At 41.9% G+C, this 238,417-nt stretch overlaps 7 protein-coding genes across 16 annotated transcripts; 5 read left to right on the forward strand and 2 right to left on the reverse strand.

Moving 5' to 3' along the window:
* Positions 1–394: 394 nt before the first annotated feature.
* NAT10 (N-acetyltransferase 10) lies at positions 395–27,503 on the reverse strand. The gene is made up of 28 exons (XM_061462047.1): positions 27,272–27,503; positions 25,159–25,250; positions 24,355–24,526; positions 23,925–24,047; positions 22,733–22,794; positions 21,784–21,898; positions 20,496–20,603; positions 19,501–19,634; positions 19,017–19,110; positions 18,548–18,646; positions 17,857–17,993; positions 16,634–16,758; positions 16,185–16,335; positions 15,615–15,711; positions 14,746–14,862; positions 13,584–13,685; positions 13,402–13,476; positions 12,856–12,972; positions 12,554–12,687; positions 10,195–10,243; positions 9,177–9,270; positions 8,974–9,084; positions 6,647–6,819; positions 6,123–6,242; positions 5,278–5,376; positions 4,801–4,874; positions 2,225–2,308; positions 395–1,150 (listed from the first exon to the last, which is right to left on the reverse strand). Exons 1-28 carry the CDS (start codon positions 27,377–27,379, stop codon positions 1,057–1,059), a joined length of 3,060 nt encoding a protein of 1,019 aa, XP_061318031.1. The 5' UTR covers positions 27,380–27,503; the 3' UTR covers positions 395–1,056.
* An 8,271-nt stretch (positions 27,504–35,774) lies between these two features.
* On the reverse strand, positions 35,775–68,797 carry CAPRIN1 (cell cycle associated protein 1). 2 transcript variants are annotated; one of them, XM_061462056.1, is made up of 18 exons: positions 68,427–68,796; positions 59,776–59,838; positions 58,036–58,122; positions 55,576–55,814; positions 55,378–55,460; positions 53,700–53,837; positions 52,279–52,331; positions 52,106–52,192; positions 47,184–47,339; positions 46,256–46,364; positions 45,726–45,787; positions 43,416–43,526; positions 42,715–42,864; positions 42,392–42,542; positions 40,341–40,535; positions 39,044–39,144; positions 38,173–38,236; positions 35,775–37,058 (listed from the first exon to the last, which is right to left on the reverse strand). In XM_061462056.1, exons 1-18 carry the CDS (start codon positions 68,616–68,618, stop codon positions 36,994–36,996), a joined length of 2,106 nt encoding a protein of 701 aa, XP_061318040.1. In that variant the 5' UTR covers positions 68,619–68,796; the 3' UTR covers positions 35,775–36,993. The 2 variants fall into 2 exon arrangements, with proteins under 2 accessions (XP_061318040.1, XP_061318041.1); XM_061462057.1 differs by lacking the exon at positions 52,106–52,192 and having other exon boundaries at positions 68,427–68,797.
* Positions 68,798–112,443: 43,646 nt separating this feature from the next.
* LMO2 (LIM domain only 2) lies at positions 112,444–119,616 on the forward strand. The gene is made up of 4 exons (XM_061462048.1): positions 112,444–112,710; positions 112,802–112,979; positions 116,424–116,639; positions 118,616–119,616. The coding sequence occupies exons 1-4, from the start codon at positions 112,704–112,706 to the stop codon at positions 118,833–118,835; spliced, it is 621 nt and encodes a 206-aa protein (XP_061318032.1). The 5' UTR covers positions 112,444–112,703; the 3' UTR covers positions 118,836–119,616.
* A 12,227-nt stretch (positions 119,617–131,843) lies between these two features.
* Positions 131,844–148,364, forward strand: FBXO3 (F-box protein 3). Its single transcript, XM_061462067.1, has 11 exons — positions 131,844–132,009; positions 135,245–135,334; positions 136,603–136,766; positions 137,753–137,867; positions 140,658–140,862; positions 141,921–141,966; positions 144,097–144,181; positions 144,619–144,741; positions 145,160–145,275; positions 145,672–145,862; positions 147,268–148,364. Exons 1-11 carry the CDS (start codon positions 131,903–131,905, stop codon positions 147,391–147,393), a joined length of 1,368 nt encoding a protein of 455 aa, XP_061318051.1. The 5' UTR covers positions 131,844–131,902; the 3' UTR covers positions 147,394–148,364.
* Positions 148,365–149,366: 1,002 nt separating this feature from the next.
* CD59 (CD59 molecule (CD59 blood group)) lies at positions 149,367–157,095 on the forward strand. Of its 3 annotated transcripts, none has more exons than XM_061462089.1 (4): positions 149,367–149,441; positions 153,612–153,684; positions 154,322–154,423; positions 155,565–157,095. In XM_061462089.1, the coding sequence occupies exons 1-4, from the start codon at positions 149,382–149,384 to the stop codon at positions 155,756–155,758; spliced, it is 429 nt and encodes a 142-aa protein (XP_061318073.1). In that variant the 5' UTR covers positions 149,367–149,381; the 3' UTR covers positions 155,759–157,095. The 3 variants fall into 3 exon arrangements, with proteins under 3 accessions (XP_061318073.1, XP_061318075.1, XP_061318074.1); XM_061462091.1 differs by lacking the exon at positions 149,367–149,441 and adding an exon at positions 151,158–151,267; XM_061462090.1 differs by lacking the exon at positions 149,367–149,441 and adding an exon at positions 151,776–151,913.
* Positions 157,096–163,612: 6,517 nt separating this feature from the next.
* LOC133273691 (golgin subfamily B member 1-like) lies at positions 163,613–208,616 on the forward strand. 6 transcript variants are annotated; one of them, XM_061462076.1, is made up of 29 exons: positions 163,614–163,737; positions 167,556–167,613; positions 168,180–168,323; positions 169,378–169,524; positions 170,572–170,694; positions 171,291–171,458; positions 171,809–171,994; positions 173,452–173,574; positions 173,755–173,868; positions 175,695–176,016; positions 176,373–176,482; positions 176,831–176,948; positions 177,697–177,788; positions 178,709–178,859; positions 182,627–182,736; positions 183,621–183,744; positions 185,231–185,364; positions 186,893–187,002; positions 187,274–187,442; positions 187,790–187,894; positions 188,164–198,966; positions 199,236–199,387; positions 200,868–201,027; positions 202,522–202,674; positions 204,178–204,345; positions 205,565–205,662; positions 206,010–206,144; positions 206,982–207,096; positions 207,909–208,616. In XM_061462076.1, the coding sequence occupies exons 2-29, from the start codon at positions 167,569–167,571 to the stop codon at positions 208,065–208,067; spliced, it is 14,538 nt and encodes a 4,845-aa protein (XP_061318060.1). In that variant the 5' UTR covers positions 163,614–163,737; positions 167,556–167,568; the 3' UTR covers positions 208,068–208,616. The 6 variants fall into 6 exon arrangements, 5 of the variants coding, with proteins under 5 accessions (XP_061318060.1, XP_061318064.1, XP_061318061.1 ...); XM_061462080.1 differs by having other exon boundaries at positions 188,164–198,849; XM_061462077.1 differs by having other exon boundaries at positions 185,234–185,364.
* A 1,601-nt stretch (positions 208,617–210,217) lies between these two features.
* LOC133273676 (actin, alpha skeletal muscle B-like) lies at positions 210,218–226,200 on the forward strand. Of its 2 annotated transcripts, XM_061462050.1 has the most exons (9): positions 210,218–210,251; positions 212,233–212,394; positions 213,888–214,016; positions 217,229–217,339; positions 220,162–220,246; positions 221,533–221,694; positions 222,183–222,374; positions 223,710–223,891; positions 225,258–226,200. In XM_061462050.1, the coding sequence occupies exons 2-9, from the start codon at positions 212,266–212,268 to the stop codon at positions 225,399–225,401; spliced, it is 1,134 nt and encodes a 377-aa protein (XP_061318034.1). In that variant the 5' UTR covers positions 210,218–210,251; positions 212,233–212,265; the 3' UTR covers positions 225,402–226,200. The 2 variants fall into 2 exon arrangements, with proteins under 2 accessions (XP_061318034.1, XP_061318035.1); XM_061462051.1 differs by lacking the exon at positions 222,183–222,374.
* The last annotated feature ends 12,217 nt before the right edge of the window (positions 226,201–238,417 follow it).

Genomic DNA, 238,417 nt, shown 5'->3' on the forward strand with positions numbered 1-238,417 from the left:
CAGGGACATTCTATGTCAAAGGTTTGCCCTGGTTTTGAAGCCTGACAGCCAGCAGACCTAGACCTACAGTTCTGCAGCCACAGAAAAGCCCCAGCTCCAGACTGGTTCTCAGTTATTGCCAAGCAGGAGCCACTGAGTGGCAGAGCTGGAGAGTTCAGTGGCTTCTCTGCTCAGCAGGTCCCTGAACTCAAAGAGAAGATCACCAAGACCAGATGTCAGTATAACAGTGCTGATTTCCTGGCAACCTTAACAAAAATACTCCACCAAAGCCAAGCAGCAGCTCTAGAGGAGCAGGCAGCAGGGAGACAGAAAGGCCAAAGCAGCTTCCCCTGCTTGAGAATGAGGAAATGTAAATTACTGAGCTATGGGAATGCTGAGGCCTTGTGAGCAAGTGTGAATGCAAACGAACCGCCTTTATTACAGCTGCTTGAGGAGCACAGTGAGCAGGAACTATAGACAACCTCCCAAACTAGAGCGTTCATTGTATACCCTGAGCTCCTGTGAGGACGGCTCAGATCATGAGTCTGACAACACAGTCAGTGTGCACTGAATAGCCAGCCCCAAATAAAAAGTCAGTTGTAGTTCACAGCAAATCTCCCTCCTGTTACAAAGGAGCAGCAGCACTACTGAACCAGCAGCTGCAGGTATCAAGATGTGCTGCAATGCTAAAAGTGGAGTCACACACCGAAGCCTAACACATTTCCATCCTTTGTTATCCAAACTCTTTTTTAATGAAGACACCAAGCAGTAAGATGTGGGGAAGTTTATAGGTGGATCTGCCCTCTTGGAATGGAATCTCTGTAGCTGCTAAAGCACCCTCGTAACATCCCAGTGTGTCACACACTCAGCTCTGCAGTCACACTCTCTTCATAGACTGTGCCCTGGCAGTGTCACTGTGCTTCCCATATACACACACTTTAAAAATGCCTCTAAGGCTTTTCCTTCCCTTCAGCTTTCACCCCCAAAAGGAAAGTCTTTAGATTGAAAGGAGAACAGTACTTCTTAAGTACAGACCCATCACTTGTTAATTCACAAGTTCATTGATTGGCTCTAAAGTCATTTCTTCCACTTCTGCTTCAGATCTTTAGTCTTTTTCAATTTCTTCCGTTGCTTGGGTCCTCTTGCTGTTTCTAATTTTCTCTTCTTCTCACTGGGAAACAGGAACAAAATATCTGTTAAAACTACACCAGATTCCCATCCAGCTGGGAAATTCTGGTTGCAAAAGGGGGGTAATGGTCTACATAGAAATGTGGTTGGGAGAAAATACTTCCAATTTCTTGGGTCATTTAAGCTGGTGCTAGAGAAAGCACAAACAAGAGTGTGACCTAGATTTTTTAGTGCCTTCAGATGCTGTAATACAATTTGAATCCCAGAAGGTCTTGACTTTTAGCTCTTGTCATTGCTTTTTAAGACTTTAAGTTATATGACCTAAAGGCAATTCATATAAAGCATGTGGAATTTAGAGTACCTAGAAAAAAGCATTACCACTGACAAGTTTAAGTACACAGCTCTGTTCCTGCACTAGCAAACATGACAGAGCTCCAATCTTTGTAAGCACTGACAAAGGTCTCTCATTCCTGTAAGGCTTCTGGAAACTCGCAGCTTCCAGCATTCATGAAAACAACTATGCATATACAACGGGTGGAAGAGAGATCACATAATTACTTCAGCTGTCAGGCACCCCAGGAAGGGGAAATAAGCAAACAGGCAAGTCTCAACTCTTAAGTCCCCAAGGAAAAGATGTGGAAAGGCTCCAAGCTGGGCAAGGCAGAAGAAAGATTAATGAAAAGGAAGGAATTGCAGAGCCACAGACTCCATATTTTGCAGGTTAAGCTCACATTTGACAGAATTATTCTTCCCCAAATTCCCATTTTCTCTCATGGGACAACCATAGGCTCCCACCCATTAGCTACCACAGCAAATGGGACAGGTACATGGTAGGAGTTTGTTCTTTAAATGGGACTCTAGGGAGAGATGGTACCAACTTCTGTGCATGATCAGGATCAAGACTTAACCATATCAACAGAAGAAAGTTAAATAAGCAACTAGGTTACATTACAACAGGACTACAGAGCAACAGAGAATCTACACCCTCATTTTTCCAGGAAAACTGGGAATCTATCAAGGACACTAAGTTCACTTTATCTGCATTTAATTGTTTAGCTTCACTCTTAGGATAAATGTTATAATAAAGACAGCAGTGGAGTATTTCAGCTTTCTTCACCTTTTCAAACTGACGACAGCAGCGTTCTGTCCTGCTTTGCTCAGCACCTCATTCCATTCTTCATCGTCACCCCGGATAATGTATCTAAGTGAAAAAGGTAAAGGAAAATCCAAGTAAAATTGCTAGCCAAAAAGAAAAAAATAAGGGGATTATATTGTCAGGCACACAATACTCTACAAACAAAGCCTCAGCAGCCAACCAAACCAGTATTTGGCAATACAGACAAAACTAGACTGGCAAAGGGATACACAATAGCTTGTCATGACTCTCAGCAGACTCAGTCCAAAGTAGATCAACAGCAACCAAAAACTGTCCCCCTGCAAAGCTGGTCAGGGTCAAATGGAGCCCTCTCAGGAACATGCCCTATTGTAAATATCACAAAACCGGTTTATGAAGCCTCTCCTCAGAAAAGCAGAGGGCTGAGTAGAGAACATCTGTTATGAAAGCAAAAAATGAGGCCACAGAGGTTATACTTCCCATAGCAGTGGAGTACGCTTTCCTTTGCCCACTCAATTTCTTAACCTTCCATCACTACAGCTTTAAGCCTGACAACCACAATCAGATCTATATTCACTATAGATTTCTTTATAAAAGCTTGTAGGTTTTTTCTTCTTTCCCCCCTCCAAAAAAAAGAGGAGAAGGATGGTTGTGGTGGTGAAGGAAGAGGATGCAAAAAGCAGTGGTTTATAATGGAAAGTTAACTGAATTAGCAGCTTCTTTTAGACCAGCAGTAAGCTTGAATTGTGCAGTTCTTCTGCGTCAACCTGGGAAAAGCTGAAGACCTGCAGCTCTCTTTTGAAAGGAGAAATTAAGGCAACAATTGCTATTCAAATAAGCTCATGTTCTGGTGTTCAAGTACCTTGGAAATCACATACAAATTTAACTAGGCAAAGCAGTCATGTAACAAAATGGAGTGGTTGCTCTCCATCTCAAGTTCTTAGAGGTTTAGAATAGACTGGCCTTTGTTCACATGAGGCTGAACAATACTGGACAAAGCCTTTTCAAACCAAACCGAACAGCTCTGTCTCTTCTATTAGTTTTCTATAACCTGTATTGAAAAGTGTTCAAAATGGATTTTTGTCTGCCTCTTCTCATGGAAAACAGGAATCTACTTTTGGGTGGAAAAAGGGAACATGGTCCAAAATGACAAACAGATATGTAATGCCACCAACACTAAAAAAATGGAATTAAAACTTAAAAAATGATGGTTATATTGTTTTCCTAATGTGAATTACTTGCAAGTCACTTCAAATCACATCCATTTTCATCCTCTCTTCAAACAGGCAACCAAAGATTGAAAGAAGTTTTTATTCCTTTTCTCAGATTTAGCAGATTCTAGAGCCAAACCAGACAACTTTCCTAGGATGTCAATATAGTAAATAGGATTTGTAAGACAAAAAGTGGGAGAAGAGAAAGAAGGGAGAGAACCAGTGGCATGTATAACTCCTGATGGTCCAGAAAGAGAGACATCTGCTGACACTTCAAGTAAACTGCTGGTTCAGCAGCTCAGTAGCCTACAAATTGCCCAGCTCTACAGCAGTTAAAAGGCATCTTGTAGTAATGTAATGTACTAAAACATTAATGCACACTGTAGTTAGTAAAAGAAGCTCTGGCTGGTTGTTCTTTTTCTGTTGGTTTGAGGTTTTGATGTTTTGGGGTTTTTTGGTTAAAGAATATTAAAATTAGCCAGGTACTGTTTTCACTTGAGTTGCACACACAGTTAAGCTGGATAGCAGACAACAGGACCTGGGCATCCTGGTTTGAGGAATGACTATTTCTAAAAGCACAGGAGACTGTAAAATGACAAACAGCCCGCAGCCAGGCAGCTTGCTTTACTACTCCATATTACAGAACTATATAACTAATATATGTATAATATATATACTCTACACAGCCAAGATCAAGAATGACACATAGATACATAGAGCTACTGCTGTGACAAAGGAGAGTAAGACTAATGTGCTCAAGCTCATGCCAGTGATACTGAGAGAGAGCTGAAGACTGATCCAGCATTCCTGTTTGCAGCACATCTTCTATTTGCAGGACTGCAACAAGAGCCCCAGCTCTTAACAGCAAGTCAGTTCTACAGCTCCACAGACAGCTCCACTCTGATCAGCTGTGATTTGCCAACTTACAACCTTTGCTTTCCATTCAAACTGCCAGCAGAAAAAGGGAAGTTGGTAAGTTCACTCTTGGGAGTATGACACACTTCTCAGGCAATGAATTTCATGCACTGAGGTGAAGAGGCGAATGGCCTTGAACTGAAGTTATTACTGAATTTAATTCATACTGCAGAGAGTGGTTTGAGTGTGAAACAAAGCAGCTGCTAACAGAGCTGATTCATGAAGACTAAGTCATTGGCTGTCAGGCACACAATACCCAAGGTCTTCATTAGTGTAGCAGCATCTCCTTATCTTACCTGGCCACCACAGAGAATACCCACAGCTATTTCTCGTTTTCTGATGGGCTGAGATACTGCAGCTACAGCCTTGTGCACCACACTGTGCTCGTGACCCAGCATTCAAACAGGTATCAGGCAAAAACTGGATTTGAGACTAAAATGGATGAATTCTTACTGTGTAAGGTCCATTTCCCTCAGCTTCCCCACTTCTTGCTTGTGTTTTTCTTGGAATTCCTTCGCAGCTTCTTCCTACAACAGCACAGTACAATGGATGCATTAAGTTCTAAGCACAACAGTGTAATGGAAGGAAAATGCCTTTCCCATTGAAAGAGAAGTACATGCCCTAAAGCAAATACCAGATGATCCTAAAAAGCTTCACACTTTTATATAACCTCATTTCTATGTTGTTTGTATACATACATGTGTAATATATAAAAACATCTTGGTAGATTCTGCAGAAAATCCATGTTGCAAATTAACAAAGCATGACTCGAAGCACGTAACACAAAGCTGTCAGGTTTCAACTGCCATAATGTGACAGACGTGATGTGGAATTCTTTCCATCCAAGAAAATCTAGATGACAAGGCTTCTACACTCAAGGGAATTCCATGAAGTGTTCACATATGTATCAAGAAGAAAGTTCATAATTACCAAGTCATCATTTAAAGATTTCAGTGTTGGCTCCATTACAATATCTTTTGTTGCTGCCATCTGCTCCTCCACAGCTTTTTCCTGCACTGTGTTGAACAACTGAAAATGAAATAAACCAACACATGTAAGACTTGCTGTTTCTTCTAGGTTATTGCTCTAACATAAATAGGAAATGCTGTCTGTCCCCATGAAACTCTTCTAACCTTGCAAATGCTATCAGGCTGTTTATTTCTGAAGCATACGTTCCATCATACTGAAATAAAAAGCTCAAGGCTGTTTCCTGAAGGCAGAATGATACAGAGCTTTTATAAAGAGTATAAAAATAAATCAGTCAGTACTCAATGTCATTTACATAAATGTAGAGTACTCGTAGTTTACAACATACTTCATTAACACAGCATCACTTGAGTAATATTTGCAGCCAAAAGCTGCATATGTATTTTTGTATGTTATTTTCTTCAAGGGTTTTATGCTGAGGAAGTCACCTCTCCAGTGAGCCACTACGACAGACTGCACCAGCTATACTACTGTATCCTGAACCTTGAGAACTAGAAGCCCTAAGCTCAGTAAGCAATTGCAAGCAGTTTGCAAGTATTTTGTCCGTCTCATTATTTGATAACTCACCACATTACTCAATAAATTATCATACACATCATAAGCACTATTATTTGGGAAAACACTACATAAATGCCATAAATTTTTCCACTGGATTTTCCCATCTTATAGAGGAATTTGAAGTCAATTGTTGGGGGCATGTTAAAGATACAAGTTTTGATTGAGCTCAGTATTGGAATTAGATACTGGTACAATACAACTAAGTCAAAGCCCGTTCATGATGCCATTACCTGCACTACTTTGCGGATGATCCTGTTGAAGAGGCCCATCAGCTGACTGCTGGGCAGTTCTAACTCCTTTTCCAGTTGGTCTAGAGATTTATGCTGTAGGCCAATCCCTAGAAAAAGGGCCTGAAGAAACAACATATATTTCAGTTATAGAGGATTTTAGAGCATATACAAATATATATTACTCTCTACACTCCCTACATTTAACCAAGTCCTTGCTCTGCTCAAGTAATACAAGGCTTCTCTGGTATGAGCTAAAGCTTTGCTCAGATGCAGTGGAACACCCCTGAATTACTCTGCAGATGGCATTCGCCACTCCACACTTAGTATAGACAAATGCCTTTCTCCTGAAGTACAGATAAAAGTGGAATAAAACTATAAGCAGGAGAAATCATGAAGAGGACTACAAAAGAAGCAATTAACTGAAACTAAGTCTTTTATTAAAGACGACATGAAACAGGAAACTATTCCAAAAGTATATATACAAAGAGAGGTGAAGCATGGCTTGTTCTCACAGTGATACGTACCGACTGTGCAGCAGAGAGAGAGATATCACCCATCTGGTTGAGAAAGAACATCCTGGCAATGGTAGGTACCATATCCATGATGAGATGATAGTCCACCATGTTGCGAGAGTACATCTCTAACCTCTTCAGGTCATATGGGATGAAAACTGACTCTAATTCAGCACGGCTGATGGCTGATGGGTACAAGAAAAAGACAGCAATGTCAAGACTGCTCTTTGAATACTGAGATCCTGGATAGCTACAAGATGATTCTTTGTATCCCTGTAGCAGCAACCAAAACTCTTTCTGCAAGACAAATACTAAAACCCCACAAGAGAGATTACCAAATTCTCTCAAGAGGACTCCCCTCTGCAGGGCATATTGAGAAAGAATAATTTGCTTTCAAGCCAGAAGTGACTGTTAGAACTCTCTTGTCCGGCCCCTTTTTTTATACTGCCTGTTTCCCTCAGCAAGTGCTGGACTGACCCCAATAGCATGCAGTTGAAGTGAAGCCTCGCTCTTTAGAAAGACATCACATTCCAACTTCCAAATTTCTAATGACAATGTTCTTCCTAAGACCCTGAGCAAGCTGCTCTGCCTACTGACCCTTGCTATTCAAGGCTTCCCTTTTAATTCCATACTGGATCTGACAGGTGTCAGTATCCATCCATGTTTTGTCATGCATTTAGCTATTACAGTCAGGAGCCCTCTAATTTTAGAATTATAGAATAGTTGGGGTTGGAAAGGACCTTAAGATCATCCAGTTCCAACCCCCCTGCCTTGGGCAGGGACAACTCACACTAAACCATGTCACCCAAGCCCTCATAAACCTGGTCTTGAGCATTCACAACTTCCCTGGACAACCCATTCCAGTGCCTCACCACCCTCACAGGAAAGAATTTCCTCCTTATATCCAGTCTAAACTTCCCCTGTTTAAGTTTGAACTCATTACCCCTTGTCCTATCACTACAGTCTCTAATGAGGAGTCCCTCTCCAGCATCCCTATAGGCCCCCTTCAGATACTGAAAGGCTGCTATGAGGTCTCCACGCAGCCTTCTCTTCTCCAGGCTCAACAGCCCCAACTTCCTCAGCCTGTCTTCATACAGGAGGTGCTCCAGTCCCCTGATCATCCTCGTGGCCTCCTCTGGACTTGTTCCAACAGTTCCATGTCCTTTTTATGTTGAGGACACCAGAACTGCACACAATGCTCCAAGTGGGATCTCACAAGAGCAGAGTAGAGGGGCAGGATCACCTCCTTCGACCTGCTGGTCACGCTCCTTTTGATGCAGCCCAGGACACGGTTGGTTTCTGGGCTGCAAGCACACACTGAAGCCAGCTCATGTTCATTTTCTCATCAACCAACACCCCCAAGTCCTTCTCCGCAGGGCTGCTCTGAATCTCTTCTCTGCCCAACCTGTAGCTGTGCCTGGGATTGCTCCCATCCAGGTGTAGGACCTTGCACTTGGCATGGTTAAACTCCATGAGGTTGGCATCAGCCCACCTCACAAGCGTGTCGAGGTCCCTCTGGATGGCAATCCTTCCCTCCAGCAAATCAACCGAACCACACAGCTTGGTGTCATCGGCAAACTTGCTGAGGGCGCACTCAATCCCACTGTCCATGGCAGCGACGAAGATGTTGAACAAGACCGGTCCCAACACCGATCCCTGAGGGACACCACTCGTTACTGGTCTCCAGCCGGACATTGAGCCATCGACCACAACTCTTTGTGTGCAGCCATCCAGCCAGTTCTTTATCCAGTGAGTGGTCCATCCATCAAATTGAGGTCTCTCCAATTCAGAGACAAGGATGTCGTGTGGGACAGCGTCGAATACTTTACCCAAGTCCAGGTAGATGACATCAACTGCTCTACCCCTGTCCATCAGTTCTGCAGCCCCATCATAGAAGGCCACCAAATTGGTCAGGCAGGATTTCCCCTTAGAGAAGCCATGCTGGCTGTCACCAAGCACCTTGTTGATTTTCATGTGCCTTAGCATGGCATCCAGGAGAATCTGCTCCAAGATTTTGCCAGGCAAAATCTTGAGTTACTTAAATCTTTGCTCAAGAGTTACTTAAATCTTCGCTCAAGAAAGCAAAGAAGTAAAAACACCCACAAAACACCAAAACCTCACCACTCCTCGTTTCCATTGGTAGGAAATGTCCTCTTAGCTTTTAGTTAGAAATAAAAGCATTATTCTGGATAATAGGAACAAACACAATGACTGACCAAGAGCAATTCATGGCACTTCACGGGAGACATCACACAATGCCTGTAGTTGAGAACTCTCACAAACATATACATGGATTTTAAACTGCAATCTAACTGAACGTCATGTGCCAGGGTACTCACGTGGCTGGGGCTGCTGTTTGATGTTTTTGTTCTGCAGTATATTCAGAGCCAACGAAGGAGAGAATGTGCTGAACTGGTAGGAAAGCAGAGAAAGGAACCGCCTCCTAAAATCTGTAGGACAAAATGATAAAATAAACAGCTTCTGTGGATCTCTAGAATAAATAGTCCTAAAGATTCTCTAGTGTTAGCAAAGTCAAAATTACCTTTCCAGAAGGCAGTAAGCCAAGGCTCCTGTTCAGTGTCCTCTTCGTTCAGTGTCTTCAGCATGATGCACGAATGCTCACCAGTCAGGTCATTCTAATAAATAATATATAGAATCATAGAATAGTTAGGGTTGGAAAGGACCTTAAGATCATCAAGTTCCAACCCTCTGCTATGGGCAGGGACAGCTCACACTAAACCATGTCACCCAAGACTCCATCCAGCCTGGACTTGAACACTGCCAGGGATGGAGCATTTACCACTTCTCTAGGCAACCTATTCCAGTGCCTCGCCACAGTAAAGAACTAAAGAACTTCTTCCTTATATCTAACTTGAACTTCCCGTGTTTCAGTTTAAACCCTTCACCCCTTGTCCTATCACTGCAGTCCCTGATGAAGAGTCCCTCTCCAGCATCCTTGATATCACTCATCCTGCTCATGAACCTTTTGCACTCTGTGCCCAACTGATGCAGACAAAGGTCTTCTAAATCAACCAGAATGCATGTATCCACTGCTACTGATCACCACTCCTTCATGGAACACCTATGAACTCCTAGAATCTGGGAAATCCCAATGCTGAGGGATTTTAGCTTCCTGAGGTAACCAGGAGTCACCAGTTTCGGGAATTCCAGACACATCTCAAGAGCCAGAAAAACAAAAGAAAAATGCAATTACATGAGACAAATTCTCCCCAAAAGTCCTATAACTGCTAGTGCTATCTTTTGTAAACACCTACAAACACAAGAGCAGTCTGCTCAAGGTTACTTGTGTATTTTACCAATAACCACATTATTAACCCTCAAAAGCTGTATTTTTTAAGTGGAAACTACACGTTTACAACCCTAAAACTTTACTCCTTTAGTTATCTATAAGCCCGGAGAATAAAAAGGATCACAAACCAACCACCAGATGTAGCCTCAGGAAACTTTCCTGACCGACTCACTTCTCACAGAAGCTAATGGAAAGCTGCCCAGTGATTTCAATAGGGCTGGATTTCATTCAGAAACAATATGCTACTTACTGGTGTCTGCCTCAGATAAACTGGCACAAATCCAGCACGTTTCCAAAACCTGGGAAAATGGAAAAGAGAAAACACACTGAGAACGACAGAGCTGTTGAACCTACAGTAATACTTGTGGTTAAATGCAATTTATCTACCATGCAAGAACAACTGTTGAAAAGTAAGTGGAAGTCTGTAAGACAGCCTGCCACTAATGAACACAGACAGAAAGTAGTGGCAGCAATCAAACTGGCTGAGGTTCTAACTTAGAGGAGTGAAGAATGATGACCAATAATGAACAAACTTTCAAAGACTGACAGACATGACACAAGAGTTATTGCATTTGACACGATTCCAAGGCCTCCCTTAGAAACAGGAAGACAGATTTTGACCAATAATACCACAGACTCCTAAGGGACGCCCTGGGGAGAGGATGAGGATTTACAGTTACTTCAAAGACTGATGATTTTCCCTGGCAACTTCCAGGTTGCAAATAGTCACTTGTGGACCAGGGAGAACCCCAGACTGATCAGCAAAATCCTGCTGGCTTCCCTTTCCATCCTCCTGCATCTCAGTTGTGAACTGCTCCTCCAATTCGTTTTGCTCAGGACTAGTATAAGAAGACCTGCTGAGACCAAACATATGGCATCCCAGACAAAAGAAAGAAGCCAGGCTCCAGAACAACTGTCACTGGCAGCCTACCTCCACAGGCCATGGGATGACTACTCACTCATCAGCTGTGCAGCATGCTGCAGATTTCAGCAGGAAGCCCTAGAGTGTACCCTATCCCACTCTTCACCCTTTTTTATCTATCCCACAAAGCTAACAGTCAAATAACTGAAAGAAAGAAGTAGCAAAACCCTTTATTCTCCCTCTCTGCCCTGAGAGGGATCATTCAAATAAAGACATCTGAGCCATTTCCTTTATAATTTGCAAAGATTGAGACTATTTCAAAAGAACCATTCATTTCTGATGCTCTCCTCCATAGCTGAATAAGTCACCATCACATTTTGGCATGAACTTTGCAGCCATATTCACTATCACATTTTGGCATGACAATTTACCACGACATTTTGGCATGAACTTTGCAGCATACTCACCATGGAACAAAGCAGGCTACAGCCCCTGTATCTGAAACACCAGAGCTGTAACATATAGTAACTGACTGGGTCAGTCACAAACTGGCCTCCACTGCTCTTACCACTTCTGAACTCAATCTCATCTCTAGTACAGCACCCTAGGTCCTCTGCACGTGGGGGTATGCCAGCAAGGAGCCAAGGTTTTAGGTGATAAATGACTGCTTTGTTTTTAAGCTAGCAACAGGAAGAATTTTGCATTACTTTGAAACTGTCTCCCAAACTATGTGTGGATTCATAACTTCCCAGTCTATGGCTGAGAAAGTCTCAGGAACCAAGATAGTTTTATAGAATATGATAATATTAAAAAAGTTTGCATCTATTACAAAATTCTATGTTTTTATACAAAATGATGTTGGAAGGTGGAGCTAAAACTGAAGAAAAATTAGTAAGTCATTTACTGCTGTAGTAACTCAGATCCTCCATGGTAAGAAAAGCAAGAAGTAGCCACAGCTGCTTGTGCAAGTCATTTACGTTAGTTGGGAAACTAATAACTAACTTTGCAGTCAGCAGCAGCTCAAGCTTCTACAGGTCACAGGAAGTAGTACTTAACTTTGCTCTGCTTCTTACAGGCTGCTCTTACTTCTCAGCAAAACTCAGCAATTAAAGCTAGTTACTGTTAAGAAGGGTCACAGAGACAACCAAGAAGTGAATGGGTTTACCCTCAGGAGACCAAGGAAAAGCTACCCTGAAGAATGCACTTAGGATCAACCCTACTGTACATCAAGTTTTATAGGAGAAATGGTTTTAGAAACCAAGTGAAATACGCAGAGATAAAAAGAATATCCAAGGTGTAAAATATTCATTCATAATATAGATATTCGTATACTCTGTTCTTGTGAGACACCACTTGGTGCACTGTGGGCAGTTCTGGTGTCCTCAACATAAGAAGGACATGGAGCTGCTGGAGGAAGTCCAGAGGAGGCCACAAGGATGATCTGAGGCTGGAGCACCTCCTGTACAGTGGGGCTGCTCAGCCTGGAGAAGAGAAGCTGCGTGGAGACCTCAGAGCAGCTTCCAGTGTCTGAAGCCTACAAGGATGCTGGAGAGGGACTCTTCATCAGGGATGAGAGTGATAGGACAAAGGGTGATGGGTTTAAACTGCAACAGGGGAAGTGCAGGTTAGATATAGGGAAGAAGTTCTTAGTGTGAAGGTGGTGAGGATAATAATAGTAATAATATATATTGTTATAATTTATAGTCATTTTTGCACTATATAACTAGCAAATAGAATAATGTCTTACTTGAGTAATTTTGGTGTTAGGCCATAAGACACTCCTAGATAGTCCAGGCTTTCAGCTTGTCTCTCGCTCAGTTTGAGAAGTAGAGGAGGCAAGTCTTTCCGAGGTGTCATAACCTCTTCTAATAAACTAACAGTCTGAAAAAGGAAGCGGAAATGGGTTAGTAGCAATCCTCACAGAATCTGAAAATGACATCTCTTCTCCTGCATAAAAAATCAGTATTTCCTCTTTACAGGGAGAAATTATTATCAAGACAGTGACAAACAGCACAACAGAAAATACAGGAAATGTACTGAGCTCCATACCTCACTGCTTACAGTTGCAATTTCTTTTGGCTTTTGAACTGGTTTTTCTTCCAAACACGGGAATTTGCCTTCATAGTACATCTGCAGTAAAGTCAGAGCTCTGCTGCCATAACCCATCTGTCAGGTAGGAACAATACATTGTAAGCAAACAAAATCAGTGCAGAGATCACTCAGTCACTGCAAAAACACATTTTCTTTGCTACACAGCAACTCCATGAAGGACATTACAGAACCTGGATGTCTGAAATCACATTGAGAGCCCAGTTTAGGCCTGTGTAATAATTCTCGGTGGTTAACTCTGGCACTCAGAAAATGCCAAACACCAGTGTGAACATTTGTCAATCTCACAATAAATACCACTGGATCTGGACTGTACACTGCTGCTCAGGATGCTGGCACTGGTTTGCTGCTTCCCAGGGGAAAGCAATGCCCCAGCCTGCTGGGCATCTGATCACTTCTGTGTGCCTGACCTCATTCTGTTACTGCTGCTGACTCAGTCCCAAGTTTAAAATGCTAAAAACAACTGGGTTCCAAAAAATACTTTACCCCCTGGTAATCCGGATGAACTGCAATACGAACAACACGGCCACCAGAGAGGCCCCCGAAGTCTGGATCTTGGAACTGCGGAAGAGACAAAAGTCAATTTAAGGAACACACACGGGTACTCTGGAAATAATAAACAGCACTGAAATCTAACTTGTGTGTGAGCACATAGCCAAATTGTTCACCTGCTCTGAAATGGTCCAGGGAATAAGATCACCAGAAGCTTTCTTTCCCCTAGAAAGGCTGTTCATGATAGATTGGCGAGAGATCTCTCCCTCCATGCACACCTGCCAGAAAAGGTAAAAGACCATTACTAAATGTTTTCTCCTACAGTTCCCCCACTACAGCAGAATCAAAACTTATACTCAGGTGTTGAGCCCACTGTGCAGTATTGACATTTCATGTAATCCCCTGCTCTGCAACATGATGAGCAAACATATATGCACCAACAGGCTCTGCCCCTAAAAGCTGTCTCAAAAAGTCCATGAACAGCAAACATAAAAGCTCATCCCACCAATATTTCTCTGTAAATGTCATGTATTTTTCATATAAATGGGGCTTTTTCTTTTAATAAACAGTAGCTCTAACTAGCTGCCTCACACAGATGTTCAGCCTGGAGCAGAGAAGGCTGCGTGGAGACCTCATAGCAGCCTTCCAGTATCTCAAGGGGGCCTATAGGGATGCTGGGGAGGGACTCTTCATTAGGGACTGCAGTGATAGGACAAGGGGTAACGGGTTCAAACTTAAACAGGGGAAGTTTAGATTGGATATAAGGAAGAAGTTCTTTACTGTGAGGGTGGTGAGGCACTGGAATGGGTTTCCCACGAAAGCTGTGAATACTCCATCCCTGGCGGTTCAACGCCAGGCTGGACAGAGCCTTGGGTGACATGGTTTAGTGCGAGGTGTCCCTGCCCATGGTAGGGGGGTTGGAACTAGGTGATCTTAAGGTCCTTTCCAACCCTAACTATTCTGTGATTCTCTGATTTTAAGAATCTGTGTTTTTAAGGAAGAAAGGATACAGTCAGATACCAAACAGACAAGGAGTGAAATATTCCTATATCTCTAAGCATGTGCACCTAGGAGTTTGCATTTTTGCAGTCCTACTGCAAATAACAGGAGTGCTAGAAATAAGGGATTAGCAGAGTGAACCAGTGAACCAACTTTCCTTGCAGGAAGCTGAAATCGGAGGACAAAGTCATCTCTTGAAGCAGTTCAGCTCCTCAGAAGACTTCTCAGCCTAAGGTAGCAATTACTCCCAGCTAGTACACTCCTGTCATACTCCACTGAGTATAGTGTCTCACGACTGTACTGTACAGTTCACTTCACAGATACACTCTGCTCTCCTACCTGAACAACAGCAAGAACTTCTGGTAACGAATTCTGGGTAGGTGGAACAGGTGGCAAAAGGCAAAAAAGATGATGGGCAGGAGCATCAGACAGCATCTGGAGGTCATTGGGTGAGTTCTGGAGAGTAAAGACATACCAGAAATAAAGAATTATTCCATAAGAAGAGCTTCAAAGTCCAATGTAACATCAGTAGCTGGCTTCTCTAGTTTCTGAATTTAGAGCTGTTAAGAAACTTGGAACTAGTACAGTACTGATGGGTAAGAAGCTCACAGGCCACTTCATGGCTGTTAAAATCCCAGGCAGCACCTGTTTTTCTCAAGTGAAACCTCCTGTTTTGATATGTATACAACTGAACTTTCTATTTTTATATAGCAACTTATCTCTTGAACTACCAAACCTTAAAGAATTTTAAGTGTCATATGTTTAGTACTCAGTATTTATGGACTTCACCACTCACTAGTGACTTACTAGTCACCCATGGTCCTGAAACCTTGAGATGAACTATTACTCTTTTCAGTAGAACAGTAGTACTCTTCTTTTGGTTAACCTGAGGCTACTAGAACTGCAAAAGAGGTTCATCATTGATAGTGTTCTGACAAGTTTGTAGGCTCACCTAGAACTTAGTCAACAATTTCTCAAAACAAAAATATTCCAGATATCTGTAAACCCAGTATATTCAGCCAAGACCAAGGGAAAGATCTCTCCTTTTTTCTTTATCAGAGAAAGAAGAATACAGATCTGTATATAAGAAGCAACTGAAGCTGTTCAGAAACCTCAATTAGGCCAATTCAATTAGACTGTCATAACAAACACTGCTCCCTCCATAACATTCCTAGCTGAAATTTTGACAGAAGTAGCACGAGCTTTACCTTGTAGTGTGAAGCCACATAGAGGGCCATCAATCTCTGTAGAAAAACTTCTGATGCTCTGTGGTAACAAAACAGTGTGTCTCTATTTACATAATATCTAACCAGAAGGGTTAAGGAAACAACCCCTTTGAAACAAGGCAAAAGCTCCTTGTTGGCTTAGAAGTATTTTCAGTACAGCCTTGGGCTCTATGCTGGCTTGTGCTCTTAGACTCTACAGTTCTATTCACAAGAATGAGTGACTTTGGACAGTATTCATAGCCTTCACATCCTCCCACTGTAAAGCTAATCCTTTTATAACTCTAGCAAGGATTTCCCTTCATTTAACCCTTCTTTTGGATCATCTCTGCAGTAAAACTGGAGTTTGGTAATGTCCTAGTAAGACACACCACCAGTCTTAAAGGGCAGTAGTAAGAGCTTAACTCCATAATTGTGGTCTTAATAGATTTCTGCCAAAAGATCACGTGCTGAGGTTATCACATTAGCTGGAGAATCCACTATTAATCAGCTTGCAAAAGCTGCCTTCACCTGCAAGCATATTGTGATGAGAGCACAACACCTGAGTAAGGATACAGGTCACAAGCCTCAGGCAGTGGGCAGCCAGAGATGATTCTGGTGATGTTGAGACAGTCCAAGCACAGCAGATCATTCAGCCACTTTTCAACTGGGTCTCCAGGGGCATATCTGATTGACTCATGGAGAGAGATTTCATGCAACATACGAGCTGCAAAGAGATTTCAGAGAAGAGCATCTAGTGTTGGAAGTTACAGCTAGCAAAGAATCCAGTAAGATTAGTGTCCTTTGAAGGTCTCCCAGATTAGAACATCATTACTCACACAGCTTTCATCCCTTAAAAGCCTTTACAGCTGAAAATCATGAGGAAAAAACAGAGAATTCCTTCATTTTCCCATACCATTACCCTCCAGCTGCAAAGTACATGGACACATGGGATACCCACAGGGCTTGCCAGCAGCAGCACTGAAGATTACAATCATGCACCAGTGCAGACCACAATGGAATACCTGAGGCAAGTTTAGCTGTAGCTGTAGATTTGTTCTCTGCTGTCATGGTGATTTGGGTCTGTGCACTCTGCTGACGGAGCTGCTGAATGAGCTTTAGAGACAGTGATCGACCAGTACCCTCATACCTGAAAAGCAGAAGACAAAAGTGTGGAGCTAATAACCAAACAGGAACCTTGAGCATGGGGAAGCTCCAGGACAGAACTAGGCTGCCATCCAGAGCCCTGTGAGAGCCTCAACCATCACTGAGAATCCTTTTGATGCTTGCAGCCCAGAAAGCCAACCATATCCTGGGCTGCATCAAAAGGAGCGTGACCAGCAGGTCGAAGGAGGTGATCCTGCCCCTCTGCTCTGCTCTCGTGAGACCTCACTTGGAGTATTGTGTGCAGTTCTGGTGTCCTCAACATAAAAAGGACATGGAACTGTTGGAACAAGTCCAGAGGAGGCCACAAGGATGATCAGGGGCTGGAGCACCTCCTGTATGAAGACAGGCTGAGAAAGTTGGGGCTGTTCAGCCTGGAGAAGAGAAGGCTGCGTGGAAACCTCAGAGCAGCTTCCAGTGTCTGAAGGGGGCTTATAAGGATGCTGGGGAATGACACTTCATTAGGGACTGTAGTGACAGGACAAGGGGTGATGGGTTTAAACTTAACAGGGAAGTTCAGGTTAGATATAAGGAAGAAGTTCTTTACTGTGAGGGTGGTGAGGCACTGGAATGGGTTGCCCAGGGAAGTTGTGAATGCTCCATCCCTGGCGGTATTCAAGGCCAGGCTGAACAGAGCCTTGGGTGACACGGTTTAGTGTGAGGCGTCCCTGCCCATGGCAGGGGGGGTGGAACTGGGTGATCTTAAGGTCCTTTCCAACCCTAACTATTCTATGATTCTATATTCTTTTGCATGTAGGACAGGGCAGCCTAGCCTGTCACTTTCTCAGTCTCACCATACAGTAAGGAAGATGTGATTCTTCCCTCTTTCCTAGCAGACTACAGAATTCTGTTTATGTATTTACTCCTTGCAGAAGAACAGAGAAGGTGCAAGTCCATAAGAAAAGGAAAGCAGCAAGTTCAAGAACTGACTCTTGATTATTTTAAGGAGCAGTTCCACAACAGATCAAGAATTAGCATGACCTGATGTAATAGTGTAATAAAAAAATGGACTGTAGATAAGAAATGGTCCACTGACACTTGCACGACTGCTTTCTCAGGTAGAAAATTGCTGCTCAAACCTTACCCATTGATTGTAGAAGCCATGAAAACAAGATAAGGGCCCAGCAGGTTCTTCACCAAGGGCAGAGGAATGGCAGCAGCTTCATCAATCACAACAAGTTCAGCTTGACCCAGTTTCACAGAATCAGCAGGGTGTATGTACTGCAGGGAATGAGATTACACCATCACTGTCAACAACAGCTCATCTGGGAATTAGGGAGACGTCAGAGTTGGCAGAATTGATGCCCTGAAAAGCTGTTTTAGGTCCCTGTTCTCCAGGACCACCAAGCCAGAGATGGAGACATGAAAACAAATAGTCGGGAGAGGGTTCATGTTACCCTAACAAGGGTCACACATCTTGTTTTGTGTATTCCCACACAAACTTATCTGCAGAGATCATAAAAATGAAGGAAATCTCATCACTAGAAACACATGCTCTTCCTTCACTGTCTCTTTCACCTTCCCTTGCTTTTGTTTTAAGAAGAAACCCACAAGCCATTAAGGAAGCTTTGTAACCCACAAGTTATTCATGAAAAGAAGCAAGATATTTTGTGAAAGTCTCTCACCAGAAAAAAAAGTCTGGCTTTAAAACAAAATCAATCAGAACAGTTACACATCACATAAAATGCACACGCTTACAGTCAAAACAAGCATGGGTACAGCCAACAGTTAGGAACAAAAAGTAGACAAGAAAGAGTGCAAAAGAAGCCAGTTACCTGAATGGTCTGTCTGTGCTCCTTGAACACATTCACCCTGACAACAGCCTTGTTAAACTCTGGATTTAAAGACTGAACAATCTCATAGTCCAGATGTTCCTGAAAGAAAACATTGTTAAACGGTAGGAACAAGCCAAGATCTAAATATTGTTTATTATTATCATCAAAATAAGATCACTAAGACAACACAGTTATTTCAGATTCCAGTTAGAAACTCATATAACAAAAGCTTCAGAGGTGTGAGAACTGAGAAATAATTTACTTATGTTAAAAACTATTTTACAAAGAAACTGATTTACCCAGCTTAAAAACAGAGAAGGAAACGTAACTGTACTATGATTCATTTTTGCAGAACACTACCAAAAGGCTGGCAGCTGATATATGTAAGCAAAAAAAACAGATGAGATGCAAAACCCCTCCTAAAACACGACTGCTGTGAAAGTACTGTAAAACAGTCCGATCTCCTTACCTGATACTGCAGCGCATCAAAGCCTTTAAAGATGAACTCAAAGAGAGTGTGAAGGTTATCGGGGCTTGGAGATGTGACAAAGATATTGGAGTAACTGCACAGAAAAATAAAGCAGGAGTTTAACTCTTTTTCTAACAAATTTTACATATACATATTAAGTATGGACACTAAGTATGTATATATACTAAATAGAATGTTTTCTCTCTATGAGGGGTTGATTTTACCTATTAACCAAACCACAGCAGATTCCTTTAGCCACTTATTTATTATGTGATTATTTTGCTTTTTAAAGATTGAGGGGTTTTTATTACTGTAAGATAGAAAAACTTGAATATCAGTGTATGCAGCAATCAAAAGATAGAAGAAGAATAAAAAGGAGGGATGCAGTCCTTGAAGAAATTACAAGTATATTAAGATCCTGTCATCTTTTCTTTTAAACTCATGGCTGCACATCAAGCCTGGGAGATTGGGGGGAATCACTCACCCAAAAGCTACTGCTCCAGCAATAGCCAGTCCCAAAGCAGCAGATTTACCCCGTCCCCTGGCTGCTGTTAATGCCACAGTGCTCTGTAGAGTCTTCTCAGAAATGGCTTCAATGAATTTCAGAACTGCTTTTGCCTGATGAAAAAAAAATGGAAACCAAACATCAGCTGTGTTTAAACTGCATTACTTACACTTACCACTACTACACATGCTCTTTCCTAGAACAGGAGAAAGGAAGAAAAAGACAAGATAGGAGAGCAGAACATTAAAACCCAGATGAATAACATGCAAGAAGTGGTAATCTCTACCCACAGAGTCCTTGAAATTACTCAGGTCAAAACACAGATCAACAACCAGTACAGCAACTCTCAATTACTACCCCAATCCCATTGACCACAGAGCATATTCATCAAGATGGGAAGAGGCACACTGCTCTCATAGGAGGCAGATGAACATATCCAGGCAGTGAGAAGACCTACTACAAAAGGGCTTAAGCACTGCACAGCTCTGGGAGCCACCAGGCTGAACTGCAGCTTCTCAGTGGATACTTCCAAAACAGGAAAGATAACTGCAAGAGAGCCTTCATTTGCACTACTCAGTGATTTTCAAACTGGAGTAAAAAATATGTAAGGGATGCGGAAATAGGGGCATATTAAAAGACAATACGTGTTTTCAATTCCTATTTGAAACTGAAATGAACAGAAACTTCAGGTTAAGTTTCCTGCTTATTTCAATCCCTGAGAGCTCATCACCTTTTTAAATGTGGACTTCTCCAGATGAGCTTCCTGTCTCCATTCTTTTCCTTCCACTTATTCTCAATTTCAAGAAAAAAATCACTGACACTGCTATTGAGCTGCTATCTCCAATTGTTTTTTCAAGGAAATTCTAAGCCCAGATCCATCACTGTTCACACTCAGATTTGATCACATGCACGATGAGACACGCTAAGGCGACCTGTCAAGCACAGAGTATCTCAGATGTAAACACCACACCAACCTGATCCAGGGTTTTACAGCCATCTACCAAAACTCCTACAGGCTGTGTATCCTGCAAGCTCTCCTTCAGCTCTTTCAGCTCCACGTCCTGTGGCCGGAGGCTATCTTCCTGTAAGACACGAACAGTAAACTTGGGCACAATTACACATTAAATATTTCAGTTTTAAGGCATCTTCAGGAGAATGGTTACACAAGATGTGGATAACCTGCCTTCCTCAAGCTTGGAAGAAACCAAAGAAAGGATATTTCAGTACGTGGTGACTGGAGAACAGCACTGCTAGGAAGAAGGGACCACTTCTGAAGAATTTAATTCATTTTTCAGTTCTCAGGGTATGATGTGTTGTACTTGTCACAGAAGGTGTACATATTGCCACGCAGGGGGGAAAACTACCGCAGCAGCAATACATCAATTTTCAAAGCAATGTAAGAGTTTCAAAGCCACACAATAAACTTGGATGCAAAAGCAATTCATTTTAAATGGGAATTATTTCTGATTTTCCTTATTGACACTTAAAAATCCAAAGGCATCAGTCTATCTGTCTAACATATAAGCCTTTGTGCTCCTGTCAGTATTATTCTAATGCTAAGGGGGAATTGTTTTTTAAAATCAGTGCTCTGTTAGTGTTTTTACCATCTCTGACAGAATCTAAGTTGGTGTTTCTTAAGCCACACAAAACAGTTCAAAAGCTTAAAGATTTCTGTCTAAAACTGGTTCAATTTTACCTTTGTCTACAGCTGAAAGTGAGAAAAGGATGTATTTCTAACAGTGCAAACTATGTCTGGTTTATATTCAGTGAATACTTCCTGAGATGTGGCATGTGTAGATCAGAAACAGCCACCACAGCTTTTAGGTGTCGGGGGTCTCCTGAGCTTGTAATATGCTTATTTCTGAAGTGTTTCCCCACCCTCCAACCATCAAAAGGTCTTTTTATTTGCCTCATTCCAACTGCCCATCAGCCTGAAATTTCTCTATGCCCTTCTGAAACAGCAACCACAGATTTTAAGTTTCACTTCATTTGGCTAAACAGCAACAGAGCAAAATCAACAAATACAGGCAAGAACACACACAAAACTCTATGACAGAGAAAAAATCAAGGAGGAAAGGAAAAGGAAAGGAAAAAGACAACTTCCCATGCTTCACCCATACCAATTGTAACTTCTGCAGCATATTCTAATTCCTCTCTGCAAGACCATGATTTCATAGAAAGGAGGGTAAAAAGAAAGCTTCCTTAACACACCATGGTTAAACCAATTTCTCCCAAGGAAAACTGCTGACACTGGTTACTGACCTGAGACTGTGGTGGAACTGGTGTGATATTCGCAACGTGACTGGAGATGGGCAAGATATTGAGCTGATCATCAATCACAATGCAGTTCTTGCATGAGGCCAGAGACAGAATGAACCTGAGCAGTGAAGCAAAGGCGACTCAGTAAAAACACCAGTAACACAACTGAATTTTGGTAGTTAATTTAAGCTCTTTGCTAAACCCAGACCTAGTATTTACAGCTACAGCTACTGACAGCTGAGCTACAGCTGCTAATATGCCTCTTACCATAAAATCAGGATCACTCACACAAAACAGGTATCCTCTTACCAGGATGTCTCCAATGAAGACTAACTGAAGATCATACACCCAGAGATCATTTAAACAGGAGGCAGCTGCATGAAAGTGTATGACTTGAATCCACAGTAGCTGCGGCCCCCAAAGACTGCACTCAGTGCTGGTTATTCATCCTAATTTCTGACATCCCATAACCACCTGCATACTAAAGACTGATTTCTGCAATTTTCCTGTGGCTGGAGGTAGGGCTCACTCAGTAGAAGCTGCTGCTTTTATACAACAAAAGCAGGGAGAACACCTTGACAAGACATTTCTACAACTATACAGAATACTCCACACTCATCAGTTTTATGTTTTACAGTAGTGCAGTGTCTGAACTTTGGTGCATCTGAAGCATGTTTCCACAGAGCATTTCAAGAAAGGAACTCAGAACAGTTTGCAAATTTGGGCCTATTTTCATATATCCCTTGTAACACATGCCAAAACTCTGGATAGAATCCCTCCAACAACAAACTCTTCATTTCCAGAACAGTACATGAGAACTTCACTGAAGCAGCCAAGAAGCCCTATTCCCAGGCATACCTACAGGATGCTTCCCTAATATGAATACAAGATGTTGTTCCAGCTGTTTTCCTTGGATGTACAGCTCTGACCCTTTACACTCCTAATAACTTACCTCTCATTGAACCGTCCTATCACATCCTGGTGTGCCTCTGTTCTGTACCGAGAGTGTACATCCTGAAACAGAAAGAGAGTCAGTCTGAAGAAGGAACAGCAGTAACAGTGGTTATGTCCAAGATCATTACTCATGGTACCTTGACATGGATTTGATGGATGGACCACCTGGAGGATAAGGAATTGGCTGGATGATCACACTCAAAGGGGGCCTACAAGAAATCTGGAGAGGGACTTTTGACAAGGACGTGTAAAGACAAGGAGGAATGGTTTTAAACGGAGAGAGGGGAGATTTAGATGAGATATTAGAAAGCAGCTCTTCCCTGTGAGGGTGCTGAGGCACTGGCACAGGGTACCCAGAGAAGCTGCGGCTGCCCCATCCCTGGCAGTGTTCAAGGCCAGGTTAGACACAGGTGCTTGGAGCAACCTGCTCTAGTGGAAGGGGTCCCTGCCCATGGCGGGGGTTTGGAACTGGATGAGCTGTCAGGCCCCTTCCAAGTCAAACCAGTCTGGGATGCTCTTCCATGCCTGTGGACTACTCTCCCTTTCCACTAACACTGCATCCCAGGCAGGATTCTGGTTTTCTGTTTGTTGTGAAACATCCACATTTTCCAAATACTTTTAAAAAATATACTTTACCCACCAATTCCTTCACAATGGTCTTACTTATTGTTGCCCAACTTAAAGGTCAACTCTGCCAGGTACAGAACATTTCAAACACTTCAGAGATGCTAAGAAAAAATAGCCTATCGTTTTAATTCACTTACTGGCATTATTATTAAAGGAAATGGTTCCTTCTCTAGGTGTAAGTATACTTAGTGTGAATCATTTGTTTCTAAAAATATCCAGTAATTGTGAAGCTCATTTTACCTAGCAACAGGTCACAGAACCATCAAAGGGCCTATTTCTTACTTGACTTGCTGTTACATGCGCAGACAGAATACATAATTTCCAAAACCATTGTGAAACAAAATATCCCAATTGGATTTCTAAATGACAGCCTTTTCTTCTTTGTAACTGTAATTTCAAGACACAGAAATGTCTAAGCATAAGATATTTAATCACAGATGAATGAAGGAGCATGGAAGATGATGGAAGGAAAATCACAGCCCATAACAAAAGCAGAATAAACCCGCTTAGCATCACCACGATGTACCTGCTCAAACAAAAGAGACACATAACGCTGAACATACCATGGTCATTGTATAGAGCTGCTTCAGTGAGTTCATAGTCCTCAGGAGAATCACCACAATTCCACCACCTTCTACTGTTTCAATAGTTCTAGCGAGCAGGTTTGGAGTCAAGGCTTCAAAATCCTAGGAAATAAATACAACTCTGAAGTTGCCAAGAGTTTATCAGTGCAACCAGCACCTACTAAAAGGAACAGAAAGACTAAAAACATTATTCCTCAAAGTTTAACTCACGCTTAACGTCCGCATTAACCACTGTCTCATTAAAATTCAACCAACACGGCTATGCCATTCTCACAAAACTTGTAAAAGATACACGAGACCATCATAATTTAAGTAACAGAAGCAACAAATACCGCTCCGGCAGCATTTACACTGAAAGCCACTGATACTTGTTCAATGTCCCTTTTAAGTCAAAAGGTTGACTCCTTACCTGAAGTACACACATGCCAAAAGTGTTGCCAAGAATCTTGTGAGTCTCACTGTAATAGCAGTAGCGAATGTTTGTGGCTGCTATGAACAACTCAAAAGGATCATCTTCCTTTATGTTTAAAGTTCCGCTTTTAATCTTCTTCTGCAGTTGTCTCATCCTCTTCTTCCGGTGGCTGGAGAACAGAATTATACACAAGTGTCTTGGAAAAGGGTTTGAGAACAGCGCCTTCAGGCCTAGGTTCATGTCTATCTTATATCACAATCGCTGCTTTCATGGTGTGTTCCCACGTGCCATCAGCCCAGCGTGGTGAATATCACCCAGAATCAGCTGGGTTTGCAAGAAACCAAAGTGCTTCGTCAGAATCAAGTAGCGCCAGGTAACTGCCTTTGTGTGCAGACTGAAAGAATGACACAAATCTAAGAACTAAAATTTAAGCATTTTTTCAAAATGTAGGTATTCCAATGCTTACTCTGCACTCAGTCCTAAATGTGGCTGAGGCTGAGAAGCTCGGGAATTAAAGTTTGGGCCTTCTGAGGTTCAAAAGGTGAGGGAGAGATTGACGCAGGACAACTGAATTAGTGTTAGAGCTCCAAAAGGAAACCAGAGGTACCTAGTGCTGGTGTCAGCTTTATTACAGTAACCAAGTTTTAGTTCTGGAAGACCAAACTTCCTGTAGCTCCTCCAAGAGCTAATCCTGGTTCTCATTACAACCAAATCACACAACCTACACTCAGCAGACCAGACACAGAGCTTTTGCTTCACACAGAGCAGTGACCACAGCACAAGTCACAGGAGGTATCTTACCTGCTAAAGCCCAGCTCCTTTTTGTAACACCATAGGACAGAGGGTCTGGCCTTTACCGTTGCTTTGGACAACATGTGATGGAGTATAACCACCTGCCAAAACACAGGAACAGTCATCAACAACTGGGCTCATCAGATAACATTGAAGAGCAAAATTCTTTTCTATACTTGATTTTACAGATACGTGTTTACCAAGCAGCCCTTTGCAAAACAGAAGGATCCCTCGACATGTTGTGAGGGTTATGTTCCTTTTTACACAGACCTGTGCAACGGAACCTTCTCCAGAGCTGTATGACACTGAAGACACCAAAGTACACCTACTATTTCCTTAGCGCTCTGGCAGAACTCTAACAACGGCACAAATAGATTATTCCAGGCTAAATACAGTTCCTGCTATTTGTCACTTCAATAGAGATTTTGCACAATGTATTTCAGACTTCTACAGTTTAACAAGATTTCCTTCTGAATCTTTATCTGCTAGCAGATATGGCATCCCACCTCACTGCTTCATATCCTGCACATTCCTGCTGCTTTGGAATTCAACTCATCAATGAAAATCCTGAACACAACCAGACTCAAGAGATATCCCACCAGAACTCACCCATCCACTTGAGCAGTAAACGAATGACAACTCTCTACAAGTGCCTGACAGGAGGATGGAGCCAGGAGGGGCTGGGCTCTACTCCCAAGGAACAAGTGACAGGACAAGAGGAAACAGCCTCAAGCTGCATCAGGGGAGGTTTAGATGGAGCTGAGGAACAGTTCCTTACCCAAAGGGTGCTCAGGCATTGGAACAGGCTGCCCAGGGCAGGGCTGGAGCCACCATCCCTGGAAGTGTTCATGCACCATGTAGACAAGGCCTCAGTGCCACGGGTTAGTGGCAGTTGCAGTGCTGGGGAATGGCTGGACTTGATGATCGGAAAGGTCTTTTCCAACCTGGTTGATTCTATGACAACTTTCTTGTAAAGCCACCTAATTTCTATTTCTTAAGTTTTTTTCTGACTAGTTTATCCTTCCCCCATTAACTGGAGCTACCTGAACCAACTTATCCTAAAATATCATGGTTTTGCTAGGCTGTTCTTCCCCTTTCCACTTACAAAACACAAGTCTAGAGTCTAAAGAGAAATCTAGTGGTTCATGTCTTCCATACAACGCTACTGAGCAGGTCCAGCCCAGGTCCTGGTGTGATGACATCTGCAAAATGACTTTGTACATAAAACACCACCTGAGGGCAAACCCATAACATCTGATGACAGAACTGAGATAGGAAAAAACCTCCAGTTAGCCAGAAAATGAAATGTACTTTGCCCAGTTTAAAAAAAATCCCCAAACAATTCCAATTTGCCTGTAGCTGTTTTTAATGTAATATTCGTGTGTTTCTCAAACAGATGTTGAAGGGCAAAGTCCCCTAAACCATTTCTAAGGCCCCTTTGCCTTAGAATTCACTTAGAAGTCATCCTCCCTCTCTACTCAACCCTGGTGAGGCCACATTTGGAGCACTGTGCCCAGTCTGCGATCTTCAGTACAAGACAGACAACGAGCTACTGGAGAGGGTCCAGCGGAGGCCACAGGGATGCTCAGGGGTCTGGAGCACCCCTCTTATGAGGGCAGATTGCGGGAGCTGGGTCTGTTCAGTGTACAGAAGAGCAGACTGAGGAGATCTCATCAATGCAGATCAATAGCTCAAAGGCAGGTGCCAGGAGGATGATACCAGACTCTTCCCAGTGGTGCCCAGTGACAGGATGAGGAGCAATGGCCATAAACTGAACCACAACTTTCACCTCAACATGAGTCAGAACTTCTTTACACTGCGGGTGCCAGAGCACCGGAACAGGCTGCTCCATTGAGGTGGAGTCTCCCTCTCTGTAGACACTCAAATCCCACCGTGGGCACGCTCCTGCTCTGGGTGGCCCTACCTTGGACTAGATGGTGTCCAGAGGCCCCTTCCAACCCTGATGATTCTGCGCCTTGAGACGAGTTCCCCCCGCCAGGCTGAGGCACGACACGCTCTCCGCGTGGATTTACTGAGGTAAATCCCAGTTCCGGGCGGCCACAGACCCCCCGTTCACCCGAGGCCCGGTTCAGTACCGCACCATCGCCCAGCACAGCCTCACCTGGTCCTTCCCGCGGTCGCCGACCACCACGAAGAGGGCCCGCTGCCGCTCCGCCACCCCGTTCTCGATCAGCACCCGAATGCGGTTGTCAACCTTCCGCCGGTGCATGGCTGCAGGGCGCGAAGGGCTCCCTCACGAAGGGGCCGCCGAGCCGAGCGGATCCGAGCCGAGCCGAGTGGAGCCGAGCCGAGTGGATCCGAGCCGAGCCGAGAGGACCCGAGCGCTGCCCCGTCCCCCCTCCGCCTCAGACAGCAACCGGACGGAGCCAGCAGCTCGCGCCAAACCACGTGGGACCGGCGCGGACCGGGGCGCGCGCGTCGCGCACTGCCGTAAGCCCCCCCTCCGAGGCTGTCCTTGCGGTTCGCCTGCGCCGTACGTAACGGTGTAATAATGCCTGACACTGTGTAATGGTGTCCGGTAGTTGTACGCTTTAAGCAGAACGCAAGCGGTTTTTTCCACACGGGAGAGTCGCGGAGTTGTGGAAACACACACGCAGTGATCAGGGCCCCGCCGGAGCGCTCGTTAACTCACAGTGTTCCCGGTGCAGGAACGGTGCCGTTTGCGCTCGCGGGCCCCTGGCGGAACCGGGAGACGACAACGGGACCGTGAAGAGGGGGAGGCGGTGGCGGCGGGGTCCGGCCCGGCAGCAGCGCCCCCGCCTCAGGGCAGCCGCGAGAGGCCCCCGGCACCGGCGGGGCGCGAGGGACCCGAAAGAGCCGCCAGGGGGCGCCACAATAGGCAGCCTCCGATCCCGGCGGCGGGGCGGGTTTCGCTCGGCACCGCGGTTTTCCCACGTGGAATTCCTCGTTCCAGGCTTTCCCGGAGCTTCGGGAGGGTTGGGGTCACTGGTTGGGGTCACTGGTTGGGGTCACGCTTTGTTTCACCCCGTAAGATTTTCCCACGCAGGGTTCTTTTCCCCTACGGCTGCATCTCCCCGGGCATTCACCCCGCCAGCCCTTCATTCCCCCAGGGAGCCCTTTCCCTTCCCTCAGCTTTTCCCCACACCTTTCCCCTCCCCCTCTTTCCCCCACACTTTTTTTTTCCCCTCCATCTTTTCTTTTTCTCCCATCTTTTCCCACACTCCCCCCCCCCAAGTTTTGTGGGTTTTTTTCCCTACAAGCCTTTTTCACTCCTATTTTCCCCACACACCTTTTTTCCCTGCAACTTTCCCCCAGGTGTTTCTTTCACACTTTTTTTGCCCCAGCCCCTCTCTTCCCCACACGTCCTCCTCCCTCTTCCCTTTACCCCATCCACTTTACATTTGTCTTTACATGTACATCTGTCTATCCAGCTCCTGCCCTTTTCATTCTCACCTGTGTGAACTGTCCTATCAATTCTTGTATGTTCCATTTCTTCCCTGTCCTGATGTTTAAATTCTTTCCTGTGTTTCTTGTACCCCATTGCTTTATGTATCCTCCTGTCTCTTTTTATTTCTTAGAATGGTTTGGGCTGGAAAGGACCTTAAGATCATCCAGTTCCAACCCCCCTGCCATGGGCAGGGACACCTCACACTAAACCATGGCACCCAAGGCTCTGTCCAACCTGGCCTTGAACACCGCCAGGGATGGAGCATTCACAACTTCCCTGGGCAACCCATTCCAGTGCCTCACCACCCTCACAGTAAAGAACTTCTTCCTTATATTCAATCTAAACTTCCCCTAAGTTTGAACCCATTACCCCTTGTCCTATCACTACAGTCCCTAATGAAGGGCCCCTCCCCACCATCCTTATAGGCCCCCTTCAGATACTGGAAGGCTGCTATGAGGTCAAATGGTTTCCTATCTGTATGTACAGTGTTGGGTTTTGAATCCCATTTCTGTGCCTCCCTCTATCCAGCTCATTGTCCTTATTTCTTCATTCCTCCCTTTAGCTGGGGAAGGGGAACTGAGGGGTGAATCTAAAGGGGTCCCCACCAGCAGCTGCCTCCAGCCAGAAAGAGCCAATCCCTGAGCAAGCAAAGATCTCCCTGAGCCATCCCCAGCAGACCACACCACCAGCATCCTCACAGATAAAAAAGTCCATCACACATAAGAGAAGGAACACTGTTCCTGCAGCATTTACACTGAAAGCCATTGACCCCAGGGCAGTAAAAGTTCCTTACCTGAAGTACACACATGCCAAAAGCATTACCAAGAATCTTGTGAGTCTCACTGTAATAGCAGTAGCAAATGCTTGTGGCTGCTACGAACAACTCAAATGGATCATCATCCTTTATATTTAATGTTCTGCTTTTAATCTCTTGTGCTTGCCTCAGCCTCTTCTTCTGGTGCCTGGAAAACAAAATTATACACAAGCTTCTTGGAAAAGGGTTTGAGTGCATTCAGGCCTAGGTTCATGTCTTAAGTGGAAGTCAAAGGAGGTTTTTTCTCAAGGAAAACAACCTTGGATGACAATGGTGTGTCCCCACGTGCCTTCAGCCCAGGGTGGTGGGTACCATCCAGAACCAGCTGGGTTTGCAAGAACTGCTTGGTTGGCTTCACGCAGGTTAAGGTAACCCTTCCTCCCCGACTGCATTGCAGATTGTAAGTACATACATGAATCTAAGAACTACATTTCAAATTGCATTCACATTTAAAAGTAGATTACATTTACTTTTTCATAATTAAGGAATTCTAATGCTTAATCTGCAGTCAGTCATTAACAGAGGCTAAAAAGCTGAGGAATTAAAGTTTTGGCCTTTTGAGGTTAAAAAGGTGAGGGAGAGATTGGCCCAGGACAACAGAGTTAACCTTAGAGCTCCAGAAGGAAACCAGAAGTACCTCGTGCTGGTGTCAGCTCTATTACAGAAGCCAGATTTTAGCTCTGAAAGACTAAACTTCCTGTAGCTCCTACAGTAACTCATCTCAGTTCTCCTTCCAACTGAGTTGCAGAACCAGACACAGCTGTTTTGACTCATGTGAGCAGCCAGCTTGCAAAAGCCCCCCGAGATACAGACCCGTCCAACAGCAGGACTCAGAACTTCCACATCTGTCCTGTGGTTCAGATCAGTGACTTTACGTAACTGACTGTACAAGGTTAAACCAAACCTCAACAGCAACATGTCTCTAAAAGCCTTTGTTCTAAAGGAATCCTGCTGTTAAACCCCAGCCCTGGTGGAGTAAACTGTCTTTTCCATCCTAACCCTTCTATTTCCACCTACTGCAGCACTACACAACCAATACTGTGTCACTGGTGTTCTCTGGTACCGCTGAGGGAAGGAAAAGGGGCATTTGGATACACAGTATTCCCATAGGAGTAAGACTACAGAAAGCAAAGAGAGAACAGCTACAGGAAAATAACACTTAGGCTACCTTACCCAATACTGAACGATGAAGTCCCAAGGGATGTCAGGAACCTTGTGTCTCAATAAAAGCAGGTGGATTGTAACATTTAAGCTCCATTGTTTAATAAAACCGCAGTGGTTTGGAAGTCCTCTGTACAAAATCCCAAGTTGCACAACTGTGAGAGACTTTTCCTATTGCAGCTCAACCTGACCTGGCTTAAACTCCAGTAAGGGTTTTCAGAAACATGGTATTAGCCCTCAAACTGACAGCAAAACTCTTCCTAACCCTTCAATGGCAAAGTTGAGCCAAGCTATTTGCATAGATGTATTTATTCTTAGCTTTTAATACTGCTCAAAAAAGAGGCTTGAACTTGAGTATTTGAACAATGAAGTATTCAAAAAAACAGGTGATATCATAGGCAAAATGTGTTTGATACCACTGGATGTGTTTGGGGATATTTGTTTTAAAATACACCAAAAATGATAAAACTATTGAATTAAAAATCATAGAGGCTGCAGAACAGTGTTGTGGGGGAGGTGAACCCAGAGAAACCCCATCATTGAGATAAAACCACCAAGCCAAGCGCAATTCCTTCAGGTAGAGGTATGAAATACTTGCTTAAAAGGGAAAGATGTAAAAACATTCAGATTTATTTTTCAAGTGCTTACATAAGCCATGGACCAAACTTGATTGAAACCTGAGGTGAAAGGACTGCAAAGACATATATACAGGTATGTCTAAGGCCATCATAAAATTGAAACCTGACAATTAACTAAACAGAGTTCTGAAGACTTATTTCCTATGGTAGATGCATTGCTCATGTTTATTCTAAGCTTGAATAGCTTCTAAAAAGGAAGCACATTCTCATTAATAAAAGGCTACTGGATATACTAAAATGCACCTCAATACCAAGATGTCAGGTGTACTCTTGATCCACTACTGGGATCAAGAGCATGTCTTAAAGGAAGGAGAAATTGGTCACCACAGATGGAACTGAGCTACTTACACCCATCTGATTATTACAAAGTAGGGAGGAACAGAATCTACCTTTTAATATTAATGGCTTAATACCTGCAGCAAGAGCTAATGACGATAAATGTAATGCAGAACAAAATGCTAAGTCAGGCTGAAGTTTTCCTATACACATGCTGCTCAAACTGGCTTTAGAATGTGGGGTTTGGAAAAGATTTCCTTCCCTCCATTAAGGCTGGATCTACAAAGCCACAGATCATTTCAATGCACTCAATTCTAAGTGCCTAGGAGTGTGGTTAATGGACTAGCACCTCTTCCCTTAGTTAAATCGTTCAGCAAATCAAGAGATTCTGTGATACTACACCAAAAACCCAACAGTGCCCAGCTTCTGCAGCTGGGGAATGCACATGAATCAGAGCTGCAGCTCTGAAGCTCCATGGAAGTGTATGAGGGGCAGGGGCTTGCTCTCACATACAGGAAGAGCCATTAAGTTTCTTCAAGTTGACTACAGCACAGATGTATAATGCTTGATGATCCAAATGCAACATCCAATACTAAGCAGCCCGGTGTAGTTCTCAGAAGCACAGAACCTTTCCTCTTGGAAAATGCACTACCAGGATGAAAAACATTCCAGTGTAAAAGCACACAGTATTTGCCAACCAGGAAGTTTGAAGAACCTTCCCCATCTCCCTCCCTCTGGAAAAACAAACTGGCAAAAGAGAAACACATTCTGATTTCAGCAATTAGCCTTCTGCATGACCTCTCAGGTGTGCTCATCTAATGTTAAACATGGGAATTATCCCAAAGGTCTCATCAAAGCTCCCTCTTTATGCTCTGCCGCAGACTACAAGACAGCCACGATTAGTATGAGACCAACCAAATGTTCTGATACTGATGCTGTGGTTGAACAAAGACAATAAATTGTCATTTAGAGAAAACCAGAATTCAAAAGAAATGACAATTCTGCAATGTTTGATTTCCCAGACAATAATCAGGACTATATTTAAACCCACATTTAAATGAGGAAATTATCTTCCAAGTTTGAAAGGGGAAGTTTATTGTTTGGGATCATTTCCTGCTTGCTCTTCTCATGAGGCTCTGATTTTATGGTCAGTGGTGAAGACTGACCCAACCCATCTGCAAGAACTTAGCTGGTACTAGCTCAAGCAATTAAAGCCTTTCTAGCCCCATCCACATTCAACGCAGATGGAATACGGGTGCATAGATTTAAAGACTAAAATACACACCTACCTATAGTCACAAACCTCAACTCCAGGTATCAAGCTGTGTCATCAAGTATCTGGTCTGATACTTTGCACACACTTTAATCAAGCAGTTTTGCATGAGCAAGAGGGATGATCTTCATTTTCAGGGTGTGAGTGGCAGCCTCATTAACGGAGCTGGTAATGAGCAGTGTTCTCATGTCCCTTTGTAGCCACAGGAGATATGGAGAATACAGAACAATCTTGCCCCCTGAGCACAAACACTTGCATCTCAAGTGTGCATTCATAACTGCTTCTTGCAAAGACGAGGTAAGAAAAGCCAACTACTCAGCTCAGACTGTGTCAGAAACTCAAAAGAAAAGATCAAGATTTTTCTTATCAGTTGGTTTTGTGTCTTATTCTGCTGGACCACAAAGGTTTTGCCCTATTTGCTTTTAGTTGTGTGAAGTTTAACCACTATTTCAATATCATTTACCATCTTTCCAGTATTTGTCTAAGTTAAAGGCTTTTCACTAATGTTTCTCTCTCCAAAGCAGTTATTCAGATGCCATTTGGAGGAATGAAGGAAGCTTGATCCATCTCCAAAGACACAATCAAAGAATCTCCCCATCTAACAAATCAGGTCAGCAGGACATTTTGAGAAGTAATATTTAAGGGCACAAAGTTCTCAGCAGAACACATAAACTGGCTATTAACAGGAAATCAACATTACTCTTCCACCTACTCTGAATATTATGCTGTAGGGATTGCTGTACACAAAAGATAGTACCTTAGAAAGAAAGTAGGGGTTAAGGAAGTTTAGACCTTCCTCCACAGCAAAAGCACAAAGGCATATTGGTGAACTGTTCTTTTTTGGACAGGGAGAACACAGAAATAAAACATAGCACAATGTCGACCTTAGGTATGAGACAACAGCTCGTGATTTCAGTTAAATCTTTTAGGATGTCTAGGAAGGATCCAAGTTTCCCAGACATAGTAACATTAGGCAGAAAATCTGAGTGATTTATCAGTTATTCACTCAAGAATCCTCATACTACAGCCAAGAGGAAGCAGGATGCTGAAGCTACAAATGGGTGCTCAAACACATACCACCACTCATTATCACAGTTATCAGATAGAGAAGCCCCTCTCCTCACAGTGGCCTTGCATGCAAGCACTCGTAACTAATCAGTTACACTCCCCAAAGACTGATTCACATAAGAATCAAGTAAAACCACCAAAGAGAGCAACCGACGTGTCTACACACAGGCTCAGACATAGGACTTGATTATGCTCACTCATGCTTTCCAACCACAAGCACCAGGCCCGAGTTATCCTACAGCAGCACCTAACTAGACTAAAAACAACTTTGCCCACTGGCATCGAGAAAGGGCTCAGCAACAGAACCAGCCCAGAACCATTCTGCCTCAACAGGTTCATTTCTATAATGCCCTTTCATTTCTGTATGTTCATTTCTGTAATGCCCTTTTCCAAAAGAAGCCTACCTTGGAATGCTTGTGATCTCGATCTAACTCTGCTCTAGAGCTATGTTATGCAGTGAAGATACTTAAAAGCTCCTCTTAGGCCAGAACAGCAGTTAGTGGATCTTTGTGCCATACCGTGACTCGAGCTGATGTTTCAGTATACTGTTTATTAGATACATGTATTGAGATTAAAGGAGTCAGTGCAAATTCCCAGATTAACCACACGTAACGTACTTGTTCTACGGTTGTTACTATTATAACACATCTCCTTCTATCATCACACAGTGGAGCAGCTACTCTAAAAGACCATTTTCACACATGGAAAGGCTCACAAAGCTGGATCTCAATTAAAAGGCCTCTCAACTACCCAATGTTTTATCAATAAATTTAAGGTGAACGTAAAGAAAAACCAAACCCAAAACCTTAAGTGGAATGTTCTGATGCATTCATCAGGCTTTAATTCAGTATGCTGCAAGTTCACTCTCAAACTACAATTAGCTATTTAAGAAGCATTTGGTGTGCAATGGAAAAAGCTGAACAGCTTGTGTTCTATCAACCATTTAAAAAGCCGATGCACAAAAGAAGTAATTAGAAAAGAAGAATTCACTGGTTTCCTACATCAGTTCAACATTAAAAGGTTTGTCTTTTTATTTCTTTTTTTTTTCTTTTTTTTCCAGTTAAAAAACAGTTGGGACTATTATCTCAGTAATAGCTTCCTAAAAAAGACACAGAACAGCAACTTCTCACCGGACTGCAGTTTATATTGTATGGTATGGAATGTTTCTAGGTTTTGACTAAAACCACTTCTTCTAACCATCAGCATCGTCTCAAGATGTCTGGTGTGGAATATTGTCTTCACAAGCTTCTCACTTTTCTCAGTACAAACATTTCTCATTTGTACTCTTCACACAGAACATGGGAAAGTGATAGTACCCCCTATTTGTATGGAGTTTCAGGTTATTTCACAACGAAGTCAAAATAGCTGACTACAAGTTCGGAAAGCTCAAGTTGTGATACAAAGTAGAAACGACCCTCTGAGCGAAAACAACCTTCAGTTTTGTATACAACAATTAAACAACATGTAGCTGTTCCTTAATTTCACCCTTCCACAGGTAGGAATTATCGGATGAGCAAAACTTAACATATATATAGCACTTTTCTTCTTGCATGTGCTATAGAACGCAACGTAACTACCAACACCTCTATGGAGGCAGCTATCAATATATTCTCCCCACTGCAGAGAGAGTGCATGTGCGCGAAAGGTAGGCACAAGTGATTTTTCCAAAGATTATATCACAAGTATGCAGTAAAACTTGAATAAGACTTGGTATTTTCCAGCTCCTAGTCTTATGCCATTTCTTTTATACATTGCTGCCTTGATGAAAAGGAAAAGTCCGTAGAAATAAGTTCCCCGGAAATCACAGCTATTAGAATAAAATCGGAAACACAGGAGGTGCATTTACATGTAGTCAGGAAAAAAAGAGAATCTATCAGGGCAAAAAAAAACCCCAAACAAAACGTTACGAAATGTCACCCCATCACATTAAACTTGTTTCAGTCGTTGAAAACCAGTGTTCCAGGATACAATTTTTATAAACATGTTTTATTTGTCTTGCTTATACCATTAGAACTGTAACTGCTGGCTGTCATTTCCCTTAAAAGGGGAAATCAATTCAAACACATACTGGTGCTTTTCAAAAGATAGCAATTAAAAGGGCAGCAGCAGCGGGCATTTGAGATTTCTTAAAACCTTCAAGGCTGCAGGAAAGACAAAAGGACATGTGACCAAAAGTGTTATGATTATCCATTAGAGATTTCCATCAGTACCGGCATCAGTTATTTAGGTGATAATACAGCAAGGTCAAGTATTAGTGACAGACAATGTGCAAGTCATAAGGAATGATAGAGAATACCAATCCTTACAAAAGTCATTGCTATCAAAGAAACTTAAAAAGTGTTTCAAAGAGAGAATCTAAATACTTCACATCAAATATACAGTGGCCATCCAGGTTTGCTCTCACATTTGTTGCAAATTCTTTTGGAAATGCCAAATCAAAGCTTTTTTTTTTTTTTCCATATTTTCTTTTCTTTTTTAAAAATAATTACACAATTACATTAGCAGTTATGCAAGCAATCTTAAATCCTTAGCCACAGTGAACAGGGCCCTGGTGATGAGGAGTGCTGCAGCTAAGGGTGCTGCTTCTTTGTCAAGAGCTGGCTATAAGCCCAGTTGTCTGTTTAGGGAAATATGCATCATCACGCATCTTTGAACTGTTCAGTGCTTCAACTGAGTATGAAAAAGCTGAAATGCACTTGCTCTATCAAGCCACACTTCACCTTTTCCATCCTTTCATGGGAACGTTACGTTTTGTCAACTGCCATCACAGTAAATCTATGAATTTGCAGGTTTTATACAAATTTGTTACATCACTTTCAAATGTCAGAAGTGAGTCTTTGCTTTTTTCCTTCCACTTCAGTTAACCATGGAGATTGGATCACCCTGAAAATTGCCTTTTTTTTTTTTGCTTTACTCTTAGCAAGGGTGAGGAATCTGAATCTCATGTGCAAGGCTCAAGATGATGCTTAGGACAGAACATGCAGAGTAAACGTTGTTTCGTTCCTTTCAATATCCAGGTAATATAAAGCTGGCAACTGTAGTCCTGTCATTATGGGTAATGAAAATAGTCCCTTTACAACAAACTTCCTGTAAGGGAGAACAAATAGATAATAACTCTTCTGGTAACATGTATAGTACACTGGCCAGCGTGTTTTTGGCGTTTAATGTAATCCCGTGAATTCATTTAATTCACTTGCTGAGCATTCATTTGAGGCATCCCTCTGTTTGGTCTTGGGGGCCCTCCACGACCTAGAAAACATACAAAAAGGCTCTTGAATTTTGCATGAAGTCAGGTTATTTAAAGAAGAAACCTCCTAAAAACCCTGGTTTAAACTGTGTAAGAATCCCAGGTGTGTATCTAGACTACATACAGTTCTAAAAGCTCTTTCAAATCAAAACTCAACAGTGTACAACCTGTCTTTTACAGTTTTCAGCTTTATCCCAATACTTTCTTTCCCCGTAACTAAATGGAACCATTTGAAGTAAAAAAACTTGCAGTCATGTAAGGCAATTATTTGTTTCACAGACAGTGGAATGTACAGCCTCAAGATGTCCTCACTGAGAAGGTGCTTTAGTGATAACTCTAGATTCCAAAGGAAGTGCCTGCACTGAGACAGAACAAAGTCTCACCAAAAGCCTACTAAAAAAAGCAAACAAAAAAAACCCCCAAACTGGAAATAGGGTTGAAAATAAAATGCAGAAGTTCAACTAAAGCCTCATTATGTACGTGGGGGTTTTGTTTGGTTTTCGCAGATGGATACATCGCAAACTTGTGACAACACACCCCTGTAAGCTAAATTCTGCAGGATCAGAGAACATATGAGCATAGAAGGAGGTTTTGTATGCTTAGGTCAAGAGAGACCTCTGCAACAGATGCAGCAGCACATCCTTCAGTGCAACAGAGTAACATGCAATTTTGTAGGCTGACAGCTCAAGGCCAATGTCTGCTTTATAAGTAAGACTTACTTGCAAGTTACTAATGCATGTAAGTAAGCAGATCTTAAGTCACGATAAAACAAACTTTAAGGCTTTCATTAGTAAAAGGCAACTAAATAGTTCTGCTACATTTAAAGTATCAAAAGCAACTGTTTTAATTTCTTGTCAAAGAATTCCTCATTTAACAGCTGACTTCCATCCCAAGTTCAAAGGATCACAGCGCAATTCTAGCCAGAAGGGACCTCAAGAGGTCCTCCAACCCCTATTCAAAAGCAGGGTCAGCTCCGATGTCAAAGGGAAGTAAGCTTATTCTTCAACTGTGACCTGCTGAATAAGGAGTAAGGTCACTTTTTAAGCCCAAAACTCCAGAAGCTGGAGCAAAACCTTCCATTCAACCCAAACCCATTATTCAGTACTCAGGAATTACCTCTAGGAGCTCCCCGAGGTCCACTTTGTCCAGAGCCACGTTTGAAATTCTGCTGATACCCATCCTGAAGCAAAGAAATGAATAAAGTTAAAACTTTAAACCTAACCTTTGGTTATGTTTCGGGAAGCCAATAAAATAAGGAGCTTTTCAAACAGTATGCCCTGACAAAACACCTGTGACTTCAGCATATAGTATTTTATTGGTCTAAATTTGTACTAGAAAAATGAATTCTTACTCCTGCTAGTACCTCGTAGGTATAATAAAACATACAATGCCAAAATCTCTCTCCAATTACAGGTTACGCAGTTCAATATGAATAAGAAATGTAAATGCGTATTTAGTGTTCCAATTTTTCAAGCTACCCAGAGGTCAAACAGATTCATTTGCTGAAGGACCGGTCAATAAATGAAATGACATTTTAATGGCAGGATCAAAATGTCATCTCATTTGCTTACAAATACTTGTCTGGGCATATGCAGAGTTAAGACATCCTCCAGTCAGTCTAAGCTTTGCTCAAACTGAGCAGACTTCCTTCAGAACAACAAAATTCTACACAAATTTCAGAGTACCAGAAACAGGCAACCCCAAACAAACCTGAAAAGTTCATTTCAACGGATTTAAGTTTCCTTCTCACTTTAGAGTTCTTTGTAATTCATGCAACCTTGCTCTAGTTACTACACTAACTCCTTTAGAGAATAATCAGCCAAACAGTACATGTTTCCCAAGCGTAATCAGCCATTCAATAGTCTATTTCTTTCTGTTTAGTATCTGATTATTTTGTCTTTATTAGCAATAAAAAAAAGCCCTTGAGTGCTTTCATTGTGCTTTTTCATAGGTACTTCTAGACTGTCACAACACAATAGTAGCTTACCCGCTGGTAGTTTGAGTAATCCCGAGGAGCATTAAACTGGGGCTGCGTATAACCACTGTTTGGAGTGTTGGAAAAGGAAGGACGGTAGCCATCATATCCTCCTAAGGAACAGGGCACAAGTCTTTCACTTGGAAATGATAACTTATTACTTTATGCTGCCATTTAAAGAAAAGCAGTAACAGCATTTTAACTAAACCTGAGGAAAACCCTTTAGTAAGTACAGTTTACCTGCAAGTCAAGCAAACATTAGTGCTAACAGTATTACAAGAACAAAGAAATAGTAAGAACTGGGAGGAGGAAGCAGCAAGTCAATGCATTTCTCTAGTGATCTGAGGCTTTATTTACATATTCAATCCAGAGCTAAACATAATACTAGGATCTAAATGTACTAGCTGTGACCTGCAAGGCCACAACAGCCAACATGAGCAAGAAGCTGCTCCTGTGCCAAGCCTCTTACAAGTGCTGAGAACCATGTCCAAGGATGGCTCCAGTCCCAAGGATCTAATGCTGCAATCCAGATCAATTTTAAGCAGACATGTAGCAATCAACTGCATTCCCTATTACTCTCAGTTGTATTTTTATTGTACAGGTTTCTTATCTACTCTCCAAACACTTGAGAGGAAGAGAACGTGGCAAAAGCAGACAGCACTGGACCCATTAGTCTAATCCCAGACTACCTGACAAGGAAAACGTCTCTCTCCCCCATTTCAAAAGACACATCTTTGTAACATTGACAGCATCATACAGTAATCTCCAGGAATCATAACAGTTCTCATATTTATCCAGAACTACAGTTATCATTCCTCTGCTCCTGTTAATTCTCTCAGATGAATGACTTCTGGACGTCTTTGTTCTAGTATTTCCATATTATTCAACCTATCCTCAATATAAAACACAAAAGTCTAAAATACACTGCTTTTACCATAACTGAAAATAAAAAGCATTTCTGAAATATCAATTTGCATCTGAATGCCTCACTTGCTGGTTGTGAAACTGCTGGATACTTCTGTGCTTGCTTATACTTGCAGGACATGCCTAATCAAATTAACACTAAGCCTTCAGCACAGAACAGAGAAGAAAGATGCTTCTTCGTTCCATTCTCCTAGGAAGCCAAACCAAACACCTCAAATTTCAGTTAGCTAAAGCAAATGGATTTTTTTACTGCAAGTTTAAGTATCTTACAGAGCTACTATTACAGTATTAAAACAATGACAGGTTGGTTTAACACTTTTAACTTGACACTGTGCTTCCAGAAAGAAGTCAAAGTCAAACGAGTGAGTTTAACAAAGCTGTTTACCTCTAAATCCATTTGCCGGTCCCCTGTAACCGTTCATTAAGCCACGAGCCCCACGTGAGCCACCACGAGACACTCCTCGACTGTTGTAATAAGGCTGACTGTTCCGTGGAAATCCAGTGTTCTGTTGGGGAGGTTGCTGGTGGTTACCTGCCACTTGATGAGTCTGGTCCGGGGAACCATGGTAAGTACCAACCACTAAATTGGAATGGGGGACAGGGAGGAAGGGGGAGAAAATGAAGTAGAAGAGTCTGCACTTATGTTCCCACATACAGACTTTACACACTCAACATTCAAATCCTCACCCATTCAAAGAAAAATCATTTGCAGAATTAAGTATCAAGCTTATTAGCCAGATATCCCACAATATTTAAACAACCTAAAACTGGTAGAGAGTTGATATGAGTCAGCGTTAAGAAGTACCTAGCGTAAAGTCAACAGCAAGTATTCCTCATACAGGTGCAATTTTCCTGTGTTATTTCAACCCTTTAAAAATCAACAACACATGCTCTAGGGGCAAAAAAAACCACCCCAGTTACAAGTAAGTTAATTCACTTCTGTAACTTTCTCCCTTCTGAACTGGCAGAAAGCCACCAAGAAATACTTGCTCTCACCAACTAAATTCTCTCTCTCAGCTGTGCTAAGGTGGGATTGATGGGAACATTTTAACCAAGCTGATGTTTTGACTGCATACAAGCTGGGGGAGGCAAGAACAGGATGGACAGCTTGAGATTATCTGTGCTTTGAAGTACGACTACCTCTTTGAAGTAAGGTATGCCACAACATATTCACAGGAATCACTGGATTACAAAAGCAATCTGAGGATTACAGGCTCAGTAAGTGCAATAAAAGATTAATTCTGTATGTAAGAGCAAAACAGCTGTAAAATGTAACCTGATACCAAATGCTGAAGGAAGATCTCACAATTTGTGAGCAGGAAGTCCCTCTCATCTGCAGAAAGTCTCCCAACAGGGAACGCAACTTTCTGTCTACCCCATTCATCACAGAGTGCTATGGAACTTATGCAGATACTCCCTTCTCCCAGCTTCCCACTGACTCTTGTGGAATGCATGAAATGGCCATCCTTTGGGGTGTTTACTGTCTGCAGGTTTTGTTCTAAAGCCATTGCATTTTCTGTGTCTCATGAGTTCCCTTTACTGTTACACTAAGTTTAGCATTTAATACTGCATGGCCCACCTTCCACACCAGCACTCCCCAGATTGTCTTTCTGCCTTGCAGTGTAATATGGCTCAAAACCCATACAGATAAACAATGAAACTTGGTTCTCCCTCTTCTTATCCACCCATCCCAGTATCACAACCTGCAAGGAAGGCAGATTTCAAGATCATAATCAGTTGAGAAAAAGGATTGGTCTCCTTTTCCTCACTCCATGTCCGGTAGTTGTTAGCACTTCACCCTTTGTCATCTCTTTTCTGTGTCCTTCACTCAAAATCCCCCTCTGCATCTGCACATTTCATCTCAGTGGAAAATGAGGAAGTACTAGGAGAAGAATAGCTTTGTACATAGACTTTATTTTACTGTTTGTTGCTAACTTGGAAAGCATTTTGCCTGCTGATTTCAAACCATGTCTAACCGGTTTTAGCTAACAAAAAGGCCTAGATCTTTGTGAACCTTCTATCATCTGTCAGAACCAATCTGTATTTGTTCTCAATTCTAGCTTACTATTTCCTTTTCAAAATGTCATATCATATGGTACAATCTTTTTTAAGCATTCAACCTTAACATCAGCAGAGCAAGTACTCCACTATACTGCTTTCATCTTTAGAACAATCCTTAATCCTGTTCATGTTTGGTTTTACTGAACCAACCAATTCTTTAACAGTTGGCGAGATGTATACTGAATTTCAACCCCAGCTGGGCATTCACACCGAGCCAGAATAACAAACTCCAGTATTACTGAGGGGAAAGCTTTCAAGACTAGACATTTGAGAATGTGTGACATGTTTTGCAACATCATCTAGGACTTCACAGCCTGATGATCACCTGCTTTACTGAGGCTACTACCATTTTAGTTTTTGCTAAAGTAACCTTACCCGTCTGGAGTTGCTCTTGCTGAAGATCTGATTGTTCTACTTGGTGAGGCTGATTGGAGAAACTCTGGTTGTAACTGGCCTGGTACTGGTTTTGCTGCTTAAGGGTTTCTGGCTCATTAACAGGAGGAACGGGTGCATTCATGTTGAATACCTACAACGTGAGAAAAACAGCTCTTTGGTCCAATTCACTTCTTAAAATTCTTCATTGCATCATATAAAGAATATAAAGAATATTTTACGTAATTACAAGACTGATTCCACTGTTTGTACAGAAAAAGAACGACTACCAAAATAAAGGGACTCTATACTGATCTACTACTTACTGTTTGCATGGATTGGAATGGAGCTGCATTAACATTGATTCCGCTGCTATGCAAAGGCTTGCTAGATCCAGCCTGGAACACCTGTGGCTGGGATGCAGTGGGAAGTGATGATGATGACGGGGTCTGGTCTGCATTCAGTGACATTGAAGCCTAACAATTAAAACACACAACATTTAAGCAGCTTTTGCATAATACTACATAATTTTACTTAAAACCCTTACTTTAAAAAAGCCAAAGCACAACATAAAAAAGTGACAACCCTCAGATCCACTTCAAGAAATGAGTATTTTCTACTTCAGCTGAACAGCCTCATCACAACAGCTTAATGGGAGAACATAAATCTACCAGTCTTCTCCTCCATAACTTGAAACACAACTAGAAAAACTCGAGGGGGGAATGAACAAGTTTCTAGGCTAAACGCTAGCCAATGTATAAAACATAAATCACATTCCTTAAGCCAACAACACTGATGCTCGCGTTGGCATCTAACTAAACAATCTTGTTTATTACAAGTCTTGCTATGAAGGAGTAACTGGTCACAGATAGCTTCAAAATGTTGAAATTACATGGAACTGAAGCAGTCCTATCTACAGGTGACTGAGAATTAAAAGCCACATCTTTATTTACAGAGAACCATAGACTAACATTTGATCCCACCTGCAAGCAAAGTCCTTCCCACCCCCTGTGAGATCAAGACTTGCCTGAATCTGGTCAATTGATTCTTTCTGTGGCCGTTGCTCTGTTGTGTGAGAAGGCTGATACATGGGTTGGGAGGCTGTATATCCCTCACTTGTAGAAGAAACCAAGGGCACCTGATAAAATAAACCCCAAAAGCCAGCTGATGCTCACACACAGTTTTAGTAAGAGTATCAGCTCTAGAATTAGCACTCTCTCCAGCAAATCTTTACAACTATTATAAATTAAGGACTGTTTTAACAAGTAAGAGATTTAACCACCTCACCTTGACATGTATTCTAAACATGTCACACCATCCGCCCCCTGCCACAGTGTATTCTGTGGCTATTTCTCAACTGGCTGGACATGTATTTGCTTCTACTAAAGAATATCCTTTTCCTCATTTCCCTACACAATCCTAACCACAATAACAGTAAGCATGGGAAAAGAAAGACAGGAATATACAGCAGTTTAAATGGGAGGCTCATAGAGAAATTGAGAAGGGCTGTTTTCCAGGGGACTGGATTTGCTCATTTTACAGCCTTTGCTCCTCTGCACAGAGTCCAGTGAAAACTCTAACCAGCAAAGCAGAGGACTTTGCATTTAAGGCTATCAAGGACTTCAAGAGGCAACTGATAACAACTGGTGGGTGTGTTCACATCACCTTGCTGAGCATTCAAAAGCTAAGAGGTACAGTAAGCTATTGCTTGTAATATACCAAAGAGAATCACTGGCAGCACTGCTTGAGGTAAGGAAAGCAAGGAAGAAAAACCCCACAGATACCATCAGCAGTAAAATAAAAGCTGGTGCAGAGAGAATTCTCTGCCAAAAAGAACAGCCTACACTTACAAAACAAAACTGCCAAGAATGCTACCACTTCAGCAGGTACATACACAGGAAACCAAAGCGAAAAAAAGAACCACATTCCTGTTTCTGTACAAATAAATGACTTAAAACGTGCAGATCTAATCTGGACAAGATAAAGCAAGCAAGTAACACTATTCTTACTCCAAGATAAAAATCTGGATAGATTGTGTCTTTTGCTTTTCAAATATCTACAGGATCAGCCTTACTACTTGAGACCAGCAGAGTCCCTCAGAGGTGCCACATATGCTCAATTCAAAATCAGGAAGTTCCTTATCACTAGACAGTTCAGTATTAAGCTGGCATAGTTTAATGAAAAGGTGAATACATCATTTATACAATGCAGCAGCAAGTTTAAGAGATGCTACTTCAACAGGAGTTTTGGGAAAGCTCAGCTGAAAGCAGCACTGAAACTCAATCTGAGTGCTCTACAACTCCAGTATTAAAGTAGTATCCAAGCAAGCAACTGGGACTAAATCCTTAATAGAAGAAATAAAGAAACAGAACACAAACTATACAGTTAATCCATTAAATCTATTTGTGGTGACACCCACTTGACAGATACAGACTGCCCTGGAACCAAGTTATTTTGGTTTTGGTATTTCTGTTGCAAAGAAGCAAATACAGGACAGCTTATTTCTAGCTAAATTAAAAATACTACTACACATGGTTTCACACAAAAAAGAACACTGCTAGAGAAAGACTGACACATCTAATTATTACTCCAGCTTGCACAGAATGCACAGAGAAGCCTCAAGTTAAACTGCTATGTTAGAGTAGAACTACAGAAAGCAGATTTCCAAAGTCCTTCCTCTCAATCATGCAAAACCACACTTAAAATTCACCACTGTCACATGGAATACAGATTGTAAGTGATGGCAGCCTAACACACAGGCAAGTGGAAGCCAATTTGTGAAATGAAAATCACATCCACACACTAAATTTGAAGGCTGGGGTGGGCTCCATAGACTGAAAGAACTGGTAACTGCTGAGAAGTCCACACACTAGGCCATTAGAATGAGCTGCACAAAGCTTCTGTGTTTGTGCCTTCCAGTTTAAGAGGCCTCAAATTAGAAGTGCAGTTCCTCAGGAAACTCATACTTCAACCTTGAATCCAGCTGTTTGCCAAAGAGGAAAATCATAGAATCACAGAATAGTTAGGGTTGGAAAGGACCTTAAGATCATCCAGTTCCAAACCGCCTGCCATGGGCAGGGACACCTCACACTAAACCATGGCACCCAAGGCTTCGTCCAACCTGGCCTGATAAGACTCCATTATGGAAGATATTCAATGTCTGCACAGCACAAAAAACTGGATATAATGATGTTTATAAACAACAATGCTGAAGAGACAGTGGAGATTAGAAATCAGAACCTCAGCTTTGAGTTTCTCATATAATTAGGAACTCAATCCTACTGTAGTATCAATCAAGCCTGAAATAAATGTAAATACGATTTGCTAAACATTTTACCTGTGTAGCTTCTGGTTGCACAGGAACTTGATTAGGCTGGGCAAGTCTTGACTCGGCATGAACTGAAGTAAAATAAGTTTACTTACTACATAGCACAATCAAACCTTTCACAGAACAGCACTGCCATCTTTTCTAATTCAGTTATTTGAGAGCTGATCATCATAAAAATGATTATCTCCTAGCATGGCCAAGCTATCCTTAAAATTCCAATTACAATTTCCATGCAAAGTTATTTCCAATTACCCAAACCAATCCAACATCTCCAAAAGATTACACAAAACTCTTATTTCGCCCATTTAAAAATACTGAAGATGTTCCACCTTCCCAAGCAAAACCTAGAAGCAAGTGAAAATCAGAAGCCTACAGTGTTCTTTAAAAGTACAATCACATTTCTGATAAATAATAATACAGTGCTCTGAAAGTGTATTTTTATTGAGGACCCTTCTACTATGTAGTAGCAACTGAAGCATTTCTAATAGGTGACCTGCAGGCTTCCCCAGTATTTATGTTTAGGATTTACCATTACAAACCTGGAGGGCAAACCATTTGTGGCATGTCCAAATTCTGTGCTGGATTCATGGGCTGTGCAGACACAATAGCAGGATCAAGTGTTTGGTTCTCAAACTCCAGCATAGAGTCCTAGGGAAAAACATCAAATCAAATCTAATCCAATTTATCGTGTTTCAGAAATATTCAGAACACAGAAATGTCCAGGTCCCAATAAAGAAGTTTATTTCACAGTTAAACAATTGCTGGGTTAACCATTTTAATCAAGATATTAAGCCCTTCAAAAACGTATTTATTACATTGAAAATTCAGTTAATTTATACATTAACTGAGAAAAAGATAGCTGGAGGGAGATTTTAATGGCCAGACAGAATAGGTGGCAAACTGTTCTTTATTCTTTATCCCAAATTACCACTTTTTAGGAAGAAACAAAAGGAACAGAAGAAGTGGATGCCTCATTTGTTACCAAGATGTCTGCTCCTTTTGTGAAGGAGAGGCTTTTTCAGATACAACCATTATCTTCCAATGTTTCCTAGCTGTTCTAGCGTTTTGGAGGGAGCCTTCAAGAAGCAAGCCAAAAACTACTGTCTTTACATGTAGAAGTTTTTCATAACACAAAATTTACAACTACAATAGAGAAGGGATCTTTTACAGCTGGTCTCACTTCAGCACAATAGACAATGGCTCCCAGTGATGCACAGCTTTCTGCCTTCTCTGTAGACTTAACACAGACAAGGACCAAATAGCTAAATAACCTTCTAGTTGTACTTTGACAGCAGTACAGACGTGCAGGCTTTGGATGAGATCTTGCCATACAGCACTAACACTGTCTGCAAGACCACTGTATCTTTCAAATGAACTACAGGAGACTCTTTAAATCATGCCTAACAGCCAGGAAGTGCTGTTTTCTTTCTTTGGTTCCAACTTCACAGTAGGGTGTGTTCATCATACCTGCATGAAGTTATACGGGCCCTGCATCTGCGCCATAAGGTCCTGTACTCGCTGTCTTCTAACAAGAGGATCTGCTTGAGCCACAGTAGTGAGCGTGTGAGGTTCAGGAACTGGAGGAGATGTAGCTTGTGTCTGTTGCTGCAGCGAATTTACAACCTAACAAGAAAAAAGCAAGCAACTGCAATTTCAGCTTAAGAGAACATTGCACAGAAGTGACTCAGTAGGTCTTGAAATTTATGGCTGTTGCCTAATTCGTTATGGATGTAATTACTATAGTGTTCTTGAAGAAAAATACTACATCCTCCTACAGTCATGCTAATACTGGTGGCCAGCTACTGGTCTGAGCACTTAATAGGATTAGAAAGCCCAGACTGTGCTCTATTTTGTTTCCATCTACTCTATTCCCCATTAAGAACAGTGCTAACAAAAAATTGTTCAATATTATGGGGGTTTCTTTTAGAGCAGGTTTTCAGACAGCAATTATCACCATTTGGATATTTAAAGTCGGGGAAGATTAAGTTTCAGATATATGCACAGATGGAGAACAATTATTGTCTCCTACATCTCTGGTAAATGTAAGTACAGTCAGAATTTTTTTATCTTTTAAAGACTTCAAACTTTAAGTTTTCACAGCCACCTCTAGGCCACATTCTCAAATGTCATTCTAGCTAGCTGATTTATGTTCTCAGAGAACAGCAGGCAGCATTGCATGATAGAAAGATTGCAAGACAGCACCGTGGGGGGACACCAGAAGCCCAGAAGCAGAAGCAAAACTCATAGTGAGCAGGAAAGCTCAGATTTACTGGCTGTATTCCAATACGGCGCACAAACAAAGGTACAACGAAGAGCAACATGCTTTCAAATACCACCTTATCAAAGACAGCAGAGCAACCAGGAAAGCTGAACATGAGCATCTAAAAACATCCATCATCAAACAGCTTGCAAACAGATAGTTACAAAGACAGCTGAGCTGCTCAAAGTTGCGCTTTAATGTTCCTAATAAGTTTTGCTCTCTAGACAACTCCTGTTACATGAAGAACAGTTTTCAGTTTGCATTCATGTCAACAACTGTCCTTTAAAAAGATGATTGTCAATAACTTATCTGTCACTTTTGCACTCCCACGAGCTTTTAATTATTAATCATCTTCCAGATAAACAGGCAAGCCTTAAACTTACAACTGCACAAGATACAAATGAGCATAAACACACCTGAAGTTCCAAATACTTCTGTAAAAGATCTGGTTTCTAATTAGAACTGCAGAAGCCAGATTTCTGCACAGCAATCATGACAAGTGACAAATAATCCTACAAGCATAGGCCTGACCTTTAAACTTGAACTTCTGCTATCCACCTTCCTTGCTCAGAGCCTACTCCTTGTTGTGTATGTGACATCCTGCACCTAACACCACCTCACAAGCTCCAATGACTCTTTCTTTAACCAAATCCCTACCCAACTGTAATGGAAAATTAAGAAGCAATAAAAAATAACTAAACTAAAACACAGCCACAACGTACATTCCTCTTTAAGATCCCCTTCAGATCCATATCTCCAGTATTAGCCATGCAAAGAGAAGCAGTTTGACAATTCCCATGGATGTACATCCTAAGGCTTTCCACACTGGAAAACAAGCATAACTGCCCTGCTGTATTACAGTCCCCAAACTCCAAATGATGGACTGCTTTCGAACTAGGAACTAAGCCCTGTAAGTGGATTTTAATTCCCCCTAACAATGTTACTTAGAGCACACATCTACACCTCTTGCACATTACAAAGTCCAATAATGAAAGTAAAGCAACAATGCAAGCCAGGTGACTGGGTGAAACTTGAAAGGTCAAACCAGCAGCTACTCATCTCCGACACCATTACTGCCAAAACCATTCTCTATTTAAGCACCATCACTCAACTTACGAAGCCCAAGTCATTTGTAAGAATTCAGTACCTGGAATAACCAAGAAAACAGAACAGGGATAAAAAAATCTAATGTTTTCCTTTTTCACCAATAGTACTGTACTAACTTCACATGGTGCTTGATGTATTACATTTTCTTTTGAAAACATCTTTTTTTTAATGGCAAAAGGAACTGTTTAGGGCCTATTCCTTTAGTCTTATTACCACTACCAGGTACTTTGACTTATTATAATCATAGTAGGATGAAACTACTACAAAAATTTCAAGTTTTACATATTAAGTAGCCAATGGACAGGCTGTAGTTCTAAAGTTATCAGCTTTCTAACTGTCTGCTACATGAAAATGGTGCAGAGACAACTCAAATGTAAGGATTCTTATTCAAAATGCAAATTATTACCCAACCATACATCTCCATTCATCTCAGAGCCACAGCAGCAAGGTGAAACTTTTGAGAGCTGAACCTCCGCAGAACATATTTGACTCATCAAATTGCATGCTCACCTCTTGACACCCTGCCCCTTGACATTCTCAAGGCAGAGCTGCCCAGACGCAATCAGAAGAGAATAACAGGGTATAAAGAAGGCCAGGGGGCAAAGAAAAAGGGGAAATAAACGCAGAAGTTTAATGAGACCACAAACCAACCAGAATGAATTTTTATTCTGGCAGTCACAGAACAGTTTCCAATTCTACACAAAGCACACACGTCCATCCAACCAAGGTTCCATAATCTAAGACAGACAGAACTTTGTATTCAAGCAGATTCAGGTACATCTTACAAAAGAAGCAGTTAAAAAACAATAGAAATCAATCAAACAGAAAAGCTAACAACAAAAATCTCCACAACCAAACCCCTGCTGTTACCAATAAAGGGCATCTTCACCAAAACTAAAACATGATATAATCCAACTGCAAATACGCTCAGAAAAAGTCACAAGCAAATTCCTTCATGTAAAACTTCAGGAAGGCCCATACAGAAATGTCACTGTGAGACACCATCACTTCTTAACCTACAAACAAAGCATATCCCAGCAATCTTGAATGCATTACATCCACTCATGGGTTACTGAAAGACAAGTCTGTGATAGCCTTCCCCCTTTCACAAACAGTTATGGAAGTCTTCTGCTTAAATGTTCTCTTTCAGCTTCCAAAATTAACAGCTATCGTTCCCAGCTCTTATTATACTGACACCACAACCACCTCAAGCTGACAAAGGCTCTATACAATGTATATCATCATCTTCCCTAAGGACAATTCAGCTGCATTCCCATGAGAAATGGGATTTTGCTGGCAGTAAGAACAGCAAGAGTAATTTCAAAGACACTCTCAATTTCCCCTTTTTGTGTTAAATCTCAGAAAATAGGGTTCTTAATTACGAAGAAGCAATCTCTAACTCCAAATTGCTCATTTATACATAGTCCAACAAATCTGGACAGGAAGGACAACTGAAGTGTATATTCTTTTGTATTATATTGTTCTACGAAAACAAAGCCAATATAATCCAGATTTAGCTGACTAGTAAAGGCGTGTGGAAAACTGCAAGTTTCTGAGATCAATCTGACACAAAACTAAAACCTGAATTCTTTGACCACACCAACAGGGTTAACACATATTATTATTATTCCCATTAGGAAGGGTCTGAGTTTTCAGTTGTGCAATATACAGCCTTGCAGTTTAAGAGCAGAGGGAAGCACAACAGGCTTTGAGCATTAGGATGTGTTCTATACTCTTAATCTCTTCATCCGTGCTACTCATATGAAGAACTACAGAGAACCAAACGTCCAAGATACTCTGGGCACTTGGTAAAAACACAGACATAATTTGGGTGTAAGTCAAGACAGACTGAAGCCAGTCTTCAGCTTTTAAAGAGATTTCTTAAATTGCATTCAATAGCAGTGTTACTTTAGGGGTTTTGAAGTAAGGAAATGGAATACTATGACAAGGTACTATCAAAATCAATCATTTGCATACATAGCAAAGTTCTAGAAGCCTCACACCCATCCTAAGTGCTACTACATCTCTTAATGGTCTTCTACACCATCAGATACGAATTTCAGCCAGACTGACTGTAAAATCAGACAAGCAGATAATCAGATCAAAATGACTGCTCTCTTTTCCACCACCTGAAGATACCACAAACACTTCACACATGAATGAGCCTGAAGACACAACGGAAGAGTTAAAAAAATTGACCATCTCTAATTTGCTGCTGCAGAGACTAAACTGAATCAAAACTTCAGTCTCCAGCACCTGAAAGATGCTGCTCATACCTATTCCTACCAGACAGATACAACTCAAGTTCCAACATATCAAACATTTGAATGACTCCATGTGACTTGTCCTTTCCAGCACATGAAGAACACGAATTTAAGTACAGTAAGATGATGGACTTGTACATGTAGTTAAGTCTACAGTCTAAATTACTAAACCGGGAATGGATCCCAATAGCAACATACCACAAACATCACAAGCGAACAATCACTCAACCACAAAGGAGCAGCAAGTTAAATACTTGAAGAAACATAGTTCCTGAAAGCAGGGATGTACATACAAGCATATTTTAACATCAAATTATGTGCATAGGCAATCCAGAGTAGGTATTAGTTGAGATACTAATTTTCAGCTCTCTCTCCATGGAACTGCTCAATGAAACAGACAACTATGCCATGCTGTCAGCAGCTTTGTAGATAAACTTAAGTTCCACATTTGCAGCAAAGTTACCTTAAAAAAAGTCTAAAAACCACAAATCTTCAGTCTTTTTAAGCCTATGACTTTCACGTTCCATTCTGCAAGCAAGCGGCTACTGAACAGAAGCAAGCTCTCTGCAAACTTAGCCAAACTGGGTACTCCTGAGCTAAATACGTAATTGAAGGGTGAGTAGTGAGTCGAAGCCTACTTAAATGTATGTATTTTTACAGATACTGGGGAAGAAAGAGTGCAATACTAAAACCTATCATGAATTGTGAGTCAGCGGAAACAGGGATTGCAATTTTACCTGCAGTACACAAGATCTTACCTCAACCGTTTCAACTGTCCACTCATCTACCTGTTCCTTCTCACTACTGCTGAACTGAGCCTCTGCCATGAATTGTCTGTTTACATACTAAAATAAAAATAAGAAAGGGTATGAAAGTAAAAGTAAGTGGCATTAAAGCTATACAAAATGACAGTCTTTCCAGTGAGTAATACCTCAGTTGATTCCACTTCAGTTGGTTCAGTAAATTCTTCCGCCGGATCAGGTTCTGCAAGAAAAATGTATCATTTAGGTGAAAAACACCCACGCTGCAGACAGAGAAGATGCAAAATGATGAAAAGATCTTTCCCACTAAAAGTGGGATTTTGAAGAAGTCTGATGCTTTTTTGTAGTAGTCATTTATCAAAAAACATGTACTTTAAAGAACTGTTCCGGACTATCAGCACACAGAAAGTGCAGTTAGGCAGAAGAATGAACAGACACACATCTACTCCTGAGTGATAGTAATAGCTAGTGTTAGAAGCTCACTGTACATTAAGGAATGAGTCCCTTTATTACACATCATCAAGGGGATAGGATGTTGATTACAGATCTGAAATTAGAGCCTCAATATTGAGTCAATACTTGACTTGCAGTTAAGTATCTGCTGGGTTCAGAAGCAAACCTAATGCTACAAAGTACATAAAAACTTTTGTCTCAGAATGAAGAAAGCAAAAATACCAAGACATGAACAGAGAATCACCAAAGCAAAGATTCTCAGATGTCTGAATTAAACAGGAAAAAAAAACTCTTTAAATTCTTGCTAGGAAGAGTTATGTTCAGCTATCCTGAATTTCAGTTCTCTCCACAACATATTCAAAAGGGAAAAAAGGTCATGAATGTTCTTCTTAAGCTTGGTACCATATTCTGGAGTTTAAGCATGTCAGCATCCTGTTTGCTCCAAAACCTCTTCCCTCCTAACAAAAGATTAAACTGGTATGAACCACCAAAAAATAGAAAAGGCTCAGGCAATCAGAACTTTGATGTTTAATCATTTTAATACCAAGGATGAAAAAAAATGGTTTAAATTCACACTGATAAAACTACAGAAAAACAGAAAAGAGTTGCTGGCAATATTTTCATTTGCAGAAACTTGCTTCTAAGTAATTTCCCTGTTAGCCTGAGTTCTTATTTCAGCAAATGACGTATTGCAGTCAAATGCTGAAATAAGTATTCAAAAGCACGTACTAAGTGACTCTGCTCCCTCAGCCAGCTGACGCTCTGCAGTTAGAACGCTCAGCCCTTCCTTGCACATGACAGAAGACATTTACGATGTGATCATTAGGAAGGATTAGCCCCTCCAAAGCAGCAGCTGGCAGGAGTAGCCTTACAGAACCCTTCTGGAACACAGCTCTGCTTTTCTCTCCTCATGGCTCAGAGCAGGGCTGAGTAACTGGCTGGCTGTCCCTATAGATGTTGCCTAGTCAGATATACCTGATCATCAAAAAATGACATTTCTATCCAAAACACAAAGAATTCAGAGACAGGTGAATTTTGTGCTTAAAACTGCCCTTGTAATTTAATCATTCTGGAGAATCCAAAGAGACAAGACAGTACAACACAAATAGAGTAGTCACAAAGCATCTTCAAATCCTACCAGCTTCTGCTACAGTGTCTTCTACTGCAGGTGCAGGTGTTGCCTCTTCTTCCTCACACAATCCATTCTGATGGTTATGGGTGCTGTCGAAGTAACTAGTTTGAAGAATACGTTCAACAATCTCCTTCAGAGCTTTATCTACGGAAACAGAAGTTAAATGTTAACAGTAACTTAATACTAAACATCTTTTCCTTCCTTCCCAAAGATCCCATGTAAATTACCAACAAATTTACTGTAAGCCAATTCCTTACAGAACAACTGTCAGTACAAACAAGTAATTTTACACGGGTACCACCTTCATGAAGGTTCTTGCCCTGAGGTGTAGTGGCTCAGAGCAGCCTTTGTAAGCAGAACAGGCACAAGCTTGCACTCAGTGCCTCAGATGAATGCTGTGGTGTCTTACCCAAAACAGATCAGCCACACTGGCAAGGCAGCATTACTGACTACGCAGGCCAACAAAAACCAAAACAGACTCAAAATGGAAAATTCACAAAGCATGTCTGGCAAGTGATAATCACTATATGAGTCAATGCATACACAGAGAACAGCACAGAAACACATTAACATTCATCCCTATAAGAAGGTGATTATCACTAAAAGCTCATCCTGAGATCCAGACACAATACCCAACCCAGCTCCATCCAGTAAGAGAATGACTCAGTCTCCAATGAGCATCCATCCCTCCTGAAATCCAGCTCTGTACCTTTTGCTTCAGCCACCTCTTGAAGTAAGTATGTGGTGCATACCTTTGGGCTCTCAAAGATCTAACACCACAACCACTTCAGACTTGAGTTAGTAAAAAAATGCTAACCTTGTACCTCCTGAAAAGATTTCATTTCAACAATATAAATAATTTGAAGTTCTGCCACAAAAAAGGGGAAAATCTTATTAAGGACACAGTATTGTTCTCTGCTTGTATCACTTCTCAGTAAAGCAGGTTAGGTAACAACTGCAATACTATCATTTAACTTCCTATAAATAGAACACAAAAACCTCTTTCCATGGCTCAATATTACTCTAACGTAATAAGGGTAATTGATTCCTTTAAAAGGGGGGAATGTTGTTGGCCATTTTACCCACAAAACAGGATTATCTTCCCTACCACTTTCTTACTGATTTCCAATTAAGAGATTTCAAAAATTCCCCATGATACAAGAAACAGACAACTGCCAAGCACAGCCATTTTTCTTAGTCTAATGTCAGAAGCTATGTATTAATGAAAACTTACATTTCTGCAAGAAAACAGTAAAGAAATTCCATCTGCGTGATCAGACCCTGATTTTTAGAGTTAGCCAAAATAGGGCAAAACCAGAATGCTTTTTCCAGGAGAGAAAAGAGAGCAAAATATCACACTAAAAAAGGCCATGTCAGATTATGTATTTGGTCACATTATTGACAAAGCTCCTTGTTTACACACAGGTTTCCAGAAAACAAAGAACTGCCACTCAGCACCACCAGCAGCAGAATACTGCTGAAATAGCAGGAACAGCTTAAATAGAGTAATGGATCAGTAAAACAAAACACACTACACACTAAGTTCACACTTCAGTAAGTTATTTTGTTACAGTCCATCTAAGGTCTGAATAAAGTAGTTATTTCAACTGCCAAAGTTCTCTCAGATCAGACATTGTATTTGTAAGTTCAGGCAGAAATTTAGTGCACACAGACTTATACTTACAGGTTGTTCCACAAACTGGTTTCTCCTTCCCTTCCAGTAAGTCCCAGAGGTGAACAGATGCTTGCTCATACTGCTCATTCAACCTTAAAAAAATAATTGAGAGTTAATTTCTTACCAAGTCTTTAAATTACCACAGTACAAACACATTGTTACTTGTAACTCACTATTATAAAGGAAAGTACTTTACACTAAGCCTACCTCATGCTCATGTCTCGCTCAGGGTAAACTAGCTTATAGAACTCATCCAGCATGGTCAGTTCCTCCTCTGTCAGCACTGGTACCCCATTTGAACCTTGTTTCAAGTCGTTGCGCACTTCATCATCACCCAACTTGTCCAAAATGAACTGGAGCTCTAGTACAGTCTTTAAACGCTTCTGCTCAGCTTCTTCTCGCATCAGCTGCTCCCTGCGAGCTGTCTTCTTTATTGTTTTCTGGATCTGGTTAAAATGAAAATATTCAATTGCTTAAATTTGGATTCTGCAGTGAACTCAGGGGAAAAAACAGATTTGAAATGTCTTTTAGTGGTAAAGAGGTGGATTTGATGTTGAACTGCTACTTATCAATCTAACGCTACAGCACAATAAGCTGTGAAATTTGAGCATTTTTAAGCAGAATCAAAAGCCTGCAAATTGAGACTAACTTTAAAATCAATGCCACAAACCTTGGATCATACTGGACCTTGATCATATTCTACTTAAGTCTGTACTTCTCTGCGTGACTTACAAGTAGTTCAGTCAAATAACCGCAGTTACCACGTCTAGCGCCTTAGACACCAATGTGTTACCTGAAACAAGCCCTGCTTGCTATTACTGCTTCCTTTATGAATTATTCTGTAAACACCAAGTGATTTTGATCTAGATCTGAGCGGCAAAAATGTACAAAATCAAGTACCTTTTAAACAAATAATGTGGCTATTCACAGCTTCTGCCTTCCATAACTCAAGGAGGACCTACAGCAAGTAGAATAGGTGCAGAGAAGGGCAACAGAACTTACTAAAGGGACAGAGTGGGGCCCTGATAAGAAGAGTCTAAGTCTTGGGTTCTTCAATTTGGAAGAGTGATCCAAGGTTTTTCATCAAGGCCATATAAAGGCCAGCAGATAACACAAACAAAGCTGTTATTCACCATATCCCGTGATGGTGATGGAGGAGACATTCATTCGAACTGCTAGAAGATCAGCTTAAAACAGATCAACAAAAGTACTTCTTACACACCACGGGAGGGAAGCCTGGAATGTTTTGCCATGAAAGAGTGGGGAGACATCATCAGCAAGTTCAAAGAGGATTTAAACAGATGCTTGGACATAAGGTCCACAGACAGACACTAACAGGAACATGAATGTATCTACTCTAACATTCTCAGTTTGAGGATGACGGATGCTGGAAGAGAATGGATGAAGGATCACCATCAGCCTTGTGCTGTGCATAGTACCTTCTACAACTGCTGTCACAGCGCTGGTCTAAATGCATCATTAGTCTGAACCTACAGGATGTTTCTTCCATTCTCATTATTAATCCAAGCACCCAGAGTCCAAAATTCCACTTGTTCCCTTTGTAACTATACAAAACTTCCACCTTTGCTTTCAAAAACTGCAACTTATGACAGTAATTTTCTCCCTCTGAAACATCTAAACTTCCTCTTTAAAATCAAAGACTTATCTTAAAGTCAACTGCATGAAAACTAACTTCAATCAGGAAAAAGTGCCACCAAATGTGAAAGCAGAGCCCCTATTTATTACTCCTGGATTCACTTGCTTCTTCTAGCAGTCAGCTGACGAGGGAAATACGTCAGGATAAACCTGTCAGAAGAAGAAAGTTCTTCATTGCTAACATTCCATAAACATACATGAAACCCTGATGCAAGAAAAGCAAAGCAGCAGCTTGCCTCAGAGGCCTGCACATTTACAACTACATCAGATGTAGAAAGCAGTTTATAATGTGAGGATGCTGATGCCCTCTAAGTTATCCCAGTCTGTCCCCAAACTAAATACACTTGCTAGATCAGTCTGCTGCACTAACATCAATGACACAACAAATCCTACCAGCACTGCTGCTCCTTCCATAACTCATTAACTCCAACTACACTACTGCATTTAGAATCTTCCAGTCCTGTGGAATTACACTTTCACCTGCTTCAGTTCTTCCTTGCAATGATACTGCAGAGGTCTAAAATGGCTTTTTGTTTGCAGTTCTTGGCACAAAAAAAAAAAAAATAAAGCAAAGCTGTTCATATAACTGGAATTGCCCATTAGAGTTTTAGAACTTACTCCTGATGACAGTGTAATCCTCAACCACTTGCCAAAGAAAGAAGCAGGCTTGTGAAATCGATTAAAGAAAATGTTACTATTGGCAGGAAATGGCTGTCTCTAATGTTGTATGGCCTATTTTGTGATCACCCTGCTTTCAACAGTTATGTTTTGTCAGAAAATGAACGCGCTATTTCTGTTCCTATACATTTATGTAGTCCATCAGGAGAATCTTTTAGAAATAGTCTTGAGTAAACCTCACACAAACTAGTACATAGAGTAAACCAGCCACACAAGAAATCACAAGCATTCCACCCCTGTCAGTAGAGGCAACTATTGCATCTAGTATCAGTGAAATCGTTTAAAACCTAAGTGTTTGGATAGCTCATGGTGCACCACTTGCTCTTTACTTACGTCTTGGCTCAGAGCCATAAAACTCCTCTGCAGTTCTTTAGCAAATTCCAGATTATTTGTCACTTCCTGGTATTTTGACACCGCATCCTTAACAGAAACAAGAAAACACAAAAGTAAACCATCGCAAATAAAAATACATACTTCCAACAAACAAATCACCGCATTTTCAGTTCCTCAGTGAGACACACCTCCCTGAATGAGACTGCAATGATGTTAAGTCAAACATGGATCTTCACTGGCAGAAATATTAAAATTTGTGGTTATCTTTAGGGCCTCTGGTTTCCTAAATAAATAAGCTAAAGCATACACTTATATATGCTTGTGCCCATGACATGCTGTTTGGCTTTAGCCAGTTTCTGACAAAAACTAACTGGCAGGCCAGAGGAATGGCGGAGAAGAGTAATCTGGCCGCTCAAAACTGCTCAAGAGATTAAAGGTTTGAGAATTAATGCATTGTTATCTTGAGTCAGAGCCAAAAAATCAAACCATATACAGAGCATCATGCTCCCTCCTCTAGAAAATCTTCATTATTTGCCATTTTCTTAAATCTAATACTCTGATTTGCACCCAAACAACCCAAGCTCCTTAACCCACTTTGCAGTATGAGAAATTAAGAGACTCAAATTAGCTGGGGGGGTGGGTGGGAGAACCCAGAAAAGACATTTACACTCCTGCTGTGAAGAGGTTAATAACGGGTATGTTTCTTGGTAGAACATTATCCAGTAACATCTGAGTGGAAGAAAAGGTTAAGGTCCTAATTTCTTTGAAAAGCAAGGAGCATGAACTGGTTTTGCCTTTTTTTAGGGATTTCCATTTGTAATACAGCTAAGAAACTTATATTATACATTACACATACACATCAGGTGATATGCAGAACTCATCATTCTTAGCCAATTTGTAGAAGCAGAAGATGAGTGGTATTTCAGCATAGTTGGCACAGAAGAACCAAAGTGAAGCCCAGACAGATGAAGGCATCACATGGACCAAGGGAAACAGCTAATTCTTTAACTGCCAACAGCTGCAATAGTTGCAGAGTACATTTATATCTTTCCTTCATTTTTTTCACTGTTAAAAATCATCAACAAAACACTGCTGATTACTGAGCATCTGGCAATCTCTTTAAGTACCAATATGCATGTTTGTATCACACAACTGAATTTAATTTGCTACTCGCTTCATATTTACTACAACTGGAAAACTGCTGTTGAGACAAGCCCTACAACTTCCTACTTTAGGAAACCAGCATACATCCACCAAGTCCATCTTATCTAGAGGTGCACATCTGCTACACTGACAGCTGTGATATACACATGGACGTAGCTTATGTTCAGAGCCCCTGGTGTAAGCTCCATCTCTAACCAGACCGCGCAGTATTTACAAGCTACCACTAAGTGACTAAGCTCCTTAAGTTCTCCCTGGGCACACTTTCTGTGAAGAAAAGGATGATGTCCAAAGAACCTCAAAGGTATCATTTAGTTCTTTCAACAGTCCTAGGCTGTTCACCACAGCTTATTCACAAGCTAACCTCAACAAGCATAAAGCATTAAAACAGGCTCCTCAACCTAATCTTTCAGTTGTGATTAACAGAAAACATAGGCAATAAAAAACTGAGGGCAAGTCAGAACTCAGAAAAATGTAGCTTTTAACAAGGGGAAAGGGGAAATGAAATTCATCCCTTCCTTCCCTGCCAAGATCATAAGACAATTTAACAGAGATCTGGTTAGTCTTTTTGCTTTTTACCAGTTGATCTTGATTCAGACGTTCTCCCTTGTTCATTCGTTCTTGGTAATCATCAAGTTTGCTCTGAAAAGAAAGAAAAATGCTATTATGAAGAGCCAAAATCAAGTTACTGCTTTTTTTCTACTTCTGCTAACGGAATTAGGTAGTGTAATATTACAGTGGGCACAGACTGTAACACATTACACAAGCATGGAACTGCCATGTAGAAATACAGAAAAATTGTCTTCTGGGTTAAGAGACAAATCTTTTAACCTTGTTTTTTGGCTAGCACAATACATCTTCACAACCAGTCTCAGTTTCTGAGGAAATACGCAATCTTCCTAACAGGGAAAGCACTCTCCATACACACTTCCTTCAGCCCAAACAAGAAAGCTGAACACAGTTGAGTCACAGCCCATTACCACTGCACCACTACAATACCAAAAACATGACTGCAGAAAAAACAGTCAATGCTATTAAGATTCAGAACTCTTTGTAATTGCATCAGTTAAGGCAGTTTTAAAAGCATTTAGAAGTTTCTAATCCTTTGTGCAAGAATGCTCACCAACACAATTCATATTAATAGCTCTAAAATACTTTTGTTCAAGAGCATTAAGATTTCCTTCTCATGGGGAGAAACCGAAACAGGACTCATTAGGTTAATTTGCAGCAGGATCAGCTCTCTCATCTGTCTAAACACAAAACCATGCAAAACACGGACATTAGCCAAAAGCAGGTAAAACTTATGCATGCCCCAGTGACAAGGATTCTACAGGCTAAGTAGAAAGGTTCTTGGAAGAGAAGCCAAATCCATCAGAATACCATACCCAGCTATTAAGCTCTATGTTTTCACCATTTCTGCATTATCACACAATTGTATTTTGTATGAAATCTGCCTTGAGCTTATTAAAAGGAAGCTATTAAATGAATCCTCAATTATCTTCCCTATCTAGCATAACAACAACATGAAAAGGAAAGCAATCAGAAACACTTCATTTTGAAAGGGAAAATTACAGTCCCCATACAACCACAATTTTGAGTTTCCATTTGCCACCAAGTGACAGATATTTTGTTGTTGGTCTTTGCGTTTTTTTTACCATAAAGCTCCTCTTATGAAGCACTGGATGCCCAGCATCACTTACTGAAACATAAAACCACCCTTATGAGACTTGGTCCTTTTGATGCCACGTAGCACCAACAGGAAATTCTACAGATTAGACACAGCACAACCACTTCATCTTTCAGTGCATCAGAGCCAGGAATGGCCTAAGCAAAGTCAAAGAAGTTCCTGAGCTCCGAAATAGCATCACTAGGAATTCTATACTGGGGACAGACACTAGCAGGGTAACAGCTTTCAAACATGGCAGCCACAGTTCCTAATAGATCATAAAAATAGCCCTGAAGAGGATCCAACATATTGGAAATCTACCAGAGGCATGAAATAAGGTCATTTTACTCTTCTACATACTCACTTTACAACAAATAAAGACACAGCTGGGCAGTCACAGGAGTAGTTTTCATGATTTAAGAGACTGTAGCTGAGCTGTGAAGTTAAAAGGGAGGGTAAAGAGCTCTAGCATTGCAATACCCCAGTGCAAGGCCAGCCAGGTAAACCAACGCCTCCACTGCTTAAATCCTACAACGAACTGGCTTCGCAAAAAGTTCCTCCTTGCTCAAGTCACTTACTCCCATGCTGTGGATTACAATTCCCTTGGTCACACTGATGCAATTGTTTGTGAAGCTGCACAGTTAATAGACTGCTAATACCAGCCAGTTGAACAGCACCTACAAAAATGTATTAAAAAAGCCCTACCAATTTCTGTGATCCAATTTCCACATAAACCCATAAACAACAACAGTAAACCAAACATGATGGAACACCAAATTCTAGAATACTATTTAGGTCAACCTGGCTGAAAAAAACACATATTGCAAAATTACACTGCAAAACACTCATAACCCATTTCAGTGGCTAAGGGCTTAAGGGAGGGAAGAGACAGAAATACCCCAAATAACTCTGTTTCTGCACGTTTTCCATGCAGCCTTACTTCAGCATGGTTGGTATATTCAGATTAAGCATACTGTGTTAACAATATGCTTAATTCAAACAGTGCATAAGTTTTCTCTTAACTAATCAAATAGTCTTAGGTCTACTGTAAATATGTTGCTCACTTTTATTCAGCAAAAAGAAAGAGTAATACGTCTATTTCTAACCATTAGGCACAGAAGGAAAGTTACTTCTAGTAACTTTTTCTTCCTTAAAAACATTCATATCAGAAAGGTGAAAGCAGAAGAAGGAAAGCCCTTTCAGCTGCAATGCAGAGGACAAGAGAATGTGTATTTAGCTATAGGTTACCACAAATCTTTCAAAGAAAAGCAGTTTTCTATCATCCCAAACACACTATAAGGTCTGAAGGCTGCATTACACACAAATATTAAGGAAACCAAATGCTTTCTTTTTAATCTGTACTGTCAACTAACGGCAATCTAAGAGCAGCACCACTGCTCTAAAACAACTGCAGCAAAATTCCTGCTTAGCAACCTACTGCAGCGTCTGCAAGAAGTAAAGACTTTCCCAATTTTACCCCCCCTTACACAGTTCCATCCTCACTCATCACGGATACAGATCTTGAGGCATAAAAGCTAAACCAGCAGAAAAGAAATATAAAAATCAAGTGGCAAAGTGAGCACATAAATTGTCTATTAAAGTGCTCATGAGTCAGCAGCCCCCAGTTCTGCAGACAGCAAGTCACTGTGCTCCAGCTCTTTTCTCACTGACATACCTGAAGTATTCTGGAGTTCCCTAGGAGAACAGTACACAACATGTTGTTGAGGCTACCTGGACATAGAGGCAGGAGGAAGGTGGTGGTGTTCTTTGTTTAAGTATGCCCTAGACTTTATTTCTATAGGAATACAAAACTGAGTTACTTTATTATGCTAACAGATACCTTCCTCTCACACTCAATTTTCATTATGCGCTCTCAAGTGCCTCAAAAATGTCATCCTCAAGTAAGGGGGGAAAAAATGTAGTTACATGACGTTAGCTTCAAAAGCAATACTGGGTTTAAAAATGCCTGACCACTCAGTTGTGCTGTTACAGTCATTTCCAGTGCTACGCTATAAACTGGATCACTGGAATGATCTGATTAAAAATAACCCTTAAAAAAGAGGGCCAGGAGCAGGAGGGAGGCACTATATTTAACCAGATAATGCCAATGCTGTGGTTTATACCAGTGACAGTGGCACAAGTATATGCAACAAGCTGCAAGGTGGAAAGTAAACTCCCCAACCAGCTGAAGTAAGTGTTTTGTAATGCACACTTCACTACAAGCAAAAGACAGAGGGGACCACTGCAAGTCTGAGGTATCTCAAAAACTGCATGTATTTTAAACAGCATCAAGCAAATAAAATAACCAAGAACTTAAAACAGCTGCCTAATACACTGAAGCAAAACGAAAGCCGATCTATGATACAGAAGTTTGTTAACGTGGTTTATGTTCGTACATTTTATCTGCCCTCCACCACCATCTCCACAGTTATTCATCAGTTTACCTCCTCAGCAATCTGGCCAGAAATTTCTCAGAAAATGACTATTTCCTCAGAAAAACAGGCAGAAAAAAGAATCAAAAAGGTGAAAACACACAAACTGTATCAGTTTAACATGTTGAAGTTCAGAACCTCCCAAACCCCACCACAGTTCCCCTCTGGGTGCACTTCCTGCTATCCACACACCTAACAAGTCCCAGGAAACCATTTCAGTCCCGAGTTACAAGCAAAAGGATGTAATGAAGCATTAGCATCAATATTCTGGAACACAAAGCACTTGGAGGTCTTCTATTCAAACAATTTATTTTCAAAGTAACAGTTATAAATATTGCTGTGGGGTTTCCCCAAAGCCTGGTAAGTTTGAGGGTTTAGAAGTATCTCCATGCTGTATTGGGAGCAGGACCCATTCCCTCCCAAACAAATAGAGAAGAACTTACGGATTCCTGAGATCTCCAAAATGTAAAGCTTTTAAACTCCAATGAGTTGACTACAGAGATAAAAACAACTCTGCTTCTTCAGTAACCAGAACTAAGTTAAGACACAGATGAGTGAAACTCCTTAAAGTTCTGATGGCTTCATATATGTGTGTTCTCTTTCCAAATCACCACACACTATTTCCTATAGAAACACTATGGATCTGCAGGTTGACTACGCTGCAAGAGACTTAAATCTTGTTCTACACATAATTTATGTTCAAAAGCATTTACTTTTCCACCAGTGAGTTCTAGGAACAAACCAGTCTCCAAGAACACAAAGTGAGCTCTCCCAACACATTCTGTGCATCTTTTTGGGCTGAAAGAGAAGTGTTAACAAAGTATCAAAGCAGAAACCATAAACCTGCTTGGTTTTTAGATGAAGCAGCCTGGTTATCCAAACCAGCTATCAAAGAGGTTTCAAAGTAAGATTTGGGCTTTCAATACACAGTTTCAAATGAATTTCACTATTTTTCGGTTTCAAAATCCCATTTAACCTCCTAAGATAAATTTGAAACCCAGCTTCGCAAGGAGAACTTCTGGAGACATAAGCCTTGAACCTCCAAGTGGCCCAAAAAATGGTGCAAAAGCCCTTTAGAGCGCCTCTGTGATGGGCAACTTGAAGCATGGCATTTCCCTGCTATCATTACCTGCACCTACAACAGAAAACGGATCCCAGCTTTTACTATAAGTTCATAGCCATTCCCTATGACATTTTACTGAACCAAATCATATCAACTTGAATCATCCATCTACTGTTCCAGTGAAAATTCTTGTGCAGTAATGAGAGAGGCACTTTTCAAGCATTCATTTTTCAACCCAGTCAGGATTACACTTGTTTGGAAATTCAGAGACAGGCTGATAAAGCAACAGCATCTTAAATTACCAGCTCCTGCTAGAATGTGCCACCTTTTTAACTGTACACACCAAGCTCAAGTCATGTCAAGTAGCTCAAGCTAAAATGCTTACTCTGTGTTTACAGTTGCCCAACAATAATCTGTGATCACCTGCCCACACCTTAAAACATGTGTTAGCAAATGAGGTATTTTGTCCCTGTCAGAACTCTTGGCTTTAAAAACTGTTTTTACATAGCTCATGCTATATGACACAAGTTGAAAGCAAAAATAACTTTGTTTTCATTACCCATTGTATCAAGACACAAGTTTGAGCTACATTCGGCTGGCTTAGTTTGGAAAGGTTTGTCCCCCTAAAAAGAAGGGACAGGGAGAAGAAGGAAATGCAGGTCTGAATTAAGTATTTTGTCCCAGGGCACCTGGGGAGCTAGGAGGATTCTAGCCTCAGACACCTACCAAAAACCCAGAGGAGTTCATGCAGCTTTTAAATAACTAAGCTTGTCAACATACACTCAAGTTGCACATCTGAAGGTCTGGTAGAGAAAACATCCCTTCAATTACTCCCTCCCATGCATACACAGATATCCAGTCATACCTGAACAGAGGGGAAAACAGGACAGCACTCTTATCATTTCCAAATTAAAGAGATGAAGAGAACACAGACATTTCCAGGCCATGCTTTCACATACATTTATGAACAACAATTCAATTTATCCTAGTCCCTTCTAACACAAGCAACGCTCATTCTTTCAAATAATGAGATCGCTTTCAGGAAGAGAAAATGAAAGTATAACCAATAACCTAGTATTTCTAGTTCATACAGAAACATTCAAAATAGCAGAGCTTAATTGTAACTAATCCTATTTGAAATTGTGTGCTGTAGTTTGATGGTCACGTTGTTTTATCCTCAGAGTTTAGAAGGAAACATGACACTAAGCCATTTACTTCAACATGTCCAATTTCTTCATAAAGAGTCACCTTCCCTCAACTAAAAGCTGCACACACCATTTAAAACCTAAGATGGCACCTCTTACAAAGCAGTTGGATTTTATCGTTCAAAAGCATGTGTCCAAGTCAAGTATATGTTTGTATTCAACCTCAAATACAAGACTCTCAAAAAAACATCTCTACTGCCCTTTCTTACCAGCTGCTGACAAAGAAGGGATTAAACATTCAACTAAGAACAAGTTTTCACTGAGATTGACTGCATTTTTCCTTCTGTCCTGTCTGTGCAGTACCCAGTATGATTTTACTTTCTGGATGGTTAAAAAAGCAAAATTATTGTAAAAAAAAAGATTCAAAATAAAGGGAAGTGAATGAGTGTGTGTACTTAAGTAATAAAATAAAAATACTGATGCCCATGTGGACAATAAGCTTTGTTTTCAGGACCCTAAGCTTGCAATGCTCTCTTTAATAAACAGGGTTGATTTGCTGAAGAACTGTTGATTTTCCCACCAAGGAAGAGGCTCCAGCTTCCAAATTCATAATTCTGCTTCAACACACCAAGAGCATGACTTTTGTAGTGCTGGAGTCCTACTTCGGTAAGTTGCAGAACATCTTCACCCCATTAAGACCTGGAGAAATCTTTGAACTTTAATTCATCAGTGTGAGAGCACACCCACATCTTCTTTTTCAAAACCTAGCCTCTGCCTTTTCTGTTTTATGCCCAGCATCACATACTCTAAAAAGTGATGCTTTTAAGTCATTTTAATGGAGCATCTTTCAACAGAAGCCAGGAAAACGGCACTTGATCCCTTCTATTCACTTGCTATGTTAAAAAGAGTAGTGACAGCAGACACTGGTACACAAAAAACCCACCCAAAACCTAGGACCAACATCATCAGTTTTCACTCTTCTATGAAAATAACAGCTTCTTACACATCCTCCTTACTTAACGTATTATAAAAGTTAAATAAGAGTCCATTCAAATAGAATGGAAAAGTGAAAACAAGTGTTAATTAGGTGTTAATTATTAATCTTAAACAGGTAAATACTAGAAAAGAAAGCTGACCCACACACCAGTAAGTGTGCTTATCCTCTATTACTTCAGAGTAGAGAACTGATCGGAAGAATGTTTTCCTGCTCATTCTAGTTTTTAAAATGTCCACGTTGAGCCTCACAGAATAATGTTTAGAGGATTTCTGTAGATGTTAAATACAATTATTTCAAACCATTTTATTGTAGTGAAACCAGCAGAGATGTACAGAAAGACCTGCATTCTTCCTCAAGTTGAGGACTAGTGGTTTTGTGTCTACATATATTTGTATGTATTAATGACAAGTTTAAGACAGACATCTTGTCCTGTCTGTGCACAACAGTATTCCGACAAGGACCAAGAAAAGATCCTCCAATTCTAAAGTATCTCTAAAAGCTCCTGGCCTGCTGCTTTTTGTCCTTTTGTTTTTAAAAGCCAGGAAACACCACACATTTGGTAAGTGGGAAACAACACTGTGGGTGTATTTACAGGTAAAGCACATCTTGGTTCATCTGCAACTCATCTGTACATACTAATTTACTGCTAATAATTCCACCTTATACAAACGTAGAATACTAGTCTAGACTACCACGATCTAAAGTGTTAAAGAAATAATACAAGAGCAATTGCGCCTATTTACTTTTAAGAGCAAAACCAGATGGAGAGCTTCAACACAGACGTATTTGTTCAGTATTCCCTAATTTTAGCTTACTAACGGAGTGCTCTGAAGCGAGTCTTTAGGCTACACGTATGTTAGTATTTTGCTGATGAACACTTCATGCTCTGCAGGTCAGAAAGCCCTCCGAGGCTCGTTTAATCAAGCAACAAAGTAGGTGCACATAAACCCTAAGTAACCAAGACACCCTTTTATTCTCTGTCACAACTCGAACCGTCCAAGGACCACGGATTTAGTAGCTATTTCTAAATATAACTGCTGAAAGGCCGCTTCCAGCTGACCTAAGACTCACAAAGGGGTGAAGCTGAAGGCGATGGAAAAGGAGAGATGGAACAATCCCTGGGTGGGGTGGCCGCGGCCCCCGGCTTTGTGCAGCCTGCTCGCACAATGCAGTTCCGCCGGGGAGGCTGGGGCTGCCTCCGCCGCCGCCATGTTAGCTCCGCTTCCATGTGCCCGGGCTCTCACGGACCCAGCCGCGCAGGACCCTCTCCCCGCGGCTGGTTCCTCCGGGACACGGAGCGGGAGCGCTCCGGCCACATGAAGGGGGGGAAAGGGGAAATTGGGGCCCGTTCCCTGCGGCGAGGCGAGAGCGCGGCTGGGCAAGGCCCCGCCGAGGGAAACAAAAGGCGGAAGGGAGGGGGAAGGGAGCCGCGCCAACGAGGGGTCTCGCCGGCAGCGAGGAGGGGACTGCGGCTGCCGCCCCGCTATGGCCCCGAGGGTCGCGGCCTCTCCGGCCTATACCCACTGTTGGTGCCGCACAGGGCAGGGTGGGGAGTGCCCGGCTGGGTCCTGGGGCCGCCGGCGACGGCGGACGGTAGAAGGGGCCTGGGGACCCCCGAAAGGGGAAAGGCCAGGAGATGAGGCGTTCGCCCTTCTGGAACCTTCCAGCGGGCGGCCCCTGGGGGCGACGCCCGGAACAACCCGCGCAGGCCACGGGCTCCTTCACCCATGGACCGGGAGGGCACGGGCCGAGGGGGCCGGCCGCGGGCACAGGGAGAGAAACAGGCCGGGCCAGTTCAATGTCCCTTCAGAGGGCCCAGAGCAGGAGGCAAGGCTCGGCGGGCAGCGGGGGCCTCCCGGGGCGAAGGGCCCGAAGGGCAAAGGCAGGGGTCAGCCGGGGGGCACAGGGTACAGGAGGAAGTGATCACCTTTTTCTTCTCCAGGTTGCGCAGCTTTTTGTCGATCACTCCCAGGATCTGCTTCATGGCCTCGGTTTGCACCGAGGTGATGCTGCCGGCCGATGCCTGCGGGGCGGCCGCCGCTGCCGCCGGGGCAGCCTCTCCGCCTGGGCCCGCTTTGCCGCTGCTGTTCGCCATGGTGCTGTTGGTAGCCGAGGGCATCTCTGGGAGAGGGAAACACAAGAGGCAGAGCGAGAGAGAGCGCGAGGCCGCGTTACCGGGGAACGGGCCGCCGCCGGGGACACGCGGGAGGGCGGGCGCGCGCGCGCGCGGCCGCTTCCCCACGCCCAGGGCGCGCGCACGCGGGCCGCACCTGCCGGCGCGCGCCCCCTTCCACCCCTCCCCCCCCCCCCCCCGCGCAAAGAACTGATCACGTGACCGCGCAGCCTCTCGCACCCAACGGTCATCCCCCGGGGTTCGGCCTTTTGCCACCCCGCCGAGGTACCGGAGGGCATCGCCACCCCCCTCACCGTGTGCGCCCTTGGGGAAGGGGGGGGGGAACTCAGTGCGCTGCGCTCTCGCTTTAGTAATGGCCGCCTCAGCCGACTACCGGCCCCGCCGCCCGCGCTGCTCCTGCTACCGCTGCACCGCGCTACTGGGGCAGAGAGCGAGGGCGCGCACGACAGCGGACCGGGAGCGAGCGGCGCGGGGTCCTCAATGCTTACGGGTGCCCGCGGAGAACGCCTGAGCCCGACCGCCGAGCGCGCTGTGCTGCCGGCCCTTCCCGGGCGGGAGCACGCGCTTCCGGCAGCGGCGCCGTCTGTCGGCTCGGCTCTGACAGGGTCTTTCAGGCGCTCGGCGGGCGCCCCCGCGCCAGACACAATAGACGGGCGGAGCGAGCCAGTGTGGAGTTTCCTCAGTTGCCATCGGCGCTGCGGACCCGCAGCGGGATTCCTTAGGCTCTGCACCGAGCTGCCTGCCTGGCACCACCTCCGCCACTCAGCGCAGCTCGTGGATCAGCCGGCGGCTTTGGGCTGAGGAGCGGGGCGCTGCCTCGCTGAGGAGGTCTGGGGTAGTGGAGGTCTCCCCTGAGGGAAGCCAATCGCACCGCTCCCGGTATAAGCATCACTACAAAAAGCGTTTTCTGCATATTCATGCCTTTAAGGCACGTCCCTGTAACTGTGGGAGGGTTCCGGAGAGGTGGAGTGCAACAGCTGTGATTAGGCCTTAACTGCGTTTCAGTCACTGGAAACTGCTCTTCGTTTGTCTTTTCACGTTGGGTTTCGTGTCAGAGGTACCTGCATCTCTCTACAAATACATCCCCAAATACTACGTATTTTACACATCCCTGTGGCCTACAGCTGCACCGTGTCTAGCTAGTATTTCATAAACCTATGCTGGCAGCAAATAATTGCTTCAATATTAAAGACGTTGTACTGACATAGCATTAGTTTTTCCGTGAACAAAAGGACATTTCTGAATGAATGCTCTGCCTTGTTAGTGAGGTACGGCTTGAAAATGAAATGCCACTGCCTTCAGCAGGCTGGGGAGCTAAATAACATTAGACAGGTTTTAGTATTTATTCAGTTGTCTTTCTGGAATTAATGGATGGAAGACTTTGGGAATATAAGGCCCTGAAAATTCAATTTCCACCATTTTTTTCTCTTCATTCCAACTATGAACATTGCTTCTTATGCTTCTACTTCCCATGTATGCCTGCATTTTCTGTAGCAGCTCTACAAAATGCTTTGTTATTTTATATTGGATTATTTGCTTCCCAAATCATCTCCTTTTGCATAACAGATTATAAAACAAGTGCAGTGAATCACCCAACATGGTTATTTCAGTTGAATAAACAAAGTATAACAAAAAATCTTTAAACATTGAAAGCCTGTTTCTTTTCACTGTTTACCAAAGAGGTTTTGTTGATACCATTATGTTTACAAGGCTTAATTTCTGTGCCTTTACTTGTCCAAGCCCCTTACACAGGGGCTGAAATTACCTTTTTCCTAAGTCAAATGCACACTGAGGCCTTTTGACCCCAAAATACAATGCTTTAAAATCATATGGAGTTGCTTCATGCGTTTGTATACATTTCTTATTACACTGCCATTGCAATGCTACATAAGCTCTAGGCCCTCAACAGCTTAGCTAAATTTTAGGCCAAGTCATAGGATGCTGACATAGTTTGTGCTCAAATCCTGTATTGCTGAAGAGCTAAAAAGATACCTGTGATAAAAGAAGAATCACAAAATCCCAGACTGGTTTGGGTTGAAGGGACCTTAAAGCTCATCCAGTTCCATCCCCCTGCCACGGGCAGGGACACCTTCCACTAGAGCAGCTTGCTGTAAGCCCCTGTGTCCAACCTGGCCTTGAACACTGCCAGGGATGGGGCAGCCACAGCTTCTCTGGGTACCCCGTGCCAGTGCCTCACCACTCTAAATTGGTGGCGATATATTAGAATCCATGTTGGACCAGAATAAAGCCTGGTCTTGTCCACCGACATGAGATATTTATTCTTCATGGGAAAGGGTAACACAAAACAGCAACTGTTCAGGATCTCCAAGTAAAAAAAAAAAAAAAAATGTTGAAAATACTGCTTCTGAGAGCAGTTATTACATGAGATTACATGAGCACTAATTACATGACAATTACTGCATCAAAGCTCTTCATAATTACACTGGATGCCTTTTTGGTTAGCCAGAGACTGAATTGAGACTGCTAAGTTTACATGCTAAAGCATAAGTAACTATAAGCAAAGGATTAAGTTCTTATCTTAGGCAGGAACTGCAAAAGGAGGACTTTCATATTATACTTGTTAATTTAGTGTGGGAAAAGCCTTACTAAATTATTTTAACAGATTTTTTCTCTATCATGGTGACTTTGTACCAAAAATATCTGTCACTGTTGCTTTACAGGACAATTCACCATCAGCACTGTGCTGCAATCGCCCTGTGTAGGTTTCAACCAAATCTCCAGACCCTTCAGTGGCCTCTTGGAGCAGCCTGAGAAGAGCTGGAATACGTATGGTTCCCTACTCTGTGTCAACTTCAGAAGTAAAGCTTCCAAAATTCCCACAAAAATAAATGCACACAAACAGGCTGTACTGCATAGTTGATCTCAGCTGCCAAAATACCATAGAATCACAGAACTGTTTGCACTGGAAGGGACCTTAAAGCTCATCCAGTTCCAGCCCCCTGGCACGGGCAGGGACACCCTTCACTTGGAGCCGGTTGCTCCAAGCCCCATCCAACCTGGCCTTGAATACTGCCAGCTATGGGGCACCCCCAGCTTCTCTTGGCAACCTGTTCCTGAAAGCCCTGCATAGCAATTCCCCGCCATCAGAGTTGAGACCTCAACCTCTTTAAGGAAGCGTTGAACCACCTCTGATACGTCAGTAAACTTTACCTTGGCAACTTGTAGCATGACCAACTTGTAATTAGCTTGTGGGTCTCAACCTTTACATTTCTTAGAGATAAGTACCCCCCTTAGTTACCATGTGTGGTATGATCTCCTTGTAAATCTGGATTCGGGTCTCTTCTCTTTCTTTGATGTTAGCTGGCTGGTTGAAATCAGGCTTCAGCATAATCACATGCAGATCACATCTTATTTGTAGGGAGCTGGCTTTGTATTTCATGTTTGTGAGCTGTGTAAATAAAGGCCAGCTCTGGAGCTGCTGAGTTTGGAGTGACAATTTCTAATCACTACAGAGAGGCAAGAGAGGAGAGAAAGTCACCCCAGGAAAGGGGCATATAGCACTTCCACAAACATGAATTTTTAGACCACAGGATTGCTCAGTTGAGGGAGACCTCCACCTCCCTGCAAGCAGTGTGGAGATCCGGATTTAGAAGTCACTTAGCCTTGCTCTTCATGTTCCTGGGAAGCGTCTCCCATGCAGGATCTCTCTGGGTTTTCGTTAATCTTTATTTTACATCAGCTGTAATCGGAAAGTTTGAATGCACCTTTCCCATCTGCTTCTTGGTTTCCAGCCCTCAGAAAGACAAATCCAGACACAGATGTATTTAGAATACACACAACCAGACAGCTGTATGAAAAAGAAGATCAGCTGATTGGTGTGATCAGGGCTCAACTCCTGTATAGATATGCTGTGGGGACATCGAGCTTCCTCACTGCAGTGCTATCTCAGGCAGGGTTTTTCTCCTCTAGATCACTTTTCTTACCCCTGACACATCTTCCCAGCCCTTCCCATTCCAGATTTCCTCCATTTGCCCACCTCCTTTGGGACTTTTGACCAAGCCAAGCCTTGCTGCTCCCTCTGTGGAAAATCCTAGAGGGAAGTACAGCTAGTACCCTGCCCCTTTGTTCTAACTCCAGGTAAAAAAGAAAGTGCTCCTCCCTAGTGTCCTAAGCCAAGCAGGGATCTTCTTGTTACCCACTTTTGCAATACCTGTCCTACATCTCACTAGCTTTCCCACCCTGCTCCCCCATACTGGGAACTTCCTTTCTATATTATCACAGATTTATTCATCCATCAGTTCCCTGACAGGTCTCACTGAATGGTCTGAAACTTCAAACGCCACTGAGAACATGACAGTAAGAGCAGGCATAGAGCTTAAGCTGAAAGCAGATCCTATTCCACCAGTGGCACAGAGAAAATAAGAAACACCAACTATTGCCAACTACTTTCAGTTCCCAGATTCAGCATCCGAATATTATGGTTAGAAAAAGAAATGAACCAAAATACTTTGACTTACAAAATAGCAACATTTAAACCAGGGTACTGCTGAGGAGTCAGCAGTATCTTTCATGTGCCTTTTTGGTTACAAACTAACTTCGGGGAGCTGTATCTGGAGCAGTAGCAACCCAGAGCAGGAGTCCTGTGTGGGAACAGGAGCCTCAGAGAGAGTTTCATTGTCTTAAGAGGGGCCCACTCTGCGCATTTCAGAGCTGTGGTTCCTCCTGCTTATCAGGCAGGTTTATAAAGTTACTGCTTTGCTTTTATTTAGGTTTCCTTTTCCCAAAGGAATTTGCCCAGAAGAGAGGAGAAATTCCCATTCTATCTAAGCCCACAGGCTGGCTAAGTTTCATAATAAAATTAAACCCAGACAAAACAAACCTCTCTGAATAAGGGCTGGAAGCTCTATATATGTTTTTGATTGAGTGAAACTGAATTACAAGGTTTTTTTTTTTTACCACAAATGTTAACAATTGATGTGTTAGCAGCAAGGTTAATAAAAAATGTAAAAGACACTTGGGTTCAACGGGGATCAAGTGATGGCTCATAGTGTGTTTAGTCAAAACTAGCATAATTCCAATGCAATACAGAAAAAATCGACTAAATGCTACTAAATGATAAATTTTCCTACATAGCCATTGATGGGGAATCATTATAAAATGTACTTCTGTGTCACACAGTTCTCTCATGAAGCAATTGTTTGCAGAAGTCTTCAGCTTAGAGAAGTAAATAACCAGGCTGGGGCACTACTTGGCTACACAAACTATATGCAAATTAGATCCAGTATTCATTTTCATGTACAGAGTGCTGAGGTAGGAAGGGAGTATGTTCATCAGACACACCAAAGAAGTCTCAACACTGAAAAGCAGCTCAAAACTTCTTAGGGTTTTATATTTGCCTGAATTAGCTGCTTTGAATGGTCCCAGTTTACCACACTATCCAGCTGTCCCCACTGAAGAAGGTGAACCTGCCCCTCTACTCTGCTCTCAGGAGACGCCACTTGAGGCACTGTGTGCAGTTCTGGTGTCCTCAACATAAGAAGGACATGGAGCTGTTGGAGCAAGTCCAGAGGAGGCCATGAGGATGCTCAGGGGCTGGAGCACCTCCTGTATGAAGACAGGCTGAGAACATTAGGGCTGTTCAGCCTGGAGAAGAGAAGCTGCGTGGAGACCCCAGAGCAGCTTCCAGTGTCTGAAGGGGGCTACCAGGATGCTGGAGAGGGACTCTTCATCAGGGAGTGTAGTGATAGGACAAAGGGTGATGGGTTCTAACTGAAACAGGAAAAGTTCAGGTTGGATATAAGGAAGAAGTTCTTTACTGTGAGGGTGGTGAGGCCCTGGCACAAGTTGCCCAAAGAAATGGAAAATGCTCCATCCCTGGCAGTGTTCAAGGCCAGGTTGGACAGGGCCTTGGGTGACATGGTTTAGTGTGAGGTGTCCCTGCCCATGGCAGGGGGGTTGGAACTGGATGACCTTATGACCCAAACCATTCTATGATTCTATGATTCTATATAATTTAGTATACAGCTCAATTTGTGAGTGACCAGGTCAACTTGTTGCTTTCATTTTGTTTCCCAGCTGGAAAACTCTTATTGGAAGCTTTCACATAGCAAAATTCCTCCCAGCGTGAAAACAGAATAGTGCTGATGTGTAAATCCCTGTGCACTGAGATGAGAAGATGCCTCACTGCAGTCTGGCTCTTGTGTACTTGTTTATACTGACTTTATCTCAGGCTTCATCATGTCATTTACACTTCTTAACGTAATGTCTGTTTTCCAGTACAGCATAGTCAGAAAGGATCAGGAATACCTAAAACCTCTTATACAAAATATTCTTAGGTGGAAAATAAAACTGTGCTTAGTAAGCATGACTAAAAGAACTGGAAGCTGCTGTAAACAGCAGCATTTGAAACATCTGCCCTTAGCAAGGGACAGGTACAAGTTGTGCATTACAACTCCACTGTACAATCTTTAAATCCTGTTACTGTAACCATGTAGTAAAAGTAAAGAAAATCCCAGGATGTTTTATGATTCTTTTTATATCATATTTAATCTATCTTATCTTTCAAAGCTTCTTAGGAACTACAGTATTTGTGCAAGTCAGCTATATTTTAAGGTTGACAAGGCTGCGTGGAGAACTCATAGCAGCCTTCCAGTGTCTGAGGAGGGCCTATAAGGATGCTGGGGAGGGACTCTTCATTAGGGACTGTAGTGACAGGACAAGGGGTAATGGGTTAAAACTTAAAAAGGGGAAGTTTAGATTGGATATAAGGAAGAAGTTCTTTACTGTGAGGGTGGTGAGGCACTGGAATGGGTTGCCCAGGGAGGTTGTGAATGCTCCATCCCTGGTGGTGTTCAAGGCCAGGTTTGACAGAGCCTTGGGTGACACGGTTTAGTGTGAGGTGTCCCTGCCCATGGCAGGGGGTTTGGAACTAGATAAGATCCTTTCCAACCCTAACTATTCTATGATTCTATATATTGACCATAATTAAACACTTTTCCATGTCTCTATCTACTGTTGTAGTGTCTGCCTACCTGTCTGTTTAGAAGATAAAGTAATAATATAGTGAACATTTCTTCACAGTGAAGAGAATTGCAGCTCACAATGGATACTCATATGGAAATGCAGAAAGCCTTTATCCCTGTAGGTGTAAAATACCTCCGTTCCTGAGGAGAGCAAGAATGGGTTGGTAATTCTCACACTACAGCCAGTATTTGAGGCTCAGCCAGGCATTTTTGAGGAAAAATAATCACAGACCTTATGCTCAAGGTCTATCTGAATAAAATTTAATGGTTGCATTAAAAAAGCATTTCCAATAGGCTGGTGTTACATCTGCCTTTCAAAAGCAGGTTGTCTTCAGGAGTGCCCACTGGCACTGCAGCCCTTTTTCTTCCTGAGTGCTCAGCACTCTTGGAGGCATCCATACATAGGTCCTCAAGGCCATATGCATCCCAGGGTAGCTGAACAATTCTTCCACTGAAGATTTGCAAATGCTTCTGCTTGAAAAAGCCCCAAATAAAAAAGCCAGACCAAAACACACATCACACACCCCCCATAAAAATAATGTAAAAGCAGGTAAAGAGATCATCTACATAAATTCAGATTTATCCCTAATTTTTGTCTGTGCTTCAAAAAGGTATTGTTTCAAGTCACTGAGCCTCAACTATGTTGTAGAAGGCTCCTGCTCAGCCCTATGCCCTGCTTGCTGATCAAAGCTGCACCTCCTGGCTGGACCCTGACTTGTTCCCTTACCTTGTCTGACAGCTTCTCAATGGAACCCATCACTGTCCCCAGCCTGGCCCCATGTGGGTACCTTGGGGATGCTCTCTGGTCAATGGGGTCACTGCCCCTGTGCTATCCTGGTGCTCAACTCCTTCCTTTGTGGAGCAGTCCCCAATAGCCTTTACATGACTACAGCCCATCACTTTTGGAATGATGCCTTCAGTCATGAAATGAAGTTCAAGGACTTTTCAAGTCCAAGCTCTTCAAATCCACCACGCATTTCCAGTGATGAATGGGTTATAAATGTCTCTGAAGAACAACAGTGCTCTTCACCACGCAGCTATCGAGTCACAAACACACAGAGTAAGGCTCTACTGCAACTAAGGAAATAAGAAATTTGGGAAGAGCTTTCTCTAAGGAGGCTGTAGCACATTTAGTTTATCTTAGAACCAACACAAGGTTTAAGGTTTAAAAGAAAGCAATTTTAATGCACTGACATTAGCAACTAACATATTGCAATAATAACATGTTACACTCGGAGAACTGCAATGACAGAACAATTATCTAATTAGAAAGTAAAATTAATTACATCATGCTTTAATTACTTAATAACTGAGAAATTGCCATCAGGATGAAGGCTGAGGAATGTAATGAAAAATTACCAGGGAGTGCAATTTGCTGGTTAACAGAAACCTTCCCTTGCAAACAGGAAGTCTGGGAGCAGGTTGACATCAGCTCCTCCCAGGCCCACCACCATTTTGCATCCCCATGTCTGTAACAGAGTCTGTTTGGGACAGAAGGACTTGTTAGACCTGAAGAGCTGAAGGCAAGAGCCAAGACCTGCAGTTGGCAGCAGTTAAGTAGGATGGGTGCTAGAGAGGGAGGAAGTACTGGTCCAACAGTAAGCTGGAGGGAACTGTAAGATGAGATTGGAGAAAGAGGAGCCCTGAATTCCACTTATTTTGGGATTTGTAAGTCAGTAAAGGCTGAAGTAATTTAAAGCAATGCCAGGGGTGCTTGGTGCTGTGGTAGGAGCTCGTTTGTTCAGCTCTCCAGAGCCTGCATTATTTGGCAGATTATGGATCATAGAATCAGAGAATGGTTTGGGTTGGAAAGGACCTTAAGATCATCCAGTTCCAACCCCCCCCCCCCCCCCCCCCCGCCACAGGCAGGGACACCTCACACAAACCATGTCACCCAAGGCTCTGTCCAAACTGGCCTTGAACACTGCCAGGGATGGAGCATTCACAACTTCCCTGGGCAACCCATTCCAGTGCCTCAGCACCCTTATCATGCCACAAGTGGTGTGTAACATCAGTTGCCAAGAAGAAATATTGCATCAAAATCTAAATCTGTAAAATGTGTGGTTTGGAATAAGTACTGGGGGTACAATACTTCCAAAAGACCTTCGGAGACCCAGGAGTTTTGTGCAGGATTGTTACTGGAGCATCTTTCCAAGCTGCTTCAAGACTACTTGAAGAGCAGTCTGATGTTGAAACGGGTGATGATTAAGGTAGTAACTGTGACAAGAAAGGCAGACAAACAAGAAGATAGAGTCTTTACATACACAGAGAGTAGACAGGCAAAAAGCAAACATTCAAATAACGCGTGTCTGTGAACCGGAGTGCGTGTTTCTGTGAGACAGGCTGCAATTAACATTTGAAAAGGTATGTAAATAATGTTTCATGATAATATTCCCTTGCACGCAGGCTTGTGAGCTATTCATTATTCAAAAGCAACACAAGCATTTGGCCATTACTGTCTGTGGTGTGTTCTTTGCTTTAATCTGCCCTTTGGTCTTGGAGCTGCCACATTTCCATAACTGGGTCACCCAGTTCTTTCTCAACTTGGCTTTCTGCTGTGAAATGAAATATTAGCATTTTCTGTGGCATACATTCCAGGCTTGGGTGAGGAGTTCGAATGGCTACTCCAGAAAGTAAGGAATCCTGAACACATGGGAAAATATGCAGTAAGGAATGAATTCATATTTGTGGACAGCAGGAATTTAGAGTGACCACTGGCCTGTGCAAACAAAGTCTAGGATTAAAATTGTTAGTTGGACGAAGAAAAAGACAAACGTCATTTGGTGCACAGGAATGATATTTGCCTACAAGAAATCTGAAGATGGACTTTCTGCAAGGGTCTGTAGTGGCAGGACAAAGGGTAATGACTTTAACCTGCCAGAGGGGACTGAGATGAGCTCTTAGGCAGAAGCTCTTCCCCATGAGGGTGCTGAGGCACTGGCACAGGGTGCTCAGGGAAGCTGTGGCTGCTCCATCCCTGACAGTGTTCAGGGCCAGGTTGGACACAGGGGCTTGGAGCAAGCTGCTCTAGTGTGAGGTGTCCCTGCCCATGGCAGGGGGTTGGAGCTGGATGGGCTTTAAGGCTCCTTCCAGCCCAAATCAGTCTGGGATTTTTTTTCATGTAGTGAAGAACACTACTCCAGTGCCTAAGAATAAATTCTAATAAGGTATTATAATAATTATAGCTATAATTTTAACCTTAATTTAAAAATCTTTTAAACTCGGAGATGCATGAGTCATTGTGAATGATTTATTAATTAAAATTGGGTTAGAAAAGGTGTTAAGTGACATTAAAAGTATTCTCTATTTTAGCCACGAGAGAGCGTTCAAGAGCTGCTTTAAGGAGCCGTCACTGAGGGTTGAAGGAGGAATAGGGAGGCAGCTCCGAATTGATGCCAGGGAAGAAGAGTATAATGAAGGAATGGAGGAGATCCTCCACTTGTTGATGTTCTGCTCTCAGCAGGTGACAAGCTGCGGGGTGTACCCATCCCTAGTCACAAACAGCACATCGGAGACGATCATTAGGGAAAGATAACCTTGGAAGTGCTTGTCCTGAAAGGCGTGGGTTTTGTTTTATCATGAAAAGATATGGATTGCATATCCTTAGCAGAAATAAGCAATGCCGTTTTGTTCACATAATACTGATAAAACTTTTCCATCATTGATAAAATTTGTCATCATATGGGAGTTTTGGCTGAAAATGACTGAAAATTACTACTGGGACCTCTGTAGGGAGTAAAATCTCCAGTGAAGCCCTTCAGTGGTGCGATGCTTCTTTGTCCTCCCTCTTTAAAGTGCAGTTTCCAATACCAGTTTTATTAAAGAAGCCAAATAGTCTCATTAGTAACGGTGGTAAAGAATTCTCAACCATGACCTGCACTTCAGTGGGGATCTCTTCCTCCCTCTATGAACTTATTGAGTGGCCTCCACGCGTTAGCATTTGGCATCGCCACCAATACTGAATCCTAATGATAAATCTGAACTGGGAGCATAAGCATTAGTTGAAATTATATTTCTGTTAGGTACACAACCCTACTTATAGGCCTTGAACCCCCAGATTTAACCAGAGAAGGGAGAGTTTCCAAGTCAGGCAGAAGAGAGCATCATCTCACCTAATACAATGGGACACCATAGAAAGAACAAACTCAGCTTTAATAATGAGTGTCTAATGGTAAGAGTGGTGGTGGCCAGAGGGACTGGTCTTACTTCTTCTTTGCAAGTGGGAGTGGGTGAAGTGGCCTTTGAAGTGACCCATGTTCCCAACTTCACTTCTAGATAACTACCAGAGTTGAGCAGTTTTCCTGCCTGCCCTGTCCCTTTGTGTGTGTGGTGAATGAATGGGGATGTGGCAGAAGCCAATTCTGGAGCAAGCAACCTCCTTACAGAAGAGGGGAAAGCTATAAGAGGGAAGAGGGTGGGACAAGCAGACTGTCTTGGAAAAACAGCTCTGCTGCCCCATTTCTTACTGTCCCCAGAGATTCCACAATCTCACAGCAAATCTGTGCTCCATTGCTGCAGACTCTCTTTTTAAACTCCTCTACTCTTCAGATACTTGTTATATACTTGACCTCTTCCAGTTTTACAGCCACTAGAAAGATTTTAAGTGATTTACTGCAGAGGAGAAGGCAGGAGATTGTTAACCTTCACACAGCATTGCAGTTTTAAAGGACTTAATATGTGATAAGAGGTGAGGCTCAGACACAGCCCTGCAATCCCTGACCCCAAGCCAAGGCTGGGTTCCACCTCAGCGTCAGAAAGACAGGTCAAAGATGTGATGATTTGAGCTGAAGGGCAAAACTTTGGCACCGTTTAAAGTAATCTCAAAACTGTCGCTGACTGCAAAAAAGATGCGTTTCCTCCTGAGGCCTTTTCAGTTGGTAGGTAAGGATCAGAAATGTCTCTATTTTAACATCTCAAAACCCTGTGGCTACAGCTAGTTTTTATGCTCAAGGTAACCTGAAATCACAGAATAGTTCAGGTTGGAAGGAACCTCAGGAGGTCTCTAGTCCTGTCTCCCAGACCTAGACTGGACACCGCACAGCCTTTTGAGCAGTGTGCTCCTACATAGGGCCCAGGAGGGTGTTGGTCTTCTTGGCCAACAGGAGCACTGTAAGCCCATGTTCAAGTTCACTGTCCACCAGGTGACTCAGGTCTTTTTCAGCAGAGCTGCTCCCCAGCCAGTCAGTCCCAGCCTGTGTGGTTGCCAGGGGCTCTTCCCTGCCAGAAACAGATGAAACATCTCGTTGGGCAAGTGACTCCATTGCTTTTTTTATTCCCCTATGTGAAATAAATGTGTTTGTGTATCAGAAAAAAGATACATTTTTAAGCAAATCTTACCTAGCTTTTCCCTTGCACCACTCATCCAGGAGCCATTGGGTTCATCTGTAATTTCTCATCTCTACATTTCTAATCTATACATTTCTCTACATTACATCTACACAAATGTATAGATGGTCATCCAGTTCAGAGGCGCATTTACATTTGCACTCATTGATTGCCAGCCTATTAGCCCCACTTTCAGATTTCTAGAGCATCAGTGTCAGTTGTAGATACTGAACTGAGCAATAATTGCTTATATAAAGTAAAACTGTTGGCAAACTGCATTTCCTGTGCACTGTCATTTCTGCTGGTCCAGAAGACCAGCTTCTTACAAGGTCTTCTGGCAGGAAAGTAAGGGGTTTTTATCTGTCCTCTATGTTAGTGACAGGGTTATTCGCAGTACAACCACAAGTGGATGCAATAGGACCTCCTGTGATCAAAATCAGCCCAGTATTGAATATTTCAGTATCTTTGGCCTTCCACATAGGGTTGGGTCCATACTAAAAGAGAAGAGTTGGGGTTTGTACCATTGCAGTCAATGGAAGCCAGGGTGAGAAGTGAATGCAACAGTCATTTTTAGGAGTAAAAATGACAAGATCCTTTGCTGGAGTCTGATCTTCAGGGCTTGTTAATAATGATGTTGAGGAAGCCAAAGCTAATTTTCCTTTCAGTAGATCTTTCTCTGCTGCAATGCTCTCCTGTCTTTTATCCACTAGAAGGCAGAAGTGAAGTTTTATAAGCACATTAACCAAAATACCACCCAGCAGGGAGATTTATAGCAAAGTGACTGCTGCTGGTTCTTCTATGATTTCATCATCTTCGGTCTCCCAAGCACTTCCCATTTCCAGGGGTCCCAAGGCCTTCACTAGCTTGACCTAACATAAGCATTGCATGCAGAAATAGGTAGTTCAGTGGTGGGCTGAAGCACTCCTCAGCCTCACAGGACCTGCATGGAAGAATATATTATCCAGCTGAAACTTCAGGGGGAATTTTAAAAGGCAGATTGTAATTAATTGAGTTGGAATGTGGCCAAGGCAGAGACTTTAATATGTCTTTTTCCCTGGCTCTCTTTTTTTTTTCTGCAGACTCAGGAGTCATATAACAATCTTGTCTCCAGCTTATGCCTTTGTCAAATCCATTTCAGTCCCATTCCCATCAGGAGGGTCTGGCCATGGGGCTGGGGTGAGATTAGCCCTTAGCTGTGTGCGTGAATGTCTTTGGCATTCCTTCATCCAGGTCCCTTCTCCAGGATCTCTGCTCATTGCCATGTTTTTCCAATATAGCTGGTCCCAACCTTGGTTTATATCCTTGCCTGTTCCTAATTCCTCTGGCATTCTTACACTGCATAATGCCCACTGCCCTTGGAGGGAGGAACCCCAAAGTCAGCAGCAGTCAGATCTCTCTTATTTAATGCAGGTGCTTCTGGCTATGAACTGTTAGTGCTTGCCTTCAGAACATGCTTTTGTGTTTTTAGCTTTTGGCTAAGCACATCTTTTTACTCTTTCCTCCTTTTCCTTAGCACCAGTTAAACCCCTCAGGCATATAGAGAAAAAAGGCCCATTCTTTCCAAGACACAAACACTTTCTCTCATGGATAGGTTTGAAACCCTGAGATGACTGCAGCAGTTTTGTCAATTAGCAAAGAGAATCAACTTTACGTCTTTTATCCAACAATTATGCAATGCCATTTGCATAATGTGAAATTTAGATCTTCCATTGTCACATGCTTCAACTCATTTACTCCCCTGATGTCCATTTGAAGCACATGATGAAAGCACGGGCAAATCCAGAGTGCTTTGTTTCATCCCAGACTTGGTGCGAACCAGTTGCTTAATTTTCTGCCAGTTCCTATAGCACTGCAGGAGTTCCTAGCATTTGTCCTATCAATGTGCTTATCGGAATGTTGTATTGTTCTGTAATGGCTCCTTCCAATGAAAATGCCTTCACAGCATCAAGGAAAATAGCCCCATTCTTCCCTTTTTTTGCCATCAACTGTAAAAATCTGCATATCTGTTTAATGCAACTTCATCCCGAGTTGAAGCTGGTTTTCTCTCACTGCTCCCTCTAAACCAGCTCTGATCTGTTGACTATTGCTTTCAGCAGAGTTTTTCTCTGTACTGACAATAAGCTTTCACCTCCATAATTATTGTGATCAGCAGGATCTCCTTTTGCCAGGACTGGGACAACTATTGCCTTCAGCTACTCACCTGTAGTCTCACTCCCACAACTGTTTGTGTTTTTGTACATGCTCCACAGCCTTTCTCATTTTTAACTGATTCCCTGCTCTTGTTGTTCTTATGATCCTGGCTAAATACTGATTCAGCAGTGCCTGACAAGCTCACAAGCCTGTTCTTGCAAAGTGTCATTAAATCATTCATACACAAAGATGTTCACCAGTGTTGGGTTTGATCCTTCATGCTTAACATACAACCAAGTCACTTCACTGTGACTTCTGTTGTTCGTTATTATCCACATCTCTGTTATAGGCAAACCCCATCAGCACTAAGTATTTATGACTTGAGATTTAAAGTCCTTCTGTGTATTGCTCCTCTAAACACAGTTGATTATAAAACCAGATGCACGCAATTACTTCTGTGACAGTAACCCACGTGGCTTCTTTTCATTGTGTTCAAGCTACATTTTTGACCTTAATCCTACATAACAGCTCATCCATTAATTTTTGTCTCTATTCTCTCTATCAGCTCCCTTCACCTCCTTTAATTTTTAATTTCCCTTCTCACTCCCTCTCTTCCCCTGCCCATATTTTCACTTTCAGAGCTCCAAGAACCCCTTCCCTCCTCTGAACCCCTCATTTATTATACCCATGTGTGCCTTTGGGGAAGCTGCTGAGCCCTTGCAGCTCCCACTGCAACAGAGGTGAAGGTGGTCAGCAGCTTGCAGAGCAAGTATTTGGGTTTCTCAGAGCTTAGTGCTTCCCTTTCTCACTGTCAATGTGAAATATGCATGTGGAACATACAGTGGCGTTTGATGGAAGGGTGTACAAGGGTGTTCTTTCCCAAAAATAAGAGGAAGGGACCCTCAGAAGTGACTTGTTTAATGTGGATGTTTCATTGCACACAGCCATGAGCTGCCAATTTTGTGTTCAAGATGGGTTTAGAGAAGAAAAAGAGCAGAAAAAAAACCAGCAGTTTTTGCTTTTAATTCCTTTTACAGGCCATTTCTCAGCTGGTTCTGTTGCTATCGCTTTGAAGACTATTTTACACACCCCTGTGAACGGAGTGTTTGTGTCTCTGTGGAAGCCGATAAGGCCGCATGAGAGGTGGTGGTCTCACCCCACCCGGTGACCACACAGCCTTTCCCTTTCCTCCTTCTTCGCTTGCTCTTTCTGAGATGCCAGGACATATGGGAGGAAGGATAGCTGTCTCCTCATTATCACTGCACTGCAGAGAAAGCACTCACAGCGTCTGCCTGAGCTCAACTCGTTGTGTTTATACCTTGTGTTTCCAGCTCTGTTGTTAAGTAACTTTATCAGCTCCTTCAGCAGCTCTTCACCAACACCCAGAATGTTCACTCAGGGGACAGTTTTGAAGCCTCTTTGGGAAGCTCAGACCTACAGCTCTATGCACAGGAGAAAGGATGGCCTCAGCAATACATTGAGCTCATTTCTCCTCAGCTTCCCACAGCTAGGATCTGGTGGGAACAACAGCCAACTTCTGGGAGCTCTCACCCTTACAAGTACCCACAGCCTTCAAGGGGAGCTGCTCTGGATGGCTGATAGCCAAGCAGGCCATCCTGTAGTTCAGGAACATGGCTCTAAATCCCTCTCTACTAATCCAGAACATCACCTTTAAACCCCATCTCTTCTATAGCATTATTTTTCTGGCTAGCAGGGTGGTTTGTTACTCTTCTTTCCCAATATGCCTCACTCCATGTGATGGTCACTGCCCTTCTATTGGGCAGATGATTTTATTTCAGTTGTATGTATTTTACCTTCCTTTGATATTCCACCCTGGTAGTTCTTTTAAAGACTAGAACTTAAGCTCAAACAGGGGAGGTTCAGGTTAGACATAAGGAAAAAGTCCTTTACTGTGAGGATGCTTAGGCAATGGCACAGGTTGCCCAGAGAAGCTGTGGCTGCCCCATCCCTGGCAGTGTTCAAGACCAGGCTGGACAGGGTTTGGAGCAACCTGGTTTAGGGTGAGGTGCCCCTGCACATGGCAGGGGGTTGAAACGGGATGATCTTAAGGTCCTTTCCAACCGAACCCATTCTATGATAATATGATTCTAACTGGTTAGAGAAAACTGATGTTCTGCTTATTGGTATTGATACCAGGTATCTGGTGTATCATGCTTCTGACCTGGAAGCCCTCAGGCACAGAATTAACCAAGAGGTTTTATGCAGCCCTATTGAGTTCTGCCCTAATATTGGCACATTATGAGTATCTTCATAGGACTAGGCTTTTGTTTGGAACTGTTTTCTGCCAGCAGCTGTTTCTTATGGCATGGCTGGTATAACAGCCGTACACCTGACAGCTGAAGCCCCTACAGACTGCTGTGATGGTATATAAATAAACTCAGGGAACCAGGGAGGAGTTGAAACATGGTCCAGATGGTGTGAAGGTTTCCTCACGTACAGAAAACTCCCCCCTTTTTCCTTAGAACAGGTATTATTGTAGTCTCAAAGGGGGCTTTTCTAAGTTAACATTGGCTTTGTAACTTAAGCAGAGCAAACTTCACCTGAGTCTCTTCTCTGATGTCTTATGAGACCATCAGAAGTGGATCTGTTTCACTAGATGTGTATATACATTATCAGCCTGCACTAGAAAACTCTGTATTTTATTCTTAGTTTTACCTCCAAGTAATCTGTCAGGTGTTTCTACAATTGGGCAGATGTTTAATAGCCAGGGACAAGTCAAGCACTGAAGAAAAGATAGTCATTTTGGAGAACCTGACAAGAATCTCTCACTACTGGCTGCTAACTGTGTTTTCTTCCTCTTTTGATAGATCTGGTTGTGTCAAGAAAAGCCTCAATGTACTTGCTTTAACAAAGGGATGATGGATCTGACCCTTTGTATTCTTTGCCATTAAAGCTAGAAAAATATTAGCTTTTTTACTCTGTTGCTATCTTGCCAAACATCATTTTACTCCCAGGAAAGACTGCCTTTGTACCATGTTAGATGCAATAGTTACCCACCCGGGCTTGCACCTTTTATCCAGGCATGCCGACTTTTTTCTCTTCCTTTTGTATTGCCAAAGGTTTTGATTTACTGCTCTTGCTGAGTTAATGTTATTATCTTGAAAGAAGATTTTCCTGATCAATTGCCATAATAAACAAAGGTTTCATTTGCAAATCTGCCTTGGGTGATTACAGACATCAAGCACATTTGGATCCCCTATTGCTTGTGATGTATTATGAATGACATTGTGTCTATGGGATGCATGGCTAGCAAGTTTAGGGGGGGAAAGGAGCTATCCCAATGAGGCTGGTGAAACTAAACAGAGGGAAATGGTGAGAGGCTGAAATAAGAATGTTCTTTCTGATATTCTAATGAAGAAGAAGAATCTCTTCCAATAGCTCCCCCAAAATTTCACTGTTCTTTTGAAATGTGCCTGCTTGTCAGATACAACCTCCCAGGCCTGCTGGAGCTGCTGTTGTAATAACTGACTCATCTCACAGAGGCTGTTTGAAGGAGGATTTAGATCCGTTGGATAATATGTGGCAGCAATAGCAAATGGGAAGCTTTTCTGGGTCCTGCTATTGAATCAAGCCCTGGAGGTTCCAAACATAATGCTACTAAGAAGCTGGAAAGCGAGCTAGTTCCTATCAAAAGTACAGGATGGAGGGAGGTGCCAGACAGCCATCCTTTGGATACCTCAGTGGAGAGAAGTCAGAACCTGCTGCCTTTTTACTCTAAACCAGGAGGACTTGTTTTGGGGTGGGGTCCTGTGCTTGCCACCACTGCAGTGCTGGTATGAAGTAGCTTAGTGGAGCTTTACTGTGGTTATGCCAATGTTGAAACAGGGACAGTATGTGGGATATCTGAGTCTGGTTAGGCTGCAAATCAACCCCTTCTTTCACCTTCCCAAGAAGCCTGAGCTGGTTTCAAGAGATGCTGGCTACAATCCAGGCCAGGAAGAGCTGATGTGGGAGAACTGGTGGATTTATGGGTTTAGGTATACCTGCTTTCTTCAATGGCTTTCAGCATGAGTGGAATATCATCAAAGAATGGGGAAGTTCAGGTTAGAAATAAGGAAGAAGTTCTTTACTGTGAGGGTGCTGAGGCACTGGAATGGGTTGCCCAGGGAAGCTGTGAATGCTCCATCCCTGGCAGCGTTCAAGGCCAGGTTGGACAGAGTCTTGGGTGATATGGTTTAGTGTGAGGTGTCCCTGCCCACAGCAGGGGGATTGGAATTGGATGATTTTAAGGTCCTTTCCAACCCAAACCATTCTATGGTTCTATAATTCTATATCTAGGATTTTCAGTGGGATTTTGGTTGTACAATTTTATATAAATACCAAAGGAAATTCTGGAAAGCCTTGCTGATATTCTCAATGCTGTTTAGGCTCTCTGACTAAACCTTGACCCTGTTTTTCCTTTGAGTTGCAGCCCTAACCTTATTTTCGGTTTTTAAGTGTAATTCGTATTTCTAGCACTGAATTCAGCCTTGTATCTTTAGAAACTGGAAGATGTGCTGCATGTTTCAGGTTCACACCTGAATATGAAATCCCAGCTTTCTTTTTCACCTCCAAGATTGAAGACATGGATAATTATTTATAAAGAATGATTAATAAGTATTAGCATGATAACATTTAAGCCAAAAAGTCCCATTTTCTAACCCTCAAGTAAACATTTCCTTGGTGACATGTTAAGAAAGGATTCACTGAAGGTATTTTCTCGTTGATAAGTCTCTTGTTCTTTAACTCCAGCACAGAAAGCGAGCCCTATCTGACTCAAGGATTTAAAATGAGGAGTACTAATGCAGTGCAAAACATTCTCATGTTTTGTTAGTTGAACTTATCATTTATAAAATAATGTTTCATAACTCCTTCTCACCAAATCACTTCTTCCATTCACTCCAGTGTCCTTCTTCGTGATTTTACCTCAGCTGCAATCCCAGTGTGACAGATGCTGAACAAACACGAATCTAACATAGATCCTACACAAAAAGTTCCCAAGGACAAGCCAGCCAAAAGGTGGTAGAAAGGAAGCAGTAGCATTTAGCTATGCAAATGGAACACTTCCAGAGGCAGACAAGGCAGTCTTCCCAGGATCATCCTGGGAACCTCTGGCACAGCCAAGAGCTGAATTAACATCTCCTGAGTCCTTCAGAGACGATCCCTCCTCACCCCATCAGTTTATTTTCTACTCTAAAGCCAGTGGAAAGAACCATTTGATTTCAGTGGTGTTTGAACACAAATGCCCCCCCCTGCAAAATCCATTGCTGTTTTCCCATAGCAACATAAAGATAAGACCTTATCCAACTCAGAGAAGACCTTTAACCTCTGCTTCTCTCCAGTTATACCTAGAAGTTCAGTTTAAGCATGGTAGAGCAGCAGGAGCTCTGCACCCTTGCTGGCTGCCAGTGTGTTAAGGAAATGATTTATTTTTGTCACTTCTTGTCATTAGCACTTGGGTTACATTGGTAATGAAACCCATTCCTGGGTTACATTGGTACCATTGTTCCCTCCTTTTGAACTTTGCAGTTTGAATTCAGACATGGGGGGGGGTTTGCTAACTTCACACCTTGCCTACACACAGAGTACATAAAGGTAAGTCTTCTATTGACAAATTCTGTGATGTTATTTTTGCAGATCCAATACACAAACTTGAGCATCAAATACACAATTTCACTATTGTCACACTTATCCCCTCTGGATTATTATCCAGTGGAAAGTTTTGAGGCATTCTGGAGTTCAAAGACATCACAGCTGTCACAGTCTCATCAACATCATTCAACTTTATAGCGTACAAAGAAGCCCAAACATATGGTTAGACTCTGTAGTGGAGATCTACTGGCTTCAGTGAAGTTACATCAGCCATAAATTTAGGCTATTGCTTTCATCTCTTTGTGATGAGAAGACCCAATGTACTGATTCTGTACTTTTATCATTCCCACTGAGCCAAAAAACAGATGAGGCAGAAGATAAAGTTTGTAGCCCATATTTCCAAGAAAAGCAAAGACGTGTGTTCAATGCTTCTGTTCTACCCCTATTCTAATCCTTGGGCATTTGCAACATCTAATTGGCAAAATAAACCCCACTTAGAACCAAATCCAAGGGTCAGCTCTATCTGCATGTTCTGAACTCCTCAGCCAAAGCTCTGCCCTGGTAGTCAGTCTTCTATAGGCCAGTGGAGCCTGTTCAGAAAGGCTTCAAAGCACGTGTTTAGAGAGCATTTGGAAATGCCCATACTGCATCTGTTTGGTTATCAGCTGATTTATTCTCAGGAGTCAAACCCACACTGGGGAAGTCATCCTGGGTAACTGGGCAATGTTTTTGACAGCTAACTCTCTGACTGATCTGGTTCAAGTTTCACTGGGTGGGTTTTTCATGTGTCATTTGAGATTCCTTTGCATAGTTGAAAACCTCCATGTTAAAATTAACTTTTGCAAGAATGCTTTTTGTCCAGTGTGTGTTTAATACACTTATTACTCTGATCTAGCTACCCATTCTTGCTATTTAGCATTCACACAGCCTTGTTTCATCTGCTGGATCCTTTCTGATACTGCTAGCAAAGCTTTCCTAATCAGAGTCTGTCTGCCCACTGGATGGATAAACCATACAATGACTACGGAGTCTTAGGTCCTGCATCAGACCTCAGATGCTACTACAACTATAAATGCAGCAGCAAGAGTCTTGACTGTAGCAACAGGAATTTCCATTTCATTCCCGGTACGATTTGACTACCAGACACATATGAATGTCAACCTGCAAACCCTGTGTGCTCAGCCGTGGAGATGACCGGTGGACAGTGCTAAAAGGGAAATGGTGAGGGGAAAGGAAGGTACAAGTGACATTTTCTTGTCGTGTTATGAGCTCCTCTCCTATCAAATCAAAGAAGAACAAGTGGTCCATTTGTTGCTGTGCATCTGTTCCTGTGTCTAATCAGAGTTAATTATGGTGAGGAGAGGCTCTGTGATGCTCCCGGTCCCCAAGCTCTGAAGGACCCACTGCTTTATTCTACAGCTTCCACTGCCAACTGCTGGAGCTGCCTATTATCAAGCACCAAAAGGCAGAGATTGTACAGGATCCCTGGCAAGCAACACAAAGTATCCTAGCTTAGTACTAAAGCAATGACTAATCAGGGTATCCCAGGAGGAAGCTTTGCAATAGCTCTTGCAAGGGTAACAAGGACAATTTTCATAGCTATGACACTTTAAGCCAAGCAAAATGCAAGCAATCTTGTTTATTCTTGTTTATTCTTTCCTGGAGCAGCAGGTAACACGGATCCAAAAGAAAAGGACTCTTCCTGGGAGAAGGATTGCACCAGGATGGGTTGCAGGATGAACAGCCACAGTTGTTTTATCATAGCAGGACTAATAGCTAAATGCTATTAATTGCTGAATGCTGTTTTGTTTGGCAAATACAGGAAGCAGTTTACATGGCTATGCCAGTGCTCTGCTTCACAGTCCTTCTGAAATAGTATTATTGTAACGGGATAATACTGATTAAGGACAGTTCCCTGAGGAAGAAGGGCCTTTTGATGACTGAGTCATTTCCTTTCCCTGCTTGACTTCAGTAAGATAGCACTTCTCTCCCCACAGGCACACACCCTTTGTAGCCAGAGACTTCTCCAGCCAGGAGGTCAAAAGCACACGCCTCAGTCCTAGGTGGAAATGCCTCAGCGTGAGTCCTAAAGAAAGCACTGAATCACCAGAAATTAGCCAGCAGTCCAAGCAAAGACTACTTCCACCCACCCTTCACCCCCAGTACTCTAGTTACCAGTCCCCTATCAAAACTACAGGATAATACTGTCTTTCAACCTTTAAATCTTAGATTTCTGTTTCCATAGAGCATTGGCAAAGCAATTTGAAAATAGCAATGGGTTTACCCGCTAAGCAAAGGCAATAACACCTCTACAAACCACCGAAGTACAGCCTTCTGTGTCTGGGTTTGATCACCTGCTACCAGTGAAGAGCTGACCAAAGCCACCAGCTCAGTTAACACAGATCAGAAGTCAGTAATAGCAAATGCTGTTCACTCCTAAACTGGAGCAAATTCAGATTAGGGAACTAGAGGGAAAAGATTCCATGTCCTCTTACAACCGATGGGCACCAATGCAATCCCAGCTCCCAAACCATGCAAGCAGCAGGGAATTCTGATCATATAGGAATATGGAAGGTAAGAACACCCCTCAGACCCTTCTGTCTCTTGGACTTTTGCCATGTGTCGCCATGGGACATGCTCAAACGAGCTCAAGTCTAACCATGGCTTAGCAAGAGAATGTTCCTGTTATCACTTTTGAGCTAAAACGGGGTTCTTCTAAACGTTTTCCCCTTTGAGGTACACCAATTGCTTCCCGATTAGGCAGGAAACTGTACCAGCATTATTGCTCTAAAGGAGCCAGTGTTATCAAAAAACAACACATCAGGGCCTGTCCTCACAGGAAGGGAATCATAAGTAATCAGCAGCGCTATAATGCAATTGGCTGCTGGTGCCTCCGTGCTGAGGGGACAGAGCACAGAGAAAAATATTTCAGGACTTTCTTTTGTGGCCAAAGCGTTTTAGAAGAGCCCTGGTTCCGCTTTGCCTCCCTACTTGGCGTCTCCAAACATTTCCTCAACTGAACATAAACCAACCTCGGTGTGTGTAAGCGCAGTGCAAGGTCCTCCCACCTCCCTGAATGGCTATCTCTTCCCTGGATGCTTCACCAGTTTGCACTGGCAAAGCTGCCCACATCAGGCAGTGGTTGTCAAGGGGAAGGACTGCCCTGGCACGTAGCAAGGTGATGAAAATCTTTCAGTCATGCAATTCCTACACTTTATTCCCTTTCAAGTTACCTCCCTTGGAAGTTCTTTCTAAAAGATAGGTATGTCCCAATGCCCCAGTGTGTGTGAATACGGCACAGGAGCAGCAATGGGTGTACAGCTGGTTCTCTCATAAAGCAATTGTCATAATGGCCTCTTCAAACTGGTAAGATAGCTTAATTTGATCTACATTACATTATGAGGTGCAGCAATATCATTTGACTGTTAGACTGACCAGGTCCTACACATCCATCAATGCATCCAGCCATACACACATACATAAACACCTCCCCACAAAGTACACACTACAGGAACTCCGCAGGCTACTTCCCTCTGGATTATGCAATGAGAGCCTGAGAGCCAGCCTCTCTCAGTATGTTCTACAAAAGGAAACAGAAGCACTTAATTTGGTTAATAACACAGAATCTGATTGGAAAACTGGCCTGGTCTTTTAAGCTAAATTCTACTCATGTGCTATTTTGCTCTGCTTTTCTAGCTGTGGGGTTTGGGACTTGTAGGGGTGCGCAGAGATGAGGTTGATCGGTGCAAATTCCTCACTGTGTCTTCAAAGCAGCCCTTTTTCCTTTTTGTTTTAAACATTTACTAGTCCAGTCATGAGGATCAGAGGCATCAGGAATCCAGGAAAACTGCTGCATCTGTCGGTGTTCAGGTTGATGGCTGTTGCAGGATGTGTTCCTGTGCTGACACAGATGAAGAGGGACAGTCGCTCATCATTCATTACACTCTCAGAGTGACACAGAGGTCATCCCAAAGGGAGGTCTTTGTAACACTACACTGAAGCCTCAACCTCACGACTGTCTGGAATAGAATAGACATTTACAGAAGGGTAAAAACAGAGTGAATCCTCAGGGCCAATGGTGTGAGGAAATGTCAGGATTTTAACTGAAGTAGGCAAAGCAATGAAGAGAACCCCCTGCAACAAGAGGCAACACCAGCCCCTTAAAAGTATCTGTTTGAAGAAGGAAGACAGCAGGTAAGAATTTGAAACCCACCAAGTGCCTCAGCATCTGCTGCAGGTGACATTTGAGGTTTCCAAAGAAGAGGTTTTTAGATGCTTTTACAGTTTTTTCTCTACCATGTTTAGCAGTGAGTGAAGTACACATTGTTGGTTGTCCTGCTAGGGAAGTTTCCCAGGACTGGAATACTGCTTGAGCCTCTTAGACCTGCAAAATGCTGCTCAAAGGCATTCCCTAATTCTCAGCACTGGAGGACTCTACTGCTGTCCATCACAGGTAAGCTGGTCCCCAGACACCAGTTGGCTCTGGAGAGATGGCCAGGGAGCATTGGATAGGGTCAAGGGAAGGCTGCTTAGAGAGGGTTTCTCTTGCTGGAATATAGGTGGGGATTTATAGGTCCTACCCTGGTCAGGTGGATCTGGGACACAGGGTGGTGGTGAAGGAGAAGCTGTGAAACTTATGGAAACAAATGAAAGAGTGTCTCCTGGAGGAGAATTTCAATGGCTGTTTCTACTCAACTGAGTGTATCCTCAGCACAGACCTTCTGACAACCGCTGATGGCTCAAAAAGGGAAGTAGTAAGACAGAAAACAAATTCTGTCAATGGAGCATTTGGTAATGTTCCAGTATTTTGCTGTTTGGTGAGTTTAACTATGGGTAACCAAAAGGAAAATATGTGAGCCCTGAGCTGCCAGAGAAGAGGCTGGAAAATCAGATAGTGCTGGGGAGAAAGCTCCCAACGTTTCGTGCTTATCATCTGCCCACAGAAATAGAAATATTTGTCCTTCTATCTCTACTTTTCCTGTCTGTGTTTTTCCCATCTCTTACACATGGAAGTGCTCACTGCTTTATTGAGCCCCCATACCAGCTTGGTGGCAGCACGCAAAGGGATGTGATCACATCCCCGGTGCTGCATCCCCCACACAACCTCTTAACCTCCACCTCAGGTGCCAAGACTGATAAGAGTTCACAGTGTAAGGTCTGAAGAGCCAAAGGAAGAACATCCTCTCCGAGAGAGAGTCACGATTTCCCCATTTGGTCTGATCCAGAGGTCACCATCCTTCAAACCTCAGTGGAAGGCTTTTACCTCAAGGGCTATTGCAAGTATCAAGTTGCTTTTACATCTCAGCTGCTCTCCCTGAGATGACTTTTGTCAGTTTGGTTGTTTGTTTTAGTGGTGATGTTTTTACATTCAAGCCTGTGTGCCCAGAAGGCACATAAAATAAGAGGCTTTTAAAAGCTAGAGGATAAATAAAACACAACCTTGAATAAACAACAGGCTTTTGTCCTAATTTCCTTCCATTCCTTAATGGATGCTGATAAACTATCTGAATTTCTCAGTGTATTAATGCCACAATGACAGTAATATGAAACCCACAACCTCACAATAGCAACAATTTGACCAAATTGTTAGCTTTTAGACAAGCAATTGTTCCATTCAAAGGGGGTTGTAGGCTATCATGGTCTTACCAGCCTGCTCCTTTCTCTACCCCATCATAGACTATTCCAGAGAGATACATTTATCAAAGAAAAATGCTAAAGCCACCCAGGGTAAATGTATTTAATAGAGAAACATATCTTGTTTGATTAAGTAAGAACGTACACATTGTGTTTCATTACTGATTTTATACTCATCACTCGGTTACTAAATAATGCTGCTTAGTTTCTAGATCAAACCCTCTCTTGGTATATAAGTCAGTGGTTAACAGAAGTATTAGTACTTTATGTTGGGTTTTTTTTCCTGTGCAGAGCAGCAACATAGGAAAGACATTGTTTTCAGGACCTAGGATCATGCTTCTGAGTCAAGTAAGAGAACTGGAGGAACATGCCAAAGAGACTTCTTCTTTGGGAAGCAGATTCACATCAGGTTAAATGTAGTCCACATCACTGCTTTGGTCAGCCAGCACCTCCATCTGGTTATTCCAGAGCAGCCAACTGGTCCCCATTTTGCTGAGTGAAGTACAAAGGAGTTCTCAGTATGGGCTGAGCTGAGACCCTCATAACAACCACATGAACCACAGGCTAGTTGTAATGATGACGTTAAGCTCCACATTTTCCTAAAGCCTCTTGGTGATTGTCCCAACTCATCACACACGTTGGAATGTATCCCTGTTGCTCTATGGCTGCAAGCAATGCCTGTTTCATCCTCATCATCTGACACTCTTGTATGTGCAAAAGTATCACCACAGTAGAAGTAGCACCACAGTCCCATTTATGCCTCTTGTCCCCTACAGTTACTTCCACCATGGCGACCTTTCCTTTATTGTTTCTAGTTATTCAGTGCTCACACTGGCCCATCTTGGAAGACTGTGGGCATTTGTTTTGTGTATTTATGTATTTTTATGGTGAGGGTGCTGAGACACTGGCAGAGGGTGCCCAGAGAAGCTGTGGCTGCCCCATCCCTGGCTGTGTTCATGACCAGGTTGGACGGGGCTTGGAGCAACTTGCTCTAGTGGAAGGTGTCCTTGTTCATTGCAGGGGGGTTGGATTAGATGATGCCTAAAGGCCCCTTCCAACCCAAACCATTGTGCGATTACTGATCTATGAGTGCTACCACAGAAGCTAAGTGCCAAGACCTGTATTTAAGTGCAAGTACTGCTCCTACACAAGCTCCTTCCAGTATTTCACTGGCACTGTAAGCAACAAGGCACCTTTTTAGCACTTCAGCTCAGCGGGGATTGAAGCCAAAGCCCAGGATTTCTGCTTCCAGCAGCTACAATCTATAAGTCCGCTCACCACATTTGTGCTCTAGACTGTACCAAAGGCAAGTCAAAACAGCCTGCACACCCACCCACCGTTTTGTTTTGAGAACATTCCCAGGGCAAGTCACACCCAATTCATTTTTCCTTCTGAAGGTCTCGAAACAAAACAGGCTCCATAACATAAACACGCACACACAGAGTACATGGCCAGAAATAGGCAGCAAGCAAAACACAGCTATAGAAAAAGACAACTTTGGGCAAGTCTAGACACAGCATTCATTTTGTATGTGAGTGCACTTGATGTTTACTGCTTGGTGATGGGCTACCCAGTGGAAAAGTTGTTTCTCCTCTAGCTCGATCTCTTCCCTTTCACGTATTTCAGGACATGTGTAACTTTTACCAAAGGGTGGTGATAATTTCACACCCAGATTTAACTTTGCTTCAGAAAGAGGCAAAACATTAAAGAAGATCAATTCATAAAAATACCTTCAACTATTGCACATAAAATGACTACACATCCAGGAATGGAAGCGGAGAGTTCGGAGACAAATGGAAAGCATAGTAACTTGTTCCGAGAGGAACAGAGGAGCATCTTCCAACGAGCAGTGATATTTGTTCACCTATTGTTTTTTCCTAAAGGATTATTTTCTCATATAGCAAGGAAAGAAGTCAGGCTTTACATCATCAGAAACTCAATCTCTGAGCATCCATGTGAGAATCAAACAGGGTTGGGATTCAAGTATCAAAAAGAAGATACAGCATGAGTTTATTAAACTCTGAGTTTGGAGAACAAAAGGAGGAGATCTCAGCTTCTGCAGTGCAGACAGGCAGGAAAAAGAGATTTGTAATCTAAAATTAATATACATTTCAATCGTGAATGCAAATTAAAGTTGTCATATGCTCTGGATTGACCCAGCACCAAACGAAAGGGGAGTTGAGCCTCCCCCTTGCAGTCACCAGCCTTTTCTCATGGACATTGCAGCGTGACCTCAGTTCATCCTTGGGAGCTGACAGCACAAAGCAGCAGGTCTGTAAGCAGCAAGCCCTGCTGTGTTATGATGCATTCTCTCAGTCATAATGATTTGGAGAAAAATATTGTTCATGGGCTACATAAACAATTTGAATTGGCTCAGGCACCCCAAATGTGCTTTTTTTGCTTGGCTGCCAAGGCTGCTTTCTCCCTTGCTAATTATGTTTCACTTTAGCTTTCAGCAAAAACAGGAAATAAAGCATCCATTACTCGAATGACAACTTTTCAACAAGCCAACATTTCAACATCCATTGTGTAATTTCCGACCTAGAGCCAGCCAGGAGCTAAGTGCCTTTAGAACCGTATATCCCCTCTTACAAGGGCCTCATCAGCCCCCTGTGCTCCTAAATAACAGGGCACAATGTTTATGAGGCTGAAACACAGGCCAGAGATGTTTGCCACTGCTACCTAATGCCCAAAGAACCTCCTTCCAAAACAGAAGATTTCAAGAATCATACCATCATAGAATCATAGAATAGTTAGGGTCGGAAAGGACCTGAAGATCATCGAGGTTTTTGTTGTCTCCTGTGGGCTGGCTGCAGCCACCTCCTGTGTCACGCTCTGACTGATGCCCATTTTCATGGTGCTTCTTTTCCTGACATCCATTTTCATGGCATTTCTTTTCCTCTCCCCCATACACAACAAGAAGTTTCTTCTTCCAATAAAGATAGCTGATAGCTCAAGTCAATGCAATAGATGTTCAATATTCACCTGCTCTGGTACAGAAGATAAAAGATGGAGGGAGGCTGGGAACTGTCACCCATGTGTCAAGTGGCCATTGGCCTTATTGAGCCATAAGTGGCTTCATTTCTTTCACAACTGTATTCAAACCAGCTCTTTGTGTCCTCCAGGAAAGTTCTATATAGATGTATTTGCAACTTTCAATTATCATCATCTGGGGCAGTGGACATGGAACTTGGTACAAACAAAGCATCTTCAAAACTGTGGTTACAGATGTCCTTTTTTCTTATGTAAACTCTCTGACATAAACGTTGTGGAGTTGTTTAGGATGTCTGAAAATCAACTGCTGAGATTCTGGAAGCAGATTAAAACACAGTGTCTCCTCCCTTGGATGAAAATCTGGTGGTCTTGAACCACAGCACCAGCAGAAGGGGGTTGGACTGAGCAGTGCCTGTATTTAACTTCTACACCTCTGTTTCTTTAGTGCTGATATTGATCCTAAGCTCTGATGTGGTCGTTTTTTAACAAGTCTTGTGAGTTAGATATTTTTCCGCCTCCTGAGATGCTCTGCTTTTTGTGGTTTCAATGCACACTATCAAAACCACCTAGACAAGATGCTGTGTACCACTTCCCAGTTTGCGTGTGGAGAAAAAGCTCTTATTCCTCTTGTTCAGCCAGCTGAGCTGTAATTGGCAAAGCAAGCAATAGGTATATACCACATCATGGGGGTGAATGAGGATGCCCTTTAAATTACCTATAAACCCCTTTGATTCAAACTGCTGATGTTGCCATAGGCAATTTGCTAAGCTTATTGATCATCTTCTGTTTAAATTAAAGTTTGATGTCCTGGAACAGGCTATTCAGCACGGAGAGCTAATGGGATGGGATGAGATACAGGGAGCGAGAAAAACACATGTACACAGGGGAAATGGATTGTGGTCAAGAAGAGAAAATAAAGAGAGGGTTATATGCTGAATAGGTTCCACGGGTCAGTTAGCAATAAATATTGTGGTGATAAAAGAGTCCAGTGTAGACACTGAAGGTAGAGGGTTTGCTGTGTAATTAAAGGAAAATGGGCAGTTTGTTAGAAAACAGTGTTTTGTAACTAAACTAAAGACGCTAAAAGGAGTGTTAGGATTTATTCCAAATGTGTGCCTACAAACTCAGTGATTTCTGCCAGAAATTCAAGCTCCCGCAAGTTTTGGTAAGCTGGGTTAGATGCCAGCTGGTGCAGGCAGGAAGTGATAGGCTGCAGGTAGATTTTGGCTGAGGCAGCTTGGAAGGGGTTGCTCCTAATAGCAGCCCTCTGGCTGCCTGTCTGTCTCTCCATATGGCAGTCAATCATACAACCATTCAAATAGAATAAAATAGAATCAACCAGGTTGGAGAAGACCTTTAAGATCATCAAGTCCAATCATTACCCCAGCACTGCCAAGGCCACCACTAACCCATGTCATTGATGGCCACTAAACTACATGGGTTTTGAACACACAGAGATGGTGAGTCCACCACTGCCCTGGACAGCCTGTTCCAATGCCTGACCACCCTCTGGGGAAGGAATTGTTCCTCATCTCCACTCTAAACCAGCTTGAGGCCATTTTCTTTTGTCCTATCACTTGTTATTTGGGAAAATAACACTTGGAACAAGTCCAGAGGAGGCCACGAGGATGCTCAGGGGCTGGAGCACCTCCTGTATGAAGACAGGCTGAGAAAGTTGGGGCTGTTCAGCCTGGAGAAGAGAAGGCTGCGTGGAGACCTCATAGCAGCTTTCCAGTATCTGAAGGGGGACTATAAGGATGCTGGGAATGGACTCTTCATTAGGGGCTGTAGTGATAGGACAAGGGGTAATGGGTTCAAACTGAAACAGGGGAAGTTTAGATTGGATATAAGGAAGAAGTTCTTTACTGTGAGGGTGATGAGGCACTGGCACAGGTTGCCCAAAGAAGTGGTAAATGCTCCATCCCTGGCAGTGTTCAAGGCCAGGTTGGACAGAGCCTTGGGTGCCACGGTTTAGTGTGAGGTGTCCATGCCCATGGCAGGGGGGTTGGAACTAGATGATCTTAAGGCCCTTTCCAACCCAAACCATTCTATGATTCTATGATTCTATGAAAAGAGACCTACCCCCATCTCACTACAACCTCCATCCACGTAGTCGTAGAGGGCAGTAAGGTCCCCCCTGAGCCTTCTCTTCTCAGACTAAACAACCTCAGTTCCTTCAACTGTTCCTCATAAGACTTACAAAACCAATAAAAGCTTTAGAAGGAGGAAAAATCAGGCTTTCATAGAGAATGAAATGTACCTTCCTCGTGTGTACCCAGCAGGACTGTGGCTTTTCTTCTTCTGTGAAGATCCAGCCTGATTTCATGGTCTCAGACTGGTTTTCAAACTTTTCAATATTTTCATTGCACAAGACCACACTTGACCTAACATTAATGAAACAGATGCACCTGCAGAGGGAATATCAAGATAAATTCTGTATTTGAGTTACCGGAGGTGTGACTGAGAGCACAAGTTAACTCACTTCAAACTCAGGAACTCTGAAATCAGTCTTCACCCGAAAGAACTGAATCCTGCAGAGCTGTTGAGCAGAGAACCACAGGCAGAATGGTTTGGGAAGTCTTTCTAAACCAGGATTTCCCTCTAAGCTGCAGCAGAAGCATTGCAGTAGGGCTGGGGATGCACAGTGTGCATGGATGAAGAGGTTTTATTACTTATCCAAGAGGCAGGAAGACAACAGCTACTACTAAGCTTATAAATACAAGCTAGGCCTGTACAAAGAGTAAATTTTGTCCATGCTGACCTAGGAAGTTATTTGATAACCCCCAAAGCTTATTAAAGCTGAAATAGTCCTGGTAAATAGTGGTCCTGTGGCATGCATAGATCTTCTGAGAAGCCCATTGTGGGCTGTGTGGCATGGCAGGATGGTTTTACATTCTCTGTTGCATTTTGTATTGCTGTGGGGTCCAAGCTTGCCCTCAGTACAATTTTAGTCATCTTCATATTTGGCAATAGAGAGATATCACTCCTGCTTCCAGCCAGTCCCAGGAATAGCTCATGCTGTTGCAAAGAGAGAGTTTTCACTGTTAAGTGACAAAGGAATTGCCTTATGTCTGGTGCTGATGCTTGTGTTACAGCAGCAAACAAGCACCAGTGCCACACTGCATTTCATTTGACTTGGAAAGCAACAGGAACACAAGGAAGGAAGAAACTCTGGGAGTAAAGATACACAAATGTGACAACAGAGATACGTTTACTTTCCTTCACCTAAAATGGGGAAGGTGAGAGGCAGAGATTTACCAGGATGGCTTAATGGAAATAAGAAATATAAGCTGTTGGCTACCACATCACACTAAGTCACACCATTCACAGCCCACCTCTGCTCATACAGCCCTTGGAACCAAGGGCTCAATTGCTCCAAACCTGAGTTTACTGCTTTGTATCTGTTTCGTATAAATACAGAGGTGAGGTTTAAACCATTTAACCCTTCTTAGCTGTGAGAAATTGGAGAAACCCATGGCCAAATATTCCACCCATTTTCTGATGTAGGTCCAAGCAACCCAAATGACCCAACCACAGCCTCAGCCCCAGCCTGCAGATGTTTTACAGCCATCAAACCTTCACTGCTGATGGATGTCAGCCGGTACCCGGAGAGCTGTGGTGCCCGGGAAGAGCTATCACAGGAAGCCATCTGTGCACAGGCAGCTCTGCAGGAAACCCAGCCAGGCCAGCACCCATCTTTTATTATTATTTCTCTCCCTGACAGCTTTCTCCTTGACACTTTCCCTAAACGACACTGGAAAGGAAGTGAGTTGTCAATTGAAAATCATCACTTATTATTAGTGGGGATATGCAAAGTAATTTACTTAAGAAACTGATGCGAAGCAGATTTGCATTTATTTCCTGTAGGCGTAGTTAACAGGAAATGTATTTGAAATGGAAATAATGAGAAAACTACAGAGGGAGCTTTTAGGATCATAGAAACACTCAGGTTGGAAAAGACCTTTAAGACCATTGAGTCCAAACGTCCAACTTATCCTGAGAGGAGTAACATTGTCTGGCCAGAAATTCATGTTCTGTTTTGGTGAATTCTTGCAAACACAGCAGGGTTACAAAGAGGGAGGAAGAGGATAGGAAAAGAAATCAGTTAGTGAATGAAGTCTGATACAAGCTTTAAAGGAGTCACAGAAAAGCAATAGCACAGAATGTACCTGTAGGATCTCTGTGGACACTCTCCTAAGGAAGAAAAGCCAATCCCAAATTAAAATGATGTCTTTTCCACAGCTAAATAATGAGTAAAATAGCCATTAATTCTACAATGGCCATTAATGCTACAATGGCCATTAATGCTACAATGGCCATTAACTCTACAACACCCACAAGGTGGTGGGAAGAAAATACAGAAAATGATGCTGAGATTGCAAACTAAATTATCATGTTGTTCATAACCATCATTGCAATATGAGGGGAGTTATCCCACCTTGGAAATACCTTTCCTCTGCCCAGGCCGCTATGTAATTATTCTATTTCCTATTGTACAAAATAACAAAAATATCTCTAAAATATTCCCTGATCAACTGTTATTCATAAAAATCTTCCTAGATTGAAACTGTAAATCTATAGAATGAATCTAAAATCTATAAAATGAATCTAAAAAAAAAAAAACTCAAAATCTATAAAATCAGTTTTATCAATTCTATGTAGACGGTGTCAATTTAAGAGTCTGGTGATTCTATTTGTTATCTTAAGTCATTTCTGACATACCCCACTGTGGGGAAGACCACTAGATTTTGGAGTCAGCCTTCTGTTCACCTTCTGCGAGTGGCCTCAGGGTGCTCACAAACCCTAAGCCTACATGACAAACTTGGGTTGGCTCAGAGGTGGAAGGAGAAAGGATGCCAAATCCACACTGCGGTGTTGGCAAGAGCTTCTACCACGGAATAATTCCTAGAATCACAGAATGGTTTGGATGGGAAGGGGCCTTAAATCTCACCCAGTTCCAACCCCCTGCCATGGGCAAGGCCACCTTCAAGCCCTGTCCAGCCTGGCCTTGAATGTTGCCAGGGATGGGACAAAATTGCGTTTCTGCCAACAGAGCGTGTTTCACCTGAGGAAGGCTTCAAGAAGGTGCTGAAGGTTTAAGCTACGGCGACAAAATCAGTATTTTGGTGACACAGTGTAACAGCATAGGCAAATACTCCTATGTAGGTCTGCCCCAAGTTTCCTACCCAGCAGGTAGTAAAGGCAATAGGAAATCAGACATCAGGAACGCGGTGAAGGAATCTCTGTGTCTAACGGGGAATCTCCTAAAGTGGCAATCCCTTCAGTAAATAGGAACGCTGGGGATCTTCCTGCCCTGCAACAGCACTCGCAGCCCTTGCAGGCTGCAGAACAACCCAGCTGCAGGGGATGGGGAGGAGAAGTTGTGCAACAAGCTCAATCGGCGCTGAAATGCGGAAGGAAATAATGTGTTAAATGATTTAATTTTCTAAGTTTGCTTTGTTCCTTCCAGATAGACCTAGAATTGGGGCTGATTACAGTGCCTTGTTTTGATTAAAGATCTAAGGCAGAGACATTTCTATCAGTTTCAAAGAGTTTCCACGTCTTGTATTTCATTTTCATAGGGGGGTCAGGAAAGCAAAAGACATTTATCTTTCGTTCTTTATAGCTAAAAAATGATTCTCAACGATGTTAGTTTAACACCAGTCAGCTCCACTGACCTTACATTTCCTATACTTCAGTGGAATTACTCCAGATTTACACTAGTGGAAGCAGGTGTAACCTTATGGGATGGTAAATGAATATACAAGCTTACAGTCTGCACATGCTTGGTCCACTTCCTGGGGACTTTAGATGGAATTTAGAAGGAATCAATTATGTCTTTCAGCTCTACATATTCCATCAGGCAGGTTTACTGTGTAATGCAGCCAGAATTTGGGAGTTAATGAACCAAGTGAGGTCTCTGATGCACCCTGAGATGCGGTTGAGATCTCCTACCCCCCCCCCCCCATCACTCCTTCTGCCAGCACCTGACAAATCTGAGCACCTCTGTAGTGCTGCAGGAGATTAAAGCAACATTTCTTTTGTACTACCCAGTAATCTTTATGCTCGGTGGTAAAGTTAATGTACGGGATTGTCACTCCACTCATTTCACAGCGGCTGCCAAAGAGCCTTCAGAGAACAATGAGGTGCTGTTGCTACCAGCCTAGAGCAGACCTGAGGCAGCAGTGTAGAGGCAAACGCATCTCGCACCCATCCATTCAGAGGGTGCGCAGTACAGAAAGCAATTGCTGGAGAGAAACGTGTCACCACTGCTCCTAAATGAATCATTAAATAGAATCTAAGATTCTTGATGCTCAGCACTGTTGTAACTACTAGAAAGCACCTCCACCCCCTGAAGTCTCTAATTCTCAGGAACTGCAACTCTCTTGAGGCTTGATGAGTGGAGAAACGGGGGAGAAATGTATATTAGACAACCCTGTTCTTTAGTGAGTGTGTTCCTTTTAATAAGGAATGAAGACAGGCTTACCGAGCCTATTAGTTGTTCCACATACACATTCATTGGGAAGGGGAATTAGTTTCTGGCTACCACACAGCCGCTGGGTAATACAAAGGAAAGACTCCTTTAATCTTCTGCAGCAGTATAGCAGTGTCCAGGCTTGTCAGAAGCTGCAGGAGGGGTGATGGCCTGGCTGCTGACAGCCTTCTAATTGGGTAGTAGAAAGCAGCTCTAAATGATGTGTTTGTGCCAACAAGTGTGGCTTGACATCAAGAGAGATCTGCTGAGGAACGGAGAGGGGGAGTACAGTGGTACTGCAGTGCTGGATGCAGTCCGAGCCAACAGGGCTTAGGTTTCAGAGCCAGCAGAGCCTGATAATGCTGAGGTTACTGGTTAATGCTGCTGGAAAGCTACTGCAGAGAAGACATTGTGTGACAGGAACTAGAAGCAATTGGAAGGGGATGGCCAAAGAGGTCTCTGTGTCCTGGCAATGGAATTTGAGCTCACAAATTGCCTAGAAGATGGGAGATGCACTGGAAAGCATATGCCCACAGTGGGTTTGTCCTCCAGTTCTCTTGCTCTGTACCACATAACCACAGCGCTCCCAGTGCTACCAGCTGCATTGCTGGGATCCAGGTACTGAGATCCACAAGGACCTCCTGTGTTGGCCCCTGCTTTTCCAAAGCCACTACAAACCAGCAGCAGAGCTGCCAGAAGCTTCACACTGGAAAACACAGACAACTTTCTAATACTGTCTTCACTTAAATATGAACAGGAGATGCTGAACAACTCCACCCTGAGACCTTAATGGAAGGCATCTGAGTGAACAAGCTGATGTGTATGGGCTGAGTTACTGCACCTACATGCCATTGTGTTAACTCTAGAACTGAGTCAAAGGGGAACTGAAACCACAGTTCAGTCTGAAAACACTCAGCCCCTGTGGTTGTGGAATTAAATGTCTGCTTGAAATATAAAGGCTGAAGAACCCGCTGCCTAAAATACCTGGAGAGAGAGCTGTGGCACAGGCAGGGTAAGAGAGGCACCCGGGCTCAGGAAGGAGCTCTGGTCGGAGCAGAAAATGCAGGTGAGCCTGTCCAGACTTCTTCAGGCTTTGCTGTTGTTTTGCTGACCAATAAGACAAGCTGCAGCTCTGGGGTGAAAATCTGAGCAGGTTATATCAGAGTCTAAAGGTCCCAAAAGGAGCTAAGAAACTGGAAAGGAGAGCTCCAGCAAAGGGTGCAGGCCAGAGCAAAATGTCTATTGTTCTAAACTGACAGTGGCCCTGACTGTGCTTCCAGTAGCCCCAAGTCTATACAGAGCTATTGTTAACAGCAGAGAAGCATAAATCAGCAATGGATAGTGGTGACCAGATGGGGTAGGAAAGTACTGAATGCTCTGCCAGCAAACCTCTCAGCATCCCAGCTCTCCTCCTTTGGCATGCACCTGACTTCTCCATGTCCTGCCAGAGTGAGGAGATGGCACTGCTCATAGCTGTGGAGGTGCTCCAGGGGTGAGCCAGCTACTCATCATCCAGGAGCAAGGAGGCAGGAAAACTGCCAGCAGCAGATTCCCCCATGGAGCGCACACTGCGACCCGGTGAAGGCAAAAGGATGACACCAGCATCACTCCAACCCTTGTGAACAAGGTGACCAAGGGAATAAAGGTCAGGACTGATGAATACTCCAAGAAACAGGAGAGTTTGATAGAGCCACTGTAAAGAGGAGATGTAGTAACAGCACAGAGAGATACCAGTTGTGCTACAACCAATACTGCTTTCTCATTTAAATGATGCTTATCCACACTCTGGTGTGCATGTAGAGGAAGCCAGACAATTCATACCCACAGCAGCTAGAGGTAGCTGATAATTTGGTCAGTGGTGGAGTGCAGCATGTTTCCCTCACATCTGTGGTAACTGGAAATGTACCCATTCAATTTTCTCCCCTACCCCAGCCACAAAGGGAGACCACTCCAATTATATTCTAGACAGAATTAAGGCTGATGTTTACCATTATCTCCCTGGTAACTCTCCTCTCATGACTACATTATGCAACCTAATTGTAAAGCTGCCTCAGCTCACTGGGGTTGTTATTAAATGCACTCTGCTGCTTTTCTTCCCAAGGTCAACGTTAATAATTAGGTGCTGCGATGCCTGTGACAGAGCCTTGTTAGGTAGAAAAAGGAAGGGAAGCAATTTAAAGGATGTATCAGAAATTCCCAGGTGATGAAATTTCAGGGGAACATTAGAATATGTGCTGAAGGTGGGTCAGTGAAGTTGGGTGTATTAATGAATAGGAAGGGGTCCAGCACACTGGTCTATGGGTGAAGCTTGGCCAGACTCACAGTATGAAGGATGTTAGATGGATTTCTATGGGGAATGTGGGAAAGTAAGTGATGAGATTTGAAGCTGAGCTACACTGCATGACACCAGAATTCCTCATTAGAACTATCTCCTCTTATATTGTTTTATCACATCTTAAAGCCCCAGAAGGAATTAACAGCAGAAATGACATTATATAGCGAGGAGTAAGAGGACTGGTGTGTTCCTGGAATGATGTTAGACTTTCTGGTAATATTGCCAGCTAGCGCCAAGGTTACATCTACCTGGTGACTCTCAGGTGATAATATGAAACAGTGTGTCAGCTAGAGGCAGCAGTAATCTTTGTTTGGGAAACAGCTTGAAAAGCAGCCTTCCAGTATCTGAAGGGGGCCCACAAGGATGCTGGAGAGGGACTTTTCATCAGGGGCTGTAGTGATAGGACAAGGGGTGATGGGATCCAATTTAAACAGAGGAAGTTCATCTGAGATATAAGGAAGCAGTTCTTTACTGAGAGAGCGATGAGGCACTGGAAGAGGTTGCCCAAGGAATCTGTGGCTGTCCCATCCCTGACAGTGTTCAAGGCCAAGTTGGATGGGGATTGGAGCAACTTGGTCTAGTGTGAGGTGTCCCTGATCACAGCAGGGGGGTTGGAACTGGATGATCTTAAGGTCCTTTCCAACCCAAACCATTCTATGATCCTATTACATGCCATGCAAATCTGCATGTGTCTCTGTGTGTTTACAAGTACATGCACATACACACAAATATATGATTATATACACATTGCATAAAAATAAATAAACATGTAAACAAACACACACATATGTGTGTATGTATATACAAACAGTGGAGCCCGAGCTACAGTTTCTATTTGGTCTATGACTTGCTCTGGAATTTTCCCTGAAGGAATTGCTTTCCCAGTCACTAAACTAAAAGTACTTGCAGGTCCGACTCAAAGCCCGTTTCGGTCCAGGTATGTCTCTCCTCTGATGTGTATGGGTTGGGATGAGCTATTTAATACCAAAGTAAAAACTATCCCCCAATGCTCTACTAGAGTGATTCCCATGCATAAGCATAGGAAAGAGGACTTACCATGGGAAAAGCTGAAATTACTTGGAGAGACTACACTGTAGAGCAGTAGTCTTATGAAAACCATAACAGGGTAATTGGATCTGGCTTCTGTGTAAGGCAGCAAGGGCTCGATGGGAGCAAGAGAAATCAATAAGACAAGAGAGAAGAAATGGGGAGGGGGAACCTTTCACAGTTTTGCACTGAAATATGCCTTCATCTGACCGCCTGTAACTCACTTTTCATCATCTCTATGTGACCTGCGGTTGAAGGTTTCTTTCAGCTATAAACAGACTTGTGCTGGGTTTTTCCCATCTTTGTTGCCTGATGAGGAAAATAATGCAAAACGACCCAAAACTTTGTAACTGCTGCAACTTCTTTATGCACCAGGCTTCTTATTTAATGTCTGGACCTCACAATCCCACGGCAAACCTCACCCTGAGTGCGGTTTTTACTGTTCTGGTTTGGTTTCTTCCAGTTCAAAAGAAAGGTTAACCCCCAAAAAGAGAAGTGCATCCTTGGTCAGGAGCCTTTCAGTCATCTGAATCATGCTTTACCAAAAGCCTCCAATGTATATTCAAGTTAGTGCATGTGGTCATCACTCCAGGAAAACTCCTTATCCTTTCTATATCACCTCTTTTATCCTCATGGAGGTTAGAAATTATGCCAACTATGGGAATGATGCAGAGTCTGTCATATGAAAAAAGCACAAAACCAAACCAAAATCAAACAAACCAGCACTTGTGAAGACTGCACAGTGCAGACTTGAAATTACTGGGTAAGAAAGAAATTTCTAGATCCATTCCTAGACCTAAAATTTCCACTTCTTTAGAGCATCATCCAAAGGGCTGGCACCCGAAGTGTCAAAGCTTCAGTCCAACGTGCAGTGGGAAGAAGGATTCTTCCATTTAGCAAATAGGCAAATTAAAGAATGGAGTGGAGCAGAGATACTCTAACAGCAGATGGTGTGTCAGAAGCAGAACACAGCCCAAATGACAGAAATCCTTATTCCTCTTTGCCACCTTTCATGTTAACCATTCACCTTTAGTCATGGTCTGGAATTTCCTATCCCACAGAAAGCATTAGCAGAAAATCTAGGCCACTGTCACTGAGATTTAATTCTTCTATTTATGCAGAGACTTCAATCTCCATAAACTGCAGTTTAGGCAACCAGCATTTCTGTCTATTAAGGACAGCAAAGTTAATCTTACTGAACACAGACTCCTCTAAATGAGGGTAACCTGAAATAGTTCAATTGCATCCATAAGCTCTAGGGAGAATAAAGCTCTAGGGAGAATAAAGCTAGGATATACTAAAGAAATAAAGGTAGGAGCAACCTGAGACTCAGTGGTGGTGACGATGATGAACCAGTGGCCTTCCAAAACCAAGCTGAAAATACTGAGTCCAAGACAGGAGGTTTCTTTGGAAACAGGCACATTGAGCTATTTCTTTAGATTACACCACTCATAGAAATGATGCAGTTTTACATCAAATGTCCTTATAGAGCAATACCTAGAAAAGTCCAGCCAACTTATTCATGGCATGCTATTCCAAGTACTAAATGCTAAATGCAGTTACTAACAGTGTGTTTGATCTCAGCCATGACAGATTAGGCTATAGCGTGATCTTGATTAATAAAAGTTAACTGAAGCCAAAACTCGTCCCTTAGGATTTTCAATCCATGTACACAACAAAAGCTGCACTAAAAAGCACTGGAAAATACAGCTTCACAGAGAAAGGGACAATGGAAAGAAAAGCCCTCACTAAAAATAGTGCTGCTCTTTTTGTCCCTGTGCAGGAAACGTCGGCACCAACAATTGTAGTGCTGAATAATGCTTTGTCTTTGGGAATGTTATTCAGCAGGAGGCAAAAGTAAATCAACAGCTAATTCTGCTGAGGGAAGTAAACATCTGCAGATGGGAACGTTGAGGCAAAGAGGTATTAAGGGACTTGCTCGAGGTGAGAAAAAGAAGTTGCTCTTGATTGCTGGTCACCTATTCCAGTGGGACACAAGAGTCCTCAGATGGAAATGACAAATTTCACTGTCCAGAGGAAGAATTTAGTATATGTAAACCCAAGAAATGAAAACTGAATTGTCCCCAAAAAGTGTATGTTTGTCCTTCAAAGCTATTAGAAGATGCAGCTCTTGGTTGGCATGCTGAGGACCTTTTTGTGGGGCTTTTTGCTGCAAATCCAGCAGGAACTGGCACTAAATGCCAGCACAGAAACATGAACAAAAGGTGCTTCCAGTAATGCCACTGGAACAACCCCCCAGTAGTCTGTTAGACATCCATGAGGCCAGGACATTGTTGCTTGGCAGCTTTTGCATCCCACACTAGATCCTGCAAAGCCATGTTTCAGTTTAGTTTGAAACCCAACCTGATGCATGGTGTTGCCTGGTGTCTCTGCTGTGTGCTTTGCTCAAACCACACTGACAACTTTAACCGTCACGCTGCATTTTCTGGTTACTCTTTGTCTTAGCAGACCAAGTTTGAGCTCTGCCCCACTAAGCACAGTGGAGTAACACATTTATTATGTTATGTACCAGCAAATTGACTGCTATTTTTCGCTTTTCTTAGCTCAGACTTCATTGAGCATCTCTCCTTCACAGCAGAGAGAGAAAACAAGAAATAATCTGAGGGGTTTAATTGCAATTATTTTAGATGACACACATGGCATCTGCAGGGACATGGGGCAATCCCAGCACTACCACAAGTACTGCGCTTCGAGAGCTGACTTTGTCTAGGAATATTTGTTCTGGATCTGACTGAAAAGGATGGCAATAAAACACGGCCAAATTGTCTTCAGCTTCTTTACTGCATACTTTTATCATAGAATCATAGAACGGTTTGGGTTGGAGAGCACCCCCTGCCATGGTCAGGGACACCTCACACTAGACCGTGTCACCCAAGGTTCTGTCCAACCTGGCCTTGAACACAGCCAGGGATGGAGCATTCACAACTTCTTTGGGCAACCTGTTCCTGTGCCTCACCACCCTCACAGTAAAGAATTTCTTCCTTACAACTAACCTGAACTTCCCCTGTTTCAGTTGGAACCCATCACCCCTTGTCCTATCACTGCAGTTCCTGATGAAGAGTCCCTCTCCAGCATCCTTGTAGGCCCCTTCTGACACTGGAAGGCTGCTATGAGGTCTCCATACAGCTTTTCTTCTCCAGGCTGAACAGCCCCAGTGTTCTCAGCCTGTCTCCATACAGGAGGTGCTCCAGCCCCTCATCATCCTCATGGCCTCTTCTGGACTTGCTCAAACAGCTCCCTGTTTTCCACTGGTTTTATGCAGAAAAGCTTTCTGTAGGTTGAGAGACTGATCTTCCAGAGGAGTGCTCTTGGTCTGTCCAGCAATGCAAGTACTCAGCTATGAATGTGAGAAACATCTCATTAGCTTCAGGGAGCTTATCCGCTAGACCTGAGGTAGTCTGACCAAAGCAAGGAACACAGGTCGGCTTTCAACAGTCACTGGCCACTGTGTATTATAAGTCATTCTGTTATTTCTCTAAGGAATTGAGCCATTCCTTGTGTGCCAGTGTCGATGTCTTTGTCTCTCACCAGAACTTTGGAACCAGCTGATCCCTTTTAGATAGACAAAGGGACAGAGGTCTTCAATATATTAATTTCCTGTGAATGTTGAAGAAATGACTAGAAAGGAGGCAGCACGCCTGTATGTCTGCAGTGTGTGTGCACAACTGTGTCATCTGAAACCCCCGAACCGACCTCAAATTATGGAATTGTTCACATTATTCCATCAGGAGCTATTCAGAATGTGAATACCCCAATCATGAGGGAAATTTTGACTCAGAGTTTATACTTTATTAAGCCTTGAGGCACAGAGCCAGAGAAACCAAGCTCATAGACATGTCTATTTTAAGCATCTTTCAAGTTCTTATGCGTGTTTTTGACCCACCTTTAAATTCAATTTCTGATTTTTTTAAACCAACAGAATAAATGCAGTTTTGTTTTTTTTTTGTGGGGGGGGTGTTGTCTTGCAATAGTTTAGTTATTCAATCTTCTGGAAAGGTTTACATTTTACTTTTCAGATCACAGTGTAAATGCATCAGAAATTCTATAGCCATTGTATAACTCAGTCCTGTCTGCAAAAACCTACGAAGAGAGCCTTTTCCCTTAACAGAAATAAGAGTGACTGTCATGCTGTAATAGCTTAAAATACATTGGAGAGAATGTTTTTAAAGATGTGTTCTAATGACCAGTGATGGCTCTAAAGTATTGGGAGATCTTGGTTCAAAGCCTCTTGGAATGAATAACAGTCCTTCTGCTGACATTACTAATCTCTGAATCAGGATCATTAATGTATTGCAGATATTATATCCCTAGCTGGCAAAAATTAGAATGCAGTCATAAAAATAGACATCAAATACATTTCTCTTTTGGGAATTAATATAGGAGTGAAGTATTTCTGCTACTAGTGCTTTATTACAGATATTTTCTTCCTGTTTTTAAAGGAATTAAGAGGGCAAACTCAGGCAGAACTCTGCCTCCAGCATCAGCCAGTATCTAATGCCATAGAGACTGGGGAACGCTCGCATTGCTGTAATAGTTTTCACTCTGGCACTGTAAATCCATCCTTTCCGGGATGTGCTGTGCTGATGGAGAGGAGGAAGGGTGGGAGGGGAAAGAAGTGATATTCAGGCAAGACTTTCCCATCTTGAGCATCTCTATGATTAACTACAGATCGATACTTCGTACTCGCCGGCTTTTATAGCTCATTAACATCAAATGGTGTCAAGATACAAATTTGTTCTATTGCTTGCCAAAAACTAGAAGCAGACACCCGCAAATGTTCCCTGGGGATATAAATGAGGCACAATTTAGTTGCTCAATTTGAATCCTAGGTAGAAAAATAATACTTGGGTGCTTTACCTCTGGGTCTCAAAGTACCACACAAAAACATGTGTGTGTGGGGGGGTGTATGTACGTATATATGTAAGAGAAGGAGAGGGAGAGGAGAGAGGCGGTGACTGTTGCTTTGGTCCTGTGTGGAGCTGAGAAGAAACCAGTAATAGAGAACCAGGCACTTCTTTTCCAGCCGCTGGGATCATTTTCAGGTTGCCTACCTACCGCAGCACCCCCTCCGCACCCAGAAAGTGCTATGAAATGCCCTCGTAAGGTGAAAATGCACCGCCAGCTCCCAGCCCCGGCTCTGAGGAGCCCCAGCTCTGTCTCTTTAAGGAACCCAGCGAGTCGTGATGCTGCTGTTTGTATTGCTAAACCCCCAGGAGTCCAGTTAAGAAATGGGCAGCTGTCTCTTTAAGTGTGATTTCCTTCTATTGTATTTGAATCGTGATCAGGAAAAAGGAAATGAAACCAGAGACCCGGGGCTGAGCCACGGAGTAATAATAATACTAGCGATGCTGATCTCCCCATTTGCAGCGCACCCACCGGGCTCCGGAGCATGTTCAGAGCTGCCCGGGCAGGAAGCCTGAGCGGAGCCCCGGGAGCTCCGGGCTGAGGCCGCGGTGGCCGCCGAGGCAGCCGCTCGCCGCCCGCGGCCGCGGGAGCAGCTCCGCCGCCCGGCGTGCCAGCGGAGCGCGGCGGGGATGGGAGGTCAGAGCGCGGTAGCCGCGGAGCCCGGCCCGGCAGCGGCCCCGGCCCCGGCCCTTATTTCTCTTCTCTCTCTCTCTCTCTGGTGTTGCAGGAGGAAATCCTGTGAATGTCATTGGGGGGCGGAGGGGGAACTCAGCTGGTGACAAGGCTTCGAGAGCAGACAGCCTCTGCGGGGGCAGCGGGGGCAGATCCCACCACAGGCACGCTACAAAGGAACAATCCCTGCCAATGTCATCGGCCATCGAGAGGAAAAGCCTCGATCCTTCCGAGTAAGTGGCCTTTTTTTTTCTCTTCGCGTCCCCCCACCCCTTTCCTCTATCCCCGGGAGCCTTTCGTTGGCCACTTACCCATCCCCGAAGGAGCCACTTGCCCGGCTCCGCCGCCACCGGCATTGTGTGCCCGGCAGCGGGAAGCGGGGGGTCGGCACCAGCTCCCTCCTCTCCTTCCCCCCTGGAGCCGCCCTGGGGGTACCGGTACAGGGCACCGGCGGCCCCGGTCCCGCGGGGGGCTGGCGGTGGGGTGTGGGTCATTGCCAGCTCCCCAAGTTATGGGAAAGACAAGCCGGGAGCAGGGACGCGGTAATTCCCCCACACACACCCCGAGCAGGGCATTTTCCACCCGTTCATCCGCCCCACGGGTACTGGAACGGCTCAGGGAAAGGGAGAGCATCGCGTTTTCACAGCTCAAGGTGTTTTTCGTTTGGAGGGACCCTCTCTCTGCCTTGTGTTTGACCTGCCCCAACTCATTGTAGCCGATTACAGTGAAAGGTCAGAGCTGTTATCTGTGGGTACCCAACTTCCACATTTTTACAATGCAACTTTCAAGAGCTTGGATAAATTGCTTTGCTGCGGGCAGGGTGTTCTGCAAAGCACATGCAGAAAGACTTGGTTGTAGAAAGGATCCCTGAGAAGGGTTATAGACGAGAATTTCACCTTCAAGAGGGTTTCCCACTCAGCGAAGGGACCAGCGCTGTGTCCTAATCCCAGCTTTAGGGCTGCGCTCTGCAGCTCTCCCATCCCTCTGGCACACACAGACATCCTATCCCACCGTGGCAAGAGGCACAGTAGCGCAGCATAAGCCCAGAGCCATTCCAGCTCTTCACATGCTAATAATTGAAGTTATGTTTGTCTGGAATTATGATAAAACAGAAGAAAAGCACACTCTAAACTCTCCAGTTTTAGATGACGCTTCAAGCATCGCTCTTAGTAAATTTGAGTCATTTGTGGTTTGTTTCCTGCGAGCTAAATGCCACTAGAAATGCCATTGCTGGAAGCCTGGAGTGAACACATGGAAACTGCTTCTTTGGGGGATTAAATTAATTCATTCCATGTCACATCTGATGTTTTATGTTATATTTCCTCTTATTCTATGCTGTTTTCTTAAGAAACAATAATCCAAGCTCCCAGGTATATGATGTCCAGGTTTCAACTACAAAGTTTTAGTAATCTTTATTTATTTACCTACTTCGTGTTCAAGTGACTTTTAAGTGCTGGCTTAGAAACCTATGGACATCAAAAAGCTAATGCATAAACCAGCAACTTTGTTCTGCATAAACATCCGCTCGGCTGTTCCGGAGTTCAGGGCTTTCACACAAACCTGGCCTTGTGATTCCTGCACACCCCTGAGATGAAACATTTTAGGGTCCACCTGAAGCTTATATGGATAATAAAGGAAAATAATGTGTATCTCCTTCTATTAAAAAGCTCACTGAACTTGTCAGAGTGGAAACCATATGTTAGGAAAGGGAGGATGGAGCCCAAAAGAATAAACTTGGGAAAACTAGGGCCTAATGATGTACTGAGTTCCTCATGATTCTAACAAAACATCACAGGGTGGAGAGCTGGTAGGAGAGGGATGTTGTGACACAACTTGCAGGGTACAGCAGTTTAAACATAGAGGAGCGAAAAACAGAACAGAATCTAATCAGATAATATCTTAGGGCTCAGCAGGAGGAGTTTCTCAGCACAGTTCTTGACCAGTGGTTGTTTTTCCCAGCTGAAGAAGTAATTTTTGCCTAGAAAATTGCTGAGCCAGTAAATAAGCAGTAGGAATATAATCTTTTCCTGTTGTCTGCTGGAAACTGGGAGCAGCCTCGTCCTTCTCCATCAGTGCAGGTCCCCTCTGCCCCACCAGCCCAAGGGAAGACAGACCAGGAACAAAGCACTGAGTGAGAAACCAATAACCTATGAGACAAGCTGGGAGCTCCAAAAAGAACTTTGGCTACCACATATTAAGCACTCAGTCACCATCCAGCAGAGCATTCACGTGCAAACATACACCTTCCTTGCTGATAGCCACAGGTCTGAAACTAAGCAAGTGCTTAAAGGATTGATCCAATAGTTTATTAACTTCCCTGGGGTTTGGATGAGGCTTTTGGTGGCAGCACCAGGTTGCTGCAAATGTATTTTGCTGTTCTGGTTTTGGGCAGAACTTGTAAAATTACACAAAAAGGCAAAGATAAAAATTCCTTAAGGAAGTAGCTTTGAAGGAAATTCCTGTTTTATCCCCAGGTATTACCAGAACCATCCTTGATTTCAGAGCTTTTCAGAAAGGGAAAAAAATAAGGTATGTGACTAGTCAGTGCTGGTATCACAATGATTGTGCCTCTTTTCATGCAGGGATGTGTAAATCCCAAATAGTTAGAGTTGCGTTGGTATAGACCCATCCCAGGGGTTCATATCCTTAGCTGAAGGGAAAAAAGAAGTCCTGCAGTAACATGAGGTAAAACTCCAGCTGTTAAAAACAGCAGCAAAACTCAAACCCATTGGGCAACGGCCTCATCTGCTGTATTTATTCATATCATGCTGTTCAGAGAAATAACATCCTCAGAATTAGTCTTCACATTTACACTTCCCAATGGAAACTTGACTGCACTAAAATCCCTTAGGTGCCTTTTCCAGTCCTTTAGTCCTTGGTGAGGCAGAAATCCCCTTTGCTTCCAGCAGCACTGCAGCCAAAACCTGCAAGCTCAGGCTTATGATATGGGCTGGTGTATTTTTTGATTCATCATAAACACTTTATTGTTCTGCTGGGGTTCTTCAGTAACTTACAGGTAAATCCAGAGGCTATCTGTGTTGATCAGGTCACTTACAGTTGGAAATTAAAGCACTGCTATAAGCTGTTGCCAAATCAGAATGATTTGGAAAGGTGAAGAATATAGCAGGAACTTTGCAGATGTTGGCAGGCATCGGTCATAGCCAGCATTGCTATGAACTGGTGAATCCAGGCAGCTTTTTGATTGCACTTTTGCAAAGGGCAAAGCTTAATTATGGAAGAATCATGTTATGGGAAAGGTATTTCTTTTGTAAGAACGACATGAATTGAGAAACATGACTGGGCAGTTCAGGTGCTGGCCAGTAGAAGAAAAAGGATGGAGCTACACAGACAACAATGTCTGAGTAAAGTAGCAGATGCCTTCATAGCAATGAATGCAAGCGGGTGATACAGAGATGGTCAGGTTTATGCATTATTCTTTGAGGAAAAACAAATAAGTTAGTACATTTGGGGGTACTCTTACTAACTCCTTACATTTGAAGCTGATCCTTTTTTTTTCTCTAAGGATAAATCATTTATTCCACTGGAGAAAAAGAGGGTGTAATCCCTGTTCTAACATGACCTATCTTGTGTTTCACTTTGGTTTTCCTTCTCCTTCTTCTGATGTGGATGCTTTCGGGGTACATTTTCCTTCTGCAATGATTCTTTCATTCCCTCAGGGAGCCGGTGGATGAAGTCCTCCAAATTCCACCCTCGCTGCTGACATGCGGCGGTTGCCAACAGAACATTGGGGACCGCTACTTCCTGAAAGCCATCGACCAGTACTGGCACGAAGACTGCCTCAGCTGCGACCTCTGTGGCTGCAGGCTGGGCGAGGTGGGGAGACGGTTGTATTACAAACTGGGCAGAAAGCTCTGCAGAAGGGACTATCTCAGGTACACAACCCACTCCTTCTACCCTCACTCCCCTTCTTTTTTACCATTTAATTCATTTAATTAGTACAGCTAGTGAGCAAAGGGCCATAGAATCATAGAATGGTTTGGGTTAGAAAGGGCCTTAAGATCATGCAGTTCCAACCCCCCTGCCGTGAGCAGGGACACCTGCCACTAGACCAGGTTGATCAAGAGCCTGCCCATAAAGAATTCATTTTGATTACTCTTAAATGTAAAGCCCGACAGCAGCCACAGTTGTCATACAGCACTGCCTGCAAGTTCAGGTTTATAATATGGGCTCACATATTTGGGGGGTTCATGCTGAGATGCTTTATGGTACTTCTGGGGTTACTTGGTAAGTTACAGAGGTTATCTGTGGTGATGAGGTCACTCGAAGTTGTTTATAGGTTAAATCTTTAAAATCTTGTTGGGGAAAAAAAAAGCATTTTTTAATGACAGTGAATTGGTCCTGAATAGACAAGAATTTCCTGAATCAGATCCTACAAATACACTTGTCACAAGTATTGTCATTAATGTCTCTCTGCCTGTCTGTTCTGCCAGAATTTGTAAGCAGAAGGATTAAATTGAGATTAAGATCGTTCACAAAAATGGGTAACAAAGGATCTTTACAGTCTTGATTACAATTAAAGGGCATTGATCTTTGCTGTGCTGCTTGTGTACCAATTCTAATGGATCTCCAATGTGTCAGGAAGTCTGTGTAACAGAATAATGGTATTTGATGTTTTTTCAGCTCCCCTGCTGAAGGCTGATTTACCTGCTAATAAAAATTAAGCCAAAATCTCAGCGGAGTTCCTAATTCCTGAGTTTTACTGATGGGAATTTTGCTAAGCAGAGACTAAGAACTGAGTTTTGTTAATGGGACCACTTGTAAATACTCTGCATACCCAACAGTTTCCAGGTACTTTTAATCTCAAAATGGAAGCAACCGAAATATGGGAATACAATGAATGTATTGTCTGGCAGTGAAATTCAACATTTTTACTTCTTTAATAATGCAACCTATAATATCTTCCCTCATCAATGCAAAATTTGGCAATCTTTGTATAACCTTAGGCTTACTTTCGTTGGGCAGAAGTAAACGCTGCCATCTCCTGGTAGACGAAAGAAATGATGTCGTTTCCCCTTCAAGATCTCTTAATTTAGCGGGCCTTCTATTTCCAGTTAAGAAGATGATATAAAGCGGGCACAGCACAAGTAAGAGAAGTGTAGGAAGTGGAAAAACTCTTTCCAGAATTACTAGGGAAACTCAGAAGTCAAACTTAATAGGTTTATAGATTGAACAAGTAGGATGTAGCTCTTCTCCCCCCCCCCCGCCAAGAAAAAATATATATTCATACTTTTTTCTTAATGATTTGATGTACCAAATGTGCAGCCAGCACGGCATGAAAGGCTGGCATTCACACATAGATAAATATATAGTCTTAGCATGTATCCTTCTGAAATGCAGCAGGAGTGACTTCATGGATACTGAAATCTCTGGATTTGAAAGAGCCTCCAGTGTGGAGGCAGTGACAAGAGACAGGGGAGTCTTAGATCATAGTTTGTGTCAACTCCTTTCTGTAAACTACAATAGCAACAGCTGAAGATAGGTAAAATTTATCAATGGAAAGGTAATTTGTAATGATCACAGAAGTGGAAGTATTGGCATGGCACAACTTTATGCTTTGATCTGGGAAACCTTTACTCCTCCTGAAGCTACTCAGCAATTCATGATAAAGTCATTGATTAGAGAAGTCAATTATACTGAAAATAGATGAGGAACTTGGACTTCCTGCTTCAATTTTTGGTATGGCAAAGTTTAGAGCTCTGCTCAGCAGCTTTCCACGTGACCTCATCTACCTTGCCAATACAGTGACTAATGGATCAAAGCACTGATGCTGTGTTCTTGGTTTTGATTTGGTTTTTCCCTTCTCCCCAGCGAAGGAACTCTGCTGACTTCTCTGCTGTTGTTGTTTCAGGCTCTTTGGCCAAGACGGCCTCTGCGCCTCCTGCGACAAGCGAATCCGCGCTTATGAGATGACCATGCGAGTGAAGGACAAAGTGTATCACCTTGAATGCTTCAAATGTGCTGCCTGCCAGAAACATTTCTGTGTTGGGGACAGATACCTCCTCATCAACTCAGACATAGTATGTGAACAGGACATCTACGAGTGGACTAAGATAAATGGAATGATCTAGCAAAGACATGCCTCATAGTGTACAAAAGCCATCTCGTGGGCAACACCGTAGCTGCAGTGAGGAGATCATCACTTGAGCTATGGGCTTTGTCTAAAATGGGGGGAAAATACCATGGAGTCGGCTCTTTGCAGGCAGTGCTACATAGAATCTAAACTACAAATAGGTGAAGAAGGGAGACTGACACAATAGTAGGTAGACTGACTTCTGTTAACAAAGGCATATGGACAATAACTGACATCAGCCACGAGGGGAGAGGTGGGGAACAAACACAACACAATGATGAATTCTCCTAACTGGAAAAAGAGTAGGGACTTCTGTAAAGAGATGTTATGACTTTGTCACCTGCAGACTAGGATTGTGCAATTGAACTTTCTTTTCATCTTGTTTTAGTTACTGAGTTTAGATGACAGCTCCTATCGTAGACATGAGGAAGAATACTGGGAGGAAAGGGCCATCACTTCCGTGGTCTTTCTATATGGCCTTACACTTTGGGTAGAAGAGAAAGAGGGAAGAGGGTGGGGGTTATTTTTGCATGGAGTTTTTGTTTTCTTTGAGAATGAACAGTGCATCCTCTAGTCCCAAATTCTTCTTTAAAAGAATCCTGCTGAATAGTTGTTTTTTGGCACTGCTGTTTCAAGATGAGGTGTTCCACAGATCATTTCTATACAAATATAAATCTAAAGAGTTGTTCAACTATTTTATTAACTTAGATTATATCGATAAAATATTTGTTGTGTGTAGTAAGACTCTGCAGCTTTAATAAAAATAACAGAAGATTTGAGTGGTGGTGTTCATTTCTTTTGGAGTTGGGCTGGATTTTCTGTTTCTATTATTTATTTTATGTTCTGTAGCAAGATTTACACACTCTTGTCTACAGCTGATGCCTGATAGATCCACTTATGGTTGTGCTTCAAAGACATAATGTGAGAACACCAATGTCTCAGTAAGCCTTGCCGAGTTCTTCATGCTGAGGATAAATTAGTGTTGTAGGAGAAATCATAGAATCATAGAATCACAGAATGGTTGAGGTTGGAAAGGGCCTTAAGATCATCTAGTTCCAACCCCCTGCCATGGGCAGGGATGCCTCACACTAGACCATGTTACCCAAGGCTCTGTCCAGCCTGGCCTTGAACACCACCAGGGATGGAGCATTTACCACTTCTTTGGGCAGCCTGTTTCAGGGCCTCACCACCCTCACAGTAAAAAACTCCTTCCTTATATCCAAACCGAACTTCCCCTATTTAAGTTGGACCCCATCACCCCTTGTCCTATCACTACACTCCCTGATGAAGAGTCCCTCTCCGTCACCCATGAGACAGTGTTGCGTGACACTGAGGCTCTTTGGTGTTTATGAGGATGTTTTGAGGTTGGTGGCCCAGAGAGAAATACATTTGAGTATACACATCAGAGTGTATCTCATCACAGAGGAGATCATGTAAGATAAGGTCTCTTAGAAAGGTAGCCCATTCTGGTTTTGCTCTGGATTATTGAATCCAGTATAACATCAGTAGAGCAAATCAATACTTGCTAGTATTTAGACGAATTAAGTTCAGAACCTTTCCTGCAAAGACCATTGTCACTTGCTTCCTATGCAAAAAGCACTGCAGTAATACTAAGAACACAAGGAGTACACCTGGTCAGGCAAAAGTGGACATTTGGTATTTACTCCCTCAGGGACAAGTAGTGGATGTTCAGGCAAGCAGGGAGTGACCCCACATGAAGCCTTTCGAGCTTGTAGGAAGGTCCAGTGAGCTTTGTGAGAGCTTTCCTGCAGACCCCTCTGAATAACAGCCACCACAGACCACCGTATTGTGAGAGATAGGAATGGTCACTTCCTATCACCTTTTTTCCAAACTATTCTTGGTTTTAAAGACCTGTGTCATATTCCTTCCAACTTGTTTTTTCTGAAATGAATAATCCAAGTTCCTTCTTGCATGAAAACCATTTCACACCTCTGATAATCTCTTTCTCATCTCTGTGTGTTTTCTGGTTCTACGTTCTGCTTTTTTCTAGAGTGCCACTAGAACTGCATATTGTGTTCAAATGTACTAAAAAATAGAGCTTTTAACAGAGCTGAGCAAGTCTGACAGTCCACTCAAGACATCTGGCATGTCCACTCACCCCATCAGTACTAACATGGAAGGAATAGCACCTAAACATACGGATATTTGTCCAATTTTGTCACCTAAGGGATCTCCCATCCCTTACTGCAAGTGGCAGTACTGACCAATGACAACATCTTCCTTTTTACAATGGATATTCTGAGAACTCTTATTTCTTTTCTTGCTTTTGATGTCACAAGTAGTGTTGGGGACAAAACCTTTAAATCTTATTACCAATAATATAGGAAACTATACTTAATGAGATCATGCTTGAAAAGTGATTTAGCTCTTCTCAAGTGATATGCTGACCTCTGGAGGCCACAGGCAGCTGGTTATAATTATAATTCTTAGCCTAAAACATCCCTGCCAGTCACAGGCAAGAAAGCTATATACCCAAGTTAAAATACAGCTCCTCACCTGCAGTGGCTCCTTGCAAGTATTTAGTTCAGCTAGAAATGAAGTCTCAATACCCTCATCAGTTTTCACAGGTTGGTGGGTGTAACCAGGATGCTAACACAGGATGAAAGCGACAATTATTATTCAGGTTGGTGAGTGCAGAGCTCACTGTGTGAGCTCTTCATGGCAGACACTTTTAAAGCCTTCCAGGTCATCATGCCCTGACATATCATTGTGATGTTCCTCTGAGGGTCCTTTTTCTTTCACCCCCTCTGCTTTCCCCCCCTAAAACATGCCTTGATAGCACTACTGTACAAGCAGGGCAGAGGAGTGCTTACAGCTTCATGAACATAAAATCATAGAATGAATGGTTTGGGCTGGAAAAGACCTTAAGGATCATCTAGTTCCAACTGCCTGCCATGTGCAGGGACATCTTCCATTAGACCGGGTTGCTCCAAGACCCGTCCATCCAGTAACACTGGCTGGGATGAACACTGCCAGGGATGGGGCAGCCACAGCTTCTCTGGGCAGCCTGTGCCAGTATCTCACCAACCTCATAGTGAGGGACTCTTTCTGCTACTTCATAGCAAGAAGATTTCACAGATGATGGCAATCACCTGTAAAGCTGATTGTTCTGCAGTCACACACTAGTGATAAGGAGACAAGAGCTCTGCCCCACGCCATGCTGCTGCCCACTGAAGGGTCTCTGAACCAAGAGCACATGTTTCAGATCACAGGTAGCCCTCTGTTGATAACTCTGACCATGCGAGGGGCAGTGGGAGATAAAATGAGCTTCCCTTTGACAAAGTAAGCCATGATTTTGACTTAGCAGAATTGCTATAAAGATGTTTTGAGCCACATCCTGATCACTTCATGATGGTATAATTGAACATAATATAACTGCAATCACAGAGTTACATCAGCATAATGATAGCATCAATATAGCTAGAATCAACAGGTATCACTACAGGTGAGAGTTTTGACAATTGTTTCCTAAACCATTTCCAGTGTAATTTTTAGCCTTACTCAGGCATGCTGCAGAGCTGATTTCCGTGATTCCACAACCCAGAGAGGTTTGACTGAAGATTTAGTGTAAGGGACGCATTAACATCTGGGTTGGGATTAGCGTCAATGGTTCACGGAGGCTGTGGTTTTGCATTAATGAAAGTGAGATCCATGTTCTGGTCTCACCTCAGAAAGTATTTCCTGTGTGACTTTTGGCAAAGGTATTTAATTATTCTGTTACCTGCCTATAAAATGGAGCTATTATCACTTATTCTGTAAGAACTTTCTAATGGCAATGCACTTATTATTTTCTGTATCACTTGTACTGGAAAATACGTCTTTAAATCTAAATGAATATATCTGTAAAGGAAGGATACTGCAGGGTCCACAGTGGATGTTCTTTTGTTATAAGACCATTGGTTTTATCTGGTCTATGTAACTTCAAAAAGAGCTTAAGCTGAACTGGAAAATGACAGCTTGTGCCAGAAGAAGAGCCTCCACTTGAGCAGAGTATACTCTACCTGTGTAATTATACCAGTCTGTTGGTGGACTTTTCCCACCAGATTCCTAACTTGTTCTCTCTGGATCCAGGAGCGGAAAGAAGAGGTTTATCTTGGAATTAGCATAACCAACACTTCACCTCTGTCCTCCTTCAGTAAGGACTCTCTCCTGAATAAGATGAAAATAAAATGTTGCAAAACCACTGGCTAAAATGAAAGCAAAGATGATTTAAAGTCACAAGCAAAAAGCCCAAAAATCTGAATCTGTCTTCATCAGCTGATATTCAAATGCATTGTCCATTCTATGTTTTGAATATCACCAGTATTTTAAAAGGCATATCATCCTTCAAGATTTCCCTTCTTTGTCCCCATTATTCAATGTCACGGTAGGAAGATGAGAGCATTACCATCGATATCACTTTTTTAATTCCATGCCCTTGAATAAGGGCAATAAGAGCCCTGCATAATAGAGTTTTCAGGGGAGAGAGTAAATGGGAATCGGGTGTTAATTCAATACAGGATACAGGAGCTGTCTCTCCCATATCTTTTCTGAAGGTAATACTGTGCCTCCAATTGTCATTATACCCAAGAATCAAATTATTTGAATTCTGGACACATCAGCACAAAACTGAAGACTCCCTGCCAATTTCATAGCCTGCTTGGAAGAGAACATCAGAGAGCATCACTCATTTATACGACTGCCAGCCTGAGACTGTAAATTCAGAAAACAAGAAGGCCTCAGGTGCTGCACTTTAACACGTCTTCCTGCTCCTGAATCGCCCCCTCCTTTAGCACCCCCATCACATACAAGGTAACATTTTATGTCTGAAAGGCAAAGCTTTCAAGCACCTGCCATGGCCTGAATGTGAATTGAAAATGAGACTATTAAGTATATTAATTGATAACAGTGACTTATGACTTTGAAGGAGATTCATGACACTGGGAAAAACAATCTATAAAGATTTTTGTTGCTCTAAAAAGACAGTGCAGCATCAGCTTATTTCACTTGCAGCAGGTTCATCTCTTTTATAGAGCATACTGCACTGCAGGCAAAGGGAATTTTAATGGACACTGGGAAAAAAAATGATCTATTCCTCTATCCCATGACAAAAAAGAAAGCACGAAAAGAAATAGAACAGAGAGACTGAGATAGGATATCAGCAAACATTTAAGGAACTGGAATTAAATGAAGAATCAAAAGTCTGTCAATGAGATGAAGATTAAACTGGCAGAAAGTTGAACCTTGTTTGAAGCAGCTTGTTCCCTCCTGCAGTGGGTTGGTTTGTACCAGGCTAATGAGAAGGCACATCTCTCAAAGGTTCCTAATGAACCAGCAGATCGCTGATGGTGAATTCATCAACGTATTTTGTAGGAGTACACCATGTTCTGTTTAACACTTTTCAAGTGCCTTGCAAGCATGGATGTGTTAATGCATTACTCTTTCCCTTTTTAAGCTATAAGCCACGCTCTGTAAGTGTGGAAACTGAGGCAGAAGATGAACCCAACCTGCTTAAAAATCACCCAATAACTCAGCCAAACTTGTACAAGAGCAGAAGTTAGACCAGACCCCCTGGCTTGAGCAAGACCATTCAACCACACACACTTTTGCCACCACTGCCAAAGCACGGGGACAGCATTGGCCTGACCTGTCCAACAGTGAGGATCTCAAATACACTTTGAACAGTCTCAAACAGCATTTTATATGAATGCTTTCTATGAATTATGCCTGAAAGCGCTATACATCCCTCCCTGCATAACAGCCAACATGGTATATAAAGCCCAGCTATGTTTGCAGAGGAGTTAACAGCCTGGGGAGACATTTGGGCCATATGGGTGGTAGAAAAACATGAACTTCTGCATTTGATGACATCTATGGCTTATTCTTCACATACAGAGAGCAACCCACCATTTCATCTCTGTAGCAAAACTCATACAAAGCCTGAAGCATCCTTAATCCTCCTTATCTGTATTCTTTGCCCACAGAGAAGGGATGATTAAAAAACTCCTGTTAAACTGTCTATTAAAAATTAATTTTTCTAATATTTGATTTTTTGGTGGGTAAAAAACAGATTACATGTGAAAAAAAAAATAAACATACAAGATTTTCAGGGAAGAGATTTTTCCTTTTTTAATGAAAAAGTTGAATTCACTTTTTGCTGAATGCTTCCTGGTCATCTCTGCACTCTCTGGCATATTCTGGTTACATTTATAGATCAGCATAATGCAGTAAGCCTGTGACCAAGGGTGAATAGACTGCAACAAGTTTTATTTCTGTGGAGGTGCTGAAATAGGAGGAGCAATGCAAGATGCTGTAACAGGAATGACTGGAGTGGTGGGAAGTAGCTGTTGCTCTGCAGTGTTGAGAGAGAAATAACCTTTCAAAGCCATGATCCAGGAGAACTAACTTCTTTTGTAACCCAGTAGCTCTGTGCCAGCTTTCACATGATTCCTGAGAGGTTTCCTCTTCAGGGCTGTATCTTCTTGGGTTGGTTGTTACAAGCTGACACTAAGAAGGCTATGAAAGAAGCCTGAAAAGCAAGGCAGGATTTTGTTTTCTTGCTTTAGTTAATCATTGAAGCTCTCGGTCTGAAAGATGAGAAAAGGAAAAGCATTTCTCTTGCTTGAAAGCTACAACAAATGTTTGCCAGGCTACCCAGGGTAAAAAAAGATCTGGAAGCAGTGGTGCAGCAGAGCAGCAAATGAACATCAGGGATACAACCAAGGAGGCAAAAGCCTCTGGATATAACAGCTGGGAGTTAAGAAGTTCATTTGTAACCAACCGATGATCCTTATACCAGTGAAATACTGTCTAATGACTCCAGCTCTCTGTAGCTTCCACAACATGTCAGCGACAAGATGTATTTTCCCTTCTAATGGCAGATTTGGATGCTTGTTAGTAGAGGGAGTAGCTTCCCAACCATGACGCCTAAGAGTTTGACTTCAGTCTTCAGCCTTCCGACTTATTTTAGACCCCCGATTTGAGGCTGGGATTAGGGGTTTGGTTTTCTTCTCTCCTCAGATACGTGTCCTGCATCTCATATCAGATAACTTTACCAATGGATTTCACAACAGCTGAGAACTGGTTTTGAGATACAGATGATTTACTTATATATAAAGAGACAACCAAAATAAACAAGAAATTCTTCTTTGCTAAGACACGCGGTCTTCAGTCGGACAATATCCTGAAGCATCTTGACAGCTCCCCAAAAGAGCGCTTAGATATCCCATTGTATCTGATTAAACAGATCCAAGACCTGCAATCATCAACCTAAGGATGCTTTGCAACACTGGGAGATCCTCAATTGGCTCCTAAGACAACACTCCATCACAACATGGTTATGGGGATTGTGCGGGTGGTAGGTACAAGCAAGTGCCAAATAAGCTGTGGCACAGTTGCCCTGGAATTCTTGGAGCTAGACCAGCAGTGAGTTTGACTCCACACGCACAAGCAGCATGTTGTTCAGCTGATAAGCAAACTGAGAACGTGCATCAGCAAATACAGTTTGTTTATCCCCTAATAACTGGTTTTGAGTAGTGCAAGCAAAAAAGAAACCAGGTCTGCACTGGGCAGATAAGAGCTCTGACCAAAAGGACGACCAAAGGTCGCACCAGACCTCCTGGAAACTTCAAAAGAGAAGCTCTCAGTGGGAATGGATGACTAAGGGAATTGCAAAGGGCTTTTATCTTTGTGCTACCTCTTCAAATACAGCTCAACACTTCAGTCATTTCTTCTTGCCATCGTCTGATGCATTTACAGGGGTACAGGGCTGGGTTCAGCCTTGTTCCTCCTGCACAGGCGTTTGTAGCCAAAAACCCCATCGTTGCAGCCACAGGTACCAGCCAGCCTCATGAACGACCTCAACTAATAGCATAAAGAGTGTGTGGAGCTGAAGACTGAGCTGCTGTTTCACTTAGATGTGGGGTTTTAGGGTCAAGAAAGACTCAACAGCAGTAGAATTTTCTCTAGGGGCACCTCATTTTTCTCCAGGTTCCTTGGGTAAAGAAAGACCTTCCGAGCTCCCACTCAAACCCACCAGGGTCCCAGCACCTTCCATGAGATCATGAAATACTCTTCCTATCCTTGCTTTCAGTGGGGTCTCTCACACATCTCTTGGGCCATGAATCATGTAATTGCACCATGAATCACACGCAATGAAACGCTGCAAGTGCATGAAGTGATAAATATTCCTGAGGCTTTATCACTGCCTTTTTTGACCAAGTTAAGTTTGAAATTAGCAGTCTTGGTCTCCTGTGAACTTCATCAGTGTTACTCTGTCAGTATTATAACCAGCACATTCAACTGTATATGTACAGAACCTGAAAGCACGTACTGGCATTGCTGGCCTGTGATGAAGGCATCTACTGATTATTCACTGCACTGAGTTTCTCTTCTACACTATCTGCTTCATTTAATGTGTTAGCTCTTGGAGGCAAGAATCATGCATTTCTGTGCTCTGTAAAGTAAGAAAGCTTGATTTTGTATACTTTCACAGGTTAATGTTTACATTTGCAGCAGTATCTTATACATGATTCATGTGAAAGAAGATGATATGAAAGGAAAACCAACTCTGAGATAAGCAGCCCTGGAAAAGAATAAAACTCGGGTATGTCAGTGTGTGCCAACATGGACTCTTTCATCTGAAGAATAAAGCCCAGTCTGGCAAAATGACTCTCCAAGTGGGATTCCAAACTCTGCAAACATCCATAAATATTTCAGATCCATTTTGGAGCTAAGAATCTGAGACAAAAAGATTTGCAAATGAAAAAAGACAAGTCTGAAGTCACAGAGCACCCTGACTCAGAGCTGTGCCCTGCAGGAGAGGGGAGGACCAGAGGTGGCTTTTTGTCAACCTTAGGTGACTGATATATGCAAGAACATCCATGTATCTGACTACTCCACCTAGACCAGCCACAGGTATGCTACCACACTGCTCCTTCCGTAGCTCATCTCCACATCAGGACCCACAGAGGCCAGGGACACAAGGATATGAGGCTCTAGTTCAGCTTCCAACTTTCTGTGCTAAGGGACCTGCCTGGATTACTGTCTTAGAGGGTCCAGAAGGATAAATGCTGGGAGTAGACCCCAACTATGGCTGCTTTGAGTCTTGCATGTAACCACTAGATAAAGTCCATTGGTTGAATCCTTGGCAATTCATTTGACTTCATTTGACCTTGGAGCTGTCAAGGCTAATTTAGCATTGTGTGAGAGCTTTACGAGGGGCATTAGTGTTGGCTGGGTGATGTGGCAGTAATGAGGAAGGGATTTTATTTCAAACCATTGTTTCATTCCGACAAAGGCAGCCTGAAGATGCACTCTGACACATATCCTATTTGTTACTAAAATGTCCAACAGGCTCCTATGCAATATCTGGTTTATTCACGTACACATGTCATTGAAGTTCTGGCTCTGATCCCTTTAGCTACCCGCCCGTCATCTTTCACATCTCATCTGAGATTCACTCCTGGGAAGCCTGAAAAAGTGATTTGGTTATCAGCTCATATGTAAATCCCTCACCTTTTTAAGGGCTGATGAACTCTCCTTATGTTTATGTGATTCATTGGAATCACTGCATGATCCTACAGCTCCTAGTTTTAATTTTCTTACCTTACTCCTTTCATGCTCTTTATTACAGCCACTCAGTGTGTGCTGGTTAATTTCAGATGATCAGATTTCCAAGTAAAGGTCATTGTCTGCTTGTTCCTATGAGGCCCTGACCTTATTGCATCTTTGCTACAGTAAAGAACAAACCCAATAATAATAGTATAATAACAACAGAAATTTTCTGGACCTCAGCTTCTTTCTTTCAATCAATTCCCCAAGCTGTCTATTCCTCTCAAAGTCTCACTTTTGCCCATTTATTATTGTCCATTTAGAGCACTAAGAAGCTGATGTTGTGAAATGTGGATCACCCCCTGCCCAAAAATCTTAGCACATTAGCTGAATTTCAAGAGACACTCAGTACCCAGTGGCAAAGATCCCTTGTGTGCCATTTCAGCAGATTTTCAATAAGTGAAAATAAAGGAAGGAATCTAAACCCCTCATCATCTTTCGAAGATTAAACATGGGATGCACAAAGCAATCTGATAAATTTTCAGCCTGAGGAATACCTCTGATATATTTAGCCATTTGGGCTCTATGACTGGTGATAATGGAAGAAAAACTAGGCTCTGTTATTAAAGTGGGAAAGAACCTTTATGTCTAGACAGAGCTGGAAAAATGCCACCATAACTTACCTGCACCCATAGTTTGTGCACCTGTCACTTAGTTGATGGAGAATGCAAAGCCTGGAGTGGGTAAACCACTTAAATGCTTCCATTTTAAGTGGGTTTATCTTTGCTTTTAGAGTTTGGGGGGCTTTTTTATTTGTTTTTTTTTTTGTGCATTTTTTTTCAGCTTCAGGAACTGACAGGTCCCTTTTACTATGTGTTCTTTGCAATTGTTAGGCTACACATTAGGAAAGTACAATGACAGCTCTTCAATGCAGCCCTGAGGAGCTAGCTAACCAGCATAGCTAAGTAATTTTTACTACTAACTCCTACAGAATTATAGGCAAACTCCATTTCCATCCTCATCAATGCCTAAGCTCCCAAGTATACATTTCCCCACAGTGCAATCACACTGTGTACATTTCCACGCAGTGCAATCACTGACTGCTGTATAGACTGCCTGTTAAGTTTCAAAAGAGCAACAAAGAGCCATCCTCATCCACTCCCTGACACGTTAATGTTGGCGGAAATGTGAACCTACTTTCCAGTTTCAGCTAATACACTGATTTTGGAAGGCTAGTAAGTAAGAATGAGCATGCAAGTGCTGCGCTTCAGAGCACCAGCAGCACTTCACAAACCATAGTAACTTAATGCCTTGCCAGTACGTGCTCACCTTGAACACATGTGCACACCAGTTACTGCCATTGACAGTCCCTGCCAAACCCACGCTCTCACGGTGAAGGACTTTACCTTGTTTCTCATCTTTCCAGGTCTTCAGAAGCATTCAGCTCTTTTTCCATAGCCTGGCACGCACTGTCCATGATGGCTCCCCACTCTTGGCACGCACTGTCCATGATGGTTCTCCACTCTTGGCACGCACTGTCCATGATGGTTCCCCACTCTTGGCACACACTGTCCATGATGGCTCCCCACTCTTGGCACGCACTGTCCATGATGGCTCCCCACTCTTGGCACACACTGTCCATGATGGTTCCCCGCTCTTGGCAAACACTGTCCATGATGGTTCCCCACTCTTGGCACGCACTGTCCATGATGGTTCCCCACTCTTGGCACGCACTGTCCATGATAGTTCCCCACTCTTGGCACGCACTGTCCATGATGATTCCCCACTCTTGGCACACACTGTCCATGATGGTTCCCCACTCTTGGCACGCACTGTCCATGATGGCTCCCCACTCTTGGCACGCACTGTCCATGATGGCTCCCCACTCTTGGCACACACTGTCCATGATGGTTCCCCACTCTTGGCACTCAGTGTCCATGATGGCTCCCCACTCTTGGCACGCACTGTCCATGATGGTTCCCCACTCTTGGCACGCACTGTCCATGATGGTTCCCCACTCTTGGCACGCACTGTCCATGATGGTTCCCCACTCTTGGCACACACTGTCCATGATGGCTCCCCACTCTTGGCACGCACTGTCCATGATGGCTCCCCACTCTTGGCACACACTGTCCATGATGGCTCCCCACTCTTGGCACGCACTGTCCATGATGGCTCCCCACTCTTGGCACGCAGTGTCCATGATGGTTCCCCACTCTTGGCACGCAGTGTCCATGATGGTTCCCCACTCTTGGCACGCAGTGTCCATGATGATTCCCCACTCTTGGCACGCAGTGTTCATGATGGTTCCCCACTCTTGGCACGCACTGTCCATGATGGTTCCCCACTCTTGGCACGCAGTGTCCATGATGATTCCCCACTCTTGGCACGCAGTGTCCATGATGATTCCCCACTCTTGGCACACACTGTCCATGATGGCTCCCCACTCTTGGCACGCACTGTCCATGATGGTTCCCCACTCTTGGCACTCAGTGTCCATGATGGCTCCCCACTCTTGGCACACACTGTCCATGATGATTCCCCACTCTTTAATCCCATTATTACGTTGGTGGTGTGAAGATTTGGAGGCGTTTATGCTCGCTGGCCATTTTGCGCAGGTGTAGTTAAAGATTTAAGAGCAGTTTTGCCCTTTTGAATGGCAGCATTCCACATCACCCCTTTTTTGACTGGAAAATGATCATTGTGATATGTGATTATCAAATCTGGTAGCTTCACAGATTTGTATGCATTTTCTGCTTCCTCAGCAAACTCATGAAGGCGCCTTTCTATTCTTGCTCTATTTCCTTCTGTTACTTTCTACTTTGCTCTTAAATCTTGATTATTTCACTTCCTGTTCACACACTGAATTATCTTATTTCAAAAATTCCAGATGTGTTTTAATTGTTCAAGGTAATTCAGGCTTTAAGTTATGCAGAAAGTATATTAAGAAACTTGATCTCTTAATAGTCTTTAAAACCAAAGCATAGCTTCACACCCAAGTCCCAGCCTGCCTGAACCATTGACCAGATGGGCTCAGGGCAGTTGCCAAACCACGCCATCTGGAACGCTTTAGGGTAAGGGGGACATCCGCGCCGGGCTCACAGATGGCCGTACACCAGCCAAGCCTGTGGTGGTCCAGAGCAGAGGATCAAGGCCGAGTGGCCTGCACTCCCCAAGGCACGGAGCTCCTCTCCCGCCATGAGGCTTCCACCTCATGGTCTCCACCCGAGGTAAGCATCGCTGCGGGACACGCTTAACCACCGAGATGGCAGAGGGGGTTGGATATGGCTGCTGCACAGGGGACGGTGCCTACCCCAATACCCGACCCCATGGTGAGGACTGAGGCGAGCCGCAACGCTGCGCGGAGAGGCGGCCGCCCGCAGGAGGAGCCGCGGAGGGCGGGGAGGAGCCGCCAGCAGGGGGCGCTGCGGGACTCCCCTCCCTCCTCCGCCTCTTCTCCCGGCGTCCCGGCCGCTGACAACGGAGCGGCGCAGCCGTGGGACGGCTCGCAAGATGGCGGCGCCCCTGGACATGGAGCCCTCCGCTCTTAGTCTGGAGCTGCTGCCGACCGACCCGCTGCTGCTCATCCTCAGCTTCCTCGATTACCGGGATCTGATGAGGTACGGGTCGGGGCCGGGGCTCTGCCGGATCCGCGCTGCCCGGCGGGTGGGGGAGCGGGGCCTCGGCGGGGGTGCGGAGGCAGCGCCGGGGCGGGGAGCGGGGCCCCGCTCACGGCGGAGCTGAGGGGGCAGGCGGGAGGGCCCAGTGTGTCTTTGCCGGGGGAGCCGAGGCCGGCTCCTGCGGCGGGGTCAGCGGGAGGAGCTGGCGGGGGAAGGCGGTGGGAGGTGGGGTGAAGGCTGCGGGCTGCCGGTGGCCCGGGGCCTCACAACTTCTGGGTGTGCGGATCGCAAGGGTCGGGGCGAAGGGGCTCAGGGCGCTCCGTGAGTGCGGGCAAGGCGGGTTGGCTTGTCCTGGAGAGCTGCCGAGTGCAGGGCAGACCCCAGAGCGCCGCTCCCGTGCGGAGCACCGGCCTTCTCTGGGGGTTCGTGGCAGAAGGCAACGTTCGGGCTGTTCTCTCCCCGGTTGTACGTTGGTTCTGTTTGTAGCTAGATCACAGTTCAGGGATGAACCCATAGCTAAATTTGCAGGGTCAATAACTCTCACGTAACTGTTGCATACCCTTGGGTAAACAAAGGGCAGTCTCCACCGGTAGGTATCTTCAGTGATTTGAGCAAAAACCAAATGAAAGGACAAAAGGTGACTTCTCAGGCAGAAAAAGCCATGAGTGAAAGTTGCAGGTTGCTCTCGGACGCTTTGCTGGATGGCTCTAGAGTTGAGTCATAGCGTGAAGATGAGTGTGTGTTTTCAGTGCAGTACAAGCACTGGCAGCGATTGAAAGCACAGCACTTAATCAAAGAAGGAGGTATAGGCATGAATGCAATAGAATATTAACAAAATGGGGTTTGTTTGGGGTTTTTCTTTCCCCTGTAAATGCTAGTCAACAAAGCTAAAGACGTGAGAGAGTTCTAACAGCAAAAAACGCATTAAGTATAAGCAAAACTAGAACAACTGTTACAAGCCCAGCACAGATGATTTAGTAGTAGTTCCTAATGGTGTGATGAAGACGCTACCTATTTGTGTTATGTATTTAACAAAGTAAGATGGATTTTGCTGTGCAAGGACAATCACATATTGTGTAGGCTTCTCATTTGAAAGGTCAGTAATGGCAGTTTTGCAGAACTGACTGTTTGTGTTAGTTGAGGACAAATCTAGGTTGCTTACGTTTGTTCTAGTGACACATATATGCTCGGACCATCACACACATTACCAGTTCCATGGGTTGGTTAGGCTGGTGGTGGCCCTAAATAATAGAAAAGCTGATGAGTGACCAAATATTTATGTAATTATTGAGAATGGCTTTAATTGCATCTGTGTCATGTTGAAGACGTGTTACTGTGATGCCACGGTGGGTGACTTCTTTCCTACCAGAAGCATCAATAATCACCAGTGTAATAGATTTCATAGCATCATAGAATGGTTTGGGTTGGAAAGTTCTAAAGATCATCCAGTTCCAACCCCCTGACATAAGCAGGGACACCTCACACTAGACCATGTCACCCAAGGCTCTGTTCAGCCTGGCCTTGAACACTGCCAGGGATGGAGCATTTATCACTTTCTTATAATGTGTGTGGGGGAGCAGGATTGAACAGCTAAATATGAATTACATATATGAAAAACACCTTAGTTTTGGTGCAGGAGATTTTGACCAGCCCTGGACTTTGGCTGATTTTACTTGTCAAAGACAGGCATGAGAGGCGTCTTTATTTCGGTACGTAACTGTGTCCATTTGCAGTGTTGGTCTATCTTACTTCCCAGTTTCTGAATCACACTGACAAGATCCCAGAAAGCAGTAACTGGAAGCTTAAGTTTGGTAATCTCATTTAGGGTATTTAGATGTTAATCAAAGCCATTAAATACGCCTAACTCTTAGAACAAACTACCAAAGGAAGTGATGTTGCCTCATCTAAATTGGTCGTATCTTTGGGGTGTTTCTTTAAAGCATAACTGATAATTCAGCTCAAACATAGAAGTGAAAAGGTTTATTGGCTGGTGTTCAGGTTGGACTGAGTGAGGCAATAATCTCTTTTAAATTCTATGAATCTTTGAATAACCGAATCATTCCCTGTATTACTGCTCTGCATGTTGCTGATGCTCTGCTGCCCATTTTTACTCATATAAATAGGTTGAAATGTCTTGCTGTGGATGCAAGTTGTACATTTCAGAAAGGCTTTATAACTAAAAGTAAATACGGGAACAGACTGTATTTGATGGCACCTCCCTTGCTGCTTTTAAAGAGCAATTTAGGAATCAGGAATATAGGTTAGCTTTTGCTATCTCCTTGCCTAGACCCAGAATCATAGAATCACAGAATGGTTAGGGTTGGAAAGGACATTAAGATCATCCAGTTCGAACCCCAGGGACACGTCACACTAGACCATGTCACTCAGGGCTTGGTCCAGCCTGGCCTAGAACACTACCATGGATGGAGCATTTGTCACTTCTTTGGACAACCTTTTCCAGTGCCTCACATGCTCACAGTAAAGAACTTCTTCCTTAGATCTAACCTGAACTTCCCCTGTTTTAGTTTGAACCCATTCCCCCTTGTCCTATCCCTACAGTCCCTGACGAAGAGTCCCTCTCCAGCATCATTGTAGCCCCCTTCACACGCTGGAAGCTGCTCTGAAGTCTCCAAGCAGCTTCTCTTCTCTGGGCTCCACAGCCCCAGTGTTCTCAGCCTGTTTTCATACAGGAGGTATTTCAGCCCCTTTTCATCCTCATGGCCTCTGGACTTGTTCCAACAGCTCCATGTCCTTCTTACATTGAGGACACCAGAGCTGCACACAGTGCTGCATATAGGGTCTCATGAGAGCAGAGTAGAGAGCGGGATCATCTCTTTTGACTTGCTGCTCACACTCCTTTTGATGCAGCCCACCCTACAGTTGGAATTTAAACCATGACTAGGCTGTGCTACTGGAATCCTGCTGCCAGGGCAGTGGAGTCACGCTGGAATCCTTCAGACAATGTTTACGATGGCACAGCCCTGCTGGGTGACCTGCTTTACAGAATTGCTTAATTGCTGGCAGTTCTCAAAGCATGGAGAAAAGTAGTTCACGACTGGTACAGCTATAATGGAGACTTAACCATTGTAAGCACAACTCTAGAAAGGACAGCTAACTAACTTTCGACCTCTGCATTCATTTAATGAGAATGCAGTGTGTAATACACTGGTCACTATTTATCCCTGTTTATTTTGCTAATCTTTTGTAATAAATTTAAATTATTTTATATTTATAGTTGCTGCTATCTAAGTCGAAGATTAAATCAGCTATCAAGCCATGATCCATTGTGGAAAAGACATTGCAAGAAATACTGGCTTATTTCAGAGTAAGTGTGGTTGGTTTAAGCCTTTTTGCTATTAAAATGAAACTTATGTTACCGTGCTATCTGTTTTGGTCCACGTTACTTCTAGTAACTCTTAAGACTGCATTGGTATTCACCAGCTTCTTACCAAACTGATGAAAGGTTAGAGGTATCAGAAATACTCATCTCCTAAAAAAGCTTCATGAAGGTACAAGTGTTAAAAAGCTTTATGGATGGATAGAGAAGAAGCACAGCTTCTCCTTCAGCCTCGGCATTAAGAGGGCAACTTAATCTTATCAGACACCATATATTCTATGAAAGAAAGTCTGAGTGCTGCAATTATGAGGGGTACATCTGGATGGCCATGTTAGGGGTACAGCTGGATTCTTATGTCATTACTGGAATCACAGAACAGATGAGGTTGGAAGAGATCTTTTTGGTCCTCTAGTCCAACTCCCCTGCTCATGCAGGGTCACCTAGAGCAGGTTGTCCAGGACTGTGTCCAGTGTCTTATCAATGAGTGCTGCTGAGAAGAATCTGCCTCCACCTTTACTCCTTCCCATTAGGTAATTGTACACATTGATAAGATCCCCCTGAATTTTCTCAGGCAGAATAATTCTTTCAGTTCTGTAATCACGTTTGAGGCCCTGTGTTGGACTTTTTCCAGTACGTCCATATCTTTCATGTAGTAGGGACCATAGAACTGGACACAGTGCTCCACATGTGGCTGCTACAGTTTGGAGTCAAGCATCCTTTGTCAGATGTTAGCACATTTTTGGCAGCCTGTCTTCCTATAGCCTTCTGTTGTACCTGTGGGGAGAAATGAATATTCAGTAATTCCCTAAGAAATTGACTTTCCATATCAGTGCCCAGAGTTCTCATTTAACTCTCTGGTTTGCTCCTTAATCCTTCTTTATTGGGTGAATAAAGGAGTTTGTGACTAATGCAGTAGATCAAAAATGTGGGGTTTTTTTTTTCAAGCCTTGTCTTTGTATGTGTGAAATGTGATGTGAATTAGCCAGTCACCAGTTCTAAGATTTAATAATAGGCAGCCCTCTATTTAAAGGAATACTGTTTTTCCCCTGGTACTAAATACCCTGAATGTTTCCTAATTCTGTTCCAAGTTGCTGTTGAATAGATGCCAAAATTAAATGAGTTCGTGTAGCTTCATGTGGCTCAGAGTGTTCCTAGCTTAATATTATGCGTACTGCTGCTGCCAAATAACTTCTTGGGTATAGAAGTTAAGCTTTTTTAGGCTGTTTTTTTAGCTTCTTTTCTTCATATCCACTTAGAGAGGAAAAAAGCCAACGAAATCAGAGCTGGAAAGCCATCTTCATCAGTACCTACTCTGACCTGGGAAGATACATCCAATACTATGCTACATTGAAAAAAGCCTGGGATGACCTGGAAAAATACTTGGGACAGAGGTGTCCTCGGATGATTGGTTCTTTGAAAGGTACAGTGTAATACCTAGTAGGTTGCCTGTTGTTAACTTTCATACTGGCACAGGTTGCCCAAAGAAGTGGTAAATGCTCCATCCCTGGCAGTGTTCAAGGCCAGGTTGGACAGAGCCTTGGGTGACATGGTTTAGTGTGAGGTGTCCCTGCCTATGGCAGGGGGTTGGAACTGGACGATCTTAAGGTCCTTTCCAACTCAAACCATTCTGTGATTCTGTGGTACTGCTTTCATCCTACGTGTGTGTTTCACTGGCAATACTGGGGGGAGAAAGGTTCATGTCACTTTGTAAATACTTTCTACTTAAGTCAGACCTGTAGAGATTTCATCAGATGGAGATCGGTGCTGTATTAAGTAATCATCTTCCTTTCAAACGTATGTCGTATTCATTCTGTGCCACCTAGCTTATAATAAAGTCACCAAATATTGACTTGAGTCCATGTTTGTTTGATCAGGGCTTTTAAAAATTCTATGTTTGGTATTGGAAATACTTGATTTTTAGTGAGTCTGGCCATTAGCATGAATTTAATCAATGGAAGATGCTTGAGACCATGCTAGTAGACCGCTGCATCCCAAAGTTGAGCTGACTTTATCTTGCTTTTGTATGTCTGTTACTTCACTTTCTCTGAATCATAAATGGCAAAATACTTGGAAATAAGTATTCCTTTTGTGATAACATAAAATACCTTCCATACTGTTAAGGTTGCTGGGGCTACTTAACATTCTCTTTGGAAGTTGAAAACATGCTGTTATGTGTAGAATGTGGCAAGTTTTTGCCTCATTTTTAGCCCTGCAGCCCTATTGAAATTATGTGAAATAAGATTTTGAAGGAGAGGTCTTAACGCAACCTCTAATACCAGCTGTGTCAGGAAGAGCACAGTGGGCACTGGGGACAGAGTAGTGGAGCAGCATTACATTTAGGAATCTTGTAGGAGCAGCAGATTTCCCCTCCAAAACTGCCACTTACTGTCTCTTTTTTTTACACAGAGAGTGTGCAGGAGGAAGATCTGGATGCTGTGGAAGCACAAATAGGTTGCAAACTCCCTGATGACTATCGGTGTTCTTTTCGTATTCATAATGGACAGAAGCTCGTTGTTCCTGGGTAAGGAGCAAAAACTATATACCAAGTTATTAATTCCTTTTCTATTTCTTGGGTAGTTCCTTTATTAACAATATAAAATGTCTTCTGAACAGGATAACTCAAGCATTTAAATGTAACTGAGTGATGGCTTGAAGTGATGCTTCTAGAATTGGCTGTCTTCCAGTCTCGGGAGGAACCGAAAACACAGTGTGGTTTTGCTGAAATTACTCTTGCACTTCAGCCCTTTTTCCTAGTGAGAGCCCTGATTTAGTTTCTTTTTTGGTAATAACTAGAACTTCCAACTGTTGGACTTTCAATGGTACCACTGCAAGTTGTTCTCCTAAAGTTTTCTGTTGTATTACATGAGTAAATTGGCCTCTTGATCTTTCAGGAATCACTCTTTTCATTAAAATGATTAGGGAATGGCTTTCAAACCGGGTAATCATTTCAAGTAGAATCAAAATGTCAGTTCTGCTAATGAAGTCTTCTCAGTAGAAGATTTGATACAATTTGATGAGGTTTCAGCAATTGAAAACTCCTCCTATGTTAAGGTTAGAAGGTAAATAACCAAACATAGTTTTCTATCTTGCAGCTATAGGCAGAGTTAGCAGGTCAGCACCTGATAAATGCTGCTAGTGTTAGCTAAAGATTGAAAGCTACAGCAAATCATTGCAGTGTCTGTAGGGGCCAATGCATTCATGTTACTTTACCAAAACCTTCACAAGCAAAGAAAGTGCAGCTTTCTCCAATTCCAGTGTTGTATGTTGAAGGACTGTGACCAGCAGGTTGAAGGAGGTGACCCTGTCCCTCTATTCTACTCTCATGAAGACCCCCCTTGGAGCTCTGTGTGCATTTCTGGTGTCCTCAACATAAGAAGGACATGGAACTGTTGGAGCAATCCAGAGAAGGGCCACAAGGATGATCAGGGGACTGGAGCACCTCCTGTGTGGAGACAGGCTGAGAAAGTTGGGGCTGTTCAGCCTGGAGAAGAGAAGGCTGTGTGGAGAACTCAGAGCAGCCTTCCAGTATCTGAAGGGGCCTACAGGGATGCTGGAGAGGGACTCTTCATTAGGGACTGCAGTGATAGGACAAGGGGTAGCGGGTTCAAACTGAAACAGGGGAAGTTCAGGTTAGATATAAGGAAGAAATTCTTTACTGTAAGGATGGTGAGGCACTGGAATGGGTTGCCCAGCGAAGTAGTAAATGCTTCATCCCTGGCGGTGTTCAAAGCTAGATTGGACAGAGTCTTGGTTGATACGGTTTAGCGTAAGGTGTCCCTGCCCATGGCAAGGGGGTTGGAGCTAGGTGATCTTAAGGCACTTTCCAACCCAGATCATTCTGTGATTCAAATGTGCAGAAGGAATATGTGGAACATTTTTATGCAGCCATAAGGATGACTTCTAGTTCCCTTTCTTTTCCAGGAAAACCTTTTTTTAGAGAGGAGATAGGTGCCCTAGTTCTATAGACTTCAGATACAGCTTGTGTGCTTCCTGCTCTTCCTCCTACTTTTTCACTCCCACAAAGCCTCTAGTGTGATGATGTGCCTAGAAGATTTGGGACTAGTTGTCATTGTTGAATGCTTCAGCTTTCTGTGTTTGCATGTTAGCATCACTCTTTAAACTGCACAACACGCTAATTCCAGCAAGGCTATGTAAGGGAAAAGAGGAATGGAACCTGTTGCCCAGGATGGGATCAGCTTATATCACACTGACGTGTGGCAGCTTGCACCTGAGTCACTGCTTTCATAACACCAGTAAAAGCTTCAGCATCTGCAGGAGTTTACATCTGAGAACATCAGTGAAAGGCAAATTAGTAGGGAGTATGGGTGGGGAGGTGTATATGACAGGTTTGTGTACTCCTCCTGCTGCTAAGCACGCTGCTGTAGTGTGTGTTCTTGTAGTTGATTAATTTGATCATGTTACCCCTTTTCTACCATTCTGACATTGTCTGCCCCTTTATTACATTGAATGTAGATTGCTTGTTTATTTTCACCCTGGCTGGCATCTAGCCCATCATTCATATCAAGGTTAAATTTAGTTTCCAGTACTCACCTTGTTCCTATTCTGTGCCATATTTCAGATTAATACTACTTTTCTTATGTGTGAGTGGCTTCTTTTACTGTCTTCAGTGTCACTTCCTTGTTGTCAAAACCAAACAGATAACAAAACCCATTCTTTGCTGCGATACTTACAAAAAGCTAGAGAGGAAAAAAATTGGAAAGACACTTGATGGTCTTGCCATGTCCTGCTGATGAATATTGTCTCATTCTCTCCCTGTATGTCCGTTTACCTGTGTCTCTATGCCTTTACTTTCTATACTGAGATTATAATCTCTTTGACTCAATGGTTATTTAGCTAGTTTACTTCTCAGCCTTTTGTCCACACTGTAGAGAACCTTGCTCATTAGTTTTGATCAATGACTGTTACTGCAGTGGGTTGAAAAGTCATGGATGCTTTGATAGTATTGAAATGAACTTGCACAAAACTTAAGATATAGATAGGATATATTCTGCTACTATAGGAAGCTGTATCGGCTGTGAACAACTTCTTCGAAGCAGTTGCAGAGATGATGGGAATCACCAACACAGTTTAAAATATATACAAGGAAGTGTTTATCTTGAAGCCATCAAGCCTCCCTTTGCAGAGGTTGATGCTGTGAACTAATAACCTAGTTCAGCACCTGGGTGTTAGACTTGGAGTTCATCTAAGTCTCATATGCATCGAATCAATACTTAGAAAAGCTTTAAAGCTGTCTTTGCCTTGTAAGTGGTATCTTCTCTTTATCATTCCTTTTTTGTTGCTGTCTGTTCAGTTTGATGGGAAGCATGGCACTGTCAAACCACTACCGCTCTGAAGACTTGCTGGATATCGACACAGCAGCTGGAGGTTTTCAGCAGAGGCTAGGCCTGAAGCAGTGTCTTCCTCTTACTTTCTGCATTCACACTGGCCTGAGTCAATACATGGCCCTGGAGAGTGTGGAGGGACGAAATAAATACGAGATCTTCTATCAGTGTCCTGTAAGGAGCATGTGTTTATACTCCTGAATGTACTTTGCTAATGGCTGCTGCTGTCCCTATACACGTTATCAGATACCTAAAGTATTTTGCATTGTAGAAAGTGAATGCTGAAAAATGATGTTAGTGTGATGAAAACCAGATGGCAACTCAAGGGCAAGTACCAAAGCCCGTAAGTGAAATAAATTTACACGACGTTGTTGATATCTATAACAATTTCTATACATTCGTCCTTATTGGAAGGTACTAATTTAATTTGTTCAAACTATGGCAGATATACCCTTTTGCCCCTGTTTCTGTAAGGAAGAAAAGCTTCCATTAAAGAAGATCAGCATCTGTATATATCTCCTCCCCTAGATATTTTAAATGTAAACTTCCTACAGTAAATGATAACCCTGGTTTCTAAGGAAAACTTACTCTAGTGAGAGAGCAAATTGCTTTTGAACAGCTCCTTTGTAGAATATAATTGAGTATTCCTCATAATTCTGGTATTTTAAGATAGGCGTATTGTTGTTAGCGAAGCTTAAGGATATTAAACGTAACAAGTTTTTAGCCCTCTCATTACCTTATGCCCTGATGACTCCCTCCCCCTTTTCCAGTAGATTGCATTGCTTAAAGCCCCATCCAACCTGGCCTTGAACGCTTCCAGGGATGGGAATGATCCTGGGCAACATGCTGTAGCTAACTCTGCCTCAAGCAGATGGATTAGACTGGTCATCCCGAAAGCTCTCTTCCAACCTTAGCTGTTCTGTGCTTCTGTTCTAAGGCAGTATTTGGGGGAGCCTTATTTCTTGAATGATGCATTGAATCTGATTCTGTATGCATGAGCCTTCATGGAATGTTCAGGCTGTATATTCAGTGATCACATGAGCATTCATGGGGACAAGCGTGTGTGTTTTATACTCCCAGTCACATATTCAAACTTAGAATGATGTAGTAAACAGATTTTGTTTAGTGAATCTAGGGAAAGTGTTTCCTATGTTGTATTCAGGTGTTGAATTTTAACTTTAGAAGTCTAATGCATTCCTTCTAATATATCCGTACACTTCTTGCTCTTTTAGGACCAAATGGCTCGCAACCCATCTGCTATTGATATGTTCATTACAGGTAAGCCTTTAAATAATATACTCTGCAAAATGTTTTAACTGTGCTGTTTAGAAAATGCCTGTCAGTACAACTTGAGCAAAGCAAGTGCTGAATTTTCTGTGTTACTTGCAAGACTCTAAGCTGCTTAAAATCATCAGTGCCTACTTGAATTGATATGCAAGCTCTCTTTAATGAAGCTTGTTCTTGTGTGTGCCTTGTGTACAAATCATTCAGTGCACTAACCTGTCTAACAAGGGGAGCAGAACCTTTAAGTTAGCGCTCATGGGAGTGATGTAAGCATCTGTTAAAAGCAACACCCATGTGGACGGAAAGATTGGGTGTTTTTTCACCAGTAGCTTTTGCAGCCATGTAAGGAGTTGAAAACATTGTGTCCCTTAAGGAAATCTATTTAAATATTAACATAGAAGAAAACTTTTCTGGATGTTTTAGTTGCCTGATTGCTTTGTTCAAAGGGTAAAGGAATTGTCGAATAGTTTGGGTTGGAAGGGACCTTCAAAGGTCATCTAGTCCAGTGCCCAAAAGGAGGGAAGGGGAAAACTGCATGATTGTTGTTTGGTTATGTAATAATCTGTTGTGCTCATCTGTCTGACATGTACACTGACTGCACCAGTTGTTTGATTATTTCTTTTTGGTAATCTACTGGAATCTGGTAATTGTGGCTATGTCTAAATTAATTCCTTTCACTCGGTGTGAAGACAGATGTGTAATAAATGGCACCCTACTTAAAATTTAGCCTGGCATGTTTCTGAGGATATACGTACTGATACTACAGTGAGCAACCGCATTAGGCAATGCTGGTTTGGGATGAAGGTAGTCAAATGCTTAACCAAGCTAACTTTAGGAAACCTTTCTAAGTAGTGGTATGATCAGTATGAACTGATTTCAGTGTGATATAGTCAACGTTCTTACCTGCTTTACAAAGGACTTATTGCAGGATGCATTGTGTACTTTAGAACCATCATAAGGAATACACAGCAAAAGCTCAAGAGTTTGGATGCTTGCTTCACTCCACCTGAGGGTGATATATTGGTATTGCAGCTCAAGGCTGTTGCTTTTATGGAATTGAGTCAGTGGTGAGGTGATCAGACATCATATTTAAATGTATTCCAATCTTGACTTACTGCAAGGTAGAGGGGAATTTTCATATACAGCATTTATCTTGTCATTTTGAGGGTGATGGGGTAAATTCATCCGCTTCCTCCATTCAGAGTTCATTTATACAAGGTTTGCATTTTGTGGATTAGTGGTAGGAAGGAGGATAATAAACCTGGAGTTCCTTAGACTTCCAAAAGATCAAAGGACAGTACACATAGCTCTTGCTCAAAGGAAGAAGCAGTAAGTACACTTAATCTAACAGGAGTGGTAGCACTTGATAACACATCAGTGAAGGTGAGAATAATGATTTCTTAGTACTTCAGCTTAAATCCAACTTGAGAGTTAAATGTGACAGTTTGACTGTCTACTTGGAAATCAAGCTGTTCCTAAAGAATAGCTGTAGGTGTATGAAAGGCTGTTCTCAGACAATGGCTGTAAGTGTATGAAAATCCCAGCTTCTTCAGAATAACACACAGATTTAGTCTTCTGGGTTTGTCACAGGACTGCGGAGGATGTCTGTGACTTATCCCTGGTTTTAAGGAGAAGGAAATACTGCAACTTGCTAGCGTGTTTTTCAGAAACTATTCGTATGGAAACTTGGTTATCAAACCTAAGTCCGTAAATCCACCAGCAGGCTTGCATTCCTCTGCAAGTAGAGTAGCTGAAAATTGCTACACAAGTAGTATAGGCCTCTATACTTCTCCTCTTTCCCAGTCATAGCAGAACAGTCATGAGCAGAAAAGGAGCTGGTGAGACACATCAGCATTTGAAGACCATGATTATAACGTGACATACTCAGCTAAGAGATTCTTTGTTTGCTCTGTCATTTCTGGAGTATGCACCCTTAACTTTTAGTTCTTGGTTGGTTTCTCCAAATGGTCTTTGTTGGTAGATGGTCTGGAATACTGAGTCATCGAAACCGAGAGTTTATTATAACAACAATCAAAGCTGTAAACTTTTTCCTTGAAGCATTTATTGTAATCTGCTTAGTGGTGAATTTGCCTGTTCTGATGAATATTCTTCTTTGGCATCTAGGTACATCTTACTTGGAATGGTTTACATCCTATGTAAACAAAGTTGTAACTGGAGGTTATCCTATCATCAGAGACCAGATTTTCAGGTATCGTGACTGGGATTTACAATTTCTCTGCAAGGCTTTGGTGCTTCTTTTAGAATGCTGACCTTTTTCCAAGTAGTTATGAGTAGCTGGTGCAAAAACTGTAGGAGTCTCTAGTTTTGGGAGTTTTTTAAACAGCATGATGACACATCCTTAAACAAGTGTATTTTCATTGACTTCAGAGGAAATCATACACATAGCTTAATACAAGCATTAATGGAGGTACAAAGAGATCCACAGCTGTATGAGTTTAGGTGATGGGGAGGTACACATCATGAAGACACTGCATACATATGTCTTCTATTTAACTGCCAAATGGAGAGTTAAGTATTACTCGGCCCCATAGTGCTCTCGTTACATTACTTAATCACTTTACATGTGTAGTTTTCTGCACTGAATGTACAGAGCAATTTGCAGCATTAACGTTTTCCTTTCTGTAGGTATGTCCATGATAAAGAATGTGTTGCTACAACTGAAGATATTACTGTTTCTGTGTCCACATCTTTTCTACCTGAACTCAGTTCTGTACATCCACCACATTATTTCTTCACTTACAGAATCAGGTAAAAATAACAACTGAATTAACTCTTATAACACAGGGACTTACGTAATGTTCAAAGCATTGGTTGATGCTAATTTATGCAAAGCATTCAAAACTGTTCTAAAATGAACAAGATGTGCACAACATGCTGCACTTTCTAATAGGAAAATACTAGATTATTACCTGATCAGGTATGCAGAGTACCAGTCAGGTTAGTAATTGGTAAAGTACAGTGATGGGTGGGGGAAAGAAGTTACAAGTATCTCTTGTGATGTAGAAAGGGGTAAATAACAGCAGATAGCAAAGCAGGGGCATGGAGATGGATCTTCACTACTTCGTGGGGTTTTGTTTGCCCAGTCTTAGATCCAAGGACACTAAAGCCTTTCTTAAATTGTACAGAGGTAGTTACCTAACCATTAAGTATGCATTTTGGCTTCTAGAATTGAAATGTCCAAAGATGCTCTTCCTGAAAAGGCTTGTCAGCTGGACAGTCGATACTGGAAAATAACAAATGCCAAAGGTGATGTAGAAGAAGTTCAGGGTCCTGGAGTAGTTGGTAAGTAAAAGATTGCTTTACTAACGCAATAGAGAGAGAGGTTTTGTATTTGGTGTACTTAGTGTACATTAGATGTGCTCTGTATTTACATATTGGGGAATTTACATTACTAGTTACTCATTATAGTGACAGAAGGTAGTAGTTACACAGTTTATATCAAAATCAGCTTGTTGCTTGAAAGAAAGAGAGGTGTATTCTCTGTTTTGTCTTTAAAGTAGTTTTGCAAGGGATATCTGAACATCCTGATAGTTAACCACCCTTCAGACAGTTTAACATCAATAATGGCTGAGAATCATTTATGCATCCACTGGAATATAAAATGATCTGCCTGAATATGTTGTGGAGTGCAAGTTCTACTTCAGTCCTTACTGTCATGATCTATTATTTTACCAACAGGGGAGTTTCCCATTATCAGCCCAGGGAAAGTCTATGAATATACCAGCTGTACTACGTTTTCCACAACATCTGGATACATGGAGGGCTATTACACCTTTCATTGCCTCTACTACAAGGACAAATTCTTCAATGTCACAATTCCTAGATTCCATATGGTGTGTCCAACATTCAAGGTGTCTACAGCACGAATGGTAAGTGGAGGTGCAGTTGTGAAAACACTTCTAGTACAAAAATTACAGTACTGAACAGTATTTATACTGGTAACTCCAAAACACGTGCCAGTTAAGCCTAGCAACTGTAGTAATCTCTGTAGGAGTTTGTACATTGGTAAAGTCACATAGCCTCGTTGCTTTTGACATGGAATGCTACCAGTTGAATTCAGGACCCTCAGCCCTAGTTTTCATAGGATGCTGCATATGGCTCTGGGTCTCCTTCCTCAAGTCCTCACCTCTTTCTGGTGTGATACCTGGTTGTATCAGTGAGATGAGGGGCCCTGTGGGTTCCTGACAGAGGTAGAATCTGACTGTTCTGTTGTCCTGTGTCTGAACACAACTCCCTCTCGGGGTACCCAGAAATAGATAGGGGTGTGTGGATGTATGTTCAGGGTGTATTTCAAAGGTCTTAATTTGTACTTAGAAACATGGCAGTGCATTAGATTTCACAGTTCTTTTGAATATTCTACTTCAGTATGACCGCTTTTGCCTCTTTTAGCCATAAGAATGTATCTACTCTCTTCAGCAAGAAGAGTTTCAGTTGATGACAACTAAAAAATTATAGCAGCCTCTATGATGCTCATGTCACTGAAAGTGCATTTCATAAAGTCAATTAATGACTTCTTGAATCAGTAAGATATTTAGCTTGCTGTTACTTATAATGTAGTTTCAGTGTGGAGATTGCAGGTTAACTATATAATTTCTCCCTTTGCTATAGGCATTTAGACTCATTCAGATAAAACTTGGGAGTTTTCTGCAAGCACTCTTTCCTCAGGAGTAGGCTTCTACTTGTACACTTCGTGTTTTTCCAGGGATTTGAAACACTCATTACCAGTAGCTCTACGAGTTAAGTGCCAGGAGATGTCGTGATTCTAACAGAAGATCATAGAATCACAGACTGGTTTAGGTTGGAAGGGACTTGAAAGATCACCTAGTTCCAACCTCCTGCCATGGGCAGAGATAATGGCATCTCTTAATTCATGCTTCTGTTTATGGGAGTTGTAACCTCCTTCCATTCAGTGGGCTGTAAATAACTGCTTTTCTCTTTTGCTCTACAAGTAATGACCCTTTCTTTTTAAACTGCTTTTAATAAAAGACAATATAAGCTGCCAAGAAAACTGGTACTGAATTGTGGCTTTACATAATTGTACGTAGTAAATAGCCATCAGCCTTCATTATTTCGTGAGTTAATGGTCAAGAAGTTGGGCAGAACTATCTCTATGACAAATTAAGCATTGTTAGGAGCTGGATTTAGGATGAAGATCACAATGTGTACTTCTAATAGACACCATAATGCAGACCAGAGTTTTCTACACAGTTGTTAGTGCTTCCTTAGGAGTAGCTGGAAAAGATGTTAATTAAATCAGGATGTGTTTTGTTGTAGGAAACAAATCACAATGAATATGCAGTGGATGAAGACGAAGATTCCACAGACACTGATGAATACGAAGATCGCCGCAGGGTGTTGGACATTCCTGCGCCTGGTGGACGCTGCCCACGTCACACCTGATGGGCTCTTTAACAGAACAAAATAAACTGGTTTCAGAAGCTGAACTCTTTGGGGCTAGTGCATAAGAATATTTCTGACTGTTGTAAATGGAATTCCTGTTGCACATCAGGACAACTAGCATGAATGTTGGTGCCAGTTCTAATATTCATCAGAGTTTAACTTGGTTTCTTCTCCTGGTTTGGAAGGGGAAAGATGGGGAGGGAGGGAGGGAGGGACAGGCAAAGAAGGTGTTTGGGCTTTGTTCACTTTTTTCCCAGGGTACAAAATAGCTTGATAATCTGAGGTAATCATATCTTACATTTTTAAACTATTGCCTATTTATGATCATATTGCAAATACAGGTGTGGGGGTTTGGTTTTATACAAGCATTTAAAATTAGCAATAGACAAGATGGCAAAAAAGGTGAGTTTCTACTCTTAATAACTCCTGCTAAGGATAAAACTTGCAGTTTGCTCTTGAGATCAGGTGCTCTTCCACTCTTTTTGTTTATTAGCATAGAAGTACCAGAAAATTCTGGTCATCAGGTACATAAATGAGGAATGAAACTGGCCTTATTTTTAGACAATCTGTCTTTCAACTTCATTTTATGCTGAGTGACTCTGACTGGATAATGCCTTTTTGGAATGTAGTGTATGTGCATAAGCTGCCACTGGGTACCCAAGGAATTTCTCAGTGAACTACAAAGTATGAATTTGTAAATATGTTTTGAGGTTTTTCTTTATAAAATATTTGCTGTTCAGACTTTGTCATAGGTGTCAAATTTGTGTTGAATTATCACGTTTCCCTCGATCCTCTCTGGAGTTTTGTAACTACGCCTAAATAAAAAGGAGAAAAGAGGAAGAAAAGGGGAACCTGACAGAACACTAGATGATTAGAAACTTTCTATTTAAAGAAGTATCTGTTTGCTTTATCCCTTTTATTTTGTTTCCATTGTTATTAATAAACAACTTAATTGCCTCCTTTGCTCTGAAGTGCTACATGGGACTCTTCTTGCCAGGACTTGAGCAATAATTGTGTGACCAGCCAGTTCTTCCTTTTGACACCCAGAATTAGTAGCTCCTGTGGGGAAAACCAGTTTATTCTGGTTCCAAGTGTTTCCATTATTGACTAGTTACTGCTCGTACAGAAAGCCTGGGGTTTTTGCAAGTCATGGTATTAGATTCTCCATGTGCTCATCTTAAGTGTCACGCAGCATTTGGATCTTCCACAGCGGTACAAGTGTTAACTGTGAGGGGAAAATATGTTTGTGCTGTAATGCTTTTTCTTCACAGAGTATTCATCATCTGTTTAAAGGATCAGTGAAAGAAGAATTCAGTTGGAACTGGACTTCATTCCAGTGATGTTGGGTGTGCTTAAGGACAGATAACTCTCATGGTTGGAGGCTTGCTTGGTACTGAACCAGGATCTGTTCTAGTTCAGTGATATCAGCTGAAAGTTCTGAGGCTCTACAGAAACACTCCCAACTCTTGGTAGTTTTCTCTGGGAGTGGTTCTCCCTTGGGATGTTAAAGAGGAACCATAATTACTGCTTACTGTGGAAGAAGCCAAGACACAGGACAATGTTTTTTCTCAACATCTGAGCACTGTGATGTGTGGGTGCAAGGCCCTGGGTCCAAGCACAGCTTGTCACAGGACTCCTTCCAACTGTGCATGTCTCAAATGAGAAGGTGACCGTGTAAGGGGAATGAAATGTTGTTATCGTACCAAACGTGTGTTTCTAACAGGAAAAAGGTGGTTCCATTGCTCCAGGAAGCTGTTCTAGCACATGGCTTATTGCCTAAAGCTACCAGCTGCAGTGCTGCTGCAAGCATTGGAACTCTTCATTATGTGCATTCGAAGTAGGGCTGGTGGTTCTCCTCACCCCACCCAAAACCAAAGCTCAAGCCAGCTTGGCATGAAAGAGAAGTGGATAAGAAAACAAGGAGAAAACAAGGCATCAGTTATATCTGCCAGCACAGTGGAAATCTTCACTGGGAAAGCAGGAGAGAAATGACTCGAGGTCCTGCGTTGGAAGAAGAGCACTTCACTGACCCAGCAGACAGGCAGCAGGTAGGTGTGCTGTGAATTGCCACCACAGTGTACCCAACACCTTGAACACTTCTGTGGTTGGTACCATATGTGTGTACATAGACTGAGATGTATCCATGTCATTCCCTTCAGCTGCCAAATTCAGGTTCAGCCTGAAGTTCTGTTGGCTTCTGACTCTCATACTGTGATACTGATGCTTGGTTAAGACTTGATGTTTCAAGCTACAATGAGCCTTGTTGAACATCTGTGAACTCAAAATATGGTTAAAACCATAGCACAGCCAACACAAATTCATATCTAATCCAGTTCTTTTTCTGTACCTGGAAAACTGGGTTTGTGGGCTTTTGCTGGCTGGATGCTTTAATGGGGAGAACTTTTGGCTACCATTTCCTTGCTGTGACTGCATCACATGAGAGGAAAAACAAGTGGTGTGCCAGCTAGTGGTAAATAAAACCAACCCCAAAGTTGCTGTGCAAGTTATTCTGGTGCTGGGTTTTTTTTCCTGTCATTGTTTCAAGGAATTTCTCATCATCTATGCAAGGAATGTGAGGTGGAAATACCATATATCGGTGATGATGGAGATAAATGTATCCTGCCTGGGAGGAGCTGACCCCAGATTTTGGGAAGGGAAAACAGGTGAATGTTCAGCTGTGGCTGAAGTTCCTCATTCCCAGTTCTTCAGTACAAAGTTTCCAAACTGAACTAATAAATTAAGGGGGGAGTTTAATATCGGGTCTTAATTGAGTGGATTGTCAGTAAGTTGCATATAACAACCCAAAGCATCTTATTCTGACATCCCTTTGCTTTTATTTATGGCTTAAACAGAGGTAAAACCCTAAAGACATATAGATCATAGACTGAGCTGACTGATAACTCAGTTGGGACATGCCAAGGGAGCGTGATTTGACACACCAAGGGAAGGTGGTTTAAGATCCCAGTGTTTCTGGGTTTATTTTAGGTTTAATGAATGGACTGGTACTTGTGGCAACAAAAATAAACCCAGAGCACCTTTTTAAGTACAACTGGTAGTTACAGGGATTTCATCTTGCACTCGAGCCTGCGCTCAATGTCTTTTTCTAGATAGTGCTGGTTATAATCTCTTAATACAGCAAAACCCACTTTGGGTGTTCTCAGTCACATTTCTGTTGCTCTCCAATGATTTTCCAGGTTGGGAATGTTTAGCAGTATTCAGCTACCTCTGGAGGAAACTGCCACTTTCCATTCCCGGTGCCTTCCTTTTGTTTGTTCTAAGACTCTTCATCATTTTCCTTAGCCCTGTCTATTAACTCGCACACTTATTTAACCACATCTGGGGATGTATGATGGGCACGGCCGCATCTTGCACTGGGAAGAAAGTAGTAGAAGGTAACGAGTGATTCTCATCAATCCCCCTAGCCTACTTCATTGCCCTGTCCACCTCAGGAGCAGTGGCCTACTGGCCATTGTGGTTCTGGGGCTGGAGTCACTGTCTGCAAGTGTTCACACACCGTGGAGACGAGGCCTCAGTGCCATGGGATAGTGGTGGCCTTGGCAGTGCTGGGGAACGGTTGATCCTAAAGGTCTTTTCCAGCCTGGCTGATTCTATGGTTCTACGCGAACCAGCGGCGCCGCGCACCGTTACCCCCAGCCCTGCGGCGTGCCCCTGCCTGCGGCCAACTTTGCACGGCCCGTGCGAGCCCCACGCGACGAGAGGTCGCTCCCGCCGCACGGCACCGCTCCTCCCGCACTGCCCGCGGCGCCAGGGCAGGGCCAAGGCCGCAGCTCCGCCCCGGGGCTGGCCCAGCCGGGCGCTGCAGACCGCCCCGCATCCCGTGCCCGGCAGGCAGAGCGGTGCTGGCCGGCAGCAGGTGAGGATGGGGCGGGCGGCTCCGGACCGGGTCGTGTCCCGGAGGAGCGGAGGAAGCCCGGTGCCCTTCGCCTTGTCGGGGCGCTGGGAGACTGGGGGCCAGCCCCCGTCTTGACGGGAGCCTACCAAGGGGAAACGGTGGTCAGGGGAGACGAGAGAGCAGAAGGACAAGTCCTCAGTGGGGATGAGCGGGGGGGGCGTGGGAAGTAGAGTTTTTCCTAGGAACTGGGAGGGGGGCATGTTTTGGGTGGAAATCTGCGTTTGTACCCATTAACCGGTGTGGCGGTGATGGTTTTCGTACAGGGGACTGCCCTCGGGTCTGAGTCACGGCGGTAGCACCGCAGTGCGCTAAGCGGGGCGGGCTGCGGCGGGGCTCCGGCCGTGGACCGGGACCGCGACCGCTGCGGGGGACCCCGGGGCTGGGGTAGTGGGGGGAAGTGGCTCTAAAAGAGCCGTGAGGAAGCCAGGCTGCATATGTGGGGCCCTTGCCGGCTGCGGGGTACCGCGGCAAGAGAAGCGGTGGCATCCCCAGGAGCTACCCCGGGCCCCCCGGGACCGCGGCTCCTGGTCCGGGTCGTCCTTCCCTTGCCTGCTTGAAGGTGCTGATGGAAGCAGCAGCCTGGTGTGTAACGGCTGCTGCCTCCCAGGTGGGACTGCAGAGAAATTCTGCTTCACAAGCAAGGCAGTAAGTCCTCCGCGCTGTTGCAGTTGTTATTTCTTGCTACGGAGACTGGTCAGATGCTCGAGTCAAAACAGCAGTTTAGAACATTCAGTTTAGGAATTGTTTTCTGTGTTGTTTCTTTTAAGCCACGTTGTGAATTTCTGTTTCTCTATATATATATGCACTTTTTTAGAGCCCAAATTTCATTGTCTCATCTCTGAAGTAAAAGAAAAATTTAGCCATTTCACAGAAAATGGATAGGTTGAATTACTCCTGACAAAGCTCTTGTGTTGGCTGCGATGCTTTTTATTAATCTGCCTTCTGTTTTTTCTGGTGATGATTTGGTTTGGCTAAAAGACAAACCCAGTTTAATCTGCTGACACCACTGGGTGCCTGAGGGCTCCTGAAAGATGGAGAGGTTCCCAGCATGATGCTGGTTGTCGTCCAGGATGGCTCTTGCTTTAACCACCAGACTAACGGCCCTCCTGCAGATTCACGTCACTGTGGGATGAGCCTCTGGTCTGGAAAAGGCTTCTCATAGAGTTGTTTACCCCAGAAAAATCACCTCATCCTGAACATTATGGTTTTGTTTTTCTTGGTTTTCCTGCTCGACAGTAGGTTGTACAGACAGGAAAATGTCAGTGGTTTTGTTTGTTGGGTGGGTTGCTGTTTTGGGGTTGTTTTTTTGGCCAGTAACAGAATTAACTACTTAAGGTTGAGGATTTCAGTTTTATTTTATTATGAAAACATTTTTTTTTAAGCCCACAGTCAGTCTTCTGGGAGGAAAAAGCTCCATCCCAGCATGGTTATGGTCGGCCGTGCCAGACTCTAACTGCGTGTAGAAATAGCTTCAAGTGGTACTAACAGGGTCAAAGCAGTGATGTGGCTGTATCACTGCAGTTTTATAGGTGAATCATGTTACCTGAATGTCTTTAATCCTTTTGGACTTCCAAACCCACTAGGGCTTTGAAGACAAACATCAAATCATGTCCTTTCAGCACAAGTATGGTCCTTCTTGCCCTCTCAGCCTCCTGTATCTGCTCTATACATGGTCTGAATAGCCTGTTCTTTGCGACAGCAGAGATATTTTAGTAGTATGATGACAGTAATTGTGGAGGACTTGAGCTATGGCTGCAGTTACTTAGTGGGTTATTGCATGTGTTGGTCCCCCAGTGAAAGGGAGAAATTTGGGGAGAGGAGAGGCAAAACACCCCTTAATACAGACAAATCCCTTGCAACCCCATGAGAGAGAAGAAAGGAGGCCAGCCTGGCTCCAGGGTTATGGGAATTGCTGTGAAAGAAAAAAGTATTTGAGACCTAAATGGTCTTTTATGTTATTAAGTGCATTTGTAGCTCTTAGAAATAAAAAGACCTGTTGAATGGTGTAATCAAAGGGAGAAGGAGACCCATCTGCAGCCTGTCAGGGCTCAAATCTCAGCTCTTGAGACAAAAATACTGTTCTCAGAATAAAAACCTTCTCTTGTAAAGTGCAGTTATGTTTCTGTCTTTCCTTTCACTGGTTTTCCTGGCCAGTTCTCCATTGAATCAAGTCTTTAACCCTCAGTTCCTCACTATGTATTTTGCTAGTTTCATGTGCCTTTTGAATGGAATGTGTAACGTATTCCATCGTTACATGTTTGTTTGTTCCATGCCTTTATGCCTGTTATTTATGCCTTCATATTAGGGAAGAATCATGACCAAGATGAACTGCATCCTGGTGACCGCCTGCATTGTCCTGATTGCTTTTTGTACTTCTGGTGAGTACAAGGGAGCTACTTTCCTGATATAACGTTGTTACAGGGGCTGAGGAAATCATGGAAAAAATAAACGGGGCAGCCTGGATCATTTAATACCGCTTTGGGCAACGACAGTAACTGTCAAAGTAGGGCTTAGTTTCTGTTGCTGGGTGTCTTTGGTCAGAAGAATCAGGTGCTGAATATGTTGCTGCTTAATATGGCAGCAGACCATTGTTTTGCAGCTGGAAGGGTCAGTTCCTGTTGTGTATGTTGAAAATGTGGTGTATGGCAGGAGAGAAATGAGGTGGAATAAAAAAGGGATAGAATAAAGCTGCTGGAAGTGTCTCTTGTCTGTCCTTTTGGAAAAGGCAGGATTTAAGAGTAGATAAAAGAAGCAAATACATTGCTCTGCAGGCACATGAAGGTAAGTGAGTTTAAAGATGATGTAAGTGCAGGCTTCAAAAATCTTCCTTTCAGAACTGCCAGTCTCATTTGTACACTGACGAAAGCTGGTGAATTTTAGCTTAAGCCTTGGGTTTAACAACCAGGCATACGTTTTGTGACAGATGCAGAGAGTGATTATTCTCTTTTCCCTTTTTAATGCTGCTGCAGTCTCAGTCCTTCATTATTCAGTAAAGGTAAACCCTTGTCTCCTTAGGTTATGCCTTAAGGTGTTACCACTGCGAGAACAGCCCTTCCTTGTGCAAGACCAATAGTACTTGCTTAGCAACTGAAGATACTTGCTTGCAGATGAAATTCGGTATGTATCCTGCAGCCCTAAAATAAACATGGTTATATCAGTTTTCATTGCCTCTATGCTTCTAATCTGGCCTTAGCACGCATTTCTTATCCTTGCTCAAAAGATGGTTGTGAATGTTTTTGAGGGTCATGCTTATATCCAAGCAACTGATAAATAAGATGATGATTTAGCTGATTTATACTTGGACAGGCATATACAAGGATAGCTTTATATCCAGAATTAAAACAAAACTACAAAACAAACCATGAGGAAGATGGTCAAGGATATTCGGGGTGTAGAGTTAATGTTCTTGTTAAATAACATTTCAGTAGCTCTTTTACTGCCAGTGACAGGAGTTTCATTGGAAAAATGGAAGTACCAAGTCAAGTGCAATAATCTCTTGCTTCCCCAACTGGTTTCCTCTGCTCTAGAAAGATGCTTGGCTGGCTTTGGACAGTGGGAGTCAGTATGGAATGGGACTGCTCCATTCCCTGGGATGGTCCCTCGTAAAGCTCATGACTTGGCATTGAGAAAGGAAGCTTCTAATGTGCCTGGACCAGGATGCTGCTCCATGCTGCTTGCAACCTAAGAGATTTTCTCTTTTTGCTGTTTCCCGTGAGCTCAATCTGTTTTCTAGCACTCAGCCTGTCCATTGTTGGAGTCACGAGTTGTGTACTTGAGGTGTCAAGCTGGGGGAGATGGAAGATGAGCTGCTTGATTTGTGGTGTCCAGGGAAATGAGTGAGAAAGGCGAGGGCTCTTCAAGCTCTCTCTTCACATATTGCTTCTGGAAATAGCACTGCTCAGATCCGATGGGATTTGTTTTCAGAACAAAAACTAACTTGAGTTATTGAGTTTTGTGGAGGGAGAATGGCCATGCTGTAGGACAATGCAAGAACAGTGCAAGTTGAGCTAGATGGTGCTAGACTGTCCATCTCTGTCAGGAGCCCCAGAGCAGGCATCACTCAAACTCCCCCCTGTATCACCCAGCTGGTCATTTGGGCTGAATTGGTAGCACTGGTTAGCTTGAGGTAGAAATCTTTCTCAACCTATGGCTAAAAGATATCTGAGAGGCAGAACCATGCGCTTGTAGGCAGTGATTCTCTGTCCCAAACCTACTATTGTTTTCAATATTCTTTTAATCTGTTTAATTTCTTTTGTAGGTAAATTGAGAACCTCCTCCTGCTGGAAGGCATCCCAGTGCAGTATGAATGATATTGCTGAATTCTTCCAGTTGGATAATTTTGATTTCTTTTGCTGCCAACACGACTTGTGCAATGAGAGTGCAATTCCTGGGCTTAACAAAGCAGCCTTCAGTATTGCCTCTGTACTGACCATGTTCTGGATGCTCCTGTAACAATCCTCATTTCTATGCTGTACTTTCAAGCTGAAATTACACTAAATCATTACTCTTTTCTGAATTGTACTTCTCACATTTGCAGTTCCTAACAGTGGGCAGAAATATTCCCTTTTAATTTTAAATGCTCTTTCCTAAGGTTCTATCTGTTAAATCATTGTCGTTATTCACGGGAAGGAGATTTAGCTTGTTACCAGTTACAATGAATTCAGGTATTTTGGCCTGCCCTATTCATGGGGGAAATAACTTGCTATGAAGTAGTGTTATCTTGTGGAGAGCCCTGGTAAACTTCAGTGGGTGATGTGAGAGGGAAGGAATACTCTTAAGTTTAATGCTGAAAAACTATTATTTCTTACCATCCCATAAATTGTAATTATTGCAGTGGATTTGCCCTCAGCACAAGAAGTGTTGGATCATTAAGTATAAACTTGCTTCAGTCTTCATGATGAGGATGGGAATATTTAGTTTCAAGTGATATAGGCTCTTTGTTCCTGTCACTGTAATGTTTTTACAAGACAATGATACGACCTTGTGAGCACTGTTTATTTTGGGAGAAAGCATCTACATTTCTTAAACCAAAACCAAAATAATGCTGTAAGTGAGAAACACTCTTTTTCTATTTCGGCAAGCGTGCAGACAACATGTGCCAGCTTCTTTTTGAGTATTTTTTTTCCCCCTTATACTTTATCCATGTCTAAGATTTTAAGTAAGCATGTGCTTTGCATGCTTATTGGTACACTGAAAATGATTTCTAAAATGCTAAGGAACTGAAGTGGCAGATCTAGTTTATTTTCCCCACACATAACCCTTCAAGCTCTCACCTAAGAGTATTAAACAAAACCTTGCAGAACTTTCTATTTTGACCTTTATGCAACACTATAAATGCCAATGCAAACTTGACATGTATTTATATAGCATGAATAAAACCCGCTCAGTTTGTATGTGTAAGGGGTCTGGAGCTGAAATACTCTGTAATTGCTCTGCCTCAGAGGTAGACACAGAGCTTTGACACTCCTCTGGTATTTAGGGACCCTCTCAGTCAGGTACACTGCCAGGTTCTCCTTTTTGTCTTCTGGAGCTCTTGGCATGTCCCTGCAGGAGTTGTGGTCCATTCCCAGTGAGATATTCTCTTCCCGAGGACCCCTGCTTGTGCTGTGCAGGGTGCCAGCAACACCAGTTCGCCATAACAAGGGTGTTACTCCAAATCCACAACGTATTCTGCAATGTATCTTTTGGTTAAGCTTCTGTTAGCTATGAAAGTATTCTGGGCTATCTCTGATCACTCAAAATACATAAGTCATACTGTCTTTGATTAATAAAAATGTGAAAAAAGAAAATGTGGAGAGCGTGGTTATTTGTCAGCACTTCCAGCTATGTACAGGTGTGCTCAGTTTTGGTAGTGGTTATTTGATTTAGGAGCTGCTTGATGGAAAAAGGGGTCATGGTTTTAAACTAAAAGAGGAGAGATGGATGCAGGCTGGACACAAGGAAGAAAGAAGGAAATAGTCCCTGATTTCCCATTCTTTTTGTCCTTACATCTTTTTGGTTCCATCTGGTTAACAAAAGCAGACCCTTAGAAGACAGTAAGTTGTGCACAGTGGCTTTTTCCACTAAGGCACCACCATTTGTTACTACCTCTTGTTCATTTGAGATGAAAAAGTGGTATTAAAGCACCGACTCAATATAGAGTTGGGGGGAGGTTTGTAGCAGAGAAGGTATCTTGTGTTAGACGAGCTGATAAATTCCTTATGTTTAAACCATCCCAGTTGCACCATTTTTGCTCTATTATGTTGTCAGTGTCTCTCTTCTGATGGTTGGCACTTTTAAACCTGTTTAATTGCATACATAAAATATTCTTTTTTCTTTTTAAGAAGGGCAAAAAGAAGCTCTATTTTGCCTCTGAGAATAGCTTGAATAGTTTTGGTATTTGGTTTTTGGTAGCCTTGAACACTTGTCTAATCTATCCTATTTCTCCTTCCTTTCTCTTCTAGAAGCAGCTTGAGCAATGAATCCTTGTAGTTTGCACTGTAGAAGGCCACTTCTTTTACAAAGATTAGTAGGAATGTTGTTTGATTCTCCTGGGGAGAATGCATGTGGCACAGGAAAAGAATTTTTCTATGATAGCAAACAATTTCTAAAGAAATATGACTAGATTTCAAGTGGAAAAATATCCCTTGTGTCCCTCTCCTGGGAAAGGCAGATTAATTATGTAGGCTGAAACACATCTCATGCCATTTACAAGCTGAATGGTGATGCAGGGTTTCACGGTTTGCTATATATTTGTGTCTTCTGAGCCTGCATGGCTGCCTGGTGAGCTCTGTCCTGCAGAAAAAGCTGAACAGTGACTGCTGCTTGAACATTGGCACTTCTCCCAGGGTTGCTGTGTTACATCCAGATTTGATGGCTAGACCTCAGAGATGGGGAACCAGAGCCATCAAGACCTTAGATCAAACACAGTTTCATTTAGTGACAGTAAGACACTGTAGTACAGGGTACCAGGGGTCAATTCTACATATTAGTATCACATCAGTGCAAATAGTGGGTTTGCTTTATGTTTGCAAATGCTTTAAAGACAGCTCCAGCTTTGCTCTGAGCTACAAACAACCCTCATTAGGTTGTTAGAAATTTTCCTGTAGCAGTAACTGGTCATTTGTGTGTGTAGCCTTGGTCCAGTGTTGTGACTGTTCACTTATCTGTCCCTGTTCTGACATTAGTGATTTTTTCACTCTATATAACAGTGGGGCTAATGTGTATGATAATGTCTTGCCTCTTATTTATACCTAACTATAGCACTGGTTTTGGATAGACTGGAATTTCTCTCTTTTCTGGTTGTGACAACTAATTGCCAGAAATTGAAGGACTGGTGGGAAATCTCAGAATGCTGAGGCTGGAAGGGACCTCTGGAGGTATCTGGTCCAAACCCCTGGGCTCAGGGAGGGGATCTAAAACCAATTATCCAGGACCATGTCCAGGTGGCTTTTGAATATCCCAAAGTGCTGAGCTCAGGAGAAGGAACACTCTCCCTGACCCACTGGCAATACTTTACTTCATGCAGCCCAGGGTACTGTTTGTCTTCCCTGCAGCAAGGGCACATTGCTGGCTCATGTTTAATTTGGTGTTCACCCGGATACTTTTCTGCAAAGCAGCTTTCCAGCTGGTCAACCCCTAGGATGTGCCACTGCCTGGGTCATTCCCAGTCTTTGGAGTGGGTGTCATAAAATGGCGCTTGAACCCCAGGGACTCCCAGGTTTAGGTCATCCTCACTGGGACATGCCAGGGGTTTTGTGTGGTTTAACTGTGTCCTGCAAGCTACAGGATAATGCAAAATATCTTCAAGGTGAACTGCTGCTATGCAAGTGTGTTTGTCTCTCTGCAGTGAGTGCTGGGTAACTTGCCACTATTGTGTGGGTTTGGCTTTTAGTTTGTTTTGTAATTATGTAAATGATGTGCTCTGCTTTGAATTAGTGGCATGACTAAGACCTCATCCTTAGCTCTGTACCTTTGAGCATGCTTTTTTTGCCAACACACATAATTACACTAATGCCCATCTAATTAGCAAAGACTCTTAATCAGGGACTCTTCATCAAGAACTTTAGCGATAGGACAAAGGGTAATGGGTTTAAGCTTAAACAGGGGAAGTTCAGATTAGATATAAGGAAGAAGTTCTATACTGTGAGGGTGCTCAGGCACTGGAGCATGCTGCCCAAAGAAGTGGTAAATGCTCCATCACTGGCAGTATTCAAGGCCAGGCTGGACAGAGACTTGGGCAACATGGTTTAAAAGTGTGAGGCATCACCTTGGAACTACGTGATCTTAAGATCCTTTCCAACACAAACCATTCTATGATTCTATGACTATTCTTCCCTGCATCTGCTTCTCAATATTCATTGCTCTGGTAACCACGAATCGCTTTTCTGGGGATGGGAGTGTGTGTGTGTGCAGTTTAACAAAGGAGTTATTTTTCCCTATAGGAACAAGATGGAGCCAGAAGATGTAAGCTGCAGTAGCAGCAAGCAGCATGTGCAGAAATTTGTTCTTGTGATCTGTCTTTGCCATTAATTCCTCCTTCAGTTTCTCATCCTGCTTTCTGCTTCTGCGTGGTGGTGACTGCAGGGAGCTGTCAGGTAGCTGTCAAGGTTGTCCTTTGACTTGAACTTGGGTGTGGAGAGCTTGGAAGCCTTGTGGTACTGGGGGGAATGTAGGGCTGATATACCTGGTTGGTAGGGATTTTGCTTTATCCTGTCTCAAGACCTTCTCACTCATCAAACTAAGGTGGGATGGCTCTGCTATTTCAGGATTCAGGAAATTGTGAAAAGAAGCAGATGCATGGGAAAAAACAGATAAGAAGAGCAAGCAATTTCCTCCCACTGCTTGTTGCAGTGAGAGGAAGGAGGAGGCTGACCAGCAAGAAGCTTTTATTTTGTCAAAAGAAGGAGGAATTGCTAACATAATAAAGTAGTCCCAATAGAGAACTGCATGTTAAGTAAGTCACTATTGCACTAACTGAGGCATCTGGATACTGCTGTTACCTAATATTAAATGCAGTGTTGCTCCAGCTGGAAGAGAGTTTGACGTGTCTGGATCTCTACATGTCCAAGGGGCTTGGATCTAGGGTTGGCTTCATAGCGGGAAAGTTAGGCTGCAGTCTGGGTCTATACATCCAAGCCAGTGTTATCTGTAAGAGACCCATGTGTTTGGGCAGAAACTAGTACTCTGCTTACTGACCTGATAAAACAATGTCAGGGTTGCACTAGTGGGACATTCTGCATTTAAGGAAGGGAGAAGAAAGCATCTAATTGGCTGTGGTATCTGTGGAAGAAGCAGGTTGTCATTTCCACTCTCATCTTTCCAAGAATAATTTATACATTGGGATAAAATGAAGACCTGCAGATGATATTATCTCTATGGGTTTATATGCTGTATCTCTTATTGTCATATGACAACTTACAGCCTCGATAGAACTGTTTTGGAGCCTAAGAAAGGGAAAGCTGAAACATGTTTTTGATTTCTTTCACTTTAGTGGAATGAATGAAGAAAAATGTTTGGAGCAATGTTTCAGAAAAGAAAGCTTTCTGAAAGGTGAAACTAATTCTGGAGAGTCAATTAAGATGATGATACAGGTGCAAACATGAAGCAACAGAGATCTAAACACAGCATGTTCCCTCAGGCAACTCTGTATGCACATCCCCATACAGGAGAGCTAAAAATTCTGTAATCCTTGCCTCCTGCAGACCACAGGGCAGGCTCCACTCAGAGACCAATTTTTTATGTGTAAGCCTTCTATATTGATGTCTTTTTGCATCCACCTTCTGCTTCTGCTGCTCTTGGTTTTACCTCAAAGCCCCGGGTATTTATTTGGCCGTGGGTGAGGACAGCTGTGCTGTAACAGTTGTTACCAGAATTTCAGTACTGCAGATACACTGCAGAAAAATCTCTGCTCAGAAATGAAGGAGGAGGAAAAACTACCTGGATATAGACAGACTTACGGACTATTGCATCTGAACCCTCCATCCTGCATATGAACAATTCTACACATGATCCAGTGTTGGTTCTATTTAAGTGATTAGGAATCTTGCACTGGTTTGGATGCTCTTGGAATTCAGATCCCAGCACCATTCTGAGTCAGCCGAGTTATTCATGGCATGCCACTGCTGTTCAGGAATAATAACTTCACCATTTCTCACTATACAGGGCTGGTTTGATGCTTGATATAATTTAAAGCAGCCACCAGTTTGCTGGCTGAGGTTGAGAGTGAAGCACATTCGTTTCATTTTCTCCTTTCTGACAGCTATGCAGAGATGCTACTCCTCCAAACTGCAGGTTTGGAGGAAGAAAAATCAAGCTATGGATATACTGCAGGATGGGACTAAAATCATGAAGGTTACAGGTTGAGTAAATGAAGGTTGTGGTCAGATGTACTCTGGTATTTGGAGACCTCTGCAAACCTAAATTGACTGAAGCAAGAAATAATCAAATGTGACTGTCTACCTTGTGTTCTGCTGGATGCATGAGGAGTCCTAATCAGGGAGTGTAGTAATGAGAATATTGGCTTAAGTTTCCTTTGGGTTTCATTAAAATGCACAATATTTTTGACTCACTACCTTGCCCAACAGTGTCTTGAGGGTGCACCATTTGCATGAGCCCCAAAGAAACCTTTATTCTCATGAGTGCTCTGTGACGCATTCAAGCCTGTAGTGCTGTAGTTCGTTTCAGACTCCTATTTCCAGAGATGCTAATGTCTTCCAGAGGACTTCAGGCACCCATCATCATCATCTGTCATATTCCTAAACAGTGAAGGCACAGATGAGAACACACACAATGCGGTACAATCATTTAGCTCAAATCTGAAATGAATGGAGGTAGTCTGCAGCATTGCACCAGGACAAGATTAAAGTGATTAAAACGATAACTGCGTCTTGAAATCTAATCAGTTTTAAAGTCTGATGGGCTGCTTCCTTCCTGTTCCCAGTCATTGTAATGTTGCGGTCTCCTGTAAATTAAGACTTATTCTCTGTTCCATGTGCTATAGGATGAACTGATGCGTGTCTGGTAAATGCTGGGGCTGCAGCTGGGGCTCACCAGAAACCAGACAGTGCCAGATGCTGCTAGAAAGCTGCAGTTTGCACGCAGAAAAAGGACTATCTAAGCTATTATACAAGGCAAAATACAAAAGCTGCTGCTGTCAGACACAATGTGCTGCTTGATTGCTACTTACAAGTATGTTCTACCTGATAGAAAGTTGAAGGTGGTTTCTCTTTTTTTCTGTCTAGAAAAAGGATTTTCAATCCATTCCTCTCCCTGAAAGCAAGATCAATATAACTATTGTTATGAAAATTCCCCTCCCTAACTATACAGCAGCCAGCCTGGGTAGCATGAAAGTGTTTTAACTCTGTCAATCTATATATTAGTTCACAGTATACACTGCAATGTAACGAGGTAGTGGAATTTTACTGGAGACTTTGGCATTGTTCATGTGTGAGTATAACAAACTAAAGGACAGCCTGGCCCTGGGAAGAAGGACTTTGCTTCTTGGAATCTTAAAGCTATCCACGAAGGATAAAAGACACCCTTGAACAACCATGATAACGCCAGCATCCTGCTGTACTTGAACAGTTGAGGGGTAGAAGGACCCTGTGTAGAACCACATCGGGGCTGGGGCAGTTTGGTGGGGACACCTTATAGACATCAACATTATACACATTACCTTTGGATTTCTCTGTGTTCCGGCCTGGCTTCCCTCCATTGTCACAGGCCAGTTGTCACGTTATGGGCACCTTGGTGACCACGAGTGTCCTTGAAGACCTCCACTGAATAAAATCCCTTCTCTCTATAAGAAATGTATCAGAGGGCTTTGCTTTTCCCTCATGTTTCACTTCCTTGCTGAGATCTAAGTCTGTTGCGATCGTATCCCCGCACACACGGAATGCGTTCTGGTCCGTTCTGCAGGGTCACCCTTCTCCTTTGGAATTCTCCATCCACCTGGGAGCGTACAACGGGCTCATCCAGCCTTTCCTCGATCCCTCTGTTTGCTTCCACTGAATAATCACCTTTATCTCTTTTTTTTTTGCCTCAGGGATGATTTTTTACCTCAGGTAACATTTTTTTTGGTTCACTTCACTTGCCAAGATGACATTTTGAGCAGTTTGCGGTCCATTGTACTTAAAAACACGTAGGCTTTTGCTGAGAGGACCGAGAGGTCCTCACCACCTCTGAGGGGCCGGGGCCGGAGCCGGAGCTGAAGGCGGACCGGGAAAGTCGGGAGGGCAACAGGGAGGGAAACCGGGAAGGGATCAGGGAAAGGACCAGGGGAATGAGACTGCGCCCGGCCGGTCCTCCCCGCCGCCAGGGGGCACTGGCGCCGCCGTGCGACGTCTCCCTCCGAGGCGTGGCGGAGGCTGAGGGGGCCGTGCTGAGGAAGCGGCGGTGGTGGTGACCGGCTGCGGTTCGCAGGGCCCGGCGGCCCCGCCGCTCCCCCGCAGGTGAGTGGGGCCGATGGGGTCCGCTCCGTTGGGCTTCGTTCCCTTCTCGCCGCCTGCAGGCTCTGCTGGGTCTCGGCGAAGGGTGCCGCACCTGTACGGGCGCGTCCCCGCCTTCCGGGGGGGCGGCCGTGGTCCCTTGGGCCGCTGGCTTTGCAGGCCGTGTCCGAGGAGGGTGGCTCCCGGCCAGCCCGGTCGCTGATGTGGGGCTCTCCCTGCCGTCTGCCCTCGTCTGAAGTGGAGGGAAAGGTGGTCACCCTCCCTTCCCCCCGTGGGGCTTGCTGTGCTGGAGGGGAAGGAAGGGTCTGGGGGTGTTTGTGCACCTCCAGTCCCAGGCTGCTGGTAGCACCGTACTGCAGGAGCAGCTGCATCCGGCTGCTGTGGTGGAAATAGCTAATGCTGTGTACATGCACCTGTGCTTCACTGGGGCCTCTGCACTGATCCTTTAATTCTCCAGTGGTGCCCTGTTACAGAATAGTACTTCCCTTGCATGTTATTTTGCGAGGAAAATGTGGTCAATGTTATTAAAAATAGTGTTTGCAATAAACATAATGGCTATACAGATACATTGCATGTTAACTTTACAGAGTGCATGGAGAGCTCATAGCAGCCTTCCAGTATCTGAAGGGTGTCTACAAGGATGCCAGAGAGGGACTCCTCATCAGGAGCTGCAGTGATAGGACAAGGGGTGATGGGTTTGAACTGAAACGGGAGATTTAGCTTCGATACAAGGAAGAAGTTCTTCTCTATGAGGGTGCTGAGGCGCTGGCACAGGATGCCAAGAGAAGCTGTGGCTGCCCCATCCCTGGCAGTGTTCAAGGCCAGGTTGGATGGGGCTTGGAGCAATCTGGTCTAGTGGAAGGTGTCCCTGCCCATGGCAGGGGTTGGAACTGGATGAGCTTTTAGGCCTTTTCCAACTCAAACCATTCTGTGGTTCTGTGATTTACGTGGCTTCAGTCAGTGTTTGTGCTTCTTTGTTGTATGTCATGTTAGTGCAGCTCTTGTGTTGGTGTAGGTGGCATAGCCCATTTGAAAACAGCTTTAGCTTATTCAGGAAAACGAACCAACATCTTGGCAAGCTGTCAGATAAGGATAAAATAAAAAAAAATTACAGCTAGAGAAAGAAAATAATACTCAAATGCTGTTCTGTCAATGAGTGTGTTCAAAGCACAAAAATGTTGTAGCAAATAGTTAAAATAATAAAGCACTGAAGTTTTTACACACTTCTGCAGTCTCCTCTGTTTTTGTGCTCTAGTTCTGTGGAAGAGAGAAGAAAAGGGGCGCACTACTGCCTTCCTTGGTAGTAAGGGGTGGGGTTCTGCCTTAGTTTTTTACCCCATAATCTGTGTTTCTGCAAAGGAAGAAGAAAAGTTCCGTAATAGCTTCATAGTGAGAACTCAGGTGTGTGCTCTTTGAAGCCATTTTTTTATATCAGAATGATTTTGGAATGGATGTGGGGAAAGCTAGAGAAACATGAGGAGTTCTGTGGCACCAGCAGACTGCTTCTCTGCCTGGGTAGTCATCTCGGTTTGTATTTTGTAAGAGCACAGTTCGTTATTTTACCATGTACATTGGCCACCTTCCAGCTGTGGGATTCTTCAGTGCTGCTGCTGAAATCTGTCCTCTCTGCTGTTATGTGCTCCTCTGTGCCCCTTGTGCTGGTTCCTGTGATATCTGACTCAGGGAAGTAAGGAGGCTGGAAACTACCCAGATGAATAATGCATGGTTAGTTTTTTTTAGCTGCATTTGGCTGCAGCTACTGCTGGGACAACAGAATGGGCAAGTACGAAGGCAAAGCTGCCAGGGGGACTTTTCTGTTTGTTAAATCCATTGTGGTAAGAACCAAAACCTCGCTTGTACTTTGAGTATCAGAAGAAACTTATTTCATAAAACTAAGTGGGCCTCTTGTGTCTCTTGGATATTGTGAAAGATTCAACCATCCTGCCTGTTCTTCAGTGAAGAAGATGTTAACAGACGTGAGCGTGCAGTGGATGGCAAAGAATGGTTATGAACACAGTAGAATATGCAGGATGGAGAGCAGGATGAGGTGCTAGCAGTGATACGCAACGTCAAGCCCTGGAAGTGAGAGTGAGCAGTTTGGACTTGGAGGGGAAATACAAATTTTCTGTCACTGTGAAAACTTAAAGAGAGGTCAGCCACAAATTATTTGGACTTCCTGCTTTTCCTATGCTTGATGCCTGATAGTGCTATGGCTGGGACGTAGGCTGCCAAAGGAAGGGAAATGGGGATGGAAAACTTAACTGAATTGTGTTTCGATGTACTGCAAGGAGAAGGGATCAAGTTGACTGGTCCAGCATTCAGAAGTAGCAGTTCAGGTATTCAGGTAGCACAAGAAGTGAGCAGAAGTGATTGCATCAGAGCTGGAAAGGAGCTAAAATAATTATAAATGAAATACAAATGCACCAGCACTTTACATTTAGTGAGTCATTTTGTCCTCTTTGTACCTGAGTAACTCTTTTATGTATCTGGAAATGAGCTTTTCACTAAGAACAGATTAGATGTTACAGCTTTGGAGTAGTTATGAGGGGATGTTTTTGCTTAGAAGTTCTGTAATTCCCCCTGTGGCTTGTTTGTTGATTTTAATGTTAGACAAGATTCTTAGCAGAATCCAGTTTGGCCTTGTGGATAATGAAGGCTGTAGATTGCAGTCTTAGCTTTGAAATGATAAACAGCTTTAAAGGCAGCCTCTGCAATCATTCTGCATAATTTATAAACTAAGCTATGTGCTAGTGTGTTTTATAAACTGCTTTCCAAATTCACTACTTTAAGATAAGCTATGTGTTAATGTTTGTAGCTATGTGTTAATGTTTGTTATAAACTGCTTTCCAAATCCATGACTGGTCTGTGTGTGCATATTTCAAAAGCCTGTAATACAGATTAGAAAGGAGATGGTGTTTACCTCTGGATGTTGCTAGTTGAGAGAGAAAATGACTGAACATCTTCATCCTGCTATTTGGAATATTATCTGGAAACCAAGCAAGATACCTCAGTCTGTTCTTAAAATTATACCTCCAAGTCACAATGTGGAATTTACTGCATGGGATGTTCTATAGACTTTTCCTGTTTTTCTCAACTAAATTTGTCACTTTTATTCAGTAAAGGTCTAAACCTTTGAGCTGCCTTGTACCTACTTGATCTTTAGGATTAATAAACACAGCCCATACTTGTGTTTATTAGGAAGCTGCGACTTTCCATAGTCAGAAACTGCAATTATGTAGACGTATGTCTGGTACTTGGGTTTATGGTGCTTGATTGGGAGCAAAAGAAGCAAGGAACACTTGGGGATTAAGATGGAGGCATTTTATACCTGATCAGTGACATCAAGAGTTTCAGATATGCAGCAGTCACACAGCAATTGAAGCACTTTGGTTTTCAATGCTTTTAGTCTTTATGTATGATTTTATAGAAATATGCATTGATAAACCCCTGTTATATTGCAGTGGCAGGCAGTGTGTGAGGTCAGGTTAAATATTAGCAAGCTGTATGTAGTTTGTGTCTTCTATTTATATGTGGGAAAAGCAACTATGCTGAAAATACTTTACGGCATTTGCTCTTTAAAGACTTCTTAGGATTCTTTTTGATAGTATTGACATTTTACTGATTAGCAGTTGTTTTATACATGATTTCAGCATTTCTCAACAACTAATAATGTGATGGAGATCAGAGATGGTCAGAATTAAGCAAACAGATCAGTTTCAAGCATTTCACAGTGAAATATGTAGAGAGAAATACAAGTTAATTGCAGTTATCTGAGAGTCACTGATACTTACTGTGGTATTATTTCATTTATGTTTTCATAGCCATCCTGAAACTATGTGGAAATGGGGTAGTGGAGATGATTCTCCTTCCAAAACAGTAGTAAGTATCAAATTATTATTAAAATAGTACTTTCTTAAGAATGTCTAACATAGAGAATCTTTACTTGTTGATACACTAATGGCGTGTACTTGCTCTTTCACAAGCAAGTTGCTTAACTAGTTTTACTGTGACTCAGTTTTAGGGCTCTAAAAGTCAGGTTGGGTTCTTGCTTGCTGTTTACGTGGTATTTAATCTTTTGTGTGTAACACAGCTGCTCTATTCCTCTTTATGCTTTAAGAAAACATCTGTAGGAATTACATAAGCTTTATCCCAAGGGTATTTTTTGGGTAAGAAATCCAGTTTTAAATACCTGGGAAGCTTTAATGGTTTTGCTGTATTTCAGAGTAATATTCCTAAACCAGTTTCTAAGATTTATAATCTTATGTCTATCAAACTTGCTAAACTTGGTGTAGGTTCATATAGTACATGTAAGTTTTAGTCTTGCACTCTAATAACGTTTACTGAATGTTTAAACACCCCCAAAGCACCACCAACTGCAGACTTTTTTGCAGGACCAGTGTTGTCTGCACCATTTTGTTTGCTCAAACTGTACTTGATGTCAGCAGGCTGCAGGCTCACAAGATGCAGGAAGCATGTCAGTGACAGATTTGACTGACCAGCTGACAAGTACTGAACAGCTGGTAACGCAGCTAAAGGAGCTTGTCAAGGAGAAGGATGCTGAGCTTCGAAATAAAGATCTTCAGTTAAAGGTACCCTGCATGTATTCTTGCCAAAAAAGACTGTTTACAAAACCCCTTTGTTCCTGTTTATCATGAGCTGTTTTTAGTCAGTTATGACAACTCTAGGAACACAAGGAGCACAACTCTAGGAACACAGATGTGACAAATTAGTCACAGTAGCTGCTATGGTTCCTGAACATCACTGCTTTTTTCCAGTGTGTCTTCTGTTTCAAAATTGTAACTGCATTTGGGTATTATATTACAATGTGTGTTCCTTGCATGAACAGATGGACTTAATCATTGCAAGGGACAGGCTGACTTTCTGAGAGCTAGAGGTGTATGGTCATTTTAGCTAAATATGGGGAAACCCACTGTCTGAATCATTACTGGGCATTTAGTGAGATGCCAACTTACCTAAAACTGGATTTCTGTAGGTAATTTTTTATTTCTTCTTCCACAATATGTATCTATTTTGTCTTGTAGTGATCTTACTATTCATGCTATTATGTATTATCCTCTGCTTTTGATCGGCATTAGGAAGGATGAAACTAGAAAGAGTTCATATTTAATATCCTGAAGACTTTTGAGGGTTTGTTATTCTTCACTCTGTTGTTCTTTAAACAGTTAGAAGGTGGGTCTGTTCCTGCAGGAGACTTAGTTTTACACTTATAAAAAAGTATCTTCTGTGGACACAAAAAGCAAAGTGTCAAAATATAGACTTTTCTAAAACTCATTGTAAATTAAGTTTACTCTTCAAACAAAATCAAATATGCTTTTATAATATTATGAATTAATTGTTCTTGTTAAAAAATCAAGCCCTGGATTTGTATTGCTGTCAAAAAATAGGAAGTTTTCTAACATCATAATGCTCTGGATCCCACACAATAATAATAACCATGCGCAGAAAGCTTAAATAGTGAAAGGAGGGTTGTTTCATATATGGAGACCTGTTGCATGTGACATTAGAATGTGTCTCTTCAGGGGAAAGAGTTTTTAGACTTTAGGTCTCTCTCTTACTGAAAGAGTTGAAGGATGCAGTTGTTTATGTAACTAATTAAGTCCTTCATGACTTTGATATTTGTAGGAGGAGAAGGAATCTGCTGATGCCAAACTTTCCAAGTTAAAACTCCAAAACAAAGCCAAGGTTGCATCGTTAACTTCACAGTTGGAAGAACTTAAGAAACAGTTAGCAGTATCAGGAGGTTCTGAGGCAAAAGCAGAACAAAAGAAGGTAAGTGTCCTTATGTTTTAGTTTAGGCAAGGCTGCAGGCAGTTTTATGTGCTGGACTCACATGAGGAACCCAAGTTCAGATTTTGAGCTGAGTCAGCTTAGGATCAGGGTTGGCTTTGTGGGTGCTGTCAGTCCATCTGTGTATTTCTATTTCATTCTTTTATCTTTCCGTAGAAATGTAGAAAACTGTACATTCCTTTCAAATTGTTTCAGTAAAATAACCTTCATCTTGGTGGCAGCTCAAAATCTTAACTCATGTGAATCAGAAAGATAAGTCTGTGGGAAGAAACAAAACGTATCTTGTTACTCTAATGTCCAAGATAAAAATGGAAATACGTGTCCTTGGCAGCAAAATGTAAATTGTTGGAAGGTCTCCTTTAAATGACCATTTTTTGTAGTAGTGCGGTTGCGTGTGTAGACTTGTATTTCTTTAACATGGCACTTTTTAACTACATACAGCCTCTAAAATAACTTCAGTGAGGCTTTAATATTTCTAGGGGGTTTTAAAGGTGTGTTGAAAGGGAACAGAAACGGATCAGTTTGAAGTCTTCAAGTGTACTCAAAAGAGAGTATGTTACTTTGCTAATAAAGCGTGCTCTTAGCAACTGTACTTGATTTCTTTTGTAATGGCAAATATTTTCTGTAACCCAGTAGTTATACCTACTGAAACTCTGATTAGAAGCGCTGTTCCTAGGAACAGTTTAATTTACACTTTGTTCCCCCAAATAATCCTTTTTTTCCTCTGAGTTATATGGACTAAGCAGGTTATACGGATTGTAATTTCTAGAGGAAATAAAAGCTATTTTTGCATGTCCCAGGCCACTTTGAAGCAATAACTATCATTGATAATTGAAATACAAAGGTTTTTACAAGTTTGATACAAATTTCATTCCTGATACATCGCTTCTATATAGAATATGTAATATGTAGGAGAACTGAAACACAAACCATAAGTACGCTTTTTCTCACCAGTATTTTCTGAATAGGTAGAGGTACAGAAGTCAGGTGTTACGTACTTACGGAATACAAACCTCCCTGTTTTTGCAGGTGTCAAAAGATGGTGACCCGGAAAATGCAGCAGCAAATCGAGGGAAGATATTAGTACTGAGAAGGAGAATTGAAGAACTAGAATCTCAGATCACACAGAAAAATGAGGAGCTACAAAAAAAGGTGGTGTTTTAGGTGATGCCAAGTGTGTGGCTTTTCACATCTGTGCTATGGAATTATGTTTCAATATATTTTTTTAAATATTTAGTTCTGTGTTAAGTTACTAAACAGATAACCTTGAGTTTTCTGTTGAGTAGACAGAGATGTTTATACACTGCAACCTGCCTGAGCAAAGGCAGTGAGAATTCTGTCGCTGCATCTTCAGTGAGGAGAGAATCCTCAAGCATGCTTTTGTAATCATATGAAAATGAATAGAATAGGAAACACAAATGCAAACTTTGTGGGTTAATGTTATATTTATGCTCTTTTGCTTCAGTTCTTGTTGCAATAGTAAGTTATAACAGGAAGAAATGTAGGCAAGGGATGATTTCATGTGAAGGTTTGTAGCTGTTCTCTGCAGCGATGTGTTTTGTGGACATATGGCTGTTTGCTATAGAAAGTGGCAGGAATGTGAATGCTGCAGAATTTCAGAGAAATGGTCCAATAATTAAAGATTCCACTTAAAATTGAACTAGGTTCTAAATTTGATTATCATTTTTTCAGTACCCTAATAGAGGCGATAAGGAAGTAGCGCAAACTGTTCTCGTTTTCATTTTCAGAGTCTTGAGCTGGAGGCACAGCGATGTCGTGGGGCTGAAATGGATGCCATGCTGGCACAGAAAGAAAAGAAGTTAGCTGAAAGAGATGCTTACATCATTGATTTACAGACAGCGTGTGGATCAAGTGGTGTTACCAATGAAATTCTCTTTCCCAGTGAAGAATTGAAGGTATATTAGCAGCTCAAACATTAGATCTCCATAGATGTTTCAAGGAATCAGTGAATTCTGATCTGTTATACAGTGGATTCTTTTCTGAAGCCCAAGTCTTGTACAGTTATTCATGTGAATAAAAATTCTTTACTGATTATTTTCATTTATGTCAATATATATATTTATTTACTACTTCTGTCAGTACCATTCATACATGTTAGTATCAACTGCGGAATCTGCTGACAAAGTTCTTTCAAAGTAAAACCAAACCTGATTTTAAGTTTGATGTTGCTTTAACTGAGGGAAGAGCTTCTGTATATTTTTTCTGGGTCCATTCTTCTAATGGTCTTTTGATTTGCATTCTAAAGAATCAGCTGGCTATTAAAGAGTCATCACTACAAAGCATGCAGATTCTGGTTCAGAACCTTACCAAGAAGGTTGGAGACAGTGAAGAAAAATGTAGCCTGTTCCAGGAACAGATTGAGAGTCTTAAAAATATGCAGAGCAAAGAAAGAGAGCTTTTCCTGGGAAAAGAGGCCACGTATATGAATAATGTAAGTAAATGCACTGTAAAAATATTTACATTCTTTGGTGGAAGAAGTAGTAGCTTGGCTGTAATGTTTCTAGCTCAGGAGTTAAGAAATGCCAGTTTTAATTTTGGATGATTTTTGAGTGAAGATCGATATGGTATTCAGATGAAATGAGAATAAGGAGCAGCAGATAGTTTGTGCTGATGATAATTCAACTTGAAAGTTTTGTGCAAGAAAGGAAATTAAGGATGTGGGTGGTGTTTGGACATGGAGGAACCTAGTGCGTACCAGAGTGAAATGGGTTGTGCAGAATTCCAGTTGAACAACCTCCAAACATCTCTTTCTCATATCTCAAGGTGCAAAAATGCACGCATGCAGTGGCTGGTAGTGGTTTTGGATTATTGCAGCCATTCTTGGCACAGATGGTTGTTTGACAGATGGCTTTCACTTGGTGCTGGGAGCTGTCTGGCACACTTCTTGGTATGAGATCATGGGAAAAAAATTGTTTTCCTCATGGTGGAGAAAGAGCTGAAGAAGTCTGGTATACTTAATGGGAAACTTTCTCTGGAAGTTAGCAGCTGATTGATATGGCAAGACAAACAATGACTTAATAACTAATACTTAAAAGGTGGAACTAGGGAGCATGTTATCCATACCTTTGTGTTACCAGCTCTTCCAGCTCTCTTGGAAGCCAAATCTTGGATTTTAATGTGATATACGTGATCCCTTAGTATTTGAGTTCTACCACATATGAAAGTACTCACCTCAGTATGCTCCACATCATTTGATGTCTGAGTTTATTTAGCTATAACAGAAAAAAACTACTTCTGATGGTGAACATGACCGCACCTGTTCAGCAGCACACAGGAAATAAGTTTTAATGCAGGAAAGAGAGAAAAAGACAAGCAGCTGACACTGTAAAAGGCATTTCACGAGCACAGTTTCATCCTTCTGATATAAATCTGGTTAGGACTTTACGTGAACTTATTCAAAATGTCATTAGTGAGATTCCAAAAGTTATATACAGTTCTCATAGAAGTTTTAAGATCGACAAAGACATGTTGGAAGTAGAATACAGGTTTTGAAAATGAGACAGCAAGGTTTCGAAACTGCTGTTTGGCCTTAGTCAATAGAAACTCGCTAGAAATAAGCATCATCATTGTAATCTTTTAGAAATTAGAAGTCTGAGGACAGTGGCATCCAAAAAAGAAAGGTGGAGATCTGTGATACTAAACAAAAATGAATGGTACCAAGTGTATTATTGTGGAATTGAGACAAGTTTTCTGTAAGCTGGAGGTTTATCTGCATGCACCACTGACATCACTAGTCACTGACAGATCAGTATATTTGCAGTTAACTAGAAGCAAAATTTAGACTTAAAATAGAATGCATTATCTTGCTGTACCTTTAGTTAGACAATTCAGCGTACTTTTACTATCCCTTTTAGACTGTTTCCATATTTACTTTCTCTGGTTTTTTAGGTGCGTGTGTGTCAATATATTATCCAGGAAAAGGAAAAGGAACTGCAGGCACAGAGAGAAAAGCATGAGCAGGAGCTCTTTAAATTGGCTGCTAAATGTGACGCAAGTGCTGACCTAGAACAGGTATGTTGCTTTGGAAACTCAATAGCTTGCTTTGATTTAGTTATACATGGCAAATTGAAATCATGTAATTACTAACCTCTGCAGCACAGTTCTGATCTCTGCTTGGGAAAATAAAGGTAAGTCTTTTTCCTTTGAAAGTTTTAACTCCGTTGATTGTTTGATTGTATTTTGTTTCGCTAGCTACTAAAAGCCTTGAAACAGAAGCTCCATGAAAAGGAAGAAGTCATGCTGGGAAGGACACAGGTGATAGATGTCTTGCAGAAAGAACTGGATGCCAAGGACCAGCAATTGAAAGTAAGAAATAGAATCATAAAATCGCAGAATGGTTTGGGTTGGGAAGGACCATAAGATAATCTAATTCCACCCCCCCTGCCACAGGCAGGCACGCCTTCCACTAGACCAGGTTGCTCCAAGCCCTGTCTGACCTGGCCTTGAACACTGCCAGGGATGGGGCACTCACAACTTCCTTTGGAAGCTTGAGCCAGTGCCTCACCACTCTTGCAACTGAGAATTTCTTCTTTATATCTAACGTCAGTTTAAACCCATTCCTCCTTGTTCTAACACTTCAGCCCCTGATGAAGAGTCCCTCTCTGTCATCCTTGTAGCCCCTTTCAGATACTGGAGGCTGCTGTGAGGTCTCCCCAGAGCCTTCTCTTCTCCAGGCTGAACAGCTCCAGTTTTCTCAGCCTGTCTCTGTATGAGAGTGCTCCACCCCACTTATCATCCTCATGGCCTCCCCTGAACTCGCTTCAATAGTTCTATGCCCTTCTTATGCTGGGGACACCAGAACTATACACAGTACTCCAAGTGAGGTCTCAATAGTATAAGTGCAAAACTAAACTGATCAGGTCAATTACAAGTTCACAAAGCTGTTTGGTTGTGCACAAAAGATAGTTTTACATAAAATATTTAGGCAGCTCTTTGGAGGCCTTGGCATGTGCTAATAACAGGCGTAGTTGTGCAAGCAGATATGAATTCCAGTTAGAAAATCAGTGTAAAGGAGAAGAAAAGCCCATAAAATATGAAACTGGAAACTCTCACCCAAGTTTGTCTTGATTAGTTTTGGGAACTTGCCATGTAGGGAAGACTTTTACTGTCAAAAGCTTTTGGGTTCTCTAGAGACTGCAGCAGCCCCAAAAGTGAGGTTTAATTTTCCCCCTCCCAAAGAGTGTTTTGCTACTTGTTTATCTTTCCTTTTGCTGTATTTCTACTAATTGCAAAAGCAACACCTATCAAAATTCTTTGTGTTTTAGAATCTAGCATGACCCCTGATTATAGCCTTTGAGTGCAGCTGCTCCAGTTCAACAGTATAGAAAAAGGACTTTGCAGTCACCGAGATAGGTATCTAGAGACTCTTTACTGGAACAGGCATGTTATAGCCTGCCTGGGGTGCCAGGTCCAACATTTTACCTATTTCCACCAAAATTTCAACTTCCCAAGCAGTTTTAACCATATTTTGGAAACATTCACTCTGCTGTTCTGCACAGCTTCTCTACTTGGACAGTTTACAATCTCAGGTTTATGTATCATGAAAGTGGTTTTTTGAACAGCAGGAGTGAGTGGCCTGCTCTTTTCCTACAGTGATCTTTTCTACCGCTTTATATGTTAGAATAACTGATCTAAAGGCACTAAAAGTAGAATAAGCACTAACAGAAAACTAGTTAGCAACAAAATATTGTAAAGGAGAACTAGATCAGTTTGCCAACTTTAATGGATGTAGGTGACCATACCTGGGTCACCCTGTAGTGAGCATTCTTAATCTTTGAATTCACTCTTACAGGTCTGCTTCGGGGTTTGTTTGGGGATTTTTTTAAATATTCCATAGAAACAAAACTTTTTTGTTCCATTTTCATCTGTTGGAGTGATTGCATGTTAGGTTGCTCTCAGTGCTGCCATTTTGCTGAAGTCCCCACTTCAGTCTTGGAAAGTCAGAGCTGAGTAGCAGAACTTTTGTAGTAGAGCCAGATTACCAGCAGTAGCCCTGATTTCTTATTATAGTCTATGTATGTATGATTATATCTGTATTGTAGCAGTACAGATACAATATTTGACAGTAGTACTAAATGTATTTCTGTTTTAATATAAAAGTGTTTTCTGTTTTTCTTCCTTTTTTTTCCCAGGAGATTAATGAAAACCTGAAACGTCTTCTGTCTGAAAAAGAAAACCTTCAGTCTAAACTGGATGCTGAGAAACACGTAATGAGAGCCCAGTTAAAAGACATGATGGAGAAACATGAGCTTGAAATGACAAAAGTTAAGGAGAAATATAATGCTGAACTGCATGAAATTCAAGAGAAACATGAAACAGAGCTGCAAGAGAAGGATCAGGCCCTGTTTCAGCTGAAGAAACAAGTGGAGGAGTTAAGTGGTAGTGGACAAACAAAGTCAAAAGAAGTTGGCGATCTGGAGTCTATAACCAAAGAGAAGATGAAAGATTTAGAAGGTATCTTATTTAAACAGTTATTGTACATGAAGGGTTCCTTTGCCCCTGTTACATACTGTTTGCCAATTTTATACCTCTTGCAAGTAGAGCTACATTAAATTTAGTGGAAGAGATACTGCCACACTAATTAAAAGGTATCTCTGGTCAAATACTATAATCTTGAGGGTTATAGGAACACTGAGATAATCACATGAACTATACATTTCTTACTGCATTTTTTATTGTTAATGTTTTTCTGTAAATGTAATTGTCTCATATAAGTGCGTAACTTCCAGTTGTTAAATAAATTAAATGTAGGCCTTTGTATTAATAACCTTTTTATGGTTTAAATAATTCTTTTCCATCTTGTTTCTTAGCACAAGTGAAATTGAAAACAGAAGAGGCCAGCAAATCTGAAGCAAAGTTTCTGAAAATGAAAGCTTGGTCTAAATCAAAAATCAAACAACTGGAGGATGAACTAAAAAATGTATGTGTAACATTATGGTTAATACTCCATGGCTGTTTTAAACTATTGTGCTTGGAGATTTGACTGAAAGAAGTAAAATATGGGGTAAATAGAGTATTAAAATAATTTATTTGAAGTATCTTTATATGTAAATTAGTGTATGAAAATTATATTGACATAAAATGTTGATACAGGGTGAAGTTTCAACAAAAATTAATATAAACTGGTGTTCAACCCAGCATTCAGAAGTAGATCTATTAGAGATTAGCTGGTTTATTTCAAATATTGGAAACACAGCTATTCTAGTTGACTTTGCTGTGATTTTGGTGTTTGATGCATTTGAAAACTCGTAACTCTTTTTTCCTTTAGTTTTCATCAAAGAATAATGATGTGTCTGCCTTAAACAATCGTATCTCAGAATTAGAAACGGAAAATGAAGAACTCCAGACAAAGCTGCAGTCATTACATGAAATTAGAACTCAAAATGGTAAAAAAGAGTCTTTCTTTTGCAGATGACTAAAAGTAAAGAGACAAAGATAAATGAACTTTCTCATTTTCATTTTCAAAGTGTATCTTTTTTTGAAACAGATTCTGAAGTAACTTTATGCGATTTTGAACAGAAGCATAGAGTGTTTTAAGTCAGAGTTACAGCTCAGCTTTTCCTTCTCTAAATCTGCCTGTGCATGATTCTTGTTACATTTAGGCTTAGGCAGAATAGGTGTAAACTTTTCCAAAAAGTGGCAGAAGCACCTTCTTAGGAGGAAAAATGAGGCCAAACAGAGCTGGAAAATTTATCATAGTATATACAATACACTTCTGAGAGCAGTGAGTTAATATTAATATTATTAATATAAAAAAAGATAATTAAGAATTTTCTTTTGTAAGGATTTGAGAGAGAATTTTTTCTTAAAACCTCAGTTTAAAGTAGAGCTCAGAGATATTTTTTTTCTGTTTCACTCTGCGTTTTCTCTGATGTCCTTTCTATAAATGGAAGGTGGTTGAATTTTCAGGTCACCAGTCTAAATTGCTAGCAGCTTAGATTTAAAGCTCTCATCAATATTTAATAATCAAGAAGACAGTATCATGGCTAGATGCATAATGCAGCCCAAGAGGTCATCTAATTCAAACAAATTATCATCTGAATTTTCATTTTGAATCTTTCATTTTATTTTTTATTTATTATTTTTGCATGCTAATAAACCAAATTTCTGATTTTTTTTTTTTTTTTTTTGTAGAAGAATTGCTGACTAAGCTGGAGGTCTATGAAGAGCAGCAAAGGAAGCTGCAAGCTGATCTTGACCAAGTTACAAAGAGGGCAGCTTCACAGGTTAACTTTAAAATTGATTTCTATGAGTTACTGATTCACTCGAACAGTGCTAATTAGACATTGAGAAGTGTGTGTGCTGGATTTTGGAGCTGAAAATGAATTTAGTGATGTATGGAACTGACTGTGTCAGTAGCTCTTCAGTTGGACCACAAGGTGACAGGTTCTGAATTTCTTAAAATGAATGATTTCTACTTACTTTGCCATGTACCTTAAATTGCATTTTTTTCTAAGCAGTTTATTTAGTTACATGTAACACAAATCATCAAACTATTGTTTTGTATACAATATGAATAGCTTTCAGAAGGAAATAATAGCTGTAGCCTGTTGATGAATGTATAGGCTTGGAGAAGAAAGTGAGAAGACTCAGGAAATACTGCTTAAGGGCTTTAGATGGATTGACAGTACACGTTAGTTATGGTAGCTTTGTACAGCCCTAGCAGAGGGCCAGTTTGAAACAGTTATTATATTTCGCTTAAAAAAGAATTGGTTTTTTCCAAATTTTATGGAAAAATTGGGGTTTCTTTTGGCAAAATCTTAACATAGTTTTTATTTTGATGGAAAGGCAGTAACATTTCTATTCTGTTCACAGGGGAAAAAAGTTAATAGAGATTTGTTATCCCTCATAAAGACAATTGGATATTGCTTTACTTTGAAATATTGCTAAGATGATGATGTGCCATAAAAATAATTTGATTTAAAAAGCCATTTTTGTTTAAAAATATGTGAGATTTTACAGATTGCTGAGGCTTGGTTTTTACGTAACCTACAATAGCAATTGTCATCGCTGTCATAGATCTTTATGCAAAGTGGTTAATTGTAATGGATTGTTTTCTCTGTGAATGGTTTGCCAACTTCGATGTTATTTACATTTGCAGTGGGATTTGGTAAATATATTTTTGTGCTCAATTTCTCTTGTTTAGGCCAGTGAATCAGGTAGTGTGGATGAGCTGCAGAGTCAGCTCTTGGAATGGCAAGAAAATGTACAAGAGTCGGAGGAGTCGCACGATCAAGTCAGGGAAGAGAAATCTGCTATGGCCTTGAGAATGGCTCAGATTGAGGAGGAGAGAGAAGGTGAATTGTTTTATGTACAGTACAGTTACAGTCTCTTTGTGTGTGCTGTAGTTCAGACTGAATTGGTAGCAAACCACCACGCCTTAGTTCTATAGTCATAAGACTTGTATAGTGACTGAAATTGCTTAAATTTGCAATTTCTCCTTTTTCCTATTTCCTTGGATCTATGTTTTTTGTACATTTGTCTTTTTTGTATCATTTTTATGAGTAGATGCACTCATTCTGTTTACCATCTGAGTTGCTGGTTTGTAAGACTGCTTGAACTTAACTGTGAAAGCTTATTGTCTGCATACACATGGTCAGTGATAAAAAGTTCACCCCTGAAATATTAAAGGTGCCTGCTTAGAACAACCCATGAAGGTGTGGGGAACCATATAGGCTTGGCTTGAATTTGATGAGTAGAGGTGGTGCTTTAGTAAAATGTACCTGAGATGGAGTTTCCCTTTAGGCATAATTAATGAGAAATCTTTCTTAGAGTATTTAGTAATCTGTTAGTAAGTGTCGCTTGTATAGGTCACCTGAATAACATTAACTGATAGTTGTTTGGATCTAAAGATATTAAATTGCCTACAGAAAATAAGTAATCTAAGGTTTTATAGTTTTCTAAATTATTAATAAAACAATGATGAGAAAGTGAAGCAGCTTCTATTAAAACTTACAAAAGTCCGGATAATTTCAGATAGTTTTTACTGCTTTTTCCATGCCAACTGGTACTGTAAAGTAATTTTTGTACTCTTAGTTAACTGTGTAGGAATTAATGGAGAATTTGAGTGCACACAACCTACCATCGTAATTAATCCACTTAGTTAATTTGTGATTGAGTCATTGTTCATTTACATGAACAATTTGGAAGTTCAGCATGGAAGCACAGAAAAGCTTTAAGGATCGCATCTCTTCCTTTTGAGGGATTTACATGTGTAATGCTTTGAAACGGAAAGAGAATAATACTCCTTTCATTAAAACAACCTGTTACCTCACCTGGAGTAACTGCAGCTCCACATGCAATTTTGATACCAGTTGTGGAACTTCATCTGTGTCAGTCCATGTTTGATTTTGTGTTTTTTTTTCCCCTGGGATAAGCATGACCTTTCTGTTTCTTTTTCCTGCCGTTGCACCTGATGAGCACTCAGCGTCCCTTCCCCCTCCACTCCTACCCTACACTGCGATTTGGTCAGCCAGTGAGAACAGAGTTTCCCATCAGTTTTGTGCATGCAGGTTCCTGCAGCAATGGCAACTTTTAATGTACTGTTGCTGATTTCTCCTGGTTTGGCTTCTTTGGAGGAAATTGCCAACAGTACCTTATAAGATTTGCCATTGATGGTATGTGGGTTTTAGCAATACATGTAACAAATGCTGGGTTTAACTTGATTTTTTTTCCTGCCTTGCAATACCTGTTTCTTCATTTATATTAACCAAATCATCTTCGTTTTCCTTTGTAGTAACAGCTGACTCCATATTTATGTTGTAACCTTATCTAGAGAAAAATTTCTTCACTTGCTACAAGTGGCTGTGACTAAGTAAGAAGCGAATTCATTTAAATGCTCTAAGTAGGACTTGAAATTCAGTAGCGGTTAACAAAAAACCAAAACCACAGTTATATTCCATCCTCTAAATTGCTGAACTTTGCATGCATTCATATTAGGCACCAACATTTTAAAATTGTAGAATCAACAACGTTGGAAAAGACCTTTAAGATCAGCAAGTCTAGCCTTTAAGCAACATATAAACCCACTATTCATTCCATCATAGTCTATGACAATTTGCCATATGTGGTCATTGTCTCTTTCGGTTTGAATGTGTGGGGAGCTGCAAAAGCATAGAGATTGACAGTGTTGATTACACTTAAGACCAGGGCTTGTTTCTTCTGCAGACCACTAAAGATTGTGATATTTAGCGTGAATAGGAACTAGAGACACAGCGTTAGTTAATTTAAATGTGTGTGCAGAAAGGTGTTCTGGGAAGCTTTTCATAATTTGCGCTAGATACAATTGCAATTGAAAAGCTCCCTGAGCTGTTGTAAAACATTAGAAAATGTGTTTGCTTACTAATTGTTGATAAATTAATGCTAAATTTAACTGAAAGTGTTTAATGCTTGCTTAGGTGTTCTAAGTAATTGTAAAGCTCTGGTTTCTCTACTTCGATTTTTCATGTGATAATGGTAATTTAATTCTTTTTTTCCTTATCAAATACTTAAAAGCCTAAATATTTTTGTGTTCCTGAAGGTCATTGTGTTATGCATTCTGATTATGCTTAAACCCAGACCACATCAAATTCCATGTCCAAGAAATTTAATTTATTTTTATTTCTTTTCCCCTCCAAAGGAGGGATTAAGTTCTTTCCTTGCTTCTTGATTCGCGTCACTGATTTCAGTGACAGCTCTTGTAAACAGAGGTGTAAGGCTTGTGATCAACATTTGGCACTTATTTTCACACCTTTGAAGAAGTATGTATGAGAATTAGAGTTGTAAAATCTATACGGGAAAATAAACAAAGGTGTGTAACATGAATGCTGCTAAAGTGACAGTGCCAGAAGCCAAAGTGTGACTAAAACCAGAATTAAACCCCAATTTAACAGACCTGCTTTAAGAGGGTCATTAATTTTCTTTCTCTGTTTAACTTTTTTCCTCTAATCTCTTCTGACAACATGTTAAGTATGGAATTTAGAAATATTACAGGAAGAACTTTAATCTAGGAAGTATTACTGAACTGCATGTTAGTGACATTATGGTATATGTCCAAGTACTCCTTGGACAACTCAGCTGGAAGTTGAGTGTTCCCAGTGGGGCTCAACCACCTCATTTCAGGTATTAGCCTCACAGATGCTTCAACATAGGTTCTCTGAATTTTGCATGCTGTGAGGACAACTGTGGATTGATGTGGTTAAATTGAAAGCTAAATGTGTAACTGTCTAATTAATCTAACTTTTAATTAAAGTATGGAGCCACCTTTGCTTTCACTTCTGTTTGCTGGCTGTTCTGTTTTGTCTGCTTTGCATGAAACATCTGTTCCAAATCTGTTGCCCCAAACATGTTTTGTCATATCACAAAACAGATGGGAATGTACCTGAAATGAAAAAATCATTTCTAACAATGGACAGGATGCATACCTAAGCTTTCATATTCTGAATTTATGCAGTGTGTTTATTTACAAGTGATTCTGTATTTGTCTTAAAAAGAATGGTATTACTAATCTGTGATAAAATGGTTTGATGCCAGTTTGCAGTGTAACACGTGCTTGTGACTTCCTCAGGTGGCCTGGCTTTGTGGCTCATACTAAAATCAAAGTTGGAAGGAACACGTCATTTCCATAAAACTCATTGTTCAGATTGTGAACCGCACAGCTGTTTCAGCTGATGCCTTTCTCATACAAATGAGGTATATTTTAACCTGGTAAATTGAAATGAGATGTAATATAGCACTTGAATTGGTTGGCATTTTTTTCTAGTATCAGTATAACCTCACCCTTTTTAGTCTTCTGTATAAAATCTTCATTTAGAGCTGACGAAGAACTAAGGTTAGGCTTCAGTTTGCTTCTTCTTAGTAAGACAAACTTTAGTTTTATGTTCTGTGTACTAATGTTGGAGAGAAATCACAAGGTAAATGCAGTGAATTGCTTCTTTAATCTTGTTCCTATCACTCATTCATAGGGACTTCAGCCTGTCCCTGGCCTCTCTTTTCATGTAGTAGTGTCTGATATAAATGTAATTGCATTCCTGTGGCACAAAACTGATTGAGGATGACTGGTTCTTTCCTGGCTGCTCTGATCCAGCCATAGTCTCAGGGGAACAGGAGCTGGAGGAGGAACTGACCACAGTTCAAGGAATGGGCAGGCTACAGGAGGCAAGAAGAAAAAGCAATCAAACCAGCAGGGAGCTTCAGGTGGGTTAAAAGAGAGTTTATTTTTGCCTGCATGTTAATAAAAATATGGAAAGTACTGTTATTTGTATGGTGGTTTACACTTAAAACAGTAAGGACTTAACTTAGATTACTTACAGAACTGAAAATGTTGGTAATTTAATGATTGTAGCCAGACATAGCAAGAAGGTAAGAAATTCCAATGCATCACACGTCTCCATTCCATGAGTCTACTTAATTTTACACTGAAAACTAATGAGCTTCCCTCTGGAGTAATTCACTCCAATGCTTGAAGCTATGTGCATGATTAATATGTTAAGGCTGTCTTTGGTTAAGATACAATCTTTATGAATCTGTTGGTGGAGCTTTGCTGAATAACTGTTGAGTAGTGTCACTTCATTCCGGTGTAATTCTGGGTACTTGGTGATGTAAGTTGCACAAAAAGATGATAGTTCTTGTAAGAAAAATTTGATGTCATTGTCACATTAACATACCACTGGAAGTGTAATTTAATGTTTAGTTAAATCCAGTACTTTACTCTGAGATTCAGACAACCTATTAATTAGAAATCAGGGGACTAATTAAGGTATGCAGACATAGTTAATCATTGGCCTTTCAGATGCCTGAGGGTGTCTTCACAGGCCTGGCAGATACTACAGAAACCTGTGGAAGACTTGGCTTTTCTGGAAATAAAAGCTGGAAGCTGGGCAGGTTACTCCAGTGTCCACAGCAATCCCATGTACTTTTAAGCACCTGATTCACATGCTGAGTTTTAGGACAGGAGGATTGGAACTGAATGATCTTACGGTCCTTTCCAACCCAAACCATTCTGTGATTCTATAATGTGTCTTTTACCCATGCTTCCTTTCTTCTTTAATTCAAACTTCATTCTCATGTTTCGTGCATAGGAAGAATACAACTTTGACAGAAAACAATGCTTTCAAGAATTGAACGCCACCTTGGATAGCACTGATTCAGCTGAAGGAGAAAACATGGGAGGTTGGTGGCCAGAGTACACTTCACCTAATGCAGGTGTGATAGAGACTAGACAGTTTATTAAAGCATGCACAGCATCTGTATTTTGTGTCTATTTTTGTTTTCAAATTCAACTAACAACCCATTTGTGGTGTATTCTAATCTTTGTGGAATTTTTTTGGCTTTCCTTTTCTGTTTCATTTTAAAGCATGTGCGTGCTGGATGAACTGCCTAGTTTTGGTTCAGAATTAGAATACACAACCACACACTGGAATTGGTTGAGCCTTGGTGCCTATGAAATACCCTCTGTGGCAAGATCATACATTTTTTAAGTTATGAGTCTTGTCCTGTGAATGTGTTTCCAATTTACATCACAGTTGCGTTGCAAAGCAGAATTGTGTTCCATTGCTGTATGCTTTTAATTTAAAAGTCAAATTCTTATTTTTTTTAATGCTAATGTTTCCGTATCGATGATAAAGGCTGCAAATATCTCTTATTAAAGTGTAATAGACTCACTTGATAGAGACCAGTTTGATTATCAATAATTGCTTAAGATTTAATCCTCTAATTACATGATTAACTTGCGATTAAAGGAACAGGAGCCACATGATTGATTGAGCCACAATATTGTTTAGATAATATTGTCAATGAGAAACTTAACATGAGCCCGCAGTGTCCGCTCGCAGCCCAGAAAGCCAACTGTATCCTGGGCTGCATCAAAAGGAGTGTGACCAGCAGGTCCAAGGAGGTGATCCTGCCCCTCTACTCTGCTCTCATGAGACCTCACTTGGAGTACTGTGTGCAGTTCTGGTGTCCTCAACATAAAAAGGACATGGAGCTGTTGGAACAAGTCCAGAGGAGGCCACGAGGATGATCAGGGGACTGGAGCACCTCCTGTATGGAGACAGGCTGAGAAAGTTGGGGCTGTTCAGTCTGGAGAAGAGAAGGCTACATCTAGTCCTCAGAGCAGCTTCCAGTATCTGAAGGGGGCCTATAGGGATGCTGGGGAGGGACTCTTCATTAGGGACTGTAGTGACAGGATAAGAGGTAATGGGTTAAAACTGAAACAGGGGAAGTTTAGATTAGATATAAGGAAGAAGTTCTTTACTGTGAGGGTGGTGAGGCACTGGAATGGGTTGCCCAGGGAGGTTGTGAATGCTCCATCCCTGGCAGTGTTGAAGGCCAGGTTGGACAGAGCCTTGGGTGCCATGGTTTAGTGTGAGGTGTCCCTGCCCATGGCAGGGGGGTTGGAACTAGGTGATCTTAAGGTCCTTTCCAACCCTAACTATTCTATGATTCTGTGAGTATTTCTGCCAGGGTCTGAGTTTTTAAGCTATGCAAGTTTATTTTAGTTTTCTGTCAGTTAAGGGTAATTTTGACATCTCATTTTTGGAAACAGAAGACCTCAGGCATTTCCACTGGCAATGGTTGAGACCTGATTGTGCCCAAACCAGTGAGAATTGTGAATAAGAAGCTGAAACCATTTCTAGACTTCAGGAATTTTAGTAGACCTTTCCTGAAATAACTTCTTCTTTGACTTAAGTAGGTTTACGGAGTGTGGTTGAAGAGTTGGAATTGGAAAGAAATCAACTGCAGGAACAAATTCTTTTTCTAGAAGAGCGTTGTCAAGATTTGGAAGACAGATTGCAGCTCCAGGGGAGAATGGAGGCTCTTCAGGTGAGCTATTATAGTATGTAAAACCTCATGATATAAGAGAATCATTTTAGTCTCTGTATATTCTTACAATTTTAATCTGCAGTAAGACAAAACCATCAATTTGCAGCTAGCAAAAATGTCTAAAGCCTACTTTATACATGATAATTATGTTGCCAGAGAGTGTACATGTCTTGTATTATGCTCTGAAGTTGAAGCCTTTCACTTTTGTTCAGCATATGGAGAGACTTATTTGGAAGTAAGCGTTATTATTTGTTTGACAAAACAGAGTAAAAGGTAACATGATTTTCATTATCCTACGTAGGGCCTTTGTCAGAAGGTCCAGAATTGGATTTTGTTACTACTGGCATAAGTCTTCCTCTTCTTATGTCCCTCAAATTCCTTTCTTGTAAATGTATGTGTGCATTATTATTTATGTATACACACACATTTATAGAAAAGAAACTGTTTAAATATAGGAAAATAATTAGTATTTCAATATTTTGATATAAAATCTAAACCCCAGATATCAAATTGATATATATTTATATTGTAAAAGCATTCAACAGGTGCACCAAAAGGAACGGTACAGTAAATATTCATCTGAAAAGTTATTTTTAATATTGCCTGACTGACAAGTTTCTGTGTTTGAATAAAACTCTTTCAGGCCTGCTGTGAGAGATCAGTTGTGTCATGTAGTGCAAATAAAGTTTGCAGATTATCATAGATCTTCATCTGTTAAATTGCACATTAATGATATTAAGATGAAAGACAACCTTATATTAATTATTCCTTGAGAATCTTGTAACAAAGCCTTTCAATACAGGTAACCTTTGGTGTAGATGAAGAAGGGCAGCTATTGAGGGCGGTACAGGTGTGTTCTGCCTCCTCCAAAAGGCTAGCTTATTTTCATTAGTGGTGACAGGTTTGCCCTGTTTGTCCTATTTGCTGTTGATTGTGGATATGTGTTGTGCTTTTGGGTTTGGGTTGGGTGGTTGCTGTTGTAAGATACTTTGGTTTGTGGTTTTCTTTTTGAATTGGTGCTGTGGATCTGGTTAGAGTAGGAGATTTGTATTGTGTTTAAAAACAAAAGCTGTGTGAATGAAGCTTGCTTCCTCTTTTTTTTCTCCATAATTCCTCATATTTTACATTTCTTCAACCTGAAAAAATAGGCCAAAAAATATTGCAAGTTTGGTACTATCTTCAAACCAATGAGGAAAGTGGTCTATTCAAAGCAGTAAGATAAGTAAGCTGCCTTAACACAGTCTTGAGTGTGTGTGTTGTTTTGGGTATACAGCAATCATCCTAGAGTTCCTACTAAAGGAGGTATTTCTGCCAGGTGGGTTGCATCTATCTGACTAATATCACATCTGAACTTGTGATAGGAGTGTTGTAGTTTGCACTGATACCTGCTAACGTGCTGGAATAATGGTCTCTTACTCCTGTGTAGAATGTAAATCTCCTGAAGAGTCAGATTTACATGACTCCAGTTATTTCATGCTGTTCTGAGTGTTTGTGTATGATAATGCTCTTCATTAATTTTTTGTTGCAGAATGAAAATGAACGTTTGCAAACTCAACTCACCCAAATACGCAACCAACAAAAACAAGATATGGAAAAGCATCAGCTTCTGATCTCTGGCTTGAATGAGCAGCTTAAAGGGTAAAATAAAGGGTCTTCACAACTCTGTACAGGATTAGCTTTCTTTGCTTTAAGCTTAAACTTGGACTGAGAAGTATACTCTTTTAAAACACCTGCGAAAGAGTTACATGAATCCTGCTTCTGATTGCAGTAATGTTATATTTGTACTTGGAAGTTTAAATGGAAAATGTAAAAAATGACTGTTCTTTTAGGAAAATAGTTTGGGGCTAATTCTAGAAAGCTTAAAGCCGACTTTGTTTTCAAAATGTCTAAGTACGTATTTTCTTTTTAGCTTAAGTGACAGGAATAGCTTCCTTGAAAATTCACTTGGAGAAAAAGAACTGAAGTTGTTGAGCACAACAGAAAAATTGGAACAAATTGAAACTTTGAGGAAATTGCTTCAAGAAAAGGATCTTTTGAACAAAGAGCTTGGTGAAAAGTTTGTGCATACTGAGCAAAAAGTAAGTTTTATTGTTAAATAGTATTATTAGAACTGGTGAGCATTAGGCATAACTTTCTACTTGTGTCCCAGCAGCAGTATTGCAGTTTTCCCTAAGAGTTTTTCTCTGTTTCTTTACAGTTTTGTCCATGTGATTGCTTTGCTTTAAGTTGGGTGTAAGGATTTCTTAGACCAAACACAGAGCTTTGCATGAAAGTATGTTTTATTGGGGTGATAAGTTATCCTCATTTATTAATTTCAATTTATAAACCTCACTGTTGTGTAAACTGAATATTATAACACTAACATCACAATTTTAACATAGTTCTATATATTTCTATCACGTTGCCTTCTATTTTTAACACTAAGCTGAATGAAGCCTTAAAGAAATGCAGCGTGTATGAAGTGGAGACCACTGAGCAGAAAACAGTCATCAGTGATCTAACAGAAAAAGTTGCCACACTGAAGGAAAAGGTAACTCATTAAAATGAAGAGATGCTATGTTCTTTTGACACAGCCTATTTAAATGTCAGTAAAATAACAGCATTAACTGCTTAAAATTTCATACACTAAGCTTTCTGTATGCTTAAACAGCCTAAAGAATAACATGGTTATCTTGTGAGTATACAGTAAGGTACAGATTGATTACTTTAAATGCTCATTCCACATGTGGAGTGTAACTTCCATTCTCCCTCTAACGTAAGTTTGAAATATTCTTGTAACATTATTCTCTTGATGTTTAGACTTTGAAACAAGATGGCGTGGTAGAATCGATGCAGCTGGATCTGGACCAGACCAATGAAGAGCTTGACAAATTGAACACAAGCCACTTAGAGGAAAGATCTCAACTTATTCAAGATCTCCAGAAATGTGAAAGAGAAATTGATAATCTTAAAGAAGCACTGGCAGAAAAAGACAGGGAGATGTCTATGCTGTCTTTGAATATGACAGAGTATTCTGAACAGGTTATCATCCTGAAGCATCAGGTGCAATGCAAAGAGGAAGAAATCCGAGGCATGGAAGAGGCTTTATCAAAGGCTGAAAGGGAAACTCATTTACTGAAAGAAGTACAAACAGCTGATGTAAGAGATGCAAGCCTGCAGATATCTGCCCTTTCTGAGCAGAGTAATACAATGAGATTAGAGCTTGAAAGAATCAGAGTTGAGAATGAAGCTAAAACCAAAGAAAATGAGGAATTAATAAGACAAAGCAGTGAGAACAGCCTTACAATTAAGGATCTCCGTTCTGAAATCCAGGCCAACAGTGTCGCATACCATAACAAACTAGCGGAGTGTGAGTCACAAATTACTTTGCTGAAAGAGCAAATTAGTAAATCATCTGAAAAGCTACAGGAAACTGAGAATAAACAAAGAAAAGAAACTGAGCATTTGAAATCTCAGCTTGAGGAAAGCAATACTCTAAAGGAAAAATGGAACAATTTGCTTAAAGAGAAAGAGAGTAAAGCACAGACACTTGAAAATGAGTTAAAATCAATTAAAGGTTCATACAACAAACTGGTGTTGGAAAATGCTAAAAAAGATGAAGAGTTGACTGAATTGTCTAGGAAGCTTGTGGAACATACTGAACATCAGGAAACAATTCAAAAAGAGCTACAGGAGAAACAAGAGTTCATTATTTCATTAGAGAAGAAGCTTGGGGTTATGGAGCAGCAAAATGAAGAGACTAAACTTAAATTAACTGGAGATCTGAAAGCCAAAGAGACATGCTGCAAAGAACTTAATAACCAGTTAAATGAAATACATAAACAGATGAACAAACTGGAAACGGAGGCACAGGAGAAAGCTTCAGCTAATAAACAGTTGCAGGCAGATCTTGAAGAGAAAGAGGAAAAACTGGCAGAGCAAATAAAAGCAAATGAATACCTGAAAAAAAGTATTGATATGGTAGAAAAAGAGAAGGAACAGCTGATCAGTGAAAAGGAGGATTTGTCCAAGCTCCTGGATGTAAAAGAGTGTGAATTGTTAAAGAAAATCCAGTCTGTGGCAGAAATAGAGAATAAGTTATCTATTAGCACCGCTGAGTACGAAAAATCTCTTTCACTACTAAACTGTGATAAAAACAGTCTGGCAAAAGAGATTGAACAACTTTCAGTGCTTGCCCAGCAAAAAGAAAATTCAGTTGCAGAACAGCTGCAGGAGAAAACAAAGGAATGTAATGTGCTAACTGATCAGTTGTTTGAAAGCAAGGAACAGACACAACAGTTGCAGGAGCAAATGCAATCACTTCTCATTCAGCTGAAGGATACTAGAGACAAAGAAATAAAAACAGAAGAAATATTAAATAATAAATTATCTGAATGTAGTAGCCTGATCCAAGAGCTCAGCCATAGCAAGGAAAAGAATTTACTACTGCAGGAACAAATTCAAAGCCTAACTTTGGATTTTGAAACTGCAAACAGGTCTCTAAAAGAGAAAACCCTTCAAAATGATTCATTATGTAAGGAAATGGAAGAGAGTAAGCTGTGTATTGTAGAGTTGCAGGATGAAATTAAAAATCTTAAGGATGTAAAAACAAAGTTATCACAGTTGGTAGAGGAAAGAGACCTGACTGTGAAAAATCAGGGTTCAGAACTTGAAAAGTTGCACAAGCAAGTTTCTGAAAACGTGGAAGAAAGTACAGCATTAAAGAATCAGCTACAGCTCTTAAGCAAAGAAGTAGATCAGCTTAGGCATGAAAAGGAGGACTTTGCAAGCTTATTGAGCACAAAGTCACACGAGTGTGAATTTCTTCAGTCACAGGTGGTACAACAACAGTCTGAAATTACTTCAGCAAGGCAACAAGCACAAACAGCAGCTCTAGAAAATGACAAGTTGAAAGTAGACATTGAAACGGTTAATGTTCTGGTCATGAAAAAGTCAGATGAAGTAGCTGCTTTAACTTCACACTTATCCCAACAAAGTCATAATATTTTAGAACTCAAGGACCAAATTGATGGCCTGTTGATTGAAAAAGAAAACTTAAAAGTTGTCTCTGAAGAAAAAGAAGCTCTCCTTTCTGAAAAGGAGGCTTTGATTCAGCAAATGAAAGAGAGTAAACAGGCAGGAGAAGGGCAGTACCTGCAAATCATTTCCGATCTGCAAAACCAAATACAAGCCCTAGGTTCTGAAACCAACCAGCTTAGACAAACAGTGCAGGAAAAAGAAAATGAATTTAAGAGGCAAGGCCAAGAATTAAAATTATTAAAAGATAAATCTGAGGAGTCTGATGTACTTAGGGTTCAACTGTCTGAGAATATGGAGGTTATTTCTGACCTGCAGTGTCAGCTTAGAAATGCAACAGAAAAATCATCCCAGTTGAATGATTCAATTATACAGAAGGATGAATGTTTAAAACAAAAGTTAGATGAATACATCAGTTTAAAAGCCCAGCTTTCTGAAGTACAGGAATCTTCTGTTTTGCAGGAGAAGCAGTTAAAGCTTGTAGCCTCTGAAGCAGAACAGTTGAAAGTGCTTGTTTCAGAAAAAGAATTAGCCATCAATAATATTTCATTATTCAGTGAGAATTTAAAGACGCAGCTTCAAGGGAAAGAGAATGAATGTGAGGTTTTAAAGAAACAGGTTTTAGAGCTGGAGGAAGCAAAAGTGACTTTACAAAGCGAAATACAACATCAGAAGAATTTAGTAATTGAGATGGACCAATCGTTATCAGAAAAGGAATCATCTCTTAAGGAAAATGACAATCTCCTCAAAACTCTGAAGGAGAAAGCAAAGGAAGATGACAAGAAGACAGTTACAATTTCTGAGCTCCAAAATCAGGTACATGGCCTAACACAAGAACTACAAAAATCTAAAGAACTAATCCATGAGAAAGAAAATGCCTTTTTATCTCTTCAGGAGAAAATTGAAGCACAGAATGAACTAAGAACTGAGTTGAATGCAGCTCTTGGCCAAAAAGAAGAAGTTATTGCTGGACTGCTTAATTCTTTAAAGGAGAAAGATGCCAGTATACAGTTGGCAGATAGCAACGTTAATGTTCTTTCTAGTGAGATTGAGGTTCTCAGAGAAAAACTAGAGAAAAGTGATACAGCCATGAAAAACCTGACTGAGGAAATTCAGGAAAAGAGTGAAAAGCTTGGTGTTAATCAGAAGAAAATTGATTCTTTGACTGCTGAACTTGACTCTCTTAAAAATGAACACCAAAAAGCACTAGACCAAATAAGTACGTGGGGAGAACAACTACAGCAGAAAGAATTGTCTGTGGAGTCTCTGCGTGTGAAGTGCACTGAACAGGCAGATAACATAGTGCGTTTGAAGTTGGAGTTGGACAACGTAAATTCCAAATCATCCCAGGACTGCCATGACAATACACTTTTCGTAGCTGGTCTGCAGTGTCAGGTAGAGGCTTTAGAGAAAGAAAAAAATCTGTTACAAGAAGATGTGAATAAACTGATGGCCGAAAACACACAACTTAGTGCCTCTCAAAATGGTTTGCAGAAGAAATTGGAAGAGCTCCGAGAAATCAATGAAAAGCTAGAAACCAGTGAGAATTATTCAAGAATGCAGATAGATGCTGTCAAACTGCAGATGAAGACTGAAAAAGAGAAGTTACAGATGCAGGTCAGTGTGAAGGGTGAAGAACTTTCTAAACTAGAACTTAAGTTTGAAACTCTAGAACAAAGTCTGCTTGAGTCAGAAAGCAAATGGGTGACTGAACTTGATAGGGCAACTTTACAAAACAGTAATCTTGCTGAGCAGTTGAGCACTTTAGAAAGTGAAATGGAATCAAAGGATAGCAAAATCCAGTCTTTGCAGCAAGAGCTGGATCTTATAAACAAGGAATTAACTCAAAGCTTATCTCCATTACTTAGTAGTAGGCTTTTATGTAAAGAAAAGGCAGCACAGGCGTCAGATTCTGAACTGCAGCTAACTGATAGTAGAACTCAGTTGGAAAAATTCTCCGCTCTGATAACCACTATTTTGAGCAAAGAAACAGAAGGAGAGCAGTTGCAACTGGTGCTTTTAGAAAAACAGGAAGAGATAGACACCATGAAAGAGGAATTGAAAAGTATGCAGTCACTTGAGAAGCAGAAGGAGTTGCTTCAGAATGATATTGAGAAGATGAAGGGCAGATACGAGTCTGAAATTGAATGCCTGTCAAAAGAAATGGTCACACTGAAGGAAGCATTATGTAAACAACAGTCTCTCCTGCAAGAAAGCAAAGAATCTTTTGCTGAAGTAAATAAGCAGGTTGAATTTCTTCAAGACAAGATAAATAAATCGGAAGAAATAGTAAGAACCAGTCAAGAAAAACTGCACATGGAAGGTAAAAAAGTAGCCAGTCTCCTTGAAGAAATGGGAGAAAAAGATCAACTCATTGAAAACTTAACTTCCCAGGTAAATCAGCAGAAGGATTTAGTTTCTGGCCTAAGCCAGCAACTGAAAGAAAAGGACTGTTCTGTTACCCAGATCATGGAATCATTGTCTAACGAAATGCTGAATTTCTCTGAAGAAAGAAATATGTTAAATACCAAACTGCAAGACCTTGAAGCTGTCCATAATAGTTCTGTAGGAGAGCTAACCCGAGCATTGCAGGAACTTGAGGACTGTAAGAAGGAACTGGAGCATAGTCAGGTTACGTTAAGCAGTCGAGAAGCTGCATTTAGAGATTTAATGCATGAGAAAGAGCAGATGCAATTTAATCTTGAGAAAATGGGCAAGGAAAAAGAGAATCTTAAAAAGAAACTTCAAGCAGCATTGATCATAAGAAGAGATCTAATGCAAAAAGTTGGAAAACTAGAAAAGAGTGGTCAGGAAGAAATAGAAAAAGAGCAAAAAAAAGCAGAGGAGCTGTTGAAGGAAGTTAATGGGTTAACAGAGAAGCTGAAAGTAGTTGAAGTACAAAAGAAAGAATTTGAGTCTCATCTTGGGACTTTGGAGCAACAACTTTTAGAAAAAGATGCCAAAATAAGTGATTTGACTGAAATTTTGTCTTCTAAAGCTTCTTATTTAAAGGAACTTCAGGACAAGATTGCAGAACTAAATGATGTCATTGCTGACAAACAAAATGCATGTGAGCAGAACCTAAAGTCTTTAGAAGAGAAGGACAGCGTGCTTGCTCATATGCAGTCTATGCTTGATGAAAAAACAAGTGTGTATGAAGAGGAACGTTCTCAGTTGCTCTTAGCTCTTGAAAAGGTGAAGTCTGAAGTTAAGAAGGAAGAATTGTTGAAAGATTCCAGTGCAGAAGAGCCTGGTTTAAGTGCTGGGGACAGAAAGAAATGCCTGGATGCCAACATTGACATTAGTGTAATGAATCAGTTAAAAAAAGAAAAAGAAGCCTTACAGGGGGAGCTTCTGGTCAGGGAAGAAGATAGGAAGAAATTTCAGAAAGAAAGGGAAGAGCACATTAAACTTGCAGCAGATTTTGATGAACAAAAAACCCAACTTGAGCAACTGAAACTAGAACATAAAGCACTCTGGGAAGTTCTTCAAACAAAATGTAAAGAACTTGACTTGAACCAGTTAGAGTACCCCCTAGTGAAAGAGCTGGCTTCATCTGAGGCAGTGATGGGAGAAGAAGAATCTGACAAACCAAGCAGCATTCAGGTTCCATCCTTTAAAGAGTCAGAAGACATCACTTTGGTGGCAAATAAAGACACTGAGTTAATAGAACTGCGAAATAATTATGCAAAACTTCAGGAGGAAACAGAAATGTTAAGGAAAGAGTTGAGAAGAATACCCATTGAATTTGGTGATGCAAGGGAAGAAACTGTCAACTTGCACTCTTCAAGGCAGCAGGAGCAATGTGAGGGCAGCTTGTTGGAGGACATAAAGCATCTGCAGAAGAAGCTGAAAGCATATGAGGCTGAAGCTATAGATGCTAAGACAGAGCTTGAACGTGTGAATAATGAGAAGGAAGCACTGATTAAAAAAAGTGAAGAGGATTACAAGGTGAGCCAGGAGAAACTGCAGAAACTGAGAAGTGAAGCTAAGAAGGAGGTTGGAGAAAAGAATGAGGAGATAGCAGCATTGCATTGTTTGCTTACGGATCTCAAAGATAAACTTGATCTGGAAAAGGAATTGTTAAACAAAACAATACAGGAGGGCCAAGAAGAAACCCTCCGTTACAAAACAGCACTAGAAGAAGTGAAGAGTGAAAAAGAGAAACTACTCAGTTGTTTAGAAAAGTCTGATTTGGAACTAATTAATATGAAAAAGGAGGTAAAACATGTCAATGAGGAAAACAAAAAACTTCTGACAGAGCTGTGCATGCTACGTGACAAGGCTGAGATGACCGGACCTGTGGTGCCATCCAAAGAGCTGAAGGAAGATGATGATACCGAACAAGGAAAGTTGCAGGGTAAAGGCGCCTATTTCCAGCTATCAGAGACTGCTTGCTCTGGCAAAGCTAAAGTGAGAGAAGCAACAGAATGTCACATCCAAAAACAAATGCAAGTGATTGAAGAGCCACTGGCAAAAACTGCAAATGAAAATGTTTCTAGACCACACGAGCAAAGAACTGTACCAGAAGAGAAGACCAGAGAGCTCCTTCAGAGAAAATTACAGGCTGCTTTAATATCACGTAAAGAAGCCCTGAGAGAAAATAAATGTCTGAAAGACCAGCTTGAAAAGCTGATGTTGGAAAGAGAAGATCTGGTGAACAAAGCAGGGATGCTTGAACACTTGTTAGAGCTTGGTAAAGAAAAACAAAGTTCAACTACTGTTTCTTCATTGTCTGAAGAGGAGCGCCTTGCTTCTGAAAATGCCAGATTGCTGACTGAAAATGAAAACCTCACTGCAGCTTGTGAAAGTCTTAAATCCACCATGGAGTCTATAGTTCAGGAAAAAGAGGCCTTTTCTTTCCAACTAAATACCTTAAAAGATTCTCAGACAGTTGAATTAACAGGCTGGAAGGCTAAACATAGTGAATTAAAGCAGGAGTATGAATCGCTTCTTCAGGCGTATGAGAATATCAGTAGTAAAATAGCAGATATGAGGCAAGTTATTGATCTCAGTAGAAAAGAGAAGCAAGAGGCTATTCAAAGACTGAGGGAAGGAGAATCTGAGAAGGAAGCTCTTGAGAAGCATTTACAAAAACTCATTGACGAAAATGAGGTTATTAAGAATCAGCTGAAACAACTTGGAGAATCCAAGAAAATGGAAGCTGACGAGTTACAAAGTAAAGCAGAAAGGCAGATACGTGAGCAAGAGGCAAGGATGCAAGAGCACCAAGATCGTCTTCATGAACTCACCAAACAGAATCATCAGCTAATGGAGGAAAATGAGCAGCTGAAACAAACTTCTGAAAACTTAAAGCAGGCTTTAGAGAAAATTCAGAATGAAAATTATATCCTTCAGAACAACATCACTGTAACTAAAGCAGCTTTGGGAGAGCTCCAGGTTCAAATGGAAGTGCACCAGAACGATATGCAATCTAAAATCAGTGAGGCGTTATTGGAGAACGAATCATTATTAAAGGACATTAATGAGTTAAAGGATAAACTCTCTGAAAAAGAACAAGACGTGTTTGTCTTAGAACAAGAAAGAAATGTGATTTCAGGAAAAGCAAAAGAAACTGAAAAATCTTTGGACCACAAAGATCACTGTCTAATGAAGCTGGACATGGAATGTCAGAGGCTTACACAAGAAATTGTTAGCCTAAATGAAAAAGTTAAGATTTTAGAGGATGACAAATGTCTCCTACAGGAAGAATTAGAAAATGTACAAGAAAGTTCTTACAAAGTAAAGAATGAAAGAGAATTTCTGGAGACAGAATTGCTTAATCATGTCAAAAAAGTTGATCATCTTACTGACAGAATGAAATTGGCGCAAGTACAGAATAACTTGCTCTTACAGCAGCTGGAAGAATTAAAGGCAGAGAAGTGTAATGTGATCAGAGAAAAAGAAGAACAGCAGTTACATCTTGTAAAAATATTTGAGGAGAAGGTGAAAAGTGCTCAGAGGGATAATAATGGAAGTAAAAACAAAACGAAAGAATTGCAAGAACTCTTAAAGGAGAAACAGCAGGAGATCAACCATTTGCAGAAGGATTCTATAAAGTTCCAGGAGCTGATCCTGGATTTGGAAAGATCTGTGAAACTGTCACAGGCAAAAAGTGAAAAATTCGAAAAGGACTTAAGTAATATGTCAGAGAAGCTTGCAAAGTCCAATGAAGAAATACAGCATCTTGAGGGAAAGCTTTCCTCCCAGGTGAACTTATTGGATCAGTCAAAGAATGAAGTGAACAGGCTCACAGATGAGAATCTGAATTGGAGAAAAGAACTTAAGAAAAAAGATGATGAACTGCAAATTCAAAAGAGGGAATATGAGAGACAATTGGAATTTAATCTTCAGCAACTTAAATTGGTTCACAAAAGAGACTTTTTGAATGTAGAGGAAAGACACGGTGCCCTTGAGAGAGAAAAAGATAGGGCACTTAGTGAGATTCATGGTTTGCAAGAGGAAATTAGCATGAAGGACTCTGAAAACAAGAAACTTCAAGCAGATCTGAATGCAGCTTTGGCACGATTAGCTGCTTTTACAAAGTGTATGTCCTCTCTTCAGGATGACCGGGACAGGGTAATCACCGAAATGAAAACCTGGGAAATGCAGTTCAAAGAGATCATCCAAAAGAAAGAGAAACAGGTAGAGGACAGTAATAAAAGAATAATATCTTTACAAGATGAATTGAAAGAGAAGATCACTCAGATTCAAGAACTGAATATCAAATATTCTATGGTAGAGGAAACAAAGGATGAACTGTATTTGAGGCAAAAATCTGTTGATAGACAACGCCATGAAGAGCTCTGCAGAATAAAGGAAGAAAATACAGCGTTTCTGAACAGGCAGCAAGAACTGGAGAGCGTTCTTCAGTCCAAAGAAGAAGCTTTGCAAGCACTCCTTAAAGAAAATAATTCTCTTAATCATCTTATAGAGAATAGTAAAAGTGCAGGAAGAGAGATAAAAGCTCTGGAAAGTAATTTTACCAGACAGGAACAAGAACTGCAACAGCTTCTAGCTGAGAAGGAAAAACTTAATGCTGAATTGCAAAAGCAGATTACCATTTCTGAGCAAATGAAGGTCATGCTAAATAATAAAGACAAGGAAATTTCTTTACTTATTTCTTCAAAAGGTGATGAAATCTCCGACTATCTTAGTCAGGTACAGAATCAACACAGAAAACAAATCCAAGAGTATGAACTTCAGTTAAAGTCTTTGCAGCTGGAGAGGCAACAATCTGAGGAGTCCTGTCAGAGGATGGAAAATGAATTGAGAAGTCTCCAGGTGAAAGCAGACAAAGCAGGTCAAGATAAGGCTGCAATTGCCAGTGAAATAGATGCCTTGAAAAAATCAATGTCATCTCTTCAGAATGATCGGGATGATCTATTTACTAAATACAAAGAGCTGGAACATCTTCACCAAGATGTCTTGAATCAGAGGGACAGCCTTATAGTTGGCAATGCAAGTGAAAATAATGCTTTGAAAGAAGAATTGAGGGTGCTTCTTAATCAGATCGATGATCTTCATTCTGAAAATGCAATGCTAAGTGCACAGCTGATAAAGTATAGGGAAGATCTTAACCAAGTTTTATCTCTGAAAGACCATCAGCTAAAAGACTTACTTAAGCAGAAATTGGATTGTATTAAAAGCCTTGAACAAGAAAAATATGATCTTCAAAAACAAATAAAAGAAATGCAGCTTTCCAGTGAGCTGCAGAAGGATACTGCTGTATCTTTGGAACATGAAAATAAGAAATTGGTGTCTAAAGTAAATGATTTAGAATCTTTAATTGCATCACTCAATAAAGAGAAGCTTGTTTCCAGATCTGGAGAGAAGCTGGTAGCTAGTGATAGTGTTCAGAATCAAGAGTGTGTATCAGATGGGCAGTATGGAGAAAATCTTCAAGAACTCCAGAAATCAAGAGGCAGAAATACTAAGGATGCAGATAAGGAATACAGTAAGACTGTTTTGACACTTGAACATGGAGATGAACCCGATGCTTTTCCAACGAAGATGATGCTAGAAGTTCAGTCTCAAAATAGTGAGCTGAGGTCCCAAAATGAGGCCTTTGGGAAAGCAATGAGTGCTCTGCAAAATGATAGAGATAGGATAATAGAAGACTTAAAGGTACTTCAAAGCAAATACACATCTGATCTCCAGACTGAAAAAAAGAAAGGAGATGAACTTGAAGCTGAATTGGATGGCTTTAAATTACATCTTGCCACTATGCTCAAAGAAAATTCTCTTCTGAATCAGGCTATTTTTGATGCTGCAGATAAGGTTACACTTGATCAGATTGCTGCTGAAATTGAAAAGCTCTGTAGGACGTTAGTCAGTCGAGAGATGGAGGTTAGCAGGCTCTCAGCTGAGTGTGGCAGTTATGTTCACCAGATTGAAGCTTTTTCCAAGGCTATGGCCAGTCTTCAGGATGACCGAGACAAATTGCTGCAGGAACTCGGCAATCAGAAGGTAACTTCTGGAACAAAACAGGGCACGGCTTCATTTCTCATTGGTTGCAACAGCATCAGTGAGCTCAATTCTCTTAAAAGTAATTTGGCTATGCCTCAGAACAATAGGGGAACGTTGGTAAGTTTTCATTTTGTAATGTATTTCTTTATGCAGAGAATGCTTAGAGACATTATGGTTTCTGAAGTTTAGCTTTGTACATTTCGTGAGTGCTAAGAAAACATGGGATTAGAAAGGCATGCTTACAGTTCTGGGAGTTTAGGTAGTTATGCTGTTAAACAGCAGCAAATTGTGAAAAAACATCATTCTGTAATTGGAATTCTAGCACTACTAAAACTTCAACCAGACAGTTTTTGTTCCAGTTCACTAATCATGTTCATTAAACATAGGCTAAAGAAGGAGCCAGCCTTGCAGCTGTTGAAATATCAAAACTGAAGACCAAAGTTGATGATTTGGAGAAGGCGTTGCATCAGACAAAAGCCTTCCAAGCAGAAACTGAGCGAGAGATTGCATCATACCAGAATGAACTTGCTGGATTAAGGTATAGACGTTAAATAGTATAAGTGGCTCTTGTTTAGAATTCTTCAGTGACTTCAGAACCTGACATAAAACTGGTACAAACCCCAAATTATGTATAGTTCAGCAGGAAGTAGGATAAAAATATTTCTGTAATGTGTGAAATCTCCAAATTCGATTTCTACAGGGTTGTCTGTCGGTGGTTATCCTTGCATCTTTATGTAATGGTCCTCTGGTTTATATCAAGTTTCAAACAGTCTTAACTGTATGGTTTTTCTTATGTTGGTGACATGGAACTATAGTTTATGAATCTTATTTCGGTGCTTGGTATCATATTCTCTTCTCAAAGTAACAATTGATCCCCTAAATGTCTCAATTTTAAAAGATGTCTGAGGTGTTGCATATGTGTCCCAACAACATACTGAAAATGAAAGTAATTTCACATTTGAGCATTAATTTTGTAGATTCAGCACTGTTCTTGCATCATCTGTGACAAATAATGTGACACCTCGGGCTTAATTCTGTGAATGACTCATAAGGGCTGCTTCAGAGAAGGCAGTAGGCATTTTTAAGTGGCACTCAGTGGAGGTTTAGAGTCTTGTTCTTGTTCAAGCTTTTAACATGCTGTGATCAGTTCAGTGAAGATACTTTGAGGCCAGTGGACAGCCTGCTAGTGCCTTACTGCATTTTACTATCCATGGTGAAATTTCTAGATCTCTAATTAAAGTCTGTGTAGATAATACCTGGTTTATGCTGGAACTTTTTAAGGGTGGGGTTGTAGATCAAAAGGCAAGCCCCAGATTTACCTTCACAAATGTGAGCAAGTTAGCATGAAATATTCAATCCTCATTCTAAACATGTGGACTTAACCAGTGAACAGCATTAATAGTCTTTTTCCTTTTTTTTTTTTTCCCCAAACTTGTCTTAAATTGAATACAAAAGGATTTAAATTGCTTTTATGCCCTTTGAGACATTGCCTGTGTATGACAGCAGATTCTGGAGATGTGGTATGCTTGTTTGTTTCAGTGTTCTGAGTCGAGGGGTATTCCTTTTCAAACTTGTGTGCCTGCAATAAGGGTGACTGGCTGCTTTGAGCAGCACCCTGCAGAACTGTGACCTAGAGCTGCTCTGTTGAACAGCCTTATTCTTTAACTAACAAGTATTTATTGCATTAACAGCCTATGAACTTCTCTATGTTGCATTAACAGCCTATGAACTTGAGCCTATTGCAGCCTATGAACTTCTCTTGTCTCCAAGCCAACAAAGAAAATGTGATGTTATCACTTTCCAGCCTATATTTTCTGACCTTTTTTTTCAGCAGATCTCTTTAAATTGAAGTATGTATTGAGAATGTTCATATATTGCTCCATATTTGCATATAACTGTTTGAAAATACCATTATTTATTTCAGAAATAACAGTAAGTACAGCTTTATCATTTTCCTTGAATTTTGTATGTATATCATCATTTAACATCTAATATTTTGCCTAATATTTTATGTTCAGAATGGAAAAAAACCTTCTCCTCTCAGAGTCTCAGGCTCTGCGAAATCAATGTCAAATCACAGTTGCTGAGAAGGACCAACAGATTGCACAACTACAGAAGCTCCAACAAGACATGATTGTGAAGAAATCAGTCTCTGCTGGCAGCAATTATCCAGTCCAGGTAAACAAATGAAATGTAGCAGGAGGCACAAATCTACTTCCATCAATTTATTGTATTAAGTTTGCAGCTTGCTTCCCAGAATGATAGTGAAGTATGGAATGTACGTCAGTGTTGTCTGGGCTGAAATCAGTAAATTGGAACTATTCCAAGCAAATGAGTTGCAATTATTAAAAGCACTTTTTAATGGAGTCTGATACATTGGTCAGCTTCTTTTAAACAAAGAAAAATAATGAGTTTCTCATGCATTGGTAAAATAAGAGAGGGAAATCACTGATGTGGTGTATTTTAATGATTAAAAAAATGGAAAGCACCTTCATAAAGAAATGGGATGATTGTGAAGCAAAATGTGAAGGTCATAAACCAGTAATGGTTTCATAGTCGGAAAGGAGTTAACTTTGCTGTGGTTACATTTTAAGGTAATTTTATTTGCTTGTTGCTGAATTGGTAGTAGATTACTTAAGTAACATTGTAAGTTACTATCTCAGATGACTTGAATCCAGAATATAATAGGAAGAAGTTGGGGAAAAAGCCCACAAAACGGTTCAGCAACAGACTGAGTGCTGATAAATAGAGACACATAAGTGAAGGAAGTAAACCATATTCCTTTTTATTTTATTAAAAACATTTTAGTTGGTCGAGTTTGTATCTCACATGCTGTTCATTTTCTGTGATTAAAATAATGAAGTTGTGAATGATCCATCCCTGGCGGTGTTCAAGGCCAGGTTGGACAGAGCCTTGAGTAACATGGTTTAGTGTTGAGGTGTCCCTGCCCATGGCAGGGGGATTGGAACTGGATTATTTTTAGGGCCTTTCTAGCCCTAACTATTCTATGATTCTAATAAAAGCTATTGAACGGTAATGTTGGGTTATGGAACATCCTAGGTGATAGAAGTCTGTTTCATGATTGCATAGGAAAACAGATCTTGTAAAGCATTAGAGATTGCACACATCCCTCCATTATTGGAGAGTAGTATCAATAAATTGAACTGCTAGAGATTAAGTCCAAAGCTGTGAATCAGTGATAAAGTTGGGTGGGTTATTTTTCTTTTCAAAAAGGACTTTCAGCTTTAAATTCATATTTACAAAATAGCTGTTCTTCTATGAGTCATGAATACCACATATTATTAGTTTGAAAGGTGTTTTGTATTCATCTGTCTCTTGCTGTTACACACACCCCCTTTTTTGTGTGCTTCGCACAGTTTGCAAATTTAAAAATTAAATTGGGTTGCCTTTTCAAAGTAATTTAATTTTTTTTCTTCTCTAAATTGAAGTATTTAGGTTGAAAACTAAGGGTTTTTTTAATATATATAAAGTAGAATGTGAGGGGGGGGTTAATATGTATAAAGTCTCTTGCAAATGTGGTATTAACTTGTGAGAAGGAAATGATCTTGTGAATAGGAAATTATTATGTAGTCTGTATATTTAGTGGTGGAGTTTTATATTCTTTAGAGAACTCCTGTACCATTTCCCCTGAATGTGCTGATGCTTTTTAAGGTTTTAGAAACTGTCTCCCTTGCTGGAAGTGCAGATACGCCGGAGGAAACCAAACGTATCTTAGCTGAAAAGAATCAGCTCCAGAATGACCTGCAGCGCTGCCTCCAGGAGATACACCAGAAGGATCTTTGTTTCCAGCAGATGAATTCAAAGGTAACTTAGAACAACAGTTGTCATCCTGAATACCTCGTATGAATTTTAGCTGGTATCAATATAGAAACATCGCTAAATTGGTGGTGTCTTGTGTGGTTTTGCTTTAAAACTTACATTCTCCAAAACGTTTGCTCAAACGAGAAATTGCAAACTAAATGTCAGTATTATGTTTCTGTCAGGTTTTCCTGACTTGTTCTTTGGCTGAGAGAGGTTTATTTGAATCTGCATTCTGAAGACGTGGATGGGGTGCTGATGAGCTTCGACTCAGAGTAAAGGATTTTTCATTATAGAAAGAAGCAGATGTCTGTGTTTGCTAGAACAAGATTTTAGCTATCTCAGACCAAATATTCCATACTTCAGGTATGCTTCCTTAGAAATTACATGGCAGGGGGTTTGGAACTTGATGATCTTAAGGTCTTTTCCAACCCTAACTATTCTATGATTCTATGAAATTCTTGATGAGTACTTTTGCAGCTGTTAAGACAGTCAGAGTGTGTGTGTGTCCGTGTGCACATAATGATTTTGTGTTCAGTTTTGTTTGCAAAAGTTTGTAAATGTTCTTGGAAGTTCCCTTAATGTTTCTCTCTTTGCCTGATATTTCCCTGGTATTTCAAGCAAAGCAGGTTTATGTTACCTTTTGTCTGTCATTGTTTTCACTCCTTCACCCAAATGTTTTATAAACCTAATAACCATTTTAACCAAACTTGGAAACAGGTGTAGAAATCTAAGCCTCCTACAAGGGAGGATGAGTGTTTGGGTAATGTGACCCGTATTATGGTCTGGTTTTTGAAAACGGATGAAAACTCACTGCTGAGCATTCCTGGACTGCCTGGTGAACAGCCTTATTTGGCTTTATGTGTTATCCTGAAGTAGCAACTACATATGCTGTATTTTGCCAGGTGGTGGTAGTGTAGCAAATACATGGAGGAAGGGTTTAAAATCCTGAGTTCTTGTTTTGGGCATATTGGTGACAGGGAAAATCAATACTCAGGTTTTATTATTTCCACTGTCCATAAAGTAATGAGGTAAATCTTACTGAAAAGTCATAGAATCATAGAATGACAGAATAGTTAGGGTTGGAAAGGATCTTAAGATCATCCAGTTCCAACCCCCCTGCCATGGGCAGGGACACCTCACGCTAGACCATGTCACCCAAGGCTCTGTTCAGCCTGGCCTTGAACCACTGCCAGGGATGGAGCATTTACCACTTTTTTGGGCAATCTGTTCCAGTGCCTCACCACCCTCACAGTAAGGAACATTTTCCTTATATCTAGCCTGAAATTGCCCTGGTTCAGTTGAACCCATTACCACTTCTCTTATCACTACAGTTCCCGATGAAGAGTCCCTCTCCAGCATCCTTGTATGCCCCCTTCAGATACTGGAAGTCAATGCAGTTTTGCAACTAGTACACAGTTGTGTCCAACAGCAGGTCTCAAATCTGTTGTAATTTCCAGGAGGAAATCATTGCTAAATTTTATTTATTTAAATGTTCATTTCTTTCAGGTTGTGCAGTCAACAGAAGAGAATGCTGTCTTGTCTGCCCAGCTGAAGACTCTTTCACAGACTCTAAGAGATAACCAGCTTCGTTACACTGACTTGCAGAATCGTTACTTAAGACTGGAGAGGGAGTATCAGACAATGCAAGTGACGTCTTTCCAAGGCACTGTTCAGGTAACCAAATATATGGAAGTGGTTTTAGTTGGTTCTTTTTCCTCCTATGCTTATGCTTTTCTTGTTTTCATGCTAAAAAATGAAGTAAATACTTTCTGTTGTACTGATTCAGCACTTTTGCTAGTCCGTAATCATAGAATCATGGAATGGTTTGGGTTGGAAGGGACTGTAAAGACCATGATGTGCTGGAGATACATGTCTTTATTGTTGTAAAGCTGGTTTTATTTGAGTTTTCATTTAAGGAAGCTCTTTATACATGGCTTTTGTTTCATTTTGTTTGGAAGTACCATCTTTTTTTAATTGGTCTACTGCCTTGGTTATTCAGTAGCAATCAATATAATACCCTAAAATACGATATAGATACATATATAAAACAACCTTTACTCTTCCATAAAGAGAAATAAACCTGAAGAACAGCTGTCAAAAAAAAAACAGATCACAGAGTGGTTTGGGTTGAAAGGGACCTTAAAGCTCATCCAGTTCCAACCCCCTGCCACTGGCAGGGACACCTTCCACTAGAGCAGGTTGCTCCAAGCCCCATCCAACCTGGCCTTGAACACTGCCAGGGATGGGGCAGCCACAGCTTCTCTGGGAAAACCTGTGCCACTGCCTCACCACCCTCACAGGGAAGAATTTCTTCCTAATGTCTAATCTAGATTTACCTTCTTTCAGCTTAAAGCCATTCTCTGTTGTGTCCTGTCAGTACATGCCCTTGTAAAAAGCCCCTCTCTGCCTTTCTTGTTGGCCCCTTTAGGCACTGGAAGCTGCTCTAAGGGTCTCCCCAGAGCCACCTTTTCTCCAGGATGAACAAGCCCAGCTCTCTCAGCCTGTCTTCAGAGCAGAGGAGCCTCTGATCATCTGGAGATGATCAGAGGAAAATCTGGAAATGAATAGCTTCATTACTTACAAAACTGCAGTCAATGCTATATTATTAACTGGATGCGTAGATGCATTTCTTTCACTTCAGAGCTTGCTTTGTTATGCAGCATACATGTATCCTTCAAGTCCTGCAGCACACACAGGCATTATTCTTCATCAGCTTTCAGTTAGAAAACAGGTTTGGAAGATTGCAGCTCCAGAAATGAAAAGATTAAATGGCACAAAGAGGGGTTTGTTCCACAGCTTTATGATGCTTATGGCTTCTTTAATTGAAACAAAGATTCTTAGCAGCTAGAAAAATGGTGACTGGCTTTTTTTTTTCCCCTTTAATATTTCCTAGGATGAAACTAGAGCAGAAGTTCCCCCTGGAGCGCCACAGGAAAGATCTGCAGTTATTGTTGAAGTAGACAATATGGAGCTAAATGAACTCAGAAAAAGGTCAGGACTGAGACATGTATTAGCAATATTGTTTTCCTGACAGCTGTGTTGTGAGTGCAGAAGTAATGCTTTTCTATCCCTCTAAGACATTTTGGGGGAGAAGGGATAGAAGTGGATTTACAGTGGATTAAATGAATCATAGTTGTCCTTGTGAATTGTTACAATCTGCTGGTATTTGTGGTTTGGTGGTGTAAAGATACACACTTATTGGTGACTATTTCAATATCTAATTTAAAGACAATTAAGTCTTTATCGCAAAAAAAAGAGCATTCCTTAATAAAAAAAAGAACAAGAAAGTAATTCTTTAAGTACATCAGATGCTGATCTCACGTTTCATTTTGTCACAGGCTTGCAGAGACTGAGCAACAATATGATTCAGTGCAGCAGGCACTCACGCAGCTGACAGAAACACTGTCAGAAGAGAAGAGGAGGAGAGAAGCTGCAGAAGAAGCCCTTGGGCTCTCTGAGGAGCGAAGTAACAGGTAAAATACTCCTGGTTATAAAACATGGGGTTTTTCCTTCCGAAAGAAGAGTGTCTGTAAAATGTAATTACTTCTTTTCTTACACTTTTGAGCGTGTGACAGTTAGATTGCTGCATTAAAGCCTTATGTGGGTATGAAATAACTTGCATGTTCAGAGAGCCAAAGCCATCTTTCACCTCTGCTTCTTCCCCTTGGATGAATGCATGGTGAGGTTTTCATTTACACTATGTCTGGAGTAAATGCAAAGCCTGCTACAGAACTGGAAAAAGAAGGGTCAGATTTTTTGCCTTTTGTTTTTAGTGAGATTAGTGGTAGGTTTTCCTGTAGGTGTTAGATTTCTGAGCAAGTAACAGAACAAATAGAACAGACAACTAATAGAGCCTGTTTGTGAGTCCGTGCTACATGAAGCAGTGGAGACTGTGTTAAAAAGCTAGGTTTAACTCTGTGGCCTCTGCTGTTGGACTCAGTAGTCAGGGGTATTTATTTTCTTCCAAGTTAGAAAAAAAGCCTCAAGTATAACAGCTTTAGCACAACCACAGTTTAGAGTTGAAGTACCATTATCCACCTGGCTACGTAAAATGTCCATTGCTGCCATCATCTGAAAATCACCGTTCAATCAGCTAGTGGTGATGGGGGCTCTTTTGAATAAGTAAACCACCTTGAAAGTAGATTGTAAATAGAGACTGAAAAAGACCTGGCAACATAAACTAAGTCTTCCTGCTTTTTGTGAGGACCTTCCCCTATTAATGTATGTATGCAAAACAATGTTTCTGATGTGAATTCAGTACTTTAACAGAGGAGGTAATTCAGTACTCCACTGTCTCCCTTTATTTTCAGATTTGAAGTGAGCAGTTACAGGTCTGTACCTAGTGAATACACCGTTCAGATGGAAGCAGAGGAGGAAAGGGAAGCCTTAATCATCAATCCCAGTGAACATGTTGTTGTGCGAAAGGTAAGTGAATGAAAGCTTTTAAACCCCTGCATTATAAGCTACTTAACAGAGGTGTGCATATTGTATGCTGGTATTTGCAGGCTAGATTGAAGACAGCACACCTTATGATCTGCCTCATGCTACCCCTTTGTTTTTATTGTGTTCCCTCCACTATACCTTTGTTTCTAATCTCATTCATTCTTGGGAGTGCAGATTTCCCTTCTGAGTGATTGGAAGTCACTGTTTTTGGCTTGTCCTCTACACATAAACACAGGCATGAAGCAGCTGCTTGCCTAATCTGCCTTGTCTCTGAAAAGATGTGAAGTGCTCTTTTATCCTGTTAGTATCATGGGGATGGATGGGCCATAGAGGCACCCATTCTGAGTCGTAAACTACTACTGAAACTACATCTTACTCTAAAAATGTCTTAAATTTCTTTCTGTTTGAGTTGTGGATGGTGAATCAAATAGAGGCAGCTGTAATCCATGCCATAGAATATATTACATCTGTCCAAATTAAAGCATGAGTAACCATATTTATATTGTACGTGTGGCCATTAAATAAAATGTGTATGCATATAATTATGCATTTTCATCCCTAGTGTGTTTATGTAATTACATAATACACAAATACATTCTATCCGTTCCTCTCCCCTTTTATTAATGCTGTTTTCTTTGGCCTTTAAATCATTTCTGCTTACAGCCTGTGCTGTGGTGCCCATTGCTGCACCAGAGGCAAAAGGTTTAGAGTGGCTCAGAAATCCAAGTTGCAGTGGAGCTTCCTTTCATTTGTATTCATGAATACTTACTGGATGCTTTTCGTTTCCTAACCAGATGAAAGGAGGAGCCCTTTCCATCCGAAGATGGCTTCAAGGGCGAAGTCTTTACTGTTCTAAGCTGCTGACCTCAAGAGCAAAATCCCGCTATTTATTCCTCACGTACCTGGTTACACTACATCTTCTTGTTTTACTGTGCCTCACAGGTGTTCTCTGAATACACTGCGTTTTCTTGGGTAACTTACTTCCCTGTAGGTAATGGCGTGCCAATTCAAGATTATAGACTTTTCACATGCTGCTGTTACGCTATGCACTGGACACAGTTGTATATATTCTTGTTACACTACATGAATCTTGAGCTTCTAAACAGAAATGTGTGTATATCACAGTTGCTCCAAAGTTGACTTGAATCACTCTTTACCAGTGGAATATTATATTTGCTAAGGAGAAAAGATTTCCCTCTGCCCTATAAAGAAACTGCTGCATACAAGTTATTTAATATTGTTTGTGAGTACATAATGATTGATTACTACTGAATGGGTTGTAAATGATATCTTTTCTATATAAATTTTATTTTAAGAGTTAAACTATAAATTTTAAAGGAATATTCAGCTATTACTGTTCACTGGCTTCTTGATTATAACAAGGAGTTTTATAGAGTGCAATAAAGGAAGAACTACTGGATTTTTGATTTAAATTTTTTGTTTGGGTGTTGTTTGGTTTGGGGTTTTATTTTCTGGCTGAAAATAAAAGAATGATGAAGGTTGTTCTGTGGCTGTACAGTTTGTAATGGCTGTGGCAAGGTGTGCAGATATGTGTGTGGTAAGGAAGTAAGCCAATGATTAAAGATCCAGAATTGAAATGACATGAAGAAATGTCTTCAACTTCTTATATTCCTTTGCTGTTGGTTAAAGGTTCAATTTCCCTATTTTTTCTTGTGATTTTTTTCTTTGTTTAAATTCACTCAAACTTGTCTTGGTGGGTTTAGTTACTGCCCGTCTTTGGGGCAGAATTACTCAGCTGCTCAACATGTGAAATTCAGCCTGACATATTTTACATGTTTGGGCTTCAAGGTACAAATGAATAAAGGGTTTGTTTTCAACCAAGAGGCTCTAAGAAGCAGGATTTACATTCAGTTGCTGTAGACAGCTAATAGTGTTATGTGTTGCATATTAATACATTCATGTTTTGTTACAGTTTTCCCTGAAACCACACAACTATTTATCTCATTCAAAAAATAACTGATTTGTGAAGACTGTGGCTGCTGGAAGCTGGAAGGTTGCTTTTTAACCCTTGGAGTATTGTTTTCTGGTGCTTCTGCTCTCATCTGTATAAAATGGAGATAAAATCAAAACCACCTGAGTCTAAGGGAGTAGACTCACGAAAGAATAGTAGCCGTTTGGTTTCCAGTTTGGTAGACTAAAATCCTGAAAACCTTGTGGGAAAAGAAAAACCTAATGAGTATGGAAGTGGAAGGATTCCATCAGTTTTACTAATGGGCACATTAGTAATGCTAGTGAAGTGAATTATCTGCTTAAGGTCCAAGGAGTCTTGTGTGTGAGGTCTGAGCAGTCGCATGGCAGGTAAGAAAGAGGGATCTGTGTTTGCAGAGTTAACATTTGCCATATTCTATCTAATGTCCTGCATCCTTGTTTTTGTCAGGTGTCATAGGAGATACTGCCAGGCATAGTTAATACTGCAGGTAAATCCTGTGAATCTTATTTTTTTGATGGTTCTTTAATATTAGTCTAGCAAAGTTCTGAATTTCTATATAAGTCCAATCTATTCCAATATAACTGATGTCCTTTTTATTGTAGAGTGGTAATGGCTGCTCTCTTTTGAATGGCTGATTGCTGATTCAGTCCCTGTTTTCAGCCATAGTGTCACCCAAGTCCTGAGATAAGTCAGCTATTTCAGTCTTCGTGCTGCACAAACAAGCACCAGGTACGGTTGAAACATAAGAGTACTGTACATGTGAAGACTTCTCCCTTTCCAGCTTGAAGATGAGTGTTAACAGAATGATAGTGAGCTATTCTTAGCTAATTGTGTTATATCAAAGCAGAATGTTTCCCAGTGAGAACAGTGGACCTACAGATCCTTCTTGTCTTACTCATCCACTGTGAGGGATTTTTGTCTTCAGGGGAGAAAACAACCCTCTGTCATGAGGCAGAGCAAGTTAGGGGGAGTGGGAAAGGATCCAGAGATGTTAGAAATTCTGCCCTAATTTATCCAGGCCTTTGTGCTGTCACTGTGATAAGCACAAGCTGAGGATAAAAGTGTCCAAAAATGGCTTGACACATGTAGATATTCTGTGAACTCCATTCCAGAAGCTAATATAAATGTGATGAAAGGTGAGATCATTCATTTATGAGGAGCTTTTACAGATCATCACCATTTCCTGGGTAAGTATTGCCCTGAGAGTTTTCTCATCTTACAGCTTAGGATTTTAATACTTACTTCACTTAGTCTGGGATCTTTTCAGGATGTACACATTTCTTCCTGGACTTGGATGCTGTTTGCCTCAAGCTTTGAAGGAATTCCAAAGTGTCTTCTGGGGTAAGGTAATTTGGATTTGACAACATGGTTGTAGGGAAACGTACAGACATTCCTTAGAGCTGGAAGGATTGGTAGAGTGTGGTCTCTTTGAGACCTGGAAGAACATTTCAGTGTGTTTGCTGTTATCCTGGGAATACTATTTCTCACCATAGAGGATTAAACATCTTGCTCCTATCCAACCAAGGAGCAGCGCTAAACTCTCAGAGCCTTGTAGCCCTGCTCTGCTTTAAAATTCTCTACTCTTAAATTCTAATATCACATCTGACGTAATGTCTGATATAGTTAAGAACTGATTTTCCTTCTGGTTTACACTGATGGAATCAGAGCCTCTGTGCAGGTCTGAAATGCTGGGTACTGCTGGTAAATGGTTGGTTTATTGCACTTTTAAAAGCCTTTTCCTGTGGGTTTTAGAACAAAATAACAATTCATGGCAATGGGAATCAATGCTCAAAAATACTGGTTGCTAGAATTAGTGGTTAAACAGTCCTATATTAAAGCTGTTAACAAATTAAAGTGATGAAATTGCTGTGCTTCCTTATGTGAAAATCTTCCAGTCACATGTACATCAACAAGAATTAGAATTATTTTCTTCTTTAAAATAATGTCATGTTTTCAAGTTACACTTCCGTTTCACCTGTAGGTGTTGGAATCAGTCACAGTCTTGCTTTGTAAAGCATATAGGAAAGGACTGAACACCAGGAAGCATTAATTTGGTTGCAGGGCAGACCCTAATGTTGGTGGCTGCTCCGCCACCACTCCTGGCATGCCAGTGCACACAGGGCTTAGGTGAAACTATAATGCCATCAGAAGACAAACACCTTTTTGCATTAACAGCAAGAATGATGCTTCATACATTTTTTTGCATTGTTAAAGACAAGAACTTTGTTGGACAAGTAGTGTTTGTCATTCCTTTCTGAAGTACGTTTCCTTACCAAGTAAAGTTGCCAGAGAAGGAAGATCAAAAAGCTTCCTTCTACTCAACTGCCTAAAGAGGCAATGATACAGTCCTTAAAATAAACAAGGAATTTGAAGCAGAAGTCTTGGCGAGATTCAGGCCCTCCCTCAGTGGGAGTTTTGCCATGAATTCCAATGAGTTCGGGACTTCGTCTAATGTGTTGGCCAGCTGCTGAAGTTGAGTTGTTCCTGGGCTGCCTCTTGTCCTCTTTCCTAGAATAACCACTTTGATAAGGTATTTACCACTTACAAATATGGAATAGGTCCTGTAGTGAGCACTTCACATCACAGAGTAGGTGCCATTTAAAAACACACAGCAAATGATTCCCTGAAACTTTCAGTAGGGGTTATTTTTAGTTGGTTGCTTAAGACTGATGATGACCCTCAAAGAAAAAGGCAAATTGAAATATGCCACTGTGGTCTCGGAAGTAATAAATGTTTACCATCTAACTGCTAACATTAGAACTGGTAGGTCCATATCATCAATTGATTTTTAACAAATGACATTTCCAGAGGATAATTCAGGCTTGGAAGAGATGCTTAAGTCCAAATAGAGGTGAATGTGTATCCTCTAGCTGAACTTATCCCATGGTCGTGAGGCCAATTAAAAGAGTATCACAGGACCCCTTGAGGCTAAAGGAGAGCTTTCCCTTTTGGAAACAAAACCTGAATGTCATGATTAATTTGTCTGTTGAAGCTGAACTTTGTGTGGACACATAACATGCTTTGCAAGATTAGGGCTTTAGTGTAGCCTTTGCTGTTTAGGCTTATTCTTTTCCCAGACTATTCCTTTTACAGCAGTTTGCTGTCTAAATTATAGAGAGTTGCTTCTGTCCGATTCCCTTCCGTTTGCTTCCCTCCCATCCCTCCAAATCACTGTCTTGCAGCCAAAATTGTGAGACGCTATGTGCGATGATGATGAAACTACTGCACTTGTATGTGACAATGGTTCTGGGCTTTGCAAAGCTGGGTTTGCAGGAGATGATGCCCCCAGAGCTGTATTTCCATCCATCGTTGGAAGGCCTCGACATCAGGTCAGTATCAAAATGAAAGTTTGGGGGGTTGGTTTGGGTTGGTTTGAGGGTTTTTTGGGACTTTAAATGTGGCAGTGAGAAAGCATCAGACTTATTCCCATCGGCCCTTGTAGGAGTTTAGCATGTTAAGAACTGGAGGATTGAGCTGCACATATTTATCACTGTGAGGTTGAATTACTTTATCCTTTGGAAAAGGGGTTCTTCAGCCATAAGGTGTTGGCTAAAGAGGAACACGAGTGTCTTAATGGTATGAAGGTGTCGTATAGGGAAAAAAAGCCCAACTTGTTAGATAAATTAATACTTGCTGTATCAATACAAAGGAAAAAGATAAGCAGAATAGTGTTAAGTTCCTTTCCTTACTTTAGTAAGTAAAAGTATGGCCCAATGAACTTCTAAAAAAGGTCTCTAGCACATCACTTGAATAACTCGAACGAGACTAGAAAGGATAAATGTGGCTTTTCTTGACCTTCTTTCTGCTTAGCTGTTTTTGTAATAGATCCTTTATGAATAGAAAATGCAAATTTGTGTTCATTTTATTCATATCTGAGTCAGATTTTAATTTTCTGGGCTACAGAAACCCTTCCCTGAAGTTCTAGGTGGACTTTTGCTGAGCTAAAAGAGCCTGGTTTGACAGGTGTAAAATACTAAGCATTTTGAAGTGCATTTTGAACACCTGTATGAATCACTGCAGTTGAATATCAGTTGTTGAAAACATCCATTATTTAACCTCCCTTTGTTCATTGTCTTTTGGCATGTAACTGTGCACAGTGAAGCTGCTCAGCAGCTGTAATCATGGATAAATAGTAAAAATTAATTCTTTGTTTGCTAACTGATATATAATAAATTACCTCATATGTATTTATATTATTTGGGGCAATCACAATAGGCTTCCTAATGCAAACATGATAAACATTGTAAAACTATTATTTAGTGAGTTTTCTTTTAGAAAATCTGTCTTGCTTTTATAGAAATTAAAGCTTTTTCCCCAAAACATATTTTTCAAAGCTATTTAACTTCCAGCAAGGGGGGATCTCACTGTTTAAAGGTAAATAATGGAACTGCCTTAAGCAGAAAGTGCAACCTAATATATAAAGGAAATCTAGGGAGATTATCTCTTTTCCCCCTACAATTCCTTCTCTTTATTCCTTTGCACAATGACAAAGAGCCCATCACTTGTGGAGAACCATGAGTGTGGTGCTGGCTGCCGTGCACCTGCATGGGCATTAGTTGCACCAAGTGTGGGGTGCCTTCTTTGGGTTTTGAAGCTGCCTTGCTCTTCCTGCTGGGTTTATAGAGGGAGTTAGTACAGAATAGGTGGTTACTGATCAGTTCACATTTTAGTTCCTTGCATGTTTTGGGGGTACGTGCTGGAACAGCAGCAGCAGGTACAGTGTTTCACATGAAGTTGTAATCTAAAATGATGTTCTGTCTCTAATGTGTGTGAGGTACTGCACTAATAGGATGTTATACTAAAAGGATGTTATACTTTGCAGGGTGTTATGGTTGGAATGGGTCAAAAAGACAGCTATGTAGGGGATGAAGCACAAAGTAAGAGAGGGATCCTGACACTGAAATATCCCATCGAGCATGGAATCATCACTAACTGGGATGACATGGAAAAGGTGGGTGTTAATTTTTAATGTAATGATGGAGGCATCATCTTATCTAAGACAAACCATTTGCTATTAACCTTCTTGCAAACCAAAGGGAAAATCCTTGAAGACTTTCCATCACAGCATAGGTAAAGGGATACAGTATGCTAGTACAGGAGTTGATGAGGTCTTGGTACTTCTTGGGTTACTTTTCATTTAGAGTAAATGCTTATTGCTCATCAGAGTTGACAGTATGTTATAAAAGTATTTTGTGCTTTATACATACTCTTTGGAGTCTTAAAGTACTTACTGAGGCAGAACATTTGACAACGTTAGAAAGTAGTGAAAGTAAAACAAAACCAGGTTGTGATTCAACAGAGGTGAATCAGAGAAATATTCAAGATACATTACTGATGCTGGGAACAAAACCTGGGAAGTGAAGGGGTGATTTTCTCTCCCCAGTGCTTGTCTACATGAAAACATGATGGGTGATGCCCACATCTTGTATTGTGTGTGACATTCTCACTGTCAGTTAAAGAGGGAAAGACGGGTTGGCAGCCAGAGCAAAGACCTCATAGTGAAACGCTCACTTAAGGATGTCCCTGACCAGACAATGAGGTGTGCTCATGGGAGAAGCTGGAGAGCAGGGGTCTGAAGGGCACTCACTCTGCTGAGTATCCCTGGTATCCCTTGTATCCTGGTCTCATCAGGAAGCATCTGAATCTGTATGTAGAAATCCTGTACCTCTTCCTTAGAGACAGGATTGCAGTTCAGTCACTTGTCTCCAGGTGAAATGATATAGGAAGGAAACTCCACAAGCAAATGCTTCCAGTAATGTTTTCCCTATAGAAAATGCCACTGAAAGGAAGATATGGGCTGGTGGTGTTCTGTATTCACACTTGATGTGGTGTATACAATTATAATACATATATATAAAGTCAATTATTGTGTCATATCCATGAACCCAAACAGGTAAGCGCAGAGTGTTCCAGATGAACAGACCAAAGTCCATACAGGAGCAATGGGAGTTCCTCACTTCATATTTGGAAATAAATTGCCCATGTACTCCTCTAGATGGAAGCACAGTATTTGGATTTCATTATTGCTCTGCTTGCTGAGAGAACACCTTGCTCGTTCCTGAAGTCTACCTCATACATCCAGTTATGTTGTTCTTCCTGATAGTTTTTCTGCTGTCTGCATTTAGGAAGAAATTATATTTCCCTGCGGGAAAAAAACACCCTAAAACCATAAATTGGAGGTCACTCTTGTATGTTCTTCCCTTAGTAACTGGTCTCTGTAGCTGGAAATTGCCCTGTAGATAACACATACGTGTATGTGTTCTGTCCCTGGGTAATGCTGGATGCTAGAGCAGACTAAAACCTAGTTATGAAAAGGAATTGGAGATGGTAAAAAAGGTGGCATGTGCTTTCCTGTAGTGCAGACTCGTGGCTAGGTTGATTGGGTTTAGGGTGTAATGGGGTGGAGGCTTCAGGCAGTGCTGTAATTCAGATAGTGGTCAGATACTATGTAGGGTTTTGTAGTGTGAATTCTCTTTGTCACTTAAATGGATGAAGGAACTGCTTATGAAAGCGGGTCCCTACTAAAAGCAGAATGATGTAGGAACAAGAGAACTACTGGGTAACGTGCCAAAAATGGGACAAAAGCATAATAATGCAGTGGCCAACCATCCTGTGTTACAAAAAGGGGGGTCACCAAAGGATTAGGATGAGTGTGTGTGTGAGAGAGAGAGAAATCCAGAGCGAGGATGCTGCGGGACATGCAGACGTCCGTGTGAATGGAGGAGGAGACCATGCAGGCGATGAAATGAAGCATTCTTCTGTGCTTCAATTCACAATATTCAAATTGGGACTGCTCTGTTTTCCACTGGATAATAATACAGGGCATTGTACATCACTGTTCATTTGTTCACAGCAGCTGAGCTGACAACGTATGGGAGGGAAAACGTTGGGATGGAGCATTTTATGGCTCTGGTGACTATGTAAATGTTTAATATAAATGTTGGAATAATTCTTCCTCAGTGATTTCTCTTTGCTGTTGTGCTTGCTGCTTGCATTTAATTCTCATGACTTATAAAATCCAACACCTAACTGTTTTTGTTCCTTATGGAATATCATTATCCATTAATGTGATGGTTATTAGGTCAAATCTAATGGGCTGTACAGTGCCTAATTGTGCCTGGTTTTGAGGAGGAGCCTGCAAACTGCCTGAGGTTTAGGCAGGGCCCTGCTTTATGAGTCCAGGTTGTTCCTCACAGCTGCAGCAGAGGGCTGATGATTTTCTTAATAAGTAATTCCAGCCCTGGACAGCTGTTGGTTTTATAGGTTCTTCAAATTTAGAGATCTTTTTTCCACTCAAGTTCATTTTGAAGCATAATAATGCTTGTTTCTAGGACATTAATCTAATAAATGTATCCGTAAACTATCCGGATGGTGATGGTTTTTGCTCAGAAATAAGCTTATTGGGTCAGGCAAAGCTGAGCTAAAAAGAGGGAAAAAAAGAAATAAGGGTTAAGAAAGAATTAAATGAGTAGATAAGAAATATTTCATCCTGTTACTAAACACTCTGAGCTGGCATCAAGAAAAAAGTCCCTTCAGTTCCTCACAACCATGGTCCTCAGACAATGAGGGCCAGCATCATTTGATACAGGTAGTGCCTTCTAAAATGAAAAGCATACTATAGTACTTTACAGACTGTGACTAAGAGATTCAGCTACTCTATAGTAAGTGAGAGCTTGATTCAGGTTTTACTGGATGAAATATCTGTGGCATAAGGGGCCTTTTGCTTTGGAAAGAATTAGATTTCTAAAGACCATTTTGGTAACAGCTTGCAGCTGCATCAGTCTCCGAGCAGCTTGAAGTGGAGAAGCCTTTCCAGGTCTAACAGTTCAGAGGCCAGCTCAGCTTCTGTATCAGAGCAGTGCGGGTGGGAACTAACCACTGCTCCTGCTTCGAGGGGATGAGGTGTGCTCTGTTTAGGGACTCTAACTGGAAGGGCTCCATTGTGTAGGCTATATTCTGTTACATACTATAGAAACCAAGTGGGCTTGGTTCTAAACCAGTTGCATTTGGCAGATTCACTCTTAATATGCTAACTATTTTAATATGTCTGTAAAAAAAAACAAACAGTAATTACTCAGCCTCTATTTGAAAAGCTTTCTGGGTAGTTTCTGTGGATGTAAGAAATGATTGTCAGAACTTTTCTAAAGTGATTTTCCATTGTAGATTTGGCATCATTCTTTCTACAATGAACTCCGGGTTGCACCAGAGGAACACCCCATCCTGCTGACTGAGGCCCCTTTGAATCCAAAGGCCAACCGTGAAAAAATGACTCAGGTAATCATCTGAATCAGAGGATCCCAGAATGGTTTGGGTTGGAAAGGGTCTTAAGATCATCCAGTTCCAACCCCCTACCATGGGCAGGGACACCTTCCACTAGACCAGGTTGCTCAAGGCCCTGTCCAGTGCCTTCTTAAACACTGCCAGGGATGGGGCATTCACAACATGCGGTGCCACAGACCATTGTTGCATGGCAGCACATAAAGATAGAAATAGTCCTGAGTGTTCAGCTTCTTATGGGAGATAATCCCTTATGGTTAGTGGGGGTTAGAACACAGACTTAAGCCATGATGAGAAACAAGAGTTTGCTGCTCACACAATATCAGATTTCCAGATGGCCCTAAAATGGTTTGTACTTATGTGTGGCAGTGATATATAAGCAACTTACCTCTTAAAACTTGAAGTAATTCTTTTTGTTCACCAGACTGCGTGTGTTCAGTTCTGGAAGTGGGGAAGCTGGAGGCAAAGGTGGCTTCTGATGCCGAGTTTCAGTGTGAGATAACCCAGGAGTCATGTAATTTGTTTTGAAGGAGTGATGAGTCATCGGTGTATTTAAAAGTGAGGTTTGCAAGTGCTGTAACACAGGTTGTGCACCAGCTGAATCACACTTCTCTGTGAGGTTTGGATCAATGACGCCTTTCATGTGCCTACCTCAGGCCACCAGGAGTGCTCAACCTTTAGTAGCTCAACTCCTCAGCTCATTCTGTCCCAGCTCCTGCTTTCTACCCTGAAGACTGTCACTTTATCAACACTTCTGCATCACACAGGATGCTAGTTATTGTATCAGAAATGTGCTTTTTGGGGGAAGATTTGAATAAAGAGGTTTGGAGTCCATCATGCAGATGACTTTGTGAAGCTCCCCACTGGAGCACCCTTTCAGGTTCAGGGGGAAAGCAATCAAAACCTGGAATGTTTGTGCTGGCTTGGGAAAATGAGTTGTCTGAAGCATTCAAGCTTAAATGATGCTTTGCAAAACATTTCTGTCTGTGGCATATTCAGTCTCATTTAGCAAACCTGGATCAGAACCAGAAGTCAACCTCTGAAATTTCTGTATTTTCAAGCAGCCTTCTGGCCAAATATCCACATTATAAATTCAGGAGTAACTAGAAGTAAATGTGATTTAAATGCAGATATAGGTATAAAATCACCTGGGAAAATCAGATGTGGCTCTGCACTTCCCTTTGTGCCAGCTTTTGGCATATATATCTTAGGAAGATTATGCATCAATTTAGCAACAGTGTAAATAAACTGGTTAAGTAGTGAGCTTGACAGCACTGGGAGATAATACAATTGGGAGATAATAAACAATAGACCATAAGAAAAGCCTAGTTTATAGCAAGCAGAAAGTGTGGTTCATACAGTAGCCGTGTCTATGACTATTTTTCTGTCATTATACTGCGATGATAAATCCTGTTTTCAAGATTGTTTAAAGGCTTATTGTTTATTCTTGATTGCATTAAATTAATTACATTAGCTATGAAATACCAGTAATTTGTGTATTGTTTAATTGAAAGCATACTTTTCATTAAAAGTAGATTTCCTTGGCAAAGGGATTAGATTATGAAATCCAGAGTTTTAACCCCCTGATGTCAGTGGCTCTGATAGGTACAATGGTGATGGTGGAGTCACCATTCCTGGAGATATTAAAAGATGTGCAGACGTGGTGCTTATGGGTATGGATTAGTGGTGGACTTGGCAGTGTTAGGTTTATAGTTGGACTTGGCCTTAAGGGTCCCTGCTAACCTAAATGATTCTGTACTCACAGCAGCACCACTAGTGATGGGGTAGCCCTGCCCTGGGTAGGTGGCATTGGTTTAAGAAAGGATACAGTGCCTGGCGTTGTCCAGAGTGTGTTAGTTCAGTGTGTGCCCTTAAGGGGTTCCTTTAGCAAAGCCCCAGTGGAATTCCAACTGGAAACAAATGTTATTCCATCTGCTCAGATAAAATTGCAGTTTATCTGACACAGGAGATGGAAAGAACTGAAGCTTGTTAGAGTACAGGAGGTGGGGGATGAGACAAGAGAATATGCCCAAGGACACCGTATAGAGAAAAGAAACTGTTGTGTTTGCCGAGGGGGCAGAATGAGATGTAATGGGTTCAAACTATGCCAAGTTAGGTTCTACACCAGGAGAATCCTGCTAGTAGTAAGTATAGTGTGTTGCTAGATTGTATTGTAGTGATAGGACAAGGGATAATGGCTTCAACCTGCCAGAGGGGAGACTGAGATGAGCTCTTAGGCAGAAGCTCTTCCCTGTGAGGGTGCTGAGGCGCTGGCAGAGGGTGCCCAGAGAAGCTGTGGCTGCCCCATCCCTGGCAATGTTCAAGGCCAGGCTGGACACGGGCTTGGAGCAAGCTGCTCTAGTGGAAGGTGTCCCTGCCCATGACAGGGGGGTGGAACTGGATGATCTTAAGGTCCTTTCTAACCCAAACCATTCTGTGGTTTGTTTGCCAGAGGAATCTGTGGATGCTCCAGCTGAGGAATTTCTGAGACAGAACCAAAGCTGTGTCAGAATGGCAAATTCTTCCTTGAGATGGGAACAGAAGGATTATTCCTCATGACTCCTTCAGCTGGGTCTTCCACGTGTTTCTTAATATGTGTGTATAAATTATATATCAACCTTAGGTTGCTGCATTGTTGCAGTCCTGCCATCAGGGTTATCCCAAAGTGTCATCGTCAGTTCTTCTAATGAAATCCTAAAGGAAACATAGTGTGCTGTGGAGTAGTAACTGGCAGTATTCATTCAAAAAAGAATAGATTTACTGTCTCTTCAGATACTCTTAAGTGCACATCCTAAAGGTTTTAATATTCTTCCTTCCAGATCATGTTTGAGACGTTCAATGTGCCAGCCATGTACGTAGCAATTCAGGCAGTGCTGTCTCTGTATGCATCTGGAAGAACAACTGGTGAGTCGTTCTGGGAGTTGTATTTTCCTCCTGTCCTTCTCCTGTGGATGTATATCTTGTGGATATATGTTGATTATGATGCACCAGCTGTGTTTTAAGAAGCACTGATAGCCCTGTGGAGACTGAATGCTTCCCACCATGCTGTGCAAGTGCTTCTTTGTTGTTTTCAACTTTGTGACAGGTAAGGGTATAGATTTATGGATTTCTGCTTCAAAAGCTCAACTGGCTACAGCTCAACTGTATGAACAGATGAAGGATGGTCTGGTTTGATGCTGCCCTTAATTGCACAGCATGGAGATGAGGCTGTATCGTAACTAGATGGTTCCAATCCCGTGGTTCCTTCTTTCTTTAGACCTGCCTCCATTGTTAAGCTGCATTCCCAACAGGAAAGAAAAAACAACCCTTCAGTAGCCAGATGAAAATACTTTATTTAAATGTTGAATTTCTATCACATAATGATGTCTGCTGTTAAGCGACCATTTGAATTAGCATGGAGGTGTTTTCTTATTGCCATTTAGAGTCTGATCAAGCATTAAGACAATAAATTCTTAGCAACCCTTGAGTCTTCATATACTTTGAAAACAATTAAACTACCATCTGTCTTTGTAGCCTGATGCCACAATATGATTTTGTATATGACAGGAGTTGTGAGTGTCATAAATACTGGCTTTCTGCATAAAATTTGACTATTTGTATGCATGTTTGGGATCAGAAATGCCTTATTCATTGTGAGTGGAAAACATGGACTTCATTTCCTAGCCAAGAATAACATGGGCTGTGCACAGATAAACCATTGGTGCATTTTCCCTAATGGGGTGGTTTATTTTAATGGCAGATTCCAATTTTTAGCCTTATAGAGAGGTTTTTATTTACAGTTTGTACATTATTTCATGTCTGTAAAGCGCTGAGGGCGGTCTGAAATGAAAGCCTCTGCATACATGGAGGATCATTATTGCTGGTGTCTGTTCAGCAGGAACAACACAATCAATTTGCTGAACGTTACATGTCTTTTTTTCCCCAAGCTGCTTACTTTGTGCTAATGACTTTGTCTCTTGCAAGCAGCTCTTTAGTTATAGAAATGACAGAAACAATCATCATGCGAGCATCTTCGTCGTTGCATGTTTCAGTTGACAATATGGAGTATGTCCCTGCCCATGGCAGGGGGGTTGGAACTGGATGAGCTTAAAGTCTCTTCCAACCCAAAGCATTCCGTGGTTCTATGATTCTATGTGGAGACCCTGTATCCGTGGAAAATAACCAGCTTCTCCTTTACTTTCACTTCCTAGGAATAGTTCTGGATTCTGGGGATGGCGTCACACACAACGTGCCTATCTATGAGGGCTATGCCTTGCCTCACGCCATCATGAGGCTCGATCTTGCAGGCAGAGACCTCACTGACTATCTCATGAAGATTCTCACTGAGAGAGGCTACTCCTTTGTCACCACTGGTAATGAGCTATGCTTTGGATGCCCTTTGCTTATGTTTGTTCTATTAGTTGTCTTCGTATGAAGGAAGCGTGTGCGAGGCAAGATGCTTCAAAATGACTTTGGCTTTCAGCATGGGTGTTGAGCATCAAGGATGAGGATGCCACCTCATTAGGAAATCCTGTGTCACTGACAAATATAATCGGTTGTTGTGTCTGATCAGATCTCTTCCACAAACAAAGGAACAAAGTGAGTAGCTGGTAATGGATAAACCTCAAGGTTTTGCGACATAAACACGTAAATATTAATCTTTACAGCGTTCTGTAGCACAATACATCTCTTTTTTTCGCTGATGAGTGGTGCAAAGGGAAAGAGATGTTGTTGAGACAACAGAGAGGTGAGAATCCAATTAACTGTGTGACCATCATGAACTCAGGGAAATGTGCATGAGTAAATCTGTATCCTATCTATCACACTGTAGGCTGATTAAAACCTTGTTCCCTGTCTGCAGCGGAACGGGAGATTGCGAGAGATGTCAAGGAGAAGCTCTGTTATGTGGCACTGGATTTTGAGAATGAAATGGCGACTGCAGCTTCCTCCTCCTCTCTTGAGAAGAGCTATGAGCTTCCTGATGGACAAGTCATCACCATTGGGAATGAACGGTTCCGGTGCCCGGAAACTCTCTTCCAGCCATCCTTCATAGGTGGGACAGGACTGCTCTTTCTAGGGACTTGGCAGAGAATGAAAAGAAGGATGTCTTAGGAAGTACAGACAACCTTCAGCTGGAGGAATCGAGGTGTTTATTCTGAGATGTCCTTAGAAACATGCAGCTTCTGTTGACTTAATCAGTTCTTTGGAAGCTATGGACACTGCTGCTTAGAAATACCTGAATTGGATTGTTTCAGTCTCTTATAAATGCAGTGGAGTTTCTAAGATGATGTTTTAGAGCACTGTCAGATCATGCTTTTTATCTAGACTGGCTGGTACATAACTGCACAGTGCCGTTATGGGGGTTTTAATCGAGGTACTGCTTCCATTTAGTGTTATATTAATCTGTAATTGAATTACAGAAAATCAGATCATACATCATTCTCCAGTAGTTTTATCTTTAGTGTTAAAATTCCCGTTCTCTCCAGTGGATGACTGACACCTTACGTGGGAACTCATGGGAGTTCTGTAGGAACTCATGCTGCCCTCACAAATTTCCCACTTCCCACTTAAATTCCTCTCACAAGGACTGTGCGAAATGGCTGCAGGCAGTTTGGCATGATTTCCATCACACTGAATGGTGAAGCTACGTTTGTGTGTAGAAAGGAAACTATTCAAGCGTTAATATAGCTCCAAGTTCTGTATTTGAGCATCAGCAGGAGAAATTCTCTGTAGCAGATGGAGGGATTTGGCTGTGAGAAGTGTATCAGAGATGAGTTAGGCTTCAACAATGGTCACAATCAGAAACGCAGCGATGGAAATCAGGATTTCCTGGATCACAGATCTGGCCAAAATGTGTGTGTGAACCTAGTTAAAAGGTCTGATTCTTCCAACTGTTTTCCCAGGACTGTATCTGGTCTGTTCCTTTCTTTAGGAGAAAGTAGTACCAGAAGTTAGCTTTGCTGTACTGGCATTCAAATTCAACTACACGTCAAAAGCAAGGTAGCTCACTGAGACGCCAAGTGGGCTTCTGTTGCCAGCTAACAGCATCAGAAATCATTATAAAAATGGCAAACTATTGCAGTAATGCCTTATTTTAAATGTTTTCTTAAATGTTAAATCATTTTTTTTACTTGAGGAAGTAGCAAAGCCAGTATGAAATCAGAACAAGGATCTTCCTTCCCCTCAAGTGTATTTTGCTTGGATAATTACTATGCTGAGATTACAAAGGTGAGGAGGATGTCTTGTCTTTGTCCTTCCTCTCCTAAGCATCGTGTAACTGGAGCTTTCTAAAGGGAGACAGCTTGGACTAGGGAGCCTTCCTCTCATTTTAACAGTGAGAAGCAAGGGGACGAAGAGAAATAACGTGTTAAAACTTCTTTCCACTCAGGGATGGAATCTGCAGGTATCCATGAAGCCACTTACAGCAGTATTATGAAGTGTGACATCGACATCCGTAAGGATCTCTATGCTAATAATGTCCTCTCTGGAGGAACCACGATGTATCCTGGGATTGGTGATCGGATGCAGAAAGAGGTTACAGCTTTGGCTCCAAGCACCATGAAGATTAAGGTAATTTCGAACACCTGCACTTAAAACCCAAGCCTTTGGTGAAAAGTTAGGTCTTAAAAACAAATCAAAATGTCCTTAAGAGAATGTCCAGGTCTTGCATCCCAAGTCCTGATGTTAAGAGAGCCTCAGGCAACCTGCTTACTTAATGCCTCTTTTCTTCCTATCAGCCAAAGTAGAATTCAAAGAGGGATTTGAGAGGTACTGGAATAAAGCCATGGGAGTTGATGCAGTCACTTTGAGACAATGTGAAACAACACAGAACTGTTCTTTCCTAAAGAGGAGAAAGAGTCATAGAATCATAGAATCAAATAGTTCGGAAAAGACCTTTAAGATCATCAAGTCCAACCTTTAGAGTCCCATGCGATTCCTAGTGAAATAGAGCTATGAGGGAGTAAAGGGCTACTTGAAAGACTCCACAGAACAGTAAGAGAGGTAGGGATGAACCTACAGAAGATGGAGCTGTAGACACTAAAGGAGGCATGAGCAATGCAAGAAGATATTGGGAATATTATAAGCTTTGAGGCTTAGTGATCAGTGAAAGTCATTAGTGATAAAGGGAGAAGAATGAATCCAAAATCCAAGCAGCATGCAAAGTCTGCACTTTGTTAGCTGCTTGAAAGGACCTTCTCAGCTTGGACTCAAGATGCTGTATAGTGAAAGAGAGTCATAGAATCACAGAACGGTTTGGGTTAGAAAGGACCTTAAGATCACCCAGTTATAACCCCTGACATGGGCAGGGAAAGAGACCCTTTTTTAACAGGCAGCAGCCAGCATGTTGAATGAGCATGGCAGGGAGTGGCAGGAATGGAAATAGGATGCAGGAGCAGGGATGCATCCAGTGTGGTTTAGAAGTTCAGTGGCTCAGGGGAGAATCAGATTAGCAGGGGGTCTTTTAGCTCTATAAGCAGTGCTCAGCTGGATGCACAATGCCATGTCTCAGTGTTTTGTGGGGTTTTTTTTTCCTTTACATTGAAGAATTCCTTTATCCTTAAAAAAACAAAAGAAATGCTCAGGCCATTCTCTTGTGTTGTTCCAGTGGTCTTTAATTGCAGTCAAATTAGGTTAATGTTTCAAAGCTTTCATATATGTTTATAAGTTTTGGTAGCTGTTTTATGGGCTATCTGCAGAGATCTCATGTGCTGCTCTATTTGTCTGCTCATAGTAATGTTATAGTGGCTTTCTCAGTTTGAGGTGGAAGACAAAATATGGCAGCCTTTCTGCCTCTTAGGTGGTTTACTTCCCTGTTGTGCTCCATTGAGTTGTGCTTCCCTGAGGAAAAGACTCTAACCTACTTATTTCACCCAGAGGGACGTTTACTGTGTTACCTGCTTGTCACTGTTTACAACAGATTGCACTTCTCTTGTAGATGATTGCACCACCCGAACGGAAATACTCTGTGTGGATTGGGGGTTCAATACTGGCATCCCTGTCCACTTTTCAGCAAATGTGGATCAGCAAAGAAGAATATGAGGAAGCTGGTCCCTCTATTGTCCACCGCAAGTGCTTTTGAGGCCTTCCATCATGTACTGTCAGTGATAAGTAGTGCTGTTTCTCTACACATCACCTCTGAGGGTGGGTTGGCTTTCTTCCACATGGTAAAGAACCACACTGTATGGGTGTCATATGAATTACCAAATTATTTCTGATATTTGATGCTAAAGTGAGACTAACACTTCCGTGGTGGGTGTTTTCCAAGATCAGTAACAGCAGTTATCCTGTACATTTGTATAGACCTCCCTTTCCCCCACATTTGCCACTGTTTTGCTGCCATCCAGGAGGTGACACACGCTGCTGCTGTGTGTTAGTCTCTGCTATCAGTGGTAAGTCTGAAGTATGTCCTTAAGTGATTCATCAAACTCAAGCATAATGCAGGATGTATGTACTGGAGAGGGCTGTTTATATGCAGTTAATGCTGTTTGGATTCCTCTAAGGGGGTTTATCTTACCAAGGACACAGTGGATTTATGTGGGTACCAGTGTGCACATGGGTGACAGTATGGATGTCTCCCTGGTATCCTGCAGTTGTTAGGCTGGAGACTTTTGTCTCCCTGTGACCACCACTCCCCACCAGTAAGGAGCTTCAACAAGCTTCAGTACTTCTGAATATACATGTAACAAGTGATTTATTGGATGTATTATTGCTTTCTTCATCCCTCTTCCTAAGCAGTCAACTGATGTTTCATTTACTTGTGCTGTAGATGTGCTATGCTGAGCTAAGCTAATGATTACAGAGTAAATAATAACCTTTGGAATGTGTTATTGAAACACCCTGGGTTTAATGGATCAATAAAAGCGTAGCTGTCCGTGGAAGGCTGCTGTGGCTTACATTAATTTCATAGTGACTAGTTTAACTATTAAAATAATAATTAGGAGGTTATGTTTTAATTTTATTATGGGAAAGGTTTCACTGCCTCCGAGTTTTCCAGCTAAACAATTCCAAAATGAGAACAGAATTGTTCCTCGGTGTCTATTATAAGAAATAATCTTCCTGGATGATAAATTTTCATAATGCTCTGTATGGAAATGAGAGTCAGCTCTGAAGATTTTTCTCTTTCTCATACCAGGCACTTGTGTTCCTTATGATTCTGGATGCTGTTGGCTTTGCAATGAGGTGATGTCAGGCTTGATGTGCATTTCCTGATTTAAATGAAACCTGTCAGGATGCTGCCAGTAAACACAATATCCTCTTTCAAAGATGGGGAAAAGATAAGAGTTGGGTTTATGGACTTCTGACAATGCATCTAGGGAGATGTTTTAAAGAATCTTCTTACTACTGCGAGTTCCAGCTCAGGGTGATCTCATTTCCTTATCCAAATGATTTCTTCATGGTAAAAGAAAAGACCTGTAAGGGAAGGGTTTTTCCAAGGTCTGTTGTGGCCAGCACTACCGTATAATTAAAAAGAAATGGATCTTGCCTTCATTCCCCCTGTTGAACAGCAGTCAGTCCAAACCACCGGTATCCACGGCTTCTCAAGCAAATGTAAATCACTGCAAATTTCTCAGCCTCAGAATGAATTCTACTGCAAGTTTATTATCTTGGTCTCAGCCTGTATGCTTGCTCGCTGCTTAAGCTGCTAATAAATCACCTTACGTACAGGAATAGCACTGTTAACTGGCCTTATCACCTGCCTGAGCAGCATCACTTACATTCTAATCTTGACCTCTTGTAGGTGCGATGGTTCTCAGATCCTTGGAACCAAATTACATTGGCAATCCCCTGTAGTATTAAAGCAAAATTCTATCCCATTTGCTAATAACCTACTTGTCCTTGTTTCAGTATTAAAAATAAAGGATATTCTTTAGGTTTTCAGTTTATTTTTTTAAATATATCCTTTCAGGATATAGTTACAGCTTATTAATGAGGAAAATAAAGGGAAAAGGTTTAAAAGAATGTAATCTTTTTGTAAGTGGCAAGGGAGGTACATGTTTACAGCACTTGACTATAACTGAAGGAGTCCTTTGGGCTTTTCTGCTCCTCTCCCTTCCCCAGGTCCCCTTCCCTCATTCTCCCTAACAGAATCCTCTTCAGCCCTTGCTTGGCATCTCTGGCTCCTGCCACAGCTGGGGCTGAGATGTGAGCTCTCCATGGCTAGAATATGAATCCTCATCCTGCAGCTGACTCCTTTTTCAGTGTGGAAGAGCCTGGCGATGCTCTGAATACCTCCCTAACAATCTGCATGTGGAATCTCATTCAAATCCACATGCATTTTGAACATAGAATTAATGATGTGCTAAGAGCAAATGCAGATAAAAATAAGGAAAATTGTTAAGCTGGTTGTGTGGTTTGGCAAACCTCTGCTTCTCTGAGAGGAAATTGCCTTAGGCACAATGTGAGTTCTGCTTTCCTGTATGGGGTTGGAACTGAGAGTAGAGAATACCCATAGACAAGATCAAACACTTTCCTGGTGTTCCCAACTACCCTTTGGTTACCATTTCACTTGATTCTGTGGATGTAATTTATTAAACCCACTGAATATTTGCCATCTAGCTCTTAAATGTGAATGCCATCTTGCAAACGCTTTCTGACCCTTCTGTTCCTGTAACACTGCCTTTCTGCTCTGCATTTCACATGGAATCATAGAATAGTTCAGGTTGGAAGACACCCTTAGGCTCAACTGTTAACCTAACACGACCAAGTCCACCACAATATAAGCCAATACCTCAATTGCAAAAGGTATTTAAATAAATATCTGTGCATTAAGATCACATAAAATGAAATCACTGTGCAACACCAGCAGTTCAGAGATAATGTCTCTTATGGAAGTCTGACACTTAGTTATGGTCAGCAAGGCTTCCCTATTAAATGATACAGGATCTGGGGTGAAACGTTATCAGTTGTGCCACAGACTTTGATGTTTGCTCATAAAATACAAGCAGCATTTTGAGGGTTTCTTTTGGGAGCTTTTCACTCCAGTTTTGCTGTTTTATCCTTCTTGGGACTATAAACTAGGAAACGAGCGAACTCGGTTTTAGGGCTTTGCTGGCATTCCAAGAATCTCTACATTCTGACATTCAGAGTTCAGAGGCAGAGGCACATTTGGGTTTTTTTACACAAGCAAATCTGTTTTGAAAAGCAGCAGCATTTTAGAGACACAAAATACATGAGCCCTTGAGTAGCTCCAAATATCAAGGTAATACAAAGGAGATGGAAAAACCCTCAAACTAATCATTAACCTGTGATCAGAATGATTGTTGGGTCATTTTAACTGGGGTTGGTGGGTTTCAGAAAGCAAATGACATCTGCTTTACCTCTTGTATGTACAATAGGAGGGAGGAGAGAAAAATGTCTAATATTGAAAGCAAATCACCTTTGTAGCAAGCTCGAAATCGCTGGGGACACCTGGGATGAACTCACCCTTCTTTCTATGTGGGAAGCTTTTAATGAAAAAGGAAAAGGACCTGGTGAACTTTTACTGCAAAGGTTAATAACATAAAATACCAAGGAGCATTTTATAGAAGAAGCCAAGCCTGCAGATCTCATTACCTGGGCCTCCTGATCATGCATTCATGGCCAACAAGAGAAGTGGAAAACACATTTGACACGTTTAAAGGGTTATAGTGAATGGTGTTCATGTTTCTGATTCCATTCCCGGTGCGCTTTTCTTGTTAATGGAAATATAAAAGACCACTGAGGTCATCCAGGCTGTCTTCCAGCCCAGGCAAGCTGTTCCCTCACCAGATGCTGACGGCGAAGAGACACGTGTCTGACTGCAATCAGTGTCAAGGTGAGGGCAAGATTTCAGTCCCTGTTCATCCATTAGCAACTGCAGTAACTCATTGTCTGTTCTACTTGTATCAATTTTAGGTGAAGATCTTGATTTCTGTCGCAAATCCACAGCTAGAAAATCAGGGGAGAGGTGTGGAGTCATTGACTGCCCTCAGTGAGAGAGCATGGCCGAGTCTTCATCCCATCCTGGAAGGGGACCAGTTTGCAAAGCCTTGAATAATGAAAGCCACCCAGATGACACATCTCTCTGGAGCTGGGGATTTCAGGAAGCAGTAGTCCTGGGAGAAAGACAACAAGAATCATGCTGTACTGACAGCAAGCAATGGAAATTGCAAGCTTTGACAGGAATTAGATTTGCAAAGGTAGAAACCATGCTCAGCAACATGACAAGCTAATATGAGACGAACAGGTTGAAATATCTCTTTCCTGTTTGAGGTTAACCTTGGGCAAGAATGAATTTGTTGAATTTTAATATGGAAATATGTCCTGGCATGTATTCCAAACACCCTCCAAACAGTGATATTGATCTGACCTTCAATTAATGTGAGAGGCCCCCTGCAAAAATCAGATCTGGGTTTGAATGGCAAATAGCTTTAATATTCTGAGGAGAGTGGATCATTTCCACGTCTCAGTTTGAGACCATAAATCACCAGGTTTATGGAGGTTTTTTTATTATCATTTTAATGCAGGCTTCTTTCCCTGGAGCAAAGGACCAAAAGCGTGATGTATGATTAAAAAATCACCCAGATGTCAGGAGGTACAGACAACAAATAATGTATCTGTACAAAAGGGAGTTATTTGAAATCTGTTCCTGCTCTCCGTTGCCACATTATTCAGGTACCTGCTGTATTTTGGTAGTGGGCTGGAATGAACACTCCCCATCTTTACCCTTTACACAATATGTGGGTATCATTCACCTTTCACACAGCGTCCGTTCTAATGGCCAGCCTGTGCCTCCCTCACCTTGATGCAGCATCCCATATCCCACCCTACCATAAAGGATCACGAGGTATTTGCACTCACAACTCATTGCTACCAAGACTACGTAGCAAACTGAGTGGTCTTGATAGAGCAATATGGGTTTTAATTAAAAATACCCAAGAAAACAATTTGTTCTTTTGATACTTTTGGCAATAATGAGAATTCAACCAGGAGGTTTCCCTACCCTCCTGTCCTACCTGTTCTTGAAGTCTTTGTATCGTCTTTATACCACCAGAGTCTCAATTCTCAGTTTTACAGGTATAGTAACAGCTGGGGTACTTCTGTGGCTGCACACCTGTATTTTAGGGAACACCTGAGTGCGCATCAATCCACTTTTCTTACAGCTGATTGATTTTTAATAGCAGTCCTGTTCCATCTGGGCTGTTAGCAAGTAACCTTTCTTAGCCAGGAAGTCATACATGGGTTCATTGAAGCTGATCCTGAGCAGTTTTCCATAGAACTGTTGATCATCCAGGTGTGAACTTTGCAGGTTTAGTCTCTTAACTGATTTCCCATCTGGCCCAGAGAAAATTGTGTCCTTACAGGACTTCACAGCCCTTAATTAAACCAGGTACGGAAAATACCCAAGCTGAAAGATCAGCTTGACCAACTGGTCCCCATGATTTGACAATCCATAGAGCAGGTGATGACCTTATGCCCTAAGGACTGTCCTCTTCAATGGCAGCTTGACCTTGGAAGCATCAGTTCACCTTTTGCTTACCTTATTGGATAAGAGAGAAGATGGGCTCCAGTCTGCTTAAACTTGCCCATTTGGTGCCCCTCAAGTTCCAGATGACAATCCTGTCCGCCCACTTCCTGCTGTTGCTTTGTCTTACCTCTGTTATTGGATGCATCTACCTACTCCTCTGCTCAAAGGTGAAGGATGGAGGAACTGGGTAGAGCTTTGTTTAATTGCAAGGTGAAAAAGCGTTAAATAAGTGCTGAGGTCTAGACTTGGAGCTATTTTTTTTGTAAGATCTTTTTATTATACCACGAAATATCATCAATCCTCTTCTGATTTCTTATATAGGCTTATTATACATAGCAATAAGTGGCTATATATGGAGTTTGTCTTCAGATACTGTCACTACTCTGGGCTTTTCCCTACGTCCATTCCAGTTGCTGAGTATTTTCCTTAGTCCTTGGTAAGTACAAGAATATTTGATTCCCTGACTCTGTGTGATTCCCTGTGTAAATGACTGCTGCTCAGGCTTGTGAGGAAGGTTTCCTCGCGCTGCTCTTTCTCTCTTGTAGTCTTGTAAAGAGCATTTTGCATTGCAGGTCGCACACTAAATCAGTTGCTTGGCTCTCACACAGAGTTGCTGAATTAACATGATGTGACCCAGAGATGCAAAGGGATTTCTTTCATTAGCGGTGGCGGGATGCTCGGGAGAACACAAGATGTGTTTCCTAGACAACAGCCAATGTTACCCTGTAAGGAAGAAAGTACAAAGGCTGAAAAGGGAGTTTATGAAGAGTAGGGATCGATTCAGGAAAAAAACCCCTGAACAGCAAGATTAAAGTTCTTTTCTACAATGTAAACCCCATCAAACAGAGCGATCTGCCTGCAGAGTCTGTGAGACAGCAGTGGTGGCCTCAGCAATGAAAAGACCCATAAAACAAAGCCCAGAAATGAGTTTCAAACACAGCTCATCACCTCCTGAAGTCTGTACGTGCTGCAGCCTTAAAGTCACAATCCTTGTCTGACTTCCCCAAATAAAGCAATCAAGTATGATAATCCTGATGGAATACACACAGATGGCAGCTTGCACAGGATCTTATTCAGCTGAAGTTATAGTTCAGATTCTGTGCAGGATAAATAGATGTCAGCTAAAGTATGGTCTCTGCTCTGGATGCTCACAGTAGGAAGATTGATGCAGCCTTTTGGTTAATATTTAAGTGCCATTCCTGGCAGAATTCTATGCATCAGCTTGTATCCCAGCCCTGTGCTTCATTTTAGAAGCTTGGATGCATCATTTGTCTGCTTCAGTAGTTAGGAAAGTATGGCTTAAATTTCCCTCATCTGACCTTTCTTAAATGATTAGAAAGATGATTATTTTTCTGTGCTTACAACTATAGCTACTTGGGCTAACATTGCTCTAGAGAACTGTTTTAGGATCCTAGAAGTGTATGATTTTAGGTTGCAGTTTCACAGCCATGCAAGCTGCCATCAGAAAGGCATGGTCTTTTTCTGCCCCCTCATCTCTTTATCCTCTCTTTCCTTTTGCCCAGTCTGTGGTGGTTTTTTCCTGACCTGATTCATTAACCTGAAAAAGGCAACGGGCCTCTCCTGCTTTGTTCTGACTAGTTAGCTTTCAGATGGGTTAGTGAGTTGAATTGATTTTGGGATAGTCCTGGCAACCCTCAGGGGTGCCAGAAAGCTGAGCAGTGCAAGGGGAGATGAAGGGGGAGCTACTGCCCCTTTCTCTGGCAGGACATTATTGCATTGCCCTCCTGTTTCACTAAACTACAGCATCAGGGGAGAGAAGTCAAGTGTTTGCTGAGAAACAGGAGTTCTCTATCTCCAAAATACAGTAGTCTTGGACCAGGACCCTCCCATCCTATCCTTTATCTGAGGATTTATAACCTTTTACAGTTAATTCTAGTGAATTATGAATTAACTGGTATGACAGGAAAATGGAAATGCTATACCATCTTCAGGGTCTGCATAGAGGAAGGGAACTACAGGCCACTCAGCATCACCTTGGTCCATAGAAAGATTGTGGAGCAGTTCCTTATGAAAACTCTTTACTGGGACATTAAGAACAAATATTGGAACAGCCAGCATGGATCTACTGCCATGGATCCATGCTTGACCATCCTGATGGGCTTTGGTGATGAAAGGGCAGGGTTTGTGAATGAAAGGAATGTTCACTTTGACTTGAGAAAGGCTTTTGGAATAGTTTTGCATATTGTCTTAGTAGCCAGAATAAGGAGAGGTGGACTACAAAGTGAGGGGAAAACTGTTTGAAGGGCAGTGGTCCATGATTCAAAGTCTGACCAGCATCTGTTTACTGGATGTTTCTCAAGGGTCTGCATTGCAGCTGATATTTAACATCTTCTATATTGACCTGGACAATAGAATCATAGAAGGGTTTGGAAGGGACCTTTAAAGATCACCTACTTCAGCCCTTCCTTTAGAGCAGGTTGCTGCAAGCCCTGTCCAACCTGACCTTGAACACTGCCAGGGATGGGGCAGCCACAGCTTCTCTGGGCGCCCTGTGCCAGCGCCTCAGCACCCTCACCTGGATCATGGGCCACAATGCACCCCTCAGCAAACCTCCCAATGATGTCAAATGCAGGGTAATGTGTTCACTTGCTCCCAGAAACCCCAAAAGGGCAAATCTGAAAGCAGACCTCAGAACAAGCGGTAAAGTCTGTGTTTTAACCGTGAAACTGTTTCTCTGTGTCTCTCTTTTCCACGCCAGCATCTGGTAGATGATTGTTAAGCCTCTGCTGCTGCTGCAAAACTTTATGTAACCAGTTCTGCTTTCAGTTCTGTTTATTAAAAAAGGAGAATTATTGGCAAAGTAGTAATAAACACCTCCGGCTTTATTGCTTGCTTTTAGTTAATATCCTTTTCTCTCTCCAAAGTATTTCCTAGGCAGATATATCACTCTGAGGCTCCCAGTGTGCAGAATGTTGGTAAAGTTTGCTGGAACAAGAAGTTATCTAAATGTAGAGCCCTGGGACACTGCAATTTATTGAGCTGCTTTGCTGGGTAGGTTTCCCTCTCCCCTGCCTGCCAGTGGATGTCACACTTAACACAAACCTGGCATAACCAATGAGGCAGATTCCTACTCCTTCCATTAAAAAGTGTGCTTGTGCTGAAACTTTACAGCCTCCTCAAAGCAAGCTTTGACTGTAGCCTGAGGAAAGGCAACAAAATCCAACGTAGACTGTGTAGGCAATGAGGATTTATTTTTTCTTTTATGGAACTAGACTGACACCTTCCTAACAGATACACGCAATAGTACTGTGAGGAATTACCAGATTTCTTTGTGAGAAAAGCTTTTTCCCCTGTTTTGTCAGTGACCTGTATCCATGCAAGGGAATTCTGTTACAAACAGAGCTGAACACACATGCTCACCTCAGTAACTCTTTCTTCATTATTTCATTATCAGAGCAATGCAGTCCCTGGGATTTCCTTCTAACTCCTTCCATGGTGACTCGATGTATTCTATCCTGGCAAAGCATCGTGGCACAGGTAGCTCCAGGCAGTGAGGCATTGCTGCTGTTAGCTTCTGTGCCCAGAGAAAAGCAGTGTCAAGAACAGCGGGTGAGTTTGTAAGTTGTGAAGCATTTGAAAATGAGCACTAGCACAAATGGTACCCCACTCAGAACGGGAAGTACACAACAGGACCTTTAAAGGCAGTTCTGGGTACTAAGAGTTATTGACTTTCTCTGAGGTGCAGGAAACAAGGCTTTACCAAAAGCTGTGCAGGAGTTCATTGTCAGCATCCTGGTCTCCTGGGCTGGCATTGCAAATACAGAAGCATTTGTCTTTATATTCTGTTGCTGAAATCTTGGGGCTAAATGAAAAACAAACCCCCAAAGCTCTCTAGACTGAGCGCCTAAATGTTTTCTATTGACTTCACTGTCCAAGACATTCACTTTGAAAGCAATTCTTAGAAGCTGGAATTAGATTGTCATATTCAAAGCTCTTGGATTTGTCTTGGCCACTAAAGCTGAAATTAGGGAGTGCTTGGCAGCAACCTTTCTTGTCTACAGTGGCATCCTGTGAGAGAGTCTACTCTAGTATAGACCATCTATCAGTCATAATGGCATCGTGGTTCTATCAGTTACTATGTTTAGTTAGACTGAACTTAAACTGTGGTTGTGTTATTGTTGCCATATTGGTAAAAGAAAGATCTCAGGTACAAAATCAGCAGGATTCCAGCTCAGTTTGCTGTGCAGAACCTACAAGGTGAGCTCTCTCTCAGTCTGCTTTAACTAGAGATGTTCCCTGTGGCAAGGATCCTTGCATGGCAGAGCAGAAGGGATGAGATGTGTCCACATGTCCTTCATGTTACTACTGCGTGAAGCAGTAACGTTTACTGGCCACCTGTAGATACCAATGTTACTGACCCTGTGATGAAAAGGGGTGGCCTTGGATGCAGCGTGGAGGGAACCTTCTGATTAGGCATGAGGAGAGACCTTTGCATCCTGTGCTGTCACCGTTAGATATTTCTTCCTGGCCAGAATGATGTCTCCAGGGAAGAACCTTTTCCATGCACCGCCATGGCAGAGCATTTAATGGAAGGGAGTGTGGATTGTGTTCCCAGAGCTTCCTGCTTTGGCAATGCAGATACAGCTTCAAAACTGGGAGCACTGTAATACAAAGATTTCTGATGTTTGGCAGGAGAAAGGATGCTAATTTGTACAGCGGTGCCAGCCGAGCTGTGCCGCTTCCTGAGGAGAGCATCGGGTCTCCTACTGACATGATCCTTTGTCAGAAGATGCTGGAAAAGGCTGTACTATCAGCTGTTACAACAGTGGTAGCTGAGGTGAAAAAGCCTTTTCTGTCTTGACAATAAGGTGGGAATTGTCTAGCAGTACAGATCTACAAAGAGGGGAATTAGGCGAGTTTGGGAAGCTGAGTGTGACTGTAGGAAGGGAGGGGAGGACTGTCACCAACCTGCGTTCAATATGGATTTAAATGAAGCATTTCAAGCCACGCTGGCACTGACAATGGCAATGACAATGACATTTCTAGTGCTGGAAACTGCATTGTAACAGAAATGATTTTTTCTTTTCTCTTTGTTTCCTTTGCAAGAGCTTTAAGGCACTTGAACATGCGTACACTGGTGATCCTGGAGGCAGAAGGTTTGTATTTAGATCGAAATCTGTTCAGACCAGGTACAGGGGGGTAAACAGCCCCAGGTTAGTTGGGGAGGAAGGGATGGGTAGAGACCAGACTATTTAGACCCCGTATTTTTGTTAGGTGTGTGTGTAGTATAATCCATTCTAAATGTAAGTAAGTGGGTAGCAGTCTGAATTTGTATCAAAAGGGGATACATGCAGGATGTTGTAGATACTGTGATAAGACAGCTAATGTAACACAAATATATTTTATAAGCCTTATGCTGAATTTCATTGACTGAAAGGGAACCACTTGTTTCCAGTTGCTTATTTCACAATCAAAGGAGAAAGAGAAGTAAGTTCCAACTATTTCTTTTAAGCTAAGGTTCATTTACAAACAGTCTTCACCCTTCCAAATCCAACAAGCAGACTTTAAGGAGATTATAAGTGGTTTGATATACATTAGCCTCTTGCTTGAAAACTACATCTGCTGCTTCAATAAGCTTTCTGATAGTTACACTAAGACCCACTAAAACACCCCAGAGACCACAGAAGACTTGCATTAGAAAGCATAAAGGTGTCTCTGCTGCTGCTTTTAGTTTTCCTCCTAATACAGCTTAGCAATAACATAGAGCTTTTCATCATCATTAACTAATACAGATGTTAATGAATCAATCCTGCTTGCTATTAAATTGCTAGTCTACTAAAATTTATCCTTTCTATTCCCTGAAGATCTTTTATTATATCAGTGAGGTCTTCTGCTCGTCTTCTCTTTTCCTCAGCATGTTTAACCTTCTTTTGCTTATCGTTTAGGGTCTTTAGGGCTTATTAGCTCTGTTATCCTCTCTTGAACCTTCTGCTGTCCATTTGTCTTTTCTTTGTCTAACCAGAACTGTGTGGTTGCCCCACGTTCTATTGTGATTAAGAGTAAAATATCAGGAAAAACTGAATCAGGGTTAACTCTACCAGAAGCCAGATTCAAGAGTCGTGCTCAGGAATTGAGACCTGACTTCCTGGTCCATAGCAAGATGCAGTGCTACCTGCAATGGCTTTGATTTTTAGTTTTAAAGGAGGTTTGTCACTGTGTGCTGATGAGGCATTTCCCAGTACATTGTGTCAGTTTGTGTGCACATGCTTCCGAGGAAAAAAGAGTAGAAATCTGTAAAGAATGGAAAAAAGATCCCCACAATGATCTGGAGTCTTAAAATCGTGCTCAATAATGAGAGATTGAAGAACTACTTCAAGATAAGGGAACTTAGAGCAAACCTGTAGAACCTCCAGGGAGAGGATTGCAGGGAGCGCTGAAATTAAACGAAGGTGCAACAGAAAACAGTTGGAAAACTGGAGACAGACAAATTCAAGGTACATTGAAGATTCACTGAGAGTAATTAACCATCAGAACAATTACCCTGTGGACAGAGTGAATTGGTTGAAGTATTTCAATTGAGACTGAGGATTTTTCCTAGATACGTGGTTGTCCAGCCAGAAGTTACTGCGTGAGATTCTTTGCCACTGCATTCTGTAGGAAGTCAGACTAATTCATCACAGTCTCTTTAAGCCTGGAAATTTAAGACCTTGTATGCTCAAAATTCAATTTCTATTATTTTTCTCCTTCTAAGTGTTTTGGGAGGGGAATCTGGCTTATTCCCAGTTCAACATCACCTCTCTTGGGATTCTTGCCCACTCACATTCCCAAGTGTTTTCCAGGGAACAGTGCAGAATATACCTTATCATTCAAACCCCTTTACTCCCTTGGTGTCCTGTACCATTAGATCCCTTCTAGCTTATTCCCATTCTTTCCTCTTTCTCTTCCACCATAACACTGCATTGACTGAGGTTTGATGGTTGTGGTCACTCCCCTATCCATGTTTAACCCCCAGCTGGTTATTCTGCCCAGGGTGTTTCTGCAGGCCATGTAATTATACCCATGGATTCAATCCCTTTAACATCTTTACTGTTATTGCTGCTGCTTCAGTGAGGCAGCACGAGCTCTGTCAGGCAGGCTCGCTGTGGGTAAAGGCGTGCTGACTGTCTGCAATTTAGGTATCATTTGCTCAGCGTTCCATGCCAACTCCTTTCTGCTGTTCCTATTATTCAAATCATGCTTGTAGAGCCTTCTAGCTCTGTGTCTTCTTGATATCCATAATAAAGGTAACAGACTCCATCCTGCTACTTCTGCCTGTTCTGTCCATCCCAAGGAACTTGTCTCTGCTGTTAAAGCTGTACAGCCACATTTGGCTGATCTCTGCAGAGTCAGAGACTTGAATTGTCATTTCTTTGCCTCTCTTCCCCCTTTGTGTTGTGTACAGTCCCTCCTCACTCTCTCCATGAAAACCATGCAGGGTAATGAGGCTTTATGTCTCTTATCACAACTTTCTTCCATTTCTACCACTTTTATTACCCATTTTGCAAGCTGTTTTTTTGCTCCATAAACAGGCTTCTCTTCTCTGCCTGTTGCTCCTTGCCTGTATGCACACCACACGCATTTGCCCCCCACCTTTACTGTCCAAATGCCCT

Source organism: Pezoporus flaviventris, unplaced genomic scaffold, assembly GCF_033815535.1.
Source record: "Pezoporus flaviventris isolate CSIRO_AGI_PZ_B2104156 unplaced genomic scaffold, CSIRO_AGI_Pfla_v1 ptg000035l, whole genome shotgun sequence".
NCBI classification, from domain to species: Eukaryota; Metazoa; Chordata; class Aves; order Psittaciformes; family Psittacidae; genus Pezoporus; species Pezoporus flaviventris.

Bases quoted from the DNA above. Each gene is read 5' to 3' on its own strand.
- FBXO3 (XM_061462067.1), top strand. From the start codon at position 131,903: ATGGCGGCGCCCCTGGACATGGAGCCCTCCGCTCTTAGTCTGGAGCTG. The intron at 141,967-144,096 runs GTAAGCCTTTAA...TTTGGCATCTAG, and splicing joins TATTGATATGTTCATTACAG to GTACATCTTACTTGGAATGG. The intron at 145,863-147,267 runs GTAAGTGGAGGT...GTTTTGTTGTAG, and splicing joins AGGTGTCTACAGCACGAATG to GAAACAAATCACAATGAATA.
- LMO2 (XM_061462048.1), top strand. The intron at 112,980-116,423 runs GTAAGTGGCCTT...TCATTCCCTCAG, and splicing joins AAAAGCCTCGATCCTTCCGA to GGAGCCGGTGGATGAAGTCC. The intron at 116,640-118,615 runs GTACACAACCCA...TTGTTGTTTCAG, and splicing joins TGCAGAAGGGACTATCTCAG to GCTCTTTGGCCAAGACGGCC.
- LOC133273676 (XM_061462050.1), top strand. From the start codon at position 212,266: ATGTGCGATGATGATGAAACTACTGCACTTGTATGTGACAATGGTTCT. The intron at 212,395-213,887 runs GTCAGTATCAAA...TATACTTTGCAG, and splicing joins TTGGAAGGCCTCGACATCAG to GGTGTTATGGTTGGAATGGG. The intron at 217,340-220,161 runs GTAATCATCTGA...TCTTCCTTCCAG, and splicing joins ACCGTGAAAAAATGACTCAG to ATCATGTTTGAGACGTTCAA.
- LOC133273691 (XM_061462076.1), top strand. From the start codon at position 167,569: ATGTGGAAATGGGGTAGTGGAGATGATTCTCCTTCCAAAACAGTA. The intron at 171,995-173,451 runs GTAAGTAAATGC...CTGGTTTTTTAG, and splicing joins AGGCCACGTATATGAATAAT to GTGCGTGTGTGTCAATATAT. The intron at 202,675-204,177 runs GTAACTTAGAAC...CATTTCTTTCAG, and splicing joins TCCAGCAGATGAATTCAAAG to GTTGTGCAGTCAACAGAAGA.
- NAT10 (XM_061462047.1), bottom strand. From the start codon at position 27,379: ATGCACCGGCGGAAGGTTGACAACCGCATTCGGGTGCTGATCGAGAAC. The intron at 24,527-25,158 runs GTAAGATACCTC...TCTGTTCTCCAG, and splicing joins AAGGAGCTGGGCTTTAGCAG to CCACCGGAAGAAGAGGATGA. The intron at 9,271-10,194 runs GTAAGTAGCATA...ATTATTTATTAG, and splicing joins TTTATCTGAGGCAGACACCA to AATGACCTGACTGGTGAGCA.
- CD59 (XM_061462089.1), top strand. From the start codon at position 149,382: ATGACTCGAGGTCCTGCGTTGGAAGAAGAGCACTTCACTGACCCAGCA. The intron at 149,442-153,611 runs GTAGGTGTGCTG...CCTTCATATTAG, and splicing joins ACCCAGCAGACAGGCAGCAG to GGAAGAATCATGACCAAGAT. The intron at 153,685-154,321 runs GTGAGTACAAGG...TTGTCTCCTTAG, and splicing joins GATTGCTTTTTGTACTTCTG to GTTATGCCTTAAGGTGTTAC.
- CAPRIN1 (XM_061462056.1), bottom strand. From the start codon at position 68,618: ATGCCCTCGGCTACCAACAGCACCATGGCGAACAGCAGCGGCAAAGCG. The intron at 53,838-55,377 runs GTAAGTATAAGT...CTGTTTCCGTAG, and splicing joins ACCAGTTTGTGGAACAACCT to ATAAAGCTCTGAAGGAGATT. The intron at 37,059-38,172 runs GTAATTCCTGAG...TATGTTTTCTAG, and splicing joins ACCTCGGGGAGCTCCTAGAG to GTCGTGGAGGGCCCCCAAGA.